The sequence below is a fragment of the Plecotus auritus genome (assembly GCF_963455305.1).
Source record: "Plecotus auritus genome assembly, chromosome: 2".
NCBI classification, from domain to species: domain Eukaryota; kingdom Metazoa; phylum Chordata; class Mammalia; order Chiroptera; family Vespertilionidae; genus Plecotus; species Plecotus auritus.
The window spans coordinates 159498037-159773268 of record NC_137771.1 but is presented as its reverse complement, the minus strand read 5'-3'; the positions used below and the strand labels follow the sequence as shown (position 1 = coordinate 159773268).

At 40.7% G+C, this 275232-nt stretch overlaps 4 protein-coding genes and 1 pseudogene across 8 annotated transcripts; 3 read left to right on the top strand and 2 right to left on the bottom strand.

The window, feature by feature from the left end:
* Window positions 1–50604: 50604 nt before the first annotated feature.
* SLC9C1 (solute carrier family 9 member C1) lies at window positions 50605–158513 on the top strand (the record flags this gene model as incomplete). The annotated part of the gene is made up of 27 exons (XM_080654684.1): window positions 50605–50653; window positions 51743–51843; window positions 58191–58319; window positions 62356–62521; window positions 67106–67231; window positions 72221–72382; window positions 76087–76186; window positions 81367–81510; window positions 82709–82883; window positions 94766–94847; window positions 98693–98859; window positions 99506–99631; window positions 112784–112878; window positions 117150–117269; window positions 122152–122347; window positions 125795–125980; window positions 129353–129502; window positions 130854–130905; window positions 132110–132258; window positions 133573–133698; window positions 135117–135215; window positions 135726–135899; window positions 141511–141642; window positions 141781–141966; window positions 145923–146049; window positions 156193–156242; window positions 158448–158513. Exons 3-27 carry the CDS (start codon window positions 58221–58223, stop codon window positions 158511–158513), a joined length of 3255 nt encoding a protein of 1084 aa, XP_080510810.1. The 5' UTR covers window positions 50605–50653; window positions 51743–51843; window positions 58191–58220.
* A 6272-nt stretch (window positions 158514–164785) lies between these two features.
* Window positions 164786–165141, top strand: LOC308242218 (cytochrome c oxidase subunit 7B, mitochondrial-like; annotated as a pseudogene). The gene is made up of 2 exons: window positions 164786–164955; window positions 165071–165141. The product of its transcript is annotated as a cytochrome c oxidase subunit 7B, mitochondrial-like (transcript).
* A 4471-nt stretch (window positions 165142–169612) lies between these two features.
* Window positions 169613–177921, top strand: GCSAM (germinal center associated signaling and motility; the record flags this gene model as incomplete). Its single annotated transcript, XM_080655643.1, has 6 exons — window positions 169613–169641; window positions 171750–171818; window positions 174039–174083; window positions 175102–175148; window positions 176800–176828; window positions 177676–177921. 6 exons carry the CDS (start codon window positions 169613–169615, stop codon window positions 177919–177921), a joined length of 465 nt encoding a protein of 154 aa, XP_080511769.1.
* A 4441-nt stretch (window positions 177922–182362) lies between these two features.
* Window positions 182363–212492, bottom strand: LOC308242514 (TPA-induced transmembrane protein). Its single transcript, XM_080656985.1, has 6 exons — window positions 212245–212492; window positions 205505–205634; window positions 197459–197586; window positions 193212–193282; window positions 188650–188867; window positions 182363–183797 (listed from the first exon to the last, which is right to left on the bottom strand). Exons 1-6 carry the CDS (start codon window positions 212380–212382, stop codon window positions 183793–183795), a joined length of 690 nt encoding a protein of 229 aa, XP_080513111.1. The 5' UTR covers window positions 212383–212492; the 3' UTR covers window positions 182363–183792.
* Window positions 212493–229969: 17477 nt separating this feature from the next.
* TMPRSS7 (transmembrane serine protease 7) lies at window positions 229970–269677 on the bottom strand. 4 transcript variants are annotated; one of them, XM_080654340.1, is made up of 18 exons: window positions 269493–269677; window positions 266733–266967; window positions 263420–263550; window positions 260580–260647; window positions 259295–259488; window positions 258322–258360; window positions 257350–257578; window positions 255989–256119; window positions 253690–253802; window positions 249709–249815; window positions 245690–245826; window positions 243233–243340; window positions 239932–240042; window positions 238768–238884; window positions 237700–237871; window positions 235440–235708; window positions 232561–232697; window positions 229970–230239 (listed from the first exon to the last, which is right to left on the bottom strand). In XM_080654340.1, exons 1-18 carry the CDS (start codon window positions 269538–269540, stop codon window positions 230069–230071), a joined length of 2517 nt encoding a protein of 838 aa, XP_080510466.1. In that variant the 5' UTR covers window positions 269541–269677; the 3' UTR covers window positions 229970–230068. The 4 variants fall into 4 exon arrangements, with proteins under 4 accessions (XP_080510466.1, XP_080510468.1, XP_080510467.1 ...); XM_080654342.1 differs by having other exon boundaries at window positions 257350–257548; XM_080654341.1 differs by having other exon boundaries at window positions 259295–259485.
* Between the last annotated feature and the right edge of the window lie 5555 nt (window positions 269678–275232).

Sequence of the window (275232 nt, the reverse complement as noted above, 5' to 3'; positions counted from 1 at the left end):
TGGAGACAGCCTTATAGGATTAGACTTGCCAAATTGCAATAGCCTCTGTGCTCAGCTTGGATGGGGTGGAGTCTCAGTCTTGGCTTCCTGTCAGCCTTGCCCTTGCGCGCACATGAGCGCCTTCAGACCTCTGCCTTCGCCGGCTCCTGAGTCTCCGCCCGAGAGTCCAGACTCCCCCCACAAGAGCTTGGGTCCCCAGGGGCTCGCCTGGAACTGGGTTCACTGCAGTCAGAACTGGGGCTCAGTGCAGTCAGGAGCCTCCAACTCCCTTCTACTAGGGAAAGCCTGTGGCAACCTCCGCAGCCTTTGTGTGCACTGGCACGCACGCGCGCTTTCAGTCCTCCGCCTTCCCCAGCTCCCGAGTCTCCGCCCGAGAGTCCAGATTCCCCCCACAAGAGTGTGGGTCCCCAGGGGCTCGCCTGGAACTGGGGTCCAGTGCAGTCAGAACTGGGGCTCAGTGCAGTCGGGAGCCTCCAACTCCCTTCCACTAGGGAAAGCCTGTGGCAACCTCCGCAGCCTTTGTGCGCACTGGCACGCGCACACCTTCAGACTTCTGCCTTCCCCAGCTCCCGAGTCTCCGCCCAAGAGTCCAGACTCCCCCCGTAAGAGCGTGGGTCCCCAGGGGCTCACCTGGAACTGGGGTTCAGTGCAGTCAGAACTGGGGTTCAGTGCGGTCGGGGGCTTCCTTCCCCCTTCCGCCAGAGAAAGTCAGCCAGGCTCTCAGCCACCCTTCCTCTCTGTGTGCACAAAGACCCTTTGCCGTACCTCCAATTCTCTGTGAGCTTTTCTCTTTCCTTCTAGTTGTAGAATTTTCACTCAGCCAGCTTTCCTGTGGTTCTGGATGGTGTCCGTTCTGTCTTTTAGTTGTAGTTTTGAAATTGTTGTGCGAGGCAGCAGTTTAGGTGCTTACCTATGCCGCCATCTTGGTTTCCTCTTCCTTCATTATTTAACTTCATTTATTTTTTTCTTACTCTAGCTAATGGTTTCTCAATTCTGTTTATATTTTCAAAAAACAAACTCTAAGTTTTGTTGATTTTTCTCTATTATTTTCCTATTTTCTACTTTATTTCTGCTTTAATCTTTGTTGTTTTCTTCCTTCTAAATTTGGACTCAGTTTTTTTCTTCTTTTTCTTGCTCCTTAAAGACTCAAAATACTTAAGTTCAACAATCTATATATGATAAAGCCATAAAAATAGAAATAGTAAAACATTTTTTGAACTTGATAATATGCTTAATAGCAAAATATCATACTTAGATTAATTTCAGACATGGTCTTTAAATTCAGAAACAAGACAAATATAATTGTTGCTTATGATATTATATATTTAAAAGGTATAAGGATTGGAAAGAAGCAAAAAATGTTATTATGTGCAAGAAAAAGATTATCATCTACATGGAAAACCATTAGATCAACAGAAAAACTTTGAATTAATAGAGTTTAGCAAAGTTTCCAAATACAGGTTAATTTACAAAATCAGAACTATTCCTAAACCATTAATAACAACTATAAATTTTTATCAAAAAATAAGAAACCATTCATTATTATAATGAATATCCAGACTTTCTACTTTTTCAAATATCAAGGAATTGACTTTGTAAAAATTACACGAAACCTACAGAGAGAACATTTAAAAACTCTTAAATGACATTCAGAAAGACTTGCATAAGTGGAGAACAAATTATAAGTGGAAACAAATTACTCTAAAGATATCAATGCTTGCAAAATTAAATTACTCTACAAATTCAATGTAAGACTAATAAAAATTCCAGCAGTATATATTTTAATTAATTAATTAATTAATTTTTAATCTTTATTGTTGAAAGTAATACATATGTCTATTACATATGTCCTATTTTTTCTTCCATTGATCGCTTATAGCCCATCCCTGCCCCCTGCCTCAGGCCTTCACACCCCTACTGTCTGTGTCCATGGATTATGCCTATATGAATACAAGTTCTTTGGGTGATCACCTCCCACCCACCAACCCACCCCCTCTCCCCCTCTAAGATTCTACAGTCTATTCCATGTTTCAATGTCTCTGAATCTATTTTGTTCAACAGTTTGTTTGTTAGATTCCACATATGAGTGAGGTCATGTGATATTTGTCTTTTTCTGACTGGCTTATTTCACTTACCTTTTGTTTTTTGTTTTAATTATTTGGGTCTTCTCTCTTTGTTTCTTGATGAGTCTGGCTAAAGGTTCATCAATCTTGTTTATCTTTTCAAAGAACCAGCTCATGGTCATTGATATTTTGTATTTCTTTCTTTTTTTTTTTTTTTGAAGTCTATGTCATTTGTTTCTGCTCTGATCTTTATTATTTCCTTCCTTCTACTTACTCCAGGCTTTTCTTGTTTTTCTCTTTCTAATTCTTTAATTGTAGAGTTAAGTAGTTTATTACTAATTTTTCTTGTTTTTTTTTTTTTTGTTTTGTTTTTTTTTTTTTAGTTAGGCTTTTAATGCTATGAACTTCTCTCTCAGGACTGCTTTTGCTGTGTCCCAGAGATTTGGAGTTGTTATGTGTTCATTTTCATTTGTTTCCAGGAAGTTTTTTATATCTTTCTTTGTTTAATAACATGCTACTTAGCCTCCATGTGTTTGAATGTTTTTGAGTGTTTTTACTGTAGTTGATTTCTACTTTCATTCCATTGTGATCTAAGAAGATGGTGGTATGATTTAAATCTTCTTGAATTCGTAGAGACTTTTTTTGTGTTTTATCTTTGTGAACGACCCATGAGCATTTGAGAAGAATGATATTCTGGAGTTTTGGGGTGAAATGTTCTATAAATGTCAATTAAATCCATCTGATTCAGTGTGTCATTTGGTCACTATTTCTGTATTATTTTTTGGTCTGGAAGATCTATCCAGTGAAGTCAGTGGGATAAAGTCTCACTATGTGACTTTGGAGTTAAAGTCCCCTACTATGACTGTATTGCAGTCAATCTCTCCCTTAAAGTTATCCAGAAGTTTTGTTAATGTATTTAGGTGCTCCTATATTGGGTGCATATATGTTTACCAGGGTTATAGCCTCTTATGGGATCCATCCCTTTAGTATTATGTAGAGACCTTTATTATCTCTTGTGATGGCCTTCATTTTGAAGTCTATTTTGTCAGGTATGAATATTGTTACCTCAGCTTTTTTTTTCTTTTCCATTTGCATGGAAAATTTTCTCCATCTCTTCATTCTCATCCTATGTGAGTTTTTTTGTTCTGAAGTGGGTGCCTGTAGATAGCATATATTTGGGTTATGTTTTCATATCCATTCAGCTACACTATGTCTTTTGATTGGAAGATTTAATCCATTTACATTTAAGATTATTATTGATAGGTAGTTATTCATTGCCATTTTAATTCTTTATGCCTATGTCTCTCTCTCTCTCTCTCTCTCTCCTCTCTCTCTCTCTCTCTCTCTCTCTCTCTGTCTCTCTCTTCACATTACAGTAGTCCCTTTAGCATTTTTTGCAATGCTTGTTTGATGGTGATAAACTCCTTTAGCCTTTTCATGTCTGGGAAATGTTTTATTTCACTATCTATTTTAAATGATAGCCTTGTTACGTATAATAATCTTGATGTCAGATCCTTACTTTTTATTACTTTGAATACTTCATGCCATTCCCTTGTGGCCTATAGAGGTTCTAATGAAAAATCAGCTTCTCAGAGCTCCATTGTAGTTAACAAATTGCTTTTCTCTTGCTGCCTTTAAGATTCTCTGTCTTTTTTAATATTGATTTCAGACAGGCAGGGAGAGGGAAAGAGAGATAGAAACATCAATGATGAGAGAGAATCATTGATTGGCTGCCTCTTGCATGCCCCCTACTGGGAATCGAGCCTGCAACCCAGACATATGCCCTGACTGGGAATCGTACCATGACCTCCTGGTTCATAGGTCAATGCTCAACCACTGAACCACACCAGCTGGGCCTCTCTTTGTCTTTAATTTTAGGCATTTTAATTATGATGTGTCTGGGTGTGAGCCTGTTTGGATTCTTCTTGCTTGGAACTCTGTGCCTCCTGACCTTGTGTGACTTTTTTCTTCACCAGCTTAGGGAAGTTTCCTGCCATTATTTCTTCAAACAGGTTCTCTATCCCTTGCTCACGTTCTTCCCCTTGTGGTATTCCTATGGTGAGAATATTGTTACAGTTCATGTTGTCCCACAGTTCCCTTAAGCTGTCTGCCAGTTTTTTTGTTTGTTTCTTTTTTGTTAATCCTATCCCGAGGATATTTTTCCATTGACTTTTAGAAAGAGTGGAAGGGAGGGGCAAAGACACAGAGAGAGAAACATCAATGTTAGAGAGACACATTGATTGGTTGCCTTCAGCATGCACCCTCACCAGGGCCATGGATTGAGCCTACAACTGAGGTATGTGCCCTTGATCAGAATTGAACCTGGGACCCTTCAGTGAGCAGACCAAGGTTCTATTCACTGAGCCAAACCAGCTTGTGCAGGCAACAGTATTTTAATTGTGTGTTTTTTTTCTCTTTAGTTATCCGATTCACTATCTTTTAATTCATTGATGCAATGTGTGGCTTCCACTAATCTGTTGGGTATTCCTTCCACTGGCTTCTTTATTAGTGCTATGTCATTCTTCTTAGTTACTATATCTTTTCTCATGCTGGTGAGCGTCTTTGCCATCATTATTCTGAACTCTATGTCTGATAAATTTCTTATCTCCATTTCATTTAGCTCTTCTTGTGGAGAATTCTCTTGTTCTTTTGTTTGTGGCTTGTTTTTTTGTTTCCCCACTTTGGCTTCCTGTTTGGGTTTGTGTCTATATATTAGGTAGATCTGCTATGCCTCCCAATATGCTATGAAGGACAGTGCCAGACACTGTTTCTGACTGGCTCTGAGTACCATGTTTGGAGCTATCAGCAATCCACAGCTTGTAGCTCCCTCTGCTGGGGTTGGCTGTCTTTGGAAAGGACCAGGATGTGCACCAGTGTTTTCTTTTCCTAGCCCCAAGCCTCAGATTAGATCAGGCAAGGACTCAAAGCCTCTAGAGACTCCCCTCTGCTAGCAGTATTATTGTATTCAGTCTTATTAGTGCCAGGCAATCAACCACAAGAGATTTTCCAATAGGGTAGGGAAATTGCTTCTGTCTGCAGGTGATCGTTATTCTCAGAAACTCGACAGGGTGGGGCAAGGGGTTTTCTAATAGGGTGGGCAACTGCCTTTTCCCCAGGCAGAAACCACCTAGATAGCAAAGGTCTGCTGGAGAAAGGTGTCCTCCATACTGTGAGGGAATGACTCAGCACAAGAAACTGGGATGTCTGCCTTTGGCAGTGTAAACCTAGAGCCCCCGACTCTGGCTTCTGCTCACTCAGCCCCAGACCACACTGCCCTCCCTCTGCCAGAGTCCAAGGTGAGTGGCTGCACATAAAAATTTGTGCATTAGCTCTTAAGAGGACACCTGCATTTCCAGCCATTTCTCCCTGGCAGACAGTTAATCTTACTACTTTTCACAGCCAGCTGTTATGTGAGCAACTTTCTCAGTTCTGGTGCTCTGGACTGGGGAGTCCACCCTGGGTTTTAGATCCCAGCATTCTCAGTGTGAACCCCTTACAATTGAGATATCCCTCTGGAATTTCAATTGCTGTTGGTGGGAGCATGACCAGCCCTTTCATGCCTCTGTACTTCCTACCAGTCATTATGTGGTCTCCACTTACCACCCTTGGTTATCAGGGTTCTCTCCATCTGGTCTTCATTTGATTGTTCAGGATGGTTTATATTAGTTGTAATTCTAATTTGGTCCTGGGAGTGTGTCAGTGTGGCTTCCATTTACTCTGCCGCCATTTTGAAATCTCTCCTCCAGCTGTATTTTGTAATATAAAAACACACACATTTATATCTCACAGTCCAGGAGATTGGAAGTGCAGGATCAAAGTACCCACATGTTCAAATTGGTGAGAATCCTCTTCCTGGATTACAATGGTCACCTTCTCCCTGTGTTTTTACATGACAGACAAAGATCATCTTTCTTTTTTAAATGTATCTTTATGGTTGAAAATATTACAGATGTGCCCCATTAATCCCATCCATACCATCCCCCCCAGGCCTTCACCACTCAATTGTCTGTGTCCATGGGTTATGCATATCTGCACATAAATTCTTCGGTTAATCTCTTACCCAACTCATCCTCTTCCCTCTGAGAATCCTTAGTCTGTTGCATGCTTCCATGTCTGTGGATCTATTTTGCTTGTCAGTTTATTTTATTCATTAGGTTCCACATGTAAGATGGATTATGTGACATTTGTCTTTCTCTGACTGGCTTATTTCACTTAGCATAATACTATTCAGGCCCCTCCATATTGTCTCCAAAGGTAAGAGATCCTTCTTTTTTATAGCTGAATAGTATTCCATTGTGTAAATGCACCACAGCTTTCTTATCCACTCATCTACTGATGAGCACTTGGGCTGTTGTAAATAACGCTGCTATTAACATAAGAGTGCATATATTCTTTTGATTGGCATTTCAGTCTTCTTAGGATATATGCCTAGAAGTGGGATCACTGGGTCAAATGGCACTTCCATATTTAATTTTCTGAGGAAACTCCATACTATTTTCCATAATGGCTGCACCAGTCTCCATTCCCACCAACAGTGTATTAGCATTCCTTTTTCTCCACATCTTCACCAGTACTTGTTGTTTGTTGATTTATTAATGATAGCCATTTTGGCATGTGTGAGGTGATACCTTACTGCCTTTTTAATTTGCATCTCTTTGATGATATGTATGGAGCATTTTTTTTTCATGTCTCTTGGCAATTTGTATGTCCTCTTTGGAGAAGTGTCTATTCAGGTGCTCTGCCCATTTCTTAATTGGGTTGTTAGTCTTCCTTTTGTTGAGTTGTGTGAGTACTTTATATATTTTGTAAATTAACCCTTTACCATATGTATCATTGGCAAATACGTTCTCCTATACAATGAATTCTCTTTTCATTTTGATGCTGTTTTCTTTTGCTGTGCAGAAGCTTTTTATTTTTTTTTCAAATTTTTATTAAGGTATTATATGTGTACATATCTTACCATTGCCCCACCCCACCCCACTCCCATACATGCCCTCACCCCCCAATGTTTTGCATCCGTTGGTTACTCTTATATGCATGCATATAAGTCCTTCAGTTGATCTCTTATTTCCCTCACCTCTCCCTAACCTTACCACTGTAATTAGACAGTCTGTTTGATGCTTTACTGCCTCTGTAACTATCTTTTGGTTCATCAGTTTATAATGTTTTTCATTATCCCCAAATGAGTGAGATCATGTGGTATTTTTCTTTCATTGACTGGCTTATTTCACTTAGCATAATGTTCTCTAATTCCATCCAGGTGCCTACAAATGGTAGTAATTCCTTCTTTTTTATGGCAGCATAGTATTCTATTGTGTAGATGTACCATAGTTTTCTGATCCAGTCATCTGCTGAAGGGCACCTAGGCTGTTTCCAAATCTTAGCTATTGTAAATTGTGCTGCTATGAATATAGGGGTGCATATATCCTTTCTGATTGGTGTTTCTGGTTTCTTAGGATATATTCCTAGGAGTGGGATTACTGGGTCAAATGGGAGTTCCATTTTCAGTTTTTTGAGGAAACTCCATACTGTTCTCCACAGTGGCTGCACCAGTCTGCATTCCCACCAGCAGTGCACGAGGGTTCCTTTTTCTCCGCATCCTCGGAACACTTGTCGTTTGTTGATTTGTTGATGATAGCCATTCTGATAGGTGTGAGATGGTATTGCATTGTCGTTTTGATTTGCATCTCTCGGATAATTAGTGACTTTGAGCATGTTTTCATGTGTCTCTTGGCCTTCCTTCTGTCTTCTTTCGAAAATATTCTATTTAGGTCCGTTGCCCATTTTTTTATTGGATCATTTATCTTCCTTTTATTAAGTTGTATAAGCGGCCTGTAGATGTTGGAAATTAAACCTTTATCAGTGATACCATTTGCAAATATGTTCTCCCATACAGTGGGGTTTCTTGTTGTTTTGTTGATGGTTTCTTTTGCTGTGCAAAAGCTTTTTATTTTGATGTAGTCTCATTTGTTTATTTTCTCTTTGGCTTCCATTGCCCTAGGGGCAGTATCACTGAAAAAGTTCTTTTGGCATATGTCTGAGATTTTGCTGCCTGTGGATTCCTCTAGTATTTTTATGGTTTCCCGTCTTATATTTAAGTCCTATATCCATTTTGAGTTTATTTTTGTGTATGGTGTAAGTTGGTGATCTAGTTTCATTTTTTTGCATGTATCTGTCCAATTTTCCCAACACCATTTATTGAAGAGACTGTCTTGACTCCATTGTATGCTCATGCCTCCTTTGTCAAATATTAAATGCGCATATTGGTTTGGGTCGATATCTGGATTCTCTATTCTATTCCATTGATCTTTATGTCTGTTCTTGTGCCAGTACCAGGCTGTTTTGTGGACAGTGGCTTTGTAATACAGCTTGAAATCTGATATTGAGATCCCTCCTACTTTATTCTTCTTTCTCAGGATTGCTGTGGCTATTCGGGGTCTTTTTTTATTCCAGATGAATTTTTGGAGAGTTCTTTCTAGGTCTGTGAAATATGCTGTTGGTATTTTAATGGGGAGTGCATTGAATCTATAGATTGCTTTGGGTAGTATGGACATTTTGATGATGTTGATTCTACCAATCCATGAACATGGTATGTTCTTCCATCTGTTTACATCTTCCTCTATCTCTTTTTTCAGTGTCCTGTAGTTTTCCGCATATAGGTCTTTTACCTCCTTGGTTAGGTTTATTCCTAAGTATCTTAATTTTTTTGGTGCGATGGAAAATGGGATTGCTTTTTTAGTCTCTCTTTCTGTAAGTTCACTGATGGTGTATAGAAATGCCATAGATTTCTTGGCATTAATTTTGTATCCTGCTACATTGCTGAATTCATTTATTAAGTCTGTTAGTTTTTTGATGGAGTCTTTCGGGTTTTTTATGTACAATATCATGTCATCTGCAAATAAGGACAGCTTTACTTCTTCTTTTCCAATTTGGATGCCTTTTATTTCTTCTTCTTGTCTAATTGCAATGGCTAATACTTCCAGTACTATGTCAAACAGGAGTGGTGATAGTGGGCATCCTTGTCTTGTTCCTGTTCTTAGGGGAAATGGTTTTAGTTTTTGCCCATTGAGTATGATGTTAGCTGTGTTTTTATCATATATAGTTTTATTATGTTGAGGTATGATCCTCTATTCCCTCCTTGTTGAGAGTTTTTATCAAGAAAGGGTGTTGGATTTTGTCAAATGCTTTTTCTGCATCAATTGATAAGACTATGTGATTTTTATCTCTCAATTTGTTTATGTGATGTATCACATTTATTGATTTGCGGATATTGTACCATCCTTGCATTCCTGGGATAAACCCTACTTGGTCATGGTGTATGATCTTTCTGATGTACTGCTGTATCCGATTTGCTAGAATTTTGTTGAGGATTTTGGCATCTATGTTCATGAGGGATATTGGCCTGTAATTCTCCTTCATTGTGTTGTCTTTATCTGGTTTTAGTATTAGGGTGATGCTGGCTTCATAGAAGGAGCTTGGAAGTGTTCCTTCCTCTTGAATTTTTTGGACTAGTCTGAGGAGGATAGGTTTTAGTTCTTCCTTGAATGTTTGGTAAAACTGTCCTGTGAAGCCGTCTGGCCCCGGGCTTTTGTTTGCTGGAAGCTTTTTGATGACTGCTTCAATTTCTTCCATAGTTACTGGCATATTGAGCTGTATAGATTCTTCTTGATCGAGTTTTAGAAGGTTATATTTTTCTAGAAATATGTCCATTTCCTCCAGGTTGTCCAGTTTGTTGGAATAGAGTTGTTCGTAGTATTTTTTAACAATCCTTTGTATTTCGGCTGGATCTGTTGTTATTTCACCTCTTTCATTTCTGATTTTGTTTATTTGGGTCCTCTCTCTTTGCTTCTTGGTGAGCCTGGCTAGAGATTCATCAATCTTGTTTATCCTTTCAAAGAACCAGCTCTTGGTTTTGTTGATCTTTTGTATTGTTTCTTTGGTCTCTATGTCATTTATCTCTGCTCTGATCTTTATTATTTCCTTCCTTCTGCTTACACTGGGCTTTTCTTGTTGCTCTTTTTCTAACTCTTTGAGTTGTTGGGTTAGGTAATTTATTACCATTGTTTCTTGTTTTTTGCAGTAGGCTTGTAGAGCTATGAACTTCCCTCTCAAGACTGCTTTCGCTGTGTCCCATAGATTTTGGATTGTAGTGTTTTCATTGTCATTTGTTGCCATGATGTTTTTTATTTCTTCTTTGATCTCTCTGGTAACCCAGTCATGGTTTAATAGCATGCTGTTTAGCCTCCATGTGTTTGATTTCTTTGGGTTGTTTTTATTGTAGTTGATTTCCAGTTTTATGCCACTGTGGTCTGAGAAGATGCTTGATATGATTTCTATCTTCTTGAATTTGAAGAGACTTTGCCTATGTCCCAACATATGGTCTATCTTTGAAAATGACCCATGTGCACTTGAGAAGAATGTATATTCTGTAGCTTTGGGGTGAAATGTTCTGAAGATGTCAATTAATTCCATCTGGTCTAGTGAGTCATTTAGGATTGATGTTTCTTTGCTTATTTTTTGTTTAGAGGATTTGTCCAATGGTGATAGTGGGGTATTAAAGTCTCCTACTATGATTGTATTGCTGTCAATCTCTCCCTTGATATCCTCCAGGAGTTTTTTTATGTATTTGGGTGCTCCTGTATTGGGTGCATATATGTTTACCAGAGTTATTTCTTCTTGTTGGATTGCTCCCTTTAGTATTATGAAGTGGCCTTCCTTATCTCTTGTTATGTCCTTCAGTTTGAGATCTAATTTGTCAGATATAAGTATTGCTATCCCAGCTTTTTTTCAGTTCCATTTGCCTGGAAAACCTTTTTCCATCCCTTCACCCTCAGTCTGTGTGCGTCTTTTTTTCTGAGGTGGGTTTCTTGTAGACAGCAGTTATATGGGTCATGTTTTCTTATCCAATCCATTACCCTATGTCTTTTGATTGGGGCATTTAATCCATTTACATTTAAAGTTATTATTGATAGGTACTTATTTGTCGCCATTCCTATTCTGTACACCTGTGTTCCTTCTTCGCTTCCTATTTCTTTTTTTTTTTTTTTTTTACAGCAGACCCTTTAGCATTTCTTGCATTGCTGGTTTGGTGGTAATAAATTCCCTTAGTCCTTTTTTGTCTTTGAAGCTCCTGATTTCACCTTCAATTTTGATTGATAGCCTTGTTGGGTACAGTATTCTTGGATTTAGACCCTTCCTTTGCATGACTTTGTATATTTCATTCCATTCCCTCTGGCCTGATGAGTTTCTGTTGAGAAATCAGTTGCTAGTCTGATGGGGGTTCCTTTGTATGTAACTTTCTGTCTCTCTCTTGCCGCTTTTAAGATTCTTACTTTGTTGTTGGTGTTTGCCAATTTAATTATAATGTGCCTTGGCATCGGTCTTTTGGGGTTCATTTTGCTTGGGACTCTGTGAGCTTCTTGGATTTGTGTGGGTTTTTTCTTCTCTATATCAGGGAAATTTTCTGTCATTATTTCTTCAAACAGGTTTTCTATTCCTTGCTCAGCTTCCTTTCCTTCTGGAACCCCTATTATGCGGATGTTGTTTTGTTTCGTATTGTCCCAAAGTTCCCTTAGGCTCTCCTCCTGCCTTTTAATTTTTTTTTCTAGAAGTTGCTCTACTTGGGTATTTTTTCTCATTTTGTCTTCTAGTTCACTGATGCGGTCCTCAGCTTCTTCTAGTCTACTCTTGATGCTTTCTATTGAGTTCTTTACAGCAGTGATCTCATTTTTCATTTCTTCTTGGTTTTTCTTCATTTCCTCTTGGTTCTTACTCATATTGTCGAATTTGTCTTCCATTCTTTTCAGCCACCTTATGACCATTTCTCTGAATTCTTTTTCTGGAAGGTTGCTTGCCTCCATTTCCTTTACTTCCTTTTCTGGTGATGCCTGCTTTTCTTTCATATGCGGGCTGTGTCTTTGTCTCCCCATGGTCTCTCTTCTCTTGGTGTCTGGTTATGTAGTTCTCTCTCTCCTGCGTTGATTTAAAGGCACAAAATACAGCACTACCAGGTAGAACACAGAAGGCACTGAACAGAAATGTATTCACGATATTAATAACCTCCAATAAAGGTGACCACCAGAGAAAGGCAAATTAGGGGATAGGAGAGAAAGAAGAAGAGGAAAAAGAAAGAAAGAAGAAGAAAAAAAAAGGAGTGTCAAAATGAAATTGGGAAAAGGGAAAAAAAGAAGAAAAAAAAAGTAAGAGAGACAAGAAAGAGACTAAGAGAGAAAGGGAAACGGACTATATATATTGGGGATAACAACAAGTACCTGCGGATTAATACAAACTACAACACCAACTAATATTGAGTGAGGCAAGGGAAAACAGAGGCACTAAACAAACAAAAAAATAAACAAAAGAAGAATAAGCAAAACAATCTCACAAAAAAGCATAAAAATTCGATATAATCTACATTCAAGCGAACAACAACAAAAGGACAGAGAGAAAAACAATTTTTTGGATAGTTAAGACAGGGAAGAGAGAGGTGTGTATGGACTTGGAGCAGGGGATTGGAGATTAGATATATAAGTAGGGTGAAATTTTAATGGGGGTAAACAGAAAGAATAGGGAAAATCTAAAGCAGGAACGGGGTAAGATAAACAGGACACCGAAAAGGGAAAAGTGAGGAAGAGAGTGATGGCATAAAGGTAGAGTTGAGATAGAGTAGAATGATGCTAAAGGAAAGGTAAAAATAGAATGTAGAACATTAATCCCAAAACAAAATGAAGAGAAAATAAAATGACACTTAAAAAAAAACACATAAAATAGCAGTAGTAATAATACGGATTGAAAATAAAAATGTAATAATTAAAAAGGTAAAATCAAGTGAGAAAAAAAGAAAAAAATTAGTTTCTTGAGTAAAAGATGCAAAAAATGAAAATAAAAAAATAAAAAGTAAAAATAAAATGTGGAGTAGTGAAGGTCATTCACTTCCTCTGTTGTTCTGTTTGGCACTCCTGTTTCTCAGTCCGGACAGTATTGCAGTTCCCTGCGTTCCACTGCTCTTCAGTGATGTAAGCCAGTCCTGATTTTAAGCAGGCGGTGTGTCTTAATTCGTATTCCTTTATTTTTGATTACACAAGAGTCAATTTGTGATTCAGCCCCTAGGTGGCAGTGTTTCTGGATTGACTTCCGGGTTTATCTATGGCCTCTCTAGGGAGTGTTAGAGCCTTCTTTCCCTGTGGCACTCACTACCGGTTTGTGGGAGTGGGCTGCCTCAGAGCTGGCTCTCCGATGGTCACTCCCCGCTCCAATCCCCAGGTTCCAGAAAAACAACTTTCCCCTGCAGTCTCCCAGGGTGTCCCCAACTGGGTGATCCTATGTATTGGGCTTAGTAATCAGAAGCAAGAATTTCAAGAGGAAAAAGCCCGAGTGTGCGCACTCCGTGGCTGCGCGTAAGTCTAGCACACCCCTGAAATTCTTAGGGTGTCCCTGCACGTCAGATCAAAATGGGTTGCTTTTTAGAGAGCCCTTCTGTTAGCAGCTCTGAGGACCCCCTCCCACATTCACAGATCACGCCAGCCCCAACAGCCATGGATTTTTCTAGGCACAGACTTCCCTGGTCCTCCAGTTCCCGCAAAACGCGCGTTCCTCTCTCGCGCTGGGACCAGAGACCTCACCTTATCCCAGGCGAAATCTGACCTTTCCGTGGTGGAGTGTAGAGCTCCTCTGAACCCGTGTGTTTGCGCCAGTTGGGGAGCATTGTTCTGGGGCTCGCAGCTGTTCCGTGGGTGCCGCAGTTGTGGATTCTCAGGCTTCCGATAAGCTCCACTTTCCAGTTCCAGATGGCGCAGACTCCGCGTCCAAGCCCGCAACTCCGGGAGGGGACCCAGCCACAGTTGGGGCTGCCAGGTCAGGGGAACCCCGTCTAGCAGTCTCCCACCTTCTTCTGGAGTTCAGCTGTCCCCCAACTTGCCAACAAACACTCCTAGTGCGACCCTCAGCTGTTCTTTCTTTCTGCTCCGGGACAAGGCTCGGAACACGTCTGTCTATTCCGCTGCCATTTTTCTCTCCGAACCTTTTTATTTTGATGTAGTATCGTTTGTTTATTTTTTCTTATTTCTCCTGCCCTATGCATTGTATCAGTGAAAATTCTGCTACATGACAAGTCTTATATTTTGCTACTTTTTCTTCTAGGATTTTTATGATTTCAAGGTTTACAATTAAGTCCTTTATCTATTTTGAGTTTGTCCTTGTTTTTGGTGTAAGTTGGTGGTCTAGTTTCATTTTTTGCATGTACCTGTCCAATTTTCCCAGCACTATTTATTGAAGAGACTGTCTTAACTCCGTTGTGTGCTCTTGCCTCGTTGTCAGATATTAATTTTGCATAATGGCTTGGGTCGATTTCTGGATTCTCTGTTCTGTTCCATTGAGCTATATGAGTGCTCTTGTGCCAGTACCAGGCTGTTTTGATTACAGTGGCTTTATAGTATAACTTGATATATGTATTGTGATCCCTCCAACTTTGTTCTTCTTTCTCAAGATTGCTGCAGCTAATAAGGCTCTTTTTTGGTTCCATATAAATTTTTGGAGTGTTTGTTCTAGATCTGTGAAATATTCTATTGGTATTTTAATAGACATTGCTTTGAGTCTATAGATTGCTTTGGGTAGTATGGACATTTTAATGATGTTAATTCTACCAATCCACAAACACGGTATAGTCTTCCACTTGTCTATAGCTTCCTGTTGGAGTTGTCAGCAATCTATAGCTTGTGACTCACTCTGCTAGGTTGTGTGCATTTGGAAAGGACCATGATGCACACCAAAGTCTGCTTTTCCTAGCCTGGGTCTAGAAGCAGATCAGGCAAAGACTCAAAGCATTCAGAGATCTGCTTCTGCCTGCAGGATGATTGTTACACAGCAGGGTGTAAATTCCATATGGTCGGGTGAGATATTTTCCAATGGGTGTGGTAATTGCTTCCCCCCAGGCAAAAGCTGCATGATGGTAAAGGTTAGCCTGAGAAAGATGTCCTCTGTAGTTTGGGGGAATGATTCAGTGCAGGGATCCAGACAGCTGTCCTCTGAGCTCTATCCCCAGAGCCACCAACCCCAGATCCTCCTCACACAACTCTAGTCCACTCTGCCCTCTCTCTGCTGGAGCCCAAGGTGAGTGGCTGCACATGAGATTTTGTGCATTGACCCTTGAATGGAGTGCCTGCATTTCCAGCTGTCTGTCTCTGGCAGACAGCAACCCCACTGCTTTCACAGCCAGAGGTTATATGGGCACCTTTCCAAGTTCTGGTCCTTTGGACTTGGTAGTTTGTGTTCAGACCTCACTTTTCAGGGGGAAACCCCCAACTGAGATATCCCTCTGGAATTCAGCTGCTGCCTGTGGGAACTCGGCCAGCCCTCTCACACCTCTGCACTTCCTTCCAGTATTGATGTGGCCTCCTCTTTATGTCCCTGGTTTTAATGGTTCTCTCCAGCAGTCTTCAGTTGGTTATTCAAGATGATATTTCTATATTTTTGTTGTAATTCCAGGTTGATTCTGGGAGAATGTCAGTGTAGCTTCCACTTAATCCTCTGGCATCTTGTAATCTCTGTCTTATATCTTTTCATCGACTACCTGTCCCCACTGAGATAGATGTAAGCTTCTGAAGGCAAAGAACCTGTCTGTTTTAGTTGTGCCTGTATCTCCGACACTGAGAACAGTGCATAGCACAGACACTCTAGAAGTATTTGTTGAATAAATGAGTTGATAAATTATTATATTAATCCTGTAAAGTAACATCACTTTCAACTTTCTGTGGCTTTTTTTCAGTAAATTTGTCTCAAGCTTCACAACTTAGTGGATCCTCTTCCTCCAGTTGTCTAAAGTTCATGTTCTCTCCTGTTAAAAATCTGGCTTCAAGAAAGAATACTAAACTCAATTCACTATAAGCAGTAATAATTACTAACAGCTTACCTTTAAATCAATCTCAATTAGGATATCAAAGATAAACCTTTGACTGCAAGAATTACCAAGCATATGGAGAAGAGCTTTCCATGATGATCCTTTCCATGACATATTTTGCTAGAGCCCTTGGAATTTTTTTCCAGATTTGAAAATGTCCATATTTTACTACCTCTCTATCACAGATAAATAGTGATACAACTTACTTTTTCTTTCTCCGAACAACATAAAGAATGATAAATACTAGTAAAATACAGGGAAAAATTACTGTAGCCAGCAACATATAAGAAGAGCCAGAAGTACCTGAAAAACACAAACCAGAAACACGGTGTTTTGTTTGTTTGTTTTGAGTGAGGGCAAAGTTTTATTACAGAAAAGCTCCCTGCTGCAGGGAGGGGACCTAAGTGGGTTGCCCCAAACATGTTCTTTATGACTATACTTCTTACTATATACTGTACTGCCATTTTGGCTTTTTTTTACATTCAAATTGATGTTATGAAATTATTTGCTATATTCTGCTTTATAAAAGAATATACTATTGCATATTCACATTGAAGACAGATAATACTTAATATTATGCTCTTACTCTCAAGAATAAAAAAAGATATAAGCACCTAAATATTCACCTAGATTTAGGTATCTAAAAAAATTTTAAACAAAGTAAATATAATATAGTCACTTGAAGAAATATTGCCCAATTACTAAATGGAATTTCCAAAGATTCTTTAATATCCTCTAAAAATAAATTTGTATTCATAATTATTAGTATTTGAGACTTATATTCTAAGCAATGTAATAAGCATTTTATAAGTATTATTTACATCAACTAGGAGAATTCAGTTATCAGATACAAATGGGAAAATGAGAGCTCTGAGATATCAAAAAAAATTCCCCTAAGATAGAAAGTGGCAAAACTGGGAAGCAAATTCAGTTCTGACTCCAGAGTCTGTACTCTTAAGGAAAAACAAATAATAAAATTGTAAGTTCAACACTTTTAAAAAATATATTTTTTATTTATTTTTTACAGAGAGGAAGAGAGAGGGATAGAGAGTTAGAAACATCAATGAGAGAGAAACATCGATCAGCTGCCTCCTGCACACTCCCTACTGGGGATGTGCCCACAACCAATGTACATGCCCTTGACCGGAATCAAACCAGGGACCCTTGAGTCCTCAGGCCGACACTCTACCCACTGAGCCAAACCCGTTAGGGCAGTTCAACACTTTTTACTGTAGCTATTTTGACTACAGTGTTTCTAAATTGTATTACAGTAGTCCCTCCTTTATCTGAAATCTCGATTACCAGAGGTCAACAGCAGTCTGAAAATATTATATGAAAAATTCCAGAAATAAACCATTTATACGTTTTAAATTGTGTGTTGTTTTGAGGAGCATGATGAAATCTCAAGCTGTTTCACATTGTTTTGCTCCATCCTACTTCTCCCTGGCAGGGATGTGAATCATACATAATATTGAATGTTATTCATACCTGCCCATTGGTCACTTAGGAGCCATCTCGGTTATCATATCCACACTCAAGGTTTCTTAGTGTTTGTGTTCAAGTAACCTTTATTTTACTTTATAATGGCCCCAAGTGCAAGAGTAGTGATGCTGGCAACTAGAATATACCAAAGATAAACTATAAGGTGCTTTCTTTAAGTACAAAGGAATTGTTAAGTCTGATTAAATAATGGAATCAATACCCCCTTCCCCTGTGAAACTGACCTTCAGATAATTTCACAACCGATATTCTCTTTCGCTTACACATTCTATTTGCTAAGACCAGTAACTTTCCCCTCCGGACTTGCCCAGGATCTGGACCCACCCAGAGAATTTCCAGCCAAAAAAGCTCACCTGGAGTCCTTTAAAATCTCTGACTCCCTGTCCCTGGGTGCTGGTGCCATTTTGGGGCTCAGACAATCTGGTTTACATATGATCTAATAAATATATAATTCTTTACCACTTTTGGCCTCATGCATACCTCCTTCAGCAACCCTAACATAGAATGTTCTCAATAAGGAAAGAAAAAAGTCATATGCTGAGGTTGCTAAGGTCTATGGTAAGAATAACTCTTCTATTCATGAAGAAGAAGAAGAAAATGTTGTGCTAGTTTTGCTGTCACACCTCAAACAATAACAGTTACAGCCAAGTATGTGATAAGTGCTTAGATATTTTGAGAGATCACATTCGTGTAACTTTTATTACAGTACATTGTTATAACTGTTCCATTTTATTATTATTTACTGTTGTTAATCTCTTGCTTGCCTAATTTATAAATTATACGGTATTATAGGTGTATATGCATAGGAAAAAAACCAGTATATATAGGGTTCAGTACTATTTGTTGTTTCAGACATCCACTGGGATTCTGAGAATGTATATCCTAAGGATAAGGGGGGACTACTGTAGGAACTCACTTCTTTCTGTATAGCCTTCTGAATACATTTCACATTTTTTCATTGCAATTTAAGTTTAACAAAAGGTTATAATTATGATTATCAATGATAGCTCTTGGACATAATATAAAAACTAGACCTATATATTGTAGATGAACCTTAAGAAAATGTGCAGTTTTATTAAATGGCATGAACTATATGAAACAGGTCAGATAATACAAAATAAATAGTAAGATGGAAGATTAAAAACCCAAACATATCAGTATTTACAGGAAATTTATAGAGAGGAAAAATGACTTATTTAGTTTTAAAAGATTATTAAGTGGAATATAAAAATGTTATTTAAATTCTATAAGAAAGTATATTATTTAAATATATAAACTTGGGAAAATTGGACAGATACATGCAAAAAAATGAAACTAGACCACCAATTTACACCATACACAAGAATAAACTAAAAATGGATAAAAGATCTAAATGTAAGTTGGAAAACCATAAAAATCCTAGAAGATATCAGGCAGCAAAATCTCAGACATCTCTCATAGCAATATGTTTACCGATACAACTCACAGGACAAAGGAAACCAAGGAGAAAATAAACAAATGGGACTACATCAAAATAAAAAGCTTCTGCACAGCAAAAGAAACCATCAACAAAACAAAAAGGGAGCCAAATCTATGGGAGTACATGTTTGGCAATGATACATCTGATAAAGGTTTAATATCCAAAATATATAAGGAACTCATAAAACTTAACAAAAGGAAGACAAACAATACAATTAAAAAATGGGCAAAAGATCTAAATAGATACTTCTCCAAAGTGGATGGCCAAGAGACATATGAAAAAATGCTCAAAGTCACTGATCAACAGAGAGATGCAAATTAAAATGACAATGAGGTGTCACCTCACACTGGTCAGAATGGCTACCATCAACAAATCAACAAATGACAAGTGCTGGCAAGGATGTGGAGAAAATGGAATCCTAGTACACTGCTGGTAGGAATGCAGACTGGTGCAGCCATTATGGAAAACAGTATGGAATTTCCTTAAAAAACTAAAAATGGAACTCCCATTTGACCCAGTAATACCGCTTCTAGGGATATATCCCAGGAAGCTAGAAACACCAATCAGAAAGGATATATGCACCCCTATGTTCACAGCAGCACAATTTACAATAGCTAAGATTTGGAAAGAGCCCAAGTGCCATCAGGAGATGAGTGGATAAAAAAAATAGTGGTACATTTATACGATGAAATACTATGTAGTAATAAAAAGAAGACTCTTTGACCCTTTGAGCCAGCATGGAGGGACCTGGAGAGTGTCATGTTAAGTGAAATAAGTTACAGAAAGACAAGTATCACATGATCTCACTCATATGTGGAATCTAATTAAACAAAATAACTGATGAATGGAGTGGATCCAGGAACATGGAAGCATGAAATAGAGTGCAGATTCTCAGAGGGAAGGTGAGGGTGGGTAGGTGGGTGGATGAGAGGTAATCAACCAAAGACCTTGTATGAATATATGCATAACGCATGGACATAGACAGCAAGGTGGTGAGGGCCTGGGACAGGGTAGTCTGGAGGGGGTCAATGGGGAAAAAAGGGGACATAAGTAATACTTTCAAGATTAAAGATTTCTAAAAAATAAATAAAAGATTATTAGGTGGAATATAAAAACATTTAAATTCTATAAGAAATTATATTATTTAAATATATATAAACTAGAGGCCCGGTGCATGAAATTGGTGCACGGGGGAGGGGGGTGTCCCTCAGCCCAGCCTGCACCTTCTCCAATATGGGACCCCTCAAGGGATGTCTGACTGCCCGTTTAGGCCCGATCCCGGCAGTCGGACATCACTCTCACAATCCAGGACTGCTGGCTCCCAACTGCTCGCCTGCCTGCCTTCCTGATTGCCCCTAACCGCTTCTGCCTGCCAGCCTGATCACCCCCTAACCAACCCCTTGCCAGCCTGATTGATGCCTAACTGCTCCCCTGCCAGCCTGTTTTTCCCTAACTGCCCTCCCCTGCAGGCCTGGTCACCCCTAACTGCCCTCCCCTGCAGGCTTGATCGCCCCCAACTGCCCTCCCTTACAGGCCTGGTCCCTCCCAACTGCCCTCCCTTGCAGACCTGGTCCCTCCCAACTGCCCTCCCTTGCAGGCCTGGTCCCTCCCAACTGCCCTCCCTTGCAGGCCTGGTCCCTCCCCTGCTGGCCATCTTGTGGTGGCCATCTTGTGTCCAAATGGGGGCAGGATCTTTGACCACATGGGGGCAGCCATCTTGTGTGTTGGAGTGATGGTCAATCTGCATATTACTCTTTTATTAGATAGGATAGAGGTCTGGTGCACAGGTGGGGGCCAGCTGGTTTGCCCTGAAGGGTGTCCCGGATCAGGGTGGGGGTTCCCTTGGGGCGTGGGGCAGCCTGGGAGAGGGGCCAGCGGTGGTTTGCAGGCCGGCCATGCCCCCTGGCAACCCAAGCAGAGGCCCTGGTATCTGGGGTTTATTTATCTTCTACAATTGAAACTTTGTAGCCTGGAGTGGAGCCAAGCCTTCTGCTTGCTCTGTGACAGCCATTTTTTGGGGGATTTATGTATCTTCTATAATTGAAACTTTGTAGCCTTAAGTGGAGGCCTGGGCCAGCCAGGGTGTGTGGAAAGCTTGGCTTCCTCCATCGCCACTGGCAACCCTAGCCTCCTGCTCTTTCCAGCTCCGTGGCTGCCGCCATTTCTGTTTGGAATTATGTATCTTCTATCATTGAAACTTTGTAGCCTTGAGTGGAGGCCTAGGCAAGGGCAGGTGGAAAACTTGGCTTCCTCCATTTCCAGGGAAACCCAAGCCTCCCTCCTGCTTTCTGTGGCTGTAGCCATCTTGGTTGGGTTTATTTGCATATTTGCTCCTGATTGGCTGGTGGGCGTGGCTTGTGGGTGTAGCAGAGTGATGGTTAATTTTCATATTACTCTTTTATTAGATAGGATACATTTATAAATTACTTAAATTTATTTAAGTTATTATTTAAATTTCTTAGGAAAATCATACCTTGCTTAATTATGGCTCTGAAACAGAAGATATGGATGGTTGACAGAGCTTGAGGGGAAGATGGGCAATCAAAAATGAGCAGCAAAGAGAGACTTTGTATGCAGAAGAAACAATGAACAGGTTTAACCATGTTGTTGAAAGTTGCAGAGGTAAGGAGCAAAATAACTATATTGGAAGGAAACCAATTACATTGGGAAGCAGAAAAGTTGAAGGAGGTATAAATGGCCTAATCTTCATTGCCTGGCAGAATTCAGGGGAAGCATGCAGGGGAGAACAATTAAAAATGTGCCATAAGAGCCATTACCCCTGGAAGCAGGGCTGGGTTAGAGAACATCTTCATTATTTATTTCTTTAACCATGCACGTGTATTACATTGATTTACATTTTTAAAAGTAGATGACTACACAAACACTTCTGGTAGTGAATTTTAAAGATAAATATTTTTCCCCATTGATTATTACTTCTACTTACATTGTTGTTGGAAAGACAAAGGGACAATCTTCTCTTCATTCCTTAGAGGATGATCCATGTGCACAATCAGGTGTTGGAGTCTCAGGGATCTCACAGTCTCTGAGGAGACGTTGTACATTTTAGTGATAGTCACTGTGCCATCTGGGTTCTGTGCAAGGTATTCTTTTGGTGGATTAATTAAGACTTGTGATGGAAAGAGAGATATTTGAGGAACAGGTTTCCCCACAGCTGAGTAAGTAAATCTAAGAAAATCTTCAGAGCCAAGATTGGACTGGAGTTCAGTTTTTAATTCAGATACAGCTGAGGCACAAAGAAAAAAAAAAGAGAAAGAGAAGAAACAAAATTAAATATAAAAATATGTCATAGCAGATTTCTATGATGGCAAAGGTGGACTTCCCAAAATCTCTATATATAAAAGCCTAAATGACAGTTCGACTGTTCGACCAGTCGCTATGACGTGCACTGACCACCAGGGGGCAGACGCTCAATGCACAGGCATGAAAACATGGAACAGACTGATGAATCTCAGAGGGTAGGGAGGAGGGGGGAGGGTGGGAAGATATTAATCAAATATCTTATATGCATACTAGAGTCCCAGTGATCTGAAACCAGTAGTCTAACATCCCCCAAGGGAGGGGTCCCAGATTGCAAGAGGGCGCAGGCCAGGCTGAGGGACCCCACCAGTGCACAAATCTGTGCACCAGGCCTCTAGTTTGTATATAAAACCCAAACGTTAAAAACATGTTCCTCTCAGATACCTCTCAACACAATTAAAAAACAAATCTCATCATTCCTTTTCTTATATCCACTATCATCCAATTTAAGAACAATTGGTATCTCCACATTCACTAAACCTTAAAATTACATTATATAAACCCCACTATTTTAAATGTATAGCAACATAACAAGGTGACACTATCACTATCCCTTCAACATTTTGTTAATATGAAGATTGGGAAATTGTTACTCTCTTAGAGTCTTCTTTTTCCCTCTTCCTCCTTCTCTACTATTTCTTTTCCTTTTCCTATCTTTTCCTAATGAAAATCTTGATATGGTTCATGAATTTTACCCACTGGATTAAAGTCAGTGCAAAAAAGTTATATAGAGGGCAGAACTAAATGCTATGCCTGGTTCTGCACTATGTATGTGAAAATGGGCAACTTATGTAACTATTATTAACTTCCATTTTTTTCTTCTGTACAATAATGATAATAATAATAATAAACATTCTTTCTCTGGACCTTAACCTTCAAAGACCACATCCCCATGATTTTTACTCTACATAAAAACTGTATACTTATAATGGTAAGGCAGATTTGTCCTTCCTGACTGCCATGAGGGAACACATTAAACAGACATCTGTAGCAAGCTTCATCTTCAAACGTCACTGCGCGGATAGTGATGAATGAGGAACTGGGTTCAATGACCTCGCAGTGCAGTCGATCCATGTATGGTGGAAGAATCTTTTCTCCATATTTACTGCTATACGTGCCAATATTTTGTGGCAAAGAATCTTGGACCTTCTGCCAGGTAATTTGCACAACATCTGCTGGAGTTGTTAGATTGCAGAAAATTGTCACATTTCCTCCTAATACAGCTGTCTCCTTATGTTTGTGCTTTATTCTGTGTGGAGAACCTGCAAATAAAACCCAGTGTGTTATGCTAGGTAAGTAAAGTCAGTCAGAGAAAGACAAATACCATATGATTTCACCTACATGTGGAATCTAAAGAACAAAATGAACAAAACAGAAACAGAGTCATAGATATAGAAAACAAACTGATGGTTGCCAAAGGGGAGGAGAAATGGGGGACTGAGTGGAAAAGGTGACAGGATTGAGAAGTACAGATTTTTTAGCTACAAAATAGTCATGTGGATGTATAGTACAGCATAGAAAATATATGCTAATTGACCCTCACGCTGTTGCAAAGATGGAGGCGCCCACAGCCAATAAGGAGGGAATATGCTAATTGACTGCCCTGCCCTCAATGATGGCAGTGCCCATAGGCAATAAGGAGGGAATATGCTAATTGATGTCATGCCCTCAAAGATGGTGGCGCCCACAGCCACAAGATGGTGGCACCCAGTCCCCTCAGCCTTGCTGATAGGAATGAAAAATGGTACAGCCACTTTAAATGACAGTTTAAATGGCACTTTCTTTTTTAAAAAATATATTTTTATTAATTTCAGAGAGGAAAGGAGAGGGAGAGATAGAAACATCAATGGTAAGAGAGAATCATTGATCATCTTCCTCCAGCATGCCCCTCAATGGGGATGGAGCCCGCAATCCAGGAATGTGCCTTGACCAGGAATTGAACCATGACCTCTTGGTTCATAAGTTGATACTCAACCACTGAGCCATGGCAGCCAGGCAGTTTGGCAGTTTCTTAAAAAACTAAACATACTCTTACCATATGATTCAGCAATTGTACTCTTAGGCTTTTACTCAACTGATTTAAAAACTTATATTCACACAAAAACCCTACGTACTCACCCAGCAATCCCACTTCTGGGAATATATCCTAAGAACACCCAAAAACCAATCAGAAAGAATATATGGACACCTATGCTCATAGCAGTGTCATTTACAATAGTTAAGATCTGGAAACAACTTACGTGCCCATCAGTACATAAATTGATAAAAAAAAGCTGTGATGCATTCACACCAGGGAATACTATACAGCAGTAAAAAGAAGCTCTTACCATTTGTGACAGCATGGATGGACTTGGAGACTATTATGCTAAGTGAAATAAGCCAGTTAGAGAAAGACAAGTATCATATGATCTCACTTATATGTGGAATCTAATGAACGAAATAAACTGATGAAAAAAATAGGTCCAGAGGCATGGATGTATGGATCAGAATAACAGATCTCAGTGTGGGGTGTGGGGATAGGACGGGAAGAGATTAACCAAAGATCATATATTCATATTAGAGGCCCAGTGCATGAATTTGTGTACCATTGGAGTCCCTTGGCCTGGCCTGCAGGGATTGGGCTGAAACCGGCCTGGTGCATGGATTCATCCAGGGTGTATCCGGCCCATCTCTCCCTGTCCTGATCGGGGCCATCTCACCCAGTTCCAATTGGCTGGACCCCAGCAGCAAGCTAACCAACCGGTCAAAGCGTCTGCCCCAGGTGGTCAGTGTGCATCATAGTGACTGGTCAAACGGTCTAACGAATGGTCGGACACTTTAGCATATTAGGCTTTTATTATATAGGATTTCATAACCCATGGACACAGCTAATAGTGTGGGTAAGGTCTGGAGTGGGGTGGGAGTTGGGTGGAGGGGTGTAAAATAGGGGCAATGGGACATCTGTAATACTGACAACAATAAAAAAATTAAAAATTAAAAAAAATGGGCAGAAGGGAAAACACACCTACATACAAATGTTTATAGCAGCCTTATTAATAATCACCCTGTTAGTACCTGCAGACCCAGGGGAAGGTCCTGGCACTGAAAATCTACTTCCATGAGTGGAGGGCAGGGAAATACAAAAGAAAGAAGTTGGCCACTCCAGCCTGGTAATTAATAGAGTTTATTAAGGGAAGCTACAAAATGAAATGGCTCCTTGAACCACTTAGCATGCACCAGAGAATCATATTGGGGAAGGAGAAGGATAATCATGTGTACAAGTAGTGACTGATATCAGGTACAGGAAATTGCTTTACATGCTTGTCCAGCTCAGGACAACGAGAATGTTTCCAGACCAAGCTTGTACCAGGAGGCAGAAGACGGGTGCTGGTTTGTGTCAAAATACATGGTGATTAAGATCAAAACAGTCTTCAAGTGAGTTTCATGATGAACATTGTCCCTTTTGGCTAGGTCCAGCTTGTGGGACCCAAGCAAACTTCCTTCGCACCCCACCCCTCTTGACCAGCTCTTAGAATTTCACATGCCCCCTCCTTTGCCAGGAACTCTAAGCAGTCAGCAGGGGCTTCAGTAGCAGGGAGACAGCTTGCTGTGTTGCCAGTTGACTGCACTGGAGACATAGTCAGCAGCAAAACTATAGACACATGCAAGAAATTAGACAAATTGAGAGAAGCAGTCCAAGTATTTGTAATGATTTTTTTTCTACCATGTTCCCAAAGACCCAAACCTGTGTGTTTAGTAGTCAGCTTGGCTTAGGGGTTGGGTCCCTTAAGGCATTTACTTGGGTTTTCATGTGTAAACAAAGAAGAGCTATGAGCACATTCATCTGGTGTGAAAACAACATTTAGTTTGGATGATGGCACAGGAGCCCCTTGTGAATCTGTAATGATATCTAAGGCCATCCTGCGGGGCTGACCGGCAGACCCCGAGTGACTGATGAACAGATTACTCTAACACGGTTCTGTGAAAGAGAGGGCTAAGGCACTACTTGGCTATTGCCTCCAAGTAGACCTGCCTCCTTAGGTTTCTATTGTCATGACAGCTTGAACTAAAATTAACCTCTAGATACAATCAGCAAGGTAAGCATCCTTGAGAAAGTATATGCTTCTACAAGGTCAGGTCTTTAAAGACTAAACAGAGATTCTAGCAAAACACCCCCGGTGGATTGGACTTGTTTGGAAAAGTTAAGGTAGGGGCTGCCGCCTTCAGCAAGGTCCCCTCAGAGGCCCCCTGACCTTTCAGAGAATCCTGCTTACAGACATTCCAACGAAGTCCCGTGCTCCCTCACACCATCCTACTTTGTAGAACAGCTTTTCTCATTAGTGACATTTCAGTATTTAACAAGGACAGACTGTGGACTATCACTGAGAGTTTGTTGAATAAACTTAGTCATGGTTCTTATGGGTAGGATTACATCTTCCAAGAATGAGCCCATTGCAAGAAGACGTCTCCATCAGCTTCCCCATCTGTAGTGAAATACCACAGTCATGTCAGTCTAAGGTTGGAAAGACAAATACTTGTAGGGACTTGAATGGGAGATTTTCTCCTATGAGAATTACACTTGCAGCCTGGTCTTCAGATGTTAATGTGGCCTGAGCTTTAGGAATCTGGCCAGGCTGTGTAAACCATGTTATGTTGGCGAGGGGAGGTGGCACTGTTGAGCATAAGGAAGTGAATAGGCAGGGGAATATGCTAGACTAGAACCCCTACTTTCTCTCTTCCAGTGGTGCATATCCAAGTCCACCTATCCCGTGTTTCCACAGGTCCTGATTACATTAGAATGATAGGATCCCACCAGAGACTGAGCAGTTCCTCTCCACCCATGGGCGTGAAGCAACGGACCCATCCTAGTGAGATGTCCTATTACAGATTCCAGAAAACAGTCCCCTTTCCAGGGACAGTAGGGGTTGGTGTGCTCAGTATCAGAGATCATTCATCCAGTGACAGTGTCGGGACTTTTGCTGTGTCCTTTGTTTTCCACATCTTTACCATATTGGGTGTCTCAGCCTGAGTTCCTAATCTGGCATATAGGGCAGTAGGCCCCATCGGTTGATTATTTAAAATGTGTACACGCCTGGGAAAGTATCTTTGTCTACCGGGCGTTAGTAATTTTTCCAGTTAGTTATTTTTACCTGTTGTTAGAATACCATTTTCCTGTTCCATCAACTCAGCTGCCTGTGGGTTATGTGAGAGGTGGAATTTCCATTTAATAACATGTTCTTTTGCCCATTTCTATGCATCATGCCCTTTGAGGTGTGACCCCCCACCCCGCCCCAGTCGCTATCTATTTGACAGGGGTACCCATAGGTACTTAACTGTTCTAGTCCCTTTGTAGCGGCAGCTTGATCAGCTGGCTTACATGGAAAGGCTTGTGTTAAACCGGAGGCTTTGTTGACACACACCAGAGCACATTTGGAGCCTTTACTCAAGGGAAGCGGGCTTATGTCCATTTGCTCGCCCCTTACCAGTTAGGTACTTCAATGGATGGCCCTAGATCCCCATTGAGTTGTCTAGGGCATTGTTTGGAACAGACAGGACAAGATGCAACTGCATTATCCAGATCGCTGCATTTTAAAGGCAGCCCTGCCTCCTTAGTCATGCACCATCCCACTCAGGCACTCCAGTGCCCACTCTTACCAATCTGTCATATCAACTGACAGGTCAGTTGCTAAAGCACATATTTTTGCCAAAGCATGCACTTTCTGGGGGTGTGGATGCCCTCCGAGGAAGGTCATAGAAAACAATGAGATCTGCCTCCTCAGGCTCTTCTAGGCAGCCCAAATATTTTCCCACATCTCTTGTCCCCATAAAGGTTTGTTCATAATCATCCACCCCTCTCTGTCTCCCATCACCCGAGCCACAGGGTCACTCTATTTAACACAGCCCAGCAGTCAGTGTGCAAAACCAGGGTTTGTGTATAAGGGACTAACCAGGCAGCTCTTAATTCAGCCCAATGGCTACTGTGGTTTGACCCCGTTCCCATCCTCTATTGCTTCTTTACAGGTTGAAGGGATGGGCACAGTAGCGTTTGGAGGATCTACATATTCAAGAGGACTTAGCAGTTGCTGCATCTCTAAAGATAGAGTACTATTTGACAGAGCACTCCTCTGCTGCAAACAGGCCTGCCACTTAGTCTGTGTGGGAGTCTGCCATGGCACAGCCAGGCTGGTGGGACATGTTGACCCAGCCCTTGATGGGAAGGCAAGTTCTTAATGTAACCAGCGGTTCCCTGGTAAGTGGCTCCACCTGCAGGAGCGCTGTGTAAACTGCCAGAAATTGCTGTTCTGCGGAGATATTTCTGTTCTCTTCCCCTTTCCACAGTTGGGATCAGAACCCAACGGGCACTATTTTCTATAATGCCCATCTCATGTCTCCTGGGGTAACCAAACCTAATTGAAATGGTAACCCATGTGTAAAATTCCAAGGGCTTTGATCTGTTTGACCAGTTTTTGTGTTTTTTTTTAATTTTCTTGAAGGTGGCATGCTGTTCTGTTCCCCAGTCCCATGAATGTCTCTCTCTTTGTATAAAGGATAAAGCTATTGTGATAAATGAGGTGTAAATGTTCACCAGTATCCCCAAATCTCACAGAAGCTTGTACCTTTCTCATATTTTTTGGTATGAGGTAGGCTCATACTTTATCTATTTCAGCCTCACACACAACCTGGATCTTACCCAATTGAATGACTCCCAAGAACTTTACTACAGTTCCTGATCCTTGGATTTTTTTCTGGATTCACTGCCCAGCCCCTCTCCTGTAGGTGGTTCAGCAAGTCCTGCAGGGTTTTGTATAGTGGGGGCAAATCTTCACAGGTTAACATTATATCATCAATGTAATGGGCCCATTTCACTGGGGCCGGGAAAGAAAACAATGACAAATCCCCGGCCACCATTTCACAGGATGTGGTGAGGAAAGCCCATCGTTGCTCCTCCCAGGTAAAGGCAAATTTATATTGGGACCCAACAGCTGAGGGTATGAAAAAAAAAAAACAACAACAAAAAAAAGCATTGACGAGGTCCCGCACAGCATGATATATTCCTAGGACTATAGCCAAATTATCTACTATAGGGGCAATATTAGGCACAGCCATATGAATAAGGGACACTACCTTATTGAGCTCCTTATAATTTGTTGTCATTTTGCAAGAGCCCTCTGGTCTGTTAAAGGCCCTGTGTGCAGGGTGCACAATGCCCTCACTTGGGGGAGCTCTTGGATAGTTTTCCCTATTTCCTTATGTGCTCCAGGTGATAATGTTTAACCGTCACCCTCTGGTGATAATGTTTAACTTTTCCCTCTGGTGGCAAACTAACTGCCTCCCAATTGGCATTGCTCTCTGATTCGATTACTTCTAGTCATAGGCAGAATTCCCAATACAGGTTTATAAAGTCTGGCCTTGCAAGATATTGATGCTCAGTATGTTTTCCAGAATTCGGGAGATGAAGACCTCATATTCCCAGTGGAGGAGAGTGCCCGATTTGCAGAACCAGGGGAAATTTTCTGACCATTATACACTAGCTTCCATAGCCATTGATAGCACTGAGGGGGCCCGAGAATTTCTGAGGATTACCATGTATTAGAGTGCATTCAGCACCAGTGTCAACAAAGTAGTTACCCTGTGTTGATTTCTGGGGACCAATGGATGGTGAGTTCCTCATGAGGCCTCTGACTGCCCACTGTGGCCTTAGGCCTCTATCTGAGGACAATCCTAGCCTTCCTCCTATACTGGAGGGGGGCCAGGGGTTCAGGAGCAAGGAGTAGGGTTGAGAAGGTGAGCCACGGGGATTTTTAGGACAATGAAACAATTCTGTATGAAAGTGTAATGGCCCAATAAGTGACATTGTGCATTTGTCAAAATGTATAGAGTTTTACAATACATACAGTGATCCTTAATTATACAAAATTTTAAAAACCCATTTAAGAGACTGTGGATCCCAAGGAATGAAGACTGAAACTTGAAAATCTAAGTGTATTACAAATGTATCCTATGGAATGCAATGAGGCATCCAACCAACATAAAATGAAATCTCAGAAGGCTCCCCTAAATCTGTTGGGGTGTCTTCTGGGGGAACCAATGGTATCAGGCACAACTGTTCTGGTTTTAAAGCTTTCTATAACCCCACTAGCACTGCATTAGGCTGACAATCAATCATTTCTTTCGGGGTGCCCGTGGCAACCAGATGGTGCCACATTTGCTTTCAGGTTATTCTCACAGGGCCTTTCTTCCCTGCTGCTCTTATTGCCCCCTTTTCTTTCCCTCTGTCTGAGTTCCAAGTCCTTCCCATAGCTTGGATGTGCTCCAGAGACTGTGTGTTTCCCCTAGATCTGCCTCCAATTTCCTAACCCTGGCTTCTGCTTTAGCTGGGCATCGGTAGTCAATCAAACCACCCATGAGAGGGGCTAGCCTACAGCTGCGGCCATGTGCTTTCCTTTCTTGCTGTGGAGTGCAATGTGCAGTTCTTCAAACAAATACATGAGGCCAGCTGGTGTTTGGGGGATGGCCCTATACTCTCACTGTGGTTGACACACTAACATATGGGCCACTCCTCCCACATAGAAGTAGATGGCCAACCCACGATTTCCCCCACAGATGCCTCTTTCCCAAGGCCCATTTCTTCAGTCTCATGCCTGGCTCACCAATTGTTAGTACACACTCACCCAGGGAAAGTTCCCAAACTGAAAATCTACCTCCTAAGCAAAGGGCAGGGAAAGACTGAACAAAGGCAGGCCACTCAAGTCGGGTAATTAGTAGAGGAAAACTTACTTATGAGGCACATCTTGGGTGGCTGCAAGATGAAATGGATCCTAAAGATGCTAAGCAGACACCAGGGAATCATATCGGGGGCAGGGGAGAGAATAGTGTACTAGCATGTAACTGCTACCAGGTACGGGAAATTGCTTTGCATGCTTGACCAGGTCAGAACAACCAGATTGTTTTCTGGATCCAGCCTGTACCAGGAGGCAGGAGAGGGATGCTGGTTTGTGTTAGAACACAAGTGATTAATATCAAAACAGTCTTCAAAGGAGTTCCTTCTAACCCAGGTCCAGATTGCAAGTCAGACTGCCCTGGAACAGTCTCTCCTCCACACACCAAAAACTGAAAGCAACCAAGATGCCTTCAATAGGTGAATGAGTAACAAACTGTATGTCTGTCCAACAGAATATTATTCAGCCATAAAAAGAAATGAGCTACCAAACCACAAAGAGACATGGGTAAACCTTAAATGCATATTGCTAAGTGAAAGAAGCCAGTCTAAGAGGTCTACATACCCTCTGATTCCAATTACATGCCATTCTGGAAAAGGTAAAAATATAGAGAAAAATATATCCGTGGTTGCCAGGAGTTCAGGGGCAGGGAGTAGGGTTGAGAAGGTGCGCCACAGGGGATTTTTAGGACAATGAAACAATTCTGTATGAAACTGTAATGGCCAATGAGTGACATTATGCATTTGTCAAAATGTATAGAGCTTTACAATCCATAAAGTGAACCTTAATTATACAAGTTTTTAAAAACTCATTTAAGAGACTGGGAATCCCAAGGAGTGAAGACTGCAACTTGAAAATCCTGTGGAAACATAAAAGTTGATAGTCTGTACACTTTATAGGATGCAATTAAAATGGCATCTTACCTGTGCAGGTCTTCCTCCCCCAAATCCATAACCCTAGTCTACTCATAAAACAAACAAACAAACAAACAAATAAGCATCAGACAAATTCCAATAGAGGGTAATGCTACGAAATACTTGGCCAGTGCCTCTCAAAACAGTCAGTCATCAAAAACGGGAATTCTGAGAAACTGTCACAGTCAAGAGGAGCCTAGGAAGACATGTCAAATAATTATAATGTGGTATCCTGAAAGGGATCCTTAAACAGAAAAAGATATTAGGTAAAAACTCAGAAAATCTCAATAAATGGGCACACATAAACTAAGTACTAAAAATTGCCCATCTGGTAAAAAGGAACAGATATAATTTTGATTCATTCCTACTAGACGGCTATTGTTTTATTGGCTGTTGTTATATTTTTATTTGACAATCTAAGGGAAAAGAGGTCAGTGTCCCTGACTAAATAATCAGGTATTGCATGTTTTAAAAATTGGTGTGGCACACCAGTTGAAAACTGCTGTTATACAGCAATCACATTGAATGGACTACATCTACCCTGAACAATACGCACTTCACTATTATTTGTTCACATTCTTGTCTTCCCCACTAGAGGCTGAGTTACTTGAAGACAAAACCAAGCTTCTCCATTTTGCATTTATATGCTGAAGTAAATTAAAGAGAAGTAACATGAGCATACTGGTTTCCTCTACTTGTCACACTCCTTTTGTCCTCAGCATATGTCACCCTTTATTCAACCTTTGATTAAACCATCTAATTGAATTCAAATGATACTTCCCCAGGAAAAACTCCTTAACCAGAAGTTATCACTATTTCTTTTTCTCTGCTGAATTCCTACATAACATATATAATCGCCTTTACCATGGACCAAACTGATTTTATATGGTTTTGAGTTAAATATCTTTAATCAAATAATTTTAAATGACTAGAAAATAACAGGACCTGAATATTTATTAAGTCCTTAATGTGTCATCTCAAGAGTACCTCAACTTGTACTGATAAGCAAACACACCAAGGAAATAACAAAGTTGACAACATAAAAAATTAAAAAAAAAAATTCTTAATGACCACAAATAGCCACAAAACAAGTCAGACTCAAACTTAAAAGGCAAATGGGCTGCAAGAAGTAACACAGAACTAACTAACTAACTAACCTGCAAAGAGCTCATTTGCCCCCAGCAGGTTTGTGGTCTCCTCTCTAGTTCGAGCTCCTTGGGCTCACTTCAGAATCAGTGCTTACTTCCTTTTATTCTCTGTTTGCTAAGTCACCTAAGTCACTGCTTTAATTATGCTCAACTTAAACAGTTTGCTGGTTGCCAACAACTTGGACAGCTTATTGACACATAGAGCTGAACATAGTGTTCTGGTCACCTAACTATATAAAAGTAAAAAAGACCATGCAGCCTGGTGTTTATTCACCACTGATCCCCAAATTAATGCAGTTGAGAGAAAAAAAATTAAGAGTTACCTGATCCTTGTACCAAGATGGGAAGCATGAGGAGCTGGAGTATGGGCTGGAGTGGAAAGTCCATTAAATTTGATGAGAAAATCTTCTCTAACACTCTGAATACTTTCTTTTATAACTGAAATCTAACACTGAAATATAATTTTCAGGTCTTCTGACATTCTACCAAAGTGTGTTACACTTGCTTTGCAAGTTCGTTAAAAATTTCGTCATCCTTAATTTTGAACTTCCTTGTCTGCCTAATCTACAATGTTATTCAAAATCTTAGGTCTATGCATATAATCTTCTTAAACATATCTGCTTGCTATTTTGTAGCTGTCATGTCATTAATACATACATTCTAAAATCTTACCTGCTGGCTTGAAAGAAAATTTAATTAGCTTTTCTTTTGGATGTGTTACTAACCTTTCCCATTTTTTTGTGTCCTAGTATTTGTGTACATAATAGGTATCAAACTGGTTTTTCCACAATGAGTAAGAATGAGTGATAAGGCTGGTCTACACAAAGGTATGCTAAGTTTCTAAAAATCACTTCTTTGGCATCTACATTCCTACAATCTACCTCTTAAACAACTGAAGTAGAAAATTAAAAAAAAAAAAAAAGGAAGTTTCAGGGAAGAAACCAAGATGGCAGCATAGGTAAACACCTAAACTGCTGTCTCGCACAACAATTTCAAAACTACAACTAAAAGACAAAACGGACATCATCCAGAACCACAGGAAGGCTGGCTGAGTGGAAATTCTACAACTAGAAGAAAAGAGAAAAGCACACTGAGACTCAGAGGAGCTGCAGGAGGCAGTGGTACTGAGACGCGCACGCATGGAGAGGACTGGCAACTGAGTGTGCGGCTGGCTTTCTTAAGCGGGAGGGAGACAAAAGCTCCCGACTGCGCTGAACTCCAGTTCTGGGCGAGACTCTGGAGACCCAGACTCATTCGGGGAGAAACTGGACTGTCTGGCAGCAGGCGAAACTCGAGGGAGGCTTTCTCTCAGAGGTGCTTGCAGCGATTACCATGGGACACTGAGACACAGGGGCCTATTAGGGCAGGGCTGATGGGAAACCAATGCTGTCTGCTCCACCCTGAGACTCCGCCCCATCCAAGCTGAGCACAGAGGCTTTTGCAAGTCTTGTCTCATAAGGGGGTCTCCAGCACAGAAGTTCTCCCAGCATAGACACAGCTGATTCTCACAGCCAATTGACCTGCAGGTCAATTCCTCCCAGTGATACCAACAACAATGAAGGCTTAACAACAACAAGACTGTGCACACGGCCCACAAAGGGATGCACCTGAGGTAACTGGGGAGGCTGAGCCACTGGGCCCTATAGGACACCTAGCAGCCAAAATGCGGAGACAAAGAAACAGGACACAAATGAAAGAAATGGAGGAAAGCAAACAACAAAACCACGGTTATAAGGCTTTTCAAGAATTTTCTCGAAAGGCCGATAAATTTAGCGAGACCCTCGAGGATATGAAAAAGGACTAACTAGAAATTAAGGATACACTCTGTATAAAAAATATTATACAGATATCTAACAGCAGACTAGAGGATTGCAAGAATCAAGTCAAAGATTTAAATTACAAAGAAGCATAAAACACTTAACCGGAAAAGCAAAAAGAAAAGAAGAGACTGGACAAAAATTGTACACCTATGGATGAGGACAGTATGGAGGGGTAAGGGTAGAGGGTAGGGTGGGAACCGGGTGGAGGGGAGCTATGGGGGAAAAAAAAAGGAACAATTGTAATAATCTGAACAATAAAGATTTATTAAATTTAAAAAAGGAAGTTTCAAATTAAATACTATTTACACATTAAAGTGAAAAAAAGAAACACAGACACATTACTTTCATCTTATAAACTTCTCTCTCTACACACTACTTTAAATAGAGAAAGCCCTTTTTTCCTGGCACCTTTGATTTCTATTTTTCTCCTTTAAATTCTAACCCAGCCATGTGCCTGTTGATATTTCATGCACACAGACTCATGCCAGCCTCCCCAGAATGTCTACCTCCTGCTGAGATTCTGAACAACAGTGCCCATTCATTACAACAGTCTCATTCATTAAAGTTCAGAGTGCACTTTAACATGAACAATCCATTTGAAAGTGGAGATTTTATTCCGCTTGCATGTCTGTTATTCCTGGTATAAAGATTTGTGATCTCTGGACTATGTTCTGTCTTACAAGGTAGGGTAGCGATCTTTATCCAGAATCTCAGACTTACACTTAATTAGCCAAACAGCCCAGGGGTGGGGATTAAAGCCAGGGCTGGGATTTGGAGCAAATACTGTCCTCAGAGAAGCAAGGCTGGGCTTACCTTCTCTGGAGTAAGATCATTAAACAGCCTTCATTTCACAATCATATAGCCATAATACCCCCCCCCCCACAAACACACACACACACATACTCACAAGCACACACACAAAATAATGGGAGCACACAGAGGACACATTTGGGGTAATAGCCTTCTTTTTTCCCCTTTGTCACTCACAAATCCCTGAACAAAATTACCTTCCCCTCTCATAACTTTTCCCTCAGCTTCTGCCTCAGAAGAAACACGTTTCACCTTTGGCATGGATGATTGCAGCCCCATTCCCCACCCCTCACCAGTATTCCTATGACTCTAGGTATTGGAGGTCTTTCTTCCCTACCTTCCCTTAAGACAAACCTTTCCTCTATCTAAATTTTAGCCTCTAAGCCCACACTCTAAGTTCACTACCCACATGAGAACTGTTGTTTTGGTTAATGAGGCAGAAAAAAACTCAGTTCCCAAAGGGAAAGGAAACTATGAATCTATTACCTCTGGTGCTGGGAGCCATTCCTGAGAGAGAGGAAGGTGCACTGTGAATAAAGAGGTGTTGGGATTAGGTGCCTAGCCTCTGAGTCAGTGAGTAGCACTGCTGTGATGTTAGGAAACAGAAGAGTCTATTGAGGTCAAGACTCAGTCTCTGATTCTTTTCTTGTAAGTAGTAAAGATGTAAACACAGCATTATAACTTTAAAAAATGACTGGGATTCCAGCACAGTGTTCTAAAGGAAATTACGTCTAGAGAATTAAAGGAAAGTGTGAGAGTGATGTCTCACCAAATATAAAATACCAATAAAGAAATAAAGACCATAAAAAGGAATGAGCCCTAATTGGTTTGCTCAGTGGATAGAGCCTCGGCCTGCGGACTGAAGGGTCCCAGGTTCGATTCCAGTCAAGGGCATGTACCTTGGTTGCGGGCACATCCTCAGTAGGGGGTGTGCAGGAGGCAGCTGATCGATGTCTCTCTCTCATCTGATGTTTCTAACTCTCTATCCCTCCCCTTTCTTCTCTGTAAAAAAAAATCAATAAAATATATTTTTAAAAAAAGGAATGAATAAAAATCCTGGACTAGCCTGGCCAGTGTGTCTCAGTAGTAGAGCATCGACCTATGAACCAGGAGGTCATGGTTTGATTCCTTCCCTCTCTGCAATTAACCAAAAATATATTTTAAAAAATTATGGACTCAAAAGGTACAATAATTTTTAAAAAAATGTGCACTAGAGGGGCTCAACGACAATTTGAGCAGGCAGGAAATCGAATCAGTAAACTTGAAAATAGATCAATTGAGATTATCCAGTCTGAGGAACAACAGCAAAAACATTGAAGAAGAATGAGCAGAACCTCAGAGACCTGTGGGACACTATCAGTATACCACCATACTCATAATGAGAGTCCCAGAAGAAGAAACGAGACAGACAAGGGGTAGAAATATTTGGAGAAATGATGGCTGAAAACTTCCCATATTTGATGAAAAATATTAGCCTATGTATCCAAGAAGATCAGCAAACTATGTAGAATAAACACAGAGGTCCACAGATAGACCCATCATAATTCAGCTGTAAAAGACAAAGAAAGAATCTTGAAAGCAACAAGAGAGAGCAGCTCATATGCACAAAAAGATTTTCAGTAACATTAATACTGGTTTTTCACCAGGAACTTTGGAGTTAAGAAGGCATATTGAAAGCCTAATAGAAAATAAATCAACAAAGAATTTTATATTTGGTGAAACTATTCACCAAAAATGAAGGAAAAATTAAGCATTCCCAGGTAAAAACAAAACTGATAGAATGTGTTAATAGCAGATATGCGTTACAAAAATACTAAAAGGACACCTTCAGGCTGAAATGAAATGATACATGTTCATGTGCCTCCAAAATTTATGTCTTTCTCACAAGTGTATAGAGTGATCGTTTCATTGCTAATCTAATTCTAGATCTAACAAAAGAGGTCTTGCATGTGATCCTTATATTTTCATCTAATAAGTTATTCATAAGCAATCTCAACTTTTATTTCATTAAAACATGTGCACTCTTATCAGTTTTTAAAATATTTCCTAGTTTCCTTGACTGACCACTCCCCAAATGGATTTACATTGTCAACATTGTGAAGAGCATTTCCTTCAACAAAATCTAATGCTTTGTGGCCACCACAAGGCCACATATGAAGGCTGTGAATGCTTCCTTTTGAGCTGGGAAGAAAATTTAATTAGAAATTCTTTAGCATTTTCTTCTTTGGTGAGTTCACCTTCCACTTTCCCATTCTTTGACCTCTCTTCTCTGCACATTTTTCCCTCATAAGGATCGAAATAGTTTCACAAAGGCTTTGTGTGAGTAAAATTATACTAAAAGATCTCACACAAGCCAAAGAAGTATCCTAATTTCAAAATCAATGCAAAAAATTTTCCCAAAATATTTTGATGAGAGTGAGAATATGAAATTTGGCTCTATGATAATATTAGTCATTTCAATTAAAAAACCTTTACATATTATGCTTAGAAAAAAGAAATGAGTATATTATTATTACTAAAAATTTCCCCAATAAATGACCCAGACATGAAAGTTCACCCTGTGTGTCTTGATTCCATTCCCCTACATCCCCAAAATAGCTTTTTTGTTTGTTTTCCTAACGGTAACCTGCATTTTCACATTTCAAAATCTCTACCATCCTGTCTTCTTATTCAGAAAACTCACTGCTACTAGAATTCTGGGAAAACCGTTTCCACGGGTTTTTGTTAGAAATTCACTATACCAAAGCTTTAAATTAACACAGCAATAAAACTTCTGGAGGCTCATTTTCACCGTTGATTATATAAGAAATATAGCAACACGCTTTAAATATTCAAAGGTTGCCTTAGGTGTACACGGAGAATAATGCTAACACCTTTGAGTACTACATTTCATCATCCAATCAAATCTGGGGTTATAAACTCAAAGCCAATGAGTGCAGACCAGGGGGCGGGGCTTGGAGCAAGTAACTGTCAGCGAGGTTGTGCAGTTGGTTGTGACTGTTCCGGGGTGAACAAATAGCGAACCTCCACTTCTCATTTACATACCACAGGATATTCCTCCTGAAGCTTTGGATGGTGAGCCATTCCTAGTTCCCCCTTCTGGAAGTTGCCCTTCCACTCTGGCACTTCCTTTTTCAGCCTCCCTCTGAGAAGAACAAATGAATTCCAGTTAGGGACTCAGCCATCTCTTACCTCTTGGAGTTCCCACCTTTCCTTTGGCAGCTGATCAAGGACTTCCCCAAAGATCAACCAGTCTCTCAGTTGGAATGTCTGTCCCTTACCCCCTGCCCCATGCTCCATAACTTCCTATATCCACTTTCCTAATTATTCACTTGGCTCGTGTTCGTTCCTTTTCTTTAATGAGGTACTGGGAGGATAGCACACTGATGCTGCGGTGACTCTCCTTAGGTGAGCTGGAGCTGAGGGAGGAATGAGTGAAGCCGAATTGGCAGTGCAGCAGACCACCTACCTTCAGAGTCTGTGAGTAAGAGGCTGCCTTGTTGTGTGGTGGGAGAGTTTACTGAGAAGATAAGCTAAACCCAGTTGTTTATCTGCCATAAACCATTAAACAAGAGCTTGGCAGCTTGTGAAGATTACTGGGATGTTTGGGTAGGATACTTTGTCACCTGAATCCTGCAAGATGTACTGATTAAGAGGAAGAAAGAACTCTGGCTGGTGTGGTTCAGTTGGTTTAGCTTTATTCCATGCACCAAGAGGTCATTGTTGGATTCATGGTTTCCGGCCCCATCTCCAGGCGGGGGCATGCAGGAGACAGCCTGTGGATGTTTCTCTCTCTCCCTCTCCCTTCCTCTCTAAAATCAATAAAAACATGTTTTTAAAGGAAGAAAGAACTCCTATTTTCAGAGACAGGGTGAATTAGTATGACTTCCACTCCATGAGAAAGAATTTCAAAGGACTGACTGTTGAGGACAAACCTATATGCCATTTCTGAGAGGGCAGTCATGAATGAACTCCACACAAAGAGAATTTAGCCATTATCTAATTTATTGGAAACCTACATGGTAATTTCAAGACAAATCAGTATTTTTTAAATGAGATAGAGATTCTTATCCAAAGTTGTCAAAAGTCAATTTAAGCTGAAGAAGTTTTAATTACATGGAAGATCTGTTTATTCTCACTGCTAGCTCTTTACCCCTGTCTTTTAAATTATTAAACTAGAGTACTATTGGCATTTATATGCTAATTTATGGTGAGATCATTTCTTGGGGAAAAGATTTGTTAGAAGAATTTGAAGTAGAGGTTGAAGCAGTCAAACTGATTATTTGCCACATATTCACAGAAAAGACTTGAGTAGTTTTATTCATTTCTAAAAAATGACTTATTAGGATTGAATGTGTAAACTCTTACTGAAATTCTTAAATAAAAAAATTTAGAAATGAGTAAATGCTTATGGGAATGTGGATCCCCACTTTTAGTTTGGGAAACAATAGTCTACTTAACTGTATTAAATTCTGAAAGCATGCAGAAAATGCTTTTTTTTTTTTTTTTTTTTGTCAGGCCCAGGATGTTTAGTCCTACAGTACAGTGGACAAATTAATAAGTGTCCTAAATAGTGTACTGTTAGCTAAACAAGAGAAAATATCACAATGGCATGGGCTTCTCCTAGAGCAGTGCTTCTAAATAATGGCTGCTCCTTAAATCACTGGGAAATTTTAAAAGTTCCCAATACTCAGACCAATTAAATTGATTTCCAGGGATGCCACCCAGGCACCTGTATTTTTACAGCTCTCTAAGTGATTCCAATGTGTAGCCAAGGTAACGAATCTCTCTCTTAGAGGGATAGCTGAGCTTGTTCTGGTCTGCCTCCAGCTCTTGACATGTTAAAGTGAGGATAAGAAACTTAGATTCTTTTCAGGTAAAACAAAAATCAATCAAACAAAAAAAAATCAGCTGCTGACAGCAGTAAACGAGTGTGACACTTAGAATTAGGTCTCATTCAGAGTTACTACAAGTCAGTCAGATGCTTATAGCTAGTCCATATTGCTCCCCAGTTGGACATAAACAATTGCAAAGAATATCAACATCCAATGAGGTCATTCTGAGACCATAATAAAGTGAGACAAAACAAAGTCATTGTGCAACCCGTACAATATCAAACATCCCCACCCCCGTCTGCTAAAATGAGTGACTGCTGCATCTGTGCCCATTACAGCTCCTTCTAGAAAAGATTTCTTGAGATGCTCAATCACAGAATTGTCCTTATTTTCTGACAAAACCCACCTATAGTAACCCCTTACTTCCTAAACCCTCTTCAAAATTACCCAGCCACAGCCCATATCCACAATAAGTTCTTTCCTACATCCTTTTACTGCAATATCCTGCAGTTCCCCAGGGTGAATGTTCTCCCTCACTGAGACTAAATAAATAAATAACCCAAACTTGTCAACGACAGATGTGTTTCCAGTCATCTTCGACTGAAAGGCATTGATACTCTTTCTCAGAAAAACTGACTCGGGAATATTGAAAAGATTCTGGCATTGAGACTAAAAACTGAGCCGTGTTGCCTTTTCATTGGGTGAATCACAGTGGTCCCTAACCTTGGCTATATTAAAATTGCCTGGGGAACACAGACTGCAACTCAAGGCTGATTTCAAGACTGATAAGACCCAGGCACCCCTATTATTATAGCTCCCCAGGTGATTACAAATAAAAATAATAAATATAGGAAGAGAGATAGAAGACACAGACTAAAAGCTATACAGGCTGGAAAACTGAGGCCAACAGCACTGAAATAAGTTGTTCAGTCTTTCACCCTGCAAGCAGCAACTCATCAGGCCTTTGCATGCAGGCCGTCTTACCAGAGTGGGCACTTTTATACTGTTGTTAACATGCTACAACCTTGGTTAATGCTGTTCACAAGGCTCTTTGATGCAGCTGATAGATACCAAGTGAAAAAGAGCATAAAGTATGATTATATAAGGATGAACCCAACTATATAAATAAAACATATAAGAGCCGGAGGGAAAAAAATGGCGGCGGAATAGACAGACGTGTTCTAAGCCTTGTCCCAGAGTAGAAAGAAAGAACAGCTGAGGGTCGCACGAGGAGTGTTTGTTGGCAAGTTAAGGGACAGCTAAACTCCAGAAGAAGGTGGGGGACAGCTAGACGGGGTTCCCATGACCTGACAGCCCCCACTGCGGCTGGGTCCCCTCCCAAAGCTGCGGGTTTGGACGCGGAATCTGTGCCATCTTGAATGGGAAAGTGGAGCTTATCGGAAGCCTGAGAATCCACAACTGCGGCACCCACGGAACAGCTGTGAGCCCCAGAACACCGGTCCCAATTGGCGCGAACACGCGGATTCAGAGGAGCTCTACACTTCACCACGGAAAGGTCAGATTTCGCCTGGGATAAGGAGAGAGAGAACTACATAACCAGACATCCAGAGAAGAGAGACCATGGGGAGACAAAGAAACAAACCTTGCATGTGAAAGAAAAGCAGGTATCACCAGAAAAGGAAGTAAATGAAATGGAGGCAAGCAATCTTCCAGAAAAAGAATTCAGAGAAATGGTCATAAGGTGGCTGAAAAGAATAGAAGACAAATTCGACAATATGAGCAAGAACCAAGAGGAAATGAAGAACCAAGAAGAAATGAAAAATGACATCGCTGCTGTAAAGAACTCAATAGAAAACATCAAGAGTAGACTAGAAGAAGCAGAGGACCACATCAGTGAGCTAGAAGACAAGATGGGAAAAATACCCAAGTAGATCAAATCCTAGAAAAAAAAATTAAAAGGCAGGAGGAGAGCCTAAGGGAACTTTGGGACAACACGAAACAAAACAACATCCACATAATAGGGGTTCCAGAAGGAAAGGAAGCTGAGCAAGGAATAGAAAACCTGTTTGAAGAAATAATGACAGAAAATTTCCCAGATATAGGGAAGAAAAAACCCACACAAATCCAAGAAGCTCACGGAGTCCCAAGCAAAATGAACCCCAAAAGACCGACGCCAAGGCACATCATAATTAAATTGGCAAACACCAACGACAAAGTAAGAATCTTAAAAGCAGCAAGAGAGAGACAGAAAGTTACATACAAAGGAACACCCATCAGACTAGCAACTGATTTCTCAACAGAAACTCATCAGGCCAGAAGGGAATGGAATGAAATATACAAAGTCATGCAAAGGAAGGGTCTGAATCCAAGAATACTGTACCCAACAAGGCTATCAATCAAAATGAAGGTGAAATCAGGAGCTTCAAAGACAAAAAAGGACTAAGGGAATTTATTACCACCAAACCAGCAATGCAAGAAATGCTAAAGGGTCTGCTGTAAAAAAAAAAAAAAAAGAAAGAAATAGGAAGCGAAGAAGAAACACAGGTGTGCAGAATAGGAATGGCGACAAATAAGTACCTATCAATAATAACTTTAAATGTAAATGGATTAAATGCCCCCATCAAAAGACATAGGGTAACGGATTGGATAAGAAAACAAGACCCATATATCTGCTGTCTACAAGAAACCCACCTCAGTAAAAAAGACGCACACAGACTGAGGGTGAAGGGATGGAAAAAGGTTTTCCAGGCAAATGGAACTGAAAAAAAAAGCTGGGGTAGCAATACTTATATCTGACAAATTAGATCTCAAACTGAAGGACATAACAAGAGATAAGGAAGGCCACTTCATAATACTAAAGGGAGCAATCCAACAAGAAGAAATAACTCTGGTAAACATATATGCACCCAATACAGGAACACCCAAATACATAAAAAAAAACTCCTGGAGGATATCAAGGGAGAGATTGACAGCAATACAATCATAGTAGGAGACTTTAATACCCCACTATCACCATTGGACAAATCCTCTAAACAAAAAATCAGCAAAGAAACATCAATCCTAAATGACTCACTAGACCAGATGGAATTAACTGACATCTTCAGAACATTTCACCCCAAAGCCACAGAATATACATTCTTCTCAAGTGCACATGAGTCATTTTCAAAGATAGACCATATATTGGGACATAGGCAAAGTCTCTTCAAATTCAAGAAGATAGAAATCATACCAAGCATCTTCTCAGACCACAGTGGCATAAAACTGGAAATCAACTACAATAAAAACAACCCAAAGAAATCAAACACATGGAGGCTAAACAGCATGCTATTAAACAATGACTGGGTTACCAGAGAGATCAAAGAAGAAATAAAAAACATCATGGCAACAAATGACAATGAAAACACTACAATCCAAAATCTATGGGACACAGCGAAAGCAGTCTTGAGAGGGAAGTTCATAGCTCTACAAGCCTACTGCAAAAAACAAGAAACAATGGTAATAAATTACCTAACCCAACAACTCAAAGAGTTAGAAAAAGAGCAACAAGAAAAGCCCAGTGTAAGCAGAAGGAAGGAAATAATAAAGATCAGAGTGCAGATAAACGACATAGAGACCAAAGAAACAATACAAAAGATCAACAAAACCAAGAGCTGGTTCTATGAAAGGATAAACAAGATTGATGAACCTCTAGCCAGGCTCACCAAGAAGCAAAGAGAGAGGACCCAAATAAACAAAATCAGAAATGAAACAGGTGAAATAACAACAGATCCCGCAGAAATACTGTGTTTCCCCAAAAATAAGACAGTGTCTTATATTAATTTTTGCCCCCAAAGACACGCTAGGTCTTATTTTCAGGGGATGTCTTATGTTTCCATGAAGAAGAATACAGTACACATTTATTGTTAAATGAAAATAAAGGAAATTTATTACCTGTATATGGTACGATAGTATGGTAGTTGTCAACACAAACCAGACAAACTGTGAATCCTACATTATCAAGAATTTACTCATTTACTCAATGACAATCATGTCATCATCTTCTGGAACATCATCATAACAATCCAATTCCTGAATTTCCTGGTGAATTTCTTGTGACTCCACTTCTTTCAGAATAAGTGGACCAAATCTCTCATGTTTAGCAATAGCACTGTCTTTAAATGAGTACTTCTTGTCAAGGTAGCCTGCTCGCAGTGCATTTGCAATGCAACTGTCAGTGATTTTCTCCCATGAATTCTTCACCCAAGTCACAACTTCTTGCAGTTTAGGTTTCACAAAGTTTCCACGCTGATTTCTCTCCATTCTATTTTCAATGTAGTCATTAATTTCCATGCGCAAATTGTCTTTGAATGGCTTGTTTATTGCAATATCAAGAGTCTGGAGATAGGCCGTCATTCCTGCGGGAATCATTATCTGATCTATTTTTCTTTCGTGAAGAAATGTCTTCATGTCTTTAGCGCAGTGAGTGCTGGCTGCATCCCAGACTAGCAGACCTCTTTGGCTCCCTCGCATAACAAGCGGCAGCATTAAATCCACTCACTTCCTTATAACTGCTTGTGTGGCCCAGGCTTTTTCAGTTTCAAGAATAAAAACGCCCCAAACACATTCAATCTTTTCCTTCTTGCCCTTAGAAATGATTAAAAGTGGGATTTTAGTGCCATCCAGACGAATTGCCAAAATACAGGAAACACATGCACTTTCGTAAGCAGTGGAGGGAATGTACGCTAAGGAGGCACGCTACTGTTCAATTGTTGTTTGAGATGATTGGCCCATAAACACTGCAATTTCATCCATAGCAATCATGTTGGAAAGATTGTATTTAGAGAAGTCAGCATCATCAATAAAGGACTTGAATGCAAGTGCTCGCTTAATAAGTTGAGTATCTGTCAACCTAAACCATGTTGTAGATCTTCTTAAAGACAGTTCACTGCGCTGAAGGAAATTATCCAGCCAGTGCTGTGATGCTTTGAAGTCTTTGGGGGCTATGTCAAACTGTGGTGCCATTGCAAGGGCAAATTCTTGAATCTGAGCCCTATTCACAACCAAAGCCTTTGCTCTCCTGTCAACAACCCATTCACAGATCAGGTCTTCCAGCTCAGAAAATAATGGTTGCCGACCTGATCCACACTTGTAGTTTTTAACATTTCCCTTCTCCACTTGTTCAATGAGGTTACCATACTCTGCTCACCATTTTTGGACCAATCGGATACTCAACATCTTCTCTTTGCAGAAAGCAGTAAGATTTTGGCCCCAAGAGTCTTCCACGATTCCTTTCTTGTACTCCATGGAGTAGCTTTTTCTTTTTGCGCTCATTTCTAGGGGTAAAAAAAAAAGGAATTGGGGTATTAAGGTGGGGGGAGGGGGATCACTCAAAATGACACAGGGGGGATCAGAGGGGGGAATCAAAATGGCACAGAAGAATCAGAGGTGGGATTACCATTTTAGTAACCCCTTTTGACCCTCCTGTGTCATTTTGATTGCCCCCTCTGATCCTCCTGTGTCATTTTAAGTGATCCCCCTCCCCCCACCCCTGTGCCACCTTCACCAGACATCCCCCCAACCCCTTTATCAGACATTTACCCCCTGGGGCCTGCCTGGGGACTGTCACTGGGCTTGCTGGGGCCTGGATCTGGGCTGGAGCAGGGTCTGCCACTGACTGAGAACCTTCAGTCATCATGAAGACGGCCACGAGCATCAGGTAGTGTCACCAGAGACAGACCAGCACTCACCACCTTCACCGCGTCCCATCCGCTCTAATCCTCCTGTTCTTCTACACGCATCTGTGAAAGTCTCCTCCTCTCTCCCGCCCCGCGCTCACCGCTCACTCCGACCTCCGCTCCGCCTCCACACAGCAGTGATGTCAGGACTCCGCGAAACGTCACTGGTTGCTAGACGCCAGTCGAGGCGGCCCTAGCGACCAGTTTATGGTAAATTAATTTTCATTCTGAGACAGAGCCTGGGGCCTTATTTTCGGGGGATGCCTTATATTTCACTCAGAAGGGAACCTGTAAGTAGGTCTTATTTTTGGATGATGTCTTATTTTTGGGGAAACACGGTACAAAGGATTGTTAAAAAATACTACGAACAACTCTATTCCAACAAACTGGACAAACTGGAGGAAATGGACATATTCCTAGAAATATATAACCTTCCAAAACTCAATCAGGAAGAATCTAAACAGATCAATATGCCAGTTACTATGGAAGAAATTGAAGCAGTCATCAAAAAGCTTCCAGCAAACAAAAGCCCGGGGCCAGATGGCTTCACAGGAGAGTTTTACCAAACATTCAAGGAAGAACTAAAACCTATCCTCCTCAGACAATTCCAAAAAATTCAAGAGGAAGGAACACTTCCAAGCTCCTTCTATGAAGCCAGCATCACCCTAATACCAAAACCAGATAAAGACAACACAATGAAGGAGAATTACAGGCCAATATCCCTCATGAATGTAGATGCCAAAATCCTCAACAAAATTCTAGCAAATCGGATCCAGCAGTACATCAGAAAGATCATACACCATGACCAAGTAGGGTTTATCCCAGGAATGCAAGGATGGTACAATATCCGCAAATCAATAAACGTGATACATCACATAAACAAATTGAGAGATAAAAATCACATAGTCATATCAATTGATGCAGAAAAAGCATTTGACAAAATCCAACACCCTTTCTTGATAAAAACTCTCAACAAGGTGGAAATAGAAGAATCATACCTAAACATAATAAAAGCTATATATGATAAACCCACAGCTATCATACTCAATGGGAAAAAACTAAAACCATTTCCCCTAAGAACAGGAACAAGACAGGGATGCCCACTCTCACCACTCCTGTTCAACATAGTACTGGAAGTATTAGCCATTGCAATTAGACAAGAAGAAGAAATAAAAGGCATCCAAATTGGAAAAGAAGAAGTAAAGCTGTCCTATTTGCAGATGACATGATATTGTACATAAAAAACCTGAAAGACTCCATCAAAAAACTAACAGACTTAATAAATGAATTTGGCAATGTAGCAGGACACAAAATTAACGCCAAGAAATCTATGGCATTTCTATACACCAATAGTGAACTTACAGAAATGGAGACTAAAAAAGCAATCCCATTTACCATCGCACCAAAAAAATTAAGATACTTAGGAATAAACCTAACCAAGGAGGTAAAAGACCTATACGCAGAAAACTACAGGACACTGAAAAAAGAGATAGAGGAAGATGTAAACAGATGGAAGAACATACCATGTTCATGGATTGGGAGAATCAACATCATTAACATGTCCATACTACCCAAAGCAATCTATAGATTCAATGCACTCCCCATTAAATACCAACGGCATATTTCACAGACCTAGAAAGAACTCTCCAAAAATTCATCTGGAATAAAAAAAGACCCCAAATAGCCACAGCAATCCTGAGAAAGAAGAATAAAGTAGGAGGGATCTCAATACCAGATTTCAAGCTGTATTACAAAGCCACTGACCTCAAAACAGCCTGGTACTGGCACAAGAACAGACATATAGATCAATGGAATAGAATAGAGAACCCAGAAATCGACCCAAACCACTATGCTCAATTAATATTTGACAAAGGAGGCATGAACATACAATGGAGCCAAGACAGTCTCTTCAATAAATGGTGTTGGGAAAATTGGACAGATACATGCAAAAAAATGAAACTAGATCACCAACTTACACCATACACAAAAATAAACTCAAAATGGATACAGGACTTAAATATAAGACGGGAAACCATAAAAATACTAGAGGAATCCACAGGCAGCAATATCTCAGATATATGCCGAAAGAACTTCTTTACTGATACTGCCCCTAGGGCAATGGAAGCCAAAGAGAAAATAAAGAAATGGGACTACATCAAAATAAAAAGCTTTTTCACAGCAAAAGAGACCATCAACAAAACAACAAGAAACCCCACTGTATGGGAGAACGTATTTGCAAATGTTATCATTGATAAAGGTTTAATCTCCAACATTTATAGGCAACTTACACAACTTAATAAAAGGAAGATAAATGATCCAATAAAAAAATGGGCAACGGACCTTAATAGAATCTTTTCGAAAGAAGACAGAAGGAAGGCCAAGAGACACATGAAAACATGCTCAAAGTCACTAATTATCCGAGAGATGCAAATCAAAACGACAATGCGATACCATCTCACACCTGTCAGAATGGCTATCATCAACAAATCAACAAACGACAAATGTTGGCGAGGATGCGGAGAAAAAGGAACCCTCGTGCACTGCTGGTGGGAATGCAGACTGGTGCAGCCACTGTGGAGAACAGTATGGAGTTTTCTCAAAAAACTGAAAATGGAACTCCCATTTGACCCAGTAATCCCACTCCTAGGAATATATCCTAAGAAACTAGAAACACCAATCAGAAAGGATATATACACCCCTATGTTTATAGCAGCACAATTTGCAATAGCTAAGATTTGGAAACAGCCTAGGTGCCCGTCAGCAGATGACTGGATCAGAAAACTATGGTACATCTACACAATGGAATACTATGCTGCCATAAAAAAGAAGGAATTCTTACCATTTGTAGCAACCTGGATGGAATTAGATAACATTATGCTGAGTGAAATAAGCCAGTCAATGAAAGAAAAATACCACATGATCTCACTCATTTGGGGATAATGAAAAACAGTATAAACTGATGAACAAAAAGATAGGTACAGAGGCAGTAAAGCATCAAACAGACTGTCAAATTACAGCAGGAAGGTTAGGGAGAGGTGGGGGAAATAAGAGATCAACTGAAGGACTTGTATGCATGCATATAAGAGTAACCAACGGATGCAAAACATTGGGGGGTGAGGGCATGTATGGGAGTGGGGTGTGGGGGGGCAATGGTAAGATATGTACACATATAATACCTTAATAAAAAAATAAAAAAACAATAAAAAACATATAAGACTCACTAGATGACATAACTGGATGGTTTTCTGTTTTTGAAATGTTTGTTTATATAATTATGTCAAAAGTTTTTATAATAAGCACATATTCATTTAATTTTCTCTTTAAAATATTGATTTTGATCAGAAAAGAGCATGTACTAGCAATATATATATATATATATATATATATATATATATATATATATATATTTGAAACTGAAAAAAGACATTGCTGGATTATGAGAAGTTTAGTAAAACTAATTGATTACTTTGCAAGGCAGCCCGATCAGATGCTAATAGTGGACAGTAGAAAATGTTAAGCCACTGTTAGGAGAGAAAGAATTGGAAGAATATCCTTCAGGAAGTTTGAGAGCCCTGATGTAAAACTTTCCTTACCACGGAAGCAGGTGGGATTGCAGACTGCAGCTACTATCTATTCCTTCAAACCAAGACACAAAATAACCCTTGTTGTTCCTCATCTAAGAAGTAACAATGAGACAGAACACGTAACAACCCCCCTGTTTTAAATCCTTTTGGTTTCAATATTTTTCTTATGTTCTTGGTTGCTGTATGGATATATAAGTTAGAGGAAACTTGACCCATTAGTGCTCCAAATGGGAAAAATAAGGCTATGATTGAGTATCATCATACTCTATTAATTTCTGTCTGGACAGAACAACAAAGGAGATCCTTCTCCCATCCTGCAACCCACTTTGGAATAGCTGCCATGAACATACTTCCAGAGGCTTAGGGAAGCTGAGGACAAACCCCTCAGTTGTCCATCCCCAGAGCTAAGTGAAATGCACCAACTTGTGGTCCCAGCTGCAAGTTAGGTGAAAAAGCTTTTCAGACAGTTGGATAGATGCCAGGTGAGTAACGCTGAGTGAACATGGAGTGACACTGGCTAATCTCTATCACTTGGATTTGTACCTTTTTTATCTCATTGAAATGGAAAGCATGATGGAAATGGGAGGCATCCCTAATTTTGGCAGACCCTAACATATCACTAGAAATAATTAAGGAGAAATAAGTGTTGTTTTTAAATTATTATCATTAAAGAAAAGCATTAGAAAGCCACCAAGAAGGCAAATCTTATTTTCCTTTGATCCTGTGTGAGTTTTGCAGAGCGTCATTAGAGTTGGATTCAGATGGTCTGTGAGAACCAACAAGATGGACATGAATTCCAGTACTGACAATTACGCTTTCCAGAACAAAGGATTTAGTGGCAGTTGGGCAGAATTTATCAAGAATAAGATCAGTGGTTATCCTCAGGACCTCCCTGAAATCATTCTAATATTGGCTTTGATCTGCACAATTGGAGGTAAGTGCAATTATCTTTATTTTAGTTTATTCTATAGATGGATTTGTAAATGCTACCATATAGCATTTTTAAAAAGTAGCAGTAGTAGGAAATTAGAATTTTGGTCCTAAATTCATACCTTTGTTCCCAGATTTTCAATTAAATGAATCCAACAATAATCTGCCCCTGAGAAGAAACATGTAAAATCTAATCCTTATTCTTCACCTCTATCGTGTTAAAAATATTCACACTTTCTTAGATACTAGGTTCTGAGTAGATTTAAGTGATGGGGAGAATTGAAACAGATAAGTAGAAAATCAAGGGTTGGGGGATTTTTTAATCTGTGTTATCATAAACTATAGTTTCATTCATATTTTAAAGTTTTCTTTACTTGGACAAAAATTTCAAAGTGATAGGTCTGAATTGTTCAGTTACTTTTTAACCACTGGGTATGGTGTCCCATTGGTTTTGTGCAAATGATAAATTATTTCGATCTCTTATGACAATAAAAGAACACTGTAGAAACCAAAAGTATGCACCTTTCTACATGCTTTGATGTAAGAATTGTATTAAAAAGAAGCAGAAAACATTAAACTGAAGAAAATACTGTAATATTGCTTATTACACTTTATAATAATGATTAACAAAGTTAAGTATTCATGCTTTCTATTATGTAGTAGCTAACTAGTAATAAGTAGCTAGTTTTTTTCTCACTGAGATAATTATTACAGTTAGTTCCTCATTATTATTTATGAATCAGTCAGATTTCACTCAAGTTTAGTTTTTATTAACCTCTTATTGCAGGATTGCCAAAGAAGCTACTCAATTTGTAGCGTGTGAACAAACTGCTAGAGATATTTTAGTAGTAACCCAAGAACCAATGATTCTAAAGAAATTATATACTTCATAGAACAGGTCAAGCAGGAATCTAGTGGACTAGTAATTACACTGATTCTGTGTGCTTAAGTGTGAAGGAGGGTTTCAAATACAGAAATATAGGAAGTAAGTAGTGGATCAGTATTTCATTGTCCTCAGTGTTAAGAATTCATATTAAATTAAAGTTCTTAAAATGTAATATTTTACTGCTTTTTAATAACTACTTTTTTGCAGCAATTTTGAACCTACACTTGAAAGATTTTATAATTCCTCTCCCTGTGATACTATTTTTAATTGGATGCAGTTTTGAAATATTCAGTTTTGCATCTGACCAGGTGTGTATAGTAAATATGAGTATTTTTTACTATAGCTAAGATTCATATAAATACAAAGATGGCTCAAGAGGATTGTTAAAATACTTGTCTCTTCACTGTTCTGCCATTTGATAGGTGCTTAGGATGTGGATAACATCAGATGTGTAGGAAAAGGAACCGGGTGTGAAAAAGCAAAGCTTAGATGAGAATTGGTTAACTAGATAGAAGCCCCGAGTGACTTAGAGCTGCTGATACAGAACTCTCATAGCAAGAGAATTCTGACAAAACAACAACAACAATGTATTGCCTCAATTAGGAATGTTTCAGTTGGATTTCCATTAGAATAGAGGCTAGTCTCTAAGTGTGCCTGGCTTGGAATCCTATCTAATAAAAGAGTAATATGCAAATTAACCATCACTCTGCTACACCCACCAGCCACTCCCACCAGCCAATAAGGAGCAAATATGCAAATAAACCCAACCAAGATGGCTACGGCCACAGAAAGCAGGAGGGAGGCTTGGGTTTCCCTGGCAATGGAGGAAGTCAAGCTTTCCGCCGGCCCTTGCCGGCCTAGGCCTCCACTCAAGGCTACAAAGTTTCAATGATAGAAGATACATAAATCCAAACAGAAATGGCGGCAGCCACGGAGCTGGAAAGAGCAGGAGGCTAGGGTTGCCCCTGGCGATGGAGGAAGCCAAGCTTTCCGCACACCCTGGCCAGCCCAGGCCTCCGCTTAAGGCTACAAAGTTTCAATTATAGAAGATACATAAATCCCAAGAGAAATGACTGCCACCAGGGAGCAAGCAGAAGGCTTGGCTCCGCTCCAGGCTACAAAGTTTCCGTTGTAGAAGATAAATAAACCCCAGATACCAGGGCCTCCGCTTGGGTCACCAGGGGGCGTGGCCGGCCTGCAAACCACCACAGGCCCCTCACCCAGGCCACCCCACACCCCAAGGGAACCCCCACCCTGATCCGGGACACCCTTCAGGGCAAACCAGCTGGACCCCACCCATGCACCAGGCCTCTATCCTATCTAATAAAAGAGTAATATGCAGATTGACCATGACTCCAACACACAAGATGGCTGCCGCCATGTGGACACAAGATGGCCACTACAAGATGGCCAGCAGGGGAGGGCAGTTGGGAGGGACCAGGCCTGCAAGGGAGTGCAGTTAGGGGTGACCAGACCTGCAGGGGAGGGCAGTTAGGAGGGACCCCAGCCTGCAGGGGAGAGCAGTTGGGGGGGACCAGGCCTACAGGGGAGAGCAGTTAGGGGAAAACAGGCTGGCAGGGGAGCAGTTAGGCATCAATTAGGCTGGCAGGGGAGTGGTTAGGGGGTGATCAGGCTGGCAGGCAGAAGCAGTTAGGGGAAATCAGGAAGGCAGGCAGGCGAGCAGTTGGGAGCCATCAGTCCTGGATTGTGAGAGGGATGTCTGACTGACCGTTTAAGTCCAATCCCAGTGGGATCGGGCCTAAACGGGCAGTCGGACATCCCTTGAGGGGTCCCAGATTGGAGAGGTTGCAGGCTTGGTTGAGGGACACCCCCCCTCCCCCATGCACGAGTTTCATGCACCGGGCCTCTAATTATATATATATATATATATATATGTATATATATATATATATATATATATATATATATATATATATATATATTAGAGGATTAGAGGCCTGGTGCATGAATTTGTGCATGGGTGGGGTCCGGCTGGCCTGGCCATGGGGAGGGGACATGGGTGGTTGGCCAGCCTGCCTGCTGGTCGAACTCCTGGTCGAGGGGACAATTTGCATATTAGCCTTTTGTTGTATAGGATATACACTGAGTGGCCAGATTATTATGCGTTCAGAGATCATAGTAATCTGGCCACTCAGTGTATGTTCTCCCATGTAGTGGTCTTTCTTGTTGTTTTGTTGATGGTTTCTTTTGCTGTGCAGAAGCTTTTTATTTTGATGTAGTCCCATTTGTTTATTTTCTTAGTTTCCATTGCCCTGGGAGCTGTGTTGGTAAAGATATTGCTACGACAAATGTCTGCTATTTTGCTGCCTGTGACTTCTTCTAAGATTATTATGGTTTCCCATCTTACGTCTAAGTCCTTTGTCCATTTTGAGTTTATTTTTGTGTATGGTGTAAGTTGGTGGTCTAGTTTCATTTTTTTTGCATCTATCTGTCCAATTTTCCCAACACCATTATTGAAGAGACTGTCTTAACTCCATTGTATGTTCTTGCCTCCTTTATCAAATATTAATTGAGCACAATGGCTTGGGTCGATTTCTGGGTTCTCTGTTCTATTCTATTGGTCTATATGTCTGTTCTTGTGCCAGTACCAGGCAGTTTTGAGAATCATGACTTGATAATATAGCTTGATATCTGGTAATGTGATCCCTCCAACTTTGTTCTTCTTTCTCAAGATTGCTGCAGCTATTCAGGATCTTTTTTTATTCCAGATGAATTTTTGGAGAGTTTGTTCTAGGTCTTTGAAGTATGCCATTGGTATTTTAATGGAGATTGTATTGAATTTATAGATTGCTTTGGGTAGTATGGACATTTTAATTCTACCAATCCATGAATACGGTATATTCTTCCATTTGTTTATGTCTTCCTCTATCTCTTTTTTCAGCATCCTATAGTTTTCTGAGTACCGGTCCTTTACCTCCTTGGTTAAATTTATTCCTAGGTATCTTAATTTTTTGTTGCAATGGTAAATAGGATTGTGTTTTTAGTTCCTCTTTCTGTTAGTTCATTATTGGTGTATAAAAAAATCCATAGACTTCTGCGTGTTGACTGTGTATCCTGCTACATTGCTGAGTTCATTTATTAAGTCTAGTAGTTTTTTGATGGAGTCTTTAGGTTTTTCTATGTACAATAACATGTCACCTGTGAATAATGACAATTTCATTTCCTCTATAGTAAATATTTTAGATTATGCAGGCCATATAATCTCTGTCACAATTACTTAAATCTGTCATTGTAGTTCAAAGGCAGCTATACTTCCATAGACAATGTGTAAGTGAATTGGCATGACTGTGTTCCCATAAGACTTTATTTACAAAACAGGCATTGAGAAATTTTGACTTAGGGACAATATTTTGCCAACACCTACTTCAGTCAGTCAGAATATGAATGAGAATGTGTGTGAAAATGATTGACTTTCCCAAACAAATTTAACCAGAGATGTAAAAAAATGATGGAAAACATATATTCATGGAAAAACAAAAGCAGATCACTACTTTGTCTTGAATAGGTTTTATAACCATATAATTTTGATACAAAAGCAATTTTAAGTGCAATTATTTATGACCTTTATGGAAGTTTGTTGACTTTTTTGAAAAAAATCAAGTTGTAAACCTTTATTACAAATTAAAAATGAGGTTCTTAAAACTCAACCTGACCGGATATGAAACAATTTAAAAACCTTTAAAGAGAAAAGGCAGGCTTAAAAACAGCAACAACAACAAAAATCACATGTTGTCATCACCAAAAAGAGACATCTTTAGGAAAAAATAATAAAAACCCGATGCTGCATAAATAGTTCTAGTTATCTGTTCAATGGCAAGCACTTAAGGTCTTCAGCTCCAATCTTTTGTTCATTTCTTACTGCTGGAATTTCATATTCATTCCTTCTTGTTGGATGACTAGACCTTATAATATTTCACTCAAATATTCTGGAAAAGATAGTCTGGAAGAGGTGATAAGCCTACACTTATTCAGCCTGGCCCTGCTCAGCCTCCAGAGGGGACGAATTCTCAGGTGGTGGATCAGCTGCTTTTGTCTCTTTGCCATCTTGTGGGTTAGGGTTTTCTGGGCCTCTGCATCAGTAATTGAAGTTGTGTCAGTACCGACATTGAGGCTTTCAGGTGGCTGCTGACCTTGGGACTCATCTCCTTGATTTTCCTTATCTTTATTGCTGTCCTCTCTAGGCTGTCCTTGGTGAGGAGGGTCCCTGTGGAATCATGGTCTATAGCCCCAATACATATTCTGTCTCACTGGTCTCTCTTGTTCTCCTACACCTTGGTTGTCAGCACCCTTCATCACTTCTCCCTGTACAGGAGGGTTGGAATACTGTAGTCGACACCCATAGGGTCTACTCATGGATTAAGGTGGGAACCCTGGCCAGTGGGAGGGTGGGCACTGTTGGGCCTGGCCTTCAGGCTCACTCTCTCATCCCTCATTCTTTTTTAAAAAATATATTTTTATTGATTTCATAGAAGAAAGGAGAGAGAGAGAGAGAGAGAGAGAGAGAGAGAGAGAGAGAGAGAGAAACATCAATGATGAAAAAGAATCATTGATCAGCTGCCTTCTGCATGTCCCACACTGGGATGGAGCCAGAAACCCAGGCATATGCCTGACCAGGAATTGAACCGTGACCTCCTGGTTCATAGGTTGACACTCAACCACTGAACCTCACTGGCTTGGCTCATCCCTCATTCTTTTCCCCACTCTCACTTTTCTGGTAAGTCTGCTGGTAATGGTGTGGAGGACCCCTGCCACGTGGATAGCACCTGTAATGGTTCCAGTCTGCTGCATATTTACGGCCTTGCACTGGAACTCCTCCACCAGGGCCTGTAGCATTTGCCGCCTCGTACCCTTTTCTCCTTCAACAATATCAAACTCCACAGTCTCTCCATCTCCTCTACTGCAAAGGTACTTCCAGGGGTTATTCTTCTTTATGGCAGTCTGATGTACAAATACATCTTCCTTGATGTCATTCCTGTTGATGAAACCATATCCATTTTTTACAATGAACCATTTTATTGTTTCCAAATCTTCCCTGCAAAGACCTTCTTGTCCCCACCTGCAGGCACCACTAATGTGAGGCTGTCCAGGTCAGGGCTCCCTGCCCCACTGCCCTGTGGTGTCGTGCTTGGCGTCAGCCGTGCAGGTGGTTGGCAGCTGCTGGGTCTCCACTCCTCTGCTCTTGGTTGCTGTGATGGTGACCTGGGCCGGCTGCATAGCTGGGCAGCTGCTGCTCTTCTCCTGGTGTGATGGTAACTAAGCCAGCAGGGCTGCATGGGGCTCTCTGGGGTCCATTCTCCACCCCCACTACTGATCAAACTCAATTTTTTTAATATATTTTATTGATTTTTTTACAGAGAGGAAGGGAGAAGGATAGAGAGTTAGAAACATCGATGAGAGAGAAACATCGACCAGCTGCCTCCTGCACACCCCCTACTGGGGATGTGCCCGCAACCAAGGTACATGCCCTTGACTGGAATCGAACCTGGGACCCTTGAGTCCGCAGGCTGACGCTCTATCCACTGAGCCAAACCGGTTAGGGCTCAAACTCAATTTTAAGTTATTCTATAAACTTTACTATTTGACAATAATTCTTTTCTCTTCTTGCAAGCTAATAAGTTAGACTGCCACAGTTTCATGATCCTGGTAAAAACCATACGACTCTTGGACCAGCTAAAAGGAACTCTATCACTCAGGGCAATCGCAGAAGCCAGAATGTCAGTGTTTTCCTGTGCCTGTTCCATGAGTCCCAGCTCCCAGAGAGAGAACTCAGAGGGCCAGACGAAACCTGCACACACAATGGGTTGAATTACAGAAGAAAACTGAGTTTAGAGAACTTGAATAGTTTATGATGCGCAGTTAGCTCTCCTGTCCTAAAGAGTTATTATCTTTAGTACTGAACAATATAGTAAATCTGGCCCTTGCTCTGGAGAGAAACCTTGGTCTATCTTCCAAACTTTTCATTCACTTCAATATTCTGGAAAAGATAGTCTGGAAGAAAAGCAACCGATGCATCCTCTCATAAGACCTGAGAAGCACAAGAAACCATGAGAATCAGCTCCCACATGCATAGATCTCACCCAACTCAGTAGGTGCTCAGTATTTCCTTACAGAATGGATGTTGAATGGATGCCCAGAATAAAATTCATAAATATCAACTAAATATTTTGTGATAAACAACACAAATTAGTTATTTCATGAGCTGCATTAACTTCCCACATACTGCTATCCTTCCACACACAACTTCTATATAAACCACAGCTAGTTATTTGTAGTTTCTAGAATTTGATATGATTACTTACTCCTTTGTGGGTTTTATGCATGATAATCCATCTGTCTGAAATATCTTTATTCCTCTAGATTTTCTGCCTGAAAATCTCCTAGATATTTCTAGAGGCCATGTAAAGTACTTCCTAGTTAAAAAGATAAAATGGACATAGATATGTGCATTAACTTTCCACTATAATTGGTAATAATCTGATGGAAAATTATAAAAATCTGACAGAGTTAAGACAGTAGCACTTATTACATTTGATGTATGTTTTCCTCTTTTGTTGGAGATAAGAGTATCTAACATGTAGTCTATGCTAATAGAAGGATGGATAAATGAGAAAATGACATATTTTTATATTATTAGGTCCTAAGATATGCTGATGCCATACAATGGATGGATTCACAATTATTTTTTTATTTATTTACACCAGTAATTATCTTTAATGTTGCATTTGACATGGATGTTTACATGTTCCAGAAGTTATTTTGGCAGGTAAAAAGTATTCTTTTCCAATAATATCATTCACTAATGAGCCACCACATTTTATCTATGTTTAAATTTTTAAAAATTTTACTCAAAATTAAGAAACAAAGAAGAAAGGGGGAAAGCACAAGGTGTGAAAGAAGTAAAATAAACTTTATATTTTAGTGAATATGCTATATCTTGACAAATGTCTAGTTAACTGAAGACTAAGGGAAAAATTATGGAAGAAAAAGTAATCCTGAAAATCTGAGTGGTAGAACTAACACCAGTTATGATTTTATCTCTGACATGCTATAAGAGAGCTATTGTGAAATGTATTAGGTCTAGTAAAAGAAATTTATTAATAAAAGTGATGTTTTAAATATTCTCTTTCTAAAACTTCCTACACCCACATGGAGAAGAAAAAGACAGAGAAGAATATTTACAGAAACAACTATAACTCTAATTTACAAACTGTTGCGATTTTTTTTCTAGTTATGTGAGATTTTGACCTCAGCAAGAAAAGACCTTGAGGCAAAATACTCCAGATCTTAAGCAGGGGTGCATTTATTTCAAATTAACAAAAACAATTTTATAAATATAAGGCCACTACCTAAACTTTATTAGAAGCAAAACTATTAAAACAATGTATACTTGAAAGAGTCTAAAAAAATGGAGGTCATACAAATGACCCAAAAAAATGAAATAAAAAAGAATCTATATATATAAAAGCCCAGCAACCGAACAGTGGAATGACCAGAACGACTGGTCAACCAGTCACTATGAAGTGCACTGACCACCGGGGGGCAGATCCTCAATGCAGGAGCTGCCCCCTAGTGGTCAGTGTGTTCCCACAGTGGGAGCACTGCTTGGCTGACTAGGATGAGTGGCGCTCCCACAGCAGGAGCAGCCACTCAGAAGGTGGGTCCACAACCACTTGGCTGACCAGACTAGAGGCGCTCCCACAATGGGCCAATCCCTATAGGCCACGCCCCCTACCAGTGCACAAATCCATGCACCAGCCTCTAGTAGAGATATAAAAGTAGTTTGGTGGTGATTCCTGCCTATCTGTCTCCTGAGTCTGTTCAACTCTGGAGGTCAGCTGAGGCAGGAGGATGAGCTAGATGGCTGAAGGACCCCACTCATGTGTCTGTTGGTTGGTACTAATAGTGTTGACTTTAGGCAATAGGTGTCACTGCCACACATATATCTCATCATCTAGGAGGTTATTTCAGGACAAGAGGCCCGGAGCACTAAATTCGTGCACAGGGGGGCAGTCCCCTCAGCCCAGCCTGCACCCTTTCCCACTCCAGGACCCCTTGAGGGATGTTCAATTGGGCCTAAACTGGCAGTCGTACATCCCTCTCACAATCCAGGACTGCTGGCTCCTAACCGATTGCCTGCCTGCCTGCCTGATCACCCCTAACCACTCTGCCTGCCTGCCTTATGGCCCCTAACCACCTCTGTCTGCCTGCCTGATGGCCCCTAACTGCCTCTGTCTGCCTGCCTGATCACCCTTAACCACTCACCTGCCTTCTTGATCACCCCTAACCACTCTGCATGCCTGCCTGATCACCTCTAACCCCTCTGCCTGCCTGATCACTCCTAACCACTCACCTGCCTGCCTGATCACCCGTAACTGCTCACCTGCCTGCTTGCCTTAATGCCCCTAACCACTCGCCTGCCTGCCTGATCACCCCTAACCCCACTGTCTGCCTGCCTGACTGATTTCTCTTAACCACTCACCTGCCTGTCTGATCACCCCTGACAACTTGCCTGCCTACTTGATCACCCCTAACTATTCTGCCTGCCTGCCTGATCACCCCTAATTGCCTCTGCCTCAGCCCCCACCTCCACAGCTTCATCCAGAAGGATGTCCGGAAGGTCATTTGGCTGGCAGGTCTAATTAGCATATTTGCTTTTATTATTATAGATTCTTCACAGTGGGTGCAGAGTCTCAGACATCCATCAATAGGAGAGAGAAAGCTGGAATTTGCTAGTGCTTTTCAAGTTTCTCCTTGCATCATATGCGCTCTTAAGTCCCTTTAGCCAAAATGAACCACACAACTGACTCAAAGTCAGAGTAGGAGATAACCACGCAATGGTGTGGCTCCAGGAAGCAGAATTGCTGCTGCCACTTTAGTAAACAACATGCCATGTGATTTATTGAGGTATCAACAACAGCTATGTGGTGGAAGGACAAGGATTTTGGCCTCAATCCGCTTGTCTCAGAGCCTATTTTAATGTACTCCTCCAAACAGGAGTTAGTAATATAACAATCCTGGCCACTAAAACCTTAGAAATAAGAACTTACCCACCCTAGAAGTAACTGTTCTATGGGGCCTTTATTTTTTCTCACTATCCATCAAGCTTTATCCAGAGAAGACCCCTCTGAGTAGTGCCACATAAGTACTCTATCATGGTTCTGCCACTTAACCCAAATCACTCAGCACTGGCACCTGCACCAGGCCTCCTGTGCTAGAGTTCAGTGCTCACTCCCTAATGTATGAGTGTCTCTTACAAGTAATCAGAGAGAGCTAAGTAATCAGAAGGCAGTAAGAGCATTTCACATCATTATTATGAAGTCACTAGAGGTCCGATGCATGAAGATTTCTGCAAGAATGGGCCTTCCTTCCCCTGGCTGCCGGCATCGCCTTCGCTCCGGCCAGAGCCGCCTTTCTGCCTTCCCATGCTGCCCAGAGGCCTGGAGCTGCTGGGGCGGTGCGGAATGCCTGCAATGACGATGACGCAAGCATCCCACCCTGCCCCCTGACACTCAGAGCCTGCATATGCAAATTAACCTGCCATCTTTGTTGGGTTAATTTGTATACTCAATCCTGATTTGCTGGTGGGTGTCACGAAGGTACGGTCATTTTGCATATTTCTCTTTTAGTGTAGATTATAACTGCTCTTTTATCTTATTATTTTTAAATGAGATAATTGACATGTATGTAACATTATATTAGTTTTAGGTATGTAACATAATGATTTGATATTTGTATATATTTTGAGGGACCATCAAAATAAGTCTAATTAACATACAGATATGCAATGTGGCAGTATTAACTATAGCCACCATACTGTATATTGCATTCCCATGAATTATTTATTTTATAATTGGAAATTTGTACCTTTTGAGCACTTCATCCATTTCACTGACCCCCTCAGCCTCTGACAACCATCCATCTGTTCTCTGTATCCATGAGCTGTTGTTTTTTCTTTTGGAGTCCACATATAAATGAGTTCATATGGTATTTGTGTTTCTTTGTCTGACTTATTTTACGTAGCATAACGTCCTAAAGGTCTATCCATATTGTCACAAATGGCAAGATTTTCTTCTTTTTGTTAAGGCTAAATAATTATACATATATATCACATTTTCTTTACCCATTCACATTTATCCATTGATGGACATTTAAAGTTGCTTCTTTGTATTGGGTATTGTAAATAATATTTCAGTGAACATGGGTGTGCAGTTCTGAATTCTTATACATAATTTCAGGACAATCACATTTTCCCAAGTCCATTTGGGAATAAAGTTGATAAGTAGACATCACAGGTAGAATATGAAAAAGTAGAAGGTGATGGTGGGAAGGCAGAAGGTAGGTAGATTTTTCAGTCCTAAAATAACAGAATTTTTATTTTCATGTTTTCTATAGTCCTCTGCTATTTTCCTACATTTTTTCTGTTATCATATTTTCTCTTTTCCTTTTTTGACACCTTTTTTAAACTTGTGTTCATTTTTTTATGTTATAGACTATGTCTCAGTTTTATGCATAGTCAAATGTGTATGCATGTATGAGTATGCATGTATTTAGGGTATGTATGTATATACTTCACACATTAAAAGTTTCTTTTTTTAATTATAATATAGTATGTCTTGGGTCCTAAAAATCTCATTGCAATATATGCCTTTTATTTCCAGAGTTGCAAGCACATAGTTATTAAATAAGATAACTTAAATTTTCTGTTGATGGCTTGTGTGTGATTGTACATCTTTAATAAACCTGCCAGTCTGCTTTTTAAAAGTCAATCTAATTTTTCTATCTGTAAAATTTATTTGCAGATAATTTTAATTACAATTCCTGGATTTTGTATCAATTATATCTTAATTCTTTGGTATCTGACATCTGTGAATAAATTACATTTGAGAACCACCCCATGGTTATTATTTTCAGCTATCCTTATGAGTTCAGACCCCATGCTGACTGCAGCTGCTATAAGAGACCTTGGTAGGTATATTTTTCTCCTTTCCTGTATTTAAAATATCATATTCTATATTTAAGTTGTCTATTTTTAAGATCTGTTGTTCACTGCTTTTCATGATGTGAAGTGTGTCACTGGGGCATTGGGACTGAGCATAGATATTTGGGTGATGATGCTTAAAATATAATAAAATGCAAGTGATGGCTTACTTATTATATATGTTTAAAGTCTTATATTCAATTATGGAATAGATCAGGGGATTATTTGGAATCCTTGACTTTATACATGCTTCTATCTTATACCAACAGAACAGTTCTGGGGCTTTACAACATTGCATATACTATATTTTGGTGACATTTGTATTACCCAACACCTCTTTTTTTTTTTTAATATATTTTATTGGTATTTCACAGAGAGGAAGGGAGAGGGATAGAGAGCTAGAAACATCGATGAGAGAGAAACATCGATCAGCTGCCTCCTGCACACCTCCCACTGAGGATGTGCCCGCAACCAAGGTACATGCCCTTGACCGGAATCAAACCCGGGACCTTTCAGTCCACAGGCCGACGCTCTATCCACTGAGCCAAACCGGTTTCGGCAAACACCTCTTTTCCTTTGAAAACACTGTCATTAAGATAATGCCATTTACAAAAAAAAAAAAAGCCTTTTGAGTCAATGTCACCATTTGAACCAAAAGCCTGAAAAGTACAAAACAATAAAATCACTAATCATACAGTATTTCAGTGTGTACTATTTTGGAGAACACATATATATTTAAAAGTAAAATACCAAATCAATGTAACCCATTGAAAATGTGAGAGCCTTATTCAAGAAAAACAAAAACCTAATTTGTTTTTCCCAGTCACTTTTTAATAATGAGAACTAGAGCATTTGTTTTAAAAAAAGAATTTGTATCTGGCGCACGCATACATGTGTGCATGCAGACACACATATGCTGTGCGCATGTGTGTGCACACACACACACACACACACACTTTTATTTTATGGCCAGTTAAAGAGGAAAGAGCTATCTGAGGCAGGTAGAAATAGAGTAGGGGAGACACATCAAGTGTATCTATATGAATAAAGGGAAGCCAAGTCTTCAAAACAAGGAGATTAAGAGTGTGAGGTAAACTTTAGAAGGAAGTGCCAGCATTATAAACTATCCTTGCCTCTATGGGACTCATTGAGTGACAGCCTCTTTCTACTCAAAAGATTTGGGGGAGTGCTTTTCTACCTGAGAGCGTTACACATTTCCCTTAACTTTATAATATGACTAGAGCCCTGGTGCACAAAATTCATGCATGGGGGCGGAGGTCCCCTCAGCTCAGCCTGCACCCTCTCCAATCTGGGACCCCTTGGGGGATGTCCAACTTCCGGTTTAGGCTCTATCCCAGGGATCAGGCCTTAACCGGCAGTCGGACATCCCTCTCACAATCCTGGACTGCTGGCTCCTAACTGCTCACCTGCCTTCCTGCCTGGTTGCCCCTAACTGCCTCCTGCTGCTGGCCAGGTCACCCCAAACTGTCCCCCTCTGCCAGCCTGGTCACCCCTAATTGCCCCCCTTGCTGGCCTGGTCACCCACAACTGAGTCCCCTGCTGGCCTAGTCACCCCTCACTTCCCCCCTGCCAGCCTAATTTCCCGCAATTGCCCCCCCCCGATGGCCTGGTTGCCCCCAACTGCCCCCCCTGTCGGCCTTGTCACCTCTCATCCCCCCACCCCACCCCACCCCGGCCTGGTTGCCCCACGCAGCCTGCTTGTTCAGTCGTTAGGTCATCCCTCACTAACCCCCCTGCCGGCCTGGGGGCATTAGGGTTAATTTGCATATTACCTCTTTATTATATAGGATAATCTAGTTAGTATTACACTGGTTTCCTGGCCTGCCATTGTTGAATTTAAAATATTTTTGGGTTAATTTGCAGGGTTATTTTTGTAAATTTTGGCCATTTTTTAATTAATTTCTTTATTGATTAAGGTATCACATATTTGTCCTCATCCCCCCATTCCCATCCCAAACCCCTCCCCACGCATGCCCCCAACCCCCTGTTGTCCATGACCACTGTTTAGGCTTATATGCATGCATACAAGTCCTTTGGTTGATTTGTTTTTCTCTTCACATTATATCTCTTAAAAAATAAATAATTTTTCTCTTTAAAATATTTTTGCCTGAGTTTTCAAAGCAAGATTTTTACATTTTTACATTTTATTCTTAAAAAGAGAAAGAAGAAAATCTGCCCAGGCTTATGAGTAGAGCACATGAGTACATTCACACTGTCTGGAGCTTTATCTGGTCTGTTGACTCCTCTTATGCCCCCAAGTCTATTATTTATTTCCAAATATTCACATTTTGTTATAGTTCTATTTTCTTTTATTTAATTACATTTTATTGGGGTGACATTAGTCATCATGGACATATAGGTTTCATGTGTGGATAACTAATTTACAAAATCTGTATATAGGGCCATGTGCCCACCACCCAAAGTCAAATCTCCTATCTCCTCATATTAAGACTCCTTCCTCCCCCGACCCTCCTCCCTCTGGCAACTACCACACTGCTGTTTGTGTTCATAAGTTACAGTTTTATATTCCACACTAGAGGCCTGGTGCATGACATTCGTGTACTTGTGTGTGTGTGTGTGTGTGTGTGTGTGTGTGTGTGTGTGTGTGTGGCGGGGGGGGGGGGGTGTCTCTTAGCCCGGCCTGCACCCTCTCACAGTCCAGGAGCCCTCAGGAGATATCTGACTGCTGGCTTAGGCCTGGCTTGTGACTGAGCAGCACTCCCCCTGTGGGAGCATACTGACCACTAGAGGGTAGCTCTTGCGTTGAGTGGGATTGGGTAGAAACCAGTTCTCTAACATTCCCTGAGGGGTCTTGGATTGCAAGAGGATGCAGGCCAGGCCGAGGGATCCCACTGGTGCACGATCAGGGCCAGGGAGGGACATAGGAGGTTGGCCAGACAGGAGGGGACCATGGAAGGGCTCTAGGGCATGTCTGGCCCATCTAGCTCAGTCCTGATCAGCCAGACCACAGCAGCAAGCTAACCTACCGGTCGGAGCGTCTGCTCCTGGTGGTCAGTGCACGTAAGAGCGAGCAGTTGTGTGGCCTTATCGTTTCATTAGTATATTACGCTTTGATTAGTTGAATGGCCGACCGGATGACCAGATACTTAGCAAGCATATTAGGCTTTTATTATACAGGAGGATATGAGTGAAATCATATAGTTCTTAGCTTTTTCTGTCTGACTTATTTCACTTCACATAATGTTCTCAAGGTCCATCCATGTTGCAGCAGAAGCGGTATAGCCCTACGGGAGCCACAAAGGCTCAAAACTATGGTTCTATTTTCTAAAATAAAATAATCATACAAAACTATTATGTTTTTTTTTTTTTTTGAGTAACAAACAACTCCAAAACATAGTGGCTTAAAACAATAATTATGTATTATTTCTCGTGAGTCTGGCAGTTCTGATGATATGCGCTGGGTTCTGCTGATCTTAGTTAGGCTCACTAATAAATCTGCTGTCAGCTGGAGGGTCGTCTAGACACTGAGTGATCTAAGATGTCCTCAACTAGGAGGATCGATGTTTCCTCCAAGTATTTCTCACATCCCTCCAGTAGTGTAGCCAGGAAATGCTGCCATCATGGTAACAGGAGTCTAAGAGAGAGGAAGCAGAAATATTTCTCAAGCCTCTGCTTGTATCATTACATGACCAAACAGACTGGATCTCTTCAGTGAAAGAGAAACTGCAAAGTCTCAGAGCAAAGGGCATCAATGCAGGGATAGGTGAAGAAGTGAGCCATCAAGGCAATTGAGCTTCCACAAGAACAGACTGCCTTGCTTTTCTTCTCTTCCAACAGCATGCTTACTGTATTAGGTTGTGATCACAGCTATAGAGTGGTTGGTCTACAGGGCTTTTACCATGCAATGTTTCCTTCCTGTGGGGATTTGGAAAATCATCAAAGTTGCTCCAAGTTATAGTTTTGTCATAATAGACACATTTAATAGCACAGAAAAATGATAATTAATGGCTCTCTAAACTTAGAATATAATAATAAATGAAGGAAGATTAGGATCAAAATAGATAATATCAAGGTGCTCTCCATTCATGGAGTTTGATTTCTAAAACCACTAAAAGGAATGTATAGGAAAATCAGACAATTTGTGTTAAAGTGAGAGTATCTGGGCACTTGCCTTAACCCTTCACTAGGTACAGTGTTATAAAGTCTTGGTTTATGAATTTACTTTATCTTGTCATTGTTTTTTATGTTGCCATAAATATGTGATGTAAGTATTTATATAGGCCAAATCACTGAGTTAAAAAAATAATGAATTTCATATTTTCATCTGCTTTGAAAGAAGGATTGAGAGCCCTAGTTGATTATCTCATTTACATCAACCATAATCAAGCACAGTTAATTTGGTACTTAATTATGATGGTCTAGACTTAACTTACAGTTGATATATAATTACATTTTCTTAAAGAAAGTTTTCAAACATGACTAAAGTTTAAGTATGTAGTAAAAGTAGCGATGTATATCCATAGCTAAGAATATTTTTCTACTTGCTAAAATTTTATTTTCTTCACCTACAATATTTTTTCCTTCCATAGGTCTTTCTAGGGGCCTCATCAATTTAATTAATGGAGAAAGTCTGATAACCTCTATAATGTCTTATAATATGTTTACTAGTATCATGGATTTTAACACTGACCTGAAAAGTATGAACCATTCCTTAGGTAAGGACTTATTTTTTAATTTATCTTTATTGTTGAAAGTATTACAGATGTCCCCTTTTGTTCCCTTGTTGATCCCCTCATCCCTTCTCTCTACGCCCCCTCCCCAGGCCTTCACTGCACTGTTTTCTGTGTCCACGGATTATGCATGTAAATCCTTTGGTTAATCTCTTCCTGGCCCTCGCCCCTTTCCTCCGAGAATTGTCAGTCTGTTGCACGCTTCCATGTCTCTGTCAGTTTATGTTGTCCATTAGATTCCACATATAAGTGAGATCGTGTGACACTTGTCTTCATCTGATTGGCTTATTTCACTCAGCATAATGCTCTCCAGAAAAAAAATCTTTTATTGTCTGAAAACTGACATAGATTTTGTAATATCTTATCACAAATTATACTTGTACAAGCATAATAATGAGTATCAGTATAGTGTCTTACCTTTTAAAAAGCACTGCATGTATTTACAAAACGTGTCCCTTATTTAATAGTAGTTGTAATTTTATTGTGAGGTGAGTTGGGACTTTCATGAGGATGCTTATAAAAGCAGCACTCCTCCACAGGCCTAGGCTGAACCATTATACTTGACAGTAAGAATGAGAGGTGTTGATGTGTTGAAGATGAACTCAGAAGATAAGCCAGGTAGTGAATGCATTCACCAGTGATGGGAAGAGGCAGCTTCCCTTCCCTTTCTCTTGGTGTTAAAGAATTTACCAGGCCATCGAAAAATACACAGGAGTACTTGGAGATGCAGGATAAACCCATTTATTTGCAAATGTTTCACATGTACTAGTACAGTAACTCAGGGGGTCAGTTCTCCAAATCCTGAGTCCCCCAATATGTAGGAAGCTTTCCCTTTATACCCTTTGGCTTCCTTGTCCCCCAAATATGGATCAGACTTCTGGACCGTTCGTGGGCTTTGCAAAAAGCCCCATGCTTTGAGATGGGGGGATGTGAGACACACCTTAAGTCCTGGCCTGGAGCCAGTGCTGATAACCCCCTCTGGGGGTTGTGTGCGGTTCATGGTTTATGGCCTCTGTAAAATGGGAGTATTTAGGTAAATAGGTCTTGCAAGACCAGATATTTAAGGAAGGGGCAATGACTTGGTTATAGGCTAACAAGAATGTGCATTAGGGATACTGATTAACTAGGTACAAAGTCAGGCTGCCAGCCTCCTACATTCTTTCACAAATGGAGTTAATTATAGGCTAGCAAGAGTATGTATTAGAAGGCAGGTTACTCCACAGATTCAGATTTAGATTGCTACCCTCCCCCAATGTATTTTTATCTTCCCCATCATTGGGAAGATGTCCCTGCAAGCAACATAGAAAGCTGCCAGCAGAAGTGTGAGTTATATGGTCATCTACAATGCCTGAAAGCAGTGCTTGTAAGCAGAGAAATTGCAAGGTGCCCATGAGCTCATTTAACACATTCAGGGAGTCCTGAACCATAAGTATTTTTTTCCTTTATAATATTATGTGTGTGTATATAAAATAAGTGAAATATGTGTAATTATCACTCAGGATAAAAAATATAGTGTTACCAGTGCATCCAAAAGTATCTTATGTGCTTCTCTCTGATCAAAACCCAATACCTTCCTCCTAGAACAGTGGTTCTTAAAGAGTGGTGTCTGAGTATGGGGGAAGGGGTTCTTTGAGATTGTCTATAAAGTCCAATATTTTCATAATACTGCTAAGAAGTTATTCATCTTTTTTACTGTGTTGTCATTTGCACTGATTTTGGAAGAACAATGATTACAGTCTTCTGGAGAAAATTGCTGATGTGTAGTTATTCCACTCACTGGATGTCTTCCGTGTTCCAAGGCCTTCTGCAGCATTATCTCATTCCACCTCCCTATCCCCTTGGGGGAAAAAAGTGTTTAGGAGGTGCTTCCAGACCTAATTCTAGTACATCAAGGGGTCTGTATGATGCCAAATAATCAATTATGTTGAAATGGGATTTTTTCTGCTCCCCCTGTCCCCAGAAATTAAGCATAACCCAAATTATCTTTCCAAACACTCAGAAAAAGTTTTAGCCACCACTGTTTTCCCTGTCCCTGGAGAGTACTTTATTTCTGGGCAGCCAGAGACCCTGTTTATTTCTATTTTGACTCATCATGCCTTACATATTAATAATCAATGCCTAAAACTCAGAATTGAAGACTATTTTTTCCCCAAGAAGACCCATTTATGGGACCATCATCCTCTCATGTCTTCTTCAAGGGATCGGGTCCACATGATGGACAATTATTCTACTTGGTCAAAAGAAGCACTCACCTTTAGTTTTTCTCTTTATCAAATTAGTTTACCCAGGCCATGGCAGCTTGGAACATCTATGGTGAACCTAGAACCCCAATTTAGCACAAGAAGGTACATCCTCTAAAATGCTTAATGTATGTTATCTACGGTGTGTGAGAAAGCTAAATACCACACACATACAAGCTCTTTCAAAATTCAAGTAAAAAGAAAGGTGACTCAATATAGTAATCAGGGACTTTCACCATAAAACTTCCTGCAGATAAGACCTCCCTGAAAATGGCTCAAGTGATTCACAAAAAAAAAATAAAAAAATTCTATATTCAGAAGCATCTTAAAAACTCAAGGACCACCCTTGGAAGAAAATTCAAAGAAGTACAGTTTTACATACAGGGCCTCGTTTAAGATATTAAATATTGACCACAAAATTTCAGGGAACTGTCAGAGGTGACATCTACAGACTAATCAAGAGAACTTTCTTGATATTATATTCACTAGAAAGAAAAAAAAGTAAAAATAAAAGGAAGGTACTGATGTGGAAATTCATTCATTCATTAATCAAACAATTATTTATTGATATGTACTCAGTTATAGTTCTTATTTAAGGCCCTGGTGATTCAGCCATGAACATAATAGTCCTGCCTTTCATAGAACTTGCCTTGTAATTTTTATAATAAACAATGGAACACAATTTTGCATTTGTTTAGGTTTCAGAGAAGTAAAAATTGTAAACAATCACCCTACTAAAATATAATAGTAACAATTATAAATAATAAAAGCTCTGTTATTTTCTTAGCCTTTCGGACTTTCTCTGAATTTTTAATAGTTTGGAAAGAAAAAATTCCTTTAAGAAACTTAATAAGCTTTACTGATATTTCATTATTATCTATTGACACAACTGTGAATAATTTTCACAGTAATTATTTTTATAACTCATTTGAACAGTTGCTTTATCTTTGAAGTTAGCACATGTTTCATAAGAGGAAAAAATTAAGAAAAGTTATTACACGCAGAATTCTTACCTTTTCCAACTTGAGTGTTAAAAGTTTAAGAACATTGTAAGACATAATAGATTTGTTTTGAGGCTTTTCCTGGCCTAATAAATCAGTTCAGTAACATTTTACTGATTAAAAGCTATTTTCCTTTCTTAAAGGAGAAAGCAATTTTTATACTGGGTCTTCTAACTCCAGTTCCCTGCATCCTTGTTAAACCAGAGTAGGCCTCTCTTGTTTCAAATATAGGAGGTGCTGGAATCCCAAAATTATCAAATTGGCTAAATCCATGCCTGGGACTAATTTGACTTAGAGACTTAGAGGGCCATTCATGAAACTCCTTCCACATTCATGCTATCCCTACAGATCTTTCTACTTGCCAAATGTAGACTGCTGAGGCTAAAGACAAAGAGAGAATTTTAAAAGCAGCAAGAGAAAAGCAGCTAGTTACCTACAAGGGAATGCCCATACAACTGTTAGCTGATTTCTCAACAGAAACTATGCAGGCCAGAAAGGAGTGGCAAGAAATATTCAAAGTGATGAATAGCAAGGACCTACAACCAAGATTACTCTACATTTAGAATTGGAGGTCAGATAAAGAGCTTCACAGACAAGAAAAAGCTAAAGGAGTTCATCACCACCAAACCAGTATTATATGAAATGTTGAAGGGTATTCTTTAAAAGGAGGAAGAAGAAGAAAAAGAAAAAGATAAACAAATGAACAACAAAATGGCAACAAATACATACCTATCAACAATTGAATCTAAAAATCAAAATAAATGAATAAGAAATCTAATGAACAGAATAAACTGGATATAAAATAGAATCAGGGGCATGGAAATGGAACAGACCAACAATTCTCAGAGAGAAGGGGGTTGGGAGGATGGGAAGAGATTAAACAAAGATCTTATATGCATATATGCATTACCTATGGACACAGACAATAGGGTGGCAAAGGCCTGTGGCAGGGCGGGAACTGGATGCAGGGAGGCATGGGGGGAAAAAAGAGGGACATCTGTAATAATCCAACAATAAAGATTAAAGAAAATTTTTTTAAGTGGGCAAGACTTTCTTACCCACTGGCATATCTGATTCCAGCAAAGGAGTATGTCAACGTCTTAGGCTTCCTGATTGTCAGGGGAGGGTATCATAATGACTTTACAAAGTCATTTGGCAAAACAGAGCGATATTAAAGATGTAACTATCCTTAGTGCATAACTGCACTTCTGGGGCCCCAGGAAGTAATCAGAAAAGTAAAAATCAATTATGTATAGAAATATACACTGCAGCATTATGTATGAGGGGGAAAACTGGAAAACATTAAATGTCCAACAGTAAGGAACCAACCAGTAAGTTGGCAGGCGAGGACAATGGAGGAGATACATTCTGCATTTCCTCAGTGGCTTATGTTGGATCTAGAATATAAATGACATGAATTTAGAGACTTTCTACCTCTTGTGCATCATCACATCTCCAAAATTTGTTGTACTGCTTGGCACTGCATAACAGTATATTTCTTAATGAATGGAGACTGAAATAAGTTCTTACACTAAACTGACTGACTTTTATAAACTTGTGTGGCTTTCAGAATTTGAGAATAGAAATATGAAAACATCCTACATCTACCCTACATGATATGAATGAGCTATTTTTAAAGATAATGACAAAAGGAAAAGCTAATTCAGTCAGAGTATCACTCAAAATTAAGTGAGTTCTATTAACTATTTTTAATTTTCTCCCCTTTCTTGCAGTACGTAGCATCGTGAGTCCAATATTGTCATATTATCTAGCAAGTTTCTTGTTTGGAATTCTCTGTGCAAAACTGGTTCAATTGTGGATGTCTACTGTTTTTGGTGATGATATCAACCATATAAGCCTCAACTTTTCAAATCTGTACCTCATCTTTTTTATATGTAAGTGAGGAGCCTATCCCTAAAATTAAATCACATAGAAAAATTAAAAATAAAGATATCAAAAATTCACAATAGACATACCAAGCAAAAGTTAGTTTAAAACAATTTAACTGATCTAGAGTGAATCTTTTTGTTAAAATAATCTATCAAAAGAGATAAAAATGTTAGTATCTATACAACAGAAAACAATATGCCAAAATATATAAAGGCAATACCATTATTAAGCAGGAGAATTTGACAAAACTCATAATTACAATGAATATTCTAACATGACTTTCCAAGATAATTTCATAGCCGATTGAAAAAAAATAGTATGCTATAAAAAGTTTTAAATAAAAACTTAAGTGTGGGGTTCATAAGATATGTAGAGTTTTTCTTTCTAAAACATAATGCATATCCTTTACGTATACCTGTAGACCATTTACAGAAATAAACTAGACTACAGAACTTTTCAATAAAATTCTAAATCCACAATGCAATTAAATACTAACTACAAAAGGAAGATCTTAAAAATAATCATTCTAACTGCATGACATTAAATATACTTTTCTGGGTAACTCAAAGATCAAATAGATCAAGTAAGGCTACATATTATAAAATTCATTATTAATCCATTTATCACCACTTTCTTCTCATGGAAGTATGGCAGGTATTGGTAATTAGCTATATCACTATTTGCTGACACAGTCTCAGAATCATGTTCAACCCAGTTCTTCAGATGGCCCTACAAATGATTTGAAGTTTGCATATGTGACAATACCTAGTCAACAACTTATACTATGTGCTTCCATTGCATTTAAGAATAAGACAATGTTGCCTATTCTCATATCCAAGATTAAAAGTTGTTCTGGAAGATCTAGCTAGTAAAATAAAAGAAAAGAATAAAATTTATACATATTTGAAAGATAAATGGTTACAGTAGTTGCAACATTTTAGATTATATGAAAATTTCAAGAAAATAAGCCAACAATGCTTTTTAATAGTTAGTATAAAGTTAATATAAAAAATCAGTACCGTCCTTATAAGTCAGCAGCAACTAGTTAGAAAATATAATGAAAATTTGATTCTCTTTACGTTGGCAAAAAAATTATAGAATATCAAGGAATAAACTTACAAGAAATTTGGACCTAAACAGAAAACTATAAAAGTTTACTGAGAGTATAAAATTTGAATTAATTGAGACAGAAAAAAACTTCTCTTTAGAAGTGCTAATGTAACAGGATTTATTATTTTCATGTCTGAGGAAAGAAAGGCAGAATGTAGGATTTTGAGTTTTCCTAATTACTCAGTGAATTAAAGCCAATTACAATCTATTGCTGTTACAGGATAAAGTTAATGAATTAATTATGAGAATATGATCCATCTTTACCATATACTACTTAAATCGTGCATGCCTAATTTCTTGCAAAAATATATCCCAGCAAATATAATTTCCTGTAACACCATTTAGTAAGCAAGCATAACCTCAAAATTAAAGGTTATACCCCCAGGAAATAATAAACATTGTGTCAAAATGTCTCTCACTAAACATTTTAGAAAGTGAAATTCTAGGAAAAAATGTATGAAAACAAGATAGAGTGAATATAAATCTAATGGAAAAAGACCTTCACTCTATCCTGGCTTAATGTTTATATTTTTAGTGTCTTTAAAGTAGCCATCATAAATATTTTCCAAATTTTACCATTGCATAATAAGTTACAATGACAGTTCAAGACTTGAGTGCCTTAAAGCACCTATGTCCACAGACCCCTCTTCTTTCAGGATTCAAAAATGACTAATGTGTTATTTTTATGGCTTAGGTACCATTTCTAGCCAGAACTAGAAAATATAAAACTTATAATTTTCTACCTCTAAACTAAGAATAATACTGATTTAATTAATTAAAATGTATCGGAATCAAACAATGACAAAAATATGTGGCTAGCATATTTTCACTTTTTTGGTTTTGAAATTATACAAAACAATTTAAAGAGGTTATCAGGAAATATTAACAGTGAGAGTAGGCAAAAAATAATTATAAGTGGAGATCTTTCTCTACTAGGTAGGAATTAAACACTTTATAAGCCTACAGTTATTAAAATACAACTGTTGTAACAAAGGAATACAAAGTAAACCAAAGAAACAGAAGGTACACATATAGCAATTTGATAAATATGGCAATATGATAAAAGTGACATATCCGCAATGTTCTTCAGTATTAAAACAAAAATCATTCTTTTTTATTAACTAGAAAGTGTCTGCTAAACATTAAGTTAAAAAAGAAGCCCAATACAGAACCACATTACTGTAAAATCCCATTGTAGTTTTTATGTGACTTTATTTGTGTATATATATGTTGAATGTATGTCACCATGAATGTTCACTGGGTACTTCATTCTTCTCCAAGATATTGATCCAATTACATGAAATTCCTAATTCTATAGCTTATAAAAAAAATCCAGAGATCTCCTTATGATTTCTAAAAATTTCTGAAGTTACCTTCCTTATGATCTCTGCTACCTCTTCTTGAATATACCGCAGTTTCTGGTTCATAGTAAATTTTACTGAAGATGAGGACAAGAGAGTTCACGGGGTAAGTTACATTATATAGTTCACAGTTCAATGAAATCTAATAGCTACCTCTATTTCCTAACTTTTCTATGTTTCTTGTTTAATTTTTACCACTTGTCTCCAGCATAAAAATTCATTAAGCATCCTTTAATTCTTGAAGCTGCCCTTTGGGTCTCATTCTCTATTCTCAATTAGTTTATCAAATTACTTCTTCTAGGCAAATATAGCCCTGTCACTAATACCCACTTTAAAATACTTTAGAATTATAATAGGGGCTGTGGCAGGGGAATTCAGGTGTTCTGTTTTTAAAAAAATATAATTTATACTGTGCCATATTATTTGAATTCTTTACAGTGATAATATACTACTTTCATAAGCTGGAGGGGGATATAACTCTACTAGAGCTATTTTTAAAATATGCTACAGTACTGTAGGCTTTTTAGTCTCCCATATAAATGCACCAAAACAAAATTAAACTGGGGAAGTAGATTCATATTGAGTTTCTACTGACTCGACTCAACTCCCTTAGACCTGTCACCAAATCAAACCATTTCTATTTCCTGCTGTCTCCCAAAAAATAAAGCATTTGAAGTTTGCTAGTATATAAAGAAATTGTCAGCTCACTTCCCTTTCGTTCATCAGAGCCCCTCTGAAAAAAATTGGGCCTGTGGCTGATGCTCTAACTTTACTAAGGCCCATAAAGAGTTTGTGAGCTCCACCTTGTTGCCTGTGACAATGGTCGGCAAACTCATTGGTCAACAGAGCCAAATATCAACAGTACAACGACTGATAGAGAGCCAAATTTTTTAAACTTAAACTTCTTCTAACGCCACTTCTTCAAAATAGATTCGCCCAGGCCGTGGTATTTTGTGGAAGAGACACACTCAAGGGGCCAAAGAGCTGCATGTGGCTCGCAAGCCGCAGTTTGGCCTATGATATAAAGCCAAAAGAGTGTAAGGATGTCCAGTATAGACTTTACCACACAATCAGGTGTGAATCTGAGGAGGAAGAAGGATGATGGGCGGTGGTAATAATTTGTAGTATTATCCAATTGAAACCATGTCTGGTAGTCTCTCTGTACAGTCACTGTACTATAAAGGTATTTTCACCCCTGGTAAAATTAATACTTTATATTTATTTCTTTTAAAAAATAGGTGAGCTAGTTGGAATGTCTGGAATCTTTACACTGGCCATTATGGGACTTTTCTTAAATTCTACAAGTTTTAAACCAGGAGTTGAGTCACTACTACTCGAGTGAGTGGCCAGCATATTTTCACTTTGTTTCATACATTAGAAGCCATAAGATTGTAATAATAACTGCACCTACAACTACATGGTCTAAGTAAGATACTGATCGGAACTACCCAACTGAAAACACTTCCTATAAAGTCTGTTGCCTGTGTCTTCTACTCCTCTAACTTTAGGCAAAACTTTTAAGTTCACCTTAAGTTCGTGTTGGCTCTATTCCCCCATGAATTCCTTCACCATATACTCAATAATTTCCAGTCTACACCGTCTAAACCACTAGACAAGGTTAGGAGTAAGGGAAGGCAAATGAGACACTCATTTCAGGCACACAATTTTAGAGGGTGCCAAGAAACCTCAATAATCAAGATAAATAATGTGTTTAATGCAATATTTTGGAGCAAACTAATGCAAAAAAAAATCAATGATGAAAATATTAAAATGTTAAATTAAGATAAGATCAATATTACTGATAGTTCCTTTTACCTTGGGCTCCAGTGGAGCTCAGCATGGCACTGACACTAGAGTGTAAGACAAATATTTAAAATACCAAATTTTAAAAGACCATAAAGAGATGCCACACAAAGCAAATTAAAGGGTTAAGCTAGGGCATTTGAAGAGGGTTAGCAGTGTCATAAAAGAATGGCCAAACTAAAAGTAAGTCTTGTATAAAAAAAAGAAAATATGGCCAAACTAAAAGCAAGACTTAACTTTAGTAGAAATATGCCATTATGCTCAAGGACACCCAACTGAGGGTGTGTGGAATCTGTGTCGGCCTCAAATAAGGGTGCTTTCTGTAAGGCTCCAGTACAGAGGGTGGGAACTTGACCCACATAACACAATGGCAACATAGTGTTCAAAGAAGCCCTGAGCACGATGAGTTTTGGAGTTTGGAAGAATGTTATAGAAGATAGAATAAGTTTAGAAGTCAGAAGCTTAAAAGTATAGGATCTTATAAGATTTTGGAGCACGTCACTAAAATTTTATATCAATTACAATGAAAGCCGGTTGTACCGGCAGCTAGGCAGAATTAATTGGGCCAGGTTGTAGGAATAATTCAAAATGTTACACTAATATTCAACTGTATCTATGGGAAGCGATTATGAAGGTTCCCTTCACCTTCTTGCTCTAAATGAAAGAGAACGCTGGATCTTCCCTGAAGGCATTAGTTCCTTTGCATTCCTTAAGTCATGGAATCTTTCTCACCTGCTTCCCTGGTATTATTGAGTCTAGAGTTGAGGTAGGCTTTGTACCTCAGTCATTTCTGTATCATGGTTTCTCCTTCTTCCCTAGTGCAACCTAATTTTGAAGCTCGTGACATCAGATTATACCATCTGCCACCTTCTTGGCTGTAGTTATCCCTAGAGCCCTGAGAAGATTCTCCCTTCTCCCACTCAGTGTGACTTCTCTCCATTTCTCTGTCACCATTCCTAGTGATGTCAGTCAGTATACACACAACTGATCCTTTACTCCTCGCCTTTCAGTTCTTGTACCTCTCTCCTCCTAAGATCACGTCCAGCAGACCCTGCTTCACCCACCCACTTATATGGTCATACAAATAACCACTTAATAATCTCAATTTCAAGGATCTTAGTATCTAAAATATGATATGTATTAGTTTCTACTCTCCAAAATAGTTGAAACCTAAGATAATAATGGTAAATCCTACTACATCCTATAATAATCTACAGCAGGTCCATACTACTCTTTAGAGTAGAAGTGCACCATCTCCCATCTTTTCAGCATTTGCTCCCCATTACCACAATTCTAACAATTCTGCAAACATGCTGAGACTATAATGCATTTATCTTATGATCTCTTACTGATTCTTGCCCACCTCACTTACCTTTCACAGATCATTTCTTTTGTTTAAAATCATCTAATTTCTCATCTCATTTGACTATAAGTCAAAGTTGTTTTAATGGCGAACGAAGTCCTATGATACGTCTCTACATTAACTATGTGATTCTTTTCTACCACTCTCACCCTTACCCACCCTGTTCTAACCACACTGATCACTTTGCTGTTTCTCAAACATGCCAAACATGTTCCTATGTGTCCTTATGTGTCAGGCTTGTGTCCTTATGTGTCTGCTCTTGGAATGTGCTTCCTCTACATATTGCATACTCCCCCTACATATGGGCAGAAGTATCTGCCTCACTTCTTTCATGCTTCTATTAATACATCACCTTGTTAGAAAAAAATTCTCCAAGTAGGAACTATTTCCTTATCATCATGTATAATCTTTTATTCCAAGCAAATTGATGTCCCTAAAATATCCAGTCCGCAAGTTCTTATCATTCTTCTAAGCTAGTCACTGTGCTACGTTGGGCAATAAAAATAATACAAATGCCTAGATTTATAGAGTCAAAACTTATGAGGGTGAGAGAATAGCACTTTTAATTTTTAAAAACTCTCTCCAGCCCGACCAGTGTGGCTCAGTGATTGAGCATCGACCTATAAACCAGGAGGTCATGATTTGATTCCCAGTCAAGGCACATGCCTGGGTTGTGAGCTTGATCCCCAGGGGAGGTGTGCAGGAGGCAGCTGATCAATGTTTCTCATCATTGATGTTTCTATATCTCTCTCCCTCTCCCTTCCTCTCTGAAATCGATAAAAATATATTTTCTAAATAAACAAACCTCTCTCCAAATAAAAGTTACATACAGATAAAGTTGTAACCCTTTCCTACCATAAAAGATCTACATTTATTAGCATAACTCATGATCCCCAAATGAAAGAAAGGGACTTTTAACAAATATTTAGAAGCTTTTTTGTATGTGCCTGACTTACTGCATGCACACACACTCCCCCCCCGCCCCCCCCCCACACACACATCTATTAGATGGGTTTGGCTCACACCACTATGAATTTGATGCAGACTGATTCCTTAGAAAATCTGGTTTTCTCTTCATCAGGTTTCTCTCATTAACTTCTACCACATATAAAAGGTCTTGATAGCTTCTCAATATTTATGGCTTCATTGATTTTATTACATTTTATGGTAATTAACAAGAGTAATTTTTGGTACTTGATGACATTTTTCTACAATATTAAGGTTAATTTTTGAATTATGTAATTATTAAATGGGTAGTAAAGTATGACTGATTCATATCCATCACTTCCTTGACTGAATTATCCTACTCAATTTTTACAAGTGATTTCTTTAAATGTATGGGTAGGTGGATGTAATGCTTTGAGAAACTTTTTTTGGGAGTGACATATGTATGGTGCAACGATTGGAGTTGCTTTTGATAGGGAAGTCAAAACACAATTGTCATAAAATATATCTTAGTATGTTTTCTTCCAAGTTAATGTTGGATGAAATATTTAAATCCAGAAGGTAGTAGAATTTAAAGTATGGCCACACATATACAAGAAAGAGATGATAGCTCTCTGCATAGAATAATAAGCCTAAATTCAGTCATAGAAAAATCCTAAGAATAAAAGGCTAATATGCAAATCGACTAAATGGCTGAACGACCGGTCTCTATGATGCACATTGACCACCAGGGGGCAGACACTCAATGCAGGAGCTGCCCCCTGGTGGTCAGTGCGCTTCCATAGGGGGAGTGCCACTTAGCCAGAAGCCCTGAGCCGGGCTCATGGCTGGCGAGCACAGTAGTGGTGGCGAGAGCCTCTGCCACCTCCACGGCAGCGCTAAGGATATCCAACTGCCAGCTTAGGCCCACAGGGAGTGAGCCTAAGTTGGCAGTTGGACATTCCCCAAGTGCCCCGGCCCGCAGGGCAGCAACGAGGGCACGCAGGAACCACCTAAGAGAATGAAACAAACAAGGAACGCGAAGAATGGAGGCAAGACAAGGTTCTGATCAAGCCTCGTTTTTTTATTCGAGTGTTGCGGTATATAAGCACTCAGGAGGGGAGGGGTAGGATAAGGAGTTGCCATGGGATGATTGGTTGGGGACTGGGTATCTGTCCTAGCTGATTGGTTATTCTGATGTGGGGGGTTCTTCTGGCCCTTGGGCGCGCGGGCTTTCTTTGTCCTTGCTCTTTGTCCTTGCTCAATCAGGAAGTAGGGCTGACCAGGAAGTAAGACCGAACTGCTTTCATGGCTCCTGGCACCCAAGGGCTCCTGGACTGCGAGAGGACGCAGGCTGGGCTGAGGGATCACCGCCCTGCCTCTCCTTCCCCCCCCCCACCCCCCATCCTCGAATTTCGTGCACCAGGCTTCTAGTATTTTGAATAATTTGCCTTAAAATTTACTAGACTAGAATGTTTTATATTAAAATTTTCTCTGATAATGCCCAGGTACTTTTACTTCTTAGGTATAGCTCAGAAACAGAGATTTCTTATTAATGTACAGAAGAAGATTTACTTTTAGTGTTGAATTTATTATTAAGCAAAAACAGTATTCCTGGAGAAGAGGCAAAAATGATCTTTAAAGGGTTTCAGGGGCAGTCTGACAACATACGGGTAAAACCAAGCTACAATCCTCTCATAAAATTGTATTCTTGAGCCTTTTTAATCTTTTCAATTATTTTTTATGGTAGTCGACATTAAAAACATGAAATAAGTTGAAAGGCAACGAGAAATCAGCTTTAGATAGCCTCCTATGGACCCAGCACCCATACTGGATTTGAGTGTGCTTTCCCAAGCTGCTCTGCATGCCGCAGATGAGAACGGGAGCTTTGGGAATGACAGAGTTCTCCTGGGCTCAGGAGCACTTGAATAAACACGTGCTCACAAATCTCAAAATGAAAATCTACAAAGGGCATTCATGGCAATAAAAGATTCATTCACATCTTCTAAGTGCTTTCTAGATTTTAGGCAAAGGTTCCACTCTCTCACTATGTAAATCAGACTAAAAGTTCAGTATTCCCTTTCAAGATCAATGATTTTAGTTCTTCCTGTTTGATACAAGGACTTCACAGTTAGTATCTTTGAGCATAATTACAACCTAAACATGTCTTTCAAAGTCAATCCAAAAAGAAAAACACTAATTTACATTCAGTGTAAACTGGTCAAAATTGCTTTAGAATTGTTTGTTTACTTGCCTTAGTGCAACTTTCTCCCCAGTTAAATTATAAGCTCCTTGAATGTTTATAAATACTTTGATCTTTAGTTTCTTGATAATGTCTAACACAATGCTTCACTCACATATGAGCCTTGCAAGAAATATGTTAATTAACCATAATTAACTGTTTTTATTTTTTTTTCTGAAAATGCAGATTCTGGAATTGTCTAGCATTTGTTGCTTTTCTTATGGTGTTTACTTTTATTGGACTTCTAATTCCTGCACATACGTATTTATATGTATCATTTTCTGATATATACTATTCATTAAATATCTACTTCACACTTATTGTTTTAAGGTAAGAACATCATTTAAAGTTTTCTGTTTATAAAACACTGAATAAACCTGAAGATATTCTTTTAAATAATAAAAATGTTTCATTCCTTAGAATGAAAATTTGATTCTTAAACTTTCCAAAGAATCATCAGCAAATTATTGCTTAGCTGTGTTTTTCTGTTTGTTTTGTTTTCAGTTTTTAACTTCATTTCAAAGCAATCGATGCAAGACCTCTGTAAGATTTTTTAAGATTAGAAAAAAGAAAAAAAATTATACTCTTACTACCTAGAGGCAACCCTCTTAACATTGTTCCATTTCATCCAGTAGTTTTTCTTTTTCTATGAGGGTTCATGGAGTTAAACACCTATCATAAATTTTAAAAAAAAGATATTTTTACTTTATTTGCTTAATATTTCATAACAAATACTTTCCAATTAATCATAGTTGGAAAGAGGTTTTTAAAATCATAAGGAAGTTCTCTTTGTAAATGTTTTTTTTTGCTCAAATAATTTTTGTCGGCCCTTTTCCAGTGTGAAGAGGCAGAAAAAAGTCTGCCTATGTAGGTGAAAAGGAGATGACAGAGAGAGAAAAAAAACACACTGTAACTGGAGCCTCAGAATTCTGTAATCCCCACCATTCAAACTGTTAACATTCTACTTCCATCTAGGAAAATCAGTTGGGAGTTGATATCAAGTTGGCTAGTGCCAAGTAAATGAAAATTAGTCCCAAATTATCAGATACAATTAGTATAACATATAGGAATGATATGTAAATGAAAGAAGAAATAGAAATGAGTTGACCAATATTGTGCAGATTCAGTAAGATTTAAGTTAACCAAGAAAAAAACGAGAACTTTTCCCCCTACTTCTTATTCATTTAATTTACTTTTATTTCTTTTTGGGATCCCAGACAGAATATATATATACAAATCATCTCAAACTTTTTCTTTTCTGCCTGAAAAAGCACCACCAAAAGTGACATGGAATTTTCCTATTGCTCACCCTACAGGAAGAAACAGAGAAGATGAATGCCATTTTCTTGGCATGTCTCTGTATGGAATGCCCTTCGGCCTTTCTTTGATACTATGTACATGAAAGATGTCTTATTTGTCTGAGAGTTGGAAATTCCACAGGGAATAGATGGGAAGGAATAGAGTAGGGTGAAATGAAAAGAACTTTCTATTACAAGAATAACTTTTAAAAATTTGTTTTGTCTTTTAGACTTCTGGTCTTTCTATTATTGAGCCCTCTTTTGTCTCGACTTGGTGATGGGTTCAGCTGGCGCTGGGCATTCATAATGGTCTGGAGTGAAATGAGAGGTTTGCCTAATGTAACCATGGCCCTTCTGCTTGCCTACTCTGACCTTTCTGTTGGAACTGAGAGGGAAAAATCGCAAGTAAAAGGACATATTTTTTTATTTGAAAACTTAATTGAAATGGTTGTTGTATACTAAAACATGCTTTAAAAAAATCTTTATTGTTGAAAGTATCACATATGTCCCCCTTTTTTCCCTATTGACACCTGTCCCTGTCCCCCACCCAAGGCTAAAATATGCTTTTGTATGGCCACACATATACAAATTTAAAGTTATATGCAAATCAGTTATAGGCAGTCAGTCAGGTAGCTCAACCCCACTTGGACTGTGGGAGTGATTTAACTATGATGGCAAGATTGGGCAGAGGAGGAACGAACAACTGGCAACTTCCTTCTTCCACATTCTAGCTTGGGGATCCCTAAATCCCTTCTTCATACTCCTAAAGAATAGTTTATTATGACAGTTGAAGGAATTAAAATATATAAATAATTTAAAATAGTATCTGAGCCCACCTGGTGTAGCTCAGAGGTTGACCATCAACCTATGAACCAGGAGGTCATGATTCAATTCCCGGTCAGGTCACATGTTCGGGTGGTGAGCTTGGTACCCAGTAGGGGGCTTGCAGGAGGCAGCCAGTCAATGATTCTCTGTCAACATTGATGTTTCTGTCTCTTTTTCCTTCTCCCTTCCTCTCTAAAAAAATAACATATGATGCCCTAGCAGGTTTGGCTCAGTGGATAGAGTGTTGCCCTGTGGACTGAAGGGTCCCAGGTTCAATTCTGGTCAAGGGCACTTGCCTGGGTTGCAGGCTCGAACCCCAGTAGGGTGTGCAGGAGTCAATCAATCAGTGATTCCCTCTCATCATTGATGTTTCTATCTCTCCCTCTCCCTTCCTCTCTGAAATCAATAAAAATATATTTAAAAAATAATAGTATATGATATAAAATACGTACTCAATAAATGTTTTTATTTTTACTTACTCCTAATGCCCACTCAAGAAAAACAGAAGCCTACTCATGATTGATTCTATAGCCTTCTATAACTATATGAGTCTATATTTAGTGTTGCTAGGGACCAAAACATTTTAATTTCCAAGTGAAGTTATGTCCAAGATATTACCCCCAATCTCTCCACAGCAGAACATAATGGGCATGACTCTTCCTCCTCCTCATCTCAAGGTAAGATCTCTGTAAGAAACTTTTTATGCAGACATCACAGTGCATTTATTACTTTCACTCTGGTTTTTGACATAAATTCCAAGTGTAAAGAGAATAAAGGCAAAGTAGTAATTTCATGTTTAATTAAATAATAGTTCAAACTTTTAAAAAACTAAATATGCAAACACTGCTCTTTAAACCAAAATTAGCTGTTATACATGGCCTTCCCTTTCTTTTGAACCTATCTCAACCTGCCTGCGTAATCATGATTAGGTCAATAGGGGGAGGGACATATGTAATATTTTCAACAATAAAGATAAATTTTAAAAAAGATTAATGACATTACCATACATTCTGACCAGAATAATGTTGAACACTGCACATGAATGTAGAATCTAAACTTGGCTGCAATTTGCTGTGTGGCCATTAGCAAGTTATTTAATTCTCCCCCAATCCCCTATGCTAGTTTCCTGATTCTAAAATAGACTTAATAATATCAATGGTTTGCTAGTTATTGTTTAGCAAATGACATCTCATGGGGAGGAGAGAGGCTCTAATGTTTAGTAATATCTGTTGTGTGATCACTCTCACCAACAGAACATCAATCAGCTCATAAACTTCCTGAAAATTTAAAGAGCAGCTCTCAGGAACTGGTAAGAGTCAGCTCTAGCACACCACTATCTTAAAGAGTTATTATGAGAAATTGAAAATATACATAAAACACATAATACATTGTTTAACATATAGTAAATGTACAATAAATATGAGCTTTTATGATGATGATGATGATGATAATGTTGCCATGCAGACCTTCTTTTAAATAAAACCTTAGTAATAAAATCATTTAATGAAATGTCATCGCTAGTAGTAACTGGTTGAGAAGAAAGTAACACTCTGTCCTTACTTTAATTTGGCTGAAACCTACAGCTAACTTATTAATACTCATGAAAAGGTACTTCAGTAAAAAAGTTAAAAATATTAACTTAATCCTGTCTCTGCTACTCATAAGTTAAATGACTTTGGGTAAGTTGTAATGCCTCAATTTCCCATCTGTAAAGTTGGACTATATTGGTGTTTACTTCATAGATTTGTACAATATGTTTACTATATAAGTGTGAGCTCTTATTACTATCTATACTAATCCTATATAATAAAGAGGTAATATGCAAATTGACCGTCACTCCAACACACAAGTTGGCCGCCCCCATGTGGTCAAAGATGGCCACCACAAGATGCCAGCAGGGGAGGGCAGTTGGGAGGGACCAGGCCTACAAGGGGGCAGTTGGGAGGGACCAGGCCAGCAGGGGAGGGCAGTTGGGGGCAATCAGGCCTCCAGGGGAGGGCAGTTGGGGGGGACCAGGCTGGCAGAGGAGGGCAGTTTGGGGCAACTAAGCCTGCAGGGGAGAGCAGTAAGGGGCAACCAGGCCTGCAGGGGAAGGCAGTTGGGAGCAACCAGGCCTGCAGGGGAGGGCAGTTGGGGGTGACCAGACCGGCAGGGGAGGGCAGTTAGGGGTGACCAAGCCAGCAGGGGAGGGCAGTCAGGGGTGACCAGGCTGGCAGGGGAGGGCAGTTAGGAGTGACCAGGATGGCAGGGGAGGGCAGTTAGGGGTGACTAGGCTGGCAGGGGAGGGCAGTTTGGGGCAACCAGGCCAGAAGGGGAGGGCTGTTGGGGGGGGGCACCCAGGCCTGCAGGGGAGCACAGTTAAGAGCAACCAGGTTGGCAGGGAAAGGCAGTTAGGGGCAACCAGGCTGACAAGGGAGGGAAGTTAGGACTGACCGGGGCAGCAGGGAAGGGCAGTTGGGTGACCAGGCCTGCAGGGGAGGACAGTTAGGGGCGACCAGGCCAGCAGGGGAGGGAAGTTGGGGGCAACCAGGCCTGCAGGGGAGAATAGTTAGGGGTGACCTGGCTGGCAGGGTAGGGCAATTAGGGGCAATTGGGCTGGCAGGGGAGCAGTTAGGCATCAATCAGGCTGGCATGGGAGTGGTTAGGGGGTGATCAGGCTGGCAGGTAGAAACAGTTAGAGGCAATCAGGCAGGCAGGCAGGGGACTGGTTGGGAGCCAGCAGTCCTAGATTGTGAGGGGTCCCAGACTGGAGAGGGTGCAGGCTGGGCTGAGGGACACCCCTCCATGCAGGAATTTCATGCACCAGGCCTCTAGTAAAAGCATAATATGCTAATTAGACCAGATAGCCAATCGACCTTCCGGACATCAGGCAGGCAGGCAGGTGAGCAGTTAGGAGCCAGAGGTCCCAGATTGCGAGAGGGATGTTCAACTGATGGTTTAACATCCCCTGAGGGGTCCTGGATTGGAGAGGGTGCAGACCGGGCTAAGGGACCCCCTCGTGTACAAATTTTGTGCACCGGGCCTCTAGTCTATATATAAAAGCCTAAGCACCCAAACAACTGAATGACCAATTGACTGGTCGACTGGTCACTATGATGTGCAATGACCACCAGGGGGCAGATGCTCAATGCAGGAGCTGATGGTCAGTGTGCTCCCACAGTGGGAGCACCATTTAGCTGACCTATGGGCACCAGATGCAGGGCTCACGTCTGGCCATTGCAGCCTGGAGACTGCAGCAGAGAGGCAGTGAACCTACTGAACTTTGGTGGCAGCAGGCACAGTGGGGATGGGGTAAGCACAAGTGGCAGGCAGTGTTGGACTGCTGGTTTCAGCCCGATCCACACAGGCCATGGTGAGGGACAGCACTGGTGCATGAATACATGCACTGGGCCTCTAGTTAAACTATATTTAACTAATTCAGTGGTCCTATACTTTGAAAGAATTTTAGAATGCTTCAGGAACTTTAAAAACCTACCAATGCCTGTGGAATTCCGGCCCTGGCCATGAAGAATAATGGATAACAGACTTACTTCCCATAGTAAATAACTATAGAATTAGTTAAAATATATGAAGCAACTGATTTTAGCTATTGGACAAAGACATTGCATGGTGAGGTCCTTGTAAGAAGGATAAACGCATTAGGTGAGTTCACATTCATTCTGACTTTTTTCCAAATTTTGGCACAAAAATGTGGAGGCCAAACAGAGAACAGTAGTCTCAAGGAGTGTAAAAATAGAGTTAGGGCTACTGAAGCAGCTTGAATTTTGGGGCAGAGTGCTCAGGAGGGAAGAAATATAAAGAAAAATAGCACCAGAAATGTGCATGGGAATTTCCTTGGGCCACTAGTCCAATACTAATCTGTGAAAGCAGAGATTTAGAGCAAGACTGGGGGGGGGAAGAGCCACTCGAGAGCTTTGAACATTCTGGAGGCCACACAGAACTGATAGATACTAGAGTTCTGACTAGATACAGTATAAACATCATGAACACCACATGTGTTGTCATGACCCCAGAAATACCATGTCTCAGAAATGAGAACTGTGCCCTACAGTAAGGTTTACTCTAGATCCAGTCTAAGAAGGACTAAAGCCATGCTTTGGCAGGATAATGTGATCTGCTAGTACATTACCTGGCTGACACAATAAAACTCAAAACTCTTTAAGGGAAGACAATCAAGACTCTCAAGAATGTAGAATCCATAATGTCTAACCTAAAATAAAATATTAATATACATGTGAAGAAGCAGGAAAATGTGATTTATAATTAAGAGAGAAAATGATTCAATTGAAACAGATCCAGAAATGATGCAGATGTTGAAACTTGTAGCACTATTAAACATATATTCAAGAACTTAAAGAAAATAGATGGAAATAAGAAATGAAGATATGGAATATTTCCATGGGGGGTGGGGGGAGAAAATAAAAAGGATGAAAGAGAAATTCTATAATTGAAAAATATAATATTTGAAATGAAGAATTTCTTTTATGTACTTAACAGTAGATTGAACTGCAAAAGGGTAAAAATAAGCAATCTTAAATGAATATGTTCCAAACAAGACTGGAATTGTGTGAAGCAAAAACTAAGAACTAGAAGGAGAAATAGACAAATTTTACTTGACTTTAACACTCCTCCCTGTAATCTGTTCAACAGCTTAAAGAACAACAAATACAGAACAACAACCAGCTAGGATTTGGAAGAAATGACACCATCAACCAATAGGAGGTAGTTGACATTTATAGAATCATACTAGAGGCCCGGTGCACAAAATTTGTGCACGGGGGGGGGGGTGTGTCCCTCAGCCCAGCCTGCACCCTCTCCAATCTGAGACCCCTCACAATCCAGGACTGCTGGCTCCCAACTGCTCGCCTGCCTGCCTGCCTGATTGGCCCTAATAGCTTCTGCCTGTCAGCCTGATCACCCCCTAACTATCCCCCTACCAGTCTGATTGATGCCTAACTGCTCCCCTGCCAGCCTGATTGCCCCTAACTGCCCTCCCCTGCAGGCCTGGTCCCCCCCAACTGCTCTCCCCTGCAGGCCTGGGTCCCCCTCCAACTGCCATTCCCTGCAGGCCCAGTCGCCCCCAACTTCCCTCCTCTGCCGACCTGGTCACCCCTAACTGCCCTCCCCTGCAGGCTTGATCACTCTCAACTGCCCTCCCTTGCAGGCCTGGTCCCTCCCAACTGCTCTCCCCTGCAGGCCTGATCACCCAAAACTGCCCTCCCTTGCAGGCCTGGTCCCTCACAACTGCCCTCCCCTGCTGGCCATCTTGTGGTGGCCATCTTGTGTCTACATAGGGGAAGCCATCTTTGACCACACGGGGGCAGCCATCTTGTGTGTTGGAGTGATGGTCAATTTGCATATTACTCTTTTATTACATAGGATATATCATTGATGTAGAAAAAACATTGAACAAAATTCATATCCATTCATGATAAAAACTCTCAAAAAATATAAGTAGAAGGAACTACTACTTATGTTAATGAAGAACATCTAGCTTGACCAGTGTGGGTCAGTGATTGAGCATTGACCTATGAACCAGGAGGTCACACTTTGATTCCTGGTCAGAGCACATGCTCAGGTTGTGGGCTTAATCCCCAGTGCATGAGACAGCCAATCATTGATACTCTCTCATCATTTATGTTTCTATCTCTGTCTCCCTCTCCCTTCCTCTTGAAATGAATAAAAATATACATATTTTTTTTTAAAAAGGCATGTACAAAAATATATAGATAATATTATAATTAATGGTAAAAGACTGTTTTCTTCCTAAGAATGGGAACAATGCAAGAATGTCTACTCTCACTGCCCTTATTGAATATCATGATGTAAGTTCTAGCCTGCACCATGACATGCAAAAAAATATGCATTAATATTAAAAATAATTAAGCTACCTTAAAAGTTATCACAGGAAAGAAAAAATTGAAACTATGTGAGACAATGAATGTTAACTAAATTTATTGTGTTAATCCTATATTTTACTTTCCAGAAATCTGAGGCACATTAGCTGGATGCCTCTGATTCCATTTCTCTTATAAACTTTTATTTAAGCATAAACTGGGGGTATAGCTATCAAAAGACTCAGGTTGGGGAGAATCTGCTTCTATGCTCATGTGTATGATTGTTGACAGGATTCACTTCCTTGAAGGCAGTTGCAAGTTTCTTGCTGGCTCTTGGCTAGAAGCCTCCCTCAGTTCCTTGCCACTTGGGTCTCTCCATAAGTCAGCTCAGAATATGGTAGCTGACTTCTTCAGAATAAACAAGCAAGAGAGTGAGAAAGAACAAACACACAAGACAGAAGCTACAGTCCTTGTATAAGCTAGTTTAGAAGTAATTTCCCATCATTTCTGACATATTCAATATTCATTAGAAGTGAGTCAATAAGTTCAGTCTACACTCAAGAGGAAGTGATTACACATAGACCTAAATACCAAGAAGAGGATATCTTTGGAAGCTATCTTAGAGGTTCCTTTCCACATTTTGTAGAACTTGTGCACTGAAACTACAAGAGAAATTTTGTGAGAAATTTTAAAAAGCTAAATATATGGAGAGATATGTCATATTCATGTATTGGGAGACTTAAGATCATTAGGATGTCACTATATTCAACATAAAAAGCCAAATCTAAAAATATATAGAAATACAAAAGTATAGCCATAACAATTTTGAAAAGGAAGAACAAAGTAAGAGGATTTATATTAATAAATAATAACTGAACATCAACATTAAAAACATTGGTCATCAAAAGATTTACAGAAATGGAACCAGGAGAAAAATATTTACAGAAACCAGGAGAAAATATCCACAATACATATATCTGACAATACATGACTATTTTTCAAAATTGCTACAATCTATATATATATATAAAAGGCTAATATGCTAAGTGTCCGTCCAACCAGTAGCTATGACACGCACTGACCACCAGGGGGCAGACGCTCAATGCAAAAACTGCCATGATGCATACTGGCCACTTACAGAGAAACTGCACTGTGGACCTGGCACCCACAAAGCAACAATTGGCTTCTCACAAGTGGGACACAGGTCCTGCCACCACCCTGGAGTGACAGCCCACCAAATCGCAGCTGATGCTGCCCAAAACCCCATGGCTCAAAATGTGGCCCACAGCCCAGCCCAGCCTGGAAATGGTTGCTGTAGGCTCTGGGTAATGACGTCACATAGCAACACCTGGCTTCCTCTCCCTAGCGAATAGCCTCCTTGCAGTTTCTTCAGCCCAGGAACACGACTTGCTTTATAGCCAGGTGCAAACATTTCACACTTTAACCAAATGTTTGTGAAGTGTTTTCCCATGCCTCTTCTCATTTGATCCTCACAGAAGTCCTGGAGTAGGTAGATAGGAGACTTGGTGGAATCCTATTTTCTTTTCATTAGCCAGAAAATGAATATTTAGAAAGCTTAGAAACTTGACCTGACTGAAAAGAAGTAAGAAATAGTGGACCTTGAAAATGACTTCAGGTTTTCTCACTGTGCACAATATAGTCAAACACTGCTGCAGTTAAATATTTTACCCTTTGTTCTTCCTGCATGATCTACAATAACAATCTGCTTCATGTTGATATTTACTGATGTGTTGCTGACAATTACCTGAAAGAGAAGTTGGGGTGTTTCACTGGGCTGGAAAAAGTTTAGCTAAATCAGAAAGCAGGTCTAATTAAGCAAGTTTATATATATAAAAGGCTAAGTTGACTCGCGCATGTGTGATACATATAAAGCTCTTGCTGGTGCCAATCTCACGCATGTGTTTCTATCTGTCATTGTCTATTGTGAATTTGGTTGACACTTCTATTACAGAGAAAGGACAAATAGCTATATTAAAATATTTCTTCTAATTAATTTTCTTTCAATGTGCACGAATTTGTGTACCAGGCCACTAGTTTTATAATAATAACTAGAGGCCTGGTGCACAAAGATTCATGCATGAATGGGCCTTCCTTCCCCTGGCTGCTGGCACTGCCTTCGCTCTGGCCCAGAGCCACCTTTCTGCCTTCCCATGCTGTCCAGAGGCCCAGAGCGGCTGGGCTGGTGCGGAACGCCTGCGTTGTCACCATGGCGATGATGCAAGTGTCCCACCCACAGCCACTGGGCACCTGTATATGCAAATTAACCTGCCATCTTTGTTGGGATAATTTGCATACTCACTTCTAATTGGCTGGTGGGTGTTGCAAAGGTATGGTTAATTTGCATCTTTCTCATCTCTTAGTGTAGATAATAAAAAAATATATATTTGAACTAGGAAAAAGAGTTTAACAGACATTTCAAAAAGAAAGATGTAAGCAGGATACAAAATTAACGCCAAGAAATCTATGGCATTTCTATACACCAATAGTGAACTTACAGAAAGGGAGACTAAAAAACAATCCCATTTACCATCGCACAAAAAAATTAAGATACCTAGGAATAAATTTAAATAAGGAGATAAAAGACCTATACACGGAAAACTACAGGACACTGAAAAAAGAGATAGAGGAAGATGTAAACAGATGGAAGAACATACCATGTTCATGGATTGGGAGAATCAACATCATTAAAATGTCCATACTACCCAAAGCAATCTATAGATTCAATGCACTCCCCATTAAAATACTAACGGCATATTTCACAGACCTAGAAAGAACTCTCCAAAAATTCACCTGGAATAAAAAGACCCCAAATAGCCACAGCAATCCTGAGAAAGAAGAACAAAGTAGGTGGGATCTCAGTGCCTGATTTCAAGCTGTATTACAAAGCCACTGTTCTCAAAACAGCCTGGTACTGGCACAAGAACAGACATATAGATCAATGGAATAGAATAGAGAACCCAGATATTGACCCAAACCACTATGCTCAATTAATATTTGACAAAGGAGGCATGAACATACAATGGAGTCAAGACAGTCTCTTCAATAAATGGTGTTGGGAAAATTGGACAGATACATGCAAAAAAATGAAACTAGACCACCAACTTACACCATACACAAAAATTTACTCAAAATGGATACAGGACTTAAACATAAGAAGGAAAACCATAAAAATACTAGAGGAATCCACAGGCAGAGAAATCTTAGACACATACCAAAGCAATTTCTTCACCGATACCGCTCCTAGGGCAGTGGAAACTAAAGAGAAAATAAACAAATGGGACTACATCAAAATAAAAAGCTTTTTTCACAGCAAAGGAAACCATCAACAAAACAACAAGAAACCCCACTGTATGGGAGAACATATTTGCAAATGTTATCACTGATAAAGGTTTAATCTCCAACATCTACAGGGAACTTATACAACTTAATAAAAGGAAGATAAATGATCCAATAAAAAAATGGGCAAGGGACCTAAATAGAATCTTTTCAAAAGTGACATAAGGAAGACCAAGAGACATATGAAAACATGCTCAAAGTCACTAATTATCTGAGATGCAAATCAAAATGACAATATGGTACCATCTCACACCTGTCAGAATGGCAATCATCAACAAATCAACAAATGACAAGTGCTGGAGAGGATGTGGAGAAAAAGGAACCCTCATGCACTGCTGGTGGGAATGCAGACTGGTACAGCCACTGTGGAGAACAGTATGGAGTTTCCTCAAAAAACTAAAAATGGAACTCCCATTTGACCCAGTAATCCCACTCCTAGGAATATATCCTAAGAAACTAGAAACACCAATCAGAAAGGATATATGCACCCCTATGTTCCTAGCAGCACAATTCACCATAGTTAAGATTTGGAAACAGCCTAAATGCCCATCAGCAGATGAGTGTATTAGAAAACTATGGTACATCTACACAATGGAATACTACACTGCTATAAAAAAGAAAGAATTCTTACCATTTGCAGCAGCATGGATGGACCAGGAGAGCATTATGTTAAGTGAAATAATCTAGGCAATGAAAGAAAAATACCACATGATCTCACTCATTTATGGAAAATAAAGAACATTATAACCTGATGAATAAAAAGATAGATACAGAGGCAGTAAGCACCAGACTGTCAAATTACAGTGGGAAGGCTGGGGAATGTTGGGGAGGGGGAGAAATAGATCAACCAAAGGACTTGTATGCATGCATATAAGCACACCAATGGACACAAAAGTGGGATGAGGGCATGCGACAGGGGGTAGGGGAGGCTGGGGGAAGGTCAATGGGGAAAAAAAGGAGATATATGTACTAATATATGTAATATTTTAAACAATAAAAAATATTTAAAAAATAAAATACCATAAAAAAAGAAAGAAGTACACCACTAAGCACATTTAAAATGTTCAACAGCATTACTCCAGGACAATACAAATTAAAACTACAGTAATAAACCTAATATTTAATTTATATGAAGGTTTTTAAATTGTCAGTTCTTATCTACAGAAATAGATTAGAACAGCAGTTGCCTCTTCTGAGGATTTATTGGGAAGGGACACTAGAGAAACTTTGGAGTATATGAGAATAGTCTACACAATGATAGATTGAGGGTTAAAATGGTACACAAGTACATTTCAATGTAGGTAGATTATACCTTGGTGTTTTGTTTGTTTGTTTTTTTTTTTTTGTTTTTTTTTTACAAATACAATAGACCTAGAATAGTCATAACAATTTTGAAAAAGAAGAACAAAGTAGAAGGATTTATATTACCTCATATATGGACTTACAAGGATACAGAATACCCCTACTTGGGCTGCACCCTTAAAGAATTAAATCAGAATATACAGTAAGAGCTTCCTGGGCACCAATATTTTAGGTTCCTAAGTGATTGTAATGTGGAGAGCCTCTGGTGTGGCTTCATGCTCTGTAGCTAACCTCCATCTGTGGCCAAATAACAGAGAACTAGATAAAGGTTTAACAAGAGTTCTGGAAGTCAGAATTCCATAAACCAACAGAAGTGTACAGTCTCAGATTGAAACGTGTTGCTCCACTCATCTATGGAGACCAACTTGAAATATAAGAGACAGATAACAAGTGGCACCAAAACTATTAATTGCTCCTCCTTAATGACAATGAAGGGATTCCACAGAGTCAAAGTATGAGGTGGAGCAAACATATCAAGGCCTCTGAGTTGTTCTCTTTTCATGGGTGAGGAGAATTGTCTGACACAGGTGTACTGGTACTGTTTAGCAAAGAACTGGGGGTGTGTAGAGTAGATAGGAATTGATGAAGTACAGGCATATTCCTAGGGTCCAAGAAATCCAGCAATTTATTTGAAGACAAGTTTTGTTTTTCTTACCAATGTCTATATATGTGAGTATACACTTAGGTTAAACCATGTGTCCTGATTTTTAGTTTGGTTCCAAAAGCATGGATGAAATATATGTGGGAAGATAGGGAATCCCCAGAGTACTTTCATCATGTCTGATAGTCAAATTCTCCCCTCCATGAGCATTTATTATCATAGTATAACCTAGCTTAATTTCACTGGTAAATACAAAAGATATTATATGAAATTATCATCAATACTTTGTATTTTTTCAATTCTAGGTATTATTTCATGGAGTGTCAGTATGCTTAATCACCCTGATTGTCAATAGAGTTATTTTGCCGATGGTAGTTAGTAAACTAGGTAAGTATACTAATTAGTATTCTGAGTGAAGAGAGAAATATTCTAAATATGCTAAAGAATTGGTAAAAATGAAAAAAGAAGCTATGTAAATGCAAATCAACAATGTCTAATTGAAACAGAAATTGGACCTCTATGTAAAGTCATATGAAAGGTTCAGGCAAACAACCTTTTTATTTTTTAAAAATTACTTACATTAGTCCAGTTTAAGTAACATAATAAGTTTATTCAGTTATCTGACAAACTTCTATTAAGAGCCTTCTATATGCCAGGCACAATTTTAACTGACAGTGATGCATATGAAGACTGACTAGGTTTCTGAGTTGATAGAGCTTACATTAGAGATAAGTAAATAGTCAGTAAAGAAGTCAAATAAGGTAATATCAAAGTAAACAAACCACATGTAAATACATTAAAAAACACAACAGGTAGTAGATTACTGAGGAAGCCATATGTTTAATCTTAGCTAATAAAGAGAGAATATGCTAATTGACCATCATGCCCTCACAAAGATGGTGGCACCCACAGCCAATAAGGAGGGAATATGCTAATTGACTGCCATGCCCTCAAAGATGGCAGCACCCACAGCCACAAGATGGCAGCGCCCAGTCCCCTCAGCTCCTCCACACACCTGCCTCTGAAGTCCTCCAGTCCCCTCAGCCCCCCAGCCGCCCAGGGCTGGCCCAAGGTGCAGGCAAGCCTTGGATATCAGCTGCCCAGCAGCTTAGGGGTGGACCGAGGTGCAGGCAAGCCTTGGATGGTGGCTGCCCAGCCACCCAGGGCCAGCCCAAGGTGTGGGTAAGCTGCTGATGGCAGCTGCCCAGTTGCCCAGTGCCTGCCCAAGGCACAAGCAAGCCACTGATGGCGGCTGCCCAGCCACCCAGGGCCACCCGAGGTTCAGGTAGCCAGGGCCGGCCAAGGCTTGCGCTGCCAGCAGTGGAAGCAGCAGAGATGTGATGGGGGCGTCACCTTCCCCTGATCACCAGATTGCCTGTCTCCCCTGAGGGCTCCCAGACTGTGAGAGGGGGCAGTCCAGGCTGAGGGACCCCCCTCCAGTGCATGAATTTTCATGCACTGGGCCTCTAGTTAATATATAATTAAGGTCATAAAGAGGCCATTCTAGTTCTATGGATAACTGATTGGGAAGAGGAGGGGTGATAAGGAGAGCGGAAGTAGAAATAGCAATTTTAGGAGGATATCTACATGATGTAATGTGCCTGTTTTAAGCCCCTACTTTTTTAACAGTTGAGAAAATGAGACTTAGAGAATTGGAACTCCTTGCCCAAGGTCACACAACTAGGTAATGGCAGTTAAGAACTAGAAACATATTGCCTTGATGCTTTTAATTCATTATATTCTTAACTGCTCTATTACCCTTTTTATGATACATGGAGTTTTCACTCTAATGGCATATTTTTTTTCAATCTGAAATTTCATCTTTATGGATAATACTACCCAATCTCCCTTCCTTCCTCATATTTGGAACAAAATCTTTTTCCTTTTCTTTCCCCCCCGCTAAATTATGTGAGCCTTATCATAATAAAATGGGAAGAACAGATTATAGAGGTAACATTTTCCAAAGAGTATTAGATGTTCTACTTAGTAGCTAGATAAATCTAAAATTCTTAGTGTGGAGCATCTGTTTATTTATACTGAGAGCAGTGAACATTTGCTCATGAAACATTATTGATTTCCAAACAAGCTTCCATGGCTCAAAAAAGGAATTTATATCTGATAGTAAGAGTACTTCAAACCTTAATGAGGTCTGGAGATATACACTGAGTGGCCAGATTATTGTGATCTCTGAATGCATAATAATCTGGCCACTCAGTGTATATCCTATATAATAAAAGGCTAATATGCAAATTGTCCCCTCGACGAGGAGTTCAACCAGCAAGCAGGCCGGCCAACCGCGCCTATGTCCTCTCCCCTTGACCAGGCTGGCCAGACCCTCTCCCCATGCACAAATTCATGCACCGGCCCTCAAATATATATATATATATATATATATATATATATATATATATATATATATATATACACACACACACACACACACACACACATATATATATAAATATATATATACACATATATACTAGAGGCCCAGTGCACAAAATTCATGCACTGGGGGGGGGGGGTGTGATCCTCAGCCCAGCCTGCACCCTCTCCAATCTGGGATTCCTCTCATTATCCAGGACTGCTGGCTCCCAATCGCTCGCCTGCCTGCCTGCCTGCCTGATTGCCCCTAACCGCTTCTGCCTGCCAGCCTGATCACCCCCTAACCACTCCCCTGCCAGCCTGATTGATGCCTAACTGCTCCCCTGCCAGCCCGATTGCCCCTAACTGCCCTCCCCTGCCTACCTGGTCACCCCTAACTGCCCTCCCCTGCAGGCCGGGTCCCCTCCAACTGCCCTTCCCTGCCAACCTGGTCACCCCTAACTGCCCTCCTCTGCCAGCCTCATTGCCTCTAACTGCTCTCCCCTGCTGGTCTGGTCCCCCCAAACTGCCCTCCCCTGAAGGCCTGGTCACCCCTAACTGCCCTCTCCTGCAGGCCTGGTCCCCCCCCCCCCAACTGCTCTACCCTGCAGGCCTGCGTCCCCCTCAACTGCCCTTCCCTGTAGGCCCAGTCGCCCCCAACTGCCCTCCCCTGCCGACCTGGTCACCCCTAACTGCCCTCCCCTGCAGGCTTGATCACTCTCAACTGCCCTCCCTTGCAGGCCTGGTCCCTCCCAACTGCCCTCTCCTGCAGGCCTAGTTCCCTCCAACTTCTCTCCCCTGCAGGCCTGCGTCCCCCTCAACTGCCCTTCCCTGCAGGCCCGGTCGCCCCCAACTTCCCTCCTCTGCTAGCCTGGTCACTTCTAACTGCCCTCCCCTGCAGGCTTGATCACCCCCAACTGCCCTCCCTTGCAGGCCTGGTCCCTCCCAACTGCCCTCCCCTGCTGGCCATCTTGTGGTGGCCATCTTGTGTCCACATGGGGGCAGGATCTTTGACCACATGGGGGCAGCCATCTTGTGTGTTGGAGTGACAGTCAATTTGCATATTACTCTTTTATTAGATAGGATATATACACTGAGTGGCCAGATTATTGTGCGTTCAGAGATCATAATAATCTGGCCACTCAGTGTAAATGGGGGTAAATATATATCATACATATCATATATATGATTTTACATATAGGTAGGATATATGTATATATAGTCTGTATGTGTGTATGTATCTGTGTACATTATTTACATATATTTATGTATATACCTATACCTATACCTATATGGCATGTACAGATATAGATGATGGATATGCAGTTCAAAGGCCTGAGAACCAGGAAAGACAATGATATAAATTGCTGTCCAAATCTAAAGGCAGGGGAGGATCGATTTCCCACCTTGAAGACCATCAGTCAGAGAGAGTGAATGCTCAGCCTTTTGTTCTATTCAGGCCTCCAACAAACTGGATGAGGCCTGACCACATTGAGAAAGGCAATCTGCTTTACTCAGTCTGCCAATTTAATCCCTTGTCTCCTCATCTATTAAACTGGGAAAAGGGACTCACCTCAAAAGGTGATCAAGATGATAAGAAAAAAACTTAATACATGCAAAGAGCTGAGATGCACTTCTCAGCATATGATAAGCACTCAATAAATATTAGCTATTATGAGGAGTATGAAAGCAGAAAATTTTGAAATTGTTAGTGTTCCTATTATTAAACAATTTATGTTGAATGTTTAATTAAAAAAAAAACACAACACTACTTAGTACATAGAGTAAGAACAAAAGGAAGCTTTTTTTATAATTCAGATCAAAAGGGTGATGTTCTACTATTTATAAATGTGCTCTTTGTACCAAAGGTCTGCGTGATGTTACATCAACAAAATATAAGTCACTTTATTATACATTTCAACATTTTCAAGAGATAACAAAATCTGCAGCCTCTGCACTCAAATTTGATAAAGATCTTGCTAATGCAGATTGGAACATGGTTGAGAAAGCGATTATATTTCAAAACCCATATGCAGTAAGCAAGTAATATCTTTAATTTATCCCTTCAGGGTAGGTATGATTGTCCTTAAGTAGTAAAAATGTTACAAATATTAATTCACAATTTTAATTCTTATAATTGACAGAAATGTTGTATTGGTAACTCCTTATTCACCACAATAGTTAGGAGGGGATCTTAGGAAATTTTGTGATCACTGTGGGGCAAAATAGAAGAGACAACCTCTTTAAGTACACGCAAAATATATGTTGTAAATTCAAAACAAGGAGCAGTGTTGCCCCATTCCCCAGAGGTTCAGATTCAGTAGGTCTGTGAAAATGTTCATTTCTAACAATTCCCAGGTGATGCAGATGCTACTGGGGAAACATACTTTCAGAACCACTGGCTTAAAGTATGATTTTATATGCAGTAGCTTTTATAAACTGTTAACAATGCCAAGTAAAGATAAAGATATGCTATAACTCTTTCCTCACCAAACTGGCAATCATTTTACATCTAGATAACTGTGCAAGTAATGAGGTAACTCATCTGAACATTTTTCTATATCTAGCAAATTTTCTATAATTTTTCAAACCAAACTGGCATATGAATTGCTCAAGGTTTATGCTAAACTATGTTAATATTCATGTATTATTGTTTTGGTTTTGATTTGTGTTTTACTTAGTTAAACCAAGGAGAAACAACAGAACATCAAAAGGTGAACTGTCCAAGCTGTAACACAGAAATAGATGAGACCCTTAACACTGAAGCAATGGAACTAGCCAACAGGCGTCTTCTGTCAGCACAAATAGTTAGTACTTTATTAAACACTTTTAAAAGTATTTTTGACCTAGCATTATACTGAAAACTTCTCTCTTGCTGAAGATAATCTTGATTATACTCACCTGCATAGCTTAATAGATTGTTTACAAAGGCAAAGGGAAATTTGACACTGTCTTAGGAATCTGCTTGACTGCAAAAACTAAGAGAAAGAGAGAGAGAGAAAATAATCCACTTAAATTAGCTTAAGTAAAAGGTGTTTTATTATGAGGAACTGGCAGTTTCACAGGTCCCAGTGGCAGGAAACATAGCTGAGCTCAACCTTCATATGTGTTATGCAGTCAGTTCCAAGCCACTGCCTATCTCTGGGTCCAAACCAGTTTTTCATGAGAGGATACCATCAAGTTCACTAACAACTGCAAGTATAGGGTACTACCCTATATAATAAAAGGGTAATATGCAAATAGACCAAGTGGCAGAGCAACCAAACAACCAATCAAAGCGTAATATGCTAATGATATGCTAAGGCTGCTCAACCGCTCACTATGATGTGCACTGACCACCAGGGGGCAGACAGTCAACTGGGTGACCAGTCGCTATGACATGCACTGACCACCAGGGGGTAGATGCTCCAACCGGTAGATTAGCTTGCTGCTGGGGTCTAGCCAATTGGAACTGAATGAGATGGGCCGGACATGCCCTGGAGCCTTCCCGTGGTCCCTCCCAGACCGATTATGCACCAGTGGGGTCCCTCAGCCTGGCCTGCGCCCTCTCACAATCCAGGACTCCTTGGGGGATGTTGGAGAGCCGATTTCAGCTCGATCCTGCAGGCCACTCCCCTTGGGAGGGTGCCAGATGCAGGGCTCATGGCTGGCAAGTGTTGCTATGGTAGCACGAGCCTCTCCCAATCAGGACTGATTGGGCATGAGCCCGAGGCAGGCACAGTGGGGTCAGGATGAGTAGAGTGGCAGATAGGAGCTGCAGGTGGTGTTGGACTGTGTGTTTTGGTCTGATCCCTGCAGGCCACCCAGAGGGACCCCACCCATGCATGAATTCGTGCACTGGGCCTCTAGTGTTTTTATATAAAATCTTGAGTAAAAAATTAGAGAAATTATGTAACACAGCAGCATGCAGGATTCTGTGGGAAAATGCTAGCAGCCTAGTTACCATTTTCTATCCAGGGCAGAATATTGACGAGTTGCCATGACTCATCCTCTAGAAATGTTCCTGGTGGGCCTTCCACATTGCATATGGAACTGTCATGCATTTGTCAGCTATTCCAGCCATACAGGATTCCACACATTCTACCTTCTCTGTTTAACTCAGGGAATAAAAGCTCTATAGGGTATGGTTGTTCCCTCTCTGGCGGTAATCATGGCAGACAAATTGACTCTCAAAGGCAGCTTTTCCAAGGACCTAAATACTTTCTTTAAGCAAGTGAATCAGTGCCATGAAGAATGAACTTATGCCCAGATGGTGCCATGTTTCACCAGCAGGTTTTATGAGATCATGTCTTTGAATCTCTCCCAGATTTTTAATTTATTTCAGGAAAATATAGTATTCAGGAATCCTTAAAGCAATGCAGGAGATTCCATTTTGAATCTGGTTTTCATTGTTAATTTGATGTGTGACCTAGGACTTCCTCATGTCAGTCTTCACTCTTTCTATCTGTAAAAGAGAAAACTTGGGCTAACTAAATAACCTCTTAGATTCTTTCTGCTTATGAAAACCTTTGTATTTGCAATATACACTCCATGTACCCTCTTGATTTTTTGCCTTAAACATTTGTTTTCTACTATTATATCTTTGTTGATTTAATGCTATGTATGGTTCTTATTCAGGAAATCCTATTTTTCCAAAGTAGGATGGATCTCTCTCTGCTCTAGAGTTTCATCTCACTTTACATCTTTTTAGTTCTTCCTCCTTCTAGATATATTTTCATGTTTATCTCAGTTTGTCAACTTAGTTCCTGCAATATCAATTCTAATGTCCACTGCTCTTAATCATAATATTAATTAATCTATTAAAGTTTTCAAAACTTTGGGAATAGCTATTTAAATCTCAGCCACCCTTGTTAACTGGGGTAATATCTTCTCTACTATCGTTCATTAGAAGAAGCAGTACAGCATGACAAAACATGGTATAGGACGAGCAATATACTACATGGGTGAAACAGGAGACAGGCGTATATTCAGAGAGAACTGAGTTGCTAATGTGATTTTGGAAAATCTACTTAACTCCCTGAGCCTCAGCATTCTCATATATAAAATACATATTAGAATACCTCCTCACAAATCTGTTGGAAGAATTAAATGTTTATTTAAAACACGTATATATCCAACAAAACAACAAGAAACCCCACTGTATGGGAGAACATATTTGCAAATGTTATCACTGATAAAGGTTTAATCTCCAACATCTACAGGCAGCTTATACAACTTAATAAAAGGAAGATAAATGATCCAATAAAAAAATGGGCAGCGGACCTAAATAGAATATTTTCGAAAGAGGACAGAAGGAAGGCCAAGAGACACATGAAAACATGCTCAAAGTCACTAATTATCCGAGAGATGCAAATCAAAACAACAATGCAATACCATCTCACACCTGTCAGAATGGCTATCATCAACAAATCAACAAACGACAAGTGTTGGCGAGGATGAGGAGAAAAAGGAACCCTCGTGCACTGCTGGTGGGAATGCAGACTGGTGCAGCCACAGTGGAGAACAGTATGGAGTTTCCTCAAAAAACTGAAAATGGAACTCCCATTTGACCAAGTGATCCCACTCCTAGGAATATATCCTAAGAAACTAGAAACACCAATCAGAAAGGATATATGCACCCCTATGTTCATAGCAGCACAATTTACAATAGCTAAATTTGGAAACAGCCTAGGTGCCCGTCAGCAGATGACTGGATCAGAAAACTATGGTACATTTACACAATGGAATACTATGCTGCCATAAAAAAGAAGGAATTCTTACCATTTGTAGCAACCTGGATGGAATTAGAGAACATTATGCTAAGTGAAATAAGCCAGTCAATAAAAGAAAAATATCACATGATCTCACTCATTTGTGGATAATAAAAAACATTATAAACGGATGAACAAAAAGATAGGTACAGAGGCAGTAAAGCATCAAACAGACTGTGAAATTGCAGGGGGAAGGTTAGGGAGAGGTGGGAGAAATAAGAGATCAACTGAAGGACTTATATGCATGCATATAAGAATAACCAATGGATGCAAAACATTGGAGGGTGAGGGCATGTATGGGAGGGGGGTGAATGGGCAATGGTAAGATATGTACACATATAATACCTTAATAAAAATATAATAATAAAATCTTAAAAAAATAAAACACATATATATCAATAACACAATATTCTCCAGGTCCATACATGATGTTGCAAATGGTAAGAGCTCCTTCTCTTTTACAGCTGCATAGTAATCCATTGTGTAAATATACCACAGTTTTGTTTTATTTTTTATCCATTCATCTGCTGATGAATGGATAAGGTTTGGGCTGTTTCCAAACCTTAGCTATTACAAATTGCACTGCTATGAACGTAGGGGTGCATATATTCTTTCTGATTGGTGTTTCAAGGTTTTTAAAATATATTGCCAGAAGTGGGATCACTGGGTCAAATGGGAGTTCCATATTTAATTTTTTGAGGAAACTCCGTACTGTTTTCCACGATGGCTGCGCTCATCTGCATACCCACCAGCAGCATACACAAGTTCCCTTTTCTTTTCTTTTCTTTTCTTTTCTTTTCTTTTCTTTTCTTTTCTTTTCTTTTTTCTTTTCTTTTCTTTTCTTTTTTCTTTTCTTTTCTTTTCTCTTTAATATATTTTATTGATTTTTTACAGAGAGGAAGGGAGAGGGATAGAGAGTTAGAAACAGCAATGAGAGAGAAACATCAATCAGCTGCCTCCTGCACACTCACTGCTGGGTATGTGCTCACAACCAAGGTACATACCCTTGACCAGAATCAAGCCCAGGACCCCTGAGTCCGCAGGCCAATGCTCTATCCACTGAGCCAAACCGGTTAGGGCACAAGTTCCCTTGTCTCTATATCCTTGCCAACACTTGTGGTTTGTTGATTTGTTGATGGTAGCCATCCTGACAGGTGTGAGGTGATACCTCATTGTCATTTTAACTTGCATTTTTCTGATGCTTAGTGACTGAGCATTTTTTCATATCACTTGGTCTTCTGTATGTCCACTTTGGAGAAGTGTCTGTTTAGTTTCTTTGCTTATTTATTAATTGGATTGTTTGTCTTTCTTTTGTTAAGTTGTATGAGTTCCTTATATATTTTGGATATTAACTCCTTACTGGATGTATCATTGGCAAATGTGTTCTCCCACGCAGGGGGCTTTCTTTTCACTTTGTCGATGGTTAGTTTTGCTTTGCAGAAGCTTTTTATTATTATGCTAAGCGAAATAAGCCAGTCAGAGAAAGGTAAGTATCACCTGATCTCACTCATATGTGGAATCTAATGAACAACATAAACTGATTAACAAAATAGGTCCAGAGAGATAGACTGATGAATTTCAGAGGGAAGGTGGGGGAGGGAGGGTGTTGGGGAGGAGAGATTAACTGGGGAATTTACATAGGCATGTGCATAGCCCATGGACACAAACTATTAATAGTGTGGCAAAGGCTTGGGTGGGGGGGGGGGGGGGCAGGTGCAGGAAGGAGGTGGGTCAATGGGGAACACTGACAAACAACAACAAAAAACAAAGGGGACATCTCTAACACTTTTAACAATAAAGATAAATGTGAAAATAAATAAATTACATATATATAATAAAAATATATATTATATATTTAGAGAGCCGTTAATTCAATAGTATAGTAGACAGGTCAATAAATGAGTTACTTTTAGGAATCATCATTCTCTAAATTCTTTTTACATTTTGGTGTGAATGATATTTTTTTTTTTTTTTACGTTTTTTTTTTTTTCATGTTTATTTTATTTTTTTTTCAAATTTTTATTAAGGTATTATATGTGTACATATCTTACCATTGCCCCCCACCCCCACCCCACTCCCATACATGCCCTCACCCCCCAATGTTTTGCATCCGTTGGTTACTCTTATATACATGCATATAAGTCCTTCAGTTGATCTCTTATTTCCCCCACCTCTCCCTAACCTTACCACTGTAATTTGACAGTCTGTTTGATGCTTTACTGCCTCTGTAACTATCTTTTTGTTCATCAGTTTATAATGTTTTTCATTATCCCCAAATGAGTGGGATCATGTGGTATTTTTCTTTCATTGACTGGCTTATTTCACTTAGCATAATGTTCTCTAATTCCATCCAAGTGCCTACAAATGGTAGTAATTCCTTCTTTTTTACGGCAGCATAGTATTCCATTGTGTAGATGTACCATAGTTTTCTGATCCAGTCATCTGCTGATGGGCACCTAGGCTGTTTCCAAATCTTAGCTATTGTAAATTGTGCTGCTATGAACATAGGGGTGCATATATCCTTTCTGATTGGTGTTTCTGGTTTCTTAGGATATATTCCTAGGAGTGGGATTACTGGGTCAAATGGGAGTTCCATTTTCAGTTTTTTGAGGAAACTCCATACTGTTCTCCACAGTGGCTGCACCAGTCTGCATTCCCACCAGCAGTGCACGAGGGTTCCTTTTTCTCCGCATCCTCGCCAACACTTGTCGTTTGTTGATTTGTTGATGATAGCCATTCTGACAGGTGTGAGATGGTATCGCATTGTTGTTTTGATTTGCATCTCTCAGATAATTAGTGACTTTGAGCATGTTTTCATGTGTCTCTTGGCCTTCCTTCTGTCTTCTTTCGAAAAGCTTCTATTTAGGTCCGTTGCCCATTTTTTTATTGGATCATTTATCTTCCTTTTATTAAGTTGTATAAGCTGCCTGTAGATGTTGGAAATTAAACCTTTATCAGTGATACCATTTGCAAATATGTTCTCCCATACAGTGGGGTTTCTTGTTGTTTTGTTGATGGTTTCTTTTGCTGTGCAAAAGCTTTTTATTTTGATGTAGTCCCATTTGTTTATTTTCTGTTTGGCTTCCATTGCCCTAGGGGCAGTATCACTGAAAAAGTTCTTTTGGCATATGTCTGAGATTTTGCTGCCTGTGGATTCCTCTAGTATTTTTATGGTTTCCCGTCTTATATTTAAGTCCTGTACCCATTTTGAGTTTATTTTTGTGTATGGTGTAAGTTGGTGATCTAGTTTCATTTTTTTGCATGTATCTGTCCAATTTTCCCAACACCATTTATTAAAGAGACTGTCTTGACTCCATTGTATGCTCATGCCTCCTTTGTCAAATATTAAATGCGCATATTGGTTTGGGTCGATATCTGGATTCTCTATTCTGTTCCATTGATCTATATGTCTGTTCTTGTGCCAGTACCAGGCTGTTTTGATGACAGTGGCTTTGTAATACAGCTTGAAATCTGGTATTGAGATCCCTCCTACTTTATTCTTCTTTCTCAGGATTGCTGTGGCTATTCGGGGTCTTTTTTTATTCCAGATGAATTTTTGGAGAGTTCTTTCTAGGTCTGTGAAATACGCCGTTGGTATTTTAATGGGGAGTGCATTGAATCTATAGATTGCTTTGGGTAGTATGGACATTTTAATGATGTTGATTCTACCAATCCATGAACATGGTATGTTCTTCCATCTGTTTACATCTTCCTCTATCTCTTTTTTCAGTGTCCTGTAGTTTTCCGCATATAGGTCTTTTACCTCCTTGGTTAGGTTTATTCCTAAGTATCTTAATTTTTTTGGTGCGATGGAAAATGGGATTGCTTTTTTAGTCTCTCTTTCTGTAAGTTCATTGTTGGTGTATAGAAATGCCATAGATTTCTTGGTGTTAATTTTGTATCCTGCTACATTGCCGAATTCATTTATTAAGTCTGTTAGTTTTTTGATGGAGTCTTTCGGGTTTTTTATGTACAATATCATGTCATCTGCAAATAAGGACAGCTTTACTTCTTCTTTTCCAATTTGGATGCCTTTTATTTCTTCTTCTTGTCTAATTGCAGTGGCTAATACTTCCAGTACTATGTCAAACAGGAGTGGTGAGAGTGGGCATCCCTGTCTTGTTCCTGTTCTTAGGGGAAATGGTTTTAGTTTTTGCCCATTGAGTATGATGTTAGCTGTGGGTTTATCATATATAGCTTTTATGATGTTGAGGTATGATCCTTCTATTCCCACCTTGTTGAGAGTTTTTATCAAGAAAGGGTGTTGGATTTTGTCAAATGCTTTTTCTGCATCAATTGATATGACTATGTGATTTTTATCTCTCAATTTGTTTATGTGATGTATCACATTTATTGATTTGCGGATATTGAACCATCCTTGCATTCCTGGGATAAACCCTACTTGGTCATGGTGTATGATCTTTCTGATGTACTGCTGGATCCTATTTGCTAGAATTTTGTTGAGGATTTTGGCATCTACATTCATGAGGGATATTGGCCTGTAATTCTCTTTCATTGTGTTGTCTTTATCTGGTTTTGGTATTAGGGTGATGCTGGCTTCATAGAAGGAGCTTGGAAGTGTTCCTTCCTCTTGAATTTTTTGGAATAGTCTGAGGAGGATAGGTTTTAGTTCTTCCTTGAATGTTTGGTAGAACTCTCCTGTGAAGCCGTCTGGCCCCGGGCTTTTGTTTGCCGGAAGCTCTTTGATGACTGCTTCAATTTCTTCCATAGTTACTGGCATGTTGAGCTGTTTAGATTCTTCCTGATTGAGTTTTGGAAGGTTATATTTTTCTAGGAATATGTCCATTTCCTCCAGGTTGTCCAGTTTGTTGGAATAGAGTTGTTCGTAGTATTTTTTAACAATCCTTTGTATTTCGGCGGGATCTGTTGTTATTTCACCTCTTTCATTTCTGATCTTGTTTATTTGGGTCCTCTCCCTTTGCTTCTTGGTGAGCCTGGCTAGAGGTTCATCAATCTTGTTTATCCTTTCAAAGAACCAGCTCTTGGTTTTGTTGATCTTTTGTATTGTTTCTTTGGTCTCTATGTCGTTTATCTGTGCTCTGATCTTTATTATTTCCTTCCTTCTGCTTACACTGGGCTTTTCTTGTTGCTCTTTTTCTAACTCTTTGAGTTGTTGGGTTAGGTAATTTATTACCCCTGTTTCTTGTTTTTTGCAGTAGGCTTGTAGAGCTATGAACTTCCCTCTCAAGACTGCTTTCGCTGTGTCCCATAGATTTTGGATTGTAGTGTTTTCATTGTCATTTGTTGTCATGATGTTTTTTATTTCTTCTTTGATCTCTCTGGTAACCCAGTCATGGTTTAATAGCATGCTGTTTAGTCTCCATGTGTTTGATTTCTTTCGGTTGTTTTTATTGTAGTTGATTTCCAGTTTTATGCCACTGTGGTCTGAGAAGATGCTTGATATGATTTCTATCTTCTTGAATTTGAAGAGACTTTGCCTATGTCCCAACATATGGTCTATCTTTGAAAATGACCCATGTGCGCTTGAGAAGAATGTATATTCTGTGGCTTTGGGGTGAAATGTTCTGAAGATGTCAATTAATTCCATCTGGTCTAGTGAGTCATTTAGGATTGATGTTTCTTTGCTGATGTTTTGTTTAGAGGATTTGTCCAATGGTGATAGTGGGGTATTAAAGTCTCCTACTATGATTGTATTGCTGTCAATGTCTCCCTTGATATCTTCCAGGAGTTTTTTTATGTATTTGGGTGCTCCTGTATTGGGTGCATATATGTTTACCAGAGTTATTTCTTCTTGTTGGATTGCTCCCTTTAGTATTATGAAATGGCCTTCCTTATCTCTTGTTATGTCCTTCAGTTTGAGATCTAATTTGTCAGAAATAAGTATTGCTACCCCAGCTTTTTTTTCAGTTCCATTTGCCTGGAAAACCTTTTTCCATCCCTTCACCCTCAGTCTGTGTGCGTCTTTTTTTCTGAGGTGGGTTTCTTGTAGACAGCAGATATATGGGTCGTGTTTTCTTATCCAATCTGTTACCCTATGTCTTTTGATTGGGGCATTTAATCCATTTACATTTAAAGTTATTATTGATAGGTACTTATTTGTTGCCATTCCTATTCTTTACCCCTGTGTTACTTCTTTGCTTCCTGTTTCTTTCTTTCTTTCTTTCTTTCTTTCTTTCTTTCTTTCTTTCTTTCTTTCTTTTTTTTTTTTACAGTAGACCCTTTAGCATTTCTTGCATTGCTGGTTTGTTGGTAATAAATTCCCTTAGTCCTTTTTTGTCTGTGAAGCTCCTGATTTCACCTTCAATTTTGATTGACAGCCTTGCTGGGTACAGTATTCTTGGATTCAGCCCCTTCCTTTGCATGACTTTGTATATTTCATTCCATTCCCTTCTGGCCTGATGAGTTTCTGTTGAGAAATCAGTTGCTAGTCTAATGGGGGTTCCTTTGTATGTAACTTTCTGTCTCTCTCTTGCTGCTTTTAAGATTCTTACTTTGTCGTTGGTGTTTGCCAATTTAATTATAATGTGCCTTGGCGTCGGTCTTTTGGGGTTCATTTTGCTTGGGACTCTGTGAGCTTCTTGGATTTGTGTGGGTTTTTTCTTCCCTATATCTGGGAAATTTTCTGTCATTATTTCTTCAAAGAGGTTTTCTATTCCTTGCTCAGCTTCCTTTCCTTCTGGAACCCCTATTATGCGGATGTTGTTTTGTTTCGTGTTGTCCCAAAGTTCCCTTAGACTCTCCTCCTGCCTTTTAATTTTTTTTTCTAGAAGTTGCTTTTCTTGGGTATTTTTTTCCATCTTGTCTTCTAGCTCACTGATGTGGTCCTCTGCTTCTTCTAGTCTACTCTTGATGCTTTCTATTGAGTTCTTTACAGCAGCGATGTCATTTTTCATTTCTTCTTGGTTCTTCTTCATTTCCTCTTGGTTCTTGCTCATATTGTCGAATTTGTCTTCCATTCTTTTCAGCCACCTTATGACCATTTCTCTGAATTCTTTTTCTGGAAGGTTGCTTGCCTCCATTTCGTTTACTTCCTTTTCTGGTGATGCCTGCTTTTCTTTCATATGCGGGCTGCTTCTTTGTCTCCCCATGGTCTCTCTTCTCTGGGTGTCTGGTTATGTAGTTCTCTCTCTCCTGGGTTGATTTAAAGGCACAAAATACAGCACTACCAGGTACAACTCACAAGGCACTGAACAGGAATGTATTCACGATATTAATAACCTCCAATAAAGGTGACCACCAGAGAAAGGCAAATTAGGTGATAGAAGAGAAAGAAGAAGAGGAAAAAAGAAAGAAAGAAAGAAAAAAAGAAAAAAGGAGTGTGAAAATGAAATTGGGAAAAGGGAAAGTAAAGAGAAAAAAAAAAAGTAAGAGAGACAAGAAATTGACTAAGAGAGAAAGGGGAACAGACTATATATATTGGGGATAAAACTCCAATAGAACAATCACTAATCCCAGCAAATGCCAGCAACAAGTGCCTGGGGATTAGTACAAACTACAACACCAACTAATATGGAGTGAGGCAAGGGAAAGCTGAAGCACAAAACAAACAAAAAAATAAAAGAAGAATAAGCAAAACAATCTCACAAAAAAAGCATAAAAATTGGATATAATCTACATTCAAGCAAACAACAACAAAAGGACAGAGATAAGGACAAGTTTATGGATAACTCAGACAGCGAAGGGAAAGGTGTATGTGGACTTGGAGCAGGGGATTGGAGATTAGATATGTAAGTAGGGTGAAATTTTAACAAGGGGTAAACAGAAAGAATAGGGAAAATCTAAAGCAGTAAAAGGGTAAGACAAACAGGACACTGAAAAGGGGGAGGTTAGGAAGAGAGTGATGGCCTAAGGGTAGAGTTGAGATAGAGTAAAACGATGCTAAAGGAAAGATAAAAAATAGAATGTAGAACCCTAATCCCAAAATAAAATGAAGAGAAAATAAAATGACACTTAAAAAAAAAAAAAAAAAGATAAAATAGCAGTAGTAATAATACGGATTGAAAATAAAAATGTAATCATTAAAAAGGTAAAATCAAGTGATGAAAAAAGAAAAAAAAGTTTCTTGATTAAAAGATGCAAAAAATGAAAATTTTAAAAAAATAAAACGTAAAAATAAAATGTGGAGTAGTGAAGGTCATTCACTTCCTCTGTTTTTCTGTTTGGCACGCCTGTTTCTCAGTCCAGACAGTATTGCAGTTCCCTGCGTTCCACTGCTCTTCGGTGTTGTAAGCCAGTCCTGATTTTAAGCAGGCGGTGTGTCTTAATTTCTCGTATTCCTTTATTTTTGATTACACAAGAGTCAATTTGTGATTCAGCCCCTGGGTGGCAGTGTTTCTGGATTGACTTCCGGGTCTATCTATGGCCTCTCTAGGCAGTGTTAGAGCCTTCTTTCCCTGTGGCACTCGCCACGGGCCTGTGGGAGTGGGCTGCCTCAGAGCTGGCTCTCTGATGGTCACTCCCCGCTCCGATCCCCAGGTTCCAGAAAAACAACCTTCCCCTGCAGTCTCCCAGGGTGTCTCCAACTGGGTGATCCTATGTATTGGGCTTAGTAATCAGATGCAAGGATTTGAAGAGGAAAAAGCCCAAGTGTGCGAATTCCGGGACTGCGAGTAAGCCCAGGCACCCAGGGAGCACACGGGCTGCGCGTAAGTCTGGACTGCCTGAAATTCTTAGGGTGTCCCTGCACTTCAGATCAAAATGGGTTGCTTTTTAGAGTGCCCTTCTCTTAGCAGCTCTGAGGACCCCTTTCCACAGTCACAGATCACGCCAGCCCCTACAGCCACGGATTTTTCTAGGCACAGACTTCCCTGGTCCTCCAGCTCCCGCAAAACGCGCGTTCCTCTCTCCCGCTGGGACCAGAGACCTCACCTTATCCCAGGCGAAATCTGACCTTTCCGTGGTGGAGTGTAGAGCTTCTCTGAACCCGTGTGCTTGCGCCAGTTGGGGAGCGTTGTTCTGGGGCTCGCAGCTGTTCCTGGGGTGCCGCAGTTGTGGATTCTCAGGCTTCAGATAAGCTCCACTTTCCGGATCAAGATGGCGCAGACTCCGCGTCCAAGCCCGCAGCTCCGGGAGGGGACCCAGCCGCAGTTCGTGCTGCCAGGTCAGGGGAACCCCGTTCAGCAGTCCCCCACCTCCTTCTGGAATTCAGCTATCTCCCAACCAGCCAACAAACACGCCTTGCGCGACCCTCAGCTGTTCTTTCTTTCTGCTCCGGGACAAGGCTCGGAACACGTCTGTCTATTCCGCCGCCATTATTCCCTCCTTCCGGTGTGAATGATATTTTAACATTTTTTTAGTAACTGCTTTATCATTTGTGTTGGCTTTCATGAGTCCATATCATTTTCAGCTTCCTTATTTTTTCCGTAAGCTACTGTGCTTATCTTTGAGAATACAGAATGTATTTAAATCTCACATTACTTTGTAAGTGTTTTAATTAAATTTGAGGAGAAAAATGCTATGCTATTGAGTTCTCTCATCTTCAAATCCAGTTCTATTTCTTCCTAGTATGCACTAGGATCAAAGCCATGTTTTAATATCTATAAATAATTGTGCAGATAGAATGTATTTGATGAAACCCAGGAATCTTTAGTTATAGCAAAGATTCAAATTTTGGAAGTTGTTCTACACAATTATTTTCAACACACTGAGGCCAGAGGTGGTGTCAGACAGGGGTTTCCCCAGCATGAGCCTGAAGCAGAGTGGGCTCTAAATATATGTACTGAATGGATGAATGAATGTGTTCTGCAAGACAGTAGCAGTTCATTTAATGCTAATAATAGACTGGACACAACAGAGTTCTGTTGTCAAAATATTTGGGAAATTGGACTTAAAAATGTATATCAGGATCCTTCACCGTAGAATTCCTCAGAGCTTTTAATCATCTAATAGCCGTTAAAAACTTTTAAGATAGGAATGTGGCTTTCAGTAGTTCCCATAATTATTTGGCCACAGAACTTCACTTATTTTGGCAAATGTAATTAACATCTAGAAGGATCCTAGTTTCCTACAGAACCAGTTGAGTTCCACCCACTGCTCAGACCTAACTTTTACACTCATGAGATATCCAGACCTATCTCACAGTCTGTACTCTGTAGAGAGCTTCTTTTCATAAAGATATAGATTCTTTAGGGATTTTGGCTTCTTTCTCACAGATTATTTTTCCATTAAAGTGAATAAATAAGTTGCCATTGTTATTCATGCTGTATAATGATGTGACTTGACTTTCAGGCAAGCTACCAGAGACAATATAGGAATGAGACTCTGTCCCAGAGTGCGGTCCAGATGCTGGTGGGCGCAGCAGGAAGCTTTGGTGAGAAGGGAGAGTAAGTACATTTTCAGGAGAAAATTTCCATACTCCTAATGTTAGAAATTGTGCAAGATTTTTTTCTTGCTTTTGTCTGATAATTTGGGATCATCCAGTATTATGTGTGGAAGCCCCTGTCTGCTCTATACCCCACAACCAGGCCAGATAACCTACACCCGTTTTTTTTGACTTGGCTCTACCATTCAGACCTCTACGCGTATGAACAAGCTACTTCTTCTTACTAAGATGCTCTGTCCTTTCTCCTTTGCTCCCTAAAGCTAAACTATAGTATACTGCTCTCTCTCTCTTTCTCTCTCTCTCTGACTAATCAAATGCCTCACTAAGTCAAAGACTTTCTTGATCCCTACAGGCACATCTTCCCACAACACACCCTCTCTGAATATTCAGCATACACTTGTAATGATTTCTTTAGATGTAAGTCTCCACAGTAAGCAGTGAGTTCCTCAGAGTCAGGGTTTTAGGGATTACCCTCAAGTTACCCCCTGTGGAAGGATGAAGGCGACAAAGCCCAGATACATACACCTTTGTTCTGATCTATACTCCTGGTACTAAGGACACCAAAATTCCCTGCTCAAATGATCCTAAGTTTACTTATGGGGTTGTCTTCTTGGACCTTTTCCCATGAGCAAACTGTTAAAAGCAAACTGGGCCTTTAGTGTATAAACCTAATAGGTGTGGCAGCCTGGTGTCCACTCACCTGTACCAGTTTGTGGTACGGTGAGAGATAAAGCCAGGTGTGGGATGAAAAGCAGCCAGGCACTGGAGCATGTTTGTGCTAGAGTTCAAGTACAAATTTTCAAAGAGTCTATGAGTTTTAATTCAAGCCTAGCCATGCAAATCATATGACAAATTATATTTGTCAAGATAGGAAGATAAAGTATCTTATTTAAAATTTTGGTTTCTTGGTTAATAATCCTCCTATATAATAAAGAGGTAATATGCAAATTGACCGTCACACCCTCACACAAGATGGCCACCCCCATGTGGTCACAAGATGGCTGGCAGGGGAGGGCAGTTGTGGGTGATCAGGCCAGCAGGGGAGGGTGGTTGGGGGAGACCAGGCCTGCAGGGGAGGGCAGTTGTGGGCAATTGGGCCAGCAGGGGAGCAGTTAGGTGTCAATCAGGCTGGCAGGGGAGTGGTTAGGGGGTGATCAGGCTGGCAAGCAGAAGCAGTTAGGGGCAATCAGGTAGGCAGGCAGGCAAGTGGTTGGGAGCCAGCAGTCCCAGATTGTGAGAGGGATGTCCGACCGCCGGTTTAGGCCTAATCCTTGTGGGACATCCCCCAAGGACATCCCCTGAGGGGTCCCAGATTGGAGAAGGTGCAGACCTCCCACCCCCTAATGCACAAATTTCATGCACCAGTCCTCTAGTGTTTAAATATTTCACATATAGTGCAAGGCTCTCCATTTGCCCTAATGCTCCAAGCCCTTCAAATGCTTAGGAGACCTGAGTGGTGTTAGGGTAGTTTGGGAAAAGGGCTGGGCAAACATAGTCAATTTAAAACAATATGATGTGTACTTTTCAAAGAGTGAATAAATGACATGCTGAAACCATTATCACTTCATTGTCCATGAAAGGTTAATGTAAAACAAAACAAACAAAATAGTACAGAGCAGTTCAGCCCACTGCCTTGATTTTTCCTCTTTAAATCCTCCAAGAAGGTAGAAGCAGCATAAGCCTATGAATAAATGGACACAAAGAAGATGTCAACAGTGGGAGAAGGGGGTTAAAGAGGTGAAAAAATTCATAGTAGGCAATGAAGGCAGATTTTGGAATATATTACATTTTTATTCACATATTAAGAGATACTAGTAAATATTGAATACTAATACACACAGAATTATATGCCAGGCACTGTGGGGAATATCACGATTAGTGAAATGGTGTTCCAATCTCCAGAGACTTTCTATTAATTACACTTGTATTGAGTACTTGCTCCTTTGCTGGGCTGCCTTGGAGTTGATGATTCTTACCAGTAGCCCCATGTGTTGGGGTGTCTTGTGGCAAGAAAAAAAAAACTAAGGAGAGAAAGAGTGTCAGGTTTAAAAAAAAGTACCAGACCTGTGCTAAGTGCCTGTGTAATTACCTAAGAAATAATATATTAAATAAAGAGCTTTTATTAAGTCTTGTTTCAGATACAGTCTTAAACATTTAATATATATTACCAATTTTATGTCTAAAATCCTACCAGGTGAATGCCATTGTTATTATCTTCATTTTGCAGATGAGGAAAGTGAGCCCCAGTGAGATTAAATAATTTACCCAAGGTTATTTGTCTAATAAATTACAGAGCTTGGATTTGAAGCTAAGCTATCTTACTATCCAGTTAAAAAGATCATACTCTTTTCCTAATATGGGTTGAAACAGTGAACATGTTGATATAAAATAGGAATGCAGGAGCCTGAATTACTTAATAATTTGGGCTGTAAAATGTCATGTACTTACTGATATTACAGAATTCTAGGATTCATTAGAACTTGTGAATTATCATACCTTAGATATTAATTCCTTCAAGAAGGTTTCCTGATTCCCCATGATTCTATTCAATGTGCCTCCCCACAAAAGAAAATAAATGTGCCCCCTTTGTGGGTCCAGATTGTCCTCTTATAGATTATCTCCACAGCAACATTTACTACACTTTACTGCAATTGTTTTTGCATGTTTTACTTCACTACTCTGCTAAATTCTTGAGGACAGAAACCAGTTTTTGTTTATGGCTTATGGTTTATCCCCAGCATTTAGCAACCCTAATAGGTGTCCAATAAATATCTTAAAAATTAGGAATGAATCAAGTCATATACACATTAGTGGTTTTTTATGTAATTCCCACGTTATTATATTGAATCACAGAGAATTGAATGATTTTATTTTTTTCTCAATTACATCAGTTTCCCTGTAGCAGATAAATTGCCCAGTTTTCAGAGTGAGAACATTATAATCAACTAGAGGCCCGGTGCATGGATTCGTGCACCAGTGGGGTCCCTCAGGCTGGCCTGCACCCTCTCGCAATCCAGGACCCCATGGGGGATGTTGGACTGCCGGTTTTGGCCCGATCCCCACAGGCCAGGCTGACATCCCCCGAAGGATATAGTAGTGGAAAAGCGGCAGGCAACCGAGGAGGAGCCCTAGCCGGGGCCGGGCACCATGCTGCTCCTGCTCATTCCGGCCCCACTGCACCTGCTGCTGCCACCTGGTAGCACTGCCGCGGAGGCAGGAGAGGCTTATGCCACCGCAGCTGCGCTCGCCAGCTGTGAGCCCAGCTTCTGGCTGAGCGGCACTCTGCTATGGGAGTGCACTGACCACCAGGGGGGAGCTCCTGCATTGAGTGTCTGCCCCCTGGTAGTCAGTGCACGTCATAGCTACCGGTTGACCAGTTCGCTGGTCAAGTGGTTGACCTGTCGCTTAGGCTTTTATATGTATATAGATAGGAAGGACAAGATCCGCCTTTGAACTTAAGTCACCAATGACTTTCCATTAAGCCATTTTTTAATGTAGAACCTCAGACCCAAGGACAAAACTCTATCCTCCTTCTAAGGAAGACAATTAAAGTATCTGGTCAGCAACAGGTAAGTTCCTCATAAAACCAAACAAGACCAAATCATAACACACAGATCTAAGCTGTCTCCATAGAAAAGTCAGAAGAAAACTACAGACAAGTGCCACCAAAGTATCTTTTGGGGTTTTATTACCACTGAATTCTCCAAGAAACCATTTTAACTCTTAATCTACCACTTGTATTTTCCCCATAAATTCCCTGGCTACTTGCCCAAAAGGTGAAAGAAAGAAGATGAGAGGATATGTAAGATCAGCTGGATGTTTCATACATACTTTCTCATTTAGTTATCCCAGGCTAACATAGGTATTTTTACCTCCATTTTACAGAGCAAACAGGTTAATGAGGTAATTTGTTCATTGTCAAACCAGATAATGGGGGTCACAACATGAAAACCCATATGTAGTTGAATCCCAAATATTTGAACTAAGGTATGCTTTCTATTCCTGAACCTTGACCTTTCTACTATTTTAAACCATGTATTTCCAAATTTTTATGCTCTCTGTTTAATAAATAAGTCCCACATATTAAAATTCATAATTATATGTCTATTGTATCTACAACTTTGAGACTTGAACATATGCCCATGAAACTGTCTTATTTCCAGTCATCACTGGGAAAAATAGTATTTTTGCTTTCTGCCAATACTGCATTAAACTTATCCCAAAATTTAAAAGCATGTTTAAAGATTTCTTTTCTTTCTTTTTTTTTTTTAGGTATATGAGTCCTGAAACAATAAAGAATTATTCTGAAAGCAAAACAATTCTTACCTTTGTTAGAAAAGTATTGCTCAATTGGGTATATAATACTAAAAAGGAAAAAGGGGTCCCATCAAGGTAAGTAAAATTGCTGGATCATAATGATAATTTTGTTTAATTTCTTTAACATAAGAAATTATCTTTCCCAACTTGTAGACAATTTTGAAATCATGAAGTATGAGTCTATCAGCTTTTTTTTTCAAGATTGGTGCAGCTATTTGGGGTTACTTGCAATTGCATATGAATTTTTTTTAAATCCTCACCTGAGGATATTTTCACTGACTTTTATACAGATGGGACAGGGGTAAGAGGGAGAAGGAGAAAGAAAAAAAAAACATCAATTGGTTGCTTCCCATATGCGCTCCAATCTGGGTATGTGCCCTGACAGGGGATTGAACCTGCAACCTTTTGGTGTATAGGACGATGCTCCCATCAACTGAGCCACACTGACCAGGGATATACACAAATTTTTTAATTAGTTTGTTTATATCTGGGAAAAAATGCCATTGAGATATTCAAAGGAATTGCATGGAATATGTTGTCAGCTTTGGGTAGTATTGCCATCTTAGCAACATTAAGCTTTCCAATTTGTGAATATGGGATGACTTTTCATTTACTAAGATTTCTAATTTCTCTCAGAAATGTCTTACCATTTTCATTGTACAAGTTTTCACTAAATTTATTTTGTTACCTTTTCTTCAGTTAAATTTAATCTTAAGTATTTTTTTCCTTTTTTGATGCCTTCATAAGTTAATTTTTTCTTAATTTTATTTTTGGATTATTTATTCCTAGTATATAGAAATACAAATGATTTTTTAATATATATTTTAAAGATTTCCTTTAATATGTTTTTTAATTGATTTCAGATAGAAAGGGAGAAGGATAGCGAGGTAGAAACATCAGTGATGAGAGAGAATCATTGATCGGCTGCCTCCTGCACACACACACACTGGGGATGGATCCCAAAATCCAGCATTTGCCCTGACCGGGAATCAAACTGTGGCTTCTTGGTTCATGGGTCAATGTTCAAGCACTGAACCACACTGGTCAGCTGATTTTTATATATTGATTCTCTATCCTGAAGCTTTGTTGAATTCACTTATTAGCTCTCAGTTTGGGGGAATTCTCTAGGATTTTCTGCGTATAAGATTCTGTCATCAATGAATAGAGATAATTTTACTTCTTTCTTTCCAACTTGGATGGCTCTTATTTCTTTTCTTCAACTCAATAGGAGTATCTATTAGATTAAGTGTCTAATCCACCACACTCAATAAACAACAAAAGGATATATCTGTGCAATAGTTATTTTAAAGCCTTTAATACTAAATTAAGCTACAACTTTCTGAGTAATTATATCTGTTGATGTAACTTAAAGAAAGGGAAATTGGAAAACTGGAATTGATAGTCAATTTATCCTTTAGACTATCTCCAAAATGCCATTCATCTCAGTAGGTAATACAGAATCTGGAGTTACATGCTGTATTTAGAATACCCATCTCCATCATTTATTAGCTGAATGAGTTTTTCAGGTCTCAGTTTCCTCATTTGAAAAATAAGTATAATAATATTTTTGTTATATTCTGGAAGCTAACTGATTTATGTAAAGCATCTGCATATAGTAGTTGCTAAAATATAATAGTTGGGTTCTTCTCTGCTTAATGGGACTGTTGTAAAGATTATATAGTGTGTGTAGAAGTCCAGGGATCAGCACTGGGTAATCACTTAACAAATGTTAATATTTATTACTAAGTGCTGAGTAACATTCCACTGAAAACTGAGTTCCTTAGCTAATGGGTAAAGTCATAAATATGGGGATATGGCATTTTAAAAAGACCAACAAACATGCAAGGAAACAAATAACCATGAAAAAGAACCAGCAGAAATAACAGCAGACTTATATCCCTATGACTTCAGTTATTAGAATTATTCAATGTGGACAGTATTACTGAAATGTTAAAATTAATAAGTGATGGACTCACAAACATGAACAAGTCAATCACCAAAAGAAAATGAACAGAAAAAAAATGGAAAAATACCTATAATCCTTAAAATTAAAAATTCAACTTAAATTATTCAGAATTGAATACAAAATCAACATGATATATCTAATTTGGAGAGATACAGCTAGAGTTGAGCAAATAAGAATAAACACAAAAATATCAGGACCCTGAGCTCTGAAGTGGTAATGCTTGGGTGGACAAATTTGAGGATGCGAAACCCCCCTATTCTCATGAACACTCTGGCCTGACAGAAGCAGCTGCCTCTACCTTGCTAGAGGATAATAGCCTCCTAGCACATTCAGATACTGCAAAGACATCACAAGATAAAGCTTGTCTTTGTTTCAAGGTTAGTCTCTACCACCTTTTTTTATTTCCAAGGTAATTACCGAGGACAGATCTCAACACAGCTAGAGGGTAAAATATAGTATATATTCCAGGATTCTACAACTTATCAACTGAAGGACTTACAAGACCTGACCAATATCAGAGAACACTAGTAGAACATATAAGGGAATGGATCTTGAGAAGATTGCAACATGAGGTCAGATTATGAAGAATTTATTGGCATGATGGTCTTAGCCATGATGAGGGAATGTTCAACATGTGATCAACGAGACTTGCAATTGGTATTATTACATGCCTGAGATGGGTTTTGAAGCTTGACGAGGCCAAAAACCTACAGCAAATGAGGTGCAGATGATAAAAATTATAATATTTAACTAGAGGAATGAAGAACCAACCACATGACCTCTGGAAAGACCTGAAGAACTTTTCCCTTCACCACGGCAACAGTAATAAACTCAATGATAGATGTTTTCTGCAGGGCATGGTTGACAATAGTTGAAACAACAATAGAATTGGTGCTTCAATTCCTTGTCTCCTGCCATTCCTTGGAAGAATGAATGGCAGAAGACAAATGGCAGCACTTCCATGTCAGAGAAAGGATGGGCATACTTTATTTTGTGAACAGCAAACCAGAGAATGGCTAACAAATAATGTGTGTCAAAGGGAAATACAGTTAACTCACTATTACTTAATTTCTAAAGATAGAGAGCTGGTGGGCAAAGGGATGAGATCACGTACTGCAACGGAAAATCATGATCCCTCCAGACATAAGTCAGTTCTCAGGTCCAGAGCTATTGAGAAAGGATGGCAACAATACCACAAGTATACAGGAGAAATATCCTCTCAACATTTTTTTTCAAATGGACCTTTAGGCACTTTACCTGAGTTACTATGCATTGGGAAAAGGAAAACACCTAGACTTTTGTACTTCGGGGATATGGCATTTAAAATAATACTGATACAAAAAGCTTAAAATCCTATCTTTGTCCTCAAGTTAAACTGGGAGCTTTTAGGCTAAATGATATATAAAGTTTCTGACTCGGTCTGTCTCATAGAAGTCCAGCAGGTCCACTGTGTGGTCATTTTCTGAGTATATAATTGGGACAAACATACTTAGTATCTTTATACATTATCTAACTGACCTACAGAGCAAGGCTCATTATGGCAGGAAGGACCAGGTCACCAAGTAGAAACCATGGCCAAAATAGGAATAAGAAGCAATATAGCATTCCAGGATTAAGAAATTAACACGAACATTAAAGATTTAAAGGAATTATGAATTAGCCGCATCATATTTTTTCAATTCATCTATGTGGCATAAACAAGTCACTGTAAACAGACGAAAGGTAACCTCAAGTGCAATGCTTTACCAAATATTTTATTGCTGGAAGAAAGCAAAAAAATTTAAATCAGAATTACTGCCTGAAGGCCTGGAGGGCCCTACCAATTTAATGCCAGGATTATATTTGTGTTCTTTTCTTAAATAGAACCTCAAATTGTAAGTTTCAGACCTTGTGTAACACAGATTGAACTCTGCGAATAGAGAAGTGATCCAGTACTTTAACCACTCTTCAATCAGTAATTAATTAATCAATAAGAGTTTTAACAATAAAAATGCATTATTATACCATTTGAATAATTAAAAATAAAATTAAAAATACGTAAAGTAAATCCTCATCCTCAATTTCACCTTCTAGCATACTTAGTATGGAAAATATTTTCCACAGCATACACATAACTTTAAATATTTTTATTAAAATGTGGACCCCAAACTGTTCCACCACACACATCCAGGGATTTGTTCTTGATTTTATGCTTTGACCAAGAAAGATGCTCATAATACATTATTAAGAGAGAAAAAAATCAGGTTACAGGATAGTATGTATGATATCACTCCTTTTGTGTTTATGGACAGTGATGATAAAAACAAAAGGATTAGAACAATATTTAAATTGTTAATAGTAGTTATCTTTGAGAAGTGGAATTATTGGAAGGTGGAAGGGATTTCCTTTGTGTGTTTTTAAAAATATTTCCAGTTTAAATTGTCCCTGTTTTATAAACAAAAGTATTTCTATTAAAAGTACAGTGAAGCCTGGTGGGTTGATTGGAGCGTAATCCCATTCACACAAAAAAATAAATAAATAAAAAATAAAAAATGCAGTTGAGGCACATACCTAGGTTTTGGGTTTGATCCTGGTCAGGGCATGTATAGGAAGCAACCTATCAATGTTTCTATCCTACAATGATATTTCTCTCTTCTCTTCCTTCCCCTCTCTCTAAAAACAAAACAAAACAAACAAACAAACAAACAAAAAAACACCAAAAACAACATATAATCAGGTGAGGATTTTTAAAAAGTACAGTAAAAATGAGGAATAGGTGAGGAAGGTGAGAAAGAAAGAGGGAAAACCAGCATCAGTCATTTCCCAGGAGAGGAAATTAAAAGGACACTATCTGAAGTAGGTGCCAGAAAGTGTTAGCTCCTGATGGCTACCTCCCAGAACTAAGCTGGACTCCCGCAGCTATTGATGATTAGAGTAGAGCTGGACATATAATGAAGATAATTCCATGGAATTCTTTTATCAAATAAAACTTCCTCCTTTTCTTTTTTACAGATATTTCTTTCTTAATGTATTCCATAAAATAGTATTTACTGATGAATTTGAATATGTCGGATACCTTGTGATACTAATGAATACGTTCACTATTATAATTTCTTGGGTGCCCACAATAGATGACATCTATGACGAAGAATTAAGACAATCTAACTACATTTTTCTTGGATTTTACATCCTGGAGTCCCTAGTTAAGGTAATCAAAGAGTGTGTGTGTGTGTGTGTGTGTGTGTGTGTGTGTGTGTGTGTGTGTGTGTAATATTCAAGAGGGAGATTTCCTAACTTCAATTTTCAATACTAGCTACAGTTTTCTAAAAGAGTGTATAAAATTCTCTTCCACTTCTCAAACAAATAAACTTTAGTTTTTAAAGGTAATTTTAGAGTGACTCAATATAACATATCCATACTTTAAGGATTGATTTTGTATTTGCAAAAATAAATTTTAAAATAGTGTGTGTCAAAGGGACCCAAAATGAGTTTCACAGGTATTGGCAATGTTCTTAAACTTAGCAAGGTAGTAAACACATGGATGTTGGTTTTATTACTTTTACACTAAATAGATAAATAAATGGATAAATAGATGGATATATACTCATTTATACAAAATGATATCATAATTTGATTTTTAAATCCAATATAAAGGTAGTTGTCAAATAATGGAAATATACAACCACAAATTGATAACAATATTGTGTCATATGGATCAACAAGTAGTGATATAAAATATTTTAGCCAGAAAGTTTAAATAGAATAAGTATATCTGATATTTGGACAAAATTAATGAGTCTCAAATTTTTAATGGAAAATTAAAATGCTACTGCAGAGTGATACTGTTGGAGAGGGGATAGACTCACAACCCATCACATTACATGTAATAAATTCCAAGTTAGTTGGAATGACCATAGGACATTTCATATATTTTTAAAAAATAAAGCAATTAATGTTAGGGTTAGTTACAGGGTGAGGGTGAGAATGAAGAGTTTCCTAAAATATGTAATATCTTGTACTGTAACATGTACTATAGTGGAAAGAGCCCAGAGTAGAATTTAGTAAAATGGCTCTGGTTTTGGTTTTCTGTGACTAACTGTTCACAAGGTCACTGAATTTCTCCCAATTTCTATTTTTTTTTTCTTCTATAAAAAGTCAGGGTTAGTCTAAATAATCAATGAAGTTTCCTCTAGCTCTATTATTCTTTGTACTCTGCCACATTGAACCTGTTGTCATAGCAATGAATAGCCATAGCTTCATTCAATCAGGCCCACTTATGACAGCAGCACTGGACTGAAGAGACATGGTCAGCCGTCATAGCTGAGAGGACACTCCCAACCCTGTGCAGTCCTGTTCTGGTCTCCCATCTACTTAACACAAAATGTGCCCTCACTGCCCAGTTTTCAAACTTGCCTTCATCTAGCATTTCCTTTACCCTCTTTTCTATTTCAGTTCTCCTCCTTTATACTATGCCTTACAATAATAATAAATGATCACCTATAAAGTACCAGTCATTTTTTATTATAACATTTCAAATCCTTAAATTAACCTTTTAAGACACACACACACACACACACACACACACACACACACACACACAGTGTCCCAAAAAATGTATACACACTTTGAATAATTATTAATTCCAATGGGTTAAATCTGAAAAGAAAGAAACATCAATTGAGCTATCAGCTGTTAAAGTGTGTATACATTTTTGGGGGCACCCTGTTCTAATATATATACTATGCCAATTTTACAGATGAGGGACCTGAGTCCATATGGTAAGTTGTGTTACTAATCTGGAGTCACATAGTTAATGAATAGTAGAATTGGGATCCAACCCCTCATAGGTATTGTTCTTTTTAAAAAATATATATATATTTCTTTATTGATTTCAGAGAGGAAGGGAGAAGGAGAGAGAGATAGAAACAACAATGATGAGAGAGAATCATTGATCGGCTGCCTCCTGCATACCCCCTACTAGGGATCGAGCCCACAACCCAGGCATGTGCCCTTGGCCAGAATCGAACCTGGGACCTTTCAGTCCACAGGTTGACGCTCTATCCACTGAGCCAAGCTGGCTAGGGCAGGTATTGCTCTTTTTAATAAACAATGCTGCCTTAAAAATTTTCCTTCCTGTATTTTCAACATTTTCCCAAACACTGTTCAACCTATTAGAGGAATGGCCTTTTGAATCTTTCTCAGAGGAAGGGTAATCTCTTTTTTTCATCTGCAAGCATTACCTGAACTTCTAAACATTCTTTGACAAACTTACATTCAACAAACCCCTATTTCTTTGAAGCCCATACCTACCTTCCACACCAGGCTCTTCCTCTCCTGTGGCTGTATTCTAGTGACCTGAAGATAACTTCTTCACATTTTGGAATACTTGGAATTTGCAAGTTCCTGAGAGAATGATCCAACTTATACCTGTTTCAATAAGAAGGAAATGAGACATCTATGGAGGCTACTTGGTGATGTGGGCAGGACCTCATAAGACCAGGATCTTGTCTTCTGCTTTATAGATTCAGACACTGAATTTCCTCAGCCTGGCCAAATGCGAGCAGACTCAAGGGAAATGACTCTACCACCAAACACACAGGAATCTGTTTATAAATAGCATAGCAATTTCTTAATTGATAATAAAGCATATGCTTTCCTTGGGACATGAGTATGTCTGCCTCCTACACTTCCTTTGAATCATAGTGAGTAGGGGGATAAGGCTGCTAAAAGAAAAAATTTCATCAAAATTATAAATCAGTATCTTAAATATTATAATAAAGGACTACACTGGGGCTATGGGGGGAAAATAGCAACAGGATTTTCTTATTCAGAATAAAAGGGTCAGAAAAGAAAGGCCTTCAAGGGTAGTAGATGCTTGAGTTGAATTTTGAATAATGAGTAAGAGCCAACGTAGGGAATGAGTACCACGAGCACACAGCGTAATAGACAAGAACAAGGTAAAACTTAGAGGCAACGTTGTGGTACAAGAGACATCATTCCCAATGACTGGAGCTGAGGGGTGGGACATTGGAGAGATGCTAAATTTGTGTAGAGGATATAGAAATTGAGACAGGAGACACAGCCATGAATTAACAGTAAAGGGCCTCATAGGCCATGCTATCGCTTCACATCCCTGGCATTTACTACCATACATAGTCTAATGACTCCTATATTCATGTCTTCAGCTCAGATTGTATCTAGCCTCAGATGATACAGACAATAGCTGACTGGATCTCTCCAGCAACATACTGTGCCGACATTGCAAACAGCATATTCAAAACAGATATATTTTCTGCAAACCTACTCGTTCTTTAAAATTCCACAGGAAACCCAATTTCCCAGGCTGAAATACACAATATTTTTGACACCTCCCAGTCTCTTAGATATAGTAGGTTGCAATAAAAGTTTTTTTTAATAAAGAAGGAATGAATTAATAAGCTATCATAAAATAGTAGTTATTTTGAATATTTACTCCTTTAAAATAGACTTTGACATTTGAACCATTTAATTTCAAATTGTTATTTTAAAATATGAAGTGAAGTAGAGTCTTAAGGTAGGTCAGAGAAAAACATAACTAGTGATGTTTCAGTTATTGTAGAAAAAATGGTATAGTGAAATCACAAACAAATAACATAATTCCCTTTTAAATCAACAGATAGCAGCAATGAGGAAGGAATATTTTTTGCATGCCTGGAACCTATTTGAATTAGCAATTACATTAGTTGGCATCATAGATGTAATACTTATTGAGACACAATCCATTAATAATGTTTTTGATTTGGATGAAATGGTGATGTTTTTAAAAGCTGTTCGACTTCTTCGTGTACTGCGCATTTTGAAGGTAAAGAACTATTAAATCATGCAATTTCAAATTTCTTCTGATAGTTTTATAAAATTTAAACTAAAACAAGTTGATGAGTTGTATGACTTTCACTTCTGTTGGGCTGATGTCTATATTTTAAATTTTAGATTCCTTTGACAAATTAAGTTTTATAACATAAATATGCAAATTATATTAGAAATCCATTTAGTACACAAAGTATAGACATACTCATCATAGCTTTTTCTTTGAATAGAGAGTACATGAAAAATCCCATCTCTATCTATAAAAGCCTAAGAAACCATCCGACCATTCGACCATCCAGCTGGTAGCTACGATGTGCACTGACCACCAGGGGGCAGATGCTCAACACTGGAGCTGCCCAGCTGCAGTGACTTGGCAGTGGAGGTTCTTGGGTGACGCACCCAGAACCAAAGAGGAGGGAGCCCGATTCTGGGGTGCATCACCCGAGAACTGCCCTCTCACAAACCAGGTCCCCTCAAGGGATATTGGAAAGCTGGTTTTGGCCTGATCCCTGCAGGCTAGGCCAAGGGACCCCACCTGCCAGAGGGACCCCACTCACTCCACAGATGCCCTTCAAGCCGTGGCGCTGCCCCAGATGTGGCCAGCCAGGGAGGGATGCCGGGAGGTTGGCTCCAGGGCCTGTCTGGCCTGTCTTGCCCAGCCCTGCCCCACCAGCCACCTTCTAATTAATTCCCTTTCAATGTGCACGAATCCATGCACTGGGGCACTAGTCTATACTAATAAAAGGTAATATGCTAATTAGGCCAGGTGGACCGGCCATCTTCTAGACATCCAACTTCCTTCCAGACAAAGCCATGGTGGTGGGGGCCGAGACAGAGGCAGTTAGGGGCGATCAGGCTGGCAGGAGAGGGCAGTTGGAGGCAAGATCAGGCCGGCAGTGGAGGGCAGTTAGGGGCAATTAGGCAAGCAGGCAGAGAGGTTAGGGGTGATCAGACAGGCAGGGGGGCAAGGTAGGGGTGATCAGGCTGGCAGGGGGGCAAGGTAGGAGCAATCAGGCAGGCAGGCAGGTGAGTGGTTAGGAGCCAGTTGTCCTGGATTGCGAGAGGGATGTCTGACTGCCGGTTTAGGCCCAATTCCCTGAGGGGTCCCAGATTGGAGAGGGTGCAGGCCAGGCTGAGGAACCCCCCTCCATGCACGAATTTTGTGCATCAGGCCTCTAGTATTAATATAAGTACAAATTAACCACAAAGTAATGTTTATTATTATAGATGGCTGAAATAAAAGATGGAAATCAATGACAACAACAATAACAAATAACCATGGAAATCATTCATGGTGACAAAACAAATAAAAATCAAGAAACCAAAAAATATACATTTTGTGTTATATAAATTTATAGTATTATAGAATCACAGCATCAAAAATTACTTTTGATTGTCTAATATATCTTTCCATAACAAGTATGATGGGTAGTTATTTTTTGTATGATTATTTCAATTATATAACACTCCACAAAGCATTAGAAATATACATATTTATATATACACAGATATATAAATAAATATATATACACAGATATTCTCTCTTCTCTCTGTCTCTCTGTCTCTCTGTCTCTCTATCTCTCTGCCTCTCTCTCTCTCTCTCTCTCTCTCTCTCTCTCTCTGCCTTTTCCTTTATTCATACACAAACAAGACACATTCTACATAAGAAAAGCCTAGGTGGTGTTGTCACAAGATGGCTGCCACAAGATGGCTGGCAGGGGAGACTCATTGGGGGTGAACAGGCCAGCAGGGGAGGGCAGTTAGGGTCGACCAGGCCTGCAGGGAGGGCAGTTGGAGGCAACCAGGCCTGCAGGGAGGGCAGCTGGGGGCAATCAGGCCAGCAGGGGAGGGCAGTTGGGGGCGACCAGGCCTTCAGGGCAGTATAGTTGGGAATGATCAGGCCAGCAAGGGAGGGCAGTTGGAGGTGATCAGGCTGGTAGGGGAGGGCAGTTGGGGGCATTGGGCCGGCAGGGGAGCAGTTAGGCATCAATCAGGCCAGCAGGGGAGTGGTTAAGGGTCAATCTGGCTGGCAGGCAGAAGTGGTTAGTGGCAATCAGGCAGGTAGGCAGGAGAGTGGTTAGGAGCAGCAGTCCCGGATTGTGAGATGGATGTCCCCCAAGGGATCCCATATTGGAAAGGGTGCAGCCTGGGCTGAGGGACAACCCCCTCCCATGCATGAATTTAGTGCACCGGGCCTCTAGTACACATATAAGCACTGTGGGAGATACAAAGCTAAATAAGATATATTTCATCTAGATATAAAGCTAACATATTAGAATCTTTATATTTAGAGCTTTCTTACACATGTTTTAAAATACTTTTGCTATTGAGAAGCATAAGCCAGCCAGGTCTAAAAGTATGCAACTAGTAGCCTTTTCCTTTTTAGTATTATATGAGACCATAAGTAATGGTAGTTTGCATTTTGACATGAGGAAGGCAAGGCTTGTGTATTCCAGTGACAAGTTAATTCTTTTTGATAGAAGATATACAAAGTCAACCAAATACTTTAAGTGAAGAAATTGATAAGTCACGTAAGAAAAGCTTGTTTATATATGCAGGAAATTATTAACCTTTATCTTATGTAAAATGGTGGGCGCTTGAAATATGAAGACAAATTAGATATAGTCTTTGCCCCCAGACAGCTTATTGAAGAAGGGTTGGGTAAGTACAAAACAGTAGTATGCACAGAATACTAGTGGGACATAAAAGACTTTCTTTACTAGTTGACACTTGAACTGAATCTTGAAGGATGAGTATGAGCTCTTTGAGGATTAATGGCAGATGGTTGGAGGGCAGATTATGAAAATTATGGAGCACAGCCAGGAAAACAGGGAGCAGCCAACTCTGTTGAAGTTAGAGGACTGCTCAGTGGTGACAGATAACCTGGAGACTTACACCCTCAGCAACGAAACAGTGAGAAGTTAATTGTGGGGTCCAAGAGGGAGTATAGTTGTGGTATGTTCTAACCCAAATGAACCATCTAGTAAAAAGTTTAGCAGAAGATTTATCAGGTAAAAGTGGCAGTATTTTATAGACAGTCATTTTCTACTAAGCCCAGAAAAGATTGATTGCATTGTTTTCCAAGAATTTAAACCAGTTAAAAATAGCATACAATTTTCTATAAGGAAAATAAGTAATGAATAAAGCCATCATTTTACACACGTGGCCAACATTATTAGTTACAGGGAAATAGCTCTACCCATGAAGTTATAAAGGTATCACGAATACAATAACAAGAGCCTTGACAAGTTACTATTGTTACTGTTAAGAACATGTCATTTTTTAATATTATCTATGTTAGTTAAACAAATATATCATCATCTAAAATGTTTACAATTTGTATTAAATAGTAGCCCTCCTTTTTCAGCTCATAACACCAAAGTTGCTGCAATTTATAGATAAGAGGATGAGTCATCAGCTGTCCTATAAATATGCTATCCTAAAAGGATATGTCCAAGGTGAAGCAGACATAATGACTATAATTGATCAGATTGCAAGTTCTAATCAGGTTAAACAGGTGAGAAAAACTAAATACTAAGAAAAGGGTTTATTTTCTCTAACCCTCAGTTGCCCTTACCCATCATGTTCTCTGTCTATATATGTAAATGTGTTCTTGGGTCCCTGGTTTGCTAGGTAATTTTTGTAAAAACTTAAACTAGTGTACATTTAATTACTGAAAAGCATTCTTACTAAAATGTCTGTGCCACATTATCAAGTTAGAAAGCTCTTGGAACATATATTGCTGTCCTTGTAGAGGCAATCATGACCCCCATGTACAGTGGTCCATTCCCTCCCAATGCAAGTTCCAGGATAGAGCAGGCTACAGATACATTAAATAGGCAACACTGGAGGATGAGAAGTGGTGGCAGTGTTGAGCAAATAAAGCTTCTACGTAATTCACAAAGGTTCCTTCTGTTTCTCTCTCTCCCCTATTTTCCCACAGTAAACAGTAAAAGAAGTAAAGGATGGGGATCTGGCAAATGGAAAGAAGTAACAATAACTCATCTAAAGGGAAACTTTGTCTAGTTCCCTTCTTATGCAGAGGAGAAAAATTAATCCAAGAGAGGTTATGCCCCCAAACATATAAATAGCAAAGAGAATTCTAGGGCCTAAGTTCTAGCTTTTATATTTTATTTTCTCTATTGAGATAGATTCACACTTGACAGGGACACCGAAGTTTATCAGCTACATCAGAAATTAAATATTTACCTCTTGAGGCAATTTAGTACATTTGAATGCTATGTGTTATATGCCAAAACTTTGTACTTGAGAAAATTAAATATTAAATACTATTAGTAGAACACAAAAAGCAGTATCTTTCCTCCCTTCACCACCTATCACTTTAAAACTATTTCCCTAAATGTTGTTTCTTTTCCTAACCACTCATATTTAGCACTGCGATTTGACAGTAGACAGTAGAAAATACAAAAGGGCTTGTCTCTCTAGGGTGTTGTCCACTTTTAATCCTCATTTTTGCTCTCACACAGCTTGGCCAAACTTTCTAACTCACTTAAGGTTGAAAGCCACCTCTATGTACCACATTTGGAGGCTGTCATAAAGTTGAATGGAAAGTACCTACCATGCCCACACTTTTCTGAATCAGTAGGATCCTAAAACAAGTTACTTCAAAGAAAAATATATGTCTCACCTTCAGGCTTCTCAAAACCAACCTTGATGATGCCACTTCCTATCCTCTCCATCACCCTTGCTGGAATAGAATCCAGTGCACAAAATTCAAGTCCAATCCCTGAAAAACTTTCCATATTTTCCTCTAATTATTAATTTAGGTTAAAACTCTATCAGTTGCAAATGTTAAGACATGTTGTTGTAGTTTGTTTTCCAATGGTTATGTTTCTTTTGTTTCGCAGGTGTTATTAAAGAGGGTAACAAAGAATACGGTGCATGCTCTGAAAGAGCTAGGTAGGTACCTCTCACCTAAAGATTCCTGATCATCTCTTACCACCACTACTTCAGAGAGGCAACAGTTTTGATAAGTAAATTGATCTTTGAGGGAACCTACTTCTATTAATAATAAAGTGGATAACCTCAACAATCTATATGATCACATTTTTGGCTGGACCAAATAGTATATTATCTCTCCAAACCTGTTCTCTCTGCCTTATGCCACAATGCAGGCCTTCTGTTTAAAGAAAACACATCTGTGTGGAATGATTACACATGTTATTATCACCTTATAAATTCTGTTTGTTTTTCTCTCTCTCAAATCAGACATGTGCATACCTTACTGAGCAATCAAAGGAAATGAGTTGTTTTTATCTCCCACTTGCCACAGAGCTGCCATCTGAGGATTTAGGCTTTAGAAAGAATTAAAATCAGAACAGAGCCTCACAGACCTCTGCTGTGGCTTCTGGGGGGCTCAGCGCCCAAACATGGCAACAGCCTATTCTCTGAATCATGCCAGGTCATACTCCTACTGATGAACAAATCTCAGGAGTAAGACAGACACACTCCTATAGCATAATATTCCTGTGTGAGGAGAAGGGATTTGGGTACCAGATGGTAGGTAGCAAAGGGACGCAGCAAGCCTGGGAATGAGGCCATGCTTGAGAGAACTTACGTGGCAGATACTTGTCAAGCCACACAAGAAGCCATGACCAAGAAAAAGCCCAAATGTACAGTCCAGGAGGATGAAATTCTCATGGGTATCTGGGAATCCAGACTCGACAGGCAGAGAGTGTAGATGGATGAGGCATGTCCAGGCACAGACAGGGTGAGTGGGAAATGACCCGCGTTGAGGGAAAAGACTTAAAAGCCATATCTAAGTCCCCAGTCTGTAGTCAACAGAATAGAAAAGTTAAGTCATGAACTTCAGACTTAGAGCTTATAAGAGCCTTTCAAGTGTCCAGTGCAGGAGTATTGAAAGAATTGTTAGTCCTGAGATGGAGGCGGCCTGTCCTTCTTCACAGCACAAGAATGAGCTGAAGACAAGAAGATGGCAGGCAGGCCTCTGCAACTACTGGTGAGGAGGGGTTGATTGCAGAGGCCTCCTTCGGAAGAGAGACTTATTCCCATGCTGAGGGTTGTAGTTCATGCATTCAGAGCAGAAATATTAGTTTCTTGTCCAAATGAAGCATTTAAACATTTAAGTTTTGTTATTTTTCAGGCTACTTGGAGTATGATCACCCAGAGATTGCGGTCACTATGAAAACAAAGGAGGAGATTAATGTCATGCTCAGTTTGGCTAGAGAAATTGTTAGGGTTTTCAGGTTAAAAGGAATTCTTCATAAAATTGAAGCAAGTGAAATTAACAAGGTAAGGAAGAATATCTTCAGGCAATTATACTTATTTGATATAGAGTCATTTATGATCTTCAAAACTACTTTTGGCTCTTTCCAATATAGGTCATCCCTGAGATGTGAATATCTAACTTAAAACAGTTCTCCACACACCACAGAGTTTTCTTCCTGCAGCTCCAGTGGTCAATTTCTCTTTCCTCTCTTGCCATAGTGAGGGATCACTTCTTTCTATGATTGGACCTTTCCCTAACATCATATATAAAAATCTCATACAAATTAATAAGAATAAGACAGAAAACCCATTTTTTAAAAAATGGGCAAAAGATTAGAATTGGCCTTTCACAACAGAAGGTATTCAAACATCCAATAAACATAACAGAAGGTGCCAAATACCATTTCATAAGCTTAATACAAATGAAAACTAAAAATTAATGACCAATACACAACTACCAGAATTCTTAAATTTTTTAAACTGACAATACCAAGTGTAGGCAAATAATGGAACAACCGGAACATTAGAGTGGGAGTGTAACTTGATGCAATCACTTTTGAAAATTGTTTGGCAAAATCTACTGAATTTGACCATGTATCTTATGACACAGCAATTAGATGGTATAACTATATATTCAATAGAAATATGTACATACGTATAGCAAACACTCATAGAAGCATTACAATGCCCCAAACTGGAGCACCTAAAGTATTAATCAATAGTAGACAAAGTTGCAGTATAATAATACAACATAATCATATACAACAATGAAAATAACATGAGTGCATTTTTGCTCCCTGCAACATTGTAGATGAATCTCAGAAACATGTTGAGCAAACGAAAGCAGACAAAAATAAGTACATACTCTTTGATTTTATGCAAATAAAGCTGAAACCCAGACAAAGCTAGATTTGGGTGATAGAAGAATGATTATCTTTGGATAGGAGCAATGACAAGTAGATAACGTAAGAAAGGATGTTAGGATACAGAAAATGTTTTATTTCTTAATCTAGATGCTGGCTACCCAGATGTTTTCACATTGTAAATGTTCTTTGAGTGAACTTTTATGGTCTGTGCATTTTTGGCCTATCTGCTGCACTTTAGTGAAAAGTTTTATTTTGAAAAGTTTAATCTATGACTTTAGAATATGATAGCAGAAAAATGCTATAAGAAGAGAGAGGTTGGAAGTTTCCATGGAAAACCAAAGTCTCAGGAAAGCAAAAAAAAAAAAAGCAAAAAAAAAAAAAAGAAAAAGAAACAATGCAAAGCCATAATTGTTTTAAACATTCTGTGAACACTAGTTTTGTTCATCTTCTTTCTTAATTTTTTTTATTTTAGTTAATAATGGACAAAAAAAGAGAATTACTTGATTTCCAACCCATTGTCAAGTCACTTACTTTTACGGAAGCACTATACCATATTCCATGGTTAGATAAAAACAAAGACCATATAAGCTTCATTCAGGTAATATTTTTATTTTCTACTAATGTCTTCTTTAATGAAATATCATCTTTAATATACCAACAAATGATCTTTTAAAAAATAATGATTTAACCATGATATTCTCCAGGTTAAAATTCTTTTTGGGGGGGCGGGGAGGTTAATCCTCACCTGAGGATATTTTTCTATTAATTTTTAGGGAGAGTGGAAAAGAGAGGGAAACATCAATGTGAGAGAAACACGTCAATTGGTTGCCTCCTGCACGAGCCCAACCAGGGCCTGGGTCAAGGAGGAGACTGCAACCAAGGTACGTGCCCTTGACCGGAATTGAACCCAGGACCCTTTGGTCTGAAAGCTGGTGCTCTATCTATTGAGCCAAACCAACTAGGGCCAGGTTAAAATTCTTTAAATGTCCTTTATTGCCTGTAGGATAAAATCAAAATCCCTTTGAATGGCATGCAGTCTTCTACAGACTGCTTCCTGCCTATCTTTCCATCTTCATCTTCTGTTGCCCATTCATCATATACTCTATATTCTATACTGAACCATTCATGGTGCTTCAAACATTTTATACTATTTTCTAATTCTTTTCCTCTGTGGGTGTTATTTACTTTTCTTGAAATGCCCTTTTTTCTCACCTTTTTTTTTTCCCAAAGGTTCCCTGATTATTGATTCTCTGAAAATATTCCTGCAGAGGGTACACAGAAAAGTAGGCTTTGGGGTCAAACATGCTACCAATAGATCATCCCGTGGTCCATGCCCAGTTTGAAGGACCAAAGGTGTCGCCATTGGACTCATTATATACCATTATTATAACATTAAGCATATACCTTACAATCACCTTTATATCTCCCTCTTGAACTGTATTTTTTAACTCATTCGTTTTCTGAATATTCATCCCCTGGCACTTTGCTTATTGAATAGGGGTGCTCAGTAAGTGTTTATGGAATAAACAAATAAATGGGCCTATCTTGTTCTAATAACATTCTTTCTCTACATCTACTTGGTGCCAAAAGACCAGTTATATTTGTCCACCTGATTAAAATATTTAGGATAAATACATTTTTATTCATCTGATGTTTAAGAGCATAAGTATGTATAAAACATATTTGCCATTAGCCTGCATCTATTATTATTTTTCATCCAGACAAAATATTTTCATTCTTCAATTACATTCTTATCCCTAGGTTAGATTATTTCTTCTTAACCCATGTATAAATAACCCATCTGACATTACATATATTTATGAATACTCACCTTCTCCTCTTTGCTATTCATAATTTCTATTTTCTCTTACAAATTTATTACTAATGCAATGCCTCAGATCTTATTGAGTGATATTTAATTTAAAATTGTAAAAACAATATTAAAGTGTAAACTTCAACATCCCCGATCACTGCTAAAATATTGTTTATAGCATGTATTTGGTGATTATATTCTAGGAAAAAGCCAAACTTATAACATTTGATTGTGGAAATACTATATTTGAAGAAGGTGATGAGACCAAAGGAATTTATATAATTATTTCAGGTATGATAAAGGTAAGGAAGAGTTCTTTATAAGTGCACTTGTGAGCATTAGTTAAAAACTTTATAAAATTGAGATTTAGTACTTTTCTCTGTTAAGAACTGCACTGTTTCTTTTTTAAATTAGCAGCTACCATGTGAACAGCAATCTTCCTTGTTCAAACACCTGAAGCTATACGTTCCCATAGGTAACAAAAAAAATTAAAAGGACCATATTTAAGATAGAAAATTATAATATAAATTGTTATGCATCTTGCATTTGTCTGAGTTGGGCATTAAGCCTTTTAAGGCAGGTATAGGTTGACTAAGTAGGAGGAATGAAAAAGATTGAAGTATTTAAGAATGCTTTGTTTCTAAGTCATTACTAATTTAATAAATATGCTTAAAAATACAAGTAATAAATATTTTCAAAATAATATTCACATATTAAAATTATTAAAACCAACAGTAAAGAAAGCCATAAATTAGATAGTTTTGGTATATTATCTGGCATACATATTTTTCTCTTTTTTTGTTCCTGAACAGCTTCAAAGATCAAAATCAGGTTTGATGGCTGACCAATTACTCTCTGAATCAGAGGAAAAAGATCATCAGATAATTTTCACAGACTATGTGATCAGTGGGGAAACAATAGGAGAGCTGAACTGTTTAACTAATGAACCCATGAAATATTCTGCCATCTGCAAAACTGTAGTGGAGGTCAGAAAACATTGCCTATGTCTTACTGTTGTATCTTGTTAAATATCTAGTATCAAATTTAAGATTATCTTTGTACTTAGTATATGCTTACCGTCTAGTGGGAATTTTTTAAAAAAATAAATGGCAAAGGAACAGAACTTGTTAACATAATTGTACTTACCCAGTATAGTGTCCTGACAAAATGTCTTGCAAAAGTTAACCTACAATGCCCTGGCCATTGTTGCTCTCTGGTTAGAATGTCCAGCTGTGCACAGAAGGATTGTGCGTTCAATTCCTGGTCAAGGGCGGGTACCTGGATTGCGTGTTGGCTCTTGGCCCCTGGTCATACGGGAGGCAACCGGTCAGATGTCTCTGTCTCTATATCTTTCTTTGTCTCTCCCCCCACCCTCCTTTCTGAAAAGCATGGAAAAAATATCCTCATGTGAGGATTAACAAAACAAAACAAAAAAAGTTAAACTACAATATTGAAAGAAGCATTTAATCAGAAAAACCAATCATATGAGATCTCTGATGAGGAAATTAGGCGGGATGTGTTAAATATGAATACAAAATCTGGAGCTTAAAAAAAGGGGAAAACTCAGACAGCTAGGATCTGTTAATAGAAAAATTGAGTAAAGTGGATGGGAGTTTCCCTAGACGAGATTGAGGACAAAAATCCTCAAAGCAACAGAGGCTCCCACTGGCCTAATTTGAACACAGAAAGAACAATAACAGCAAACAATTGAACCCCATAAATATATAAAAGTCCATCAGTCATAATGACACCAATTTTTTATTTCCAATAAGGTTTCTGGGATATCAATAAGAAGAACTAAACATTTATCCTGCCTTTTCTCTATGAATTCTTCCAAGGTAACAAAAAAAAAAAAAAGATGAGAAAAAAATTTTCTGTAAAGAATTCCAGCTAACAAATATAGAATGAGAGAATTAGAATATCCCCATCTTGCCATCCCTATGAAATAATGGATCTAAGCTTCAACCATCAATTGGTGTGGCGCATTTTAATGGAAAAATTTATGATGAAAGTACCAGGCTGACACCAACTAAGGACAATCTTAACATCATTAAAAGTGGGACAACTTAGTATCATGTACCTCATGATATGATGTAGTAGAAGTCCTGGTACCATCCATAAAGTCTTCTTATACTAGAAAAGACAAAACCCGAAGCCTCTAGATCTACCCAGTTTACAGAAAATGTAAATGGGGAGAAACAAGTTAATGAACACCAAGAGAAAATAGTTAGATAAATCTAGAATGTGGGAGGCCCTTCAGGCCAAATGACCTAATTGCCCTAAAAGGGGGTGGAGAAGAGGAAAAAGGCAAGGGAAAACTTTAAAATGTCTCTATCATTCAGCAGTACATATTAGAATATATACAAGTAGAATTATACAACACTTGGGATTGCATAAAAATACCCTATCCTTCAACTTCTGGCTATAATGAAGCTACTGGGAGCATACTAGCACACACCAAAAACAACCATAGAACTTAACAAAATAAATGAGGCAAATATTTTCAGCCAATGGAAAACAGGCAGTGTCCATCTAGAAACCTTGAGAGAAGAGAAACTCACAAAATAAGCCCCACATCCACCTTGACTCTCTGCCTAGGACAGTTTCCAACCACAAGCAACAATAACCCAAACAGAAGGTGAGCTGAGAAGGGAAAGAGTGGGAATTGTGGCAGCTAACCTGTCAGGAATCTACAGAGCCGGGCCTACAAGGAGTTGCCTGGGAGGGACTGAGGAGTCTGTGTGATGATTCTCTGAAAGTCACTGGTTGAGGGGTGAGCTGCTGCACAGGATGAGACAAAACTAAATTTGTTTCCAGTTGTTTGGAATTTGAAGTTGTATCTTGCTACATTGCTAAATTTGCTATAAATTCTAGTTAGTTTTGGTAGATTCTTTAGGATCTTGGAAATGTAGATATTATGTCATCTACAGAGACAATTTTGGTGTTTTCTTTATAATTCTTACTAGAGGCCTGGTGCACGAAATTCGTGCACAGGGAGGTGTGTCCCTCAGCCCAGCCTGCACCCACTCCAATCTTGTACCCATCAAGGGATGTCCAACTGCCCGTTGGACATCCTTCTCACAATCCAGGACTGCTGGCTCCCAACTGCTCACCTGCCTGCCTTCCTGATTGCCCCTAACCGCTTCTGCCTGCCAGCCTGATCACCCCTAACCACTCCCATGCCAGCCTGATTGATGCCTAACTGCTTCCCTGCTAGCCTATTTGCCCCTAACTGCCCTCCCCTGAAGGCCTGGTCACCCCTAACTGCCCTCCCCTGCAGGCCTGGTCCCCCCCAACTGATCTCCCCTGCAGGCCCGGTTGCCCCCAACGTCCCTCCTCTGCTGGCCTGGTCACCCCTAACTCCCCTCTCTGAAGGCTTGATCACCCAAAACTGCCCTCCCTTGCAGGCCTGGTCCCTCACAACTTCCCTCCCCTGCTGGCCATCTTGTGGCAGCCATCTTGTGTCCACATGGGGGCAGGATCTTTGACCACATGGGGGCAGTCATCTTGTGTGTTGGAGTGATGATCAATTTGCATATTACTCTTTTATTAGATAGAATAGAGGCCTGGTGCATGGGTGGGGGCCAGCTGGTTTGCCCTGAAGGGTGTCCCGGATCAGGGTGGGGGTTCCCTTGGGGTGTTGGGCAGCCTGGGAGAGGGGCCTGTGGTGGTTTGCAGGCCGGCCACGCCCCCTGGCAACCCAAGCGGAGGCCCTGGTATCTGGGGTTTATTTATCTTCTACAATTGAAACTTTGTAGCCTGGAGCAGAGCCAAGCCTCCTGCTTGCACTGCAGCCACAGCCATTTTGGGGGGGATTTACTTATCTTCTATAATTGAAACTTTGTAGCCTTGAGTGGAGGTCTGGGCCTGCCAGGGTGTGTGGAAAGCTTGGTTTCCTCCATCACTGGGGGCAACTCAAGCCTCCTGCTCTCTCCAGCTCTGTGGCTGCCGCCATTTGTGTTGGGATTTATTTATCTTCTATCATTGAAACTTTGTAGCCTTGAGTGGAGGCCTGGGCCTGTCAGGGTGTGTGGAAAGCTTGGCTTCCTCCATTGCTGGGGAAACCCAAGCCTCCTGCTCTCTCCATGGCTGCAGCCATCTTTGTTGGGTTAATTTGCATACTCACTCCTGATTGGATGTGGGTGTGGCTTGTGGGTGTAGTGGAGTAATGGTTAATTTGCATATTACTCTTTTATTAGATAGGATGTCAGTTTATTTCTTTTTCTAACCCTATTGTACTAGATAAGTGAATAAAAATAAGTTAACAAAAGATTGTGTAAGCCCTTTTCTACAATGAAAACTAAAAAAATATTTTCTTGAGAATTTATAGAAGCTCTAAGTAAATAAAGAGGTTGGAAGCCATAATTTTATTTAAGACTAGAGGCCTGGTGCATGGATTTCTGTACCAGTGGGGTCCCTCAGCTTGGCCTGTGCCCTCTCACAATCCGGGACCCCTTGGGGGATGTCGGACTGCTGGTTTTGGCCCCATCCTGCAGGGATTGGGCTGAAACCAGCAGTCCAACATCCCCCGAGGGATATTGTAGTGCGCAAAGTGGCATGCAGACAGGGAGGAGCCCAAGCCCAGGCCAGGCACCGCGCTGCTCCCGTTCATCCCGGCCCCACTGCACCTGCCGCCACCACTGCTCAGTAACGCTGCCACAAAGGCTGGAGAAGTTCCCATTTTAGGAGCACACTGACCACCAGGGGGCAACTCCTGCATTGAGCGTCTTCCCCCTAATGGTCAGTGCACGTCATAGTGACCGGTTGACCAGTTGTTTGGTAGTTCAGTCATTCAGTAGCTTAGGCTTTTATATATATATAGATATCCATTCTTCCAAAATATATATATATAAAACCCTAATATGCAAATAAACTGAATGGCAGAATAACTGAACAACCGAACAACTAAACAACATGTCACCATGACGTGCGCTGACCACAAGGGGGTGCCCGTGGAACATGGCAGGCATTGGCTGCAGCAGGATGGTAGAGCAGTTGAGCAGGGATGCCAGACCAAGGCAGGGCACTGGTTGCTGTCATTGGGATGAGCCTCTGGTAGTTACTGAAAATTTTTTGCTCCCACGTGCAGCGGTCCCACCCAGCACTCGCACCTGCTGTTGGCATTGGAGCCACCACTTGCACCCACTGCTGGAACCCAGTGCTGGCCCCAATTGCTCGATACTGTCAGTGGGTGTGAGTGGTGGCTCTCGGCCCCGATCGCCCCTGAGGGCTTCTCTACCTCCCCCTGCTCCTGAAGGGTGATCAGGGCAGCAGTTGCTGCTCGCACCTGCTGATGGCACTGACCCCCCTCACACCCACTGCTGGCACTGGCCCCAATTGTTCCTCACTGTCAGTGGGTGCGAGTGGGGCTGACACTGTCAGTACGTGGGAGCAGTGGTGACAGGAGCGGGGCTGCCAGCAGACAGGGGACTGGGAGCTGTGGCGGGAGGTGCCAGGCAGAGGCACAGAAGATGGGCCAAGACCCAACCCTGTGCCCGCTGCAGCCTTGTGGCCCACAGTTCCTTTCAAGGTGCATGATTTCATGCACTGGGCCTCTAGTTGATTTATAGATTTAATGCAACCTCAATGAAATCTTACAGTTACATTTTCTTGTGACAATTTCTCACCTCAGAATTTCTCTTAGCCCCACTCCTGTTTCTCTTGGGTTCCAGATTTAGCCTTTAAGTACTTCTATCAAACCTGTAAATGTTCTATTTAACATATTTTATGTTTCTTTCCACTTGGTTGAGAGCTTTTTTGAGGGCAAGTTGCAAGTTTCATTTGTCTTGATCACTTTAGCATCTAGCACTGTTTCTGAAACAGGCCTAGCTGTACATTTTGGCCACAATGCAGTATACATGTGATGTGTTGTGGAATTGTACATCTGAAACCTGTATAATTTTGTTAACCAGTGTCACCCCAATATATTCAATAAAATGAAAAAAAAATTAACATTTTTAAAATTTTTAATTTAATTGGTTCTAGGATCCTTTTCCATTTACTTTTTTGTAGCTGTATTTTATACTAGTATGTCCATTGATTCCTCCTGACACATGCCTACTTATTCTACCCCAACATACATGCACTCACACATACATACATGTGTGTGCACACAGTCTTCTTTCTTTCCTTTTTCACATGGCATAGCTTCTCATTTTTATTGGAAGAAAACTTGGCAGCTTGAAGATGAGATGTTCTTCACTTTTACATTCATTTCAGTGTAGCTGGGGAAGTACCACTGGTACTCAGTTCAGCATGGGCCCGGAAGAACCTTTTTAGGGTACTATTGATACAGCCCAGAGAGTGTGGTCCTTTTGCAATGTGTAAATTAACTTAATAGGCCCTCTTTTGCTATTTACCACTGAAAAATAATAAAGAACCTCTCATTAGATCATGTAGTCTTTTAATAGTTAGTGCCTAACAAGATCACACAAATATTTACTAATATAAACATTTTATTAGGTTTCCAGGCAGTAACATGAATCTTGTATAATTTAAATTTTTAGCTTTAATATTATAGGTAAATGAGTAAAGTTTATTTCCTTAAACTATAGGTGAACAGAATAAAATATTAAATTTATATCTCACTTTTTCCAGACATGTTTTATTCCCAAAAGTCACTTGTACGATGCTTTTGAAAAATTGTATCCTTACATTGAATATAAAATGTGGCTAAAACTTGGACTTTCTATTACTGCCCAAAAAATCAGGGAACATTTATCCTATGAGGTAAGAGGTGCTTATGTAACTATATCCTTTTCTCTGAGTGGAAATTGCATTTAAGTACTGTTAGAAATTAACTATTTAGGAATTTATATTAAATTTTATAAACAAAAAGTGGACTACAAAATTGTTTTTTCCCTCCAGGATTGGACCTACAAGATGCAATTAAAACTCTGTAATGTTTATGTAAAAGATATACCAAAAAGCACCAAGTGTGACATCTATGATGAAAATGTAATTTATGTCATCCTTATACATGGAACTGTAGAAGATTGTCAATTACGAAAAGCTTATAAAGCACCTTCCTTAATTCCTTTAACATGCCATCAGGTAAAGAAATATTGACTCATCTTTTCAGGTCTGTATGCTATGTCCAACAATGTATTAATGTTAGAAAAATTGTCACTTTTCCACTTTCCTATTCTCTTCCTTTCCCATCCCACTCCATAAACACACACCTATCCCAAGTTCATTGATTGCTTTGGCACTGAGTGGCCCAAACACCAGGTAATGCCTGTTCAATGTCAATAAAACAGGCCTAGCTGTACATTTTGGCCACAATTAAATTTTGCAGTGGTAAATAGCAAAAGAGGGCCTATTAAGTTAATTTACACATTGCAAAAGGACCACACTCTCTGGGCTGTATCAATAGTACCCTAAAAGGTTCTTCCGGGCCCATGCTGAACTGAGTACCAGTGGTACTTCCCCAGCTACACTGAAATGAATGTAAAAGTGAAGAACATCTCATTTTCAAGCTGCCAAGTTTTCTTCCAATAAAAATGAGAAGCTATGCCATGTGAAGAAGAAAAAAAAAAAGACTGTGTGCACACACACGCACATACGTATGTGTGAGTGTATGCATGTTGGGGTAGAATAAGTAGGCATGTGTCAGGAGGAATCAATGGACATATTCAGAAAGTAAATGGAAAAGGAGACTAGAATCAATTAAAGTAGGTGTATATTTTAATTTAAGTTTTTTTTTCATTTTACTGAATATATCGGGGTGACACTGGTTAACAAAATTATACAGGTTTCAGATGTACAATTCCACAACACATCACATGTATACTGCATTGTGTGTTCAGAAACAGTGCTAGATGCTAAAGTGATCAAGACAAATAAAACTTGCAACTTGCCCTCAAAAAAGCTCTCAACCAAGTGGAAAGAAACATAAAATATACTAAGTAGAACATTTACAGGTTTGATAGAAGTACTTACAGGCTAAATCTGGAACCCAAGAGAAACAGGAGGTGGGGCTAAGAGAAATTCTGAAGTGAGAAATGGTCACAAGAAAATTTTCTAAGTGGAACACCACAAGCACCAATGTGATGCCCAGTGACAGGAAGCTAAGTGTTATTCTTAACTATGGTGCTCCCAACCTCTAGTCTTGAATACATAATAACAGAACTTTGGTGTGGATGCTAGCTGGGAATTTAGAAGGCCTAACAGGAGAATCTCATGGCAGCCCAAAACTTGCCCAACTCTGTCCACTCCCCTAGGGATAAAGCCCTGCTCACTGTGGATTTGGGGAATGATGCTATTCAAAGCATACTGAAAACAACCACAACATACACTCGAATTTCTGGAACTTCTGTAATTTTTTAATTACTGTTGACATTCACTATTATTTTATATTAGTTTCAGGTGTATAGCATAGTGTTTAGACAATTATGTAATTTACTAGAGGCCCGGTGCATGAACTTTGTGCATGGGAGGGTGGGAGGGTTGTTCCTCAGCCCAGCCTGCACCATCTCTAATCTGGGACCCCTTGAGGGTTGTCCAACTGCCCGTTTAGGCCCGATCCCGTTCACAATCCAGTTCTGCTGGCTCCCAACTGCTCGCCTGCCTGCCTGCCTTATAGCCCCTAAATACTTCTGCCAACCAGCCTGATCACCCTGTAACCACACCCCTGCCAGCCTGATCCACGCCTAACTGCTCCCCTGCTGGCCCGATTGCCCCTAACTGCCCTCCCTGCCAGCCTGGTTACCCCTAACTGCCCTCCACTGCTAGCCTGGTTCCTCCCAACTGCCCTCCCTTGCAGGCCTGGTCCCCCCCAACTATTCTCCCCTGCTGGCCTGGTCCCCTGCAACTGCCCTCCCTTGCAGGCCTAGTTCCCCCCCCAACTGTCCTCCCTTGCAGGTCTGGTCCCTCCCAACTGCCCTCTGCAGGCCTGGTCACCCCCAACTACCCTCCTCTGCCGCCCCAGTCACCCCTAACTGATTGCCCACAACTGCCCTCCCCTGTGGGCCTGGTCTCCCCCAACTGCCCTCATCTGCCAACCCAGTCACCCCTAACTGCCCTCCCCTGCAGGCCTGATCACCCACAACTGCCCTCCCCTGCAAGCCTGGCCTCCCCCCGCAACAACTGCACTCCCCTGCAAACCTGGTTGGTCCCAACTGCCCTCCCCTGCAGGCCTGATCACCCACAACTGCCCTCCCCTGCAAGCCTGGCCTCCCCCCGCAACAACTGCACTCCCCTGCAAACCTGGTTGGTCCCAACTGTCCTCCCCTGCAGGCCTGGGTCCCCCCCAACTGCCCTCCCTTGCAGGCCTGGTCCCCCCCAACTATCCTCCCCTGCTGGCCTGGTCCCCCCCAACTGCCCCTCCTTGCAAGCCTGGTCCCTCCCAACTGCCCTCTGCAGGCGTCACCCCCAACTGCCCTCCTATGCCAGCCCAGTCACCCCTAACTGTCCTCCCCTGCAGGCCTGGGTCCCCCCCCAACTGCTCTCCTCTGCAGGCCTGGTCCCCCCCAACTGCCCTCCCCTGTAGGCCTGGTCCCCCCAACTGTCCTCCCCTGCTGCTTGGTCCCCCCCCCAACTGCCCTCCCCTGCTGGACTGGTCCCTCCCAACTACTCTCCTCTGCCAGCCCAGTCATTCCTAACTGCCCTCCCAAGCTGGCCTGGTCTCCTACAACTGCCCTCCTCTGCTGGCCCAGTCATCCCTAACTGCCTTCCCCTGCAGGCCTGGGTGCCCCCCCCCCCCCGAACTGTCCTCCCTTGCAGGCCTGGTCCTTCCCAACTGCCCTCTGCAGGCCTGGTCACTCTTAACTGCCTTCCCCTGCTGGCCTGATCACCCACAACTGCCCTCCCCTGCAGGCCATCTTGTGGTGGCCATCTTGTGTCCACTTGGGGGCAGCCATCTTTGACCACACTGGGGCGGCCATCTTGTGTGTTGGAGTGATGGTCAATTTGCATATTACTCATATTAGATAGGATTAAGTGATTCCCCCCCCCCGATAATTCAAGAACCCACTGGCACCACACATAGTTATTACAATATTATTGACTGTATTCTCTATGCTGAATTACATGCCTGGAATGCCATTGTTTTTTAAACTTACTTTCTGCCATCCTATCTAATAAAAGAGTAATATGCAGATTGACCATCACTCCAACACACAAGATGGCTGCCCCAATGTGGTCAAAGATCCTGCCCCCATGTGGACACAAGATGGCCACCACAAGATGGCCAGCAGGGGAGGGCAGTTGGGAGGGACCAGGCCTGCAAGGGAGGGCAGTTGGGGGCGATCAAGCCTGCAGGGGATGGCAGTTAGGGATGACCGGGCCGGCAGAGGATGGATATTGGGGGCGACTGGGCCTGCAGGGAAGGGCAGTTGGGGGTACCCAGGCCTGTAGGGGAGAGCAGTTGGGGGATACCAGGCCTGCAGGGGAGGGCAGTTAGGGACAATCAGGCTGGCAGGGGAGCAGTTAAGCATCAATCAGGCTGGTAAGGGAGTGGTTAGGGGGTGATCAGACTGGCAGGCAGAAGCAGTTAGGGGCAATCAGGAAGGCAGGCAGGCGAGCAGTTGGGAACCAGCAGTCCTGGATTGTGAGAGGGATGTCCAACTGCCTGTTTAGGCCCGATCCCAGCAGTCGGACATTCCTCAAGGGTCCCAGATTGGAGAGGGTGCAGGCTGGGCTGAGAGACACCTCACCCCCATGCACGAATTTTGTGCACCGGGCCTCTAGTGTGAAAAATAAAAAACAATCCCCCCAAAAAAACTCTCTGGGTGATATTTTAAGGGGCCATTGATCATTAACTCTTGATCATTTTTCTTACTTGTAAGAGAAATGAGCAAAATATTTAAAAATCAATGAAAGTATATGGAATATTGACTTTCATAAAACCAGCATGTCCAGAGATTTTTAAGATATCTTCTAATATCTAATGATGTTTTCAATTTTCAGGCACAGATATTTAGAGAGGACCTGGGATAGGAGCTTACAAGAGGAAAATTTAATTGTATGATATTTATTCAGAAATTAACTTATATTCTGTCAACTTTCAGATACAAGGCACTGAAAATTTCACAAAGGTAATGATTGTTCAGACTTCGATTGATACGAAAAAATTCAGATGGAACGCTAAAAAATTTTTACCTTCACTTAAATCATCTGTTCCAGCATCAAAAGACTGTGAGTTAGGTTTCCTTGAGCAATTGAGAACTTACTTTCCATTTATAAAATAGATATATACATATTTGAAAATTGTATTCATCCTGTCTAGAGTACTGAGGAATCCTTTTAACTGCCATATTACATTTTAATGGATGCATTAAAAATATTTGTGGTACTAAAAATGTCTATATTATAGGTATAAATTATTCATATTTCATCTATAAGAATTAAACATGTGTGATTATAAAAATAATATGAAAAATATTATTAATGAGAGAACTTGTAGCTCTTCCCCAAAATTAAAATATATTATATTATAATAATACTAAAAATAGTGTTATACTGTCTGAGCAACAGAGATATAAATCATTGGAACTGAATGGATATCTATTTAATAAACTTCATACAAATTTCTCATGATAAACATTAAAACATAACAGAAATTATTATTTCATATCTTCTATTATGTCATTTATTAAAACTGTGAAAATAAGTTTTAGGTAGATTTAAAAATTGAATAGTAAAGAATTAAATTATGGAAATAAGTAATGATAATTCAATATCATTTCACTGAAAGGGAAATAATATTCTAAATTTAGAAATATAGAAGTTAATTTTAAAATTCTGAGTTTCAGTAACATATTGCTAATCAAGACATCAGTAAAAGATAATTCAGAGGAAATTTACATTGAAAATAAAATGTGAAAAAATGTTTAACACTGCTAATATTTATTTATATATTTTTAAAAACTTTATTGTTGAAAGTATTACATGTCCCCTTCCCCCCCAGCCCATTGATCTTTTCTAACCTGCCTCCACACCCTGCCCCAGGCCTTCATCACCCTATTGTCTATGTCTATGGGTCATATATATGCATACAAGTTATTTGGTTAATCTCTTCCCTCCCACCAACCCACCTCCGTCTTCCCTCTGAGATTCCAGTCTGTTCCATGCTTCTATATCTCTGGATCTATTTTGTTCACAGTTTATTTTGTTCATTAGATTCTACATATGAGTGAGATCATGTGATATTTGTCTTTTTCTAGCTGGTTTATTTTGCTTAGCATAATACTCTCCAGGTCCCTCCATGCTGTCTCAAAATACTTTTTACTGCTGCATAATATTTCATGGTGTAAAAAGTACCATGGCTTTTTTTATTTTATTTCTTTATTGATTAAGTTATTACATTCATGTCCTCATCCCCCATTAACCCCTCCCCATCCCTCCCACTCATGCCCTCACCCCCCACCTGTTATCTGTGCCCATTGGTTAGGCCCATATGCATGCATACAAATCCTTTGGTTGATCTCTCCCTCTTACCCCCACCCTCCCCTACCTTCCCTCTGAGGTTTGATGGTCTGATCAATGTTTCTCTGTTGTTCATCAGTTTGTGTTGTTCATTATATTCCATAAATGAGTGAGATCATGTGCTATTTATCTTTCTCTGACTGGCTTATTTCACTTAGCATAATGCTCTCCAGTTCCATCCATGCTGTTGCAAATTATAAGAACTTCTTTTTTTTTTTTTTTTTTTTTTTTACCGCAGAGTAGTATTCCATTGTGTAGATGTACCACAGGTTTTTAATCCACTCATCTGCTGATGGGCACTTAGGCTGTTTCCAAATCTTAGCTATGGTGAATTGTGCTGCTATGAACATAGGGGTGCATACATCCTTTCTAATTGGTGTTTCTAGTTTCTTGGGATATATTCCTAGAAGTGGGATCACTGGGTCAAATGGGAGTTCCATTTTTAGTTTTTTGAGGAAACTCCATACTGTTCTCCATAGTGGCTGCACCAGTCTGCATTCCCACTAGCAGTGCACGAGGGTTCCTTTTTCTCTGCATCCTCTCCAGCACTGGTCATTTATTGATTTGTTGATGAATACCACGACTTTTTTATCCACTCATCTACTGATGGGCACTTGGGCTGTTTCCAGATTAGCAATTGTAAATTGTGCTGCTGTGAATGTAGGGATGCATACATTATTCCTGATTGGTGTTTCGGGTCTCTTAGGATATATTCCTAGAAGTGGGATCACTGAGTCAAATGGCAGTTCCATATTTAATTTTTTGAGGAAACTCCATACTGTTTTCTATATTGATTGCACCAATCTGCATTCCGACCAGTAATATACTAGGATTTTTTTTCCCCACATCCTCACCAGCACTTGTCATTTGTTGATTTGTTGATGGGAGCCATTCTGACAGGTGTGAAGTGATACCTCATTGTTGTTTTAATTTGCATCTCTCTGATGATCAGTGACTTTGAGCATTTGTTCATATATCTCTTGACCTTCTGTGTGTCCACTTTGGAGAAGTGTCTATTTAGGTCTTTGCTCATTTTTTAATTGGATTGTTTGTTTTTCTTTTGTTAAGTTGCATCAGTTCCTTATATGTTTTGGATACTAAATCTTTATCAGATGTATCATTGCCAAATATATTCTCCCATACAGTCATCTCCCTTTATGTTTTGTTGATGTTTTCTTTTGCTGTGCAGAAGCTTTTTATTTTGATGTAGTACTATTTGTTTATGTTCTCCTTAGTTTTCTTTGCCCTAGGAGATATATCCGCAAAGGTATTGCTAGGAGAGATGTCTGACAATTTGCTGCCTATGGTTTCTTCTAGGATATTTATGGTTTCATAACTTACATTTAAGTCTTATCCATTTTGAGTTTATTCTTGTGTATGGTATAAGTTGGTGGTCTAGTTTCGTTTTTTTGCATGTACCTATCCAATTTTCCAACACCACTTATTGAAGAGGCGTCTTGACTCTATTGTATGTTTTTGTCTCCTTTGTCAAAGATTTTTTGACCATAATAACTTGGGTCAATTTCTTGGCTTTTTATTTTGTTCCATTGATCTATATGACTGTTCTTGTGCTAGTACCAGGCTGTTTTGATTAGAGTGTCTTTATAGTATAACTTGAATCTGGTATTGTGATTCCTCCTACTTTGTTCTTCTTTCTCAAGATTGCTGTGGCTATTCGGAGTAATTTTTAATTCCATATAAATTTTTGGAGTATTTGTTCTATATCTGTGAAATATGCCATTGATATTTTAACAAGGATTGCATTGCATCTGTAGATTGCTTTGGGTGGTGTGGACATTTTAATGATATTAATTTTACCAAGCCATGAACACGTTATATTCTTACACTTGTTTATAAATTTCTCTATCTCTTTTTTCAACATCCTATAGTTTTCAGAGTGTAAGTATTTTACCACTTTGGTTAAGTTTATTCTTGTGTATCTTAATTTTTCATTGTTGTTGCAATGGTAAATGGGATTGTTGTTTTTTTTAGTTTCTCTTTCTGACAATTCATTATTGGTATAAAAATGCTATCGATTTCTGGGTGTTAATTTTGTATCCTGCTATGTTGTTGAATTCATTTATTAAATCTAGTAGTTTTGTTGATGGAGCCTTTATTGTACATATTTTCTATGTACAATATAATGTCTTCTGCGAATAAGGACAGTTTTACTTCCTCCTATCCAATTTGGATGCCTTTTATTTTTTCTCTCTTGTCTGATCACTGAGGCTAGAGCTTCCACTACTATCTATAATTATAAAAGTGTAATATGCTAATTAGACCAAACATCCTTCTGGAAAAGCCAGGGCTGCGGCTGCAGGATCCAGGCAGTCACCACGGCTGCAAGGGAGGGATGTAGGCAGCCGCTGCAGCTGCAAAGGCCTACTCTTGCACGAATTTCATGCATTGGGCCTCTAGTGTTGAACAATGGTGGTGAAAGTGAACATCCCTGTCTTGCTCCTGTTCTTAGGGGAAAAGGTTTTAGTTTTTGCCCATTGAGTATGATGTTTGCTATAGGTTTATCAGATATGGCTTTTATTATGTTGAGGTATGAGTCCTCTATTCCCTCTTTATTGAGAGTTTTTATCAAAAAAGTGTGTTGGGTTTTGTCAAATGTTTTTTCTGTGTCAATTCATATGATCATGTGATTTTCATCTTCCAATTTGTAATATATTTATTAATTTGTGAATATTGTACCAGCCTTGAATCCCCAGAATAAATCCCACTTAGTCATGATGTATGATCATTTTAATAAATGGCTGGATCCGATTTGCTAATATTTTATTGAGGATTTTAGCATCTATGTTCATCAGGGATATTGACCTGTAATTCTCTTTGTAGTGTCTTTATCTGGTTTTGGAATTACACTAATGCTAGCCTCATAAATAGAGCTTGTAAGTGTTCCTTCCTCTTAGATTTTTTTTTTTTGAATACTTTGAAAAAGATAGGTGTTAGGGCTTTGAAGGTTTTGGTAAAACTGCCCTGTGAAGCCAGCCATCTGGACCAGGGCTTTTGTTTGCTGGGAATTTTTTTAAATTACTGCTTCAATTTCATATTGTTATTGGCCTACTCAGGTTTTCTGATTCCTCCTGATTCAGTTTTGGAAGACTGTATTTTTTTTAGGAATTTGTCCATTTTGCCCAGGTTGTCCAGTTTGTTGGCATGTAGTTGTTCATTGTCTTTTCTTATAATGCTTAGTATTTCTGTGGGGTCAGTTGTTACTTCACCACTTTTGTTTCTGATTTTATTTATTTGGGTCCTTTTTATGTTTCTTGATGAGTCTGGCTAATGGTTCATTAATCTTGTTTATCTTTTCAAAGAACCAGCTCTTGGTTTCATTGATTTTTTTGTACTGTTTTTTTGTTTTATTTTTTTAGCCTCCATGCCATTTATTTCTCTTCCAATCTTTATTATTTCCTTCCTTCTACTTACTCAAGGCTTTTCTTATTGATCTCTTTCTAATTCTTTAAGTTGTAGGGTTAGATAACTTATGAAAAGTTTTTCTTCTTTTTTGAGGTAGGCCTGTTGTGCAGAAATTCTCTCTCAGGAATGCTTTTGTTGTATCCCATAGATTTAGGTCATTGTGTGCTCATTTTCATTTGTTTCCAAAAAGTTTTTTTTTTTTTATTTCTTGGTATCATTGGTAATCCATTCATTGGTTAATAATATTTTATTTACCCTTCATGTGTTTAATGTTTTGATTGTTTTTAACACTGATAATATTTTTTAAATAAATCTTTTTTGTTCAGATTATTACAGATGTTCCTCTCCCCCCCCCCCCCAATAGCTCCCCTCCACCTGATTCCCCCCACCCCATTCTCTTACCCCCCACCACTGTCCTCATCCATAGGTGTAATATTTTTATCCAATCTCTTCTCTCATCCCTCACACCCCTTTCCCCCTGAGAATTGTCAGTCCACTCCCTTTCTATTCCCCTGATTCTATTATATTCACCAGTTTATTCTGTTCATCAGATTTTTTATCCACTTGATTTTTAGATTCACTTGTTGATAGATATGTATTTGTTGTCACTTTGTTGTTCATAATTTTTATCTTTACCTTTTTCTTCTTCTTCCTCTTCTTAAAGAATACCCTTCAGCATTTTATATAATACTGGTTTGGTGGTGATGAACTCCTTTAGCTTTTTCTTGTCTGTGAAGCTCTTTATCTGACCTTCAATTCTAAATGATAGCTCTGCTGGGTAGAGTAATCTTGGTTGTAGGTTCTTGCTGTTCATCACTTTGAATATTTCTTGCCACTCCCTTCTGGCCTGCATAGTTTCTGTTGAGAAATCAGCTGACAGTCGCATGGGTACTCCCCTGTAGGTAACTAACTGTTTTTCTCTTGCTGCTTTCAAGATTCTCTCTTTGTCTTTTGCCCTTGGCATTTTAATTATGATGTGTCTTGGTATGGTCCTCTTTGGATTCTTCTTGTTTGGGGTTCTCTGCGCTTCCTGGACTTGTAAGTCTATTTCTTTCACCAGGTAGGGAAAGTTTTCTGTCATTATTTCTTCTAATAGATTTTCAATATTTTGCTTTCTCTCTTCTTCTGGCACCCCCATAATTCAGATGTTGGTACGCTTGAAATTGTCCCAGAGGCTCCTTACACTATCTTCATAGTTTTGGATTCTTTTTTCTTTTTGTTTTTCTGGTTGGGTGTTTTTTGCTTCCTCATATTTCAAATCTTTGGTTTGATTCTTGAGGTCCATAGGTCTACTGTTGATTTTCTGTATATTATTCTTTACTAGAGGCCTGGTGCACAAAATTTGTGCACAGGGGTGTGTGTCCCTCAGCCCAGCCTGCACCCTCTGCAATCTGGGACCCCTTGAGGGATGTCTGACTGCCTGTTCAAGCCTGGAACGGGCAGTCGGACATCCCTCTCACAATCCAGGACTGTTGGCTCCCAACTGCTCACCCGCTTGCCTTCCTGATTGCCCCTAACTGCTTCTGCCTGCCAGCCTGATCACACCCTAACCACTCCCCTACCAGCCTGATTGATGCTTAACTGCTCCCTGCCAGCCTGATTTTCCCTAACTGCCCTCCCCTGCAGGCCTGGTATCCCCCAACTGCTCTCCCCTGCAGGCCTGGTCCCCCCCCCCCCCCCAATGCTCTCCCCTGCAGGCCTGGGTCCCCCACAACTGCTTTCCCTGCAGACCCGGTCGCCTCCAACTTCCTTTCTCTGCTGGCCTGGTCAACCCTAACTGCCCTCCCCTGCAGGCTTGATCACCCCCAACTGCCCTCTCTTGTAGGCCTGGTCCCTCCCAACTGCCCTCCCCTGCTGGCCTGATTGCCCACAACTGTCCTCCCTTGCAGACCTGGTCCCTCCCAACTGCCCTCCCCTTCTGGCCATCTTGTGGTGGCCATCTTGTGGCCACATGTGGGCATCCATCTTGTGTGTTGGAGTGATGGTCAATTTGCATATTATTCTTTTATTAGATAGGATAGAAGCCTGGTGCACTGGTGGGGGCCGGCTGGTTTGCCCTGAAGGGTGTCCCAGATCAGGGTGGGGGTTCCCTTGGGGTGTGGGGCAGCCTGGGCAAGGGGCCTGTGGTGGTTTACAGGCCGGCCATGCCCCCCCCCCCGTGACCCAAGCAGAGGCCCTGGTGTCTGGGATTTATTTATCTTCTATAATTGAAACTTCATAGCCTTAAGCAGAGGGCAAGGCAGGCCAGGGCAGGCAGAAAGCTTGGCTTCCTCCATTGCTGGGGAAACCCAAGCCTCCTGCTCTCTCCGTGGCTGCAGCCATCTTGGTTGGGTTAATTTGCATACTTTCTCCTGATTGGCTGGTGGGCGTGGCTTGTGGGCATAGCAGATGTATGGTCAATTTGCATATTACTCTTTTATTAGATAGGATTTCAGACAGTGTATGCTTAATTTCTGAGTGTTCCTTTTCCATTTTTTTTTGGCATTCTCATTATGATCCTTAAAGGTCTCACTAAGTTTCTCGGAGGTTTCTAGAAGATTCTTGAGTAACCTTATAACTGTTTTTGAATTCTATATCCAGTCGTTTGCTTTCCTCCATTTCTTTCATTCGTGACTTGTTTCTTTGTCTCCGCATTTTGGTTGCTTCCCTTTGTTGATGGAGTGGCTTTGTGTGGTAGGTGACTTATAGGGCCCAGTGTCTTAGCCTCCCCAATCACCTGAGGTGGACACTCTTGGTGCACCCCTTTGTGGGCTGAGTGCACAGTCTTGTTGTAGTTAAGCCTTGATTGCTGTTGGTACACTGGGAGGAATTGACCTCCAGGCCAATTGGCTGTGAGGACCCACTGTGTCTATAATGGAAGACCTGCTGTGCTGGAGACACCCTTATGGGGCAGGACTTGCTTCAGTGGGGTTTTGGTGCTCACTGAGTTTGCCTCTTGAGTGTGTCACTTATGGATGTGAGGAGCTGAAATCTGGTGTCGTCTCACACTGACCACTAGGTACACTGGTTCCTGGATCTCCAAGGAGGTGCAGGTCAGCTACTGTCTGAGGCCACCCAGCAGGAGCTACAGCAAGATCTGCAAATTTCTCCTCTTTGCTTGGGGTTTGGAGGTTTTGGAGCTGATCCAGCTGCAGTGTATTAGGTTAAGCTGCCATAGGGCAGGCCATTCATATGCAAAAGCTGCTGCACACAGTTTGGGTGGGTTTGTAAATTGGGAGGGGCAGGGTCTCAGGGAATCACTAGGGCATGGCAAACAGCGATGGCTGCCAGTCAGCCCTCTCTGCGTCTCCACATTTCTGCATCCCCATGTCCCATGCCCCAGTGCAGTAAACAATGATTTCTGCATGCAACTCTGCAAGAGAGCCACCCTCACTTTCCAACCTGATGGCAGACAGTCCCACTTCTCCCCGTAGGTGTCTGAGTTCCCAGAATCTCACTGGAAACTGGAGTTCAGAGCAGTCAGGAGCTTGTGTCTCCCTTCGGATTGAAAAAAACAGTGCACTCAGCCGCCAGCCCGATTAGCGCGCCTCCATGACTCTGCTTTTCTGCGCCTGTGCACATCTTACCGGTCTCAATGCTCTTTTCTCTTTCCTTCTAGTTGTAGAACTTCTACTCAGCCAGCTTTCCTGTGGTTCTGGTTGATAGACGTTTTGTCTTTTAGTTGTAGTTTTGGTGTGGTTGTGAGAGGCAGCACGTAGAGGTGTATACCTTATGCTGCTATCTTGGTTTTCTTCCAACACTGCTAATATTTAAAGAAATAGAATTTGTGTTTCATTTATTTAATTAGTGAGATTTTAAAAAAGAATTATAATGCCTATTAACCAAAAAAAAAAAAATGTAGTGAATCTGGTATATATTCTTACTTTGTTGATACCAGTTAAATTGATAAATTTATCACAAGATTCCCAAAGCTCTGAAAGCACCTATATCTTGTTTAAGTAATATAATTTCTACTTATGTCATTATACTTCAATGAAAAGCTATATTAATAATAATATAATTTCTAGACATTTACTCTGAAAAAATAAAGCAAAACTAGTAAAAATGGTAATTGAGCATTATTTATAATAGCAAGTATTAGAAGTAATCAAAATGTCTAATGATAAATACATGATTAATTAAATTATCATATCAATCAACAATTGATTTCCCACATTGTAATTTGAAAAAGACCAATGACATATGCCAAGTGAAAATAGCAATGATGTATGTAACATTATGTTGCTTATTTTAAATAAATTTAATCTTTTTTATGTTACAATTATAGAACTAAATCCATATGGATACAACACTATTATCATTTGTAGGGTTTTAAATTAAGTATCAGCAGGATATGATATTAGAACCTTCACCATCTGCCCATTTAACAGCCATCTACCATCCTCACTCTAAAACTGAGCCACATCAACATGGTAATGAGAGCTGGTGGTACTTCATTCCTATACCTTAGCACAGTGGTTGGCAAACTCATGAGTCAACAGAGCCAAATATCAACAGTACAACGATTGAAATTTCTTTTGAGAGCCAAATTTTTTAAACTTAAACTTCTTCTAATGCCACTTCTTCAAAATAGACTCGCCCAGGCCATGGTATTTTGTGGAAGAGCCACACTCAAGGGGCCAAAGAGCCGCATGTGGCTCGCGAGCCGCAGTTTGCCGACCACTGTAGCACATTCCTTCTGTTCGGAACTCTCTAAGTACCCCCCTCCTCACATCTCCCCATTCCCTGAAGCTAATCTCTTCTTAGCCTTTAAATTTCAGCTTCTTCCTGGAGCCATCACTGATAACATCTCAAATTCACAAGATTGCATTCTCCTGTATGCTCCCATAGCCCGTTATTGCGTGCGGTCCTATTTTTTCATATTGTATTTTTTTATTGTATGTTTGATGGTCTGTCTACTCCATTAGAATATAAACCACAAGAAAGCATGGAATGTAACTCATTTGTTTTCTTATGTATCCCTGATGCTTACCAATGGACCTGGTGCTTTTGATACATAGAACAGACTTGAATCTCAGAGGGAAGGTGGGGGTGAGTGGGAAGAGATCAACCAAAGGACTTGTATGCATATATGCAAAACCCCTGGTCACAGATAATAGTGGTAAAGACTTGGGATGGGGGCAAGGCTGGAGTCAATGGGGGAAAAAAGGGGGACATATGTAGTACTTTCATGTGTGTGTGTGTGTGTGTGTGTGTGTGTGTGTGTGTGTGTGTGTGTGGTGATGGTGGGACAATAGATGATTTCGTTTCTCTATTTTCCAAACTTCCTGTTACATATCTGTTACATAATCTTTATAATAAAACACTGCTAATCCTATTTTTAAATTGAGATTACCACCAATTTCAGATCACAGGCCCTCACTCAGAGATTCAACAGTCCTTTGTTTCAGTGCTTAAACTAACATAGTGTTGTTGTTTTGTTTTAATCAGCTTCAGACAAACTATATGAAGAAAACCTTCAATTTCAAAAAACTACCGAGGTAAATTTCAAGTATTATTCTTTTAAAGTTTTATTTTGGATAAAAGAGAATTTTGCATTTATTGAAACTACCAATGTGTTTCTTTTATTCTGAATTATTTCACCTGCTAATCATTCTGTAGACTTGGAGATGAACACTTTCTCTTAGCACAAGGTACAATGAAAATTGTATTTCTATTTTGAAGTAAATATTACAGAAATGAAAAACAGAGTTCAGGATATGCCAATATATTCCTCTTGAATCACATAAGCAACCAGGCACTACCGGAGTGGCTGGGGTTTTAGGGTGCATGACGCTCCCACTCCTCCACCTTGTGCTGAAACTCTGACTGAAGGCTTCATTACCACCTCAGCTGTGCACTCTTGATCTTCCAACCTGAAGGCAGCTTGCCCCTGTTTTCACAGTGCCTGTCACAAAGCAGAAGCTCAATAATAAATGCTCTAATATAACTAGGTTAACCTAAGTTATTCAGAATGGCTGACAAAGACTGATTAATTTCAAGGTACATGATGAAATTGAAAAGGCCACTTGGAGATCTTGGGATTTTCAAAACCCTCTACTACTTTGCACAAAGGTCCCAAGTTATTGAACACTATAGGCCCCTGGAAATGAAATTGTGGCAAAGAGAACTAGAGTGAAAGTCCCTCACAATATCTACCCCAGCCTACCTGTAGGCTGGATCTTAGGGAGTTTGCTTTCAACTCCAGTCTCTGTCAAGCTGGTTGTATTACTCCAGGAGATGTGAATTACAATACCCAGAATCTGAGGAGTGTCTGCTACAAATACACAAACCAGAAAATTATGTATTTGGTTGTTTAAAAATACGTTGTACATCAATGAAGTCCACTTGCTTGATTAGCACTAGGCATAAAATTCTGAAAATTCATGCTCCTTTCCCCCCGCAATCTCTCCTCACAAGTGTATGTTGAATGAAAGGTGGTTATAGGTTCTACAGGGACAGTGAAGGTGTTTTCTCTGTCTTTGACTCAAATGTATCCAAGTTCCCTGGCCTTTAGGAGGCCAACCCTCTTCTTTAATACCAAGTTCCCATCCTGCATAGTAGAAGGAGGTTCACTCCCTCCTCAAGTATTTCGTAGTCTTCCTGGGAAGCTTTTCCTCAAAACTCCCCTGGATGTTGCTTATTACCTGGAACTCCTGACCCATAGCCTGGGACTACGAATGTGGGTACCGGCATGAAATTCCTGAGTTTGTCTCCTGGTTCCATCACTTATTAGACATGTGACCTTGGACAAATTTCTTAACCTGCCTAAGCATCACTTTCCCATCTATAAAAACAAGATAATAGCAATACCTATCTCCTAGTGCTGCTGTGGAGATTAAATGGAAAGTGTCTGGTGCGTAACAAACAATACATACACTTAACTTCCATTATTCTCTGTAAATCCCTTCTTAACTTTGTAAACTACTTCTTCAAACTTCTTTTGTTCTCCTATTATGTTTCTTAAAAATAGGGGTACAATCACCTTCTCTAATTCTTCCAACATAGTTGCTGCTAAGACAAGAATATAACAAAGAGAAATTACTTTTTTTTTTTTTTTTTTTTTAATGAGGAGGAGGAGAGTTAAGATAAAATACTGTGGCTTCTAGAGCTCACTGATTAGGCCTTCTTTCTCCTTAGTCCTGGCCAGCTGCCAAGCTTGTAGGGTTAGCTTAACAGCATATTTTGTGGAATGAAAGAGAGAATCATGGATGCTAATGATCTTCCTGTACATATGCCCCCATAGTGCTGCTTTTTCATAATTAAAAAAATTGATTGCACAGTGGTTGTTAATACAGAGGAAGTAGTGTGAAAGTGAGAGACAGTCCATTAAATGTTAGAAACATCAGTTAGTGAGACATATAGAAATCATCAAATTGGGTGATTTAGTAGATGCTTTTTCTCCCTGATGTTGGATCCTGGCTGTTTCTGGGACAGCTCCCTTCCCATATCCCCTTAAACCCTTCCCCTACCCTCCTACCCCCAATTGTGTCTTTACCTTTACATAATAAAAAGGCCTCTCACAACATCAAGCAGCTCATTACAAAATGTTTTGGTCCCCAAGACAGAGCACACAGTGCTGCCACCACCAGAAGTCCCAGTTCTTGGTCCTCTGCTCTATAGACCAGACTTGATACCAGCATTGCTTTATATATCTGACTCTTATCAAGTCTAAAATCTGACTTATCTCCTGTCTTAATTTCTAGACTCAGCAGCCTACTGAAATACCTAGTGATACCAAGGAGGAGACCAGCTTCTCTAAGAACACCTAGAATAAGCCTAGATGAAAATCTGGTAAGCTGCGGGTTTCCTCAGCATGATCAGGAGCATCTCTGTTCCTGGAGACAGACACTGATTGAAGCCAAAAGTTCCTTTGTGCTTTGTGTGGTAGTGTGAATTGTATACCACTTTTCACTAGTCATTATTTGGAATATATCCATTTCCACTAGCCAGTTGCTTCTTCTAATGACATAATTTCTAAATCCTCATTTGGAAAATTAACTCTTAAATAAGATTTCTTAATCTAGATTTCTGAAAACTTCATAGACTCACGGTTTCCTCTCTATAGTCTACTAAATCTCACATTGGCTGCTCCCAATTCAGCAGGTCATTTTCCAAACTGTCATGTACTGTGGAAGATATAAACAGGCAATAATTATGACTTCGAGGAGACAAAACATATTAGAAGACAATTACATAACAATACAAGATACACTATAGATAGTGCCAACTGAAGTTATAGGAATTCAAAAAAGAAATAGCTGCCTATTGAGTGTGAGCAAAGTCTTTGTGGAGAAAGAAAAAGGATGTTCAGAATAGAGGACACGAGACTTCAGGGGAACAATGAATAGACCAGTCTGGCTGCTGATTGTTCAAATGTGGCATCTGTGGGGAAATATTCGCATATATGAGTACTTTCTATGACCTATGTTACAAAGAACATATCACTGGGTTAAAAAAAATAACCTTCAGATAAATAGTTTTATCTTCATTTAAAAAAATGTTAACTCTTGAATGACACTTTATATGACAAAGACCATACTTAAAAATAGATTTAAAGACTAACAATGCACTATGAAAAGGTATTTGCAAGAGTTATTTGCAATATGATCAATATCTTTTACATGGGAAAACTGTAAAAAAAATGATAAGGAAAACACTATGATTCTGGTAGGCAACGTTATGACAGCCAATCAGGGAGGAGACGATACCCAAAATATGGAGAAAATTAGAAATGCAAAATTGAATAACAATAGCATATTAACATTTGCTTTTTTAAATTAACAATTTTTATTCAGTGCTAACATCTTTTTATTATAAATCAATGAAAATAGAGTGATGCTGTTTTCTCACATTTTCTGAGTAAAAGGAATTTGTAACAAAAATCATAAAAATGCTCACACAATTGACTCAGTGATTTTGCATCTAGGAATCAATCCAAAGGGATAATCCAAAGTATTACATAGACATCTGTACCAAATGTCCAGTGCACCACTATTTCTAATGACAAAAAATTAAAAAGAGCTCAGTGTCCAACAATAAGAAAGTATACAATTTCACTACAGAATATCATCTATATAAGGAAATATCATACAACCATTACAAAGATTGGTTGTGCAATCCAATGTAAAATATAAAAAGAGAAGGCAAAACAGTATATACATTTTTTAACATAAAAAAGACCAGAAAAGATAAATCCAAATGACTCAATGATTCAATTAGGTGTTTAGAAAGGTGAGAGTACAGGTGGTTTTGTTCACTGCTCTTATTTTATGTGTTTATATTACTCTTTGAATAAAAAAAAAACATGATTGTAAAATGATTAAGCATTATTCAAATATTGAAATTTGTCTTCCATCCTATCTATTTACACTCAGCAATCACAGTGCTATGGTCTGTTCCATTCTACCACCCTTTACGCTTAGCAATCACAGTGCTATGAATGGAATTAGCCAGAGCTAAAGCTCAGTGAGTGAGAATGACTTCAGTCAGTGTCTCGCACATAGAAAACCCTCCTCCCTGTCTAGGTCCACAGGCTCCAATGGCTTCCCTGACCTTGACTCCCAGTTTAAATCATGCTGCCCTACTTCTGGTTTATGAATGATTTGCTCAACTTCTTTTCTTGGTGTCAGCGTAATGACCAGGAGATGTTTATGTGGGAATGAAACTGAACCTCTAATACATCCTGTTCTGGGTTGTAGGTCAATGTGGGAAGATTCCAAGGTCTTTGGAGTTTATTTGTTTTTTTTTTCTTCCCACTTCTGTTAGGAATGGTTGACAAGAATATTTTGAAGACTGATGCTGGTATTCGCTACTGTCATGAGATGCCTCCTGTTTCTGAAACACAAGTCCCTACATCAAGAGTGAGCAACTTCCAGTTGGATCCTGTGTGAATGTGCTTGGTGCCACATGGAAGGAACTTTGGACCTTACAAACATTCATATATATATATATATATATATATATATATATATATATATATTGCAAAATCTCAATTTAAAATATCTGTTACTTTAAATATCTAAAACACCTCAGAAAATTAGAGTTAGCTTTAATTTTAGAGCCAGAAAACAAGCTTATGTCATCTAGTTTGCCTATTGCTCTTAGAGCAAAAATGTATTAATTCACTTTATGAAAAATAAAATATTATTTCTTAAAATGTAGTTGAAATGTTGCTCTTGAACCAAGTTTTGAGCTTTGTCATTCATTGTACTTCACCTGTCTTGCGAGTGTTCAGTGAGTTGAAATAGCAAAGAATGGAAACTTATTTAGACAAAACCATAGGACTCAGACCTAAATGAAACTTCCACTGTTCATCATTATAGTTACAACAATGAGCACAATGCCTGGCATGTAATTTTTAAAATAGTCTTAACAGCCCCGAACTGTTTTACTCAGAGGTTAGAGCATTGGCTCTCAAACCAAAGGGTCCTGGGTTTGATTCCCCATCATGGGCATGGACCTGGGTTGCATGTTTGATCCCCAGCCTTGGTGCATGTGAGAAGCAACCAATCTCTCTCTCTCTCTCTCTCTCACTCTCTCTCTCTCTCTCACTTCACCCCACTGTCTCTAAAAAATCAATGGGAAAAATATCCTCAGGTGAAGATTAACAACGATAACAAAAAGCCTTACCAGTTAAGAATTATTATGTGCTTCCCATATTTTAGATGTAGAACAAATACTATACAGTTATGAGCTTATATAATCATCATAGCAACCATATAAAGTAGGTACTATTATTCCCAATTGACAAAAGAGTAAACTGAAAGGGCGAGGAGTGCAATTTACCCCAAACCTCACAGCTACACAGAGGGAGAGCGTGGATTTGACAACAAGCTTGTGATTAGTTATTATATCATATATTCTTCCAATGTGGTAAGTACTAAATATCTAAAGAATTAATATATATCTTCAGGATCATACCTGCACACAGTTTGGGAAATCTGAATGTTATTCCAAACTTCGTTCTTGCTGCAACTGGTGGGAGGCACATTTTCAGAACCCAGTGTGGAGACTCCATTTATGAGATGTCCTTGTGGAGTAGATAATTTGGTTTGTTCTTTTGGGAAAGCCAAATCAAACTGCTATCACTTCTCTCCAAAACTAACCTCAACCATTTTTCCCCAGAGATAATTACATAGCGTCTAGCAGCTCTTTCAGGGTTGGAGGGATCCCCCTCGATGAGCATTCTTCCTCTCCTGAGTTCTGAACCAACTGAAAAGTAAGACACAGGATGAAGACAACTGGAGACTAAAACACACACCCATGCACCCAACTCCCTCCCACCACACACACACACATCTTTCTTAGTGGCTGAGCTGACAGAATGTGGTTGCCTTCTGACCTCCACAATCAGACACGTTGACCACAGTAGGCATTTATCATTAAACTTACTACATAGCTGAGAACAGCAGAAAATACAAAACTTCTAAGGGCAGTTTCTCTTCAAAAAGAAACCAGGAAGAAGGGTTGGACAAAGAATGTCCAGATTCTGCTTCCAAATTCATCAACCTGGTCAGCCACTCCACCTCAGCAGAATGAAGGAGGAGGTGGTGTCAGGCCAGGAGGGTTAAGGCCATGGAGAGTGGAGCCCTGAATCTGGAGCAAGACACCAGGAGGGAGAAGTTCTCTCCATTGAGGGAGCTGCCACTCACAGAGAGCTCAGCATGCACCAGACTCTCTTCTGAGGGTTTTGCCTTCCTTAACTAGGCCAGTCATCCCATGACCTTCCAGGAGGTAAGTGCTATCATTACCCCATTCCCCAGAGAAAGTAAGGGGTTCAGGGAATTCAGATAAATTCCTCACAGTCAGTGTCAGATGTATGACACTGGGACTCAAATCCTCTAAGCACATTCAATGCAATTTGCAATGCTTTTTAAGTTCTCTAGATTTTATTTTGGAAATGTAAGCCATTGGAGAGGAGGAGGCTGCACTCTACAAATGATCATCACCCAGTCAGTGCCTGACTAGGTTCAGGCCCTGGAATGTAAACATTTTCAGGGAAAGACCCTGAACAAGGCGGAGATACGAGGTAATCACGCCTGGTGTGTACCCACCCTCATCAGGCAGGTCAGCAGGACACCTCAGTGCCCAGGATTCTTCTTCATCTGAAAGAATGTGATGCACAGACTTTGGCCTGAGGAGGGCACTTATCTCACTTTTATTTGACTCTTCTGAGGGAACTTACTCCATCACAAAGCCCCGAGCACTGCCCGCCTTTACAATTTTTAGATAAAAGATTTTCCTTGGTCCTTTAGCCCTGGAAATTTTTTTAAAATATATTTTAGCTTTTAACTTTTACAGTGATTAAACTTGGTTTTCATTTTCCTCCAGATATTTAATCTTCTATATTCTGTTAGTCTTACTAATAAGAAGCAGGCAACTTTACCAAGGAAGAGACATTCTTTCCAAGGGTTGTTCATGGCCCAAACAATGACAGGGAAGTGCTGGAGCATCCTCCTGCCAGTGCTATCCAGAGAAGCCCTGTCAGTGAGCTAAACAAAGTCCCATTTTGTTTCCAAAAAGTTCCCTCGCCATAAAGTAGCCCTCAATGTTTTACTGCTCCTGCCAAGTGGGTGGAGCTATACGCTAACATCCCTCCATCAGGAAACAAAATCCCAGCCCCAGAGTTCACTTAGAAGGATCCTGGAACTCTGCTGCTTCCTCCTCTTTACAACCAAATGCTCCTGAACGAGGAATATCAGAAATTAATAGTCACAGTTTTCAGACACAGGACTCTCTGAAATTAGCCAAGACTAATCATCAGCTCATACGCTGCACCAGGAGTAAACAGAAAAATACACTCAGGAGGTCTCTCAACATTATCCACCCTGCAGGCTTCCCATCTCAATGTACTTTCTGGAGGGGAGCGGAATAGCGAAGTCTTAGCTAAGTGACTGGATTCCTGACCCTGCAAGAACTCTTAAATAAACCAGTCTCTTTCCTACCATAAAATGTCCCAACAGCTTCATCCTTACCCATGAGTAGCTCTCCCAGCTTCCTTTGCTAACCACAAAAATCTGAAAAGGAGTAGGCTAGAGCTAGATTCATGCTGTTCAGTTCCTTGAGCCTGAAGGGGCTCAAATAATCATGTAACCAAAAGGCCTCTAACTTGCCTCAGCAGCTGAAGCCAGCAGGGAGTTTGAAAACCACTCAAGATCTGGGAAACCATGACACACTCCAAACATGCAAATAATGTTTCAGCCTTTCCAGACACATTGGAGTGATACAGATTAGAGCTCAAAGCCAAGCCTATCTTTCTAGCAGGACAATAAAGCATTTAACATAGCATATGGATCATAGAAAGCTCTCAGCAAATAGTTATTCTGATTGTATGTATTATCCTTCAACCTCGGAGATATAGCAAAACAGAATTTGCACTGGCCATTGATTCTCTACGGTAATGGGCAGGAAAGTAAATTTAAAAGGATAGGAAATTTTAAATTTTTAAATTTAAGTAAATTTAAAAATTCCAGCTCAACCTTCCTCTAATTTCACCATCATCTGCTTGCAAACATCCAGGCTTTTATTTCCAATTCAATTTATATAGTTTCTTTTAAGTGTTAGGCACTGGGGTATGCTTACACACTGAGGAGAATAAAGAGAGAATGTAATATTCAAAGATTTGTTATTTTGGCTTCATTGTGTGGGGCGTATGTGTTGCTATACTTTTATTTGGGGAGAGGAGGTAGGTTATCTAGTCCAGAGTCAGTTTCGTAGTGATAAATATGTATAATATAAAAGTCCTGCTCTTTCCTGCCACCTTACACAATCATAGGAAATTTTCGTGATTAGTAGCTAAGACTTCCATAGCTCAGCTTCTCCACCTAGTGGCCTGAGTTTAACTGAAGTTTGAAAATTAGAGAGCAATTCCCAGCCTATCCTTACATTATAAAGCAGATTAATTTCCAACAACTTACTCCTATGGCTTGACTCTCTGGACCCAAGAAAAACCTTTGCTCAGAGGTTTCCCCCCGAGGGTATTTGATTCCAAGTTCCAACAACCAGCAGCTGCAGTTGCCTCAGTGTTGTCTTCAGCTTCTAGATGTTTCCATTGGCCAAAAAACGCGCTAAGGCTTCTCCCAGTTCGACGCATTCAGCCAACAATGGCAAGGCAGATCCACCATAAAAGGACACGTGATTTCCATGACAAGTATGGCAATGCTATTTTAGCTAGTGGAGCCACTTTCTGTGTTGCTACATGGACATACAGAGACTGGACAGGAGGGGGAGAGACACAGAGAGAAGCAATGATGTGAGACAGAGACATTGATTGGTTGCTTCCTGCATTCGCCCCAACCAGGGCCTGGGATCAAGCTGCACTCGGCAGCAACACAAGTTGGAATAGAATGGGACCTGTCCCCTGTTGGCAGAGTCACCCCAAAGGAATGGAGAGATTAGTAATCATCCCAGTTGGTGTGATAATGAATTGTTTCAAAACCAACTCATAATTGATGGCAAGTGAAAGCTCTGTGTACCCATTTAAACTATGGCATAATGGGAGAAATACAGTACATTTGAAACCTTCACAAAAACCTTGGCTCAATCTTGGAACTAATTGAACCACCTATGGGGCAGGGTATATGCTGTTTGCTCAAGCTGCCACAGCCAGGCGTTGGGACAGACTAATTCATACTGGCGAGGAGTCAACAACAGTTCTACTCACTGGCTAAGCTCCCATGTCCATTTTGTCTTCCTTCACGATGCTGAGAAAGTCTGGTTCCCTGCTGCTGACCTCCAGGTAGTGCAGAAGGAAACTGAGGAAATCCCCCTCAGAGACAGGCTCAAGTCTAGACAGCAGCTACGGGGGCAAGAGTGATGCGTGATGAGTCTGGTATGGCACAACTAGTACTCCAGTTTCTCCAACACTTTCTGCTAAGCTCCCTCCCCACACTGCTCCAGACAGTTGTGGGTGTGACCTCTATATTACTCCAGGACAAGCAATAAAGTATTTTGCGTTTCCTTTTATTTTATTTCAAGGAGCTCCATGAGGGCAGGCTGGTATCTGCTCTGCTCACCATTGAACCCACAATGCCCAGAATACAGTACACACTCAAAATTGATTTGTTGAAGGAATGGAGGAATGAGTGAGTGACCAAACTGGAACCAACTATCAAATATAAAGATAAAAAAAATATATATAATGATTCTTGTCTCCAAGTTTATTTCTTTTTTTAACCTCATTTTTCTATTGAGACATACAGTGAAAATGCAACTGTTTTGGTATACAGCTCTCTGAATTATGAGAAATGCATGCAGTCATGTAGCTACTACCACAAAATACAGAAGAACAACAAAACAAATTTCTTCTTGCCTCTTGAAAGTCAACCCCTCCCCCACCCCTTCTCCTAGCCACCCCTGATATGTTTTTTGTCCCTACAGTCTTGCCTTGTCCTGATTTGAATATCACAAAAAGTAGACTTTAAGTCTGGCTTCCTTCACTTAGCATAATTTGAGATTCAGCCATGTTGCTACATATATCAGTAGTCCAATCCTTTTTATTGCTGGGCAGTATTCCTTTGTGTGGATGCAACACTTAAGCCATCACTTTTTGTGAAGCAATTAAACTAACGCAGCTATAAACGTTGCATGCAAGTTCCCTGGAGGTCTTCATATTTCATTTCACTTGGACAGACATCTAGGAGTGGGATTGCTAAATTGTGTGGTAAGGCTATGTTTAACTTCTTAAAAAACTGCCACGTTGTTTTGCCATGGGCAATGCTTGAGACTTCCAGATGCCCCACATCCCTTGCTAACACTTGGTATTAACAGCTTTTGTTTTTGTTTTCAATGTTAGCCATTCTAATGGTATGTAATGGTACTGCATTGTGGTTTTGATTTACATCTCCTAATGACCATAGTGTTAAGCATCTTTTCATGTATTTATTTGCCAGCTGTATATTTCCTTTGATGAAGTGTCTGTTCAAATATATTCCGCATTTTTTTATTGTGTGTTTGTTTTCTTCTTAGTCAGTTTTGAAAGTTCTTTATATATCCTGAATAAAAATCTTTTTTTATCAGATGTATGTCTTGCTATTATTTTCTTTTTAAAAAAATAAATCTTTATTGTTCAGATTATCACAGTTGTTCCTCTTTTTTCCCCCCCTTAGCTCCCCTCCACCCGGTTCACACCCCACCCCATACCCTTACTCCCCCCTTCCCCACCGCCACTTTCCTCATCCATAGGTGTAAGATTTTTGTCCAATCTCTTTCCACACCCCCCACACTCCTTCCCCCCACCCCGAGAATTGTCAGTCCACTCCATTTCTATGCCCCTGATTCTATTATATTCACCAGTTTATTCTGTTCATCAGATTTTTTATCCACTTGATTTTTAGATTCACTTGTTGATAGATATGTATTTGTTGTCACTTTGTTGTTCATAATTTTTATCTTTACTTTTTTCTTCTTCTTCCTCTTCTTAAAGAATACCCTTCAGCATTTCATATAATCCTGGTTTGGTGGTGATGAACTCCTTTAGCTTTTTCTTGTCTGTGAAGCTCTTTATCTGACCTTCAATTCTAAATGATAGCTTTGCTGGGTAGAGTAATCTTGGTTGTAGGTTCTTGCTATTCATCACTTTGAATATTTCTTGCCACTCCCTTCTGGCCTGCATAGTTTCTGTTGAGAAATCAGCTGACAGTCGCATGGGTACTCCCTTGTAGGTAACTAACTGTTTTTCTCTTGCTGCTTTCAAGATTCTCTCTTTGTCTTTTGCCCTTGGCATTTTAATTATGATGTGTCTTGGTGTGGTCTTCTTTGGATTCCTCTTGTTTGGGGTTCTCTGTGCTTCCTGGACTTGTAAGTCTATTTCTTTTACCAGGTGGGGGAAGTTTTCTGTCATTATTTCTTCAAATAGGTTTTCAATATTTTGCTCTCTCTCTTCTTCTGGCACCCCTATAATTCGGATGTTGGTATGCTTGAAGTTGTCCCAGCGGCTCCTTACACTCTCTTCATAGTTTTGGATTCTTTTTGCTTTTTGCTTTTCCGGTTGGGTGTTTTTTGCTTCTTTGTAATTCAAATCTTTGACTTGATTCTTGCGATCCTCTAGTCTGCTGTTGGATCTCTGTATATTATTTTTTATTTCAGTCAGTGTATGCTTAATTTCTGATTGGTCCTTTTTCATATCCTTGAGGGTCTCACTAAATTTCTCGGAGGTTTCTAGAAGATTCTTGAGTGACCTTATAACTGTTGTTTTGAACTTTATATCCAGTATTTTGCTTTCATTGATTTCTTTCATTTGTGACTTGTTTCTTTGTCTTCGCATTTTGGCTGCTTCCCTGTGTTTGTTTCTATGTACTGGGTAGCTGCTAAGGCTCCTTGAATTGATAGAGTGGCCTTGTGTGGTTGGTGTCCTATAGGGCCCAGTGGCTCAGCCTCCCTAGTCACCTGAGGTGGATGCTCTAGGTGTGCCCCTTTGTGGGCTGTGTGCACAGTCTTGTTGTAGTTGAGCCTTGATTGCTGTTGGTATCACTGGGAGGAATTGACCTTCAGGCCAATTGGCTGTGAGGACCTGCTGTGTCTACAATGAAAGATCTGTTGCACAGGAGACAACCTTATGGGGTAGGACTTGCTTCAGTGGGGCTTTGGTGCTCACTGAGTCTGCCACTTGAGTGTGTCTGTTATGGATGTGAAGCATTGTAATCCGGTATGGTCTCACTCTGACCACTGGGTACACTGGCTCTTGGATCTCCAAGGAGGTGCAAGGTCAGCCACTATCTGAGGCCGCCCAACAGGAGCTACAGAGATATCTGCAGATTCCACTTTGTATGGGGTTTGGAAGTGCCCAGACGAGGCCCAGCTGTGAAGCAAGGCTGGCCAGGCTTTGGGCCTTCTTTTGGAAGCCCTGGGGCTCTCTGACCCAGCTGCAGTTTGACAGGTTTTAGGCGAAAGCACAGGCCATTCATATGCAAAAGCCACTGTGCACAGCTTGGATGGGATTGTAAATTAGGTGGGGCAGGGTCTCTGGGAATCACCAGAGTGGAGCAAACAGCTATGGCTGCCAGTCAGCCCTGAACTGGAGAAGTCCCCAGTTCTCCGTGTCCTGTGCCCTGGTGCAGGAACAATGATCGCTGTGAGCCCCTCGAAGAGAAAGCCGCCCTCACGTTCTTGTCCCAATGCCAGAGTCCAGTTTGTCCCCGTATGTGCCTGGGTCCCCCAGAGTCTCACCTGGAACTGGAGTTCAGAGCAGCTGGAGCTTGTATCTCCCTCCTAATTAAAAGAGCAGCACATCCAGGTGCCAGCACTTTCCGCACCTCCGCACCTCTTACCAGTCTCACTGTGCTTTCTTCACCTCTCTAGTTGTGGAACTTCCACTCAGCCAGCTTTCCCATGGTTCTGGGTGGTAGCTGTTCTGCCTTTTAGTTGTAATTTTGATGTGGTTGTGAGAGGCAGCAAATATAGGTGTTTACCTATGCCGCCATCTTGGTTCTCCTACTGTCTTGCTATTATTTTCTACTGGTCTATAGCTTCACTTTAATTTGCTTTAAACTTTTATTGTCTTAAAACCAAAGCCCCCCTTCTCATTTTTCAAAGGCTACAAAATGGTTTAATGAATTTAGGTGTCTGATGGGGAAACTGCATGGCTGGTCTGTAATTGCAGATGGGGCTTCCCCAGGGGCTCAAAGCTCTCATTGACCAACACTTCTGTTAAGAACAATGGGCTGGTTCTTTCAGGCTCTGACATTTTAGGAAGTTGTGCACGTGTGCACCTCTGATTTTCTCCTTGGGCGCCTCCCCTCTGCAGAGAGAGAGTCTTCTCCTTTTAGCTCGCTCTGCACCAGTGGCCAGAGCCACACAGCCCCATCTCTGTCAGGAGCTGCCCGTCAGAGAGCAAGGCAGGCTGAGGGAAGGCACCGGGAGGACTGAGAGGATGGGCAACTCTCTGCTGAGGGAAAACAGGTGAGTGCAGAATCCCTACGAAAGACCAGAGGAGATGGGTTAGGGCAGTGGTCGGCAAACTCATTAGTCAACAGAGCCAAATATCAGCAGTACAACGGTTGAAATTTCTTTTGAGAACCAAATTTTTTAAACTTAAACTTCTTCTAACGCCACTTCTTCAAAATAGACTCGCCCAGGCCGTGGTATTTTGTGGAAGAGCCACACTCAAGGGGCCAAAGAGCCGCATGTGGCTCGCGAGCTGCAGTTTGCCAACCACAGGGTTAGGGCAATGTAGTCAGAAATAGAAAAAGAGGTCTGCTCTTGGAGGAGGGGGGAAGGGAATTGAGTAAGAACTGAGAAGCATGAAGTGCCTGCTATGTACCAGACACCAACTTCAATTCCTTATAGATTTGGCCTTCTCCTGAAAATCGTAGTGAGCAGCTGGTGAAAACAGCTGAAAGGAGAGGACTTTATCAAGGGAGGTCTATGCAGTAGAACAACTTTCTGAGGCCCAGGAAGGGATGCTCTTCTGAGCTCTTAATGCACCATAAGAAGCTTAAGACACTACCACCTTTTTCTTTTTTTAATATATTTTTATTGACAACAGAGAGGGAGAGATAGAACATCAATGATGAGAGAGAATCATTAATCAGCTGCCTCCTGCATACCCCACACTGAAGATTGAGCCCACAACCTGGGCATGTTCCCTGACTGGAGTTTGAACCGTAACCTTTTGGTTCATAGGTCCACAATCAACTACTGAGCCACCCCGGTCTGCCAACACTGCCACCATTTTAATCACTATTTAAATTCAAAATAAATAGCAAGCTTCTTGCCATTATGAGGTCATGTCTGCCACACTTCCTGCAACAGGTAAACAGGGGTCATTGAAATTGGTAGAGAACCTAACTTTTCTGGACTTCAGTTTTCTCATTTCAAATGGCAATAGTAATATACTGTAATATCTACCTTGGAGGGTTCTAATGTGTGTGATGCTGGCATAGTGCCTGATACATAGTAGGGTTTAATAATTAGAAGGTAGTTTTCTTGACTATCATCTTCATTAAAATTAAAACAGGAATTAGACAAAAGCAAACCCATCCTTTCCCACTTACTGGTTGGGGGTCTTTAGACAAGTTGCAAAACTTTTGGCCTCAGTTTCTCTTTAGTAAAAAAAATAATCATTATATATAGAGTGGATTTATTCTGGGATTAAATAGAAAGTGTATATGTTATATACATTATATACCTTTATTAGTAGTATACATAGTATATATATATAGTATATGTAATATGTATAGTATAATAACTAATATATATAATGTGTATATGTATATATGTATAAAGCATATAGTAAGTAGATAACATATAGTAAGTAGTGTCTAATTGTTAGTTTCTTTTTATTTATACCCCCAGCAAATGAAAAGATGGTTTTACAGAAACCCAATCCAAACAATAAAACAATTTATTGGTGGGTTTTGTTGTTTTTGTTAACCCTCACCTGAGGGTATTTCTCCATTGATTTCTAGAGAGAGTAGAAGGGACAGGGACCACAACTTGGGCCAGGGATTGAGCCTGCAACCGAGATGCATGCCCTTGACCAGAATCAAACCCATGACCCTTCAGTCTGCAGGCCAGCACTCTATCCACTGAGCCAAATTGGCTAGTGTGGGGTTTTTTGTTTGTTTGTTTTTTTAATTTACCCCTTTTCCCCCTTATATCCCATGCTCTCTGTCTTGGTGCTTTCTGTGAAAGAAGGCAATTTACACAAAACAAAACCAGTGTCCTCCCCCATTCCTGTGTATAATCCCTAAAACTGCACCAAGCAGATAAATAAGCCTTTCTAAAGTCTCAGGGTCATTATGAGAATTCCAGACTATTGGGAACAAATTATTTGGGCTTGGTTGTGCATAGAAAACACTGACAGGCTCTTGTATGGCAATAGAGAGAACGTCAGATCAAAGATTGTGGTGTAGGCTTTAGGAAGGCATAAGTGAAGGCAAAAAGGGGAAGCTGAGGTGATCTGGGATTACAACACAAATAGCAAAAATAAGGAAAGTTGGAAAAATTATGAAGAGAGGTGGGAAGCTTGGAAATACTTAACTCAGTCCTGGTATGTTGAGTTTTAGGTGGCAACAGAACACTCAAGAGATACCCTGGGACCTGAGAAATCAAAACCTCAAGCAGAGAACATCCAGGTCAGAGCAAACCCAGCAGAACCTCTCCCAGCCTTTGCCCATGAAGAGTGAAGTCGGTCAGATCCTGGGCATCACTTACCCCACCATAGAGGACCCTGCTTAGACCCAACCGCAGTTGTAATGATAGTAAATGAGGAGACAAGACAAAAGACAAAATCATTTTGAACTTTTGGACAAGAGATGTGCCATTTTACTAGAATCTTAGTTTAACTTGTAACAACTAGAAGACCCCTATTTTCTATTGTCTCTTTGCTTGTCTACCTCAAGTACCTTTGCATTCAAGTTCCATCCCAGACATTTCATTTTTAAGCTGTAAGGTTCTATTTCTGAAATGACCATATCCCCCTCATCACTACAATTGTTGGAAGATTTGTAGAGCAAAACATGTGTGATTACCTAGATGCTGTTAAACCAAGACGTCCTCATCAGTCCTCTCTAACCGGGTCCTCTGAATGCCAGGAATCACTAATATATGGAAATAGTTCCCAGAGTCCAAGGATCCCAAAGGGTGCCAAAGCCAGTTGTTCTGTGACCTGTAGAGTCATCTGCACTTTCCCCATGATTTCAAGAAAAGGTTTTAAAGAATATCTATTAAAAAGCAACCACTAAGCCAAATCTTGGGTTAGGAGTTAGGGTCCCAGAGATTCCCCCCAATAGTATGCATTTCTTCAGTGTAAGCTAAGGACATATGTTAATGCATGCAGTCCAAGTGATGAAACAGGACAGAGGGCCATGAACATTGTAACAAGGGAGATAGCGGGTAGACTGGGGAGCCAGGCAAGCTTTGTGCAAGAGACTGGAACCTGGAACTGCTGGCCCATAGCCTTGTGCCATAGACATTCATCTGGCCTCCTTCACAGAGGTTATCTGAACCCATCCCAAAATAAAACATCGTAATTAAAATCTAAGAATATATTGCAGAAACATTGAGTGGGGGAAATAGCTTTAGCTTATATTTAACTTTACTTGACCTCCATGAGGTAAGCAGCGTAAGTATCCTCATATTATAGATTAAGAAACTGTGGTTTAAGACGTCCAAAGATATTGAGCCAGTAACTCAAAAGCAATAGTCTCCTTTCATCCCGCTCCCATATCTCTCCTGTGAATCTGATTTCTTAGCTTTGGTGTGATTTGATGGTTTTCTTCTGGTGTGTCTTTAGCCACAGAAACAGGAGATATAAACAAATGTCTTAAAGTACTCTGAATATAGCCTGAAGAGAAGGAAACACTATAGCCATGACTCTCAGCCCCAAAGGCTCTGATGGTACATTGACCCTAGAACACTCAGCCACCCGAGTGCCCACAGCCAAGGTCACGTGCAGCAGCCTCACCTCCACTGCCCTTTCTGGGGAACTTCCTGGGAAAGCTCACTGGGGAAGATATTGTTGGATGGTGTTTTCCAAAAGTCTTTACGTAGTGTTACTGGAACATACAGTGTTTATATGGGATTTGATTGCACCTCATCTTCAGCAAGCTGCCCAGAGGGTACTTTAGACTTCAGCCTAGATGTCTGTCTGCAGGGAGATCTGGCCTTTCTACCGTAAAGAATATAACAAGGCAGACTTGATGATCTCCTGAGCCAGTTAGCATAGCTCTGTTCTTAGCTCCTTATTCATTTATCAAATATTTATTGAAAATATATTTTCTCTGTGCCAGGTAGTGTGGCATATGTTGGTGATATATATCATGATGTTAAGCATGGTCCCCACATTTATGAAGCTCACAGTCTACTGTGGGATATACGTAGACAAGCAAGCAGGCAATTATAATATAGTGTGTCCAGAGGAAATTCAGAGTACAGTGGAATCCTGTGTAAGTATTAACTAATCTGTACCTGGAAGCAATTTCTAAAATGTCCACACACTTATGCCTTGATTTTCTGGAGATAACTCTGTGTGTCCATCATCACCAGGGCCAGGTAACTTGCTGGAAGTGAGAATGAGAGCCCTTTTCCTTTTCTGAGAACACAGAAGAAGGCTTCTTCCCTAATTAGGAGTTGATAGTGTCATCTTCATCTTTCCAAAGGGCAGTTAATGTCCTGAAAGGACAAAGGCATCCTAGCATGACAGATGTGTCCAAGTCACCAAGAATAAATGCTCTCTTGGAGAGAAAAAAAGAAAAAAAAAAAGATTTTCACAAAAACGTCACAGGGAAGAGAGTGACCCTAACAAAGCTGTAGAAACCAACCTTGTGATCTGCGTCATCTCTCCGGTATTTTAGGTGCTGGGACCGCCACATGGCTGACGGGTGTTTCTGCCTCCCGTGGTGAGTGGAGTATTGTTTTCAGGAGTTATTTCCCTACGTGTGGTTTGAGTGTGGTATTTGCTGTAAGTTACCTGTGAACTCCCTGCTGTCTGTGGCCGCAGCGGAAGCCTGTCGCTAGCCCTGATGATCATCTGACTTAGTCAGGAAAACGATGTTTCAAGTTTGCTTAAAAAAACAGGAACAAGAGTCTCATGGGTGTTAGGTGCTCCTCAAATGGGAAAGCCTCAGAAGCAAGGATGAAACTGGCTACCAGTGCAGAGAAAGACCCCTTCCCACATGGCAAATCCCAGAGTCTCCGTGTACAGCGCACATTTCTGTCCCTTGCACAGAAAATTTATAACCAAGGTGATCATATAAGTCATTATCCAAACTGGGAAACCTTTGAGAGTGACAGGGATGCTAAAAATAGTTAAGGGTCACTAAGTGGTTGGTAACAATATTTAACTAGACTGTCATAGCAAAACAGGACATATGGTCATTCTCCTTAGAGCAGATGCCGTCCTTGACTCCTGAGATAATAGGGCTTCTATTATATTTACATTGTGTGTTTTCCAGGGGGTCATCTATACACTGTGGTTACCTCTGTGCTCATATTGGACATATCTGTTTTGTTCATTTGTTTGTTTAGAGATCATGGATTGGGATTAAGGCTGGGATTTGAAGTAACAATGGCTCCTTAACTCACATGATATGAAAGAAATTAATATTTTGTCAAAAAAATCTCCAAAAATGCTACTATAACATCACCATAATTCTTCACCTCTAAATCAATTTCATATCAGCCTTAGAAAAGGGAGAATAAGAGAGAAAAAAACACAAAAAAACTAGATTCTACTTGGTCTCCTTCCTTTTTCCTTTTTTTCTCTCCTCTTATTTCTCTATGCTGAAGAAAGTAATAAAAAAGGCCTATAACTTTAACAAATGAAAAAGTTAAAAATAAACTTTTATAGAAGGTATAATTTCCTTTGAGAGTTTCTGAATTTTGAAACAAGCAATTTATTTTCCTTCTCTTTGGTAGGAAAAAGATACACATTTTTAAAGCCAGGCAAGATTTCCCAAAGGAAGGTAAGTTATTGCTTTTACGTCATTTTCACTTTTGATAGACTTACACTTTCAAACTGCCCCTTCTCTGTGTTCTCAGAGCTCCGTGGGCATATTTCTGTACAAAACTTACACGTTTTTGCTGCAATTTGTCCTCCTGTATGGCTCTGTTTCTCCACTAGACTGTGAGCTCCTTGAAGCAGGGATTGGCTTATTGATCTCCATATGCTTTAGTTAGTCCCTAGGTTTGGAGGCTGAAGGGATTAACTGGAACAGTAAATGCAAAAGGTGGAGGTCTGAGGCACTCAGAAGGAGCAGCAAAAAGGCCAGCTTGGGCACAGAGGAGGGGCAGGGCCTGGTGGTCACATTTAGGAATGGGGCTTCTCCCTTGAGAACTGCAGGGCTTTGAACAAGGGACATTTAAGACATCACCCAGGTTGCTGTGCAGAGCACAGATTGTGGTCAGGAATGGCAAAAGCAGGTGCTGGAAGACCACCTAGGAGTTGATGCAATGGTCTCTGGCGACAGAACAGGGCCGAAGTTAAGGAGAAAAGGATTGGAGAAGGAAAGAGTGGTGAATGGTATCACAAGTAAGAAAGTATAGGCCTGAGGACAGGCCACTGCATTTCTAAAGAAGAAACACCAAGTTTGCTTTCGCCTTCCTGGGCTTAAAGAGGAAGGCCTAGCTCATTCATTCTGAATCTTAGAAACTAACCCTGTAAGGTGTGTGAGTGAATAATACAGCCCTCCCACCCCTGGCCTTTTACCCAGGGGAACTGTGGTTCCTAGGAAACCCTAATCTGCATCAGAGAAAAACATGGTAGAAACAAGGCCAGTTCTGCTGAAACTCACACACCCTTTTCCTGTAGGATAATCAGGGGAGCCCAGCAGGACCATGGGACTTCATGGAGCTGTGAGCCTCCTGAGTGTCAGTAGGGAGGAAGAATAAATCCAAACACGTATGATCAGGTGGCTAACATGGGCACACCCACCTCCCGGGTAGGGTGGTATCATGAGGCTTCCATGTGAAAGCTCAGATTTACTTATTGTGCTGGTGTGTTTGCAAGGGGTAGCAAGTGTGTCCGTTTGCCTCTTGGCTGAACGGCCAGGGCCAACTGCTTTTGAAAAATTGGCCTGCTTCTGTTTTTATCTGCAACAGGTTCAGGAGTGGGAATGTTCAGCTTAAGCGTTTTCTCCTCTGCAAAGCTTTCCTTGAGCACCAGCCTCCACGCTATCACCCTCCCCCGTCACCTACAGTAAAAACTACAGCCCTCCCCTGCATTGTGGGTCTCTCCTAGGCACTTGCCTGTGCTAGCCTGTGAGCCCCTTAAGTACAGGGACAGTGTCTTGTTATTTGTCTCCTCAATGCCTGGTGCAGAGCAGGCATGCAATGAATTTTGTGTAAAAAAGAAGAGATGAGAGGGCAGGTGGGAGGGAAGTGTGATTTCTTAACTGAAAACCCACCAAATAAGTCTCCCTCCACTCATCTCTCAGCCTGAGCACGGCTCTGGACGGGTCTTGTTTCGATGGCCTTGCCATTCCCCAGGGATGAGGATGAGCTGTAGCCCTGATAAGGGCTATCCCAGCTGTTGCTTGGCTCTCTGGTTGCTCATATCCAGTCCCTCCTCAAACCTTCCCATGACCTGAAATTCATTGAGTCTTTTTTCTTTCTCAGGTGGAAGAACATCCTCTGCTATCCAGCAGGTAATATGAGCACCTCTAAGCCTTTTCTGAGTTGATGGTAAAAAATGTAGACACTCCAAATGGCAGGAGAAGTTGGCCTGCAAGACCCCTTCTGACCTAGACATGAAAGAAAGCCATTAGGTGCTCATGCTTCTATGCCCCGGGATGTATGCAGGCCTGATGGCAGAAGCAGCAGCACCTCTGTTGTACTATGTATTGAAAGAAACGAATATTTACTGAGCACTTAGCTCATGCCAGGCAGTGTGCTGAGCACTTTGCGTGCATCGTCTCACATAACCGTCACAACAACCCTTTAGATTGGTCCGCCCCCCTCCCCATTTTACAGATGACGAAACTGAGAGATTAAGTGAAATTCCCCAAAGCCAGACAGGGCTCTGATTCAGAACCAAGCCTCCCTCCCAAATCTTTGCTCTTTCCTGTGTACTTTGCTTTTAATCTCCTGACGTTTCATTGAATGAGACCTTCTCTTCCATCGTTTCCCTTTATATTATCTGGACTGGGTGGTTAAATATCATAACCCAATCATATTTAGGCGTCATGAGAGTGTTCTCTTTTGTAAGAAGGGGCTGTTTTCAGGGTCCTGAGACTGGGAATTACGTGGAATAGCCAGGAGTCCCGCTGGAACAGGGGCAGAGAGCCTGGGCCCAGAAAGGCTGAATACTCCAGGCATTATGAGTGTTCTGGCTGCCTGGGCTAGGTGTGTAGGGAGAGGCAGCCGTTCAGGAAAAAAAGGCCAGGGGATGTGGTTTGTGGAAGCCAGACTTTGCCCAGGGTCAAGCCTATGTTCAGACTGAAGCATAAAGAGAATGACAAGAGGCCAAGTCTTGATGATGGCTCCTTTGACCAGCAGGACAACACTGACCAGAACTCTGCAGAGGAGCTGTGCTACGCCCTCATCGATCACAGGGTCCTTGGCAGGAGGCCATCAGGGAACTCTGCCGAGCAGTGCTATGAGAACGTTCCCTGCCAGGCCTGGAGGCCCAGAGGGTCACTGAGAGGAACTGAGACTGAATATTCACTTCTCCATGTGCCTTCCACCCCTAAGCATCCACCTGCCCCAGAAGGTGAATATGAGCTTCTCGGTGTCCAGTAGAATCTCCTCTCACACCCTGCAAAAGCCACGTCCACATATACACCCCTCTGAGGCCGAGTTCTCCCATTCCTAATGAAGCAGTGGACCAACATGTGTTCCACACCAGCACATAAAAGCTGGGGGCGGGGGGGTCCTCTGCTTACCTGTCCCACCCTCACCGCCACCTGCACACAACAGCCCTTTCTACAGGGGTTTCTCCAGTACATGGTTTGTAAACCACAAAGCTTCTTAGATCCTACTCGATATTCAACATCCAAAAACCGACCAATGATCCTGAAACCACTCTTTGAGAAGGGAAGGACCATATTTGGCTCCAAGTGGCTTTGGAAATGGGCTGCTATGCTCAGAGGCAGGCGGGGTTCCCTGGTCACAATGGTTTTTGCTCCTCTGTCCAGGTTCTTCTTATAAAATGTCCACACGGTTGTTCTTTGAATTCACAAGGAACCCACCCATTCCACACGTGTTTGTGGGCCCACCTCCTCACTCGTAGCCTTCCAGGTGGGCGCCTGTATGTTCTGCTCACTCCATGCCTCTAAATGGGTCCTTTGCATAGTGTCCTTTCACTTTCTGGCTCTGGTGGCTTAGTTGGATACATGGGTTGAATCAGTATGTCTTGGGCCAAAATTTTATATAATTTTTACATCATTTGAGTCCATATATTTTTTAACTTTGCATTTAAATCTTAGTAAAAAAAAAAATCATAGCATCAAATAATGATAGAATAGAAAGATCTTTGGAGATCCTACTCCCACTATCTTTTTTTTGGCTCATTAGCCCAAAGTAATGTTGCAAGTTAGTGGCAGAACCTTATCTGGAATCTGATTTCCTGGCTTCCAATTTAGTGTTCTTCCCATGTACTTGCAATGTATTCTACTCTATGGTATGTATGTGTATTAAGTAATATGTCCTGTATAAAATATGAATAAAATGTCCATGTGGGGAAAATAACACATACACACATCCCTTCTCTACCGAGTACTTCTTCATATGCTCTGATTATTTATTTTCCCTCATCTTTTCTTCAGTGTTCCTAGAATTACGTGTGCCCCTAAAAGAGAGGTCATCAACCTATGGCCCATGGGCCACATCTGGCCAACTGCCTGTTTTTGTAAATAAAATGTTATTGGAATAATACAGCCATAGTCATTTGTTTACCTGGTATGTAATGTCTGAGGTACCACAGGAGATTAGTTTGTAGACCCTTGCCCTAAACAATCAGAATTGAGATGAACTAAACAGAAATGTGTTTGAGTATTAATGTAACTCATAAGAGCAGGTACCAATAAAATGGTATGTAAATATTAAACCACAAATTAGATGAGTGAGCCCAATAACAATTAACAAATTAGACTATTTCTATATTCGCACCTGTGTTTTCAACTTCCTGTTTTAACCCATGCATTGTCTTAATTTTAGGGATTTTAAAATAGTAAGAGATTTGTGAAGCCAATAACATCCTAGTATCTTATCCTCTGTTAACTTCTTGTTTTTAGCAGAATTCTTTCACATGGAACCATAACTTTTGACACTCAGCTAAGATTGACTCAAATTCAAAAGGAGGCATGGGTGGTGGCAGGCAATACTGTACAAGACATTAACATGGTGTAGGGGACAGTGTGTGAAAGCCAGAGTCAAATAATCAATTATTTAAATCCTGGTTCTATCTCTTCCTCTCTCCATGACCTTGAGCATGGAACTTGGAGGCTTAACTTTTCATCCAGAAACAGGAAGATTACATCTAATGTATGTAAACCATTTAACACAGATCCTGAATGCATGGAGCAAAAGGAAACAAAAAACTTCACGATGTACAGAGAAACCACTGGTTGATGTACCTGGTAATCCAGGGTACTCATCAGTCCTCCAGCAAGGCAGAAACCCAGAATTCTGTGTTTTATGCTGGAAATTTTCACTTGGATATTGAACTGTTGTGGAAGCTGATGGGTTCAAATTTTCTCAATATAACATGTTAAGTGATATTTGTTTGAGTCTTACCATGGGACAGTATTACCTGTCTGAAACAGTATATGCCTTTTATCAGGGACATATTAAGTATAAATGCTTAACTAAAGAAAGTTGTTCTTATAATGAAATTTGAGGGATTATGAAAGGAAATTATTTTTGAGTAGAAGAGTCCTTTGGGAGTGCTTTGAAATACCTACAATGTCTGTATATATTGCTGATCCTTTTTACAGATTTCAGGATTTCTGATAAAAGCTGTATATCCTCATCACAGAACATGCACATACACACACAATATTTGTATACAATTTTAAGGGGTTGAGGATGCAACCCCTTAGTTAAAAAATTCCTGTTCTTGATTAAAAAAAAAAAAATGAGGCTGAGGATTTAAATTTTACCCTCAAGTCACAAATGCATCAGAAAACTCCCCTCCCCCATGCCGGTCTCAAGTGTACACAGCCAAAGTTCACGGAGGCACAGTTTATGCAGCTATTGTGGGCTCTGTGGTTTCAGTTTTATGTTCATACTAGCACCTATAAATAATCCCTGACTCAGTGAACAAATTCTTATTTAGAACATAAGAGAGGTACAAAAAAAGGGCAAAGATAGGTGAGGAAAATCGACCGTTGACAACAAATAAATTCAAATGTGGACATTAGTAGGACAACCTTGGGTAACGAGGGCTACAGCTATTCTCAGGGGTGGAAGGGCATAGGCAGAATGAAAAAGGTGAGCCCCAGGACTCCACAGAAATCTTCAGAGAATAGGAGATTCTGTTTAAATTTCTGTGACTCTGTTCTCTTCCAAGTCAGCATCTTGCATTCAAAAAGTAACTTGAAAGCCACTGGATCTGAGCATGCCTCAGCTCTTAGTGGCTCCCCTTTCCTACAAAGAGGTCTTTGCAAGGCACTTGGGAAAGGATTGAGCATCATTATAATCCCAGAGTCTTCTACAACCTGATGATCACACTTCTCAACTCATCCCTGTCCTCTCTCTACTCATGCTCCTTGTAAATTCCCTGATATCAACCAAGCCTAAACTGAGCATGACCCTGGGGCACTGATCAGGGCAGGAGGCCATTGATGGTGTGTGGTTGCCTAGAGGGCTGAGCTGTGCTCCCCCAAACTGAGGAGCTCTGGGCTTGTCCTCCCACCTGTCCAGGCCTTATTTTCTTAACTATAAAGAGAGGGGACTTCCGTCTAACACAAAGAGGATATTTTTCTAATCATAGAGAAAAATATTAAAGGATGTGTCTGCATGCAGCTGCCAGAAATGCAGTAATAGTATGAATTAACTTACTTTACAGTAATGGGACAGAAATGGAAGCAGAGGAGGGAAGATTTAGAGATAGCTCCCATTTTTCTCAGCACTGATCAGATTTTGAATGGGGCAAGAAAAGACTGCCCCTAATAAGACACAAACATAAGTAAAGAAAGGCAAACCTTTTTATTCAAATCCCACCGATGCATCAGAGTCAGTTTATGTCCTACTTCCCAGGCAAAGATTTTTCCGATTACTAGTATACTATACTGGATACTCTTTCCTCTGACCACCCACAGCTCTATATTTTATCTTTATTTAATTTTAACCTGATTTTTTTTACCCTGTTGTTTCTCGTTTCCTCTATTCAGAGCCTAAATCCCTGTAAGACCAGAAGTTTCTTTCCTTATTTTTGTCTTCTTCTTCACTGGTGTCTTCTATAGTCTTCTGTAAAACTCATTATTAAAAAAATCTACAGAGCTAAGTTAAATTGTGAGGCAAAAAAAAATTGAACACATGGATAGAGTTTTTGTTGGAATAGTGGGGTTGCAGGTTCCTCTGATCTGGCTGTATCCTTTCTGTCCATATCTAAAGGACTTCCAGAAAAGACCAGTCTCAAAGTATTCAATTATTTTACAGATACTTGTTAAAACCTTATTATGCACCAGGCGTTATGTTCATCATTAAAATGTGTGATGACCAATAGATCCACCTCTGATAGCAGAGTAGTATATACATAATTGCCATTTTTTTTCCAAACCCTCCAAATGCTTTCGTCACAAAGTTCAGGTCTTTCCACACCACATGAGCTAAAGAGTGCACTCTATGGAAAATTCTATGACTCGCAAGTGGTCAAAACCCAGGACAAGGTATTTGCATGTTGGTGCTTTCCAAAGGAGAAGGGAAGATGAAAACCAACCCTGTCTTGATCCCAGATATGAACCAACCTTTCCTTCCAGTCCCAGGCCCTTCGGACACCTGGCCTGCCAGAGAGGGCTCTGGGAGGAAGTGGAAGGGATCAAAGCACCCGCCCTGCACTCACTGAAACAGAGAGGAGGACTCAGCCCAGCCCAGTTCAATCTTACTCCCTCAGAAGGGGAAGCTGTCCTCAGGGAAATGAAAAGATCACTTCCAACACCATTTACTGCAAGAAAACACCAACCCAAAATCATGGCCCTGGAGAGTCGATATCAATGAAGCAAAGGTAAATGGGACAGCGCAGAGGGCAAAAATAATTTATTGTAAATATCTTTAAATCCTTTTCCATGAAAAGTCTTCATTGTTTTCTAAAAAGTACAAATACATTAAAGCTTACACTTGACATGTAAAAAATAAAGAGGAAGAAGGATAATTCACCTGTTTTGATAGTTTGCGGAACTATCCTCAAAATGAGACAGCGTTACAATAAATGCATCTTCTAGTTCAATAAGAAGGAAAGTTTTCACATTATCCAGAGTCCTGGGTCCTAAAGAGCTTAAGGCAAATCTACCTGACACAAGACTCAGACACACCCCCACAAACAGCTGCCCTCGTACTAACTTCCACCTAACGTCAACCCAATTGAGATATTAGGCTAAAGAGCTCTCATTCTAGGACCACAAATTCTTTCTCCTGGAAAATTCCCAGCAATTTCCCCTAGAAAACAAATATTCTGATCCCTCATGACAGGCAATGACCGAGCCAGTTACCAATATTCTCCCACCCTGTTAAATAAACTGGCGTTAAGCTTAGAACAGTTTGTTTCAGAGAGTGGTTCTTCCTGTTTCAAAAGCATCTTTCATCAGATCTACAATCAAAGCCTGAAGACACTGAGTCCTACTAGAAGGCCATAACACTGGACCATGAAAGCCAGGGTGTAATAGTTCTAGCAGACAGTTAGGGTTCTTAATGATTCCCTGATGGAAGGTTGTGAAAATATACATGGAAAAACTCTCCAAAATGAGAGCAGAGTGTTCAAAACTCACAGGGAATCATGTTTTTAAGAGAAGTGTTTAGGAGTCACAGGAACAATGAGGAGATGCAAAATAATTTTAAAATAACATTTCCTTTCTGCAGCTATTGATAACACAGTGACATTGGATGATGTGCCTACAGCTGGTTTGCTAAGAAATGAAGCTACAGGTCATGAAGGTAGACACATGACCGTGCTGCTCTGGTATTAAATGCCCTCCCTATCCTCACAGGCTTGCTTAGAGGTAGATTAAATATAATGTTGAGTGGGAGGGGGATTTCAGTGAGCCACTGGCTCAATTCTCCCTCACCCTGCTGCCACCTCTCCAACAGCACAGGCTGGCGGGATCCTGCCCAAAAGTCTACCCCAGCACTAAAGAGAAAGTGTCCACATGGAGGTGGGGACAGGTAGCGCTTCAAGAATAGCAGTGACTTCACTCCGCAAGATCCACCCTACTACCCCGTCACCCCTGCCCCATCTGGTTTCCTGCTCTGCCACCAGTGGAACCAGGGCAGCTCTTGCTGTTTTGCTGGATGTCCTACTGTGCACAATCAGGAGAAAAAGGACCGTGCCTAGCCCTCTCATCATTTCAAATTCTTCCAGTTAATTCACAGTATGTTTTCTGTAAAATAGAATGCATCATCTTCATCCCCCTGCTCAGGGAACACTGCTTCAGACACAGACCGGCCTCTACCACTTCACTCTGAAAAGAAAATACAAACAAAAGACGCTAAATGCTTAAGAATTATAATTAATTTAAACACCCATAGTTTCACTTGACTTTATTTGGTTTGAATATATACTCGTATAAAATTGGAATATTGTAAATTCCTAACAGGAAATTTCCTCTTCAGTCAACACACACACAAGGACAAACTCTGAATCCTTTCCAAAAGGCAAATACCACACTGTTCGCTCATTTGTTTTGGTATAATTCATGAAAAATAGCATTTGATGAGGCCTTTTGGATACGGAGGCCATTTTAACATTCAGTCCTTTTTCATGATCTCACTATAAAAATACCTCTAAATTTTCAGGGTTTTTTTAAAGGTGCACAGTGTGCCATAAGAAATCCAGATGAGGGAAATGGTGTGAGCCAGCCTGGCCAAGGGGGTGGTACCCATGCAAGGACCTGGGACACTACATAGGGAGCCCTTCATGCTCCACCACAGGCTTCTCACAGTTGACTGGGGGCTGGTAGTTCTTTGTAGTAGAGAGCACTGTAAGAAGAAGAATCCCTGACCTCACCACTAGATATTAGTATCCAACATACAATCTCAGTAGTGACAACTAAAAATGTTTCCAAACAGCCCTGCCTGGTGTGGCTCAGTTGGTTGGGGTCGTCTGTGCACCCAAAGGTTGCTGATTGGTTCTCAGTCAGGGCACATGCCCAGATTGTGGGCTTGATCTCCGGTAGGAAATATGCAGGAGGCAGTCGATATTCAATATTGTGCTCTCACATCAATGTTTCTCTCTCCCTCTCCCTTCCTTTCTCTCTAAAAATCAATAAACTATTCTTTAATAAAATAAAATAAAATAAGTGTCTCCAGCCATTGCCAATATCCCTGGAGGGAGGCAGGGGTGCAAAATTGCCCTCAATGAGGATTAGTGCTCTTTGGCTAAACTCTTCCAGTTTTCTGGAGAATCTATGAACAGCCAAAATGGTTTCCCTTGATGTCCCAGGGATAGGATTCACTCTGGCTTCTCTGCTAGGAACCAGCTCATCAGTTTACCCCCCTCCCCCCAGAACCTGCAAACCCCATTCACTGTCCTCACTGCCTGGAGCCCCGTCCTCTCCCCTCTCACAGAAACCCGGGTTTGCCTCTGTTGCCCTCAGTCTACCAGCTGACTCCTTCACATGTGAGAAACCTGTGCAAAATAACTAACCCAGATCCAAAATAGATCCTGAAGTCCCAAGGAAGCCACTGTTTTATATTTGCAAAACAGACTTCTACTCCTTAGACTGGGACCCACCCATACATAACGTGAACAAGCTCAAAGACAGGGGAGGGAAGGGTTGATCCATTAAAAAAAAATGCCTTTACCCTTGAGGGTACTATGCTAAGTGAAATAAGTCAGACAAATACTGTATGGCCTCGCTTGTATGTGGAATCTAAATTAAAAAAAAGAAAGAAAAAGAAACTCATAGCAAAAGAAAGCAGATTGTCAGTTCAGTGGGGGATAATTTGGGTGAAGGTGGTTAAAAAGGACAAACTTCCTGTTATAAGATAAATAAGTACTGGCGTGTAACGTACAGAATTATGACGTAGTTCACACTGCTGTATGGTACATTTGAAAGTTCTAAGAGCATAGATCCTAAAAGTTCTTGTCACAAGGAAAAAAATTTCTCATTGTTAAAAAGAAAGCAACAGACTCAAAATGAAGTCACTTTTACTAAGCACCACCAAGACTTACTGCCTCAGAAAAAGGCTGAAAACCAATCAGCCTGGAATTTCCCGGTCAGCAAGGGTGAGGTCACCTGCCTGATAAAACCCCCTGTCTTTCCGTAAGGGAAGGTCACCTTGCCCGAAGCCCATTCTTTTCATTTCCTTGCCCCACCCTTTTTCTGCTTATAAAAACCTTCTGTTTTTTACAATTGCTCTGAGCACCTCTCTGTTTACTAGATGGGCTGCTCTCAGATCCATGAATCCTCCAAAAAAGCCATTTAGATCTCTTAAGTTTACTCAGTTTCATTTTTGTTCCTTTACAGTAACCGTATGAGAGGACAGGTATAAACTGAACTTATTGTGGTAATCATTGTAAAATATGTGTCAAGTCAATTCTATCTCAAGTCAATTCTAATAAAATTATATATATATATATATATATATATATATATATATATATATATATATATATATATATTTAAATCCCTTCTGATTATTATAGTAAGGAAAGTTTTTATTTTTTATAAAGCATTAAAATATACCTGCAGCTAGGTCAAATAGTCATTGTATTTCCAAATCAGAAAATGAGAAATACGCACAAAATATCCCAGGAACCCAAATTAGAGCCTAATTTAAAGTTCTGACTCTAAAGTACACACACATATGAACCCAAAAGGAACCACAGAATGGCCTCAGAGAGTCCTTGGAATCCCTGAAATTGTAAAATGTTGTGTAGGGGGAGGAGTTGTGTGCCTTTTATTCTGGAGAGAAGGTACTTGGTTGCTCTCATCCTCTAAGGGGTATACAAACCCCAAAATGTTAAGAATCTCTGCTCTTTGAAGAATTAGAACATTATCTTTATGAAAAACTAGTTGCCCAGCTCATCACAGGCATGGGGGTAACCCGCCAAGCCCTGGCGCATGTGAGCATGGGGAACTGACCGAAGCACCCACAGGGTTTCACTTGGTCCCTCCCAGGAGCCTTGCCTATCCCTGCCACAGCCATCTCTTCTCTTTCACTGGAGTTTACCTCTCACTTGTTCTCTCTCTTGCCCTACCTGCCTTCTCTTGTCTTTTTCTTTCCTCACTTCCCAAATGGTCACTGTCCACCCTTCCATTTGAGAGGGGCCTGATAGCCATAGTTCTGAAAATATTTAATGGCTGAAATGCTACTCAAGCATGCTATGGAAAATGGATGTGGGGTCACAGGATTCCCCAGAAGAAATGATTGAGAGGAAAAGGACAATCTCCTGGGGAGCAGAAACTGGCTGGCTTACATGGCATCCCTGGGGCCAGAGGCAGAGCCTGACTGGGAAATGTCTCTGAGGCTTTTCGGTTGAGCTGTCCTCTGGCCTCTAAAGCAACACCCTCCCCTCCTCTCCCCCCCCCCCCCCCCCCCCCCGCTTTATCATACTCCTAACCTCACAATCCTCTGAAGCCTTTCTCACACTCCTCCCCTCTCCCTCACCTACATTTGGAAAGAGCTGGTAACCACAGTATGTGCAGGGAGGGCTTGGAAAATCAAGGCCAGTCACCACAGCAGGTGGCCACCGCATCTCATGCAGGGTAGATTCCCCCCTCTCACCTCTACACAGGAAGGGCCCAGGTTTCTTTCTTTCTAAAATTCTTGTAGAGGGTGCATAACCCCTCCACTCCACACATGTATGCTGTCTGCCTGGCCCAAAGACACACTTTATTTATCCAGATGCTCTGTGAGGAAACTATTCATTTATGAGACTTTCCCAGTGAACTGAAATTTGGCCTTCTGAATGTCATTGTTTCTGTTTATTGTGTGGGTGTGGGGGTGGGGTATAAAAAGCTTTAAGAACTGCTTGCTAAAACTTTCTGCATTCTTAGGCCAAGATTAATCTACTTCACCTTCAGCCATCATGATAAGTGCCCACTGTGGAAGTCCCACGAGTGCTTTATAACCTCTCTGTTCCACTCTCCTGACGCTGGGCTGCTGGCACCGTGCCTGGTGCTACATGTCTCCTTCTATTTGCCTTTTTCATTCTTTACACTAGTATTTACTGCTAATGTGCAGAGAGTGTTTCTGACGATGGTCCATGAGAAAATGAGACACCCAAGATTGTTGGCCTCTGGGGCTAAGGAGAGCTAGTGCATCTCTAAGGGAGGACTCGGAAGGAAGTGAGGAGAGATGGAGAGAAAGGCCAGAGCTTCAGTAGATACATGGAAGGACATGTCAACATGTGGCCATTCCACCTCCCCTCCTTCTTTTTGCCAAGTCTTGTCAGAAAAGTTATCCTGAAAAGTGGGGTATAGTCTATGCCAGTGGTCGGCAAACTCATTAGTCAACAGAGCCAAATAGCAACAGTACAACGATTGAAATTTCTTTTGAGAGCCAAATTTTTTAAACTTAAACTTCTTCTAACGCCACTTCTTCAAAATAGACTCGCCCAGGCCATGGTATTTTGTGGAAGAGCCATACTCAAGGGGCCAAAGATCCGCATGTGGCTCGCGAGACGCAGTTTGCCGACCACTGGTCTATGCTTATTAAACAATATATCAGTTTCCCTGTTTTGTTCTTAGTTTTAAAAGTAGATGAGTAGATTTATTATACTTTTCTAAGGAAGTAGGTCAATTTGCCTTTTTATACCTCTTTATTAATTTCTTAATGAACTCAGTGGCCTTCAACAGAAGAAGAGATAAGTTGCCAAGTGAGATAATATTTCAATGATTTAGCTGGATTGTTTATTTCAAACTCTTTAACACTTACTTCTCTTATGAAACCATGGTGTTTTCATGAAGAGTATAGTCACAACTCAGAGATATTGTGCTTTGGGTTCCAGACCATCATAATAAAGAGAGAATCACAATAGAGCAAATAAAAATATTTTTGCAAGTGAAGGGTCTTGCCTCCGATTTGTAAAAAAAAATTCAACATCCGTGAAGCACAATAAAGTAAAGCACAATGAAATGAGATATGCCTGTACTAATGACATTATGAAGTGGAGTATGGGTGAACTACAATAAGGAAACTTTCAGCAATCCTCATCTTTATAGTTTACTGGTAATTACTTTTTCCATGATTTTTCCCCTACTACTCAGTCTGGAGGACAGGGACTGTGTAACCTCCACAGAACATGGAACATCACCTGCACAGAAACCAACCCGAAACCTCTGTCCCCAGTCTAGTTCACTTGCTTACCATCCCAACTCTGTCTTCTTGACGTGCTCAACTTGCTGGAGAGCAACAGGGACTCCGGATCAAGCCCCAGAGTCTCACAGCCAGACAGGTTCTGATCATGGAAATCCTGTAGCAAAATGCCCAGCACCAACTCCTCACTCATCATATACTTCATAAAACTGTCATCTTCCGACGGAACCCCAAACTGCAGGTGGTAGGTTATTGTGGCATTTTCCTCTCTGAAAGGCAAATTAAACAGAGAAAGTCAAACAAAACTGAATCACACTGCAAGTCTGGAAACTGGTTTTAGCAATAACATTTCTTCTTTTAGTTCCTCATGTTCTTCCAAGTACAAAATAGCAAAGGGGGTGCTGTCCTGGAAGAATCCTCTTCCACGGGCCTACCACAGAATATTCCGGTGACCCTCACCTCTTCCTCCCCCTTAGGACACAGCCCCTGGGAGCCCATGGAGAGAGGCCACTGAAGGGAGAGATGGGACCCAGCGATTGTCAAGGAAGAGCCCAAAGCCCCCTGTCTGCCCCACCTCCAGCCTCTGACCCCCCAGGCAGGCCAGGAAAGCCCTGTTCTCCTCCTGTATTCCCTTCTGCATGTGCTCACACAACACCCCTTTCCCTGCCCCAACAAGTTCAGGTTAATCAGAGCAATTTGCTTTAGCCAGTTCACTAGTGTTTAAGGTAGGGCCCAAAGCTCCCTGCCTTCAGGGGTGCAGAACTCTTGGGCTCCCACCCCGTGTACCAGCAGAAAATCATACCTCCCTGCTTTGACCCCAAACTAAGAAACTTGTTCTGTCCCATTTCCACCCCCGAGGCTGCCAGCGATGCGTTCTCAAGAAGGGGACCTAAGGAATTTTTCCCATTATCAAAATAAAAAATAATCATAGGGTTATTCTCAGTTAATGAGTAGATTATATTATCTGTTAAATGCTATGTCAACGTTTAGGTTTTCCACAATTATCCTATTACTTTCAAGATGACCCAGATTAAGAGCAAGCAATAAAATAATTAAGAGGTAGCCACATCTGAGACTCTCGCCCTAGGGCGTTTTATAGACAGGCCAGTCCCAATAGTGAGTGCTGCCCCTATTAAGGACAAGCAAAGAGCTCCCTCTTGTGGCCAGAGGTCACCTTAACATTAACGTGGCTGACAACAAGTTTATACAGACAGCCAAGAAATGTGCCAAACCCTGTGGTTTAAATGAATGACAGTCAGACTCTGGGGCAGGGGTCCTCAAACTTTTTAAACAGGGGGCCAGTTCACTGTCCCTCAGACCGTTGGAGGGCCGGACTATAGTTTTAAAAAAAAACTATGAACAAATTCCTATGCGCACTGTGGGCCCGGGACGAGTCGGCTGCTAAGCAGGACAGGCAGCGGCACCCGGCGGGCTGGATAAATGTCCTCGGCGGGCCGCATGTGGCCCGCGGGCCGTAGTTTGAGGACGCCTGCTCTGGGGAAACAGTTTCAAGGACGCCACTACAGGCAGGCTGAAAACTGTGCTTTCAAACTCTAAGCCAGCAACTCTAGTTTACAGGTACTCCCTGTGCTTTACCTTCTTATTTTCGCTAAGGATGGTCACATATTGACTCACAGCCACCCTGTGCTCCCATGAGCAAAGGTTTGGCTTATGGAAAGGACTAGACGCAGGGGTGGGCAAACTTTTTGACTCGAGGGCCACAATGGGTTCTTAAACTGGACCGGAGGGCCGGAACAAAAGCATGGATGGAGTGTTTGTGTGAACTAATATAAATTCAAAGTAAAGGAGCGGAGGGGAGAGCAAGAGAACCCTCCGCTCTTTCGGCTCCGCGGGCCAGATAGCACAGCCGAACGGGCCGGATCCGGCCCGCGGGCAGTAGTTTGCCCATGGCTGGACTAGAGGCTGACTTTCATAAGACCAGACCAGATGCTGAATGAGAGGTTTGCTCCCATTGTCACTCTACCAAGTCAGACTTGTGGTGAATGTACACAAGGCTGAATTCTGAAGGGAGGAGAGGGATTTTCAGGGAAACAGAGAACTCTGTGGGCTTTGCCTCATCTGCTCACCACCTGAGTGGGTCCAGCAGCAGATAAAACAATGGGCATTTCCCAGGTTTTCATTGAGCGGGGCTGGGACTGAGGTCAGGATTGGTGTCTACACAAATGTCTGCAGGCCTGTGGCTGTCTCCTGCCACAGGCAGCAACTACGGCTTTGGAGGCAATGGCTTTTGTTCCTCAATTCAGCACTGTTGAAACTCTGCCTAGATTTTAAAAAATGTTTCCCAAATTTCTTTATCTAAAATACTAAAACCCTTGTGTTTTTCTTTCCAATAACTTTTAAAGGCAGATTCTGTAACAGTAAGTCTTCAGACTTTGAGCCATGTTTCACTCCTTTTTCTGATGAGTTTTTCCCGGTATCAACCCCAAGCCATTATACAATCCCACGTCCTTTAAGCCATAATAGGAGACTAGATTCTTGGAAAAGCCCTTCAGTCTAGGTGGCTCTCATCTCTGGCTCAATCTTTGAGTTGCAAATTGAGGCAAGTGCACGGAGGAAAGCATGTTGGGTCTAATTATGCATTTCTCCATTTTCTGTTGGTGTTTTAATACCAAAGGTTTATGATTAAAATGAGCAATGTCAAAGGAGTCACCTTACTTGGCCATAAAAAAGAATGAAATCTTATTTGTGACAGCATGAATGGACCTAGGGTATTATGCTAAGTGAAATAAGTAAGTCAGAGAATGACAAATACCATATTATTTCATTTATATGTGGGATCTAAAGAAAAAAATAAACAAATAATATTGAAATAGATTCATATATACAGAGAATAGACTGATGGTTGTCAGATGGGAGGAGGGTTAGGGGACTGGGTGAAAAAGGTGAAGGGACTGAGAAGTAAAGACTGGTAGTTACAAAACTGTCATGTGATGTAAAGTGCAAATAGGGTTATACAGTTGAAAGGACTTTTTAAGGGTAAAGTAGGCAGGTTTAGGGAGTTTAAGGAATTAGGGGGCCCATGGGGGAGGAAGGCATAGTTGGTCAGGGGCTTGGAGCTGCCAAAAGGCATTCATTCACAGAGAACAAAAGGTGCACCACAGGATAAGGGGAGAGGAAGACATCCATTCGAAGAAGATAGGGACAAGCCACAGGGTATGAGGAGAAAGAGGAAACAAACTTTCACAGAGGATAGAGAAATGCTGACAAATGGGAGAAAGAGGAAACCAGATTTTCACAGGAGATAGAGAATTCTACCACTGAAGGGGGAGAAAGAGAAGGGGACACCACGAGGGGTTTGAGCTTTAAAGTTGATATTCCACCAATAAGGAGGAAACATCAAGAGACAATGAACCTTATAACCCTTAGGGAAAAGGAACTTAGTGGGCTACTCCCTTTGGGACCCACTCCCCACGTGAGAGTCTGTACTTGTTTCCAATAAATTCACACCTTTTCATCTACTACCTTTTGTCCGTGGCTTCATTCTTCAAATCCAACCTGGACAAGAACCCAGGAAAGAAACCACCCTTGATCCTGCTCAGAAAAAAACCACTCGATTCATAGTCGATAATATTGTAATAACTATGTATGGTGTCAGATGGGTACTGGAAATATCAGGGAAAGCATTTTGTAAAATATATGATTGTCTAACTACTATGCTGAACATCTGAAACTAATCTATAATAATAAAAGTGTAATATGCTAATTAGACCGGACAGCCAAACGACCTTCTGGATGACCTTCTGGACGAAGCCGGGCTGCAAGGGCCAAGCCCCTTGCACAAATTTCGTGCACCGGGCCTCTGGTACAAAATAATATTGAATGTAAACTCTAACTGAGAAATAAAGTTGAAAAGAAAACAGAAGTCATCATAAGGTCACATGTACATAAGAATCCATAAAGGAGAAATAGTGTTGCCAAGGCAAACTGCCACTGTATGTGTTTTCAGACATCAGATCCATTTTCATTTGTTCCCATTGTGCTACCACATGCTTTACGTGTTTCCCCTCCCAGGTCTATTCATATTATGGCTTTGGAAATGTATGGTTAGAGAGGGGGGCCTCAATGGAATATTGCCTTTGATGATCACATTCCAGGGATATCTTAGGAATAGTAGATGATAAAGGTGACTCAGGTAAATTTTATCCTACAATACAAAAGGATAATCAAATGCCTTCTCTATATACATATGCCCTTTACTTTCCCTGTAATATATATCTTTATATTTTTAATATTACACAAGGAACATGGACTCCTATATTACTTGTGTTCCTCAAAATCACAAGTCAAACATGGCTTCTATCTTTTCCATCACATCACTATCTGAGATCTATTTCTATTTCTACCCTTAGCTCATTTACGCATTCTCTGTTAAACAGGAATGGTGTGCCTGGGACTGGCTTTTCCTCTCTCTGTGTGACCTTGTTAAGTTACCTAATTAATCTGGGCTTCACTTTTCTCCTTTGTAAAATAAGGGAGGTGAGCCCTGCACTGACACTCTACAATTCTATTGTTGGTTCCCTTTGTGCTTTGAGACTTGGGAGGTCCTTCTAGGTAAATGGTGGTGTTGCTTTCCAGATTCTCCACATTCTTACCTGAAGTCCATTATTTCCACTGAAGTAAAATAACGATTCAGAGATGGGGATGAGCTGTACACATCTGTGAGCTGAAACAAACGGGAACAAGTAAAATAACCATATACATGACTGTTGGATCTTATTGCATATCACCTGACAAAGCAAAAGTACTCCTAGACAAAGGGGATTCAACACTAGCTAGAAACTAACTTATCCAGAGACTCTGGGTCAAGAAGCAGACAGAGGTGGGTCTAGCACCAACCAAAAATTAAGTTCACACTCATGAAAAAGAATCTCATTTGATAAGGATCATGTAAAAGGCTGGGATTTTCAACATCTCATATGTATTGTACCGACACTTTGTGGCCTTAATGAAGAGAGTGGTCTACAGCCTGCGTCCACCCAGACACCATGGAACATGGGCAGGAGAACAGGGCAGTGGCTGGGAAGACAGCAGAACAGGCCACTCAGGGCCTGGCGTATCACTGGACAACGGCTTTACTCCTTTCTTGAGAGCTTCATTGTAAGAAGAAACAGCCATGCTAAGCCACAGGTAGGGCACTTTCCCTGGAAAATGGGACCAAGTGGGGCTGGTGTGTAATTGCAAAGATAATGGAGTTCTTATTTTATGCATGAAATATTGCCATCCCAAAAAAATGACACCTATGTTCCCACTACCCAGGTTTCTTTGCTTCACATTTTACCACATCTAGTTCAGCCTTTCACTCTAAGAGACAGAACAAACTAAGCTACTCTTCTTATACACAATTCCTCTCTCGCCTAGTGCTAGCCATTGTCCTAAAGAGGGCATGTCTCCTTCTCATCATGTTTTTAATAAATGTAATACATCCTGGTGCAATCAGCGCTACATAATTTAATTTGTGTTTTATTAAAATAAAACATGCACCATAGTCTACACAATCTTCTATGACTTCATTTTTCTTTCCACTCGAAATTATGTTTCAGATTCACCCAAAATGGTACATCTAGATGAAGGCCTTTCACTCTAACTCCTAACTCCTGCACAAATTTCACTGAATGGTTGCACCAATTTTCCCATTTATATACAAACTATACTGAAGTTATCATCCTTGAATATCTCTGTGCCTCTCTTCTTACACATATGAGAAGCAATGTCAAGAAATGGACTTGGTGTGTCTATGAGTAGGCACATCTCCAAAGGAACTAAATCTTGCCAAATTGCTCTTCATCTTACTCTTCTCCCAGGAAGGTAGAAATGATCCATTTCCCACAACCCTGCTGGTACTTAGTGTTACCATATTTTTAGATTTTTTGCCAGTTTGAAGAGTGTAACATTGTGCTTTACATTGTTTTAATTTGCCGTAAGCAAATTCTATCCATTGCTCTTGTGCATCTAGGCATCTTAGTTAACAGACCTTTGAAATGCCAGGAGTATTCCTCTTTTTCAGATCCACAAGGGAGCACATAATCTTGTTAACTATTCTGTAATTCAATCACAGAGATTTCCCTGCCTTGCTTTCTCACACCTTCATGTAATCTTCCTTATGTTCCCTTTATCCCATGGTATAAAATAAACCACAAAACAGTCATTCTTGAGAGCATTGGAGATTTTGTGTCCTGCCATGATATCAGTTTGCTCAAATAAACTCATAAAAATTCTCTACAGATTTGGACATTCTCATGTTGACACCTTCCTTCCAACCTTCTCTGTTCACTCCCTCCCTCCCTTCCTTCCTTTGTTAATCCTAAAGACCTAGCACAGTGTTTTGTACATAGTAGGCTTTCAGAAAAAATTCAAGTTAAAAATTTAAGAGATGGAGTGGTACACTAGATCACTTTTAGTGTCCACTGGAAGGTTCTTTTAGGTGGCATAATCTCCTGCTATAATTAGGATATATTTATATATTTGGGAGCTGTTAACCACACTATCTACTTTGGGCCAAAACAAACAAAAACAAAAAAAACAAAACAGAAAAACGGGGGTGGGGGAGTGGGGGAAGGGTGGGTCAGGAGGTGCTTCTCACCCCTTGTTCTGGTGCCTCCCATACTGTGCCTATGAGGCTGGGTGCAGACTGAGCTAGGAGCCTAGTGAGCTGATTATCAGAGTCAGGCTTAGTGGCTAATTAAAAAACAGCTTCCAGAATACTGTAAGAGAAATACCCTCTCCTAGGTTATCATAGGTGCCATGCTAACTCCTGCATCCAGCACATGCACATAGCTAATGGGCTGACTTTAGCAGAGAAATGGCCCCAACCCTAAGACAGCACTCAGGTGGTGAGATATGACAAGGGGCTAGGAAAACTGTGTTCACAAATGCAAGACAATAAAGCAAAAGAGAGGACATAGCATTCCAATATACACTCCCACTTACTTCCTCCTCCAGAAACTTTTGGAAGCTGGCCTAATGGAAGAAAAGGAGATTCTTGACCTGACAATAAAATAGTGATATCTCCAAGTTCCTCATTTTTGATCCTGAACATATTTTATTAGGAAGCCATGGGGGGAGGAGGGGACAGGAATCTTTTCACTTCACTGTACCTTACTTTTATCATCTGCAAATCAGATAATTTTTTAAAAATCTTTTACGAGGTTCTTTCTATGCATCTCATATGCACCTCTGGGTACACAGGGAGAACTCAGTGATTCTCATTGATTAGAGAAGAAACCGGCTCAGAGGCCTGCGACCTTGGCCCAGAAAGCACCCTCAGTTCCTTTGCCACTACACAGTGATAAGCCGAAAACACCCATAGAGTCTGCTCTGTGTGAGAGATATGGGTCTCAGGTGAATGATTAACATCCATTTCCCTTTGACATAGAGAGTGCAGCCTGTAACAGGTGACATGCGTGGTTGCTGATTCATTTCATTTCTGCTCATCAAATGCAAACTCTCAATTTAAAAAGCAACCAAGAGGAAAGCAGCAAGAGGCTCTTCACTCTGCAGCTTGCTCCGGAAGCAGCTGGAAGGAAGGGAGGAAAAGGGCACTGCAGAGGAGATATAAACCAGGAAAAGGAGGAGGAAGGGAAACCCAGATAATCTTCCCAGAGCACAAACTCCTGTGATCAAAGCAGCAATGGAGGTTATCCCCTGGGGACTCAGAGCTGACTCAGGGGCCACTGAGATGGAAGCGCCTCCTTCAGGAGCTTTGGTCGGAGTCAAATGGAAGCCAAAGGAAGAGGACTCGCCACGTTCGACCTATCGCTGCAAAGAAGAGTGTAAGGGACAGCAGGCTGGCCTTGCTTGGCTTTTCCTATCAAAACCTTTTGGGTCTGGCTGTGAACCACCCTGTCTTTGACAGGATGACCAGTATTGCCCCAACCAACCCTCCTGGTCTGGCTGCAGAGCAGCTGTATTTCACAGAGGGCTCATTCTCCTGAACTTCCCACTCCATAAATCATGCCACATTCACCCACAGGGCCACATTCACACTCTCCCTCACTCCCACACCCAACCGGCCAGTAAGTCTTATTGAATGAGAAGACCTCTTAAGTCTCACTTGAATCTTCCTTCTTCCCCCTGACATCACCCTAGTTCAAGGCTCCCTGTTTCATCTGGCCTACCACAATGCTTCTAACTGTACTCTACTGCAGTGTTTTTTCACCATTACACAGAAAGGTAAAAATGAAAGTTGACCCTGTCAACCTGCCGATTAAAATCTTTTAGTGCTTTCCCCAAGAGTAGGAAAACCGCCCTTCCTGCTCAGCTTCACCTCTGCAAGTCCCCACCACATAGCATGTGGAGGCCATAGTACACTGATGTGCAGACCCTCATCCCAAGAATCTCCTCCTTCAGGAGGCCTTCCAAGTCTCCATCTCCACCTCAGTAGTCTAGATGCTCCCCCCGCCCCCCCACTCCCCTGGACTTTGTGGTTGTAAAACATCCTATATGCAACTCGACAATAGAATATATCACACCGTTTTGTACTATCTATTTAGTTGCTTCCCCTACTTGGGCTGTGAGCCCCCACTAACAGCACAGATGTTGTGGCCCTGGCACTTGGCATATGGTCTAGCACATCATAGACCCTCAGTGAAGCTACAATTAAATCAAATGTAAGAGCAGACTGAAGAATCAAAACTTTATCCTCCCTCCAGCTGGAGGCCAAGGCTCTTCCCTCTGGTTTTGCATGACAGAAAGTCCATTTATAAGTGTCTATTTCTGCCAAAATTCAGACCAACAATATCCAAGCTTGAAGCTACTTACTCTGTGGCTCTATGCCTACTGTTGTAGCAGAATCCATATTCTAATGTTTGAACTCAGTAAATAATGCATAAGGTCCCATTACCCTTTTCGTGAGCAGGTGAGGCAATTCCTCTTCAGTAACACATTCCTCTGGAATCTTTAGCATGACCAAGAATGTTTTATTTGATGATAACTCAAGTGTTTCATTTTCATCTTCATCGATGTAAGTTACTAAAAAAAGTGGAGGATGGAAAGAAAAGGTAAAAAACACATATGCATAAAGTAATAAACTTATTCATTGGTTGCTACACTTTAAAGACAAACAAAACAAAACAATGAGCACTAGTCAAGGATAAAGCCAGGCAAGAGTAAGCAAGTATGAACAGAAGTGCTTTCTTCTCTTGGTCAAACCAAATAAAGACAGGGTCTTCCCTCCATCATGATAAACATGTTATGTGTTTGTTTTATGCCATAGGGATCTCAGCTTCCAATGAACACAGACTGAGGGAAAGGCCAAAGGGCCAGTGGGATGGAGTGGGAAGAACGTGAATTTTTTTTGTTAAACTGAACCTGCAGCTTAGCTATGTACATAGGTGTCAAGGCAGATGCTGGGGGACAGTCAGGACAGGGGGACGAACAATGGGTGATGGGGAAAGGGGGTGGCCAAAGGAATCATCATGGACCAGAACAGAGGGGGACTGGAATATGAGCATGTGAGCCCATGTCTTGAAATCTCCCAGGGAGACATGGGCATGAAGTCATCACTCAAGAATACCTCTCACAGGATAGGAATGTTGACACACTCTGTTTGCAGAAGAGAAACCAAACGCACTCAGAGCCCCGGGGTGAACAGGACAATGAGTTCTGTGTGGCTGCCTGTGCTCTAATGACTGAGCTAACTGATCTGTATGCAGTCAGACCTAAAGGAAAAGCACACCAAGTCAGGAGCCAGGAGCTAGAAGCCGGGACTCACGGTGTTAATTATGATCCTAATTCTGCCTCAGCCTCACCATCTGAGCCCACGCACAGACCACCTCTCTGACTCTGAGAAAGGTGTAGGTGGGTGGAACTTGCCACAGACTTTTTTCTCAATTCCCAAGCTTTAAAAATAACATAATCAGCCTCTTTTACTGGACTTAGAAAAGACTCTAGTGGGACCAATTCAGTGTTTTTGATGGAAGGGCGGGTGAAAAGAAGGAAGAATTCTGGGACTTACTCCCTGAGACAGTCTGGTAAGGTGAGACATGAGGAGCAAGGGAATGTGCAGAGAAGAGCTGACAGAGCAGCTGAGACTGCCAGCTTAGAAAGGCCCAGCTACTCAAGGCTGGTGTGCTGGCCTCTGGGAACTTAGGTTTCAGAAAGGCTCCCACCATGCCCTGATAAGAGTGGCTCACTGTGCCTCAACTCTTTGTACAAACAACGCAGCTTACGATGAACATCTTTCCTTTGGGGAGTCTGGAATGTTAATAGGGCCAGGCAGAGCCTGCCTATGTGACCAACCCCAATAAAACCCTGAGCACTGAGTCTCAAATGAACTTCCCTAGAGGAAAGATTTCACAGCTTGTTGACACAACTCAGTGTTAGAGGAATGAAGTGTGTCCTGTGGGACTGCACCAGGAGAGGACTCTTGGACACTTGCTTCTTCTGCATTTCACTTTATATCCTTTTGCTGTAATAAATCATAGGCACCTCCACAACTACGTGCTGAGTCCTGTGAGTCCTCCCAGCACTCACTGAATCTAGTGGTAGATCTTGGGGACCCCAAACACAGGAATTACCCATGCATCTTTATTTGTTGTAAGTCATTCATTACATTATTTTGTCTGACAATAGCAGAAAACTTGCAACATACAGGAATCTGTAGCAAAACAAAATATTGATAAATTCTGTAATAAAAAGGGGTTTCCCCCATATTTCATATTATATATTGGGATTTTAATGAAAAGGTCATCTGTATCCTGCTTATGTTGTTTGCTACTGTCATTGGTTATTTGTCTCCATTCTGTTGTTGTTGTTGTTGTTGCTGTTAACACATCGAAAGCCATTCCCCATGTGTTTGAAATTCCTTGCAAAGATCATTTTAATAGCTGCATAATGTTCATAACTGGCTTGCTCATTTTCTTACATCTTTTAGTGTTTTCAGATTTCCACTGCTATCAATAATGCTGCAGTGGATATCTTTGAGCTCTATACATTTCCAAAGTAGATATCAGTCTCTGGGAAAGGAAAAGGGGATGCCAGGGGGTGGATACAGAATTCACATAACTGCTGAACTCAAGGGCCCTGACAAGAAATGCCATCTGAAAGGATATCTCCAATAATAATAGTTCTAATGACATATATTTAACTTGTATCATCGAATAATGAATCTGTCCCAAGACCTGGCTAAATAGATGTTTGTTAAAATAACAACAATAGCAATGGTTTTACCCAGTCAGCAAAGCTTCTCTGTTATTAATGAAACTTCATCTGGGCAGCACTTTCCATGTAGAGAAAACTATGTGTTGTTGTTTTTTAAAAAGCTTAAAACATATAAAGTACAATTGCAGGTACACAAAACAAGCTCTTTGGTTGGAATATTAGAAGTGAGGCAGCAGAGAGGTGTCTGAAGGAGGTAATGGAGCTTGTTAAATGTCTCCCAGGAAGGAGGTGGAGGTAAATCGGGTGGTGATGGATCAGATGAAAGAGAACCAAGAGAGAATGGAGGCAGAGAGGCCAGTAGATTGGGAGAGAGAGATTTTAATTGACAGCAGTGGGAGGTGCAAGGAAGGATGGAAGGAAGGAAAGAAGCCAGGCAGGGAGGGAAAAGAAGGAGGGAAGAAAAGAGGAAGGAAGGAAAGAGAAAACCCAGGATAGTTGAAATAGAGCTGACTTTAAAGGTAACCAGATTTAGTTTGAATCCCAGCTCAGCTATTTATTAGCCATGTGATCTAAGGAAGTCACTTAAATGAACTCTGAAGCTGTTTCTGCAATAGAAACATCAACATATACATTGTAGGTGATGGTAAAGATGCAAACCAACACTCATAAAGTATGAAGCATGGTGCCTTGCAGTAACTGAGTAGTCAATGATGAAAGTTGCTATCAAGACACTACTAAGAAACGATTGACAAAACTTGGTCATTACCTAGATATGGACGAGAAAAAGAAATAAAAAATGTTCCAAAATATCAAGTAACAGGAAGAATAATGGCTACTATGTACAGCATTATGTACAGACACATGGATAACACTTGTATATATTTCCTTATGCAATCCTCAAATCAACCTATGAGTTAAACATTAATGTTTTCATTTTAAAATAAAGATATTGAGCCCTAATCAGTGTGTCTAGTGTCTGTCTGTGCACCAGAAGGGTCATGGGTTTGATTCCAGATCAGGGGTACGTACCTGGGTTGCAGGTTAATGACAATTGGGGCATTTGAGGGAGGCAACCAATCCATGTGTCTCTCCCATCTTTCTCTCTCTCTCTCTCTCTCTCTCTCTCTCTCTCTCTCTCTCTCTCCTTCCACTGTCTCTAAAATTCAATGGGAAAAATATCCTAGGAGGAGGATTAATCAAAAAAATTAAAACAAAGACATTGAGGCTTAGAGAAAAAGCATAATTTGTTCAGGTTGACTGAGCTAGTAAATAGTAAGGTTGAGTACATTTGCAAACTCAGATTCAGAATCACTTATATTTTACCAATGTGGAAACTGAGGCCTAGTGGGTTGAAGAATTAGCCTAAATTTAGACAAATGCATGGTAGGCTCCTCAAGGGAAAGAATGAAGAATGTGAAAAATAAGACAGCTGAATAACAAGCCTCAGGCACCACATGTGAAGGCCAAAGGCAGGAAGAGCAGGAGACCTGAAGTCCAGGAGTTCTGTAGACCCAGAAGAGTACAACACAGCTAACAGAGCTGAAGGCTGCAAATAGGTCAGGGGATGGGAGAGAGGCCATTCATCAGGTTTCGTGATCAAACAATTGTGGTGACCTTGGGAAGAACATTTCGGGGCCAAAGGATACAAGTGGTTTAGGAATGCACAGGAGGCAAATCTGAATGCAGACCACTCTTTCTAGAAGTTTGCCAATGAAAGAATAGAAAGAGAAAAAACACCCAAATGAAGTGACAAGATTCTGGTGGAAAATATCTTTGAAGGAGAGATGGTGCTAGCACATTTGAAGAGGCCCAAGTTGAGAAGAGCCTGAGGAAGCTTAGAGAGAAATGGATCATTCTGAAGGTCCACAGGTCAGAACCAGCTGGCAAGGATTCTAAGGAGAGCACAGGTGAAGGGGTCAGTCTTGGGAAGGTGGATAAATATATGCAACTTGAGGGAAAGAGGAACAGGTGAAAATGCCAAGAAATTTCAAAGTATTAGGCCTGCTATTATGTTCCTACCCCCAAGGACCTTGGTATTTGGAGTGTTCTAATGCTGTCTCCTGGGATTTTCCCATGAATCATCCAACACCAGGGAGCATTGTCAAGACCTTGTAATATCATAAAATGGAGCTCTTTTTCCCAACTCACAGGCAAAATAAATCCACTCAATACAACATCACTTGGAAAGTCCCCGCTTATATCTTGGTACAAAGCCTGGATGTTAAAGAGCACAGGGGTCAGCTAGAAATCCATAATGCTGTGGGGTATCCCATAAGGATTCCCAGAGTATTAAATCTGATCACCTTTAAATCATATTTCCAAGCATCCATTTACTTGTCACAGTTTGGTTTTCATAACATTTTAAATATTTTGCCCAATCCAAGAAAAGTTTCATTAGAAAGGTATTACTCAGCATCTCTCTCCTCCCTGGTTGGGGCAAATTAGTAGAGAAAGTAGAACCCTTGAGAATGCTTAAATGATTCTCCAAATTATCCAGAAAGAAGATGTCTTAGAGAGAGGGGAAGTTTTTTTGTGTGTTTTTGGGTGTTTTCTTTTTGTTTGTTTTTGTTTTGTTATTGTTTTCCCCCTTTACTTTTCACACCAAGGAATTGCTCATTCCTTGGGGAGAAGGAGAGAATCCATTACTAACCTTTTCCCTAAAGACCTCTGAATTCAATAGTATTCCCTGGGCCCTGCTCATAACACTTTTCATTTAAAATTATCTTACTGTCTACAGTGAGCCTGTGAGAGTACTATCTTCTCTTTTGCAGTGTGTGCGCAGCCCTGGCTCAGCACCTTAGGCTGAGCCATGACCCTGAATTTACCATTACTTCAATGGCGTGCCACAGGTAGAGTGACAAGGAGAGCCCACCCCAGGTGCAGACAATAAGGGGTGCACAATTTGCAGAGAATCAATAATAAAATGACCATAGGTTGCTCTGCTGGCATTCTTAACAATGTCAGTGACAAGATCCACCTTCCCACCCAGCGCCTCACCCTGGGTAATCCATTGTCTCTTCCCCAACTAGTTACCCTTTGGGTTCTGGGATGTGTGTACTGTCTGTCCCTTGCTGTGTCCACTCCAACTCCATAGTTACTAACACCTCTGCCACCGAGCCTCACTCTGAGAACTACAGACATGGGATGACGGAGCTGAGAGGAAGGGAAGGGAGAGGAGAATGGCAAATGTAGTTCCCGGTGAACCTCACCTTTTAGTGAACCTGGATGAACACAGGTACAGCCCTTAACTCTCTGGACAATGCCCTTTTCCCAGACAGCAGCATTTTCCACAGAATGCTCAGAAGTTCTACAAGTATTTGATTCCTATCAATGGGCTTGGCAATTAGGCAATGGCTGATCTTTGCAGATTGTCATCCCAGAGTACCTACAGAGCTGCTTAGGGCAGTGGTCGGCAAACTGCGGCTCACGAGCCATATGCGGCTCGCGAGCCGCGGTTTGCTGCTCTGTTGACTAATGAGTTTGCCGACCACTGGCTTAGGGAGAGGCTGACACTCACAAAGGGGAGCCCCGTGCCACCCCTTTGCACCTATTGCAACTCCACTGTCTATCATGATTCTCCCACAGGCCCAAACCCCTGAGGTGCCAACTAAAATAAAAGTATTTCTTTGATTTTAAAAAATAGCAAAAGTTTGAAAATCTCCCTTACAGCATTAACATTTTAAGAATACAATTTTCTAAAATAGAAAATGAAGTTTGCACTACAAGTGTTAAAAAGGTCTTCCCTGAATACCATCCTATGAACTTGGATGTCCCCTGAGAAACTGCTGAGGGAAAGAGAACTCCTTCCTCTGCAGATTGCTCTTTATGAGCTGAAGGGACCAGATAACTTTTGGGAATGGAAGACAGCTCTTGAGTCTTGCACTTTAGAATCCTGGATGTTGAACACCTAGCTCTGTTGCATCATCCTTTGTTTTGGGCCCCGGATGCCAACAGACAAATCCACCCCAGATGCCAATAGACAAATCCTTGACTTTTAGGATGGCATCAGCTAATTGTGATAGGACAAGGCTGTGTGACTCAACTACAGTTTCCACATCCATATGTGGGAGTTGATGGGAAGAGGGAGTATCAATGCTCACACAAAAACAATTGTCCTCAGCACGATGGAAGAGGTGTAACACCTCTTACTAACTTCTCCCCACCTCAAAACCAGCCTATGGCCTCAAAGAATGATCTATCCCACGTCAACAATGTCCTAAGTAAGTAAACACGGTGCCTCACATTGACACTGCTGTCAATGTGAGGTTGGCACATGTTATCAATGTTTTCCTATTCCTTCAGGGGCCATACAACTTTGGGAAAGGATTTAAAGCAGGGGTCCTCAAACTATGGCCCGTGGGCCACATGTGGCCCGTCGAGGACATTTATCCGGCCCTCCCGGTGCCGCTGCCTGTCCTGCTTAGCAGCCGACTCATCCCGGGCCCGCAGTGCGCATAGGAATTTGTTCATAGTTTTTTTTTTAAACTATAGTCCGGCCCTCCAATGGTCTGAGGGACAGTGAACTGGCCCCCTGTTTAAAAAGTCTGAGGACCCCTGATTTAAAGGGATTGGGAGGGCGGAGAGCTGGAGGTGAATGGCAAATGCAGTTCCTGAGAAGAATTCCCAGGACCCCTACAGAGAGATCCAGGGGTTCCCCTCTTGCACTCATCCTCTGACTAGGTTTGCTGTGGAGAGCCTGACTCAACCCCAATCCTCACGGGACTGAATCGCCCTCAAGAGTATCCCACCCCAGAGAGTTCCCTCCCCCTACAATTGCTCACACATATAACTAAAAAGTTTTCTTCTCTCCTGTTTTGAATTGAAATGATTGCCCACTGGAGGGTGCTATTTTTATGCATCATAAAAACCTTAATACTGATAATCATAAAAAATTGGAAACTACCTACAAGACTTTAAAATGGTGTGGAAGACTACCGATGCAGTCATTTAAAAAAAAGGCTTCTAAACTTATTGTGGTAATCATTTCACAATGTAAATAAATATTGAATCATGACATATCACATCTATTAGTACACCTGAAACTAATAGATGTGATATGTCAATTATACCTTAACTTAAAAGTTTTTTTAAATGTTCATAAATAATTTTTAATAAATTGGAAAAATGATCTCAAAATACATTAGAATCCTAAAGGGTAGGCCACAAGACTACAAAGAAAAATCTGATCTCACATTATTTTTTATATTCATGATAAATAATTTTAAAATAAGATAATTATGTAAAACATACAGTTAGCATCATGTTTTTGTTTTGTACATACATACAACATAAATACAATACAGTTATGTCCAAAATAAGCTCAAATAATGACAGCTTACAGGTACATAGTTCTATCAAGTTTTTAAAACTTTCAAATACACTATTCATTATTTTATCGTGGTAATCATAAACCAGCTATATGAGGTGAAGTACAATAATTATTTTTACTAAACAAACTATAAGAAATTAGGCAACCAAATAGGTTTAGAGATACAAAAATATATCTATTAGTGTTTAAATAAGTTAAAAATGTAAGAAATTTTCAAGATCCAATGGACAGAGTTTAAAGTAAAACAGTGGTTTCCATACTTCTTCTGGAGCATATAAAATAAACAACAAAACAAGAATCGATGTATTTCTCCCACCCATATAACACATTCCACACCAGTTTTAAATTCAAATTATAAATAATGAAATAAAATGAGTACATATACATTTCAGTGTAAGTCATAAGCATTAAACAAGTTTCTTAAAATGTGTCAATTTAGTCACGTGTAAATCCTCTTACCTCCAATAAGACATAAGCTTATGATGATCACTACAATGAAACCTACGAAAACAAAGGCGATGGCCATCCACAGTTTACACTTTCCAAACAAAGTCCTATTACAGGAGCTCCAAGGGCTCTTCTGGTTAGCCTGGAAAGCAGAGGGAGACTGTGAGTTAGGCATTTGGTTTCAACAAGCATGTTTGAATACCTAGTATGGGCCAGTGATACAGAAGTGAAGGCAGCGGGATTCTAACCTCACGGGGCTACAGTCTACTGAGTCAAGTTTACAAAGGGGTAGAATGGAACTTCACAGAAAAGTTAGCAAGAAATGCCCTAGGGGCTCTGAGGGGGGCAACCTACAGGATGTTGAAGGGTGGACAGAAAAGTATTTCAAAGCCACAAAAGAGAATCCCTGGTGTTGATTCATAATGGAAGTGACCAAGAGCCTCAGCTGATTGATTTCTAGGTTTCAGGGGCAAGCAATGAAAGTTAAAATTAGAAAGAGTGAAAGGTTGAAGAATATTTGAGAGGGTTCCGAATGCCGCCAGAGCAGTTTGTACTTAATTGGGGTGTAATGGGGACCTGTTGCAGATTCTGGGACACAAAGCTGAATGAAAGATTCAAAAAAGGTGATGTATAGTTTAGAGTGGACACACCAAGAAAAAGCTAAAAGGGTACCACTGTGACCCAGACTCTATGTAATAAGGGTATGAGAAGGGAAGTGAAGGGAAGGATGGAAGAGACAGCAGGAAATAAAGCTGTAATGGGCATAGTGAGGCACAGTGTGGGGTCAAGTAAAATAATTACAGCCAATACCACTTCCCTTCATCCTAACAGCCCTGCAAGGGAGGCTTTAGCCCACTTCAAAGATGCAGCTCAGAGAGATTGGTCAGGACGAATCCCTGCTGTGTGTCACTGCACGGTTGGTGTGCTCTCCCTTTCGTCCACAGCCACCCTGTGTCACTGTGCAGAGCTCTAGGTTATGAGCAAGCCAGGCTCCTCTGCTCCCAGCACTGCCACCTGCCCCTAAAAGGTCCCCTGACTCTTCTCCCACTGGGCCATTCAGTAATTCCCACATGGACACCATGGGAAACAATGGAATATGCCAGGGGAAAGTGTGTTTCTGTATCAGAATCCCACTTAACTACTTAAAGTCCGGTGACCATCAGCAAGCTACTAAAACTCCCAGCCCCAATGTCCTCAACTGTAAAACATAAATAATAAATCTATTTTTATGGGATGTTGTAAAAACTAGAAATCATGTACATGAAGCACTTGCTAACAAACATTAGGACCTGAACCAATGGGCATAATCATGACTACGTGTTCCTCTGCCCCACCACCAGCAGCAGCGCTTCCAGAAGCTCGCTCTCAAAGTGACTGACACCTTGTTCAGATCTCTCCCATCAGGATTTTGGTGGTGGCCAGCAGAAAAGGAAACTCTGTCCACTATAGTTCACACGTTCTCAATGAGTGGCTCCCAAGCCTAGCTGCATATCAGAATCACCTGATGAGAAATTTAAACTACAGAGACCTAGGCCCTACCTGGACCTAGGGGACCAGGGTGTAGGAAGGTGGGGGCGTGCCCCAGCTTATGATTTTCACCCTCCCAAAGTGAACCAATTGTTTAGCCAGGGTTGAGACCTCTGGTCTAAAGCCGCCCCCACTTCTCAGGGGCCAGGCCAGATCTCACCTGGTGGAGGCCTCCCCACCACTGCACCCATGGAGAGATGCCCCAGTCCACGAGCTGTCCATGCAGCTCACCTGCCGCTGCCTTGTCTAGTTTCATGTTCAAATATAAACAGATACTGGCCTTATCTTCCCAGGTAAAGTGAAACCACATCAGGGGAAGGGTGGCTCTTAAACTTCCCTGTTTTTGTGTCCCACTCTTGTGCCTCATACAGGTAACAGGCACTTCATAGTGTTGCTGAGTTACAGAGGACTCCAAAAATGTTAAGAATGTATCTTGAGAAATTCTAGAGTGGAGGTCACACTTTGGAGCACCCAAGTGCACTCCACGCTGGCTCTACAGATCAAGGGTGAGGGAGCAATAGATGCCCTGGGACTATCTGAATAGATGAAAACCCTCTGGGGGTGTTTCTGGAGTCCAGGGACAAAGCCACATCTCATCTCCACCCGAAGGCAGAGAACTGCTCCAAAGTCACCAAAGGCAAGAGCTCAATAAGGCCTGTGGGGGGAAGTCCCAGTACAAGGAACCTTTAACTGTTCAGGACACACAAACATATCTTCCTGTTTGCAAAGCCCCCCAGACACAGGCCATTTTAGTGCTGAGACGAGGGGCAGCCAGGACCACAAAGATGAGTGCAGAATGGTCCCGAGTCTCAAGTGAGTCACAGAATGCGTATCAGTGCGCCTCTGTGATTTCTTGCCCCTTCACTTGTGCTGTCCCTTAGAGGTGGTAAACCTAGAACCTTGGTGGTTTGAGACCACAGTTCTGTGGCTTCCTGGGAGAAGTCAGCTCAGAATTACACAGCCCTCGTCTGTAGGAAAAGCCTCTTCTGTCCAGCCCAAAGATTCCATCCCACAGCCTGGCCCCCGAACCTGTCTGTCATCAGCCCTATGGCAGAGCCCACTACCCCTCGCATGACTAATCTTCATAGACTTAAAATCAATATAAAACAGTCTGTTAGCCACTCCTGACCTGACACTACAGTGCAGTGCTTCCCAGCTGTCTGTTCTTTAGAACCAACCCAGGAATTAGTATTTTTCGCAAGTGTCCCCAGGAGAGCCCACTGTGCCCTGAGGGTGGACAGTCTCCGATGTAGGAGGTGTGCACTACCTGTGCTATCCGAGTCTCCCCTCAAAACCCCATCACGGAGATGCACTGCCTCCTTCACTGGCTTCCTCGTCTTCTCTTGTCCAAATTTTAGGCCATGAGGAGAGGCCACAGGCAGGTTCTTCTGCAAGGTGCCTTGGAGATTTTTGCAAACTGCATCTTACATTCTACGATGGCACTAAATGGCTTAAGAATGTGTGTGGTTTTCCTCTGAACATTCCCCAGACATTCACATCCCTCCTCAGATAAGAATCTAAACACATGACACAGAGTCCTTCAATAATGGCTAGGCTACCTATTTCTTGGATACAAAAAGCTTTTCTTCTCTGGCTGAGTCAGAGGCAGATATTACATAGATCTAGGGACATCTAGCATGCAGGAAACTGAATTTTATGATCTTCATTGTGGGATTTAATCCACTTGTTTTGATCCAAGCATAAAGGAGACCGTTGATTCTTGTCCTAAATTGTGAACCACTCATTGCAATAGGGCTAATTTTCAGGTAGTCTATTTATATAAAGTCTTGCTTGCCTCAAAACGATCCATGTACTGGATGATTATTATTATTATTATTATTATTATTATGTTTTTATTTCTTAAAATGTCTTTGGGACTTGTATTTGGAAACAGGTCAGAGCTTGTGTAATGAGCCATAAAAAAAAACAGTCTCACTTCATTACCCATAATTTCTTTTTCATTTTTGACCCAACCATATTGACATGTTTACAGTGCAGGCAAAGTGAAGTTCAATGACTTATATTCCTTTCCCTCTAGCCCCAAACCCAGAACAAGAAAGGGAAATACGATCTCTCCACCACCTTTGATACTCTTTCAGCTCGACCTAGAAAAATATCCATGAGATGGAATGTCTTCTTCCCAATTATCTAAATCTGTTCCCTACTTCTCATCCCTCTGCCCATCCACCTGCAACTCCATCATTCCAAATATGCTACCCAATTCTTAAATAAACTTCTGTAAATTTATAAACTGACCAAAATTAAGTAATATAGAACTTAAGTTGTTACATATAAATGAGTATAAGTCATATATTATATTTACATATTTAAATTATATGTTGGTATATATCTAGCTGTGTAAAACAAGTCAACAAAAACAGCATAGGTTTGGGACCTAAAAAACCAGAGTTCAAATCTCAGAACCACCACTGAGCGAACTTGAGTCACAAGTTCTTCACTCAGTTCCTTCATCTGTCAAAGCAAAAGACATACTCACACTTGCCTCTTAAGTTTGTTGTGATAATTAAACACACTTACGTATGATATGTATTTGGCACATGATAGGTACAAAACATATAGTTAATAAAAATGCATGGACTTGAGTTTACATTTAAAAAATTGGAGCCTGGCCAGTGTGTCAATGTTTGAGCATCAATCTATAAACCAGAAGGTCACAGTTCGATTCCCAGTGAGGATACATGCTCGGGATGTGGGCTTGATCCCTGGTGTGGGGCATGCAGGAGGCAACCAATCAATGATTCTCTCTCATCATTGAGTTTTTCTCTCTCTGTCTTTCTCTGCCTTCTTCTCTGAAATCAATAAAAATATATTTTTAAAAAATTGGAAATCTTAACATATAGTTTAAGGAGACCACACACAAAATTCTTAAAAGTCTGAATCTTGTGCTTGTGCTACCCAACACTTTAAAAATCTATATTAATTGGTTTTTCAATGTAAAATACACTTCAACCTTATTCTGTAGAACCAAAGAGAAAGGTTAGGTAAGGGTTTTTTCTATTTTTTCCCTTTATAAAAAGTTTTCCCCCCACCATTCATGCATTTCTAGAATGTCCTCCAAGTGCTCATGTGACCCCCTCACCTTCATGCCATTATGTCACTCACCACTAGTTTCCCATTTGGTGACCTACAAAGTAAATTCACAAGGAAGTCTAGGATACCTGTGTATACCTGAGTCGGGAGGAAGTTACTGGTACAGCGATTTCAACCTGTGTGCTGCAGCAGGCACATGGGTGTGCTGCAAAATTATGAAAACATGAAATATCTGATTATTTAGTCAGGGGCACTGACCTCTTTTCCTTTAGATGGTCAAATTAAAAATTGACAATAGCCAACACAACAATAGCCATCTGGTGTAAATAAATCAAAATTATACTTTTTTTGTTAGATTGGCAAAAATATATATTTTTTGGTGTGCTATAGAATCTTAATAACTAGTTTATGTGTGTCATGAGATAAAAAAGGTTGAAAATTACTGAATTACAACATGAAAGCGCAATCTGTATCTAAAATACTGATACAGCATACCCTACATATGCTTGGCATTTTCTTCCACTCCACTGTTTTCACCAAGGCACAGCCAGGCCTTGGAGAGAAGCCGGGTTAGCCACATTACATTACCATCCCTGGAGAGCTGGGAAAACAGACTTCAACGCCTTGCCCCAGGACACATCCTTTAGCTGTGAAGCAGTCTCCAGAACTCAGATCTCTGGATTCAGTCCCAAACCATGAAGTCTTTGGGTTGTCCTGGGTCCATTTAACATGAGGCAAGTATTCCCAGTTCCCATTCCTGACTCTTCCTTGGAGGACTGACCCAGCACACCCACAGCTGTGGCCACTTGCGTAGGATTAGACCATCTTCCTTCAACTTCCCTTCTCCAGTGGTGCTCAAATATAAGGTACCAAATTACTCTCCAAGGTACCTCTAGGCAACTGTAAAAGCAGACTTTACAGTATTTCCAGGGATCAGTGTGGAAGCAAAAACAATGCTTTCACCGTTTGAATGTCCTGCTATCCCTGAAATCAACAGTTGAGCAGCCAGAGTGGGAGTGGAGGAGCAGAGTAGAAATACCAGGATGGAACCATATGCATGGGGAGTTCCACATAGCCAGTAAAACTCAAGCGAGTCTTAAGGTTAATCACAAGGTACATGGCTGGGAATTCCAAGTCTCTGCTGTTTTACAAGCGTTTGATGAGAATGAATAATGTTCCCCTCACAGTGAGGGCTGAATCAGAGGAGTTCAGCCAAAACATTACCAAGGACTTTCTTGGAGACTGAAATAAAGCCGAATCAAATGAGGCGCAGTCTAATTCTTTGGGAAAAAACCCTTTAAATTATTTTCCTTCCAGCCGTGACCGGTTTGGCTCAGTGAATAGAGCGTCGGCCTGTGGACTGAAGGGTCCCGGGTTCGATTCCAGTCAAGGGCATGTACCTTGGTTGCGGGCACATACCCAGTAGGGAGTGTGCAGGAGGCAGCTGATCGATGTTTCTCTCTCATCGATATTTCTAACTCTCTATCCCTCTCCCTTCCTCTCTGTAAAAAATCAATAAAATATATTTAAAATAAATAAATAAACATATACACAAACTGAGCAGGGCAAGTTTATACCCCACCTCCAACCTCTAGCCCTTTTTGTTCTTGATGCTTTCTCCACTCTCCCCATCTCTCTTGCTGTGAAATCAAGTGGCCACACTGAGGAAGGCTAGCAAGTGTGTGTCAGGGGCTGTGTGCCAGGCTGGGTGGGCGGTGGGTAAGAGGAGTGGGAGGAAGCAGCAAGGTAGAAAGGAGGGAATCAAGGAGGTTCTGGAGAAAAAGAGAAGACGCCATCTATGGCTCTAGTTCTGAGAAAGAAAAAAGAAAAAAGAAAAAGAAAAACCCAAAAACTAAAAGTTACAGGACTTTTTTGAAAACCATCTCTTTGGGGATTCTCTCTCAGAAGAGAGGAGCCACACACCTCCTAGGTGGGATTCTTCCAAGTGCCGTGGGAAGCAGGGGGCTGCGAGGGGCCTGGGGCAGGCTCGGGCAGGAGCGCATTCCGGGGTCCACCCCACTGAGGGCTTCCCATCGCGCACCACCCGCACCCATTGTCGGTGGCGCCAGGGAGCAGGCTGGAAACCCGACACAGAGGAGCCATGCTCGGGTCCTGGCGGGGAGCCCGGATGCCAGCACGCTCGGGCGATGTCGCGGGCGCCAAGGAGACCTTACCTGGGCTGGACGGGGCTCCTCGGCCGAAAAAGGGACGACCTGAGCGGCTCCATTGAGAGGCGTCTGCTCGTCCGGCTGCCCCTCGAGCACCGAGAGCTCCAGCTGGTCTCCGGGCGATGGGGGCCTGGCCCCTTCCATGGACGGCAGAGGAGGACTAAGCCCGCCGGGAAGCAGGCGGCACACACCCCACCCCAGGGTGCAGAGTCCAAAGCTGCCTCCCGGGTGGCTCGCTCTCTACCCCCGTGGGTGGGGGGCGGGGCGGAGAGAGGAAGACCTCGGGCGGCGGGCGGGGCCATGGGCAAGGGAGGGCTGTTTTTCTGGTTTGTTCAGGGCGCTGCCTGCGCTCCTTTCCCTGTTCCTGCAGACACGAAGCAGGAGGGCCTGACTGGCTGGCGGCTGTGGCAGGGATGGCCTGGCAGCGCTGTGCCATGGGAGAAAGTTGGCATTCCACCCCCAGGAGCTGTCTTTTTCTGCGATTTGACCCAGCTTTCGCCGCCTAGCAAAAGTTCATTCATTTCGTCAACAAATAATCTGCCAGCATTGTGAGAGATTCTGATCAGATGAAGATGATAACAGTACACAGGAAGAGCTGCTTCCTTCCACAAGCCCAGGTGCTGGCAGAGGCAGCATCAGTGGTGGAGGGAGGGGACAGCTGGCTTTGGAGCCGGACTGCCCCATTCAACCCCTCTCACAGGCTCCTCTCTGTGAGACCTGGGGCATCACCTCTCAGTGCCAATTTCCTCACCCGGAAAGTTAGCACAACATCAGTGCCCACCGAATGGAGTTGTTGCCCTGGTTAAGAGAGTGGATGTCAGAAAAATACTCAGAACAGTGACTGACAGCAGATATTCCTAAACATTGGCTATTATGCCCAGCTGGTGTGGCTCAGTGGCTGAGTGACCCATGAACCAGGAGGTCACGGTTTGATGCCTCCGTTGTGGCTGCGGGCTGGATTCCCCAATAGGAGGCATGCAGGAGGCAGCGAATCAATTATTCTCTCATAATGGTTGCTTCTATCTCTCTCTCTCCCTCTCCCTTCCTCTCTGAAATCAATAAAAATGTATTTAAAAACAAACTAAAACCTTGGCTATTATTATCTACCTTTAGGAAGAGGAGTCACAGACCTCCCCCCCCCACCACCACCACCACATACATACCTGAGGGGAAAGTACACACACACACACACACACACACACACACACACACACAATCTATAGTGCAAAACTTCTGGTTTCCTGAGCCTGGGATTATGTTGGCTAAGCTTGGGGCCTGTGGATCCTCTGGAATTTGTGATCAGAGCAGGCTTGCCTCCCTACTTCTCACCCACCCCCAACATATACACATATTGAGAGCAGTTTGAAGTGTGGACAGGACACATAGAAATGAATTCTACTTCAGTAGATGTTGACTTGTGTCCAGAAGTCTGGCACCCTCAATGCCTACTGTTCAGACACGGCCTAGATATTGGGTAGCTACCTCTCGTGTACCTGCTCCCAGATCATCTGCACTTTGGACTCCATCTGCCTGCTGAATGGATCCTGCTGGTGGCAACCACTCAGCTGCTGGCCTGCACTGACTTCTGCCATCTCTGCTTTTATCTGTTAGAGGCAGATCCTGCAAAAATCCATTACATTCTCAGCTGAGAATTTTTTTATGGAGGAGCAGGGTTAAGGGAACCAAGAGGGGATGTCCAGGCAGCTAAGGACTAGCTACAGCAGAAAGCCATCAGCACCCTGAGACCTACTGGACCACTGAGAAGGGCCCTCTGATAGGATCTGCAGTAAAAAAAAAAAAAAAAAAAAAAAGTTGCAGCCACTATCAGAACTGCAGCCCAGCAGGGAGGAATAACTATCCTAACCTCTCCCCAAACTGCCAGTCTCCTGCCTGAGACTCCTCTTGGAAACTGGTGATGGAAATTGGACATCAGCCTCCCAGAGCTCAGAGCAGAGAAATGAATCTGGTGTGCAAAGAGAGAAGAATCTGAATGTGCCTTTCCCTACAATAACTGGCATCCAGTCTTCCCTCTCCAATATTCAATAGTCAGTAGACTCCTCTGCTCTGACCACATTCCTCTTCCTGGAAGGCCCTTGTCTAGCCCATTCTATTTCCATCCCCACTTCTTTGTATATGTTTGCTCTGCTTGGAATCTTTTTCCTCCCACTGCAGCCCACTTTCTGCATTGACAACACCCATTATATTTAAATCCTAGCTGAAACATTTTTTTCCACTAAACCTTCCCTGACTCCTCTCTTCTACCAAAAGCTATCCACAATCTCCCCTGCTACCGATACTCATTGCACCTGTGCTTAATATGTCACCTATTTAGTCCAATTTAATTTAACCAGCAGTATTGAGTGCTTGCTATGTGTCAAGCATTATTTCAGATGCTTGAGATAGGTATGAAGAGATACCTAATTAAAACAAAATCACTGCCATTGTGAAGCTTACATTTCATGAGGAAAACCAAACCTAATAAATAATATTTCTAGAATATTGGAAGGTAATGTATGCTATGGACAAAAAGGTAAATCAGAGTAAGGGAGGCTGGAGTGCTGAAGGGTGGAGGCTGGGGGAAGGGAAAGAGTTGCAACTATAAATATGATCAAGTTACCTCACTGAGAAGGTGAAATAAATAGGTCCTGGAAAGTAATATACATTGTAGTGACTATAATTAATAATACTGTATTGCAGCCTGGCTGGTGTGGTTCAGAGGTTGAGCATGTACCTATGAACCAGGAGGTCATGGTTCCATTCCCAGTCAAAGCACAAGCCTGGGGTTGTGGGCTGGATCCCTGGTGGGGGCGTGCAGGAGGCAACCAATCAATGATTCTCACTCATCATTGATGTTTCTATCTCTCTTTCCCTCTCCCTTCCTCTTAGAAATCAATAAAAATATTTTTAAATGATAATAATACTGTGTTGCATATTTGAAAATTGCTAAGAGAGTAGATCTTAAAAATATTATCATGAGGAAAACAATTGTAACTATGTAAGGTGACATGTTAACCAGACTTACTGTGGTGATCATTTTATACAAATATCAACATAATTGTTGTACACCTGAGACCAATATAATGCTATATATCAAATATGCCTTATTTAGAAAAGAAAAGGTGCAACTTGAATGCAGAGTTAAAGGTGGTAAGGGAGCTAGCTGTGCAGATTTTGGAAAGAAGGGGAAAATCCAGGACAAAGGACCTGATATTGGAGCCTGTGTGACTTTTACTTTCTGAGAACCATGAAAGAGGCCAGAATGGCCAAAGTGGAGTATGAACAGTAATTTTTTTCTTGTCTGTCTTCTTTATTGTTTAAATGTCTTGAGGTATCTGTATTCCCAGTACTTATATCTGCATCCAGCACAGTGCTCTCTGTGTTGTTGAACTCGCTGATTGCAGGATCTCAGTCTCAATGGGAAAGCCCTCTGTCATGTCAGATGGATTGTAGCTATCTTCCAAGCTATCTTTTATCCTAATGTCTTCTTCACTGCCCCAAGGGATAAAAGAGCTACTGTTTCTTGTCACAAACACACTCCAAACTAGATCTCCTCATGCCTTCTGAGCATTTATTGTAAAGTAAGGTTTATGTAATCTGTAATTTAGACTACATTTCCAGAATTACATAAGCCTAAGCCCTGCACACAATAGGCATCCATATGATAGTACAGGTTTTGAAGACAAGCAGAGTTAGAACTCTCACAATCTAGATGTTCTTGGACAAGATGTTCAATGTGAGATTCTTTCCTCATTGCAAAATAATTCCTACCCAGTAGAGTTAGGAGGAATAAGTGAAGCAATTAGAGCAAGGCATTTATTATTGTGCTTGACAAATAGCAGAGACTCAGTAAATATTCCTTTACTTTCCATGATCATAAGTATCTCTGTAACTCTTACCTACCCCCTGACATTTGGTACCCAGCAACAACCCTTGATTTAACATATTTTCTTTCAATATTGATTTGGGTTCCTATCTTACCATATTTTCTTGATCTCTGACACTTGCTGACACCTCCCAATGTTGCTCAAACCACTTAAATTCTTACTTGCAACCTGTTCCTGATTTCTCGTAACTTCAAATTTCTTAATTTCCATACAGTTGACCTAGAATGTAGATTAGTGTCCAAACCTCAGCTTGAGGAGTTTTTCATCCTGCTAGCCTGGCTCCAAACTAAGAATTCAGAATGAGTTTGAAATAAATGTTTTTCCCTGGAGGTATAACTGAGTTTAAATTAAACAACTCTTGATGAAAGTTAAGGATTAGTGAATGAGTAACCAAATTCTACCTGGATTCATTTGTGCAATTTCTTCAAAATCTATTTCTATGAGGGGGTTGCTTTTTAAAGGAATTGTTCTTTCATTAATACTTCTTTAAATGTACCTTTTAAAATGTACTGCTCTTGAAAAATAGTTATTTTTAATATATTCAAGTTATTACTGACTCAATTTCTTTAGTTTGCTCAAGGAGTCAAATGTAAATAACATTAAAAATTAATGAATGGGGAAGGATCCAAGATGGCAGCCAATGGGATGGCATGCTGCAAGATAGAGTGTGAGTGAGAGAGCGAAAGGAGAATGCGTGGACGTGTGGGGAGTGTGTATTTGTGAGTGAGGGACAACTATATTCCACAGGACTCTTGGGACTGGCAGACCAGGCTCCCCTGGCTGGGCAGACTCTACTACTGCTAAATCTCTCCCAGAGTGGCCGGTTCTGCCACAGAGACCGCTCCATCTTGAAGGGGAGAGTGGCTGTGATCTGAAGCCCAGCCTTACCTTCAATCGGGGAAACCTTGGATACCTGCCAGGAACCTACAGCTACATCGCCCAGGGACCAGCTGTCTCAGCTGTGAATCCATGAACACCAAGACTCCAGCCTACCCAGCTGCAGGCACCTGAAAAGTTTGTCCAGGGGGAGATAAAGTGGTGCTGAATATGCAGACGGGCCCTGCACCTTCTCACAGAGCAGATAGAAGGAACAACTGAATCAAACAACATCCACCCAGAATTGGCAAATTAAACAATTGCTGGTGAGGCAATCCGTGGACAGAAAGGTCAGAGATCACCTAGAGCAGTGGTTGGCAAACTGCGGTCCGCGAGCCGCGGTTTGCCACTCTGTTGACTAAGGAGTTTGCCGACCACTGACCTAGACTCTCGATTCCAATAATTACAGGCTGCTGTTGTTCCTTGTGATTAAGCCCCTATCCCAGTGGTCGGCAAACTCATTAGTCAACAGAGCGGCAAACCACGGCCACAGTTTGCCTACCACTGGCCTAGAGAGAGCTCTGCCTCCTCAGATTCAGCTGGGTGTTTGTTGTTGGCATTTTTTGGATTAGCTGTTGCTTTTTGAAGTTTTCTCCCCATGTGCATATGTTTTTCCCTCTTCTTTTTTCTTCTCTTTCCTTTCTCTCTTACATTTTTCATTTTCTCAATATCATTTTTGCACTCTTTTCTCTCCCTTTATTCTCATTTCTCTGGTAGTCACCTTTATTTGGGGTTATTGGTATCGTGAATACACTTGTGTTTGGTGCCCTGTGCCTTGTGTCTTATTGTGTTGTATTTTGTGCCATTAAGTCAATGCAGGAGAGAGAGAGCTACATAACCAGACACCCTGAGAGGAGCAAACATGGGGAGACGAAAAAACAGCCTCCACACAAAGAAAAGAAGGAATCACCAGAAAAGGAAGTAAACAAAATGGAGGCAAGCAATATGTCAGAGAAAGAATTCAGAGCAATGGTCATAAGGACACTGAAAAGGATGGAAGACAAATTCAACAATATGTGTAAGAACCAAAAGGAAATGAAGAAGCAGCAGAAGAGATGAAAAATGACATTGCTGCAATAAAGAACACAATAGAAAACATGAATAGTAGACTATAAGAAGCGGAGGACTGCATCAGTGAGCTAGAAGACAAGGTAGGAAAAAATACCCAAGCAGAGCAGCAACTGGAAAAAGACTCTTAAAAAACAGGAGGAGAGCCTACAGGAACTTTGGGACAACATGAAACGAAACAACATCTTCATAGTAGGGGTCCCAGAAGGAGAGGAAACTGAGCAAGGAATAGAAAACCTGTTTGAAGAAATAATGACAGAAAAGTTCCCTGATGTTGGAAAGAAGAAAAAACTCACACAAGTCCAAGAAGCTCACAGAGTCCCAAAGAAATTTAACCCAAAAAGACTGACACCAAGGCACATTATAATTAAATTGGTAAATACCAATGACAAAATAAGAATCTTAAAGGCTGCCAGACAGAGACAGAAAGTTATCTACAAGGGATCTCCCATCAGACTATTGATTGATTTCTCAACAGAAACAATTCAGGCAAGAAGGGAATAGAATGAAATATACAAAGTTATGCAAAGCAAGGGTCTGAATCCAAGAATACTGTACCCAGCAAGGCTATCAATCAAAATTGAGGGTGAAATCAGGAGCTTCACAGACAAAAAAAGGACTAAGGGAGTTTATTATCACCAAACCAGCAATGCAAGCAATGCAAAGAAGAACTAAAGGGACTGCTATAAAAAGAAGAAATAGGAAGGGAAAAAGGAACACAGGCATAAAGAATAAAAATTGCAACAAACAAGTACCTTTCAACTTTACATGTAAATGGATTAAGTGCCCCAATCAAAAGACATAGGATAGCTAAGTGGATAAGAAAACATGACCCATATATCTGCTGTCTACAGGAAACCCACCTCAGAACAAAGGACTCACACAGACTGAAAGTGAAGGGATGGAAAAACATCTTTCAGGCAAATGGAAATGAAAAAAAAGCTGGGGTAGCAGTACTTATTTCTGACAAAATAGACCTCAAAGTAAAGGCTATAACAAGAGATAAGAAAGGCCACGTCATAATACTAAAGGGAGCAATTCAACAAGAAGAAATAACTCTGGTAAACATATATGCACCCAATACAGGAGCACCCAAATACATAAAAAAAAAAAAAAAAAAAAAAAACTTCTAGAAGATATCAAGGGAGAGATTGAAAGCAATATAGTCATAGTAGGGAACTTTAATACCACACTAACAACACTGGATAAATCCTCTAAACAAAAAATCAGCAAAGAAACACCAATCCTAAATGAATCACTAGATCAGATGGAATTAATTGACATCTTCAGGACATTTCACCCCAAAGCCACAGAATATACATTCTTCTCAAGTGCACATGGGTCATTTTCAAAGATAGACCACATATTGGGACACAGGCAAAGTCTCTTCAAATTCAAGAACATAGAAATCATATCAAGCATTTTCTCAGATCACAACGGCATAAAATTAGAAATCAACTATAGAGGGGGAGAAACCAAGATAGCAGCATAGGTAAACACCTGAAATTGCTGCCTCTCACAACCACTTCAAAACTACAACTAAAAGACAAAACAGACATCATCCAGAACCACAGGAAGGCTGGCTGAGTGGAAATTCTACAACTAGAAGGAAAGAGAAAAGCACAGTGAGACTCAGAGGAGCTGCTGAAGTAAAGTGCAGAGATACGGAGGCGCGCACATGCGGAAAGGGCTGGCAACTGTGTACGCTGTTGTCTTTTTCAACCGGCAAGGAGACACAAGCTCCTGACTGCTGTGAACTCCAGTTCCAGGCAAAACTCTGGGGACCCAGACTTATACAGGGAGAAACTGGACTGTCTGGCAGCGGGCGGAACTCGAGGGCGGCTTTCTCTCAGAGGTGCTTGCAGCGATTACTGAGGGACACTGAGACCCAGGGGGCCTCTTAGGGCAGGGCTGAGGATCAGCCATTGCTGTTTGCTCTGCCCTGTTGATTCTCTGAGACCCCACCCCACCCAAGCTGTGCACACAGGCTTTTGCATATGAATGGCCTGGCCTTTTGAAATCTAAAATTACCTAACAAACTGCAGCTGGGTCAGAGATCTCCAGAGCTTCCAAAAGAAGGCCCAAGGCCCCACAGCAGCTTGCATTGCTTCTCAGCTGGGCCTCATCTGGGCACCTCCAAACCCCAAACAAAGAAGAGGAATATGCAGATCTCTCTGTAGCTCCTGCTGGGTGGCCTCAGGCAGAAGCTAAATTTGCACCTCCTTGGAGATCCAAGAGCCAGTGTACCCAGGGGTCAGAGTGGAACCATCCAGATTACAACTCCTCAGATCCATAAGGGACACACTCAGGGGGCAGACACAGTGAGCACCAAAGCCCCACTGAAGCAAGTCTTGCCCCATAAGGGTGTCTCCAGCACAGAAGTTCTCCAATCGTAGACACAGCTGATCCTCACAGCCAATTGGCCTGGAGGTCAATTCCTCCCAGGGATACCAACAACAATCAAGGCTTAACTATAATAAGACTGTGCACACAGCCCACAAAGGGGTGCAAGAAGAGTGTCCACCTCAGGTAATTAGGGAGGCTAAGCCACTGGGCCCTATAGGACACCTAGCACACAAAGCCACTCTATCAACACATGGAAGCAGCCAAAATGCAGAGACAAAGAAACAGTCACAAATGACAGAAATGGAGGAAAGCAAATGACTAGATATAGAGTTCAAAACCACGGTTATAAGGTTATTCAAGAATCTGCTAGAAACTGCCAATAAATTTAGTGAGACACTCGAGGATATGAAAAAGGACCAACTAGAAATTAAGCATACACTGACTGAAATAAAGAATAACATACAGAGATCCAAGAGCAGACTAGAGGATCCCAAGAATCAAGTCAAAGATTGGAAATATGAAGAAGCAAAAAACACCCAACTGGAAAAGCAAAAAGCAAAAAGAATCCAAAAATAAGAAGAGAGAGTAAGGAGCCTCTGGGACAACTTCAAGCGTACCAACATCAGAATTATGGGGGTGCCAGAGGAAGAGAGAAAGCAAGATATTGAAAACCTATTTGAAGAAATAATGACAGAAAACTTCCCCTACCTGGTGAAAGAAATAGACTTACAAGTCCAGGAAGCACAAAGAACCCCAAACAAGAGGAATCCAAAGAGAACCACACCAAAACACGTCATAATTAAAATACCAAGAGCAAAAGACAAAGAGAGAATCTTGAAAGCAGCAAGAGAAAAACAGTTAGTTACCTACAAGGGAGTACCCATATGATGGTCAGCTAATTTCTCAACAGAAACTATGCAGGCCATACAGGAGAGGCAAGAAATAGTCAAAGTAATGAATAGCAAGAACCTACAACCAAGATTACTCTACCCAGAAAAGTTATCATTCAGAATTGAAGGTCAGATAAAGAGCTTCACAGACAAGAAAAAGCTAAAGGAGTTCATCACCTCCAAACCAGTATTATACGAAATGCTGAAAGGTATTCTTTAAGAAGAGGAAGAAGAAGAAAAAGGTAAAGATAAAAATTATGAACAACAAATACATATCTATCAACAAGTGAATCTAAAAATCAAGTGAATAAAAAATCTGATGAACAGAATAAACTGGTGAATATAATAGAATCAGGGGCATAGAAAGGTAGTGGACTGACAATTCTCAGGGGGAAAGGGGTGTGGGGGTGTAGGAAGAGACAGGACAAAAATTGTACACCTATGGATGAGGACAGTGGGGGGGGGTGGGGGCGGGTAAGGGCAGAGGGTGGGGTGGGAACTGGGTGGAGGTGAGCTATGGGGGGAAAAAAGAGGAACAACTGTAATAATCTGAACAATAGAGATTTATTTTAAAAAATCAACTATAATAAGAACAATGAAAAAAATCAAACACCTGGAGGCTAAATAGCATGCTATTAAAGAATGATTGGGTTACCAAAGAGATCAAAGAAGAAATAAAAAGCATCATGGCAACAAACAACAATAAAAACACAACAATCCAAAATCTATGGGGCATAGTGAAAGCAGTCTTTTTAAAAAAAAAAAATAAATCTTTATTGTTCAGATTATTACAGGTGTTCCTCTTTATTTTTCCCCCATAGCTCTCCTCCACCTGATTCCCCACCCCGCCCCATGCCCTTACCCCCCGCCACTGTCTTCATCCATAGGTGTACGATTTTTGTCCAATCTCTTCCCGCACCCCTCACACCCCCTTCCTCCTGAGAATTGTCAGTCCACTCCCTTTCTATGTCCCTGATTCTATTATATTCACCAGCCCATTCTGTTCTTCAGATTCTTTATTCACTTGATTTTTAGATTCACTTGTTGGTAGGTATGTATTTGATGTCATTTTGTTGCTCATAATTTTTATCTTTACCTTTTTCTTCTTCTTCCTCTTCTTAAAGAATACCCTTCAGCATTTCATGTAATCCTGGTTTGGTGGTGATGAACTCCTTTAGCTTTTTCTTGTCTGTGAAGCTCTTTATCTGACCTTCAACTCTGAATGATAGCTTTGCTGGGTAGAGTAATCTTGGTTGTAGGTTCTTGCTATTCATCACTTTGAATATTTCTTGCCACTCCCTTCTGGCCTGCATGGTTTCTGCTGAGAAATCAGCTGACAGTCACATGGGTACTCCCTTGTAGGTAACTAACTGTTTTTCTCTTGCTGCTTTTAAGATTCTTTGTCTTTTGCCCTTCACATTTTAATTATAATGTGTCTTGGTGTGGTCCTCTTTGGATTCCTCTTGTTTGGGGTTCTGTGCACTTCCTGAACTTGTAAGTCTATTTCTTTCACCTGGTAGGGAAAGTTTTCTGTCATTATATCTTCTAATAGGTTTTCAATATTTTGCTCTCTCTCTTCTTCTGGCTCCCCAAAAATTAGGATGTTGGTATGCTTAAAGTTGTCCCAGAGTCTCCTTACACTGTCTTCATATTTTTGGATTCTTTTTTCTTTTTGTTTTTCTGGTTGGGTGTTTTTTGTTTCCTCATATTTCAGATCTTTAGTTTGATTCTTGGGGTACGTTGATCTAGAGTTGAGTTTCTGTATATTCTTTATTTTAGACAGTGTATGCTTAATTTCTGACTGGTCCTTTTCCATTTTTTTGGCATTCTCATTAAGATCCTTAAAGGTCTCACTAAGTTCCTCAGAGGTTTTTATTTACTTTTTATTTTTTTTAAATATATTTTATTGATTTTTTTTTCTACAGAAAGGAAGGGATAGGGATAGAGAGTTAGAAACATCAATGATAGAGAAACATCGATCAGCTGCCTCCTGCACACCTCCCACTGGGGATGTGCCCGCAACCAAGGTACATGCCCATGTCCGGGATCAAACCTGAGACCTTCCAGTCCACAGACCGACGCTCTATCCACTGAGCCAAACAAGTCAGGGCTCCTCAGAGGTTTTTAGAAGATTCTTGAGTAACCTTATAAATGTGGTTCTGAACTCTATGTCATCCAGTAGTTTGCTTTCCTCCATTTCTTTCATTCATGACATATTTCTTTGTCTCCGCATTTTGGCTGCTTCCCTGTGTTGATGGAGTGGCTTTGTGTGGTAGGTGACCTATAGGGGCCAGTAGCTCAGCCTCCCCAATCACCTGAGGTGGACGCTCTTGGTACACCCCTTTGTGGGCTGAGTGCAAAGTCTTGGTGTAGTTAAGCCTTGATTGTTGTTGGTATCCCTGGGAGGAATTGACCTCCAGGCCAATTGGCTGTGAGGACCCGCTGTGTCTATAATGGAAGAACTGCTGCATTGGAGACACACTTATGGTGCAGACTTGTTTCAGTGGGGCTTTGGAGCTCACTGAGTCTGCCTCTTGAATGTGTCACTTATGGATGTGAGGAGTTGAAATCTGGTGTCTCACACTGACCACTAGGTACACTGGCTTCTGGATCTCCAATGGGGTGCAGGTTAGCTACTGTCTGAGGCCACCCAGCAGGAGCTACAGTGAGAACTACAGTTTTCTCCTCTTTGCTTGGGGTTTGGAGGTTTTGGAGCTGTCTGACCCGGGCTGCAAGTTTGCTAGGTTAAGCTGCGATAAGGCAGGCCATTCATATGCTAAAGCCACTGCTTAGAGCTTGGGTGGGTTTGTAGGTTGTGCGGGGCGGGGTCTCAGGGCGTCACTAGGCTAGGGTGTGGCAAACAGTGATGGCTGCCAGTTAGCTGGCTCTGTGTCTCCAACAGTGTCCCCACACCCCGTGCCCCAGCGCAGTAAACAATTATTCCTGTGCGCAGCTCTAAAAAAAAGCCATCCTCACTTTCCGACCCAATGGCAGACAGTCCAGCTTCTCCCCGTAGGAGTTTGGGTGCCCCCTGTCTCCCCAGAAACTGGACTTCAGAGTAATCGGGGGCTTGTCTCTCTTCGGGTTGAAAAAGCAATGCCTGCCACCAGCCTGGATTGTGCGCCTCCGTACCTCAGCTTTTTAGCACTTGTGTACGTTTTAATGCTCTTCTCTCTTTCCTTCTAGTTGTAGAACTCCCACTCAGCCAGCTTACCCGTGGTTCTGGGTGATAGACGTTTTGTCTTTTAGTTGTAGTTTTGAAATTGTTGTGCGAGGCAGAATTTAGGTGTTTACCTACGCTGCCATCTTGGATCCTTCAGTGAAAGCAGTCTTGAGAGGGAAGTTCATAGCTCTACAGGCCTAGCTAAAAAAAAAAAAAAAAAAAAAGGTAGTAAATTATATAACCTACAACTCAAAGAGTTAGAAAGAGAGCAACAAGAAAAGCCCAGCTTAAGCAGAAGGAAGGAAATAATGAAGATCAGAGTAGAAATAAATGACATAGAGACAAAAAAATATATACAAAAGATCCACAAAACCAAGAGCTGGTTCTTTGAAAGGATAAACTAGATTGATGAACCTCTAGCCAGGCTCACAAAGAAGCAAAGAGAGAGGACCCAAATAAACAAAGTCAGAAATGAAAGAGGTGAAGTAACAACCAATCCCACAGAAATATAAACAATTATGAAAAAATACTATGAACAACTCTATTCCAACAAAATAGACAACCTAGACGAAATGGACATATTCTTACAAAAATACAAGCTCCTAAAACTCAATCAGGCAGAATAAAAAAAAACCTGAATAGGCTGATAACTACTGAAGAAAATGAAGCAGTGATCAAAAATCTTCCAGCAAACAAAAGCCCTGGTCCAGCGGCTTTACAGGGGAGTTCTATGAAGCATTCAAAGAAGAACTAAAACCTATCCTCCTCAGACTATTCCAAAAAATTCAAGAGGAAGGCATACTTCCAAGCTCTTTCTGTGAAGCCAGCATTACCCTAATTTCAAAACCAGATAAAGACATCACAAAAGAGTAGAACTGCAGGCCAATATCCTTGATGAACGTAGATGCTAACATCCTCAACAAAATTCTAGCAAATCGGAGTCAGCATTACTTTAGAAAGATCATACATCATGACCAAGTGGGATTTATTCTGGGGATGCAAGGATGGTACAATATCCACAAATCAATAAATGTGATACATCACATAAACAAATTGAGAGAAAAAAATCACATAATCATTTCAATTGATGCAGAAAAATTACTTGACAAAACCCAACATCCTTTCTTGATAAAAACTCTCAGCAAAGTGGGAATAGAGGGATCATACCTCAACATAATAAAAACCTTATATGACAAACCTACAGCCAACATCATACCTAATGGGCAAAAACTAAACTCATTTCCCCTGAGAACAGGAACAATACAGGGATGCACACTTTCACCACTCCTAATTGATATAATACTGGAAGTGCTAGCCATAGTAATCAGACAAGCAGAAGAAATAAAAGGCATCCAAATTGGAAAATTGTCCTTATTCACACATGACATGATACTATACTTAGAAAACCCCAAAGACTCCATCAAAAAACTATTAGACCTAATAAATGAATTAGGCAATGTAGCAGGATACAAAATTAACACCCAGAAATCTATGGCCTTTTTATACACCAATAATGAACTTGCAGAAAGAGAAACGGAAAAAACAATCCCATGTACCATTGCACCAAAAAAAATTAAGATACCAAGAATAAACTTAACTAAGGAGGTAAAAGACCTGTGCTTAGAAAACTACAGGACATCAAAAAAAGAGATAGAGGAAGACATAAACAAATGGAAGAACATATCATGTTCATGGATTGGTAGAATCAACATCATTAAAATGTCCATACTACCCAAAGCAATCTACAGATTCAATGCAATCCCCATTAAAATACCAACAGCTTAATTCAAAAATCTAGAACAAACTCTCCAAAAAATTCATCCAGAATAAAAAAAGACCCCCGAATAGCCACAGCAATCCTGAGAAAGAATAACAAAGTTGGAGGGACCACATTACCAGATATCAAGCTACATTATCAAGTCATGATTCTCAAAACTGCCTGGTACTGGCACAAGAACAGACATATAGACCAATAGAATAGAACAGAGAACCCAGAAATCGACCCAAGCCATTGTGCTCAATTAATATTTGATAAAGGAGGCAAGAACATACAATGGAGTCAAGACAGTTTCTTCAATAAATGGTGTTGGGAAATTTGGTCAGATAAACATGCAAAAAAATGAAACTAGACCACCAACTTACACCATACACAAAAACAAACTCAAAATGTCTAAAGGACTTAAATGCAAGATGGGAAACCATAAAAATCCTACAAGACTTCATAGGCAGCAAAATAGCAAACATATGTTATAGCAATATCTTTACAGACACAGCTCCTAGGGCAATGGAGACTAAAGAGAAAATAAACAAATGGGACTATATCAAAATAAAAAGTTTCTGCGAAACAAAAGAAACCATCAACAAAACAACAAGAAAGCCCACTGCATGGGAGAACATAGTATTTGCCAATGATATCTCAGATAAGGGTTTAACCTCACAAAATTTACAGAGAACTCATACAACTTAACAAAAGGAAGATAAACTATCCAATAAAAAAATGGGCAAAGGACCTAAATAGACACTTTTCAAAAGAGGACATACAGAAGGCCCAGAGACATATGAAAACCTGTTCAAAGTCACTAATCATCCAAATCAAAACAACAATGAGGTACCATCTCACACCTGTCAGAATGGCTATTATCAACAAATCAACAAATGACAAGTGCTGGCGAGGATGTGGAGAAAAAGGAACCCTCCTGCACTGCTGGTGAGAATGCAGACTGGTGCAGCCACTGTGGAAGACAATGTGGTGTTTCTTTAAAAAGTTGAGAATGGAACTCTCATTTGACCCAGTAATCCCACTTCTAGGACTATATCACAAGAAACCAGAAACACCAATCAGAAAGGATATATGCACCGCTATGTTCACAGCAGCACAATTCACCATAGCTAAGATTTGGAAACAACCTAAGTGCCCATTAGCAGAAGAGTGGATTAAAAAACTGTGGTACATCTACACAATGGAAAATTATGCTGCTATAAAAAAGAAGGAACTTTTACCATTTGCAACAGCATGGATGGAACTGGAGAACATTATGCTAAGCAAAATAAGCCAGTCAGAGAAAGATAAATATCAGATGATCTCACTCATATGTGGGATATAATGATCAACATAATTTGATGAACAAGAATAGATCCAGAGATAAATGGCATGGGAGGGGGGGTTAGAGAGCAACCAAAGTACTTGTATGCATGCATATTAGCATAACCAATGGACACAGACACTGGGGCAGTGGGGGCTTGCCTGGGATGAGAATGGCTGTGGGGGGGCTGTCAAGCGGGTAAAAATGAGACATATGTAAAATTTTAGACAATAAAGAAATAATTTTAAAAAATTAACCAATGGAACTATATCAAACTAACCAATGGAACTATAAAAATTAACCGATGGAACTATATCAAACTAAAAAGCTTCTACACAGCAAAAGAAACTATCAACAAAATGAAAAGGGAACCTAACTATATGGGAGAACATATTTGACAATGATACACCTGATAAAGGGTTAATTTCAAAATATATAAAGAACTTATATAACTCAACACTAGGAAGACCAACAATCCAATTTAAAAATGGGCCAAGGACCTAAATAGACACTTCTCCAAAGTGGACATACAAATGGCCAATAGGCATATGAGAAGAGTGCTCATCAGTCACTAATCATCAGAGAGATGCAAATTAAAACTATAATGAGGTATTACCTCATACCTTCCAGAATGTCTACCATCAATAAATCAAGAAACAACAAGTGCTGGTAAGGATGTGGAGAAAAGTGAACCATAGTTCACTGTTGGTGAAAATACAAAATGGTGCAGCCACTGTGGAAAACAGTATGGAGTTTCCTCAAAAAATTAAAAATAGAACTGTCTTGTGGCCCAGCAATTCCACTTCTAGAAACATACCCAAAGACACCTGAAACACTAATTCAAAAAAACATATGAATTAGTGTTTATAGCAGCCTTATTCACAATAGCCAATATCTGGAAACAGCAACAGCTATGGCCCATGTAGCTCAGTTGGTTGAGTACTGTTCCATGCACCAAAAGGTTGCCAGTTCTGGTCAGGACACATACTCAGCTTATGGGTTCCATCCCTTGTCGAGATGCATGCAGGAGGCAATCTTTCTTTCTCACATCTATGTCTCTCTCTCTCTCTCTCTTTCTCTCTCTCTCTCTCTCTTCCCCCTCTCTTTCTCTCTCCCTCACCCTCTCCCTTCCTCTCTCTCTATTAAAAAAGAAAAGAAAAAAATCAATAAAAGCATATTTTAAAAATTTGGTTGCATTAAAAAAATATCTGGATATAGCCCAAGTGCTCATCAGTAGATGAGTGGATGTAAAAGCTGTGGTACATTTACACAATGGAATACTACACAGCTATAAAAAAGAAGGAACCCCTACCCCTTGCAATAGCATGGATGGACCTAGAGATTATGATACTAAGTGAAATAAGCCAGTCAGAGAAAGATAAATACCATATGATCTCACTAATTTGTGGAATATAATGAACAAAATAAACTGACAAACACAATAGAGCTTGAGTCATTGGTATATGGACAGACTAACAGATGTCAGAGGGAATGGGTGGAGAAGACTGGACAAAAGAAGGTGAAGAGGTTAGCCAAAAAACATATATGCATAGCCTATGGTCATAGACAACAGTGTGGTGAAGGCCAGGGGAGTGGGGGTGGGGATTGGGTGGACGTGGGCAAAGGTGGGGGAAATGGGGGACATTTGTAATAGTTTCAACAATAAAAATAAAATTAGCCCTGAACAGTGTGGCTAGTTGGTTGAGTATCATCCTGTGCACTGAAAGGTTTCTAGTTCAATTCTCAGTCAAGCCACATGCCCAGGTCGTGGGCTCAATTTCCAGTAGGAGACATGCAGGAGGCAGTTGGTTAATGTTTTGCTCTCTCTCCCTCTATCTCTCTCCCTGTCTCACTAAAAGTAAATTTAAAAATAAATAAATAAATAAAAATTTTTTAAAATGTATACTTGTTGCCAAGACTTGCTGACCAATATAAGATTTTCAATTTTGCTTTTCTTGTTGTAACACTTGCTCTTCTTTCTTTATCTTCTTTAAGAGCAAATAGTATACAAAATGGTTATTGCATAAACCAAGAAATAAGCTATCATCAAAGTGACAACACCAAAACATTAGCATCTGCGAAGGAGACATTTTTTGTGTATTTAAGTTCATTAGAGCACTATGTACCTGGCAAGTTTCTTTAATGGAATTTTTTATTTCAATAAGTCAGATTTGCCTAAAACCTTATAAATAGCTGTACCTTTAATAGGCACATAAAAATGCATTATCTAAACACCGCACCCATTTTATATCTTATTTTAGAGGCTTAGTTCATAACATTATCTAATATTTCTTCCATGTCTGAATCAATGGCCCTTTGATGCTTGAGAATAAATATAACTATATACTTGAGGCAATTTACTAGGGAATAAAATACATCTCTCTGCTTTTTAATAAATAACAAATGCAATTTGAAGCTTGCTCAAGAAAAAAATTGGTTGTCTTATTTTATTTATAATTATACCATTCTTTTTAAAATAACCTATCACATAAATTACAGTCAAAAATCCAACTTGTACTATTACAAAAGAGAAGGTACATATTTATGAATCCAGGAAACAAAGTTTGACACCCTTGTGTAAACACCAGGAAAGTTTGGTCTTCCGCATCCATGTCCCCAGCTAACAATGCCAGTCAAAATCCATTTTCCATCACTTTTTCTTCGACAAGACAAAGGTCCACCCGAATCTCCCTACACAAGAAGATAATGTGAGTATGAAGTACATTTGCCATTAATTTTGTCATTAATGTATCTAATGGACTGTATTCAACATTCCCATTCTGACAGGTTTTTGCTGTACTAATTATTATGCAGTTTGGACAAGTGTCAAGAAATAATGTGAAACTACCAATATCATTTTAAAATTATTTTCCTTATAATCAAAATTCTGTATTCATCACAAGAAATTTGATTCTTTAGGCCAAAAGTAACATTAGAATATTCTTGCAGGGGAAACAACTCTCATAAACCTCCAAACAAACAACGAACCTCAATAGTAATAATGATACTAATAATAGCTAACATTTAATGTGAGCTATGTGCTAAGCTCTGTTTTGGGTCATTTAATCTTCACAATAACCTTATGAGGCATGGTTACCTTGGAAGGTTAACCTCTACCTCTAGACCATGTACCTTCAGTGGCTGGCTCATAGTCCCAAGGAAGAAAGTAGAAGAGACACTGTTTAGTTAGCCAGGTCCAATGAGGTAACCCTAAGGATCACTGGCTGGCAGCTGTCATAAACAAATCTCCCTCACTTGAGGGTCCCTTCTGATTTCTCAACTCTATAAAGCAAAAACTGAAATAATACAAAGTTTAAAATAATTCCTACAGTATTCATCATCTATACCTGTGGTCGGCAAACTGCGGCTCGTGAGCCACATGTGGCTCTTTGGCCCCTTGAGTGTGGCTCTTCCACAAAATACCACGGCCTGGGTGAGTCTATTTTGAAGAAGTGGTGTTAGAAGAAGTTTAAGTTTAAAAAATTTGGCTCTCAAAAGAAATTTCAATCATTGTACTGTTGATATTTGGCTATCTTGACTAATGAGTTTGCCGACCACTGATCTATACTAATAAAAGGGTAATATGCTAATTAGACCAGATAGACCGGACGTCCTTCCATACGACCTTCCGGACAAAGCCGCAGCTGCTGTGAGAGCTGAGGGCCGGCAGCTGTGGTGGCTGTGAGGGCTGGCAGTGGCAGCAGCAGTTGGGTGATGGGGCAGTGCCTTCCCCTGATCGGCCCAGTCGCCTCCCGCAGAGGGAGGCCAGACTGCAGCTTAGGACATCCCCTGAGGGCTCCCGGACTATGAGAGGGGGCAGGCCAGGCTGAGGGATCCGCCCCCCCCCCCCCCCCGGCCAGTGCACGAATTTTTGTGCACTGGGCCTCTAGTTTAAATTATAATAGCTAGATATTTATTTTCTCATTTTGGAGAATAAGAAACACTATAACTTACTCAGAGGCAAAGATAAAAAAGTAGTTCAAATTTGCTCCTGTATCCCATCCCCATAATTCTAAACCTGATTTAGGTAAATTCTGACTAGTTGAGTCAGAAAATTTTTTAAATTGTTAACACAACTGTAAACCCTGGTGGTTAGGTGGAACAGGACAATATAATTGACTAGCTGCAGTAAGCACTCAGAATACAATAGTTTTAGCATTAGAGAAATAAGGGTTCAAATCCCAAGCCAGGTATTTACTGACTAGCTATGTGATCTTGGGTAATTTATTTACTCTCTCTGTGCTCCTGTTTTCTCTTCTATAAAATGAGAATAAAAACTTTATTTGAATTATTCTATATTAAGGATCTAGCATAGGGCTTGCCACAAAATAGGAGCTCAGAAGATAGAAATCACTATTATGATGAGTCTTTATGGCATGGTGGCTAAGGTTGTGGAAATATGTAGAAACAAGTCCCATTGTCTTCCTCATCCTCTAAATCACCTGTTCACTTTTTGGAAATCATTTAGATAACTGCAGAGATTAGAATCTGAGGCTCAGAGCATTGTCCTCCAAAAGTTACCTCCAACCTTACCACTGTCAAGAAGTGACAGAGGCATACAAATGAGTGTCCTCTGTCACCTCTGCCACTACTCTTTCATTTCCCACAACCTGTGTCAAAGGACTAAGTGAATAAAACCCTTGTTTTCAGAAGGTCAATGGTTGCTGCTAAGGAAATCAGTAGCAATTCTAATAGTGTGTCTGTGTGTGTGTGTGTGTGTGCATTGCTTTGTTTTGTAGTTTTTGGTTTTAACAAAACCATGGAAGAATGCTAAATGCTGACCTCATTCTCTTAATGTTGAAGGAAACTATATAGGGACTAGAAAACTGAATTTTATAGACCCAATTATTTAATCATCTTTCTGTGATATTAGACCATCAGATTATAATTAACATTTGAATTAAGTGAAGCACCAGCCCTAGTTATGTATTTCCCAGTGTTGTGTAGACCAAACGTGAAAGCATTTATGGAAAGTATAACATGTTAGGCAAGGGAACAGTAAGATGACTTACTCTGCAAGCATCTCTCTTGCCGGACATGACGCCCGCACAGAGCATCCGCGAAGTAATGATCCCATAGGTGGAAACACAGAGGGTTTGGTCAATGAGCTCTACCTCTGCTTGTTGCAAAACAGGGGAGCCTTTATTATCTGAAAAACACATTGGAGGCAGAAATCACGGAAATGACTATACTTAATCAGGTTTTTATTAAACAATGTACTCACATTAACTCCTTTTATGTTCAATAACAATTTTAAGATACATTTTATTATAATCCCCACTTTTCTAATGAAGACTGGGAGGCTTAGGAGGTTAAAGAACTTTCCCAGTGGCACACAACTAGCAAGTAACAGAGCAGGATTCAAACCCAAGGTCTGACTCGCTCACCTGAGCTACCGTGCCATACTCCTTCACCATGTCCTCCTGCTTTCAGTAGGACTGTGAGTCAGCAACCATTATTACCAACACTTACTAGCCAAGTGGAGCAGCATAACTGATATATGGGAGTTTCCTAGGAACCGTAAAAACATAACATTTTGAATATAGCCTTTTCACTTCCTTTTTAACCTATCTGGCTAAGATGACTCAGAAAAATACACATATACACTCATGCTTGTGCAGAAAATGTCTCCTGATAAGTTGGTTAAGTAGACTCTTTCCTCTTGTGCTTTAGGATAATGTTATTAAAGTCTTGAGAGGTTATACATGTTCAAGCAGTTAGCCGACATCCCCATTAAGTCTACTGAGACCTTAGCAGGCCCAAACTGGTGGTGAACATCATACCTTCAATAAGTAAATGAAGGCAGTGAGCACTTGAGAAGCTGCCCAGGGAATCTTTAGAGAATTGAAAACGCCCACAAGGGAATCTGAGATGGTTGGGAGCTCAAGGGAAAGTATTAGCACTAATCTTTGGAGAGATGTTCACTTTAAGTTATGGACTTTTCTCTTCACTATATATTTAGAAACGACCATGACTCCTAGACCATGACAAACCTTGGCAGGTCAGATGTATGGCTACCCTATCATACACTCACACCTTTGTGAGTAATGAAGAAGATGCCCCTCCTGGGTAAAGGAAATGTAAAAAGCCATCCCTAGGCCTGAACATGCAGTCTGGAGAGCTAAAGGCAGGCTGGATTTCAGCCTTCACTCTCAACATCTCAACCAGGTGTCCCTGGGCAAGACATCCCATCTAATAAAAGAGTAATATGCAAATTAACCATCACTCTGCTACACCCACAAGCCACGCCCACCAGCCAATCAGGAGCAAGTATGCAAATTAACCCAACCAAGATGGCTACAGAGCAAGCAGGAGGCTTGGGTTTCCCCAGTAATGGAGGAAGCCAAGCTTTCTGCACACCCTGGCTGGCCCAGGCCTCTGCTCACGTCTACAAAGTTTCAATTATAGAAGATAAATAAATCCCAACAAAAATGGCTGCAGCCATGGAGCTGGAGAGAGCAGAAGGCTTGAGTTGCCCCCAGTGATGGAGGAAGCCAAGTTCCTGGCCTGCCCTGGCCTCCGCTGAAGGCTACAAAGTTTCAATTATAGAAGATAAATAAATCCCAGATACCAGGGCCTCCGCTTGGGTCGCCAGGGGCCGTGGCTGGCCTGCAAACCACCACAGGCCCCTCGCCCAGGCCACCCCACACCCCAAGGGAACCCCCAGCCTGATCCGGGACACCCTTCAGGGCAAACCAGCTGGCCCCCACCCATGCACCAGGCCTCTATCCTACCTAATCCTATCTAATAAAAGAGTAATATGCAAATTGACCATCACTCTGACACACAAGATGGCTGCACCCATGTGGTCAAAGATGGCTGCCCCCATGTGGCCACAAGATGGCCAGCAGAGGAGGGCAGTTGGGAGGGACCAGGTCTGCAAGGGAGGGCAGTTGGGATGATCAGGCCAGCAGGGGAGGGCAGTTGGGAGGGACCAGGCCTGCAAGGGAGGGCAGTTGGGGGTGATCAAGCCTGCAGGGGAGGGCAGTTAGGGGTGACCAGGCCAACAGAGGAGGGAAGTTGGGGACGACTGGGCCTGCAGGGAAGGGCAGTTGTGTGTGGGGGGGGGGGACCCAGGCCTGCAGGGGAGAGCCGTTAGGGGTGACCAGGCCTACAGGGGAAGGCAGTTAGGGGTGACCAGGCCAACAGAGGAGGGAAGTTGGGGGCGACTGGGCCTGCAGGGAAGGGCAGTTGTGGGGGACCCAGGCCTGCAGGGGAGAGCAGTTAGGGGTAACCAGGCTTACAGGGGAGGGCAGTTAGGGGGTGATCAGGCTGGCAGGCAGAAGTGGTTAGGGGCAATCAGGAAGGCAGGCAGGCGAGCAGTTGGGAGCCAGCAGTCCTGGATTGTGAAAGGGATGTCTGACTGCCAATTTAGGCCCAGTCCTACTTCAAGGGGTCCCAGATTGGAGAGCGTGCAGGTTGGGCTGAGGGACACCCCCCCCCCCCGTGCACAAATTTCGTGCACCAGGCCTCTAGTACTTGTATAATCCTCCAAACAGCTGTCTAGGAGCTAACACAGTAATGTCGGGGGGGGGGGGTGGAGAGGAGGTGTTCTTTCTCCTTTATGAAGATGAATCACTTCTTTGGATGAAAAGGGAACCTAGAAAGAAGGAGGAATTTATTCCTATTTTCAGTGGAAAACTTTGCAAACCCCTCAGAGTCTGAAAGGCTATCTATTCAATCCTGCCTTGCACCTGTTTCTTTGGGGGATACATGGAAATCATTATAAAACAGGAATAATAATACCTTCCTCCATTCCACCTCTCAGAGTTATTAGGAGGCTCAAAGGAGACCATCTACAAAACCCCCCTCTATGAACCCCTAAGCACTAGATCAGCACAGGTTATTCTTATCTGGAGGGAAGAGCATGGCCGTTCACCCATACACACACCTGCTTCGTGCCTTCGCCCCCAGCCGGTTACCCAGCACTTTTCCCCACTGCGCACTTTCTGGCCAGCGGGAGGGATGCATATTGGCTGAATGAGCTGTTTCAGGGTCTCAGGCCAGGCAACACTGAGCTGTAGCAAGGCAATATCATAGTCGAAGGTCTGGCTGTTATAGTACTCGTGGACCACAATTCTTCTTACTGGGGAGACAAACTTGGCATTCCCCTGCACATACATCCCCAGGTGAGCGGTCCATGGCGTGGGGTCTGACAGCCTGGTAGAAAAAGAACCAGGCACGAAGTCAGTGGCTTAATGAACCAGACATGGTGAAACAAGTATTCCATAGAGAGATGAGCAAAGGCAGGTCTGACTTTCATTCTCTATCATAGTCGCTGGCTCTGTCCACAGACATGGCAAGAAACACAACTTCTCTGAGGCTCTCTGGTCTCTATATTAAAACCAGAGATCGAATAAGGTGTAGTGAGGGTGGTGAATGATAGCTATGCACCAGAAAATTCCTTCAGCGACATCCTAAGGAAATGTTGGAGATTTTCTTGCCACTGGTATTTCATAATCCACACACAGGTACAGCTGTGGGCAAACTACGGCCCGTGGGCCAGATCCGGCCCGTTCGGCTATTCTATCTGGCCCGCGGAGCCGAAAGAGCAGAGGGTTCTCTTGCTCTCCCCTCCGCTCCTTTACTTTGAATTTATATTAGTTCACACAAACACTCCATCCATGCTTTTGTTCCGGCCCTCCGGTCCAGTTTAAGAACCCATTGTGGCCCTCGAGTCAAAAAGTTTGCCCACCCCTGGGTAAGAACATTAGTGACTAGAATGAATGTTATATTCTTCCTAGTGATGCTAACAATAGTCTTTGATGAAGGCAGCCAGGGCCAGTAAGACAGTGGTCTGGGAATCCTTTTGTCAAATTCCAATGATATAAATAACAAGATAGATTATAACTCAAAGTGCTATAAGCAGGGATTTAATGAAATTATTGTTTGCAAACTACTGGAAGCTTTAAAGATCACTGCTCTAGCTGCTCAGGCATGACCATTCCCAGGGGCCCCACTCCCTCTTGGTCCTTCCAGAACTCTAATCCTGACCCCAAGGCCTCCAACAAAATCAAGAAGGGTCTTGTTGTCTCTATGCGAGGTTTTCATCTCCACCAGGGTGGCAGGCTTACTCTGGTGGGGTGAAGAGAATGTGGAAGCTTTGGAAGAAAAATAAGGACAGAACTCAAAGAGTGTGGCCCCTAATTTGCTTTGCTGACATCTCATCGTTGGTACTGGGGACCCGGAAGGGTATTAAGGCTAACATATAACTTGGAGCAGTTTCATAGCATTAAAGACTAGTGGTCACATAAAAGCTGTTTTAGTCATTAACAAGAATCCTGTAATTTCTGGGAGAAGCAAACACTCTAATTGTATAACTTTGTTGAAATATTCCATCCCCTTAAATTTTTTTGAATAAGAAGGTAATATTTTTATATCTAAGATCCAGTAGGTTCCAAATAAGGTTACATTTTAAGTGAAGTTATTTTTTAAGCTTTTCTTTTGTTAGGGGCAAAAATAGAATATTGGGGACTAGCTATAGTTATAAGAAATATTAATCATGCTCTGTTAACCTTGTGATTGCCTTGTTCTGATTAAAGAAAGGACATTTTAACCTGGCTGGGAGTTGTATGCTCCCACTATTCCAGTCAACCTTGGACCTGGCTGTCAACCCTGGAATTCGGTCCATTCTCATTCAAGAACTGCCTATTTTCATGGAAAGATTAACAAGTTGCCCAAACAATGGAGTACTGCCCCAGCAAGCATGGCCTCCTTCCCATGCCTGTAATCCCTACTTCCCCATGTAAATTTTGTCCTACCCTATATAAGCAGCTGGTTTATGGGGGGCTGCAGAGCAGATTTTTGTGGATGACCTGCTGCTCTCCCATACTGCCGTTGTTATTGGAATAAATGCTCATATACCACTCAACCCTGTCTCTGGCTTGAAAGTCCTATCCTAGTTCTTCAGTTTAGTGAAATTCTATTCATTCTTGATGTTCATTTGTGTTGTTCTTTTTTCTAAATATCAATAATTCCTAGAAGAAATGTTTGGCACACAATTGGTGTCAAAAACACACACACAAAAACCCCCACAAAGTACCAATTATGAATGAACGCCACCAACAGGAAGCTCTTTTCCACACGTGAAGGCATATGCATCATCTGTAGTCTGAATGTGCCACTTCAGAGTACAGATTGAGATGCCCTACCTGTTTCCATGGAAACAGTGGGCCGCAGAGAGAAGCCACTCCCTGGAGATGACCGAGGCTCCACAGTAGGCAGATCCAATGAAATGGAGGCTCACTTGCCAGGGCCACCCCCCTTCCAGGGTGTCGGTGCCCCCGATGATGCGGTGGAGGGTGGAGGAACTCCCACTGCAGCCTTTGGGAGAGGAAGGGTCATATGATTTAAAGGCAGACTTGGACACAAATTGGAATGAAATCGGGTTTAGTGCAGAGTTTGTGACTGATGAACCAGGTAAGCAATTGAAATCTGCTTATCTAGATAGGAGGCAATATGTGGGTCTTTCTGAAACGAGCACCAACAAACCACTCCCTCCCTCCTGAAAGCAGGCTGGTAGAGTCTCGTACAATAATGTGAGGGGAGGTGGGGACCTGTTAGAAGCAGCTGCACTGATAGGAACAGCTGCTGTGGGGCTTAGGTTGTTAGTAAAAAGGAAAAGATTTCGTTCCAAATGCAATGGAATTGAGACTGTTTTTGAAGTTGTGTTGATTTGAGAAAAGTATTTGGGAAACAATTTGAAAGTCCAAGACTAAAGAAAACCTATTAAGAATAACTGGTTATCAGAGCAATTCTTTTCCAGTATAAATAGTATTGATAAGGTCATAGAGTTAACATGTTGCCACATAGCCAATAGAGGCCACACAAGTAACAATACCACATGGCAGGTTAGTTTTCAAACCATAGGTAAAGCAAGAACCAGTGCTTAAAACTGATCTAATGTAAAGCATAATTAGCAAAGTCATCCACTGTGTGCCAGTATGCATTTCTTTCTCATAGGTTTTTTATTTGAGAACTTGTCCCTTGATTAGAGTTATTAGAAAGTGAAGTTCTCCTTATAAACATCTGGTACATTAGTGCTTGTTATCAAGAAAGAAGATGGAATCTATTCTAGTGTTTTTAAAACTGAGGAATTATTTCATATTCAGTTCACCAATATTCTTCTCCGGGCCTGAGGCAACCTCTGCCAGGGGAATTACACCAAGAAGGGGATGAAATGAAAAACTGAAGAGGAAATCTGAAGTCTAGCTACTCACTGCAGCCTTCTTCGTCGCTTCCATCTGGACAATCCACAGTCCCATCACACTTTGCATTTTGTTTCCTAAAGCAGATATCATTGCCACACTTAAAAGTTCTGTTGTTGCATGGAATGCCTAAAAATGAACAAAAAAGACAGGATTTTTCTAGCCAAAAACAGATCTGAGTAAATGACACTGAACTCCGCAAATGATGGCTTAAGCCTTAAGCACAGGTTGGGTATTTGCTGCTTTGGGAAACACAGCAGAAGGAAATGAAGCAACTTCCCTCATTAACCTGCCCCTTCACCTTCTGCAGAGCCATGGAAAGGCAGGCAGGCGGGCAGACGGGTGGGTGGGCACACCTGCTGAGAATCAATTCAAGAGCCTCACCTTTCTTTCACTGCAGAAGAGCTGCAAAGCAGTTGGCCATATCGTTGACTTTAGGTCATGACCTCTCTGCTATTACCGTGTTCTCCAAGAAAATTTTGGAGCAAAAATCATCACCATACTCAGTCTTTTTATACCATTGGGGCAGTGGGGATGGGGGAGAGAAGGACAGACTGTGAATTACAGCACATTTGTTCACAGTGCGTGTGTCTCTGCAGGGGCATGGTTTCTAGCAAGTTCCTACATCGGGTCCTCAGTGTCCTTCAGTCTGGAGCAGAATTAAAAGCAAGTAAGCAATGAAAATCTTCCAGTATTCACACACCCACACATAACACTCCACCCCAGTTAGTGACCAACAATCCCATTCTAAGACTGAGAGGATTCCCGTGATATGAGATTTTCAGTATGAAAACTGAGAAAGTCCTGGGAAAAGAGGCAAGTTGATAAGTTGATTGTCCTAATCCAACAGAGGTGTTTAGATTCTGATTTAAAAGAATGTTACAGCCCTGGCTGGGTTTCTCAGTGATTAGAGCATTGGCCTGCGGACTGAAGGGTCCCAGGTTTGAGTCCTGGTCAAGGGCATGTACCTCGGTTGCAGGCTCGATCCCTGGCCCTGGTTGGGGTGCATACAGGAGGCAACCAGTCAATATATCTCTCTCATATTGATTTCTCTCTCTCTCCCTACCTCTGTTTCACTCTCTAAAAATCAATGGAAAAATATCCTTGGGTGAGGATTACAATATACTGTATATTTGCATTTTATAGGGAGAACAGCAGAATAGCCAGAACCCTTACTCTGAGTGCAGTTCTGCTCGTCCTGGCCGTCCTCACAGTCCCTGAAGCCATCGCAGACCAGAGGGCCCGGCTGCCTGAAGGAGCTGGCGTTGCAGGCAGGTTTAAAAGTCACTAGAATGAGAACAGACAGAACAATCCTGAGCCTGAGACATCAGCTGGACTCTGATGATGAGCAGTGCCCCTCTACAGGGAGGTGCAAAGGATTAAGATGACTTAAATACAATGAAAACTGTGTTTTCCTCAAAATGGACATATTCAGGGAGAAAAGCAAATGTTTATACTTTGGTGTAATTCCTAGCACTTTGAGTTTGTCAGATCTGATTTTTTGCTTTTGTGTAAATGTGTTGAACTCTAGTGGGTTGTTTATTTAATTACAATTAAATGCATCATAAGATTTTTATTTTAAGAAAAAAAAGGCATAAGGTATTATTTAAATTGAACTTATCTAACTTCCTAAACAAAGTGGGAGGGTCCTGAGATTGGGGATTTTGTCTTATTCTTCTCTGTAACTCAAGCCTCTGTCCAAATAGTAGGTGCTCATCAAAGGCTTGTTGAATGAGCCCTGACCCGGTGGCTCAGTTGGTTGGAGTGTTGCTCCTACACCTAAAGGTTGTGGGTTTGATTCCTAGTCAGGACACATACCCAGTTTGCAGGTTTGATTCCATCGGGGCACATTTGGGAGGCAACCAATCAATGTTTCTCTCTCAAATCCATGTGTTTTTTTTTCTCTCTAAAATTAATAGAAATATATCCTCAGGTGAGGAATTTAAAAGAAAATGTTTGTTGAATGAATTAGGAATGTGAAATCTTAGAAGACAACAGACTTGTAGTCTATATGTAATGAAAACTCTCTTTAAAATTATTTTATCTTGAGAGATTCATATCCTGAATTAGAAAATACCAGTGTAAATTGATCACAATTTTTTGGAGTATTTTCAAAAATTGCCTTTATACAAGTGACAGGCACAGTATATTAGCAGGCATTCTTAGAAGGTATGATTTCTTAGACATTTCTGGTTCTGTGAAAGTTATCATTTTTGTTATCTGATTCTATTTTTTTCAGAGGTACCTCTTGTGAGGGGCAGGAAAGGACATTGCTGCTCTAAAATAGTTCCATAAGTCTCCAAGAGTACCTAGTTGACTCCTAGGAAATAGCTCTCAAAATGGCATGATGAGAAACAATGATTACCAAAAAAAAGGTCCTTATTCTAAAGTAACAATAATTACTTTGTTTTGAGCAAAGAATAATAATAATTAAAAACAAAAGTAATCTCAATTGCTATAATGATCAGTTTTCTTAGTAAATAGAAGACCCCATACATTCAAAAGGTCAATGCACTATAAGTTTAAAAAGTTTTATTCTGGCTCTAACCGGTTTGTCTCAGTGGATAGAGCATCGGCCTGTAGACTGAAGGGTCTCGGGTTCGATTCTGGTCAAGGGCATTGCCTTGGTTGTTTGCACATCCCCAGTGGGGGATGTGCAGGAGGCAGCTGATCCATGTTTCTAACTCTCTATCCCTCTCCCTTCCTCTCTGTAAAAAATCAATAAAATATATTTTTTAAGAAAGTTTTATTCTGTTTTGTCAATTAAAAAAAAGGAGTTTAGAGTCAAAGGTGTTTTTTTTATGAATACAATTTACCACAATTAGTTATATTAACTACAATATTTCTCCAAGAATATAAATAAGATTCAATAGCTTCACCATCGCAATTATTTGAATTATTCCCTGGATCCTCAGGAGAAAGTGTTACTAATAGTATCATATGATCCGGTGAATTTTCATCCCCATATTGCTCCCTGAAACTGAAGATAGATTCAGAAATGACGTGCAAAGAGTAATGGAAAACCAACGGATATTCTCTGCCCAAAATAGGAATATCCAATACCCCACCCTTTAGTCATCACCAATGTGATATTGATGCAAACTATATTAATAAAAAATAATAACGGTTCTTTCATTCACAACACCTGTGCTCCATACTTCACTGCAGATTCTCTCTAGCTGAAAGAACTGTGCTTTAATATAGGATTGTTCCATATTTAATTTTTTTAGGAAACTGCATACTGTTTTCCATAATGGCTGCAATATGGAACTACTATTTGGCCCAATGATCCCACTTCTAGTAATATATCCTAAGAAACCCGAAACATCAATCAGAAAGAATATACTAGTATGCACTGCTATGTTCATAGCAGCATGATTTACAACAGCTAAGATCTGGAAACAGCTCAAGTGGCCATCAGTAGATGAGTGGATAAAAAAGCTGTGGTACATTTACACCATGGAATTCTATGCAGCAGTAAAAAAGGATCTCTTACCCTTTGAGACAGCATGGAGGGAACTAGAGAGTATTATGCCAAGCTAAATAAGTCAGTCAGAGAAAGATAAGTATTTCTCTGTAAGACAAAGTATTACATGATCTCACTCATATGTGAAATCTAATGAACAACAACAGCAACAACAAAAAAATGGATGAACAAAATAGATCCAGAGATATAGAAGCATGGAAGAATCTCAGAGGGAAGGTGGGGGTGTGTGGGTGGGTGAGAAGATATCAACCAAAGAACTTGTATGCATATATGCATAACCCATGGACACAGACAATACTGTGATGTAGGCCTGGGGTGGGGGCCAGGGGCAGGCTAGAAGGGGTCAATGGCGGGGGGAGGGTACATCTGTATTACTTTCAACAATAAAGATAAATTAAAAAAAATTTAAATAGGATTGTTTTAATAAATAAATAAATAACATGGAATTGTTATATTTAAGATTGTGGTTGACTAAATTATTAGCCACAGATCATCACTTCCTGTGGTATATTATGCACCCCTACCCTTGCCATGACCCCACACTGTGCAGAATAAATCTCCCTGTCCCTTGACTATGGCCATAGCTACCTGACTTGCTTTAACTGATAGAATATGACACAAGGGATGGGGTGCCAGTTCCAAGCCCACAATTTAAGAGGGACCATGTGATTTTGCTGACCCCTTCTTTGCTTCTGTCACTGCCCTGGCTAGCACCCTAGATCAATGAGGAAAAGAGCCATGAGGAGTAAACCTGACCCCAACCTGCAAAGAACCAAACTCAGGAGGACCCAGTGCGTGAAGCAGAGCCACCCAATGAGCCCAGCCTAGATCAGTCACATCCCAGACAACCAGAATGAGTGATTGTTGTAAATCCTTGAGTTTGGGAATTGTTTGTTACGCAGCAACAGGTAGCAGTTGCAAAGACCCAGGATATGGCCCTGACAAGTTATTTATTCATAAGAAAGTCATAATAAAAGTTTGATTACCCACCACAGAAAAGTTCATCACTTTCATCAAAGCAGTCATTAACTCCATCACACCGCTGGGCCTGAGGGACACACAGGCCAGAGGAGCATCTAAAAGATCCAACAGGACAGGCTGCAGAAAATTAAAAAATAGAAAATATTGTGTGGGTCCCTGGGAGTCACTGGAGCACATTAATAACGAAATATGAAGTGATAAGAGATTAAGGAGTTGACAATGTCATAGTAGTAATTACATAAATTCTTCATCAAATCTAAGTTATAGGTGATAATTGAAAAACAAAAAAAAGCAGAATTTAGGAGAGCAAAGAAAGCAAATAAATTCACCAAAACAGAGTCAACATTGCAGCCAGGTCACATGTACAGTCAAACTTCTACTGCCTCCATTCTTGCCTCAGCTCTCTGGCAAGACTCAAAGAAAGTGAAAGCTGCAGAGTTCCAGAGAGAACCCAGCATTCTTAGTGTGTAGTTTTAGACACCCCAGGGAGATATGAATGGACTCTGGGATCTGAATCCTCTATTATCAGATGCATTCTTCTGAGGAGTCTTTAGTTATATTTTCAATTAGTCTCTGTCTCAGAATATATGAGTAACCACAGATCTTAGAAAGTTGAACCTGGAGTAATTAGTGACTGGCCTCGAAACTCAAGACTCCTGCTTCCTCCCCAGTCCATTTTTTTTTTTTCACTTCAATCAGACTGCAAGTTAAAGATTCCATTCCTGGCCTTGATAGATGAATCCTGGCTTATAGATACATATAATAGAAACTAGAGGCCCGGTGCACAAATTTGTGCACCAGTGGGGTCCCTCAGCCTGGCCTGCGGGATCGGGCCAAAACCCACTCTTTGACATCCCCTGAGGGATCCTGGATTGCAAGAGGGTACAGGCCACACCAAGGGACCCCACCAGTGCATGATCAGGACCTGGGAGGGACGCAGGAGGTTGGCCAGCCAGGGAGGGACCATGAGAGGGCTCCAGGGCATGTCCAGCCTGTCTCACTCAGTCCCAATGGGCTGGACCCCAGCAGCAAGCTAACCTATCAGTCAGAGTGTCTGCCCCCTGGTGGTCAGTGCACGTCATAGCAAGCAGTTGAGCAGCCTTAGCATGTCATTAGCATATTACACTTTGATTGGTGAACAGATGACCGGACAACCGGACACTTAGCATATTAGGCTTTTATTATATAGAATAATAAATCCTTCCTCCCTTGCTATGGTCTGAATATTTGTGCACCCTCCCAAAATTCATGTTAAAATACTAATGCCCAATCTGATGGTATTAGGAGGTGGTGCCCTTGGAGGTGATTAGGTCATGAGGGCAAGAATGGGATTAGTGCTCTTATAAATGAGGCCCTACAGAGTTCTCTAGCCCTTTCCACCATGAGAGGATACAAGGAGAAATCTGTGATGGAGAAAAGGATCCTCACTTAACCACACTAACACCCTCATCTTAGACTTCCAGTCCCAAGAACTGTGAGAAATAAATTTCTGTTCCTTACAAGCTGCCTGGTCTGCAGTATTTTGTTACAGCAGCCTGAATAGTCTAAGACATTCTCTGTGCAGAGGAGTTGGGGAGAGTACATGGTCAGAACCCCACTATCTCAATGGCGCACAGTGGAGAGGATGAGTTCCTGGAAAAGAAGATGGCTTACTCTGTACCTGCTTCCTTGCTGGAAATGCTAATATTCCCAAATTTAGAAGTGGACTATTCTAAATCCAGAAATCGGGCATTAACAACAACAACAACAGCAACAACAAAAAAAGAACGTGCTCTATAGGAGCCTTCTCTCACGTCTCATCCTCAGAGAATCCTAAGTGGTTAACCCTGCCTTTCCCTCTTTTAACACGTTAAGAATTTCCTGAGAAAGTCAGTATCTACTCCCTCCAGCTCTAACGACTTTCCTCAGACATTGCTTTGTCTATTGACTGCTTCCTGGTCACTGTTCCAGCGATTCTTTGAAGCTTGACATTCTGAGCACTGGTAGCTGAGCGCTCCTTGACCAATCAGCTCTCCCTGTAGATGAGGCCAAAGAGAGTCACAACTGTTGGTCTCCAATCCACCAAATGTTGGTGTACACATCGTATTTACAAAGAATTTTGGCTACCAAAGGCAAACAAAGAAATGGGCTTGGTCTATACTTTAGGAGTAATGTGAGATGTTATTTTACAAATATTTTTATAAATCAATAATAAATAATTGTATTATTTGTTCATAAATTAAACTATAGCAGTAATAAATATGTAATTTTTTGTATTATTTATTATATATTTAGTTTACATTATATATTTGTTAAATATATATATTTATTTATGTAGTATTTATTATAAAAATAAAAATGTAATAGAAAACAGCAGAAATAAAGCAGTTTTCATTCCTTTAAATTCTCCAAGTTTAGAATTATTAAGTATTAGCCTCCTTTTTACCAATTTCTTAAGGTTTTCTAAGGAGCCGATTCCAGGCTTACGTTGACTGATGTTGTAACTGCCATATTCCACCAGAAGTGGCTTGTCTGAGAGCCTGGAACTGCACTGAAGCTGAATGTGAACAAGGGGGCTGGGCACTCGGAAAATTGTCTGGTGATCCATGTAGGAGCCACAGTACCTGAGGAGACAAGAATCGAAGACACAGGGTCTGAGGTCTTTCAATTGCACTCCTGTTGACCATGAATTCATTAATGCTTTGGTCACTGGGGCTTCATTAGCATTTCTTTTTTTTTTAATAAGCATTTCATAGGGTGGAGCTGATAGTTATTCTTTCTAAGCTAAGTGTCTGTGATTGAGTAACGTCTGCTCCCTAGATGTTCTCCTCTGCTAAATAAAACAAGAGCAGTACTATTGCCTGCCTGTTACCTCGCCCCTTGCTTTCCTCACCAACACTTATACTCAGAAGAAATATGGGTTTCATTCTCCTAGTCCTCACTCATTTTGTTGTGTAAATCACTGCGCAATATTGCCTGCTTCTGTCTACAAACCTCTCAATAGTGCAGAGTGGAATACATGAGCTCAGATTGAAAATATACAAAGAACCCCAGCAACACTTAAAGCAAAAGAGAACAACATTGTTTCAAACTAAATTGAAATCAGATGCACACTTCAGAGCTTGTCCCTGGCAAAATTTCAAAGGAGTATTGTCTATCTACAATATTTGTCTATCTCAATTTTTCTTACTTGTCATCACCTAATAGACAATGTCCTCCCTGTTAGTAATTCCTATTATGCGAGCACTGTGGTTAGTGAAACATGAAGTCTTATTACACAGGGGCCCATGATAAGTTAGGCCTCTGCCCTGTGTAGGTAAGGCTCTTTCCAGGGTGAAACTGCAGGGTCTCAAAAGGAAACAGAAGACACGAGGCTTGTGGGGAAATGTCCTCCACCAGAATCTGTGACTGTCAATCACTCCAGGTCCCCAAAACACTTGGGATCAGACACAGGTATTTAGTGGGAGGGGCAGAGAGTTAACCTATGATTTCAACATTTGAAGGAGGAAAGCATTCATGTGCATTTCAGAAAGAAACTTTTGCAATTGGCTGACGTTCAGGACTTGATGGACTAACAAACCAGCTCCTGTGATAAGAGGAAGAGATAACAGCTGCCGGTGGCCACCTGGCCAAGTGGAAGCCAGTGTCGGAGAAGCATCTGAAAGCCAAGTGAAGCTTTTGAGGCCAGAGGCTATTCTAGTTGATCATCTTGGGATTAGAGTACAAACTTATACGTGGAATCTAAAGAACAAAATAAATGAACAAACAAAATAGAAATAGATTCATAGATACAGACAATAGATTGATGGTTACCAGAGAGGAAGGGTCGGGGTTGGGGGACTAGGTGAAAAAGGTGAAGGAATTAAGAAGTACAAATTGATAGTTACAAAACAATCAGAAGGATGGAAAGTACAGCATAGGGAATATAGTCAATAATATTATAATAACCCTGTGTGCTGCCAGGTGGGTACTTGAAATATCAGGGGAACACTTGGTAAAATATATGATTGTCTAACCACTATGGTGTACACCTGAAACTAATACAGCATAATACTGAATGTTAACTGTAAATTAAAAATTAAAATTTTTAAAAAGAATACAAACTGTGTTCTGAAAACATGATTGTTATCTGTGTCTTATAGTGATTTTATACATGTTCTCTATTAATATATACTAGGCTTATCTTGTAAAGATGAGCCTCACTCAAATATTCAGAAGTCAGGAGGAAAAGTATCTTTGAATCCATGCTTGGGGTGAAGTTTAGAGAGGAACAGTCAGTAATGGGTCATGTCAGTGGCTAATGAAATAAAAATTTTTAAAAAAATAAAAGATTGAAACAACTCAGCAAAATTGAGTTTACATGTACAGGCATATAATGGGTAAGAAAACCGAGATGTAAGGAGGTGAAGTAATGCATTCAAGTTGATATGGCAAGCAAGTAGAAGCAGGATTTGGACACAACTCTGCCTGATATTAAACCCTGGCACTTTTAGCACACCAACAGCCTTCCCCTCAGGAACTTTGCTTTTTGCAGGAAGGCCTTCCATTTCCCCAGGGTTCATCTACTGCATTCAAGCTGCCCTGAGCATACACACCTCTTCCCATGCTCTCTCAACTCAACATCTGTAGGCTTTCTGGTGTCAGAATTACCTTTTCCTCCTTCCCATGACAAATCCAACACCCCTAGGCTACCCTCAGCAAGCCATCAGAAATTGGTTTAATTAGAGCCTTTCCTTTTGAGATGAAAAGCACTGATAATGGGAAGAGCTGGCATTTTGAATCCCAGGGTTCAGCTGCATCAGGATAATCTGGTAGGATTTTAGCCAGCCCACAGGACAAAGTGAAGAGCTGGCCCTTCAGGGAAAGTATTTAGGGCAGAAGGCTTTCCTAGTAATGTTTGGAAGGAATCCATTACTTTAACAGCAACATATTTGGTTTAGGCCAACCTTTCCTCTGGATAAGGCCTTCCATTGGATTCCACATATATGGAAATTGGGATGTAGGAATTGCTACTTGGTTGGAGGAAGTATCTCCTTTTCAAAACAGCTCTATTTTAGGCATACAACTTTACAAGAAATATCTAAGGATTTGTTTTTATAGACATCAATTAAAATACTAAAATGCAGTACCCTTAAAGCCTTGGGACACATTCTATAGTATTTATCCATTCAATGTCATTTCAAACAAAATCTTATGAATCATAAAAATAGCTAATTTTTTGGTGTGTAATATACATTATTTCATTGAATGTTTACCCCCCCAAAAAACATCTTATTAACTAGGAATTATTACCTCATTTTATAAATTTAAGGGCAAAGAGGTTAAATAACATGTCCTAGTTAATGTAGCTACTAAAAGACAGGGCTGGAATTTGAACCGAGGTCTTCTGCTTGTGATATAGACCCTCAATTCAAAGACACTCCCAAAGGAGTACAAAGAACATCTTAATAATGGAGCCAAGAATGCTTTAAATCAGGTGGAACCTGTTCCAATGATGACAGGACCAATGACTATTTAGCAAGAAATCTAAGAGTCTTAAGAAAATGAAAGTGGTTGCTCAAGAAAATCCTTATGAAAGGAAAGGTTTTGCCCTGGTTGTTGTGGCTCATTGGTTGGATGTCTTCCCATACACCAAACTATTTCTGGTTCAATTCCTGGTCAGGGCACATGCCTGCTTTGCTAGCTTGGTCCCCAGTAGGGGGTGTGCAGGAGGCAGCCGATCAATGTTCCACTCTCATGTCAATATTTCTCTTTCTCCCGCTCCCTTCCTCTCTCTCTGAAAGTCAGTAAAAAAATATTTTTTTATAAAAAAAAGGAAAGATTTCATTCATGTAATAATGATGAACAAAGAATTAGCAAGGAAAATACCTTAGGCTAACTTCAAAAGGATTCTTATCACAAAGTAAACAGAGAAGCCATCTGCTGCCAAGACAGGGCATCCTTCAGTTTAAAATACAAGACCTATTATAACTTTAGGAGCAAATAAATAATAACAACGAGGAAAGGACAAACTAAGGATGAGAATGAGGACCTACTATGTTGGTTTGGGAAGCCCAGGCACCTGGATTTCTCTCAGCCTTTCTCTGATCAACCTCAACCCATGTCCCAGACTCAGGATATAACCAGGCCAATTGGGCCTCTTGTACTGCACAGAATTGGCTAATGGTTTCTAACTTTTATACCACCAGGACTCATATTGATTATTTTTTCTCAATGACTCCATAGTTTGAAAGACTTTATCTGCCAAACTATTTTTGTAAAGTGTAGTGTGCACATCCACAGCCCAGCAGCATAGAGCTAGAACTTGGGAGCCATAAAGCATGGATTTGAATCCTGACTTAATCACTTATGAGCTGAGTGGCCTTGCACAAGTATGAACTCCTGTATTCCTCAGTTTCCCTATCAGTAAATAGTAAAGTGTAAACTCTTTGGGGACAAGAAAACCAAGGCTTTGAACCTCTGAGCAGGGCCTTTCATCGGATTCTTCACACATGGAAACCACTTACATGTGCTCATTAATTTCCCACCATCCGTGGTCACAGCCTTTCACACTCTTCTTGGTTATTGAATAGTTATGGAATTTCAGTGCTATGCCAAGAGTTGATACGGGAGTCTGTGAAAAACAAGCATAGGTAAAAAAACAAAACAAAACAAAACAAAAACACATTATTCAATTAAAGGACATATTTCAGGCTAAGATTTTCTTACTCAGAACCCATTTCCTCGGCTTGCTGTTTTAAGGGCATTTTATTCTTTGTGCCCTATGACCTGTGGTGAGGTAGACCACTAACTCTGAGCAAACACGGGTGAGGAGGAGAACACGATGGAGAGGAAAGTGGGCAGCCGGTGCTCAGGGAGCCGCTGTTAGGTCCCAGCTTGAGTGAGCTCAGTGACATTAGATCATGTGTAGGTTTCAGTCTCCTCCTACTAAAGGAGCTTACCTTTGAAAACACCCACTTATTAATGGGTGTAGACTTTGTCCTCTTTCAATGATAAAAATGACATAGTTTATGTAAAGCACTATTCAGATTCTTTAGATAAAGGAGAAGTGAGTCAGCATCCTCTTCACATGAAACCTGATTATTCCTAAAAGCAGTTACTGCGTCACCCCTAGATCTTCACAGAAGAGACTACACAAGAGAGGGAGCTGTCTGTATAGTACAAGTACATATGAATGTGTATGCGTGCACACACACATACACACACACACACACAACTGACCTTTTATGGCATTGTGTGACATGCATACCATATACATTATGCCTGATATTCCAAAATTTTAGTTTTAATTTTCATTTGAACCAAGAATTATTAGAGACTTCTTTCATTTGCAAGGAGTAGAATTTTGGTTTATCCATTTTCAAGTTCTCTAATTCTATCTTAATTAGATAAAAAATTATTTATTGCCTATACTTTTTAATTTTTTTAATTTATTAAGGATTGTTGTGATCAAATTTATGAATGCTCCAAGATCATTTTAAAAAGAAGGTAATTTCTCTCTCTCTGTGCACGTGTGTTTGTGTGTATAATATCCTTATTATTTCTATGGTTTAATACCCTTCTTAACCTAATTTATTATCTCCCACTATCTGTTATGAACCAAGAGAAAGAAATTAACATCTCTTATTTAAGCATTGTTTCTTCTTCTTCATATGCTCTATAGGTTTTGATCTATAAGTATTAATGCTATGTACTTTGGTGTATAAACAATTGTCATAATTATATCTTCACTGTGGACTGTCCTCTTTCTAATTATAAATTGCCTTCCTTTTCTCACTGAAGGTTGTTGCCCTGATTTCATCATGGGCTGGCACTAAGGTTGTGTTCCATGCTTTCTTTCTGTTTACATTTGCCTAGTATGATATTGCTCATCATTTATTTTCAGCTTTATCAAATCACTTTTTTATTCACTTTGTCTTCTGAAAACAACATATTGTACAATTAAGTTAGTAGTAATTCTTTGTGATTCAATCCTAGTCGCTATCTTTTTTTGTTGTATTGAGATATATTGACATAAACATTATATGAGTTTCAGGTGTACTACAGAATGATTTGACATTTGCTTATATTGCAAATGCTGACCACAGTAAGTCTAGTCAAAAATCCATCACCATACAGTTAAAATTATTTTATTTTAATAAGAACTTTTAAGGTCTATTCTCTTAGCAACTTGAAAATATATAATACAGTATAGTTAACTATATTATTTTTACCTATAGTCACGCTGTACATTACATGCCTATGAGATATTTATTTTATAACTGGAAGTTTGTGCATTTTGACCACCTCCACCCATTTTGCCGAACTTTCACCTCTAGCAACTACCAATCTCTTGTCTATATCTGTGAGTTCAGTTGTTGTTGTTTTTTTAGATTCTGCACATAAGTAAGATCATAAGATATTTGTCCTTCTCTGTCTTTCCCTCTTCCTTTCCCATCCCCTCCTTTCATCTTCTCTTCCCCTCACTCTCTCCCCAACCTTCAGACTTGATAGTCATCTGAGGCTCTAAGATTCTGCAGCCCTGAGACCTTAAGACTCTGGCAGTGAGCAAGAGTTCAGCACCTTAATGTTTTAATGATTTTGTAAATGTTTGAGATAACAATAAAAATAATTTAAGGATGCATGCCATCAGGACATTACCACTAAGTACAGATTTAGGTATGATAAAATTATACATTTTATAAGTATTATTAAATTATAAATTTAATAAATATTAGTATAAAATATTTAACTGACTTGCACAAATAATATGCAGCCAGCATGGTCCTGCCTCGGGGCCTTTGCCTCAGCTGTTCCCTTTGCCTGCAACATTCTTTGCCTAGGTATGCACAAGGTTAGTTCCCGCATGCTTTCAGATTTGATTTCTGTGCAAATGTTCCCTTCTAAGTGAGGTTTACCCTGACTATCTCACTTAAGATAACTAATTCTTGACTTCCTCCCCTACCTAACAACCACTCTGTCAGCTACAGAGCCCCTTTCCATGCTTTAATGTTCTCCATAGCACTGTACATCCATATAGCATACTGTATACATATTTCAATTGCCCACTTGTTGCCTATCTTCCCTACTGTATGATAAACTCCATGACAGAGTTTGTGTGTGTGTGTGTGTGTGTGTGTGTGTGTGTGTGTGTGTAGTTTTATGGATCCCAGTGTTTAGCATACTGCCTAACATGTAGTTGGCATTTAGTAATGACATATTGAATGAATGCAAACTGTATATTGCTTGCTGCTTACATCTAATTGCTATGTCACACTATAATGATTTTATACATATACTAGAAGCCCAGTGCATGAAATTCATGCACTGGGGGAGGGGCGGTCCCCTCAGCCCAGCCTGTACCCTCTCCAATCTGGGACTCCTCAGGGAATGTCCGACTGCCAATTGGACATCCCTCTTACAATCTGGGACCACTGGCTACTAACGGCTTACCTGCCTGCCTGCCTGCCTGATCACCCTGAACTGCCCCCCCTGCCAGCCTGATCACCCTTAATTGCCTCTGCCTGCTGGCCTGATTGCCCCTAACTGCCCACCCTGCCAGCCTGGCTGCCCCCAACTGCCCCCCCCACTGGCCTGGTCACCCCTAACTGCCCCCTTCCCACCAGCCTGGTCACCCCTTACTGTCTCCCCTGCCAGCCTGGCTGCCCCCAACTGCCCCCCTCTTCCGGCCTGGTTGCCCCTAACTGCCCCACCCCTACTGGCCTGGTCACCCCTTACTGCCCGCACCCCCCCGCCCCCGCCAGCTTGGTCGCCCTCCTGCCGGCCTGGTCGCCCCACTCAGCCTGCTGTTCAGTCGTTTGGTCATCCCTCACTAACCCCCCTGCCAGCCTTATTGCCCTATGAAGCCTGTGTTCGGTCATCTGTCTGGTTGTTTCAGTCATGATGGCCCCTGGCTTTTTATATATTAGGATACTGAAAGACCAAAGATGACATCTTGCCCTATCTCCCTCCACATGAAATTACAGTTGGAGAAAGAAAAATAGTTTACAAACTAAGATTAAAAAAAGAAAAATCAGGAACACCCTGTCTAGCACCAATAGGAGATGTACATATTCTATAAATTTACATTATGGTTTGTTTATACAACTGAAATATATATTGCCTAATCCAATTTATTATTTATTTATTATTCCTATTATTATTTGGATGGTGAAGTAATTAAAAATTAACAAATGAGCTCTGTCATAATAAAATAGTAAATTCTTTGATCCCATAATAATGTCTTTGCATTTTTAATACAAATAGACAAAATAATAAATGGGAAAATAAGCCCTAGGCTGCAAAGGGCAGTTAATTTGTAGGCAGAGGGTTGAGGTTGCAAAAACTTTCATGTTCTAGATAGTATATTTCAAAAATGTTTACATGTTATAAAATTAATGAATACTGTTTTGTAATTAAATTATAATAGAGGTAATTTAATTCAAAGATAAATTGCTACTAAAAGTAGGATAACAACATTTTTTAAGATAGTGGTAAAATTAGTCTACCTGAAATTTCCAGGTACATTTGCATTTCGGAGGATAGTAGCTTGGGTAATATGGACTTGAAATTTTCCCTTCAAAGCCAGTGATTTCTTTGACCAACACTGTGTTTTCACACTCTGAAAAAAAAAAATCCAGTAACACACAATGATTTGCAGTTGTGACATTATGGGAGAGACACTAAATATATTTCTTTCACTATAAATGCACAGTTTCTTAATCAATAAGCATGTACATATGAATTTAAACTAATTTTTTACAAAAGAAATAGTACCCTACATAGGTATAGCTAAACTATTTGTTCAAATTCTATATTTGTTTTCAAATAATGTATTTTGGTTACACATTTATAGGATGCTATTACTTTCTAAAACACGCTCAACAAATAGTTATTGAGCATCTTTATATGCCAGGAATGGCTGTAGGTATTAGGGAAATAGCAGTAAACAAAATAGAGGTAAATCAATACTCTTGATTTAAATCAAGAATAAATCAAAACAGTTTAGCCTGGACAGCATGGTTTAGTGGTTGAGCATCAACCTATGAACCAGGAGGTCATGGTTCGATTCCCAATCAGGCATGGTCCAGGCACGTGCTAGAGTTGCAGGCTCAATCCCCAGTGGGGGACATGCAGGATGCATCCAATCAATGATTAATTCTCTCTCTCTCTCTCTCTCTCTCTCTCTCTCTCTCTCTCTCTGAAATCAATAAAAATATATTTTAAAAACACACAGTTTAAATAAATTTTGTTGCATCTTTGTTGTTGAAATATACCCAGTTTACATAACATGCTCTGTTTAAGACAATCTAAATGTCTATTCTTGCTGATATGGTAACCCTTCTGCTAGAATGTAAGCTTCTTAAGAGTATTGATTTACCTCTATTTTGTTTACTGCTATTTCCCTAACACCTACAGCCATTCCTGGCATATAAAGATGCTCAATAACTATTTGTTGAGTGAATAGACAAAGTCCATTACAATGTTTCTGAGATAATCACATTTTTAAGCTTTGAAGTTAGAGATCATTTTCAACCCAATAATATCTCAAATATCTAGTCCAATAAATCCATTTTACATTTGGTTTTGTAATAATTTGAAGCAGAAAAACTACCAAAATAAGCCAATGCCTTAAAATGTAGATGAAACTACGGCTATCACTATCTACGTAAGCCAAATCCTCTTCCCTCCTCGCCCTTATCTCCCATTCTGATCCCTTTGGCTTTATTGATGCTCATAAAAAAGTTAGCAAGGAGAAGAGGGTGGGCATCTATAATACTTTCAACAATAAAGATAAATTATTTTAAAAAGTTACCAAGACATGACCTGCAAGATCCGATCAGTTGCAACGTGTCACAAAGAGACTAGAGTTTCTTTTTGTTTTGCTTTACTTCGTTAACCCAAGTCCAAAAGAGAATAATGAGAGGGATCATTTTTGCTCACTGTTGCCTAGTAAAACCCATTAAATCCTCAAGGTTTTTGCTTCACAGGCACTTTCTGGGATGGCATTCACATGCATGACTATAAATGAGACATCACAAAAGACAGACTAGTGTGTTAGTTACTTGCCTACCAGCTCCAAACTGACCCTTCTCTGTTCTGCAGTGCCAGGCTGGGACTCTGCAAACCATTTCCTTTCTTTACTACCTGGCTTCCTGATAGGCTCTGCCAATGGGGGTGCCAACTGGAAACTAGAAGGATGGAGGAGGAAGAATCAGACTTCCTGCCTCTTATTCCTGGGAGGGTCACCCCAAGGACACTTCTTCACCCCCGCAGATAACACTTCGTTCCTGTACAGAGTTGAATCCTGTTAGTAGTTTCTTCACCGTCCACTTTATTGAATCTCCCGCAAAGATACCAGCCTCCACTGCCTGGCACCCCCTCCTTAGAGGTCTGGGTTCCAGGTCCATGAATATCTGCCTCTGAACTCAGAAACACCAGCACCAGCTGAGCAGCAACCTTCCTCAGAGTTTCATTTCACAAATCCCTCCTCCAAGCTCTATTCCTCCAGTTGCTTCTTGCATGTGTTGCTTTCCACATGATACAAAGAAAACTCAGTTTTCTTTTTGCCTCTTGAGTTACCTAATTAACACCTTAATATTGAGTTACCAGTTTTTAAATTAAATTTTCTCTACTAGAATAACTGATATGATATTTCTCTTCTGACTGGACCCTGAGTCAGGGTCCCTGACCTACACAACTAGTGCTATAATACAGCCTCAGGAGAGATCAGACAGGAGTATCATAACAAATATTTCTACAGGTGACTTTTTTTTGGGGGGCGAGGGGAGGGCGTGGAAAACTTACTTTGTTCTGGAATGACTTCGAAATATGCCCGGATTCCTGATAGCCTCCGTATCTGAGGAGATTTAAATGTCACCAACATGAGATTATTTGTAGAAACAAATGACATTAATGTTCTTGTGGGTTCACACATTCTGAAACCAGATAACAAAACAATACACGAACAGCAGGTTATTGAGGAGTGGGCCTACATCCAACACTAATTCCACACATTTTCTGGGCCAGCCACGCAGTTCTTGTTCATCAAACTCCACCAGCCAGGTCTTCATCAACTAGTGGCTACGGGGCACAACACGTGGAAAGGAGCTGATACAGGAAACTGCCAAAGAACTCCCCTGGATGGCCATCACTGGGCCCTCCTTGACAGCAAACAAGGTAGAAAGGGGTACTTAGTGGCTAACAAAACTGGGTTCAAAACTCAGGTCCATCACTTAACTGGCTGAAAAACTCTGGGCAATCAAGTACTAAGTCTTCATAAATGCCACGTTCCCTACTACGAACGGAAGTAATAATAATGGTATACTCCTCATAGCATTGTGGTGAGGCTTCAATAAGGAAATAACTAAATATGTCTGGAAGGATGAAAAAAACTCAACAACTATGACTGAGGAGTGAGAGCCAGGGACAATTTTACCATTCGCTGCATACCTCTATATACTGTATGGACTTTTGACATACACATGTGTCCCAGAAATTCAAATAAATAAATGCATACAGAAAACACTGTTGCATAGATATGTTAATACTATTAAAAGTAAAATAATTCCTGTACATTTTTAGCACAGTGGATCACAAATAATAATTCTGACTAAAGGCCAACTGACATTAGGTTAATAAAATACTAAACACTCATAAAGTAAAAAATTATTAGGACATATATATGTGTAAATGAAAAGATTTCTGCAAAAATACAACAGATATTTGTCCTGGGTAATGGGCTTGTGAAATAGTTGATACTGTTTTCTCTGACCTCACTTTCACAATGAACATTGTATTATTTTAAAATAAGGAACAACATTTAATTGTTTTATTGATGTTATACAATCATCACAGAATATTTATTCTCACACCTTATTGAAACAGTGTACTTCACTATGATTGAAATAAAAGTAAAATTTTTTAAAAATCTGTTAGATTTCAGAAATATTGGCTGAAGGTCCTGCTGTACTGATTTTGACTCTCTTATACTACAAAAGAAAAATAAACCTTGTATCTGATAGGCTAATACAGAGCATGGGTCAATCATTGACCTGAGTATACGCAGCAGTGGCTCACAAAAAAACCCAAGGGGAACTCAGATGCTACAAAAGAGAGGCATTGAAAAAAAAACCTTTTCACCCACAACCAGAGGGCCTGCCTGGTACCTGTACAAGACGGTGCTCCGGATTGGCAAGAGGGAGTCATAAATGGTCAGGGAGTCGGTGATGCAGTTGTCGGCTTCGATCTGGACAGACTCTATCGACAGGCGAATCAGGTAGCCCACGATGGCCACCAGCTTGAAGTGGCACATGAGCCTCCCGGAGGTTGCAGAGATCTCCAGAGGGTAGCGAAGAGACAGATGATCTGCATACAAGTACTGAGAGCAGCCTTTGTCTGTGGAGACAGCGCTCTTGTTTTGTTTTAGGAATGACTTTTCTAGAAATCTTGTTAGAAGAGTAAAGAGCGGAAGTGGTCACGTGGAGGCCATCTGCTGCCTTTGCCAGTCTGAAGTCTACTCCCCTCTCTCCTGATCACAGCATCTGGATTTCACTTTGAGAAACTCCCCTTATCATGTCTATATGGTTTGGTTGGGGTTAACCTCACCCCGAGATGCAGAGGTGGGCACGTGACTCAGACTGGCCAGGGAGTCAGATAAGCTGGGTCAGGATTGGGCATGTCAGCCAACCGGAGACAATGAGACCCAGTCCCAGCACTTCTGCAGAGACGATCAGGAAATATTTGTGGGTTTATTTCCCACCATGGTTACTAAACTGATAAACTATAAGCCTGTCTGCAGGTGGCCATTTATGCCACCACATTGGACAAATACACTTGATGGGGCCTCAACAGAGGAAAGCAGAGATGCAGAGTCCTGATGATATGTTGTCTTAGAACCTGGCCCAACTGTACCTGAAGCCCCACCCCCCACCCCAGGGGAGCCCCATTCATATGAGTCAATCAAATTTCTTTTACACTTAAACCAGTTTGAGTATATTTCTGTCACTTGGAACTGAGAGAGCACTAACACATACCATCAATTGAAAAGGAAGACTACAGCCCAAAAGATACCGATTTAGAGGCAGTGGAGGGTGACGGATAGGGTAGGGGGAGGGAAGAAGCCACATGACATAATTTACCAGGTCCTATGGTGGAAGAGTAATCTGACCGAAGCCCAGCTGCATTGAAAAATAAACAAACACACATAGAAAAAAGACCGTCAGTCTCTTCATTTCATCCTGTTAGAATTTTACCTAGAAAAAAGTATTTTCAGTCCTTTAAAAGCAATCCAACATATCTGGGATTTGTTTTAAAATAATCCAGTGAGGGGAGGGGAGGTTGTTTAGGTATTTAGAGATCAAATGGGACAGACATGAGCTGATGGTTTTTGAAGCTGTATAAAGGGTATACTAGAGTTAATTTTTCTATTCTCTTTCCTTCTGTATGCTTGAAGTTATCCATAGTAACAAGCTTTAAACATTTTTAAAGGTAAAAAGGAAACAATAAATATGACAATAGTTAGTCATATTAATTATATCTGAAATAGTATATGTGTTACAGAATTTTCATTCATTTAACAAATATGTATCAACTTCCTATTATCTGCCTAGCACATATATGATTGAAATCAAAAGAGAACGCTGCATAAATTTTGTGTTATGCAAAAATTAAACCATTATACTGTCAAGACAAATGGTGGAATTTACATTTGACAAGGCTATGGGGCAGGCTATTTGGAGCGCTGGGCAGTACTGCATAACACAGGTTCGGTTCTGTCTGGATGAAGAGAGAGACAAGACAAAGCTCAGAAAAATTTTCCTTCTGCAGGACGTTGTGCCTTGGAGCCTTAGTTTGAATAAACCAAATTAAATATAGGTAGGGGTGCACTTTAATAAATTCAATTTCATATATATTTTGTCCCCAGTTCAATTGTCCAATCAATGTATGTAACATTTAGTAACTTCCTTTATCAACATAGCTCCCATATCTTCAACAAATCCTGTTCCACTGGGACTGCTGAGAGAATACTTCATTACCACGGTGACTGCAATAATGACAGCATCAGGAGTACCGCAGGAAGGACTGCTTAAAGGAGAATTAGCCAACAATCACCATTTAGTACCACGGAGTCCATGTCCACCGCCAGACCCTGCAAGCTTCCCACAGAGGTCCGGTTTATGATGCTCGTCTGGATGGAGTCCTTCAGGATGGCGGCCACACAGTCCTCACAGAAGATATGGCCCTTGGCATGTGGCATGACAAACACAATCCAGAAGTGGACCAGGAGGCCACCTTTGTTGTTACTGCTGTAGAGAACGGAGAAAGATGTTCAGAGATACCTCTTAGGAAGGAGACTTTTATAGGTCGCCAGTGGCTGGTAATTTCAAGGTAAGGCCTGTGAGCACAGCTTTCAACTGAACATAACTTCCTTCTTTAGGGATTCATCGCTTCCTATTATAGGGACTGGAGAGGGAAAGCATCATGGTGTGTGTGTTCTTGTGCTGGGTTCAGATCTAGAACCATTAGTGGATAGTTGCACCTCCATGGAGAACACACGATTTCTGTGGCTGTCAATCAGTTTTCACTGCAAGTTATAATTTTTGATACCTCCTGGTGTCCATACACAGTGCTAAATCTGCTTTATCCCATTTAATTGTATCAGAAAGGTCGATTATTGTTCCAATTTTACAGATGAGAAAATTAAGACCAACTACAACTCAAAACCACACAGCTAGGAAGTAGCACAACCAGGAATCCACCCCATTTTGGTTTCAGTCTGACCCTGGAGCAGGCACTGCTAACTGCACGAATATTATCATGATTTATGAAAAAAACAAAAACAAAACAAAACAAAAAAAAAACCAACAACAAGATAATGTTCCGTAGTAAATAATTTGGGTAATAAAAGTAAAGGAAAGTAAACAAATTGCTTTATTCTAAGACTTTAATACCAAAGTCGATTGTGAATCTCTGCAGATGTATTGGTGGTGGGGAAGGTGGGCTACAGAAAGGGCACATGCTTTTTCCTAAAAATTATTTGATCATGGAATACTTTTTTTTTTTTCTCTCAGAAGACCACTTTGAGAAATACTGGTCTGTGTTTTATTTTTGCCATGACCCTGTATAGCAGCCATGTTAATGGCCATTTTGCCCAGTGGCATTAGTACAGGGGTCCTGGATCCCAGCTATGGGGAGAGGGCAGGCTTTGGTAGATAAAAAGGAAAACTCAGCATGAGAGCATAGCAAAGAATTAGGTCACTGTTGTGCTAAAAGGGAATTAATCCACAACCGCCCCTAAGAAGTTGCTAGAGAATGGTGATATCTTGGCCTTTTCAGGGCTTTGAGAGGAATTTATAGGAGTGAACACAGAAATCCCAAAGCAAGGGGCACACAATACCTGACATCTGCGATGACAGACTGCTTGTAGAATTTGGAGAAGGCAGATGTTGTGTAAACCAGGTTTATCTGAAAAAGAAAAAGCGAGGTGTCTGAAGTCTTTCACTCTGGCTTCTCTCACAGTACCAAGCTCTGATTAGCTATCAAGGAGATAAACAAGACTCAAATTAAGGCCTCTAACTCCAAAACCAGACATTATTCCTTGAATTCATTTTTTTTGTGTGTGTGTGTTGGGGGGGGGGGCGGAGGGCAGGGGAGGGTAGTTAAATCCTCACCAGAGGATTTTTTCCATTTATTTTTTCTTAGAGATAGTAGAAGGGATGCAGGGAGGGAAGGTAGAGAGAGAGGGGGAAAAGAAACATTGGTATGAGAGAGACACATCGATTGGTTGCCTCCAGCATGTGCTCCGACCAGGCCAGGGATAAAATCTGCAACCCAGGTACATGCCCTTGACAAGACCCTTTGGTGTGCAGGCTGATGCTTTAACCACTGAACACACAGCCCAGGGCTATTCTTTGAAGTCAAATACATTTTTACTACCTGTAGCAGTCTTGGGTTTTTTTACTTTCATTCTGCTTTCTCTGAAGAATAATTTGTTACCTTCATTTATTTCTGTCTTTATTCACCTTAATTAAGCTTAACTTCTGTGTCCTGCCTCTTCTAAAGTTAATCTTCTCCACAATTAATAAATCAAATGCCTTTAAGCACATTTTAAAAGTGCTTGACCCAACCTCTTTTCTATTAATAAATGGCATTGAAAAATTAAATTCTTAAGGACACATTGCTATATTAGCCACTAGGGGGCGAGTGGTGCCCACAACCAGGACAACCACCCCTTTCCCAACTCACCAGTCTCTATGGAAACACCAGCCCTTTTAAAACTCCATTAAATGGATCTCAAAAGAGAGCCATTGAAATCAATTTATCTCCCCCCCCCTAATTAGCATTTCTAAAACCAAACTGACTCATTTGTCAAATCTTCTCTTGAATTCCCCTTTCTACACAGTAGCAACAATTACCCACCTAATTTCCCAGAAGGGGGAGGGGGCTGGGAAATCACCTTAGAAATAATATAGCATAGTGGGGGGAAATATGAGCTGTGGAGTTTAAATTCACTATGCAACACAGAACACGTTATCTATACCTGCTGAGCCTCCATTGTGTTTTTCTCCCACCTCTCCTTTTCTCCTTCCTTTCTTTCTTCCTTCCTTTCTTTTTTTTCTTTCTTTCAATCTGTAAAGTGGTTGTCAAAATGCCTACCTCTTTGGGATAATTTGAGGAATAATTGATAAATATTAAAAATAAAGGGGTTAGCCTGGCTGGCATGGCTCAATGGTTGAGCGTCGACCTATGAACCCGAGGTCATGGTTGATTTCCAGTCAAGGGACATGCCCAGGTTGCAGGCTCTATCCCCAGTGTGGGGGCATGCAGGAGGCAGCCAATCAATGATTCTCTCTCATCATTGATGTTTCTATCTTTCTCTCTCTCTCCATTCCTCTCTGAAATCAATAAAAATATATTAAAAAATAAAGTGGTTAGCAACATACCCAGTATATAGAAAGCCCTCAATAAATAAGAGCCACTGTGCCCACTCTTGCCTTTGCTTGCTCTCTCTCACAGCTCTCCCTCAGTCTACACCAAAGTGTAGTTGAGTCACCACTGTGCAGGCCACCCTTGCCATTAATATGCAGACGCAATTTGGCAGAAACTTTCTAGTTAATACTATGTACCAAGATTGATGAATCAATATTTTTCTATTTGACCAGCAATAATTTTAGAAAATCACCCAAGGAAGTAATCAGAGATACAGACAAGTAATGCAAATAATTTATTGTAGCATTATCAATAGTAGCAAAAGCTGGAAACAACTTAAATATCCAATAAAAAGGAATTTTCTAACTTTGTAGTATTAAAACTTATTTTCTTTTTGTTCTTTTAAAAAATAATGCTCTTTATTAATTTCAGAGAGGAAGGGAGAGAGAGAGAGAGAGAGAGAGAGAAATGTCAATGATGAGAGAATCATTGATCTGCTGCCCAGACATGTGCCCTTGACCAGAATTGAATTCAGGACCCTTCAGTCCACAGGCAGATGCTCTATCCACTGAGCAAAACTGGCTAAGGTTGAAACTTATTTTTTAAAGAACATTTACTTGCTTAGAAAAATACAATCTAATGGTAAAAGTTAAAGATCAGATTGTAAGACTGAATATCTACTAACACCTCAATATTGAGCTATCCCCTATGTCGGTGTGGTCCAGAATAAAACAGGGCTCTATCTTTGGTGATGTTAAATAAGATTTTAAAGTTCTTTTTATACTTTATGGGTTTTACATTTTACATATTTTATTTATACTTTTTAAATTTATACTTCACACTTTTAGATATTTACTCTATACCTCTTTTACATTTTTAGACTTTTCTAAAGTTTTATAATAAATATGTATTAGTTCTTTAATAAGAATGTTCTTTTTAAGTGAAGAGATATCAGTGCATGGAGGTTGAAATAAATAAATGTATTCTAATCACAGAATCAACCAGCACACATGTCATGTCAGTACTAAAAGACATTTTAAAGATCACCTGGTCCAATCCCTTTATTTCACAGATGAGAAGAACTGAAACTGAAGCTCATAGAGCCATTTCTTTTACTTTCAGCAGGAAGAAAGAAAGAAAAAAGCAATTCTATCAAATAAGCAATTCTATCTTACAGCCGACATGAGCTAAATCCCATGTTTCCTGACTACTTCCTCTGCCTACCCGCACACTGTGACCCTTCCACCCCACCTTTCACCCCCTGACTCCACCCTGCCCAGCCTCTCACCACCACCCCCATCACCTCACCACTTGTTGTACAGTCCGTGTCACTGACAGAAATTCCCTGGACTCCTTCTGTCGGTATTCAGGAAGAAACTCGATGTTGGTGATGCGAAACATTCCAACAAAGTAAAAAGCATCTTTGCTTTCTGTCTTGCCTGTAAGACAAGAGAAAAGGCAGGTAGAGGGCTTTCCCATATGTGTGATAATGAAGCATTGTCTGATCTATGCCAGTATCAGGTTCCTGAAATTATTTTATTTTAGGCAACTATGTATTCTACTGGTTCGCAGCTTGGGGAATTCTAAATGTAGTTAATAGCATCTCTTCCATCAGCAGTAAATCACCATATCCCTTAGGATACTCTATTCTCTCTATCAGCTTCTGACAAGTACTTAAGAACAATATTAAAAAGTAAAAGATATACATCTTAGACAGTCTACATGTCATAGAGTCACTAAGGGGCCAAAGAGAATATATGCAAATTTTATGGATCCCAAGTCGGTAGAAGGTAAGGAGGTAAGAAATGTATACAGTCAAGCTCTGAGGAGAAGTGAGCGTAGTGGGAGAAGAGGGGAGGGCCCCCCCGTGGTCCTTCACTGAGCCGCTGACCTCTCGTCCTCTGTCTGACTTTGGCTGATGCCCAGGGTGCTGGCCTGTCCTCAGTTCTGTGCGGCGCAGGGAGAACTCATCCTTCTGATAAGTCACTGTGGTCCTCATCCCAGTGTCAGATCACTTTTTCTCAAATGCTTTTCCTGTGAGGTCCATGGCTTTGGGCATCAGGCCTGCCCAGAAACAGGCAAAGACACAAATGTGTCTGAGTTGTCTTCAGACAACAGGTAAAGACACTGCTGTTGTTTGAGAATGGCTTGGGGGAAATAAGGGTTTTTTTTCTGGCTTTCTTTGTTTTTACCAAGGACTTCCTGCTATGTGGCACCATCCCCCAGACCCTCGTGGCAGTGGTAATCTCTTTCCTGTGGTACCAGCCCCACTGTATCATAACTTCAGTCTGATGGCTATTCTTCTAGAGGAACAGGACCTTCTTTTTGTTTCTCAAGCCCTAATATAGAGTAGCCAGTGCCTGACTTAGCTTTGAAGCTCAATAAATATGTGTGGAAAGGAAGGGAAAGAAGAAGGGGGCTAGAGCAAGAGCACAAGGAAATGCTAAATAACTGATAGTTATTAAAAAGATGGTGCATGAATATTATGTGCACTGAAATAAGTTAGGTGAAAAAGAACAAGAACCATATGATTTTACTCATATGTGGGACATAAAACAAACAAAGCAACAAATGAACAAACAAGCAAACGCATAGACAGAGAACAGTATGGTAGTTACCAGAGGAGAAGGGTGTGGAAGAAGGTTGAAAAGAGTAAAGAGGGTCAATTATATGGTGATGGAAGGGGGCTAGACCTTGGATGGTACACTTAGTGGAATATGGAGATGATATAGAATTGTACATCTGAAATTTATATAATGTTATTAACATGTGTTTCTCCATTAAATTTAATTTTTAAAAAAGAAGGTACAACTTGGCTGAGTGATAAGAAGCAGCCTCTCTTGAGTAGCCAACCCAGGGTCCCACTAGTTCCAAACAGTGTAGTGAGGCAGTGGGGAGGGGAGAGAGGCACAGAGTAGGCAGCAGGAGGCCTGAGCTTCTGTCTTAGATTTGTTCTTTCAAGTTAAGTGACTTTGGAATGATCAATTTGCCTCACTAGGCCTCTCATATAAAACAAAGGTTTGTTTTGTTGCTAATTTTACCAGGTAAGTGATTTTTTGACTTTTTTTACGCTTACAGACTTTTTAAAATTTGAATGAGAGCTGTGACTTCTATCTAGAAGTTCACACATCCTCTGGCATCAGTAAGTACTCAAGAGGAAGCATAACAGCAATGCAAGGGAGATCAATTAGGCCTTGGAATGATTACAATGACCAAACTCTTTAGCACAGCCCAACACACAAGACCCTGGTGGGTCTCCTGATGAGCTGTCCACTTCATTTCTCAAGGCCATTTGCCACACCTAAATTTCATGTATTGAAACTAACCTCTGTTATTTGTTGAACAGTTCTTGCTATCCATACCATTTTCCCTTTGCTCCTACTGGTCTGTCTTCCTGAAAGGATCTCTCTGACTTTAACACAGCCAACAAACTACTTCTACACGATGATCTTCCAAAACTTCATAGAAAAGTGCTAGGGCAATGAAAAGTATCAGTTGAGGGCCAGAAGAGAGCTGATGGGAAAGAAGTTGGTTTGTTCTGGGTTGGGGTTGTGTGTCTTTTGTGTTTCACTTAATTGCCCATTGACTTGACTTCTCTCCCTAGTATGTAAAGACAGAGATTCTTCCTGTCTTCCACCCTGTCCCCAAGCCTATCACAGAGCCCAGCTCATTGTGGGTACTCCAAGATGTGTCAAATGAATTTTCAGAAACCAGTTCTTGAAGCTTTCTCTGAATTCTACCCTTGGGCAGGTTGGCTGCCTCTCTTCTGTGATTATAAAGTGATTGATTAAACAAAACAAAAAATAAATAAATAAACTCACCCTCCCTTTCAGCACTGAACTGTTTTTTGAAAGTACAAAATCTATATGTGAGCTTTTTGAAGATAGGAGATATATCGGGCATGCCTGATGTCTTGCATTATGCCACACAAATTATAGGTGGCCTGAACTGTTCAAGATAATATTCATTAATTCTTTGCCTATAAATCTTGCTTTCTAACCACATTTTAATATCCTTGATAGAACACATATTTTGTATTAAACATATTAAGATGTATAGAGTGGGAAGTTGAGCATAAGTCAACAAAGGCTATACAGTTGCTGCACTGCATTAGGTTAGTATTCTCTAAGGAAGAACTTAGTTATGACTCCTGCCCAATCAATCAGATCGACGAAAACATAAAAACAGAGGAGAGAAAGGCACATGAGTACAATGAAGCTCAGAGAGCTGGAATATCAGGTTGCCTAGAAACAGGCAGTGGGTGGAATGAGGAAATGAAACAGTTTAGCATTCCATTCATTTTTAAAGCTAAAAATGGACTAAATGGATTACATTTCTGAACTAGTCAACATTTGCTCCTGAGCATCCGCCTCCGCTCTCATCCTATCCCCCATCTCGCTCCTCTTGCTCACCTGTGGGAAGAGAACGGTAGTAGGAAAAGAAGAAAGGGGAAAGCAATTCTGGCTTCTTCCTCCAAAAACCTCAACAGTTTCAGAAATGGTTATTAGTCTAAGAAATAAGAAAATCTATCAGAAACACCCGGGGCAGATTGGGCCTGCATTTCTCCTGCTGAGCTCACTGGGTAAGCCCTAACTCCAAAGGCAAGTAGATTTTAACTCACTGATGTAGAGCCACAGAAGGGTCCAGGCTATGACTGCCAGGATGAATAAAAACACTGTGAAGAGAATGATTTTATTCTGGACATTCCAAAAGGGAGCTTTCTTCTTGGGTTGCTTCTTGAGTTGGGCTTTGTTGATGGGTTTTCTTGGTGGCCGTCTCCCTGGTCTCCCTGGTCTCCCTGGTCTCCCTGGCAGCTTCCCGGGGGCACTGACCACCTGAACTGAGATATTGGATATCTAAAAAAAAAAAGAAAAAAAAAAAAGGTGTATTATCAATTAGATAATTGATAATGCAGCCCACAACAAATATTTCTGTGGCCCAGCCAATATAACAATATGTAAGAAACATTTTAATAAAAATTTTATAACTTAATTTTTACAATATCCTGTTATACATAATCTATCTATATAAAACCCTAATTTGCAAATCGACAGAACGGCAGAACCACCAGAGGAACAACCGGTCTCTATGACGCACACTGACCCACCAGGGGGCAGATGCTCAATGCAGGAGCTGCCCCCAGCCCACAGGTCCCAACCAGAGGTGGCAGTGGGGGATGGGGCAGGCAAGCAGGCAGCGCAGAAGGCGGGTGTGAGCAGGGGCCCCCTATCGCACAGCTGGTCACCTCACAGATCGGCCCTGATTGCCTGCCAGGACTAGGGACCCTACCCATGCACAGATTTCATGCATTGGGCCTCTAGTTATTAATATTGAACTACAACATTAGCTAATGACTGATTACTATAATCGTGTTGCATTCATTTTCCTTACATGCCTTAGGCTCAGGCACAACATTTCTCTCCACTAATACTAGCAGCTAATATTTTAGTAGCTGATTGCCACATCGTTAGTCCTGGATTGACTTGTTTGGTGTGCACAACAGGAAATATTTTGATTTCAGAAAACAAGAAAAATAGGTTTATTTGTGTTACACTTATTAATGTGTGCAGTTATTCAGTGTCTGGTAAGTTGATGTTCAAGAAAAAATATTAATTTTTATTAAAATGTTCTATTATTTTATGTTAACGATTACTCATTTATTTCAGCCCTTTGTATTCAGCATGTCTCTATTGAAATAAACCTATGTTTCTATGAAAAGTGAAGCTTTTGTTATTTTGCAGCCCACATAAACTTAAACCTTGTTTATTTGGCCTGTGTTAGCCTTTGAGTTTGACATGCTTGGTCTAGTGCTTAAATGCTATCACTCGGTAAAGAGAATCTTGGTGCTAAAATTTCTAAATGCGTCAGTCAACTGATTTACATAAGCATAATAAATTGACTTGCATTTGAATAGCACAATTAAAATCAGAAAAAATATAGACATTATGTGAACTCCAGTGAAATGGTTCCCAGGTCCTCTCCTCAGCTCCCCCTTTTGGATAATAGATGCTGCAGAGGATAGGCCTGAATTTCATGGAGTGTAGACCAGAGGACCGGAAGGTCAGGAGTCGATTCCTGTGTTCACAGCTGTGGGGATATGTGTTTGTGTTTAAATGTTTGTATTATATAGCTTTTCTCCCATGACCAATTTCTTCTGGGCTGAAACAGGATTAAAATAAGAGTATAAGTTCCTTAGAGAAATGATTTCTTAATCGTGGCTTCAGGAATGAGTGGTAAGAGAAAGGCATGAAGGATGATGTTTGTGGAGGGCTGTATGTAGGAAAGGATCAAAATGCTGGTTTCACCATTGTCACATACGTATGCACTTTTATGCCAGCCGCTGCCCTGATCCATTTCCCAATCACAGACAAAAGAACTATTTAAAGGTAAAGAATGAAATAGAGAACTCAGAGAAGATTATTGGTTTTACTGTATTTGTGTGCAAAGTGTTATATGCTGGAGGAAAAAATACATTATTTAACCATTTCCCTTTCTTTTTTTTTTTCTCCTCTACCCTCTGCCATTTGATCCTGTGAATTCTTTAATAATGTATGTGAGAGTTTAGCTTCTTTGAAGGAGAGATTTATACATGTCAGGGTAACTAAACTCCAGTGATGAAATGACTTTTAACCACACATTCTCTTAAAGGCAACCATCTAGAACACCAACTCCAAAGAAATAATCTCTCTTCTGGGTTTCCCTAAGAGTTCTCTCATTCTGTTACCCTCCCTTACTCTTCCCTTCAAAGCACCTGTCTTCCCGTCTTTAATCCTACCAATTCATGGGATAATATGTGGCCAAGGACATTCTGAATTATTCATGGCTTCCTCATTCTTTTTTGCCAAACACCCTTGTCAACCCCTGGAGTGAAATGTAGCTTATATTCCTCCTGGTGAAATTGAACTAGACCAGACCTCATTTCATGTGATGTCCTGCAGGTTTTAGGATGATGTTTCTAAAGAGAAAAACATTCCATGAGCTGATTATGGTGTCAAACTATTTTCAAATATTCCCCCAAAGAAGTGAAAAAGAAAAACACACAGAAATGCTAGTGCATGTAGCACTGACAAGGCCAGGGTTGGGTCTTTGAGTGCAGGAACACATTATAGGCAGTCTCAGTTAGCACTGATTAAATTTTAAAATGGAATTTGTGCAGAGATCAGTACAATTTCCCTGGAGTTTTAGAAAAACAGCTGCAAATCAATTGCCAAGTATAGCACTTCAAGCCCACATTTGTAAAATCCATTAAGTACCAGAGGAGAATAAAGTATTTCATTTTTATTCCCTTTATTTTTATAATGCAGCATGGTCTCATTTTAGTAACAAGATCAACAATAAGTGGCACTCAAGCAACAGAGAAAGCTCCCCACGCCGTACTTACATTCACATCAGCAGGTTTGGATGAAACATCGCTATTTTCTTTGTCCATTTTTAAGTGTTCCACATGTGAACATCCAAAGGTGTCTCAAAGCCAGTTTTCAGCCCCTTACATTCTCTCTTGAGAAGAACTGGTCGCCGCATTCAAGCTAGCTTTCAGAGGAAAGGAATCAATTTACCTTCACCGGGTCCAGTTCAGAAACTGAAGCTGCCTCATTGCTATATAGTGAATGTTAAAGGGACCTAGCAGTCAGCATTGCATCCCAAACTAAAGCTTTCTTAATGTAACTCTAATATAAGTCAGGCCCCCCAGAACTGAGCCTCCGGACAAGGTTGCCTCACCTGGATACAGTCCAACAACCCCCAAATATTTACAAATCATTTAAATTTTTTGCCGGCCTCTACTAAGAATGCTAAACTATCTCATCTATAACCTTTGGCTCCACTTCTTACAAATCCCTACATCCTATTGCTCTTGCTTTGGAAGCTTCACTCTCCAATTTAGCTCTCAATTTTCCAGCTTCCCTCTCTGAAAAGCCCTATCTAAGAGGTTTGTTTGTTTGCTTTCATTTTTCTTCCCCTCCTCTGGCAATACTCAGTAAACCCAGGCTCTTTCTGATAAAAGTCTCCTGTTCCCATCTCTCCCATTCTTCCCCAAGTCAACCTGAATTAGGTTCAAGCTGAGGAGAGGAAGGAAATGGTGAGAAGCATTGTCATAATTTTCCTTAGGAGGCAGGGAAGGAAAAGGCTAGGATTGCTCATGCATTACATTTCTTGTCCTTGTGACAAGAACATGCTTCCCTGGGGGCACTGGGTGTCAATGGAAAACTAATCAATTGCCCTTTTTTTAAAAAAAAAAAAATGTTTTTGTTGATTTGAGAGAGAGAGGAAGGGAGAGGGATAGAGTGATAGAAACATCCGTGAGAGAAACATCATTGATCTGCTGTCTCCTACGTGCCCCCTACTGGGGATTGAGCCCAAAGTCTGGGCATGTTACCTGACTGAGAATCAAACCAGAGACCTCTTGGTTCACAGGTTGATGCTCTACCACTGAGTACACTGGCCAGCCCCCCTTTTTTTAATCTTTATCCAAGGATATGTTTTTATTGATTTTACAGAGGAGGAGGGAGGGAGAGGAAGAGGCATCGATGTGGGACCAAATTTGAAACCTGGGTATGTACCCTGACTGGGAATCAGATCCATGTCCCTTTGGAGCAGGAGAGGACACTCCAACCAACTGGCCAGAGCGAACCAATTGCCCTTTAAAGAGGAAACACGGCTCTGCTGACCTAGACACAAAGGGCTGGTCCTAAGAAAGCAAGTGAGAAACTGCCTGCTGCAAGTGGTGAAAGATTAGTGAGTAAAACAGAGTGGCAAAAAAAGTATATCACGTTGTACAAATTCGCTTCTGGGCTTTTTTTGTTTATTAATGGCACTGGCGAAATGACTAATAATGCTTTAGGCTTCCTATTTATAAGACTGGGATATTTGAAAATGAAGTCCTCTTTAATTGCCCATTCTTTCTGCAATATTTTCCTTATTTCTAGACCTGCTTATTTCACCAATATAAGTTACCTATATGGCCCTGGGCAGTGGCCACTGACACAGACTCTCCATAAGTTCAAACATTAGGCAGGCTCCTCTGAGCCCTCTTTTTGAATAGGCCTCATCCTTGGGCCTTGTCCTCCACCTGCCTAGCCCAGCTGTAGCAAGAATCCTGATGTCAGTTTACTGAGAATCTCCATCTTGATATTTGATCAAATTTCTCATCCCCCAAGTTGATGGATAAATCCTTGGCCTGCCTTTATCAAGAATCCCCCTACCCTGGAGATCTCGCCTTGTAAATTTCCATCCACTGGCCCCTCACTCTGTTTATACTTCACAGGTTATCTTAACTGTATTTGACATTGAGCTCTGTCCTATCATGAAGTCTCTTTCCTGTATTGCAATAGCAGTGAGTAAAACCTGTCCTTACTGCCTTTCACTAGTGTCCTGCTGTTTTTCTTTGACATCACCAAGAATGAGAAGGGGCAGCAAATCCTAGGAGGCTGCACTATACATACAGAATTTAAACTCAATCATAGCCTTAGCCTGTTTGGCTCAGTGTATAGAGCATCAGCCAGAGGACTGAAGGATCTCAGGTTCGATTCCGGTCAAGGGCACATACCTCGGTTGCAGGCTCAATCCCTGACATGTGCAGGAGGCAATCAATCAATGTGATGTTTCTCTCTCTCTCTCTCTCAGTCTCTCCCGCTCCCTTCCACGCTCTATAAAAAGAAATATTCTTAGGTGAAGATTAATAAATAAATAAATACATAAATGCAATCATAAAACCTGCTACAGGCTTTTTTTTATTAGCACTATTTTCCAGCAATCTATAATAATAAAAGTATAATATGCTAATTAGACCAGATGTCCTTCATCCAGACCTTCTGGATGAAGCCGGGGCTGTGAGGGAAGCCAGTGCCAGCAGGTGGGGGAAGGAAGGCCAACTCTTACACGAATTTCATGCATTGGGCCTCTAGTTATAAATAATGCCAGTGATAAAATACTCCTCTCTGAAAAAAAAATCTCTGACTGGTTTAAGTTTTAAGCAATTGTTGCTATTACAACTGAGTTTTAATAATATACTAGAGGCCTGGTGCACTAAATTTGTGCACTGGGGGGGGTGTCCCTCAGCCCAACCTGCACCCTCTCCAATCTGGGACCCCTCGGGGGATGTCTGACTGCCTGTTTAGGCCCAATCCAGGCAGTTGGACATCCCTTTCACAATCTAGGACTGCTGGCTCCCAACTGCTCGCCTGCTTGCCTGATTGCCCCTAACCGCTTCTGCCTGCCAGCCCGATCACCCCCTAACCACTCCCCTGCCAGCCTGATCAATGCCTAACTGCTCCCCTGCCAGCCTGATCGTCCCCAACTGCCCTCCGCTGACAACCCGGTCACCCCCAAATGCCCTCCCCTGCATATTCCCTCTTTATTAGATAGGGTTTTTTCTTTAGTATATTGGACAGCCCTAACTGGTTTGGCTCAGTGGATGGACATCGGCCTGCAGACTCAAGGGTCCCAGGTTCGATTCTGGTCAAGGGCATGTACCTCGGTTGGGGGCACGTACCCAGTGGGGAGTGTGCAGGAGGCAGCTGACCGATGTTTCTCTCTCATAGATGTTTCTAGCTCTCTATCCCTTTCCCTTCATCTCTGTAAAAAATCAATAAAATATATATTTTTAAAAAAGAAACTTTTAACATTCCTCCATATCTGCCTGGCTGGTGTGACTCAGTGGTTGAGACCCCAGGCTGCCACTGCTGGAAGGGGATCACAACGCGGGGAGTGCGCACCCCAGCGGAGCGCGCCCCGGCCAGGCTGAGACCCCAGCCCAGGATGCCTCCTCAGCCCAGCTAGGCTGAGACCCCAGCCCAGGCTGTGGCCGGTGATCGTGCCAGGCGCTGGCGCCTCCCAGCCAGACACCACAGACTGCCACCCCTGGGCAGACTGGGGGACTCCAGCGGGGCTAAGAGGACTGGGCGCCACCGTCTTGTGGCTATGGGTGCCACCATTTTGTCACAGAGTGATGGTTAATTTGCATATTACTCTTTTATTAGATAGGATGTAAGCTTCAAACAAGCATATTTTTATTACTCATTTTAAAATAAATAATGACTGTCATGTAGATGTATACAAAGCTTGAACTGTAATGTATGGTGTGACATTTTTATATGTAATATTTTGTATGAATATCTATTTTGTTAATTTGTTTTTGTTAATGTAGTTATACTAAGTTGAGTAAATTGTTTACTGTGTTTTTCTAGACATTATTATAATTTATTTTGTTTTATAATTATTACTGAAAATGTATTCATTGTATAGAGACAAGGGTTATTAAAAAATGATTAACTCCAGATGGACAAATATATAATAAAGCATGTATAGCAAATGATAATGGTAGACTTTAGGTGTGGGTATACGCATTTACACTATGGAATTCTTTCAACTATATGTTTGAAACTTTTCTTTTTTTAAGTGTTTTTTGTTTTTTTTTTTAATTGATTTGAACAAGAGAGGAAGGGAACGGGAAAGAGAAAAAAAATCGATCTGAGAAAAAAACATCAATTGGTTGCCTCCTGGGTATATGCCATGATTAGGAATCTAACCCACAACCTTCCAGTGTATGGTTGATATTCCAATCAACTGAGCCACACTGGCCAGGGCAAAACTTTTCTTGATAAAGTGCTGCGGGGGTTGGGGGATTATCATCTCCAGGAGTCAAATATTCCAGATAAGCCACTGGTTTTGAGCAGCAATAAAACCTGAGGCACAAGATAGAGTCTTGATAAGTGAGCATGCATCCATCTATGTGTTGTTTTCTCTCACATGAACATTCTGGCACAGAGCTCCTTCAATCCCAAAACATATGACAAATATAGTCACAATAGTTAGATGTGGGTCAGTGCTTCCCATCATAAACAGTTTGAAAGACAGTGAAGAGGTTTTTATTCCTTTTCCAGGAACAAAGGCTCCTGTGCTGAGGGAAGCAGGGCAGGTGTCTATGTGCTGGCCAGCCAAGCAGATAGTGTACAGTGACCTGAATTGGAGGAGAAATGCTTCACCATTGCATTCAGCAGTGGTCATTGGGAGTGCATAACTTATCCGAGAAATCAATTCAACACATAAACACTCTAAATATTTCAACCTTCTGTCCCAAAGGCAAACTCTGTGCATCTGAAGGCCCAGAGGGAAGGCCCAGACATCAAACCAACCTGAGCAAGGTTCTGAGCCCCTGGAATAGAAGGCTGTTAGCAGTGGGGGTGACACCTCCATCCTTGTCTAACCAGAGGAGAGGCCAGCTCTCCCATAACTGATAAAGTTTGTTTCTGCTACTTAGGACCCACTTCTCTCTATTATGATAAATGGCCACTGGAGGTGTCATCTGATCTCCAGTCACCACCCAGCTCTCTGCAGAGGGGGAATGAATCCTGAGGAATCACAAGGATTCCAGGAGCCTGGGAAGCCAGCCAGTCATTTAACACTCCCACCCTCAGTGTCCTGCAATGAAACGACATGGCAGTGATCATGATGTCCCTTTCCCTGCTGACTCACAGGGAGCATCCTTCTGATCCTCTGGGTCACATCCCATAGGTCTTTTTGAAAAAATGAAGTGATAGGAGGGCATCTTAGGGAACCTTTAGATCAGGACTATTGTAATATCCTCCTCTAGGCTCATCCCTCCCAGGTGCATATGACCACTGGCCAAATCTTCCTAAAATAACTCTAATGTCACCTCCGTCGTTGACAGGAACAGTCCAATCTCCTTTTGCTCAGCCCCCCTTGCCTGACATTGAAGATCTTCCTCCGTGTGACACCAGGCTGCTTTCCTGTGTCTTCCTGTCATATCTACTAAATTTGCTCTTTCAAATTATACATTTTCGATCTTTATTCATCCATGTATTCAACCATACATCTATTTACTCAACATTTATTGCATGCCTAATATGTGACAGATGCCAAATATTTAAAAAAATGAGTTAAATATATCACTACCTTTAAAAAAGCTCTCAATCTAGGAAGCAGTCATGCAAACTACTGATGACAATATTTTTAAGAAGTGCTCTCAAAGAGGTGTCAAGAGGATGCCACAGAATCATAGAGGCCGATGTTAGCAGCCCTCCCCTCGGAATCGTGTGCCCCTAATACTGCCACCACCGTATCTGCAGCTCTCCTGCAAGCTCTTCCACCCCAGCCAGCAGCAC

What these genes read in the sequence shown, in the direction of transcription:
- TMPRSS7 (XM_080654340.1), bottom strand. Translation starts at nt 269,540, where the DNA reads ATGGACAAAGAAAATAGCGATGTTTCATCCAAACCTGCTGATGTGAAT. An exon ending in AATGTACCTGGAAATTTCAG is followed by an intron (nt 249,816 to 253,689) that starts GTAGACTAATTT and finishes TGTTTTTCACAG; the next exon opens with ACTCCCGTATCAACTCTTGG. An exon ending in GGGGCGAAGGCACGAAGCAG is followed by an intron (nt 232,698 to 235,439) that starts GTGTGTGTATGG and finishes TGTGTTTTTCAG; the next exon opens with ATAATAAAGGCTCCCCTGTT.
- LOC308242514 (XM_080656985.1), bottom strand. Translation starts at nt 212,382, where the DNA reads ATGGAAGGGGCCAGGCCCCCATCGCCCGGAGACCAGCTGGAGCTCTCG. An exon ending in CTCACCTGCTCACGAAAAGG is followed by an intron (nt 193,283 to 197,458) that starts GTAATGGGACCT and finishes CGTTTGTTTCAG; the next exon opens with CTCACAGATGTGTACAGCTC. An exon ending in GTGGAAATAATGGACTTCAG is followed by an intron (nt 188,868 to 193,211) that starts GTAAGAATGTGG and finishes TTTGCCTTTCAG; the next exon opens with AGAGGAAAATGCCACAATAA.